Below are 251,072 nucleotides of genomic sequence, written 5' to 3'. Positions count from 1 at the left end.
CGGCCATCAGCTGGGGGGTTGAGAGACGCTCTCTCTCCAGCCCCTGCGGGGCTCTGTGGTCACCGTGGGCAGCAGCCCTTAGCCCAGGGCTTCTGGCTGCTTCTGCGGCAGCTGGGGATCTATGCTGCAGGCACAGGGTCTGCAACCAGTTGTCAGCTCTGTGGATCTTGTGTTGTTTAGTGCAACTGTGTCTGGGAGGGGCCCTTTAAGGGAGCGGCTGGCTGTTGAGTCCGCCCTGTGACCCTGTCTGCAGCTGTGCCTGGCATCCCTATTTCGATGTGTGCTACTTTGACGTGTAGACGTTCCCTCGCTGCGCCTATTTCAATGTTGGCTGCACGTGTAGACGTAGCCCAGGTGAGTCTGTGAGGCTAGCTCCAGGCAGTCAGTCAACACTGGGAACAATGGACATCTGAGCAAGCAATCTGTTTTGACTGTCCAAGCCAGTTGAAGGTTTGAGGATTTACAAAAATAAAAAACCTCAAGAAAAGTGTCCAGATAGGGTCCCCCTGAGGTAAGAAATAATAGTCTGCAACTGGGTTAGAGAAGGTGAAAGGAGGGCACAACAACAAGACTTTGTTCGTTATGGAGGAGGAACTTTGTCAGCAGGAATGTCCTAGCTCTTGCAATTAGAAGCCCACGGTTGCAAGGACAGTCCTTCGGGTGAGAAGACAAGAAAGTAGACCAGGAAGCAACTTGTTAATACGTATAGGCCACAGTGTGTCTTTTAAGTTTTATTTTGCCTGTGGCTGCATGTTTCCAAACCCTAATACTTGCTGTGAGTTAAATCTTTATTTCAAACTCTTAAATACATTTGTTTTAACTATAAATCTGTAAGAGCCTTGTGCTGAACTGAGGTGAAATCAGTGAACAGGAGTGCATTGTTTCTAAGGAGGCAGTGGATCAGTGGACTCTGTGGGTGTCCAGAAGATAAAGGAGTGGCACCTGAGGTGGGGAGATGGTGAGTAAATTGCTAGCCTGCAGAGAGAAAGACTAGAGTTTGCAGAGCCCAGAGCCAGAGGTGCTGGAACTAGGATTGCTGGGTTTTTGTGGCTTGAAGTGGTTTCCTTACAGTTTGGGTCAGTGGGTCTGCACCCCAACTACAGAGCGCTTGTGTGGTTTGTAGTTGGAAAAGGCTCCCTTGGTGGGCTCAGACAAGGCATTTACACTGTAAGCAGGTGGTAGTGATTTATGCTGGACACTTCAGGTAATGCTGAAAAGTCACAGTCCAAAGCATTTTGCAGTGTTTGGTTTATGTAACACAGTAGGGTCTCAACATCCATGAGGGTTCTGTGTTGAGAACCCTCACGAATGTTGAATTTCACAAGTATGGCAGCCGCTTCCTGCCTAGCTGCTGGGACTCCTGCCCAGAGCCCCAGCTAGGCAGCGACTGCTTTTGTTAGTCTTTCAAGTGCTATATGACTACTGGCTTGTTTTGAAAATTAAAAGGCAGGCCAAGAAAACAGTGTAATCTCTTGGTGTGTTACAGTTCTCATTGCAACTTTTTCTGCAATTTGGTTGTGTGGGAGGGGCTCATAAGAAAGCAATGAGTCTGATATTCATGAACTTTAGAATAAACTAACCCAGGTTTTTATCTTATCTGGTGTTGCTCTGGTTGACAGCCACTTCTAAGAGACACCCAGGAAAGGGCAGTCTCAGCCACTGACCCACAGCTGCGAAGCAAACTCTTGACTCTTACTAGGACCATGAACTTCCAGGCCTTCCGAACAAAAAACAACTCTACTTCTTTGACCTAGTGTCTCTATAATAGCAACATCAATTGACCCTGAGTCTAGGTGTTACTCCCCATTTCCTTGGGACTATGGGAGAGAGAAGCTGAAGTCTCCTGTGTTTCTTCCAACACTTGAAAAGTTAATACAGTACAGCAGCGTCTCGATAGTCGCAAGTGCCACATTTGCGAATTCAGTTATTTGCAAGTGCCTCACTTCCCCAGGGTTCTGGGAGTGCTGGCAGCTGCCACACTTTCCCTGGGGCTCCGGGTGGGGAGTGCTGGTGGCTGCTGCTTCCCGGGGCTCCGAGCCCCCCCCGCCCCACATTCGTGAAAATCAACATTCACGAGGGTTCTGTGCACAGAACCTTTGCTAATGTTGAGACCCTACTGTAATGATCCGGGCACAAACCCCCACAATCTATGCTGTCAAAGGCTCATTCACCTGCACATCTACTAAAGTGATATGCGAGCGGGTGCTAGCTTTGCCCCTTCACCATATACATTGGACAAACAGGAATGTCTCTGTGCAAAATAAATGGACACAGGTTAGACATCAAGAATGGTAGCATACACAAAACAGTAGGACAACACTTTACCCTCCCTGGTCACACAGTTACAGACTTGGAAGTTGCCGTTCTTAAGCTAAAAAACCTTCAAAACCAGACTGCAACGTGAAACTGCTGAGTTGGGATTCATGCAAGTTTGACACCCTCAGAACAGGTCTGAAGAGAGACTGGTTATGGCTCTCTTGTGGTTATCTTGAGGCCTTTCCTTGTCTCCATCTAAGAGAATACTTCCAACGCACCAATGACCATCAGTTTGACTCGCTAGATCCCCCCTAACAACACCAAAAGAAGAATTCGATGTGGACTCTCCCTGACAGGATTAATGACAGTCTAGATTTCTATATACAATGCTTCAGCAACCTTGTTACAATAATCAGAGAGGTAGCCGTTTTAGTCTGTAGCTTTGAGACCAACAAGAAGTCTTGTGGCACCTTATAGACTAACATATTTTGGAGCATAAGCCTTTGTGGGCAAAGACCTGCAATATCTGTTAGTCTACAAGGTGCCATGAGACTTCTTGTTGTTCTTGTTACAATAAGTAGTTTTCCCCTGTAGGTATTCTCATTTTATCACTATTAGAGGGGGACACATCCACCCTCCTTGAATTAGCACAAAGTAACACTCATCTTTGTATTCCTACAATCTGATGAAGTAGGTTGCAACTCACAAAAGCTTATGCCCTAATAAAATTGTTAATCTTTAAGGTTCTACTGAACTCCTTGTTGTTTTCACTTGATCCTAAATACTGATAGGCAGAGTAAATGGTTTCATTACTGTGCCACTAGATGGCATTATGAGAGAAGACTGACAATAGAGGCCATATGAAAGTTAGAACTAGGTGATGTCTTTATATAGTTTATTTGCCAAAAAAGTTATTTTGGGTTGACCATCACTAATTCAGGTTTAAGATAGTGAATAGTTTCAGCTGAAGCTGAAGTTATGTGTTTTATTTTGATATTGTCAATAGAAACAGTTTTGATATTTTGTTTTGAAATTTAGCTGGATCTGGATATTATGTTTTTTTAAAGATAAAAACACCTCAAAACAAAGCAAAAGGCATTTTGAGCTGAAACAATATTTTGTCGAGGTCAGCCACGCAATTGAAAAGTCAGTTCTCTTAGCTCTGCACATAGGAGATGTAAAAATATGACACAGCATGCAACAAAATGGGCATCATATGGGAATTACATCCCTTCTTTTGGGGTAATGCTGATACCCATCTCCATTGTAGCATTCCCCTGAGATCCCTATCTGACGGCTGATGTGGGGCAGCCACCAAAGGAGCGAGAGGAGGGGAGCTGTTTCTCCCGAGCTTGTGGGATCTGTAGGTGGACTGACTGGATCTCTATCCTGCTCTGCTGGAGGGGATGGAAAAGTAAATCCCATCTTCCTCCCAGAGGAGCAATGTGATGGGGAAATCAGACTCTCTCTCTGCTCTCCAGATTGTGACTTGGTAGCTGGGTATCTTACTCCTGCTCCCTTCACTTACCCTCTAAGAACATCTGAGGCCGAACCCTTCTCCAAGTGCTGCTTTAATTACATATACTGGACCTGGGTTGTGTTGCTCTAAAAAGTAGCTCTCAGAGGTATCTTATTTCACAGGAAGGTTGTATTAACTGCTGTGTGGTTGACTATTGCCACCAGTGTGTGATTGTCCTTGGCACGTCTCTCTTCATTTACTTTGACACCTTCACCGTGTTTCGGTACAACATTTCGTTTCACCAAGAGTTAAACACTTCATTAACAGCATGGGAGTGCAGTTTGTTTTTCACAACGTGATCATCTCACTTTCCATAAACCTGCTCTTCCAAAAGAAACACTCAAAAATAAACCCCAAACTTGAGCAAACCCTCTTGCTTTTTACATCTCAGACCATTACTATGGCTTTTGCTGTGAAGTTAAGCAAATTGCCAGATACAGAACTGGCTGCCACTGGAGGTGAGACTGGAAGTAAATATTAGGAATTTGAGGGTAACCCTTCACCCAAGGACACTGTAGTTTTCCTATCAGGGGAAGCAGCACCCAGGATGGGGAAGCACAGCAGCCTCAGAGATTAGGCTGACCTGGAATGAAAGGGTTGTGTCCTTTTTTAGTTCATTTTGATGCATAGGAAAGATCTGAAAAGATTTCCCCGCACCATATGTAATCCACCAGAGTGGAGTGGGACTGCCAGGGTTGCCAGATTGACTCTCAGATTCAAAGGTCAGGATGGACCATTGTGATTATCTCTAATTTGACTTCCTATACATCACTGGTGTCCAGAGGAATAGAGAAAACATATCCTTGGTCTTTCTGCTTGTGCGTAACTTCATTTACTTGTGGCACAGTGCCCCCTCGGCTGGCTCAGGTCCCACACCTCTGGCCCCCAGCTAAAGGGTTTAGACTACACCCACCTCCATTGCCCTGATTGGTTGGTCAGTCTCTTTTCATTCCCTAAACACAACCAGGGCTGTCAGCCTTGCTAGGGGAGGGGAACCCAGGTGTTCATCCCTCCCAGGCTGACTTTACAAGCACTCCCTGGACTCCTTATCTGTTTTGTCACCTTCCCCTCTCTTACTCTCCCCATTCCTGCTTGGTTGGGCTGCTTTTAAACCTCTGGCAGTCAGCTCAGCGGGCTCACATTAGTTGATTGCAGATTGCTCTCACCTGCTTTGCTTCACCAGCTGTTTCACTAGCTCTGCCTGCCAGCCTGAGGTGCCTTCCCGCCATCCTAGCAGGGTCTGCTGGTCTCCCTGGTGCACTCTCCAGACTGCCCCACCAAGGCTGCTTCTCTGCATATCCACTCTGTCCCATCAGCTGCAATAAAGAGAGAATCCAGACACTGCTCCTTCCCTCCCTCACCCCCCTGTGCTTGGGATTAAGACAAATCAGAAAGGGGAAGTGGCAGGGCTGTACCACAAGTAAGTTACTGGTCATCAAACCAAAGCCTCCCGAAGGTCGTAAGAGTTGAGGGGGGAAGGTGAATGTTGGCCCTGAGAACAACAGGGAGGACATGGCAATGGAGCCTGGGGCACTATCTTGATTCTCCTGTACCTTTCAAAGGTAATTGTGGCTCTGCCTAAGTAAGGCCAAGCCACCCATTGCCCGCAGCCCTCCCCATCCCCTCTGCACACACGCTGGGGCAGCGGGAGAGTTTCCATCTTCCCCTCTTAAAAATCCAGCCAACTACTGCCTCCATTTCTCACCTCCCAGAGGGTTTGCCCCGTGACTTTTCCACACAACTGAGGCATAATCCACTCTGACAGTGAGGAAAGTGCTGCAGGCTGCTGCCGGAACACTTTAGTTTCTTATCAAAATAACAGTGCGGGGTGGGCAAGAATTTAGTAAGTACTCAAGGGCCGCACTCTTGTGATATTAATGGAGGAGGTGCAGGGTCTGGGATGGAGGTTGGTGCAGAAGGGAGCTCAGGGCAGGAGGTTGGGGTGCAGGAGGGGAATGGGGGTTGGGTGAAGGAGTGGGTTATGAGCTGGGGCAGAGCTGTGGGGTGCAAGAAGGGAGGCAGGGGCCAGGAAGGGGTTCAGGTATGGGGGAAGGAGAGGACTCTGGTGGGAGGGGGTGCAGAGTCTGGGTAGGGGTTGTGACCTGGGGCAGGGGTGCAAGATTTGGGTTGTGACCGAGGGCAGGATGGGATTGTGAGCTGGGGCAGGGTATTGAGTGTGGGGGGAGGGTGTAGACAGTTTGGGTTATGTGGGGCAGGGAAGCAGAGCAGTGGGGGAAGTGAGGGGCTACAGTACCAGGTGCAGGCTCTGGCCAGGAGGCACTTATGTAGGAGGCTCCCAGCCCGCAGGTCCCTCAAGCAGGCTCCCTGCCTGACATGCCCCATGCACCACCCAAAGTGGCCAGCTGTGGGACCATGTGTTCTCTGAGCACTGGAAGCCCCTGCAAGGGGCTCCACATGCTGCCTGTGCTGCAAGCACAGCTCAGTCAGCTCCCATTGGCCAGTGGACAGACTGTATGGGGAGCAGGGGCAGCGTGTGAAACCCCTGCTCCGAGGGTTCACAGCATGCAGGACGCTTGAGCTCTGCAGAGGCTCCTCTGGGCTGCAGGACAGTGGTGTCCGGCTTGTTCTGGCAGTTTGGCAGGCTGGAGTCAGCCTGCAGGTTGCATTTTCCCTACCCCTGATCTACTGTACCAGGCTGATGTGTGTCCTGTCCCTTGTGGGTAGGGAGGTAATCAGCTAAGGGCTGACCTCACAAAAAAATATGGATTTGGGCAGGTCTGCCGGCAGGAGGAATAGGGGAGCAAAGGAGGCAGTTGCCCTCAGGCCCAGCCTTTCAAGGGCATCTGGAGAGTTGGACCACTTTGAATTGCCACAGCAGCGTTGCTCTGTGTGGTTGACGGGGGGGGGGAGGCCCAGCGCCACTGTCTGGGTAGCGCTGAGGGCTGAATGTGGTAAAACACAGGTCTTTCGCCCGTATGGTGGCAGGTTCAATCTCTTGTGGGGGCAGCCTGGGTCAGGCAGTGCTATAAGTGGATGCTTGGTCCTGTGAAGAATTGCTGGAAGGTCTCAGAAGCTTGGGACATGCTTCCCCAGCTGAGGGAAATATGTAACTCAGAGGCACTGAGTGAGAGAGAGTGAAGTCTCTGCTGTACAGCCTTGGCTCATAGGGTGGTGCTTTAGCCCCTCCAGTTGGAGGTTTGATCCCTCCTGCTGACAACCTGGCTCGTCACTTGGCCCATACATATTTTCCCCATTATTCCTCCAATCCTGGAAGGGTTGGTTTGGGGAAAGAAATCTGCCTGTCTCAAGTCTGATGGCAGGAATGACTGGGTGCATGGCTGTGGCACTGCTAGGGGAAGTACCGCTCACCCCTGTCTCCACAGGCACTCCCTGGAGAGCAGAACCGAGGAGCAGCTGAGACAGAGGGAAAGCGGGTGCCTGCCTGCCCCACCTACTCAGCACGACCACCTCTGCTTTCAGTAGGCCATCATTCCAGCCCTTTGCCCTTCAGCTAGCAGGGCTAACACTCCAGTGGCTAGAACTGGAGTAATTGGGGTTATAAAATCTAAGCCCAAAAGAGCACTTATAGATGTGACAAGGAGGATATTCTACTTAAGTGTTTATATCATCACTGTCATATTTGAACACCTTCCAGTAGTGTATTAAGCAACATATGTTTCCTCTGTCATATGTTCTGTCTTCCTTTCCCCGGGAGGGGAAGTGTGTGCAGTGGAGTGCTTTGGATTTGCTATGAGATATGCACATGGAGTTATAGCTGTGGTGGACAAAACCAGTGCAGAGAAATGCTTCTTGGACTTAGAACAGAAGGTGTTGAGGTATGCGATGGTCCTTCATTCCCAGGAAAGTTCATCTTTCAGTCTTGGGCTGGGCTACCACGGTGGGGGATGGAGAGAGGGCAAAGGGGACAGCTGTCCCAGCAATTTAAGAGGCTCTGGTCAGGGGGCAGATTTAGAGTTAGTGAGGCCTTTGCTTGGCTTCAGTTTTGGGGCTACCATGAGGATCTAGCCAAGAGAAAGACCATTCACTCTTCCCGCCCCTCCCATTTTTCATTCTTTTCAGTTCATCTTCCTCCTATAACAGTAACAGGAAGTAAATGAAGATAAAGGGAGATCCCTTGGCTTTGTAGTCTTTTATTTTTCCACGGGTCACTTGAAAATTGCTGAGGGTCGTGGTGGCCCCCTGAATGGTCTTTCCAGGTATACTTTGTGCCATTAGCTAACTATTGTAAAATGTTTTGGATAATACTGCTTTATTTGGAAAAAAAATAAAAACAACATAATACCCTTTCCTCAATCCACTCGCATGAAGTTCTCAGAGCACAGTTAGAGAACTTTTGGTCTAGATGAAAGGTTGTATTTGCATTATGCTAATGTGAAAAATATGTAAAAATAAAATGTATTGATAACGCATGAATGGAAAAATAAAAGTTAACTTCCTCTGAAGAAACTTATTCAGCTTGAAAAAAAAATTCAGATAACTTTATTTCTATACTTTTTCTTTAGAAATGTGTTAATTAAGTCATCATAAGCAATATCTTGTAAAGAGGCTCTTTCAATTGTCAGTATTGCTGAACATGTCAACAAATAATTTTTATCTTGTTTCAATACAGAAAAAGAACGTTCACCAGAAGCATTTGTGACAGGTATTAATTAAAAATTGTTTCAGAATGCTTTCTACGTTTGGAAAAGTTGCCTGCAAATCATCCTGTATAAATCTAGACAAAATAACTGGTGCTCTCCAAGCATACACCTCATCATTTTTGATATAATGAATCTTCATCTTCAAAAAGATTTGTGTGTATGTCATCACAGTATAATTCACTTAATGTCTCAATACAGGGGCTTTTAGCATCTTCATCCATACTTTTGTCAAAAAACATGCAAAATAAACCAACGGTTTTCTTTAGAGATTCATCTCTACTCTGCAATTGCACTATTATTGTGTCATACATAACACTGACAGCCTCCACAATGATCTTCTCTTTCCCTTTTGAATTGATTTCTTTGTCTCTAGTTTCATCAAAAAAACAGCTTCCTGGTTTTTATGCTTCTCATCAGCTATATCAGAGGAACCTATATTTTCTCTTAATGTTAGTGCCTGTTCTTCCATGGTCCTTCCATGACAAAACTGAGGCTAACAATTGCATAGCATTCATTAAATTTGTATCAACTTCTGGCAATGATTTGCTGCCGGCATTAATTTCTTGAAAGAAATGGTTCCATAAACTAGTAAAAACAGCAATATCATACTTTTCAAACTTTTCTACTAAGGATTTTGCTTCAGTTTTTTCACATAGTTTTTCAGAATTTGATATGGCTATGTCTATAAGGTTGTCTTTATAATATGATAACTCATTTTCAAAGCCAAAACCACATCTGCATGAGCAAGATCACCTGGTGTCACAAATTCTTTTAATAGTCAAATGTTTTCCATTTGCCTGCTTCAAGTGTGATTGTAGCATAGTCCACTGATGTTTGGAAGCTGAAAAATGTATGTATTTTGAACAAAGCCAAAAAATGTGTAGCTGCCTCACAAGATTCATCTGCAATGTTGCAGATTAAATTTAAGGAATGGCTGGAACATGGTATGAATACAGAAGAGGGATTTGCAATTTTCAGTCTTGCCTCTAGACATGAATATTTTTCTGCCATATTTGCAGCATTTTCAAAGTTCTGTCTGCCACAATTTTTGATGTCCAAACCTAAATTTGGAATGATTTCCAAAACCATTGTCTCTAGACATTCAGAAGTGTAGGATTTTAAAGGGACGAAACAAAGAATCACTCTACAACTTCACCTTTGCCGGTCACATATCTTAAAATAAGTGTTAATTGATCTACATGACTCACTTCCAGTGTTGAACTGACTATTGTGGAATAATATTTGGCATCTTTTACTTCATCAGTGAACAGGTTTCTGAGCTGCTCTGCCATCATAATAATCAATTCATTGTAAGTTTGAGCCGTGTCTACACGTGCACGCTACTTCGAAGTAGCGGCACTAACTTCGAAATAGCGCCCGTCATGGCTACACGTGTTGGGCGCTATTTCGATGTTAACATAGACGTTAGGTGGCGAGACGTTGAAGCCGCTAACCCCATGAGGGGATGGGAATAGCGCCCTACTTCGAAGTTGAACGTCGAAGTAGGGCACGTGTAGACGATCCACCTCCCGCAACATCGAAATAGCGGGGTCCGCCATGGCGGCCATCAGCTGAGGGGTTGAGAGACGCTCTCTCTCCAGCCCTGGTGGGGCTGTATGGTCACCGTGTGCAGCAGCCCTTAGCCCAGGACTTCTGGCTGCTGCTGCTGCAGCTGGGGATCCATGCTGCATGCACAGGGTCTGCAACCAGTTGTCGGCTCTGTGGATCTTGTGTTGTTGAGTGCAACTGTGTCTGGGAGGGGCCCTTTAAGGGAGTGGCTTGCTGTTGAGTCCACCCTGTGACCCTGTCTGCAGCTGTGCCTGGCACCCTTATTTCGATGTGTGCTACTTTGGCGTGTAGACGTTCCCTCACAGCGCCTATTTCGATGTGGTGCTGCGCAACGTCGATGTTGAACGTCGACGTTGCCAGCCCTGGAGGACGTGTAGACGTTATTCATCGAAATAGCCTATTTCGGTGTCGCTACATCGAAATAAGCTACTTCTATGTAGGCTTCACGTGTAGACATAGCCTTGGTGTGTTAAAATGTTGGTCTTCCCAGAGACACAATGCTGATAATTTTTCAAATGTTCAGCGAGAAAATTGTCAAATTCATTAAGCTATTCAAAGCAGATTCAAAAATTACCTGCTTGATTTGACAATGAAACTAAAATTACCACGTGTCTTTCTCAAGTGTTGCTTTTTCTACATGAGCACTTACCATAGTTGCAACAGGGATATTATAAGATTGTGAATGGGAGGGGAAGTGCCCATGAGACACTGTGTTAAAATATAGCCCACACTATGCCAAACTTTGTGAACACCTGCTAAATCTTGGGGTACTAGCTTATCACATCATAAGCAAAACGCCTGTTCAAATCCCATGGTGTTTTCCTCAGTAAAGACAGTAGGATTTGGGAGGTAGTTGAAATAATACATTTTAGTACCCACTGTAAGAAACATCTGCAGAGCTCAGACATTCTGTGATAGTGGAACTGCTCTTATCCCTGAGGGATAAGACCCAGAGGGAAATTCTGCCCCCAGATGTGCAGCCACAGATTCCACTGTGGGAGTTCATCTGTGCATCTGAGAGAAAAATGTGTCTTGTAAGTGTAATGAGTCTAAAGGGGCCTGCTGCCAGCACATAGATAATAGACACAAAGGAGATATTGTGGGATCCAAGCAGTCAGCTGGTTTTCTGAATTCCCACCATTCCACCTTTCCCTTCAAACGTTAGCCTGCTCTACCTCCACCCCATGGAGTACAAACGTATTGATGCCTGGCTATCAGACCTTGCTGCCTTCTCTTTGCTCTTCAAGGGCCCAGTCCTGCAAGGTGATATTTTCAAATCCCATGGCTTTCAAATGGAGCCGAGGGCTCACAGGATTAAGCTTTTGAAGACAGAAGTGACCTTGCCTAATTGTACGTGTGCTCCAATCCCAGCTGTCTGGAAGGAGAATGCTACCACTGAGTCTGTTGGGGGTACATTTTGCTCCTCATCTGAGACAGTGGCTCGAGACATATCAGTCTCACTTTCTTCTTCTCGTACACTAGCCCAGTGCTGAGGGTTTAGGGTGAGTTCACAACTCAGCAGATGACTATTTAATTCCAATTAAAAAATTAATAAAATCAGTTCTGCGAATGACAGTGTGTCTGCACCCTCCTGTATACAGTCCTCAATGCTTAAATACTTGGCTTTCTGTCCCTTTGATCCAAAGGGTGCTTGCAGAGGCCATCACACTGGGTAAGGGCCAGAAGGCACAAAACTGTCTCAAATGTATCCAGGAGCACTCGTAGGCTGAGAGCCTTTGTTATTTGGGTTTTTCACACATCGTCTATGTCTATGCTGGTCCTTTTCTTTGAAGGGGGCATGGTAATCAGCCTGATCAGAGAATACTAATGAGGTGCTGTGATGAATATGCAGCACTTTGTTAGGCTAATTCTCCCCACAGCAACTTCGAAGTTGCAACCTTCGAAGTGCTGGTGCGCCGTGTAGCTGCAGGTTCTTTGAAGTACCTGTGTGACTTCAAAGTGGCCTTACTCCCCAAAATTTTGAAGTTGCTGTGGGAAGAATTAGCCTAATGAAGTGCTGCATATTCATCGCGGCACTTCATTAGTATTCTCCGATTAGGCTGAAGTGTAGACATAGCCACAGAGTAACAGAAGATGCTTGACACGGACACAGGTTTCCTTCTGTAAATGTATTTCACAAATGACAGCGATGAGTGGAGATCAGTGTGGATTTCTGTGCTTTCCCAACCTTCACCCCACGGTCCTAACACCCGAGTCTTTAACTGCTAGGACGAGGTCCCTTCGCAGCGGGCAGCCAGGAAGGCTGACGGGTGCCACACAGGTTGTACTGAGAGCCTCCTACACCCGTGTCTTTAACTGCTAGGACGAGGTCCCTTCGCAGCGGGCAGCCAGGAAGGCTGACGGGTGCCCCAAGAGTCTGCCCCGTGGAGGCAGCACGACTCAGCACTTGGCTCTCAATACACCCCACCGCTGACCAGGCTGTTACAGCTGAAAAGCAGCTGGGCTCTTTGTTTTGTGTTCGGTTTGCACGGTAACAGGAGGAGTCAGGTTACCACTTAATCAATTACTTGTTTATTTAACTAAAGAGTTAAGTTCTTCTGGTTACAAGGTTACAGAGTTTATACTTCAATTACAAATAGCTAGCATACACTTTAATTCATAGATCTATATTTGTTAAATGCGCACAAAAGCAAAAGGTAAAATACCTAGCAGGTCTTATTCTCACCCCTGCATTACCAATGTGGCGTGGCCACCGTCTTCTCTCAATCCCTTGGGAAGAAGTCTTTTTACGAGGAAACGGGCGTCCCTTGGGACCTTGGGAGGCAAAGACCCTCCTGTCTGGCAGGCAAAGGTAATTGGAGCTCAAAAAGGGCTCTGCTGGACCCTCCTTTTATACCTCTTGGGTCACGTATGCTTCTTCCTTATCTGAAAGGGTGCAATTGAATTAAATCGTCCTGTGATGCTGGTTCTCACAGGGAGTTCAAGGGTTTAGTTAGCACCTGTGAGGTGGAGACAATTTAGGGCATTTTTTTCTTAATGGGCCAGAGATTCCTCCGTCTGGGACCAAGTGTGGGCGTATTAATCACCGGTACCAGCCAAGGGCAGCCCGAGGCCCTGGTGGTCTGTTAGTCCATTGTCCTTTGTTGTCTGGTTTCGGCCCATTCAGAGTCAGTCTGGCTCTTGCTCCGGAGCATCAAAGACTAGTGCTAGGAGATAAGTACATCTGCGCTCTCGGGCATTCCAAGACTTTTAACCCTTTCGTGCCTGAAGCACCTAAGGAAAGCAAGATGGAGTATAGCAAAGGTGGGGGGGGGCTCTGTCTGGCTACAGGGACGCTTCAAGTTTAGGCCTCATGTTTTGCTTTTTTTAAAATAAAGAAGGCGTTACTCAGTGTATATTGTTTGTACATAGACCCATAGCTATTCAGGGCTTTTACAGACAAACTTATAGACTGACCTCCTTTAATGGCCCCCATGCTGAGGTATTTGCAACTATAGGTCAAGATCCGAACAAGTTCTCCACTTGGTGGGAAGTATTTTTGCTTGGCCTAGTCCTGCTGTGGTTATAACTTTAATAATGGTTCTTGCAAGCCCCTGGTAGGCTGCAGCGCTGCATGGGGAGAAAATATGTTGATACATAACTTAAAGATGGGAGGGAGAGACATCATTGCCTTTGTGGCTTTTCTTCCACCACTCCTGGCAGGACTGCATCTTTCATCCGCTTTGTAAACGTATCAGTCTGTTCTTGCCAACTGAATCTCAGGTATGTTCTGTATCTGGGAACTTTACATCTGATGTGTTTTGGGAACAGAGAGGTGGCACAGGAGCTTGCTTCCTCTGCTTCTTGCGAAGACACGCTACTGCAGTACTGCCAAGAGCGGTGAAAGAAAAGCCACAGAAGCAATGGAAGCTGTCTTTTGGCTAAACAGAGCGTGTTATTTTAATACACCATTATTACCAAATAAATCCAGCTGAGATATGAACAGGGATTAGTTGCTGTAAACAGGAAAGTGCAGAGGTCTCAAACTGTAAATACCGAAAAGAGAATTTTGAATGCAAACTTTACACCATTGTCTGGCAAATGCGTCTGGACAAATAATTGAATATAATGTCACTTGGACGGAAGCCTTGAATTCCTTTGTTACAGCACTCAGCAGTAATGGAGGCTGTTCCGCTCTTGATCAGGGTGTTACGCGCTCTACTGCTCTATGAAACCTCCAGAATCTCTAATGCCCAGATCTCCATATTCTCACTAGTTTAACTTGCTTTGTGTTTTGGTTCCAGGTGTTAACCAGTTTCATCTGAGTTTTTTAAATTTTTATTCAGATGTTTTTAAATTCTGAAGCTCCTCATTCAGAGATGGATTGAGATCCCAGCGTGCAAAAGATTTTATGGTGAATCTTACTATGAAGTCACACCAGAGACACTATAGCTAAAGCTGAGACCGTATGCATGTCTTAGTTTTGACATCATTTCAGACTGATATTTCTCTTTTTCATGCCAGCCCAGAGGAAAGATGTTTTGCAAAGTTTGCAGTTAACTATATATGCTGTTTTGAGCTACTGAATTAAAAAAAAAAAGTTGCTTCTACTTTTAGAAAAGTTTAATCCTTTTTTGAAAAAATGCTCTACCTCAAAATCAGTTTCCTGTACAGTGTTCAAGCCAATGTTCCCCTATTTATGACTTCATACAAAATATAAGTTTCAGTACAAATTAGTTTCCAGATATTAATTTTGCAATGTGAAATACCTTTCTGGTGAGCTCCATTAGATTGCCCAATGAAACTTTTGAGCTGTAACTGCTTTGCAGACAAGGAAGAACTCTTACAAGTGCTAAACTGGCAAAGCTTATAGCTGTGGTGAACCCCAGAGGCTTATAACTTTTGTGAAGAATTAAATGGGAGTCTTGAAGTTATCAGAGCTGGGGTGTAAGCTAGGACTCAAGTGGGGGAGAAAGGAAGATGGAGCTTCCCATACAGATCACATGATTACTTGGGTCAGTTGTGAGGACATCGTGGCAGTTTAACAGTTTATCTTCAAGTTTAATTTTTTAAAAAGTCCCTGTTCTATTTCCATTTTAAAATGCATCTGTCACATTGGGGCAACCATTGTTAGATGGGTTTTGGGTTTTTTTTTTATACCGCTCTTCTTACACTCCTAGCTTTTCCCAGTGCAGTTTTGATCTCATGTTTTCCCTCCATCTCTACCATTTACTCACTGCCTCCTTACACCCTGACTCCACTGCTGATTTAGCCCTTGCCAAATGCAATTTATTAGCTAATCCCTTCTCCCACAACAGCTCTCAAGTCCAATATTGCTGATCTTCACCTGTACTAATGAATTGACAGCAATGTTCTGAATGTAGGGACTTGGCTAATCTCCTCCCATGCTCCTGGCAGTTGCACAAGAAGAAGTAAGAGCTGTCTCACAGAGTCACTCCCCTGGGGCTGCTACAGTGCAGCTCCTGCGTGGGCAAAAGGCCACTGTTCCCCCAAAATCCTAAATCTGCAGGGGGCTCAACTTGCCAGTTTCCCTACTGATTTGAATGAGCATCTTAGGTGTGAATAGCTCTATAGCCCAGTCGCCTGACCTGTCCAATCTCTTTGTATTGTAATTCATTTTTGATGTTCACGCACATGACACTACCCGCCAAACAATCAGGAAAGGTGTGTGCCAAGAAACAGCATGAAAACTACAGCTTTCAAAGGGGGATCTGAGAACATAATGCCCAAGGGAAGGGAGAAGATGTTCAGAAAAGAGTAACAATGGATATAGGACAATGTTATCTCACTTAACCCTGCATACATTTCAGACACAGTTTCATGGAGCAATGCTCCATTGAGTGTACAGCTCTGAGAAGTTAATGGTGCTTCCTTACAGAGTTATTTTGAATCACTGGTAATTATCACTGATAACCCTCTTCTGACTGCTATAGGCTGTTGAAGGAGATTCATCTTGCCACTTACAGCTTTTCAGCAGCTGGCTTTCTTTTCATACGTTGAGATCAGAAGCATAGCATGGAACTGTTAATTATTGTTTATTTGGGCAATATTCTTTCTTTTTGAATAATTCCCAGAGAAAAAATATTTGTGAATATAACCTTAGGGCTAAAAATATTAATTAACAGAATGCTATAGTTTAATAAAGAGTAACCTTCACCCTTGAAAAGCCAGGAATTCCATGGTTAAGTATCTAACGCTCACCTTAACTCTCCCCTCTGTTCTCATTCACTAACCAAAACAGGCTAGAGACCTAAACCACTTGTCACACAATGCTTATGGTCCTCTAGCCAGCTGAGTATAAAAACTTTACTGGTGTGGTGTATCTTCTACTGCATGTGCATATAACCAATGTCCTCCCTTCTAACCCATCTCAATTACAGAGTGATTCCCTAATGCAGCAGCTGAATTACATGCAGACCCTAAAGATCCAGTGTGGGGAGGCCCTGGTTTTTTCTGTCTATTGGCATTTTTAAAGGGTCCATCACTGGTATCTTGGCTCTGGCAGTACATGGGTCCCAGCTGATTGCTGCCAGTTTGGCATGCAGACTCACACTGAGGTAGCAAAGGAGCAAGACAGGCACTAGGGGTGGGATTAGTATATTGCAATACCCAGCTTTTAGGACCTTTCACCAAGGCTCCCTACACAAAGTCTGGGGAGAGAAAGTGGCTCCTAAAAAGGGAGTCCCAGAAGCCAGCACACTGAGATTCACAGATTCCAAGGCCATAAGAGACCATTGCGATCATAACACAGGTGGGCAAACTTTCCCAAAACAATCCCCCCAGCAGACCCTTCTGAGACACATCGGCTATGTCTACATGTGCACGCTACATCGAAATAGCTTATTTCGATGTAGGGACATCGAAATAGTCTATTTTGATGAATAACGTCTACACGTCCTCCAGGGCTGGCAACGTCGACGTTCAGCTTTGACGCTGGGCAGCACCACATCGAAATAGGCACTGTGAGGGAACGTCTACACGCCAAAGTAGCACACATCGAAATAAGGGTGCCAGGAACAGCTGCAGACAGGGTCACAGGGTGGACTCAACAGCAAGCTGCTCCCTTAAAGGGCCCCTCCCCGACACAGTTGCACTCAACAACACAAGATCCACAGAGCCGACAACTGGTTGCAGACCCTGTGCATGCAGCATGGATCCCCAGCTGCAGCAGCAGCAGCCAGAAGCTCTGGGCTAAGGGCTGCTGCACACAGTGACCATAGAGTCCCACCAGGGCTGGAGAGAGAGCGTCTCTCAACCCCTCAGCTGATGGCCGCCATGGCAGACCCCGCTATTTCGATGTTGCGGGAGGCGGATCGTCTACACGTGCCCTACTTCGATGTTCAACTTCGAAGTAGGGCGCTATTCCCATCCCCTCATGGGGTTAGCGACTTCGAAGTCTCGCTGCCTAACGTCGATTTCAACTTCGAAGTAGCGCCCAACACGTGTAGCCGTGACGGGCGCTATTTCGAAGTTGGCGCCACTATTTCGAAGTAGCATGCACGTGTAGACACGGCCATCCAGTCTTAATTTAAAAATGGTAAGTGATGGAGAATCCACCATGATCGTCGGTAAATTGTTCCAGTGTTTAAATATCTGACTGTTCAGTGTGTACACGTTATTTCTAGCCCAAATTTGTTTAGCTTCAACTTCCAGCCATTTGATCAGGTTACCCTTTCCTTGGCTAGATTGAAAAGCCCAGTGTTAAAAATTTGATCCCCACATAGATATTTATGGACTGTAATCAAGTCATCCCTTAACCTCTGTTACACTAAAGCGCTCACTCTGTTTAGATTATCACTATAAGGCAGGTTTTCAAATCCTTCCATCATTTTTGCAGCTTTTCTCTGACTCATCTCCAGTTTATCAACATCCTTCTTGAACTGCAGGCAACTGAACAAGACACAATATTCTGGGGCTCTTGTCAGTCTTCCCTGTAAGCTGAGTGCTTGGACTTCTGCCCGGCAGAGATTCAAGTGCCGCCCCATTGATTATCAGAGCACCCACAACCAGCAGCGTGTGTTTCTATTGGTGGGGCACATCTACATGTCTTGATGCACATAAAAAAATTATTCCTCTCCATGAATAGACAAACTAGAGGGAAAATTGGCTGTTACATCAGTGAGTGCCTAAGCTAGTCAACAGGAAATGCTGAGGAGAAAGTTATGGCCTGAAAGGAAGAGCCTCTGCAAATATTTTTATGGAAGTCACAGTAACCAATCCCAGGGACTGGTGTGTTTTTCAAATTCCATCTTATAAACTACTTGTGTCAATTCAAATCCTGGCCCCACCTCAGGTCGGGTGGGATTCACACCCAAGTCTCTCAGCTGCTAAGCAAGTTCCCCTAATCACTGGGCTATGGACTAGTCTTTCTTGTTAGGCTTTGTTGACACATTTAAATGATCCTTGGATCCAGTGAACCGCACTTGACTACCTCCTACGTGAGTGCCTAACTTCTCTCACATATGCTGGCTGTATTATAGGGAGACAGCACACTTGAACCCAGAGTATGCCATGAGCTGAACTGGAGCACTCATCCGCTTGGGGGAAGAGGGCTGGTGTCACTTCATGTTGCGAATGGTGTAAAGACAAATTTCTGATTCAATCTATGATAAACCAGAAGACAGTATGAACTCTTTACATGCGAGTATTGACTTCAGTGAAACCAGAGTTAGGTCAAAACCAAGTGCTTTGGAAAATCTCATCCATGAAGACTAAATGGGCCTCTCAATCCTACAACTGGGTTCCTCCATGTTAGTGTGGAGGCACATTACTCAGGGGCAGATTACAATTTTATGGGGCTTATGGCCCAGAGCAACTGGCCCCCATCCCTTTGGCCTGCAGCACCTCACCCCCCATGAGGGCTCTTGCTGAGGAGCAGAGTAGGAACACACAGGCTTCCCCCACCTGCCTGACACCTCTGCTGGGAAGTAGAGTCAGGGGATGGTGCCTTCCCCTTCTGTCTGGCAGGAGAGCCAGGCAAGCTAAACAGGTCACATTATGGAGGTGCCCATTTTTCCAGGGCCCACCAATTGGCCTCTTGGCCCAGAGTCTAATCAGCCACTGCATTGAGTGGAGCACTGCTTGGTGAATAAAGAAATGTCTTCATTTCCATGGGTGCACACCTGACACTTCATACCAGCAGGGAGCTTCCACAAGCAATGGACAAGATGGATTTTAAAAGCACACGAAACCCCGGTGTTGGCTGGAGTAACTGCCATACAGCTATTTGCACTGGCAATGGCCCAGGAAAAGAACTCAGATTTGCCCATGGACACTAGGGCTACGTCTACACGTGAATGCTACATCGAAATAGCTTATTTCAATGTAGCGACATCGAAATAGGCTATTTCGATGAATAACGTCTACACGTCCTCCAGGGCTGGTGCCGTCGACGTTCAACATCGACGTTGGGCAGCACCACATCGAAGTAGGCGCTGCAGGGGAACGTCTACATGCCAAAGTAGCACACATCGAAATAAAGGTGCCAGGAACAGCTGCAGACAGGGTCATAGGGCGGACTAGCACTTCCAGGGCAACAGCTAGCCACTCCCTTAAAGGGCCCCTCCCAGACACACTCAGCCTGCACAGCACGCGGTCTGCAGAGCCATAGGCACGCACACCTCGGGCGACGCAGTCATGGACCCCCAGCAGCAGCAGCAGCCAGAGGTCCACCCAGCCACCCCTGTAGGAGCAGTGCTCGCCCTGCTCGATGCCATGCAGGAGGCAGCTGATCACATCCTAGCCACAGAGGAGGAGCTGCCCGCAGAGGAGGAGGAAGCAACCCCAAACCCTGCAGCCCACCGCCCCGCCCGCCACACACGCCGCCGGCTGTGGAGCTACCCCACGAGCACTGACTGGTGGGAGCGGCTGGTGCTCGGCGAGTGGGACAACGACCGCTGGCTCCAGAACTTTCGCATGAGCCGGCAGACATTTCTGGAGCTATGCCAGTGGCTCACCCCCGCACTGAGGCACCAGGACACCGCCATGCGGCGTGCCCTCAGTGTGGAGAAACAGGTCGGCATCGCTGTCTGGAAGCTGGCCACTCCAGACAGCTACCGATCCGTGGGGCAACAGTTTGGCGTCGGCAAGGCCACCGTCAGGGCTGTCCTCATGGAGGTAAGAGGACCCACGGGGGGCGGGGGGAGGGAGCCCTGGGAGGAAGGGGAGCCCTGGCAGGGGAGGGCCACACACACCCTGCACACCCCTCATTGGTGCTCTCCCATGTGCTTCCCCTGCAGGTTGTCCGTGCCATCAACGCCCTGCTCCTCCACAGGCTCGTGCGGCTTGGGGACCCGGATGCCGCCATCATGGGGTTTGCAACCCTGGGCTTCCCCAATTGCTTCGGGGCTCTGGATGGGACCCACATCCACATCCGCGCCCCAGAGCACAGTGGAGGACGCTACTTAAACAGGAAGGGCTACCACTCAGTGGTCCTCCAGGCCTTGGTGGACAGCCGGGGCCGCTTCCTGGACATATATGTGGGCTGGCCTGGCAGCACTCACAACTCCTGGGTATTCCGGAATTCGGGCCTGTGCCGCTGGCTGGAGGTGGGGACCTACATCCCCCGGCGGGAGATCCCTGTGGGGGACACCACCTTGCCCCTCTGCGTCATCGCAGATGCGGCATACCCCCTCCGGCCCTGGCTCATGCACCCTTGCATGGGCCACCTGTCAGCCAGCCAGGAGTGCTTCAACATGCACCTGAACCACGCACGCCAGGTGGTGGAGTGCACATTTGGCCACCTCAAAGGGCGCTGGAGGTGTCTCCTCGCCCATCTTGATGTGGGCCCCGCCAACATCCCCCAGATTGTGGGCGTGTGCAGCGCCCTCCACAACCTCATCGAGAGCAAGGGGGAGGCATTCTTTCAGGGCTGGGCTGTGGAGGCTGGCAGAGCCGATGTGCAGCCACCTGCTGCCCCCAGTCGCCAGGTGGACCCCGAAGGGACCCAGGTCCGGGAGGCCCTGCGGGCCCAGTTCAACGAGGCTGCGGGGTGAACACTGGCAGGCCCCCCACTGCACCCCCCCCATCCTCCACAACACTCCCTGCCCCTACGCCCACACCACAGAGCACCCAAGAGCACCCCACCCCCACTTTTCTTGTAAATAAAAACAGACATGTTCATCAAACCAGAATATATGTTGAACTCTTATTATAATCATACTATTTACAGCCAAAATAAATATTATAGATGTAGGGAATGTGGCACAAGGAATGCAGTGCTGCTGAAGGCTGGGAGGAATGAGTCTCCCAGAGGTCATCTGCATAAGAATGCAAAAGGTGTGCATGTGTGATACCTTTTCAGGCAAAGCCTAATGGGTAGCAAGTAAGCCATAAGATTTGGTCTATTGTAAACATGTAGTTGTAAAATCACAGTTTAAGCTGACATTTAAGGTGGGAGTTGTGAGATCTCACCAATGCTCTGGGTTGTTGTGGGGGACAGGACAGTTGCCTTAGCTGTGTAAAACATTGATTACACAGGGCTCCCTGGTTTAAAGCATTGTGAGACAGCAAGGGGAGGGTATGGGTTGAGCCAGCTTGCTGAGTGCCTTGGCCCTGCCTATGCCTTGGCCATATAGCTATAAGCCTGGCTTGACTAACCCTCCCCACCTGTTAAAAGATAGAGCTGGATACTAGGGTGTTTATGAAACCCCACACTAGAGATACCAAGAGCTAAAATCACAGAGTGGCAGCTGAGGCCACACAGAGCTGAAATCACTGGGTTCTGCCTTAGGGCAATCCCAAGCAGTGGGGTTAGGACCGGCGGACAACAGCAGGACCAGCGGGCGGCTGGTAGGAGCAGTGGCGGCGGCGGTAGACGACGGCAACCGGCGGGCGGCCGGTAGGAGCAGTGGCGGCGGCGGTAGACGACGGTGACCGGCGAGCGGCCGGTAGGAGCAGCGGCGACCGGCGGGCGGCTGGTAGGAGCGGCGGTGACCGGCGGGCGGCCGGTAGGAGTGGCGGTGACTGGCGGGCGCCCGGTAGGAGCGGTGGCGGCAGACGACAGCGACCGGTGGGCGGCTGGTGACAGCAAGGGGAGGCTACAGACAAGTGAACAGCTAGTATTGCCCTGGTGATGTATCTGTGGGCTTTAAGTTTGGGACTGCACCGCAGAGGGTACACCCTGTAACTGTGTGTGTGTGGAAAAGGGCCAAGAGCCCCAGCAAGAGACTGGGTTCTACTGCATATGGGGATGGTATCTGGGTAAAAGGGGTTTTGTCTCTTCTGTGCTGAGATATACTGCATCTGTCGCCGTAACCTTGGGGTAGGTTACGGTCATTAAACAAGCCATTTCTATCTCAGACTCTGTGCGTGCGAGGTGGGGGAGAACCGCCTTACAGGCACCCAGCACGGGGGTGAAATTGTCCCAGGCCACTGGGTGGGGGCTGAAGCCGGTTAATTGTATCCTTGATAGGAAAACCCCACAAAAGTTAAACCCGGCCCTTCTGGCAGGCATCTGGCGTTAACAGAAGGGTTACATATATATATGTATTATAAGATGACAGGAAAAAAAGGGGAAGACAAGGAAGGGGAGAACTATTTACATGGGGGGGGCAGGTATCATCATAACATAACAGGGGTCTAATACAAACTATTTACAAAGACAAGTGAAGGGGATATGTAGAAAGCGGGGGGGCACGTCCTGGGCCCCACACCCCCTAATGTCCAGCGCTGGGGGTGGGCGGCCGCGACCCGCGCCTTGGCCTCAGCCCTGGCTGGGGTTGACTGGGGGCCGGGCGGACTGGGAGATATGGCCGGCGGGTGTCAGCAGGCCCCCCTCAGCAGAAGGGCCCTTGGTGGCGGATGGCGGTGTGACGGCGGGTGGAGCAGCGGGTGGAGCAGCGACTGGCACGGCATGGGGGGCCAGGTAGTCCGCGATGCGCTCGAACGTGTGCATAAAGGCCCCCCATGCCTCCTGGCGCCAGGCCAGCGCCCGCTCCTGCAGTTCGAGGCGCCGCTCCTCCACCCGCAGGCGCTGCTCTGAGACCTCCAGCTGCCGCCGGAGGATCGCCAGCAGCTGGGGGTCCGTCGCCGTCCGGGAGTGCTGGCTCTGCCATTATGCCCGCCCTGGGGCCGGTCGGTGCTCCGCCAAGGGGCTGGCCTGGACTGATGGCCCCGGTGGGCTCTCCAGGACCATTGACACCTCGCCGGCGCTCTCCGGTCCCTCCAATGGTGCAGCTGTGGAACACAGGGGGAAGAAGAGTGGAGACAGAAGTTAGTGTGGGCTCCGAGCCGTGGCCCTTGTCCCCCCACCCCTCTGCTGCTGGTTCCCCATCCCCATCCCCGGGAGATGCTGCTGCTGCTGATGGGTGTCCCACCCCCTCCCCCCGGGGGACCCGAGGTTCTGCTCCCCCCATCCCCAGGGATGGGGCATGGCACTGTCGTGCTGGGGGGGCAGGGGCTGATGCACTCCTGTGAGGGACATGCCACTGCTGTCCGTGGGGCCATGGTCATCTGGGCATGTGGAGGGCCCTGGTCATGTCTGTTACCCCCGCCCCTCAACCCCGGAGGTGTGCGCCGGGGGGGTACATACCTGATGGTCCACTCCCACGGTCGGGGGACACCCAGTGGGCAGACGCCCTGCTGGAGCTCCGGGACGGGATGTCGATCTGGAGCCCCCCATCGCTGGAGGAGGATCCCCCCTCCTCCTCCTCCTCCAGTGCCCCGGGGGTGGGCTCCTGGGGGGGTGCGGGGCTTACCTCCGGGGCGGACTCCGCCTCCGGGGCCTGCTGGGGCTCATCGGCCGAGGTATCAAGAGTGGCCAGAGGGGAAGAGGTGTGCCGGGGGCCCAGGATGGACCTGAGCTCCCTGTAAAAGGGGCAAGTGACGGGGGCGGCCCCAGATCAGCCAGCCGCATCCCGGGCCCGGGCGTAACCCTGCTGCAGCTCCTTCACCTTACTCCTGACGTGGTCAGGAGTGCGGGCAGGGTGACCCCGGGTGGCCAGGCCCTCGGCCAGCTGAGCGAATGCATCTGCGTTCTGCCTCTTGCGCCCCATTACCTGGAGCACCTCCTTCTCACCCCAGAGCCCCAGCAGGTCCCGAAGCTTGGCCTCCATCCAGGAAGGGCCCCACTGCCTTTTGCCAGGCTGGCTGCCGGGCTGGGAGCCCTGGCTCCCCTGGGGGGGCGGTGCCCTGGGGGTGCTTGGGGGGCTGGCGGGCAGCCATCGCAGCGGGGCGGGGGGTGTCTGTGGCTGCAGAGGGGCATGCAGGCTAGCCGCGTGGCTGGGCTGCCACCTGCACACTATCTCAGCTTCCTGCACAGGAACACAGGGGGCAGGGACCTTTAAGGGGCCGCTGCACGTGGCAACCATCGAGCTCAGGGGATGGAGAGAGCGTCTCTCAACCCCTCAGCTGATGGCCGCCATGGCGGACCCCGCTATTTCGATGTTGCGGGACGTGCAACAGCTACACGTGCCCTACTTCGACGTTCAACGTCGAAGTAGGGCACTATTCCCATCCCCTCATGAGGTTAGCGACTTCGACGTCTCGCCGCCTTACATCGATGTCAACTTCGAAATAGCACCCGCCACGTGTAGCCATGTCGGGCGCTATTTCGAAGTTGGCGCGGCTACTTCGAAGTAGCTGGCACGTGTAGACGTGGCTTAGGAGAGCAAAAGAAGGTGCTTTTGGCTAATGAAGACAGTGTGGAATCTGCATGATTTTTTAAAAATCTCCTATTTTTTCTTATGAAGCCACTAACAAACATTCAGGAGGAAATTATATATCTATCTTGCCAAACCCACATTGTAATGTAGTTACCAATATTTAGCCACATTTCCATGTGTATGTGATTAGAACTGATTAAAGAACCCAGCATGGAAGACATGGTGTTTTGGTCACTGCCACCAGAGCAGCTGTTGTTCATGATAGCTGGCTCTATCATTTCCAGCACATCCTTAAGGACACTGTTAGTGTATGTTGTGGGGTGCAGGCACAAGTCAAACACAGACTGTTAGAGGGGAAGGAGAGATAAACTAATGCAATTGACCTTAGAGAGTCAGGAAGGTAGAGGAGAGGATTCCCGTTAGCCTCACTGCTCAATGGAATGGATACAGGGGGTTGATCCCTTTTATACATGTCGCTCCTGGATTTCACTGGAGTCACACTGGTATGAGATCAGAATCATGCACAGAGGATTCCCTCTGTGACACCTGCACTTCTCCCTCAGCAGAACCTTGATCCCCTCTTTAATCTTATAAGCACACCTGGAAGCAAGTCACAGTTCAGGAAGCAAGCAAGACTTTCATCTACCAGAAGAAGCATAACAAAGCAAGCAGTCCTGTAGCACCTTAAAGACTAACAATATTATTTATTAGGTTTCGTGGGAAAGACCCACTTACTTACCCAGTTACTGAGAGTAACTGGAGAAGAAAGTAACCGCCTGGTGGCAGCATCTTCAGAGGAAAGCATCCCATCCTTACCAACCAAGACCTTCATTTACCTCTGTAGTACAGTTCACACTGCAGTGGCACTGAGAGTGATTTCAGCCTCGCGGGGCCTATGTGGACCTTTCCGTGAGTCTTTTCCCTGGCTACGAAAGGGGTTGAGTTTAGGCTGGGCTTAGCCAACACATATTTGATGGACCTGATCAAAACAACCACTTTTTCTAGTTGAAACAAACCTGGAGTTAGCTCCGACCACATGGGTGAACTGCGTTTTAGTCTCTGATGCACACTTTGGACTGGTAGGTGCATCACTGTAACTGCAAAGCTTCTCTGACACAAATCAAAGCACTGCTCCTCAGCTGACCCAGTTTCCCTCACGGAAAATACGTGCAGGAGCTCCCTTGCCACCTCTTCCCCTTTGAGGAGTCTCTTGACTTTCCCAGCTAGTTCTCACACAGCACGCAATAAATCAGAGAGACAGAAGAATACAGTAAGGTCTCAGAGTATGCAAGGGTTCCGTTCCACATGCCCTCACGTAACCCGGATTTCGTGTAAGTGGGGAAGCAGCAGAAAGGTAAGTCCTGGGGTGGGTGGGGGCAATTGGGGAGGGTTAAACCTGACGGTGGGTTAGGGCCATGGGAGGCGGGCAGAGGGGTCTAACCCTGGGGTGGGTTAGGGCTGCGGGGGTAGGAGAGGGGTGGAGTTGAGCCGGAGCTGTACGCAGGGTGGAGAGCCAGAGCCCTGCTCGGGTGATGAGCTGGGGTTGTGCGGAGCTGTGGGGGTTGAACCAGGGCCGGGGGAGCAAGTTAAGCACAACTGGAAATCACGCTACAGGGTTTACCGTAGGAATCTGGGTCAGCTGCGTAAGAGCAGGGTCGCGTACTCAGAGTTCGTGTCCTCGGAGATCTTACTGTAGATCCCCAAGCTCCTTCCCTTAAGGTAGTCTTGGCACCCCAGCACTGCAGGGGTCTCCCTTTGTTTGTTGCTCACACGGCTTCAAACCGGAGTTTGCAGCTATCTGAGCCTGCTGAACACAAGTGGAGTAGTCTGAGTGGTGCAAACATCTCTGGCCCAGGTAGGCTGACATGCCAGTCTTCCGTTTCATTCTCCGAGCTACTCCATTGTTCTCATTCTGTGCTCCATCAATAAGGTGTTCATTGAGTCATGCTCTCTGTGGAGTTTAACAAGTCATGACTGTCAGCTAAAAATATTAGTACCCTTGTCCCCCATCTCCCTGGCTGAGTGATAACAAGAAAGAGGGCTGTTAAGACAGGGCTGGGACAGATCCAGACTCTTAGCCTTAAGAACAATGGTGGCTGAAATAGTTTTGAGTAAACTCTGCATGACTTCGTTCAAATTGTTTCCAGAGCTTTTGATCAATTCTCCTCTGCTGGTGCAGATGGGCCTTCCATTCCCAGAAGCCATGAATTCTACTGGTACTGATGTCTCAGATCAGAGGAGTGTTCAGAAAAAAAATTCCTGGATCCCTCCAAATGTTTGACAGTCAACAACTCAGTGACTTTATACCAGAATACAATGCTTAAACTCTCTGTCCATTGCTAAAGATGATGAGGCCCAGTCTTTGGTCATGGAGAAAGCAGAGGCCCAGTATAACATTCTATTCTTACTTTCATTAACTCCAGTTGGACAGCCCTGGACATCTAATCTGCATGTTAGCCATAAGCCAGAGCCTTTGTTGTACTGCCCCCTCCCGCCCCCGCCCAACAAGACACAACTGGCTCCCAAAGCACACTCTCCCTAGTTATCCAGTCTAGGAAATCTTCCCCATTAGTGGTGGTGCTGCTTGAGCCCTCCAGTTACAGTCATGAAGATGGCACTTTAAAAAGCTCCTACACATTTACCTCCATGCAGCTGGTCAATATCCATTTGCTCTGTCATTGCGACTAGACTGCTTATTGAATGGTTACCTTCAGCCCCTAGCTCATCCTAAAAAATACAGCCTTCAGGGTTTATGGAGACTTATTATTAGATGCCTAGAGGCCAGATGTGCTGTATGTTTCACAGACAGAGGGTCCCTCTTCTGCAGTGTTTACAAATCAAACTCACCACGACAACTTAAGCACTCACCGTGAAGGAAATAGGAAAAGGAGGACAAGAATAACAATAAAATCAAATGATTGTGTGGCAAGGTTAATATGCCCCTTGATCTGATTATTATTTTATTCTATTACCTTCCTCTACTTTTCCTTGTAGGGAGGATGACATAAGGGAGTTCATAGGAGGGATTTGAATAATAGGAGCCAGTTGCAGGATTACCTGATGTTTCTAAAATAATCAACTATTAATGTTAACAATTTACCCATTGCTTAGCTTGCCATTAATCTTTAAAGAATGGGGCTGCTTACACCTTGCAGAGCTATTTGTCAGGCTGTCTGTAGATTCAGGATGACTTTATTATCTCAGTAACACTTTTGGATGAAGAGAGAATCTTGAAAACTGAGATTGGGAACCTCTGATCTTTAAATGAGAGTTGAGTTTCTGGACTGACTTTTTTGCAAATTCTTCAGCCACTGAATCTCAGAATACCCAAGGGCTTGGCCGTAACTCCCACACAGTGAGAGTTATTCATCTACTGGTGGGAGAATTATGGCCATAAAGACTGATCACAATGAAGGATTTGTTTTCCAGGCTCTCTCGTGACTGATGAAGCCTGAGACTCTCAGCTTGCAATACTGCCCTATCCTTTGTGGAAAAGAATGTCATTACAATATCAAAACAAAAAGCAGTCAAGTACATTACAATATGAGTTCATGGATGCAGACCTTGAAGGCTTTTAGATGTCTAATGCCAATTGATTTCCCATTGGGCCAGGGGGACTGAAAATGACCATAGAGTCTGGTCATTAGGACATCCAGGTGGGAGGTGCAGGGTCCAGTCACCCTGCTCCTTGGATCTAATTATTTAAACACAGTAGAACACCTTCTACAGGAGAGACTGAAAGCATCTCAAGCAGTATGTCCTATAGCCCTGTGGTTAGCAGAGACCCCCATTTAAATCTTTTCTCCCCATCAAGCAAAGCAGGAGAATTTTATCTGGGTCCCTTAGACCTTAGGTGAACCATCTCTAGCAAGCGTGTCCAACTCGTGGCCCGCGGGCCGCATGCGGCCCTGGACAGCTAGTAATGCAGCCCCACAAGATCGTAAACTTTTAACATTATTATGTGATTTATATACATTAACTATATTATATATTTTATATGCGGCCCAAGACAATTCCTCTTTACTCAATTCGGCCCAGGCAAGCCAAAAGGTTGGACACCCATGATCTATAGGCTAAAAGTAATAAGGTGGGCTCCTCCTCTGGCCAGATTTTGAACAGGATCTCATGGCAGGTGGCCTTCTGAGGCCAGAACTAGACTACAAAAGAAATTCAACCTAGGATACAAAACTCCAGCTGTAAGAATTGCCCAGCTGGAGTTGACATACCTTAAGTCAAATTTCCAGCATGGCCCCACGGTAGAAGGTTGATGGAAGAAACTCTCCCCTGGACTTCCCTTACTCTTCATAGCGAGGAGTGCTGTGGTGAAGGGGAGGAACCCTCAGGTTTGATTAGTGCATTCTAAACCTGGGCTCCTGAGGACCATGGTGAACCCTGGCTTAACGACTAATAATAGTACTCACAGAGCCCTGCAGCAGCTAACGTATCACAGCCGCCACAGGTAAAGCTGTGTGGCAGATTGTACAGCCCCATGTTGCCTCTTTGGGGACAAGCGTGTTAACTGTATGAATGGTTTCAACGTCACTGTGTTCCCTTGCATGGGAGAAGGTTATCACAGCTCCTCCTGGAAGTAAATCTGGAGTATGTGGGGTGGTGATTACCTCCTGGGTTTGTGAACAACTCAAGAGAAGTGCCCCCCTCGATCCGCACCTCTCTGTCAGGGGGGTTGCATCTGCTTGTTCAGGCTGGTTTTTCCAGAGACTCAGACAAAGATCTTGTGGTATAAAAAGGCTGAGTTTGAAGGGTGGCACTTCTTCTAGAATGGGTGGAAGGAGTTTGGACTACTAGGGACTCATAAAACTGGTGAGTGACTCTTGGCATGTTGTGTGTGTATTTAAGTCTTTCTTTTTTTCTATAATGCTTTTACTGTATGAAAAAATGTGCTGATTGAGAAAGAGCTGAGTGGCCAGTTGTAACCGCTGGCAATGCACTGGCGATAGTCTGTGCAGGGAAAACAACACACAGACACCAGCCATTAGACAGACTGGCTTGCTGAGGATATCACAGCATGGGACAGAGGGATCTGCGGCCACTAAACCGCTGCTCAGAAGGGACTGGGACAAAGGTCCCTGCCCAGAGACTACAGATGGCTGGAGACTTGAGACCTGACAGGCCAGGGCAATACACATGCAGTTGCGTTGAAACTGTGACAGTCCTGATAGAATTCTTATCTTCATGTCACCCACTGAACTGATCAATACTGGAGACTGTCTTAGGAGTCACATGATGTGATCTCAACAGAGTAATGAATGGGAGCAGCATGTGTGCATTTCAAGGTTTTGTTTTTTTGTTTTTAAATCCTGGTGCCCCATTGCCTGCAGCTGGAGAGAGTCACTTTAATAAAAGGGACTCATTAGTAGCCAACAATGAGTGCTGGCAAAGTTCAGTTGCTCCCAAAGAAAACTTTGTGATCTTGAACCAGCTGCAGCTTTAGCTGAATGGCTTGAACTCTGCTGTTGGTAATACCATTGGCAGACTGTACAACCCAGTAAATTATTGTGCAGTTGTTAATTCTCAATAAAAACAGGTCTCGTGCTCCACTGTCTTTTTTCCCCCATGTGTGATCACTCTCAGCTCTATAAAACACTACCAGTTTAGAATTTTTCTACTTTCTTACCCAGCTGGGAGCATTTTACACTCACTCAGCTCAGGCTAACCAAGGCAGAGGAGAATCAGACCCATTATGTGGGAATTTTAAGCAATAACTAATGGGGATTTTAATAACAAACAAAGTACTAGATTTTATTGACAGATAGCAAACTGCTAGGAGTACTGGCAAAATATAAGTGGTGTGCCAGGAAAGGTAATGGTGTGCCAGGAAAGGTAATGGAGCAGGTAGTTAAGGAAGTCATCTGCAAGCACTTGGAAGGTAGTAAAGTGATAGGGAACAGCCAGCATGGTTTTGTAAAAAACAAATCATGTCAAACCAACCTGATAGCTTTTTTTGACACGATAACGAGACTCGTAGATAAGGGAGAAGCAGTGGATGTGGTATACCTAGACTTTAGTAAAGCATTTGATACGGTCTCGCATAATATTCTTATCGACAAACTAGGCAAGTCCAACTTAAATGGGGCTGCAATAAGGTGGGTGCATAACTGGCTGGCTAATCGTACCCAGAGAGTAGTTGTTAATGCTGCTCAATCCTGCTGGAAAAGCATAACAAGTGGGGTTCTGCAGGGGTCTGTTTTGGGACCAGTTCTGTTCAATATCTTCATTAACAATTTGGATATTGGCATAGAAAGTATGCTTATTAAGTTTGCAGATGATACCAAGCTGGGAGGGGTTGCAACTACATTGGAGGATAGGGTCATAATTCAGAATGATCTAGATAAATTGGAGAAATGGTCTGAAGTAAGCAGGATGAAGTTTAATAAAGATAAATGTAAGGTGCTGCACTTAGGAAGGAATAATCTGTTTCACACCTACAGAATGGGAAAATACTGTCTAGGAAGGAGTACAGCAGAAAGGGATCTAGGGGTTCTAGTAGATCACAAGTTAAATATGAGTCAATAGTGTGATGCTGTTGCAAAAAAAGCAAACATGATTCTGGGATGCATTAGCAGGTGCGTTGTGAACAAGACACGAGAAATCATTCTTCCTCTCTACTCTGCGCTGGTTAGGCCTCAGCTGGCATATTGTGTCCAGTTCTGGGCACCCCAATTCAAGAAAGATGTGGAGAAATTAGAGAAGGTCCAGAGAAGAGCAACTAGAATGATAAAAGGTCTGGAGAACATGACTTATGAAGAAAGGCTGAAAGAATTGGGCTTGTTTAGCTTGGAAAAGAGAAGATTGAGGGGGGACATGATAACGGTTTTCAGATATCTTAAAGGGAGTCATAAGGAGGAGGGAGAAAACTTGTTCTTCTTGGCCTCTGAGGAGAGAACAAGAGGCAATGGACTTAAGCTGCAGCAAGGGAAGTTTAGGTTGGACATTAGGAAAAAGCTCCTAACTGTCAGGGTGGTCACGTACTGGAATAAGTTGCCAAGGGAGGTTGTGGAATCTCCCTCGCTGGAGATATTTAAGAACAGATTAGATAGATGTCTACCAGGCATGGTGTAGATAGTGGTCGGTCCTGCCGTCGGGGCAGGGGACTGGACTCGATGGCCTCTCGAGGCCCTTTCCGTTCGTAGTGTTCCATGATTCTATGATTCTATAAACGTGTACAGCCTTAACAGATCCTCCCTTACATATAGGATACACCAAGGGTATCTTTCCACAGGAGATTATTGCCATGCAAAGGGACTTAGTGTTATTAAGATGATACTGCCATTGAAGAATCCAAATTATAGAGAGATTTAGGAAGCTGGGTTTATTGTGAGTGGAAAAGAGGAGATGTTGGGATAACCTAATGGAAAAGTTTGTGATTATGAAAGAGGTGGATAAGGCAGAGAGGGTCAGACTCAAGGAGCTGTGGAAATGACGAACCAGCATAGCAGAGTATAGAGAGGTAGCCGTGTTAGTCTGCATCTTCGAGAACAACAAGAAGTCTTGTGGCACCTTATAGACTAACATATTGGTACTCTGAAGGAGTCCTTGAATGTAAGTGATAAGCAGCATAAGAAATCAGTTACTGGGGAAGCTGACTGAAAACTCTAAATGATTTGTTGCTGGGGAGGGAACAAGCAGTGTGCTTGGCAAAAGCAGGAAAGTTCAATCAACTTAAACTAACCAGGGCAAGCATACTGGCTTGGATGGCTTTCCTAGCAATGCTCCCAACTGAAGGAGCAAGCCAAGACAGAACTGGGAAAAGGCTGGTGTTATCTGCCCCACCTCCACACCAGCATACACTAATGGGAGGAGGGCAGTGTGTTTTGCTGTCTTCCCCGTTCATGCCCATTTGTGTGGATGCTGCTCTTCTGCCTCTTGGGTACAACTTTTACATATATTACTGATCTCTGGTCCTCCTCTGTCATATACCACAATGATAAGTATGGGATAGAAGTCCATTGCACAGAATAGCCACCTCATCAGTAGACACGGCTAGAAAAACTAGCAGCCCTTTCCTGCAAAATACCTTCTGTTTACTATGCAAGGATCTGGGGGGAGGAGGCACAGCTTTCAAAACCACGGCCTACTCCTGTCTTTCAAACTCTACAAAACTCATCCTCTGTGTTCTTTCTGGGGGAGAAGAGATCTGGTCTGTAGTTTGGAACATGCTGTGAATTCATTTATCCCTCTGAGGACGAAAATATTACTGCCTGGTCTGTGTCTTGAAGAGTTCATACAGTAAATAAAGTATCAGAGGGGTAGCCGTGTTAGTCTGGATCTGTAGAGCAACGAAGTGTCCTGTGGCACCTTATAGACTAACAGAAAAGTTTAGAGCATGAGCTTTCGTGAGTTAACTCACTTAAGTTAACTCACAGTTAACCAGCATCTGAAGAAGTGAGTTAACTCACGAAAGCTCATGCTCTTAACTTTTCTGTTAGTCTATAAGGTGCCACAGGACCCTTCGTTGCTCTACAGTAAATAAGGGTACTCCAGAAGGGCTTGGGGAACTGGGGGTTATTAATTGGCCTAAGAATGTTCCTCCCTAAAAATAGCTCAAATAGCACAATCCCTGGTCCTTAAACCATTTGTGATCATCAGTGAAAGAATGCTCAGGGCTCCCTGAGCGCAGAAGATCTACAACCATGGCAAATGGAGGAGATTCCCTGCTTGCTACCTGCAACTGTGACTGCAGGACCTAGCAATGTAAATCTGGCAAAGATGGTTCAGGAGGGATGTTCAACAGGGGGCAGAGCAATATCCAGCCCCTATGCTTCAGGACAGAGGTTGAAGAAAATTGGCTCCAGCCAGCTGAAAGTGAAATGTAAGCAGGCAGGATGTAATGGCCCACAGTGGAACCTGACCAGGGCAAGGGACTGAATCCCTATCCCTTTTGCAAGAATGATGGAAACTCTCAGGACGAGGAGTTTAAGAGGTTGGGTTCATGCCTCTCCAGAAAGGTAGCAGGGCCGGCAGTCCAGCATCCCCTGTCGGCATGCTGGGCGTGTGCTGAAGCAGCACTGACTCAGAGTGTGACTCAGACTGCACAGCCGCGTGCCAAAGGTACCCAGGGGAGAGCAACCAGTGGTCAGCTCCAGGTCGGATCAGCAGCCCGTGGGGCATTAGGCTAGTTCTCTTCTCCTCTTTGCAGCTGGCTTAACGGACCACAGCTCTGCAGCCCCTTCATTTGCAATGGTTCCAGGTAAATGAGCTGGTGCATGTTGGAAATGGGTCCCAGGCGCCCCTCTGCAAATGATCGTTGTGCAACTGGCAGTGCGCTCGCTAGGACCCGTGTCTGAACGCCCCCCGCCTTCGCTGCAGTTGATCATTAACCCTTAGCTCTCACGGCCCCGAGAACACCAGGGCTAAAATACACCCCCACACTCCCCCACCCCCGCCAAACGACCCGGAGAGGCAAGGGAGGAACCGGCTGTATCGAGCGGAGCAGGAGAAGCCCCCTCGGAGCCTCCCGCCCGACCCCACACAAGGCGCCACGCCCGGGCTCGGCTGGCTCTGGGAGACGTTGGAGCCCAGCTGTGGCCGCCGGAGAAGAAAGGGCATTAGGACCCGGCGGCTCCCGCTCCCTTTTTCTGCTCTGCAGGACCGAGCGGCGAGAGCAGAGCTAAAACAAACAGCTGTGCCCGGCGGAGCCGGCCAAAGAGGGCGAGAGAAGCCTCCTCTCGCTCCGCAGCAGCCCCCTCCCCGGCGCACGGCCCTGACCCTCTCCTCCGCCCACCCCCTGGCCGCCCCTTCTCCAGGCGCCTCCGCGGCTTGCGGGATGAGGCGGATCCGGGCTAATGCCATTGCGATCCTGACAGTCGCCTGGATCCTGGGCACTTTCTATTACTTATGGCAGGACAACAAGCCTCACGCAGCAGCCTCCAGCAGATCCCCCGGCGGCGGCAAGAGCGGGCAGAGGGCGGCCGCGCGGCCGGAGAGCCGGCGGGAAGCGGGGACCAGCCCCCTGCTCGTAAGCGAGCGGCTCCCGGGGAGCGGGTCGCCTCGGAACGCGCGGGGCAGCTGCGTGGCGCGCTGGCAGGGCGAGTTTGCCGGGGCCGTGAATGAATGGGGGGGGGGTGCGCTTTGCACTGGGGCTCTGGAGCCCGCTGGCGTGTCACCATGGCAGCGCGCGCCACTGCGGAGCCCGCTCCCGAGGCTGCTGCCGAGCGGGGCCGGCTGGCCGGGCTCAGCGCCTCCGCCCGGTGCTGGGCTGCCACGGGGTCGGGGAGGGGGGAGCGGCGTGAACCTGCAGTTGGGCTTGCGGCGCGGTCTCCTAGCCGCGTGGTTCAGCTGGGGCCGGAAGGGTCTCTGCGTTTGCACCAAACAGTCCTGTAGGTGCCGGGCTGCGCGAGCCTGGCTCGGCGGGTGGGGGCGGGGGCTGGGGCGGGACGGGGACGGTGCAGTGCTCCCTGCCGTGTGGCCCGCTGCATGCGCAGCTCGCTGCTGAGCCCCCTAAGGAGAGAGCGGAGCCCAGCGCGCCCGCTGGGAAGTTCACCCCGACGTGCGCCAGAGGACGCTGTCCGCTCTTAGCCTCCTGCTTCGGGGCCCTCCCGGGGAGGCCGGAGGGGCAGGGGGCCCTGCCTGCACCCAGACCGGCTCCCTGCCTCCCACCTCTGTGATCTGCGGCATTGCATCTAAGGGACTTGCTCAGCCCTTCTGCTGGGGTGCCCGGGGCTTTGGCAGCGGGGTCAAGGGGAGTTCCCGGTCTCCCTGTCTTCGGGGAGGTAACAGCCCTTCAGCTCTTTCAGGCGACGTGGTAATGAGAGAGAGCCCCTCTTTACTGCGAGATATGTTACAAGTCCCCAAGTCAAAAACTCCCTTCAGCCCATCCCCAGCGGCAACCTGGGCAAAACGGCTGGGAAATTGAAAGATGTGTCATTGTTCGTGTTTGTCTGTGAATCATCTGATTACACAGCCCTGGAAAGGAACAGAAGCAGCGTGGTGTGATTGTTAGAACAGGAACCTGGGCGCTAGGGTGCTTGGCTTGGCTTAATGACTTGTTTGGGAGCTTTGGCCAATACCTTAGTTTCTCCAGCTGTAAAAGGAGGATAGTCATACCTAGCTACCTTTCCAAAGGGCCGGTGGCTCCACGCCTTCCAGTTTGCAGAGCCCCTCGAAACCCCCAGAGGGAAGATGCTGTGACAGGGCCAAGTCTTACTATATTACTAGTGTGTGGTATGTAGGGGCGCATGCTCGTTGACATAGTACTGCTTATCATCAACACAATTTGTGTATGTTGAGTCATGACTGTTAAAATAAGGCATTATGAGTGGCGTATCACAGAGTATTGTCATTGTAAAAAATGGGGATTTGTCAACTGGATGAATACAGAGGTGTAATGCTGCCTTTGCTTCTCCATCCCCTGTGTAACTGGGGTGATAGGATTCGCTAACATACTGGTCTCTGATAACAGCTTTCAAGTACCAAAAAGGGTGTTAGAAGGAATAGGGAAAAATTATTATCTTTAGCCTCTGAGGATAGGACAAGAAGAAATGGGCTTAAATTCTAGCAAGAGGTTTAGGTCTGGATGTTAGGAAAAACTTCCTAACTGTTAGCGTAGTTAAATATTGGAATAAGTTGCCTAGGGAGGGGAATCTTTCAATTGCTGGAGATATTTAAGAGCAAGGTGGATAAACATCTATCAGGGTATCCTAGCTGGTGCTTGGTCCTGATGTGACAGTAGGGAACTGTATTCAATGACCTCTCCAGTCCATTCCAGATCAAGTATTCTATGGTCTACCCCAGATGCCTGTATCCAGTAGTGGCCAATAATAAGTAATGGGAGAGAGGAAGGTGAAACTCTCTGTAATGCAACTCACTGACAGGGCAGTATGGTATATAGACTACTCCTTCCTGGCCTCTGCAATGCACAGTGTCCAAGGAGGCAGGACTATGGAAGCAGATGAATCTTCTGAGTGACCGTGTTTCTCAAGTTATTTACTACAGTGTAATTTCCAAAATGTTCTGTCTGCTCTTGTATGAATCGAGCCAATCAAATACTGTGTTCTGGCTGATGCGATCCCCTACAGTGGCATTACTTTTTGGTGATTTGGCACCACGGTGAGAAGGTAACGGGACTTACTGTGATGGAATCTGAATAACAAGCAGTCAGTTCCATTTGTAGCAGTCTCGTGGATTGCTAGAGACAGCTCTGGGAAGAGGTGAGGCAGAGAAGGAGCCAATCTGGCATGGGAGGGGGAAGAGAAGTGGGAGAATAGGAGGTTTTGACGTGCATTCCTGCAGTAGGTTATGATTTTTCAAGGGATATATTGCTTTCATAGGGGAACAGAAGGTGCTCATATAGAGAAATATGGTTTCTGGGGCTGTAGTGTCTTCAGCTCTGGTATGAGTTAACTATTTTCCATAATAAGCAATTCTAGTACTATTTGATTGCTAGGCTTTGCTATTGGCTGGTAACTTTTCCAAAGCTCGTGGGTCTGGGTTCTGTAGCTTTGATTTGGCCCACTGTTCCTCTGTTAAGGTGAGCCACACAGTTTATCTCCAGATCCAGATATACCTCTGGTTTTTCGGTTGGCATCTGGGTTTTTATTCTGAATTCCTCATAATGTGATTAAGAGCCTAAGCCCTCTTTTTGCTGCCTTTGTCTGCAAATCTCTCCTTTGGCTCGTGCCCCCACAGTATGCCATGGTAAATCCCGGGTGAATCACATGTCTAGAAAAATGTCTTTGGGGATTTTACAGGACTCTCTCTTTTTTTGAAATCCCTCCAGGTAAAACCTACAGCTGACTAAATGGAAAAAGAGCATGTACCAAGGCCACTAAATAACTGCTTGATTTCTTATGGCCAGTATGGGCCTGAATTTCAAACTTAGGTGTTTACAGTTTTGAGTCTGCTATGCAAACCTCTGTATCAGCCCTAATCATTAGTGGTAGGTCAGATGCTACAGTGATGGAGTTCCAAGAAATTCCTTAGACTAGATAAGGTTGGATATTCAAATTCCTGTTCAAGTCACAGAAGCTTCAAAATTTGGCCTCTCTGAGACGAAAGTTATCCTTGGTTTTCTCCCACTGAAATCAACAGATTGAGCACCTCAGGTTTTAAAAAACTGAACAGACTGATTAGGTCAGCATTGAAAATCATCTGCAAAGCTGTTTTCCTTTTTGAAGTAATTATGTAGATGAACTAGGAAAAATCTGCTCTAGTTACAGGCAAAACTCAACTCTTGTGTGTTTGACTCTCTGCATTTCCTCTCCAAAGACCACAAATGGTCTGCAGATAGCTGGCAGTTGTTCCTCTAGGAGTGGGGGGACCAAAATACAGCCCTAGGACCACAGGCAAGTGCTTGGTGTGGCGTTTCTTTTATTATTTAATATTAAATACAACCCAAAAAATCCAAAGCTCCCTCACATGCAGAGTCCTCACAGAATTCTGCACCACTGTGTAGTGATGAAGTGTGTGTAAATGGGCAGCTTGCAAAAAGGGGAGATGGCATCCTTAGAGATGCTGTAGTGTAGTGGGGGGGTCCTGCACCAATCTCAAATAGGCTAGTACAGAGCAGCGTGTTGGGGTGACCATGGAAATCCATCTTTATGACTGCAGTTGTCCAGAAGGGCAGTGGATGCTATTCTCTTATAGGATGAAGCCTTCCTGCGTGGCATGACCCTATCACAGCTTGATTAACCTAGAGTAGTACGGAGGGGATTAAAGGTCACCCAAACCACATTCTCTGTGACCACTCTTTTAAATAATTTGCAAGTTGAGAAGGAATCAGAATCTAATCAGCTGAGCTGCTCGACTGGGTTTCATGTGACCTGAGCAAACAAGCACCCCTGGTTTCTCTCAAGGAAGGAGCAAATAGCACAGCCCTGGACATTTATTTTTAAGGTTTACCAATGTGGTACATTTGTTAGGAGTAGTCCTGGGGCTCCTGCCCGTTGCTCCCCCTGGCACGCTCTCTCTCTCGCATCATTTGGGCTTTTCTGAAAAACCGCAGTCCGATAAATTTGCCTTCCTGTCTCTTCCTCCCCAGTGGGATGTTGCTTTCTGTTCCCTTTAGGCTTCTCTTATACAGAAGCTTTAAAGCAGGTGATCAAAGGATTCTTGGCAATATTTACTGGCTGAATTTAAATGGGTTAATCATTTACCTTTTCCAGCTCTGGGATGGACAGGGCCCAAACATCTTGCATCCCTTCCCAAAAGATTTAGAAAGCTACTTATGCCACGTAAAGTCGGCACTCCCACATGCAAGCCTGTTGAGGAGAGTAAGACCATTGTCATCCAGCACATGCCTGTCTTTCCGGTATGTGGCTGGTGCACAGGTTTTGAAAGTGGAGCCCCACTGCTGGTTCACTGCGTGGCGATGGTGATGATGTAGGCCTAGTGCAGCCACCTTTAATAATTCAGCACGTGTGAAATTTCTGGAGCGTTACAAGGGCAGTTCAGCTAGAGCACTGATAGAAAGTGATGAACATCGACATAGAAAGGATTTGTTGGGTGATCTCGTCTGCCCTGTGGGGTTGGTACACGAGTCTTCCCTATGTTTTATTCTCCCATGCTTATGTCCTGTCTGATTTTATACGTAGGTCTAAGCAATGTCCTGCACATCCCATAGGAGACTATTCTACAGCTGATACATTTCATTGTTGTTAATATGTTGCATCCGCTTACTTTTGTAAAATCCTATTTCTTCTTGGTATGGTAGAAAGAGAGCCTGAGACATAAGGCCTTGGATCCATTTCCATTTTCCATTAATCAATATTAATTTTGACTAGCCTAAACATTACATCTCCCCTGTTGTTGTTTGTTAAGACATCATTTACCCTTCTTCTCTCCTTCCACCAGACGATTTCAAAATAATCCGCCAACAGTGGTGGATTAACCTGCACCACCCATTGTGGGATAATATAGCCCCCTATCCAGTGTCATTCCAATTTTACAGATGGAGAAAGTGTGGCTTAGAGGTTAAGAGACTTGACTGAGGGCACATAGTGAATTAAGAAAGAGTCGGGCAAAGGTCGTAGGTCTGACTCCTAGTCCTCCATTATAGCTCTAAGACCATTTCCCCAAATCTCCCTTTACTATCCTCTTACAACTTTCAGATCCTGATAGATTTAAGTGTAACTTAGCCATGCTATTGACAACCAGTTTTTTTTTCCTAATACACTATTGGGGAAATAGAGTGTATGTGTGCATTTTATAATGATCCCTGCTCGACCTGGTACCTTCAAACTCATTACACTTCACACATCTGAACCAGCTGTTTCCAGCTGATGAGATGATAGGTTCCAGCTAAGCTCCCTGACAGTGGAATGGTCATGTCCCCCCACATCTTTCTTTGCCGCTGTCAAAAACCAGATATGATATTTCACTCGCAGCTGGGATAAACTGCATCTTTCATGAATCGATAGGCACTCTTTTTTTATTCTACAGAGGAGTCTATCTCACTGGGCTTTCTAGGCTTGCGTGTTCTGCCTGAAGGCTGTTCTTGTCAGTTTCAGTGCCGTAGCTATGTGAATGCAGAAGGCTCCCAAATAAATAAATAAAATAACTAGGAGAGAAAAGAGCTGCTTGTAGTGGCATTTTGCCATGCTCATGAAATACAGGTTTTATTTTATGTCCTGCTGGGGAGATACTAGCTAATAACTAAAGATATATCAGAGGGTCATAAAAGCAGCCTCTTCTGCTGGGGGTAATCTCATTTCCATAGATTTTTGATTCTTCCTAACTAATTTGTGACTTGCTCACCAATAGTCAATAATTTACCTTGTTGTCCGGTTTAAGAATTTAACCAAGTTTCTTCTTTTACTACATTGGGTTGATACAAAATGATTTGCATCATATATGATCATAAAGTGACAGTCACCACTCTCGTATTTGATGTCTCAAAGACTGGTCATTGAATTTTCATTCCTGTATAACCTATGTTCTAGAAAATAGACTCTGGCTTGTGAGAGAACCCAAAACAGTTCAGGCTTTTGTGCAAACCTTTGAACAGCTCATAATTTTCAATGTCTTCTGAAATATAGATGTTTTTTTCTGATTTTCCTGGGGTGTGTTTCATTTTATTTCTACTCCTGTGTTGCTGATGGAAAGAAGAATTTTGCAGAGTTCATGGGGGCTTCCTCTTGCTAGAATACAATGTTGTCCTGAAGAAGGGTCTTGCTAGAATCAGCTTGCAGGAGGCGTTGTCTGGTTGTCATGTGCATCTGGTCACACATTCCATGTTCTAGAAACTGGCTTGTGTTGATGGAGACCTGTGGTTTGGGTCTCAAATTCTTCCTTTCTTAGCTAATTCACCAGAAGACACAGAAAACCATGAGAGCCATCTTCAAGAGTCCAAGTCCTGGGTGAATGTAGACTGATCAGTACATAATCTTGGAGCACAAGCTAAATATAAGTCAATAGTGTGATGCTGTTGGGAAAAAAAAGTGAACATGATTCTGGGATGTATTAACAAGAGTGTTGCGAGGAAGATACAAGAAGTCATTTTTCTGCTCTACTCTGCCCTGATGGGGACTCGGAGTATTATGTCCAGTTCTGGGCACCACCTATTAAGAAAGATGTGGAGAAATTGGAGAAGGTCCAGAGAACAACAAGAATGATTAAAGGACTAGAGAACATGAGCTAAGAGGGAAGACTGAAAGAAATGGGCTTGTTTAGTTTGAAGAAGAGACAACTGAGAGGGGACATGACAGTGGTTTACAAGTACCTAAAAGAGTGTTACAAGGAGCCGGGAGAAAAATTGCTCTCCTTGGCTTCTGATGATATGACAAGGAGCCATGGGCTTAAACTGCAGCAACGGAGGTTTAGGTTGGATATTAGGAAAACCTTTGTCAGGGTGATTAAACACTGGAATAAGTTGCCTAGGGAAGTTGTGGAATCTCCATTACTGGAGTTATTTAAGAGTGGGTTATCGGGGATGTTCTGGCTGATATTTGGTCCTGCCATGAGGGCAGGGGACTGGACTCGATGACCTCTTAAAGTCCCTTCCAGTTCTAGTGTTCTGTGATTCTACAAGTGTTGCGAACTCTGCTGCCCACAATTCAGCCAGTATACCTCAGAGTGCCTTTATCATTTGGATATGAGGGGGGGTTCTTCCCTGTACATCAGAGGGCTCAGAAGAGCATTTTCCCCTTCTTTGGGTTTACTCCAGTAATGTAGTTGAGGATAAGTGTGAGTAACCCGAGTTTACCAGCTTCTCATTTGGGGAATATGGTATTTATTGCAGGCTGGTCTCCAACACCAAACAGGTTAGTTCACTCCCTTTGTTCTTCTGCCAGTCTGCTGCTGGTCTATTCTCTTTAGTTCAGTGCGCTAACTCCAGCAGCCTGTCTGCAGCACAACAGCCCCACTCTGGTTACTCCTGGCAAGATGATCTCCCTGGTTCCCCGCTACTGAATTTTCCCAAGTCCATGTGGTCTGCAGTGTGCAGCCCTTTTCTGGAACACGCAGAGATGTTATCAACTCCATTAGTGCTTTTAAAGAGACAATAGATTCATCAGGATTTTTTTTTAATTAACTGGAGTTAATATCGCTCTTCCCCTCATGTACAGCCCTCACTTGTTTTTCATTATAATAAATGAACAAATTTATTAACAAGGTATGGGTTAAATGATGCCAAGTAGGAAAAGTAAAACTAGAAAGGGTTACAAACAGACAAATCAAACACACTTTCTAATGGCTAAAACTTGACTTAATAAGTCACACTCTTTGTTCAAGGCAGTTCCTTACCAGGCTTCCATTCCCAGAGTCCTTGGCTTAAGGACCATCCATCTCAGCTTGCAGAGCTCTGTCCAGTGACATTGGTGAGCTGTGAAAATAAGTCCCTGAGCTGTCCTAGGCATTATTCGTGTCTCCACAGCATCTTTTTGCAAGAGTAGATGTACTAGAAATTTCTGCAGAACATTAAATCTGTCTGTGTAATTAAATTCTCCTTGTGGCTTCGGTTGCATAAAGTATACTGCATTTGCTGTCCTGCAGATCTGTGTGCTGTTGCATTTCATTCCAAAAGCAGCTGGCTGCCTTTCAGAGGAGGTTGAAAACTCACCTTGTGGGAAGGCCCATGGAAGTCTGTGATTTATTATAGGCAGATATTCACTGCAGGGGACAATGTCTCTAACACTTAATGGTTGTGTATATTCCTGTTGCGGCAAGGCCCATGATGCTCGCGGTTTCTGCTGTCCTTTGGATGTATCTCACAAACCACAGGTGAGTGCACTGTGCCAGTTCTGTAGAATAAAGATGGTTGATAAATGCATCTCTGGGAGCGTTACTGCGTAAGCAAGATTCTGTAAGAGTTTGACAGATTTATATTTTATTTACAGTGTTTATGTTTTGCAACAGTGGGAATGCTACTTGTCTAAATGGAAGAAAATTATTTTCGTATCTAATTTGTTCCAGTGGTACACCTGGGGCTTAAAAAAAATTAAAGTAAAATAAATAAAAAAAAAAACTCTTCACAGTAATTACAAAAAATCCTGTGAGCTGTATCTGAAGGGTTCCCTTAGTACCTTAATTCTGAATTTGAGTGGCTAGGTAGTTATAAAAATGTTCTGTACTTGGGGAGTCTGGGGCATTTTTTTTTTTCAATATTTTTTTTTGTTTTCATGAGGGGCTCCTAAAGTTAACCCTATATTATTATTTTTATTTATTTATGTGCATTGTGGCAACACCTAGGAATACTAGTCATGGACCAGAACCTGTAGTGCTAGCTGCTGGACAAACATGGAACAGAAGGAGGATCCCTGCTCTGATGCTTTCCACCAAAGTAGGTGGTTGCCTAAGGGGCAGGAAACACATTTATCAGTTGTTCCAAGATTTAAGCAGCTAGGAGTTCAATAATACTCAGCCACATCCCAGGTGACACTTTCCAGCTAATCTTTGCCTCAGCCTGCAGAGCGGCCCCAATAAGAGATCACAGTACTAAACTAAAATCTAACAATGCATCTGCAAACATCAGAGTCCAGTGAGCTTTCCACTTTCCCTTACAACCCTGTTTGGGTGATAGCTAAAGGGGAGTATTCTCAACTCCTTGGTTCTTTTAAAGAGCCATACCCTGCAAGAACATAGTTGTTACTAGTAGAAACACAGAAGCTGTGTCTACACGACAGAGTTCTGTTGACAGAAGTCACTGTGACAGATATTTCCCAACAGAACCTCTGTCAACAGAACACATCCTCCACCTGTCGATGTCCTCTGTCAATAGAGAGCAGCCAGACTGCCTAGCCTTTGGTGGACAGAACAGCTAACTGGAAGCTCTGCAAACAGAGGGCTCCCTAGAGCCTCTACACTATTTTTTTTGTCGACATAATCTGTCAACAGAGGCACTATGTCTTGACTGTACAAGACAGAACTCTGCTGGGAAAATTGCTGGGTTCTGTCAACAGACTCTTGACAGAACGTGTTTGTGTGGACGCTCCCTAGTTTTGCCTACAGAAGGCCTCTTCTGTTGACCGAACTCTGTAGTGTAGACCCAGCTAGAGAATCGGCCACTTGATGACACCTGTTACGTTCATTCCTGTTGAAGCATCTGACGTTGGCTGTGGTTGGAAGGCAGGATATTGAGGAGACAGACGTTCGGTTTGACCCATTGTGGCTGTTCTTTTGCTCTTATCAGAGCTGCTTGCAAGCCCTGCGAAGTGAAGCCTGGCTTCTGTCTGAGAGAGGGTATGTATTACCATATGCCTGAAGATGAAGTCAGGACAAGAAAATAAATCTCTTCCATCAGAACAGAGCTGTATGGTGGTTGTCATTGTTGGGGAGCTTCCCAGGTCTGATATATGACTTAATTATCCTTGCTGGAAAAATAGGCCAGCAAAAAGGGAGTACAAGTGTCAGTTATGTAGAGAATGAAAAAATATTCTGGCCATTTGTTACTGTTCTTACTTGTGTCTTTGTCTTTTTCTACCGAACTGGATTGGTGGGATTTCAGTGGCTGGAACTAGCATCTACCCTGGTAATGGATAAAAGAACTTTCTAAAGGAGAGGCTGACGTGGCCTGTTCTCTTTATCCTGGGAACTGTTGCAAAATGCCTTCACACCACTGGAGCTTTTCTAGATCCCATCTTCTTAGAAGTTCTTCGTGTCCCAGGATCTAGTTGGTCTTAATTTGGTAGCCATTCCCCTCTTTTTCCTCTCATTCTCTTGCACTCAGAGCCAGGGCAGGGAAGAGGTGGTGTTGTCCCAGCCTTCTCCTAGGCTAGGGGTGGTGTGGGGGGGAGTCACGTGTGCGCAGTGGTCTTGTGTCCTCCTTCATCAGTTGTCCCTGGTGTGAACTGATAGTTCTGAACTTGTACCTCAGGTAGGTAGAAAGAAAGGATTGTTTTGTATTTAAGGCATGGGCCTGGGACTCAGGAGACCTTGCTTCTAATCTTAGTTGGTCTGTGACTGTGGATAAGTCACTTACAACTATTCTGTACCTCAGTTTTCCCATCTATAAAATGGAGCTGCTGTGCGACTTAGTTCATGAATGGGTTTGAAGTGCCTTCAGATCTTCAGGTGAAAGGACCTGCATGAGGCTGGTTACTATGTGAGCGTCTGTTGGGCGTCACAAGAACAGTTCACCGGTAAGTGCTCTCCCCCTGGAAGCTATCTGTCTGGACGTTGCCAGTGTACACTTCAGCAGGGTTAGAGCTGGTCAAAACTTTTTTCAGCAGGGCTTTTTGCACTGGAAAATCCAGTTTCATTGAAATCAGAATTTTGCACGAAAGCATGTTTATTTTTATCAGTGCTTTTCTTGTTTGGGAAAAAAAAAGAGCCGGTACTCAGCCAGCTCCCACACCCTCACAGATAATCTTGCAGCTGGAATTCTGAGGTGCGATACTCAGCTGGCTCCCAGACTGTCCCCAAACCCTGCAGCTGGGGCTTCCATGGTGCAGCAAGTACCAGCACAGAAAAGCATTGATTTTTTTTTTTTTAACTAAATTTCATTTTGAGAAGCAAGGTCTGGGAAAGTATTTTGTAGTAGTTCAAACATTTGAACCTTCTCGGAATGGAACTTTTTTGTTTAGAGAAGAGTTTTTGTGTCAACGTATTTTACGTTCTAAATTGTATTGTGAAAATGACAAAGTCGGAATGAAATATTTCAGTTTTCTTAAAAGGGAATATTATGATTGACTTGACCTTTTCTTTTTTTAATCATTTCATGAGATTGTTGTTGTTGTTGTGTTTGGAATAACAAATTCTGAAATGCTGGGGTTTCATGTGGAAGAGAAATTACAAATTTTGCCTGGCTTTTAACAGCTTATATTGGGATGTTTACATCCCAAACCATTACACCACCTAGTATGACTGTTGTAAGCTTTAGCGCCTCTAATGTGGGAAGCTACTGCAAATCAGGATTGAGGTGCTCTAGCAAAGCTGGGGGTGGGGTAGCAGATGGTAATTCAGCTGCAGAAGAGCAGAGGTTGCTGCAGGCCAGGAATGAAGTGCTTTGACAGAGCTGTGTGGAAAGCTGAGGACTGCATTCAGAAGCCTGACAGTTGAGGAGTGACTGACTGGTAAAGCTTACACACTTGTGAGTATGTTTGTACTGTTCATTGTGATAGAGCACACTTTCACTTTTGTGAGCATCTGTTGGTTTCTATTTTTTTTCTTCTTCTTATTTTTGAATTTTTATCCGGAGAAGGAAAATCTGGCCGTTCCCACTGTTGCTCCCGCGGCCAGGTTGTGCATGAAGGGCCAGGTTGTGTGTGAAGCTGTTTCTGTTGTTTAGACCAGGAGTGACCAAACTTTTTACATTGGGCTCCTCGTTTTTGTCCCTGCAATTAACAGGGCCGCCCAGTCAGTTCACTGTAATGCAAACCGACGGAAAGTTTGGTAATGTTCATATGAAAAAAACCAACCAACCAACCTTTTGGCACGTGTAAAGGAATAAGTATGCAGAATGTAAAAACTTTACTAATTGCTATATAAATATGAACACACACAGAAAAAGAGTAATGTATTTCAACACTTGTACTGAGGTGAATGAGCCTGAGGCTCAGCAGCCAATCTTGCTAAGCCCCTCTTACAAAATTTCGTGCCCCCTTAGGGGATGCACCGCCCTGGACTTTGCTCACCCCTGATTTATTTAGACAGTGAGATAGAGGTCTTTGTGCGTGTGTCTGTGCTTACATTAAAAGAGAGGAAGAAAGAGAGAGTCGTCAGTCTGCAGGGCCCCATCTATGCAGAGAAATTGCCCATGCTGTGACGTGGTTTCAGAACACAGGTAGTTTTCCAGTGCTGATTGAACCAAGCTGTTCGATAGACAGCTGCATGTACCCTTTGGAATTGCTGTCTTTTGACTGCTTAGTGAGGGATCCTTTCTGCTCTGATTTCTGCCATGTTCTTTTGAATTGGGTAATGCAAATCTAGCAGATGTGTCTGTTTCTTAGCTCTGTGCTACTTTCTGCCCTCAAAGAAAAGAGGAGAGGGTTGTCTGTCTGCAGAGAAATGGTTCCAGTGCCCTGAAGAGGCAACGTTAGACTTTTCTCTTGTATTCTGGCAGGGCTGTTAGTTGTAAGATTTGATTCTCTGAATACTTGGCCTCCAAAAAGTCTCTGAGTGGTTTGGGCAAAGTTGGACTTTCTCATTTAATTATATCATGGCCAATAGTGACCACATTATTAAGGTTGCATGAGGTTTTCCATTACCAGCCCTTTGTTTACAATTTCTTCTAACTTTTCAAATTTGTCACCTTTTATTTCTAGTCTTGGTCTCTGTGCAAACAACTATTTATTGTTCGTAATAATCATTTTAAAGGTTTAAAACTGTTATTTTGGGGCACTGGGAGAATGGGGGAATTTATTTTCCTCATAATACAAATTAAAGTTTCTTTCTTTTTTTTTTTAAACTACCTTGCTTTGAAATTGATGGGGATTGAAAGTTAGCCAGGGAGAGAGTCATAGTGATGAGGGGTGTCTTTGAAAGTTCCCTTAAATTCTTTTTGATAGACTCAGTTGTGAGGCACTGCAAATTGCACTGTTCATGTGCAGAGTGTTTTAAGTGGAGTTATCTCACCCACCTCAAAGTGCTTGGCTAACTTCCCTGCGTGGCGGGAAAGCTAGTGAATGGCACAGTGAATGTGTTGAGGCTTGTGTGCATTTTGTAAAGAGATGAGTGCAGGGCTCCAAAGTTTTAGCTTGCAGGAAAGGGGTTCTCTGGAGAGTGAATGATTCCATATCTTAATTTCTTTTTCACATCTATTTTTCATAAGAAATGTCATTGGAGAATTGTAGCAATGGTAAAGTACTCAAATTAGCAAAGTTGAAGTTGTGTGTGATCTAAAATAACTTATGGCATATGTATATAGCACAGCATCACAGTAGTTAATTCCATGATAACATTCCATTTCTAAAACAATATAATACCAGGGTTTGTAATGTCTTAGAGTCTTCCACAGAAGACTCTACTCTACTCTGCGCTGGTTAGGCCTCAGCTGGAGTATTGTGTCCAGTTCTGGGCACCGCAGTTCAAGAAAGATGTGGAAAAAATTAGAGAGGGTCCAGAAAAGAGCAACAAGAATGATTAAAGGTATAGTGAATGTGACCTATGAAGAAAGGCTGAAAGAACTGGGCTTGTTTAGTTTGGAAAAGAGAAGATTGAGGGGTGACTTGATAGCGGCTTTCAGGTATCTAAAAGGGTGTCATAAGGAGGAGGGAGAAAACTTGTTCTTTTTGGCTTCTGAGGATAGAAAAAGAGGCAATGGACTTAAATGGCAGCACAGGTGGTTTAGGTTGGACATTAGGAAAAAGTTCCTAACTGTCAGGGTTGTCAAACAGTGGAATAAATTGCCAAGGGAGGTTGTGGAATCTCCATCACTGGAGATATTTAAGAACAGGTTAGATAGATGTCTATCAGGGATGGTTTAGACAGTACTTGGTCCTGCCATTGGAGCAGGGGGCTGGACTCGATGGCCTCTCGAGGTCCCTTCCAGTCCTAGCATTCTATGAAAGTATGTCTTCCTGTGGGTTCGTTCAAGTCATCTACGTCTGAGATACATTTGTCTCTTAATTTAGCCTAGCTCATGTGGGAGTGGCTCTACTCTGAAATCGCACTTCAGCTGCTGTGTCCGCACTGGTGCTGCACTCACTTGTGTGACAGGATTTAACGCTTCCAGGACCCATAGCCCATCGTTCTTTGCACTGAACTAAAATGATCTGCTCTAGGAATTCTTTCCAAGTGCATTATGGGAGATGTTGTGGGCACATGGTGGGAGGGAAGTAGGGAAAGGCATTTAAGCCCTAGTGGCACTTCAGGGGAGCTAGTCTGTGTCTACTCTGCAGTACAGTTATAGTAGCATCCACTGAGTTGTTTTAACTCAAGCTTTAACTCAACCCCATCCCCATACAAGCTGCCACCAGCGTCTCCTGTAAGCTGTGTGCTTGTGCAATTGCTCAGGAGACATTCCAACACTGTCCAGCTGATTAGCAGAGTACTCACAGCTTGGTTTTGTTTCTACTGGGGGTGCACATTCGCACATGCCTGAGTGCACATAAAAATTTACTCTGCATATGGATGGAAGTCTCCACCCATCTGGAAAAGGTTAGAGGGAACATTGGCCAACATCCCACTTCAGTACAGGGTTTTTGTATGTGGAGAAGTCTGAAGATAACGGCAATAGTCAAATTATGACATAAGTTAATTTTGCAAAAAACAGCCCCCTATGTGTATGCATGTTGCATCCGACAATACTTTATATGTTAGTCCATTCATAATAATTTTACATGAAAATAGACAAACCATTTTTACACTACATACTACCGATTAAACGCAACCACACAAAGAAGTAGTGAAACCTTGCTGGTTTGCTTAGGTAACTTAAGCTTAGGTTAGCTTCACTTCCCAGGAGATCGATGCTCTGGAGATCAATCTCCCAGACCTCAGTGTAGTGGGTCTAGTAGAGATGCACTAAACTGAGTGCTGCTTGCGCTCCTGCTCTCGGGAATAAGGGAAGTTGACAGGAGAGTTTCTCTTGTCACTCTGTGTAGGAAGTTGAACTAAGTTATGTCAGCTCCAGCTACACTATTCAGATAGTTGTAGTTGTGTAACTTAGTTTGACTTTGCTCCCAGTGTCGACCTGCTCTTTGTAATTAAACGAGTTCTGTAGTTAACTTCTTCATGCTCCATCGTATAGCCAAAGAAATCTGTGCTGTGAGCTGAAAAGCAAAACTGTTGGCTGGAATGAGTGGCTCTGCATGGGGCACACCCTTTGGGACACAGCTTTGCTGGGATGGCTTCCCGCTTTTCACCTCTGTTAAAGTCATCAGCACAGCCAGCGCTAAGAGCTTTCCCTGGTGGAACTTGCTGGGACAACATGCTGATTGGACATCTTCTGAGGGATCGAATGCATGTGGGCTCACTTAGATGAATCGTCTCGCCAGTTTGAATTTTTATGTCTGAGTTAATGGGGATTCAGTCCACTTAATTTATCCCAGCTCATCTCATTCCCCCACCCCCTTTCTTGTTAGATAAGGAATTATCCTGTTGTGTTAAGCTTTAAAGGGGAATGGCTTGTTGTACATCTTTCCTCTTCTAAATGTCTGCCAAGCGACTGTATAAATTAGGTGCAGGAATGGATAAAAACTTATTATCTCTGTCTGTTGAAAGAGAAGGGGGCAATTATATTTTCTACCCTTTTCTCCTTTTCATTCTCCTTGCAGCTACTGCATCAGATGCTCTTTGAGTGGCTAACCAGTGACAACACCATGTCAGATTTCCTATAAGTCGTCCTTTTGCAGTTGCAGTCAGTTGCAGGAGAAGTCTTCAACACTGGCACTGCAAGGCGGTCAGATGGCCTTGTGCAAACGCCTGAGTATGGCAACTTGCAGGGGTGCATGGCGGTGTGTGTTGGAATGGATTTCCCAGTCTGCATTCTGTTACAGAGATTCTGGGGTGCAGATCTTCCCATAAGAGTCTGACATAATGCAGAGCAGCCGCATAGGTGTCAACCTGACCCCCTCTCCTACAAGCCCCAGATTCCAGAGGGCACAAAGGGAACCTAAGCCACCCTTGTGCCGGCCATCTCCCAGGCTTCTCCCATGCACCTCCTAGACCATGGCTGGGCAATAATTTTTGATGGGGGTGGGCACGCCAAGATTTTGGTAAGTGAGCAAGGGATGTACTCTTCTATGGGGGAGTGTGGGGTCTGGGATGGAAGTTGGGTGCAGAAGGCACTTCACGATAAAAGTCTGAGATGCCAGGGAGTGTGTGGGATCTGAAAGGGAGTTTGGGTGAAGGAGGGGGTTGTGACCTGGGTCAGGGTATTGGGGTGCAGGGCCTGGGAGGGGGTATGGGGGCAGGAACAGTATTCTGGCCTTGGGGAGGGTTATAGGAGAATGTAAAGGGTCTGGGAGGGAGCTGAAGTGTGATGCCAGAGGCAGGCTCTGGCTGGGAGGTACTTACCTAAGCAGCTTCCCTGCCTGTCAGCATCCTCAGCCCACTGGCTGTTCCATGGGGTTTTCTGAGCTGAGGTGGAGGGCCTGACGGGCTGCCCTCACCCCCCGGCAAAATCTCTCAGCTCCTGCTGGCCAACAACCGGCCAATGGGACCTGAGAAATTGTGCTGCACTGCCTTGCCGCCACAACAAAATCTGTTTTCATTGGCCAGTTTCACTCGTGGCCCCCTGCCCCCAACAAAATCTCTCAGCTCCCATTGGCCAGTTTTGTGCACTGTCCCTGCCCCCAGTAAAATCTCTCCAGAAACTGGCCAATGGGACCTGAGAGACTTTTGCTGGGGACAGGGGCAGCACCAGAAGCTCTCCCCTGTGGGCAGGATTAAAAGGCTGGGTGGACTGGATGCAGCCTGTGGGCTGTATCTGGCTAGCCTCTTCCTAGAGAGAGAGCACACAATCTTACCTTAGTGTTTATAGCTGAGTTTTAGTTGCAGTTCAGTGGAATTTTAGCACTGAACCATTTCATTTAAAATGTGCAGCTCTTAATTAAATAAAACTGTGGAAGAATCTTCACCCATATTGAAAAACAGACTCCCTGGACTGCAAAAGGACAGTCTAAAAACTCCCTAATGTGTGTGACAGCAAAATTGGACTCTTGGAATATAATGCTACAGTGTGCAATATTTATTTATTAAGTGCCACAGCACACCCTAAAATCAAGTCTTGTGACAGATCATTTAGAATCCATATTGCATCATCAGTTTTCTTACCTCGTTCTCCTGGAGTCCTCCAGAATTCCACGGGCCTAAGTCTTACAATGCTGTGCCTACCTTCACAGACTGGTGTAAAGTTTTCATTTGGATTTTATAGCTCTGTGAAAAGGAGAGAATTAGGAAGCATGGAAGCAGAAGGCTGTTTTGAAATAAGAGCAAAAAGTGTGTATCTTTCCAGACCTGAATAAGGCAGATGAATCTCAGTGGGAAAGATTTTTATATGTTGGATCAGAATTTTCTTTTATCTAAAGGTATCAATTGTTCAGTATGTCTCTTCTAAGTAAATGCCAGGCCATCATCACTGGAAATGTTGTAGAATATAAAGGTAAAGTTTGGATTGGCAGTGTGAAAAATAAATGTTAGACATAAAAAATTACAAAGTAGATGAGCTGCCCTGCAAATTATATATATATATAATATGTTTGTATTTCCCATATATTTGTGTGGCTTATTTGTAGATATTCTTCATCTTCACTTTTATGTTTTTTGTGGATTTTAGAATCTCTTTTGGATCCCTTTTCGTAGAAACTGGTTTTCGAGCATCATGACTGGGGGCTGCCTTGTGCTATGTGCAATAGAGAACTTCTGTACCTGCCTCCCCCGCCATTTATAATCTGCATTGACAAAGCATACAAGAAATGGGGGGAAAGGGAATATTCATCTCCTCGCCTTACGTCTGGGGAGCCGGGAGTAAGCATCGTGTCAGAGGAATTCAAGAATTCTGTCACAGAGTAAGCAATAGGACTAAACTTGCCTGAGGCTCAGTCTGGTGCCTGAATTGCAAAGCTATCCTTCTGCTCTAAGGCCATGGCTAAGCTGAGAAAATGTCATGCTTAAAAACATGTTATCTAATATATTTTAATCTATTTTAAAATACTCTCTGTTCAAGAGGAATCTCTACAGGCCTGCTACCATTGGCATCTGGTCCATTTGTGCTGGAGCAGACCAACGTGTCTAGTTCCTGGCATGCCATTGGCCTTCAGGTATCATCTCAGGGCTCAGTGATTGTGGCATGGCTTACTCTGGGAGAATGTAAATGCCAGCTTTAGTACAGTGTCAGAGGGACTGTTCTTTTACAGCGTTAAATGTACAAATGGTTACTGGACCTGTAATCAGAAAGCACTAGTTTATGTATATGGAAATTTGAAACTAGGTGCCTGTAGCTTTTGATTTATTACATTAGCTGGTGGTAATTGGCATGTAACAGAACATTACAGCAGGAACCAAAGGATACATATACACAGCAAAGAGACATCCAGGATGTCCTCAGCTGACCTGGACTGAGACTGTGGAGCTATTTCTTTGCAGTGTAGACATCAGCCTGGGGCTGGAGCCTGAACTCTAGGACCCTTCTACATTGCAGGGTCCTAGAGTCAGGACTCCAGGCTATGCTTGGATACACAGCAGTGGTACAGCTCTGCAGCCCAAGTCCTGTCAGCCCCAGTCAGTTGGCATTGACCAGCTGCAGTGTCTGCCTGCTGTGTAGATAGACTCTTAGTGTCTCAAGGTGTATAATCATCTGAAGTTCAGCTCTCGTCAAACACTCTGGGGACCACACTGGTGCCAGATGAGAGAATTTGCCAGACCGTGGGAGGTTGATATTGTCCAGTACATTACCAGCACTTCCACTAATCACTGGGCTCTTAGAAGACATTTTGTGGTAAATTACAGCTAAAAAAACAGCACAGAACACTGAGAGCCAGGACTGGTGGCTGTAAACAAACTTTATGGGACCACAGGAACCTTGGCCACACCCATGGTAAGTGGTCCTCCGTCTAACGAAAATCATGCAGGATTATGGATGTTGCTAGCCCAGAGATGTTCAACCTGTATTACTGTTTTCTGATCATTGTAGATTATTTATTGGCAGTCAGCAGTAGTTCATGGAGCAATAATTCCAGGAGGTGGTAAGTTTTTTTTTTTTTTTTTTTTTATGTACTTCAGTATTTGCTTATCACTAACATAATGCCGTGTTGCACTTACAAGTTTGCATGAAGATTTCCTCGAAAAAAGGCTTTACAGAGGTAGTGAGTATCATTATATTTTACATCTGAGAAATGAACAGCACAGAAAGTTTCCAGGCCTGTTTCACAAAAAGTGATGAGCACTGGCAGATGCCATTGATTTAATTTTCATGTGTCTGTCTTGCAGATCATTTGATTGACATCTCTGTGCTAGAATTTAGGCAGACTTTGGATTATTTACAGTCCATTTGAAAAAAAAATATGTCCCCCTTGAGATGTGAAAGGTTCCAGTGTTTCAGATAAAAGGAGCTCATGTCTCCAGAGTTAGTGCTTTTGGGTCTGGTATTCCAAATCCATTGTCTCTGCTGCCTGTGTTACAAGGTGAAAGTTCTTTGCTCTTGACTGTAACAAGATGAGCAACAGTGAGTCATGTCAGGTGTGTTTGAAGTGGTGTCTGCATAAGAAGAAGGTGTCAAGGAGAGGCTTATTTACCTAAATGTACAACCATAGAGCTTTGAGTCAGTTTATGCCATTTGCAATGAGTTTTTAATTAGAAAAATGCTGCTTGGGCATAGTTATCTCTCTCTTTAATACGGTAGGATAGGGATTCTGTATATGAGCACAAGTCTGTATTTCACCACTGTTGTCATTTACTACTGAAACGTATTGTGGCAGTGGCTAGAGACCACAGTCAAGGTTACAGGCTCCATCTGAGCTCTTTGGGTTGACACCATTAATTGTTCATTATTTATTCAGTGCAGCAAATAGCTAGTCTCTGAGTTGGGATAGTTCCACAAGACTGTTCTACGTTGAGAAGATTTTAAAGATTTGCACCCTGAAAAACATATTGCTCCTAAAAGGTTCAAATGTAAACTTTAGGGAGCAGCACAGGGGTGTGCAAAGTGGGGGGTGGGTCCCCTCGGAGTATGTGTGAAATTTCATAAGGGGGATGCAGAATGACCAGCTGCAGGGTCTCCAGTCCATCTATCTCATTAAAATGTTGAAATACGTTTCCATGTTTATGTCTGTGTATTCACATTTATACACCAATTAATATTTTTTTACATGCTACCTACTTATTTTCTTACATGTGCTGAAAGTTTGCTCACCCCTGGATTAGTACAATCTTAGCTGCAACTCTTTAATAAAACATGTTTACCACTTCCCCAAGCCCTGCCTGTGGGGGCGGGGGTGGTAAATATACTACCAAAGGAAAATCTCACTCAAATTTAGTAGTTTAGCTTTGTATGAATCAGACAAGGGCTCTCAGTATTGCAACATTCTAAACGCAGAGCTATTCGCCAGAGTTTAAAAGGTGTAATTCTTTTACTGCTATATCTCAGTGGAAAGAAATTAAGTTTAGCTTACTGGACTCATGTAGCTGAAATCTAGTGCACAGCAATGAGGAGTAATTGATGAGTCTTCTAATTTGAAAAGTTATTACTATTTTAAAGGGTAATGTAAAAATTGCTCACTGACTTCATGGAACTTAAAATGGGGCTCCACATGGCTGTTCGTGAAATTTTGCAGAAGCGCTCCAGATTAACCTAACTCTGCTCCCATTGAAGTCAGTGGGAGTTCTATCACTGGCACCCATGGGAACACTTAGACCAAGGAGGGGACATTTAGAAATCCTACCTTTTAAGCACTTGTATTTGTTATGTTAGTGGGAGTTTCTAGCCTTGCAGAGACAGACATTAAAGCGTAAACCAGTTGCTAAGGAGACTGACTGAGGGTCAAAAGAGAATTTTTCCAACAAAATTGGATCAGATGATCTGTATTGTTTAAGACAGTTTCAGAAGTAAATGGCTACCACATTTGAACATTGCTAAGATTTTATTCCCCCCGCCCCCCAGTAGTGGCTGAAAGAGTTTGAAATATGCCTGGACATGCCTCCCTGCTCTTCAGTGTCCTCCTGTTCAAATAAAACTAAGGTGGTAAGAACCTTAAGAGAGCATCAGGTCCTGCCCCCTGCCTGGAGGTAGGACCATGTAAACTTAGACCATTCCTGACCGGTGTTTGTCCAAACTGTTCTTAAAAGCCATTGACAGCGCGGGCAGAATCGCGGGGGAGAAACGACCCCCCGCTGACCCCGCACCAGCAATCCGTCGGATCCCTCACGGGGCTTCGAGCGAGGGCACAGAGGAGTCGGCAGCAGGCCCCACCAACTGGCGGTGTGCCGCTCCGCCCCTCCGCAGACCAACCCCACCCACCTCCGGCAGGGGGGCCTGGAGCACAGTGTAGATGTGAAGGGAGAGACCGGGGGAAACTGATCACTGGTAGGGCAGGAGCTGGCCTATTGGCTAAAGGGAAGGGTGAAGCACGGAGAGGAGGGTAGAATTAAACAAGGATTATATTTATTAGCACAAACAGTAATAGTCAAACTAACAATACAACAATTAAACTATAACACTATATACTAACTTATCTATAATTTAAAAACTTACAACAAATGTCATTAAGGATTCCATTGATGAAGTCTATGAGAGACTTTCCTTGCTAGACACAAGGACAAAAGGTTTAGTGAGCTCTTTTTGTTTGCTCTGGGTTACAAGGGGTAAGTTTTAGTTTGCCCCCCTCATATACCCTGGGCAACTGATTAGGTTACCCTATCGGATCCCTTGCGGACCAGCCTGACAAGGTTCCTTTCCCACTGATTCTTTCAGCGGGGATTGGAGAGGATGGGGAAAGAGAGAAACAGGGAAGAAAGGGTTATAAAGAGAGAGAGAGAGAGAGTATAACAATAAAATCCTAACTAACAAACTTTCAACTATGGGGTTGTTAAGCAGGTGTGCAGCCCCGAATAATAATTAGAAATTAGCTTTAAGCTATGTTGTGGTAAATATACCACGTGGCCCGGTTTAAGTTATAAAGTTAATATCCTGGGGCGTGGGGATTTTACGTGTCCTGTAGTTTGGTCCGTTGAAGTGGCTGCGTCCGGTGATGGAAGGCTGAGGCGGTGACAGCGAGGTCAATGGTGCTGCGCGAGTTGCAGGCTTTAGGCCTCAGTGGGAATGGGCGCAGTACCCCACCCTATTGATGGGGCCAGTTCGCCCCACTCCCCGTCCGCTCTCGGCCTGTTGTCGGTGGCTGGATCGAAGATGCCGCAGTGATTTTTTCGGCAGTCTCTGGGTGCTAAAGGGTGCGGGCGCAGTACTTCACCCTAAGGGTGAAGCCAGTTCGTCCCTCACCTGAATCACCTCAGAATACACTGCCTAAGCTCTTTTAGTGAGAGTGATTTCAAGTAAAGTGATTTCAAGTAGCCTGTCTCAGCAGAGCGGACTCTGCTGGGTGGCTGCAGCGCTGCAGGCTCAGGAGACAGGAGCTCTCCTCAGCTCAGGAGCTCTTCGCAAAGTCTTCTACTGGGCGAGCAGGTGCCGACTGGACTGGGCTGACTGACTGACTCACTGGCTGGCTGACCCCCCAGTGCTGCGGGGCGCCGCCTTATATGTCCTATACTTATGAATTATTCATGAGTTCATTATCATATGAACGTTCTGAGGGGCCTGTTCTCAACCAGGTCCCTCTCCAGGAGCTACCTCACCTTGGACCAATGAGGTGCCTGGATTTTGAAATTCATGATTTGAAATGTCTGTGAGTTCAGGTTACCGGTAAAACCAACTGACACAGAGTGACCGTTACTAAGGGCGCAAAATGGCAGCCTATGTACTTTTTAGGGTCTACCTGCCCCTGTGGTGATATTAATGGCTCAAAGGCTTGTTTCCCCTGGCCCACGGGGACGATAATGCCTGAGGGATGAAAAATCCCTGACAGCCATCAGCAATGGGCATTCCATAACCCTCCCCACCTGCTCCTTAGAAGCCTATTCCAGAATTTTAATGGGTCAGCGGAGAATCCATGCTGAACTACACTTCTGTTCTGACACGCAGGCTGTTAGCTCAAAGTGTTCGCAGTCTGGATGCAGGAATCTCTGCTTCAAGAGCTCTGGTGTTTCCTCCACACCCCCTGCCCCACAACCCCAAGTTGATCTGCCAGCCCCAGTCGCTTTAGTTTTTGGACGTAAGGTGTTTGCTTTTTTGTGACTCTCAGGAGATGCCTGGGTTTTGTGAGCTGGACTGGGCCACCACCAGATTAAACATTGGAATTCTTATTAGCCTGCATTTGTATGCTGAGGAACGGATACTGAAACGTATTGCTGCTGGAGAGGGAGAGCCCATCTCTTCTGTACAGTTTCACTGTATACTTTAACTCAAGCTGAATTAATAATTGACAAGTAAATCCTAGGTATGTAGGACATTTTCCTCTCTCGTTCTGGGATTAAAGAATTAAGTGCAATTTTATTTTACTCTCTCTCAGCTTTTGTCTTCGGTCAGAGTACAGCGACACCTTGACTTACGCACAGGTTGAGTTCCTGGGTAACCAGGCACAAGTGAAACTTCGTGCAATTTGAGGTCCGCACAGGGGAGGGGCAAAGAGCTAGCCCAGGGAGAGGGGTGCCCTGCTGCCTTTGGGTTCCCCCCAGGCTGTGGCTGCGAGTGGTGGAGGGGCTTGGCAGCTGCGGCAAGGGTGGTGGCAGCTCTACATGTCCACCGGCTGGTGCGCTGGCGCTGCTCGTGGCACTCAGCCTGCTGCCTAGTTCCCAGGTCCCTGTGGCTTGGGGGAGCCGGGAAATTGACCAGTGCTGCTGTGCCTGGCTCTGGGCACCCTGCTGCTCACAGGAGCAGGGAGCCAGGCATAGCTGGGAACCAGTTGGAACAGCGTCAGTCAGTTTCCCAGCTCCCGGTTGCAAGAGCCGGGAAACTGACCAGCATTGCTGCACCTGGCTCTGGGCTCCCATGAGTGGTGGGGAGCTCAGTCAGGCACAGCAGCGCTGGTCAGTTTTCCAGCTCCCCCAAGCTGGGGGACCCGGGAACCAAGCAGCAGGGTGAGCACTGCGAGCAGCACCGCTGCACCAGCCAGCAGGTGCACGGAGCTGCTGCCATCTTTGCCACGGCTGCTGAGCCCCTGAAGTTTTCAGTTGAGCAGTAGAGTCTGAGAGGAGGGGCAGCTGGGGCGCACTGTGGACTGCAGGAGGATGCAGCCGCCGGGCAGTGATTGCTGATTTCGACTCATGTTATTCAAGAGATGCACAAGATGAAATCTTGTGTTTTGGGGGATCTACTTTAAAATTCCCTCCTCCACGAGTCTTGATATCCAGTAGGCCTTGGCTTTAAGGTCTTGGGAAGAGTCCTTGAGCACAAGTTATTCATCTCCAGTGAATAAGTAATTTTGAATCTGTTTGATCTGGGGACATCTCTTCAGATTTTTATTCTCCCGGAGAGAGGTTCTATTAGAACTCGTATCACTTGGAGATGTGAAATGGGGCTTCCAAATAATGCTTGTTCTTTGAAGACCCCTAGTTATGACAACACTGCGTTGGGCCCCCTGTCTTCCACAAGCCAGAAGTGGATTGTTCTGTGTTTTTTACATCACTCGGAAAGGAACTGACATTTGGGATCTGGCGTAGTCCCTTCGCTCTGGAGCGACCTAAGTATGGCTTATGTTGTGGGTTCTATTTCTGTAGCTTTGAAATCAAAGGGCACAGGCATAAGATTGCGGTGGATCTCGATAGACCTTGTGAGAACAAGAGATGCAGGTCAGTAATTAGAAATAAAAAGGAACTTGGCTGTAAGACAGGTGAGCACCACAATTTCTTTTTAATTCTAGGATATTAAATGCTTTCCTTAGAAAACTGAACAAGCCAAAAGTCATATCTTAAAGGTAAACAGTATTCCTTAATTAAAACAAGTCTGCTAGGGTTGATATTTGCAGGTCTTTTGTGTTGACCCAGGTGAATCTGAAGAGGGATGAAGCACAAAGCTGTATCTGGCCCTTCCCACAACTGAGAGTGGCCTGGAAGTGCTGATTGTTGTGTTCAGCATGGCCTCTCCAGTTGAGGACAAAGCTGCGGCTTTTTGAGGTGCTGTAAGACTGCTTGTTGTTTATAAAGCCACAGGCTAACATGGCTAGCCCTCTGAGCTCTGATTGTGTTCTCCAAAGTCCTGGACAAGGTCCTTCAGCCATGAGAAGAGAGGGGGAGGACACTGGTATCCTTAAAGTCAGAAGCAAAAAAGAGTTAAAAAAAGTTTAAAGGCCCCCCCGTGACGTACCTAGGAAAAGATGAACTCAAATTGCCTCTTGGTTTAAAATTCTTTCCTTGATCTGGGTGAAAGCTTTGTTCTGGGAAGAGGTGGAATTGGGATGTGTAATGTGCACAGGGAGAACGTGAGATGATGATTCACTGCCTTCCGTGTCAGAACGTATCAGTCATTTGAGGATTGATTCTAGTACATTGTTTTTCACATTACAGCTGAAGACAGCTCTTAAAGCAACAGCTCTGGTGCATGGTGAAGAATCCTTATAAGTTTGCTTCCTTTAAGACATTATCAGTTTTAAGATGTGGAACTGTTGTGGAATGGTAATTGTCCTGAGAGAGGTTTTTCACACAGCGTTTGGGTGGATGATTTGGAGGGGGAAAAAAAAGGCTCTTTTCAGCTCTGAGATTGCATTTTTCCATTCCAAATGCTGAACGGGCAGCCCTGAATGAAGTGACCTTGATGCTTGAACTGCTAACATAGACTCTGAGTCCCATACCGCAGCCTGCAGGGGGCAGGGGGCAAATCTGTGTCCAGCCAGGCAGTCTCCTGGATGAACATTATGGAATTAAGTTCAATATCTTTGGAGTCTGCTATATTAAATGAATAGTTTGTGTAACCTTGTGGGCCAGAGAAGTTATGTATTCCCCTGGGACTGATAAATACAGCTCCTCCAGGAACTTGGGAACAGTGGGAGGTGATTAGTCAAAGTCACTCAGGTTGTAACATCGCCAGGGACGTCTCACCATTCCTGGAAAAGTTCAAATTTGATTCCCCAGGGATCAACAAAACTAGATTGGATTTCTGAATCAGCAGCCTGGTGGTGAACTGGCTCAGGGCCTCCTTTCTGATCCAGCAAACTGACAGGACTGTTAGTCCCCAGAAGGCCCCAATCCTTAGGGACGGATAGGAAAGACTTTAGCTTGCTGCGGTGCCATAGGACTAGTGCTTGTTCTTGTTCCGAGCAAACCCCCATGTGGGGTTTGAAGGTCTGCTCACCTGTCAGAGCCCATATTGGCATTAGCAGGATCTCTGGTAAGCTCATTACCATACTTTTTTTAAATTGTTTTTAGTATCTTTTCTCTTTATTGCTTTTACCTTGAGAATAAAATGTTTGCTTAGAAAGAGCCATGTGATAGATGAGCAGTGGTGTTTACACTGTTAGTAATCTCTGAAGAGAAGGCAAAAGAAGCTTGATTAGGCAGCCTCTCTTGGGCTGGGATGTGACAATAAAGGCAGAGGTCTGTTCAGTCTGGAAATACCCTGCTTAGAAGTGAGAGAAATAGAGGCCTCCATTCCTGAGAAGCAACAGATGGGGGGCCAGAAGCCCGAGTGGGGTGCCTTTTCTGTACAATCGAAAGGGGAATATAGGTGTAGTTGCCCGGCAATGTGACACTGGTTGTGAGCATCAGAAATGGAGATGACAGAATGGCCACAGGTTCTCCTGATCTGATCCTGGTTGCAGCCCTACTGTGTCTGTCTCCACTGCCAGCGAAGGAACATGGCCAGGCAGAACTCTTGGTTTAGATGGCGGTTGGATGCTTATGAAGATCTAGGCAAGGCCAGGCTGGCATTTCCTACTGTATTTTCACTGTCACCCGTTGCGTATGGTACAGTTCTCTCTAATGGCTCACAGAGGCTTCTGCTACAGGGAAGGGGTGAAGCTCAGAGTACAGAACAAAAGACTATTACAGCTTTGCCACCATGTAGGAGGCTTAATTAGTGATGTTTCCCCCCAGAGAACATTTATACCTCTTTTAACCTAGGTCAGGGAGTTGGTATAGGTCTTACCTCTGAACATGGCAAGTCCTTTACTTGTCAGATCTTGGTCCTTTTCTCTTACCTGTGCCAGGGTGGAATGATGAATTTCTACCGCTCCTAGATTTTTGTCTAAAATATGCAGCTTCTAGTGACGTGCCACGTCAATGCAGCCATATCGCCAAACTTTGGGCAATGTAGCTGTCATTTTGTCCACTCTTTTGCTGACAAAATACTTCCATCCTCGAGCGTCATTTGCGTTGTTGGCAGGAGAGCAGTTCTGCCAACAGCATGCTGTTCACACTGGCGCTTGTTGTGGCAAAACTTTGTCTTTCGGGATAAGGGATTTAGCATCTCAGATCTACTAAAGTTTAGTCATTCAGTCGCCATTTTAGACATAGTCCTGGACTGGAACTTGGCTATTTTATCAGGTGTATACCAGCCTCTTGTTACCCTGCAGCTCTAACTGGGCTTCAGGCACCTGCCTTTCTTCTCTTGAATAGCCTGTGATCAGTGCTATAGTAACCAAAAGCCTTATCTAAACAAAGAATTTTTTTTATTGAAATAAAGCATGAGAATAAAGTTGAAATAAAGCATGAGAGGAAAAAAAGGATTTTAAAACAACAAACGCTCCCCACCCACGCCCCTCCAATGTTTCATCTCCTCTAACCTAGAACTTCTTGACAAATAAAGTTAGATGGGCTGTTTCTGTTAGGCTAGAAGAAGTACAGGACAGAACCAACTTGCAGCGTTGTAGCCATGTTGATCCCCAGATGTTAGAGACACCAGGTGGGTGAGGTAATATCTTTCATTGGCCCAACTTCTGTTGGTGGAAGAGGCCAGATCCTGAGCTTGAATGGCCAGAGGATTTGACAGTTGTGGTAGTTTTTTTTTTTGTTTTTTTTTGTCATTGTGAATAATAGTCCTTATGCCAGGGGCAGGGTGAGAGTGACTCTACAGCCTGCTGATTGGGGGTCTCACCTACAACATGCTAAGATTGAAGCCCATGCTCCAGTGATGACTTCATATGTAAAAGTAGAACAGCTTCAGCAACAGGGACTGAGAGAGCCCTTTTCCAGAGAATCTCAGAGCCCCATTCTCAGGACACTTCCTTACAGTGCAAAAGATTCAACTTCAGAGCTCTTTTCTACGTGATGGAGTCAGGGGTGACAGAAAGCAGGGGAAAGCGAAACTCCTCTTTCCACTTACCGGTTGCATGCTCTCTAACAGTTGGGCTCAAGGTTCTAAGGATGGCTACTTCTCCTCTAGCTATTTTATGAATGGCTCTTACATCCTTCCCCCTCGCCACATTTGCCCATAACTACAGTACACTCTTCTGTATCCGGCATTCTAATATCCAGAACTCTCAAATAACCGGCATGTTAACCATAAGTAAATTTTAGTTACATTTTCCATCAGTACAGTACAGTACAGTAGACCACCCTCCCCACTTACTCAGTTTTGACTTACGCATTTCTTGGAATAACACGAGCTGAAATTGAGTGGTGGGGAACTGGGAACCAGGCAGCAGCCTGGCTCCTGGCTCCTCTCCGCTTGCGGGAGCTGGGAAACTGACCAACACTGCTGCACCTGGCTCTGGGCTCCCCACCACTCAAAGGAGCAGGGAACCAGGTGCAGTCAGGACCAGGGGACCCGAAGGCAGCAGGGCTCTTCCCCTACCCAGTCCCAACTTATGCAAAATTTGACTTACATGTGGTTGCATAGGTTGTATTCCTGGGCATAAGTCAGGGGTCTACTGTATAGTGAAAGTCCATACAAATAAATACAGCAAATACAGTGTACAATACTCGTGTTGTTGGTATATTAAGTACTCTGCATACATTTTTGTTTTTCTAAATATCTAATCTTGTTTTTCTTTAGTGTTACGCATTGCTAGGTCAACCTCTCTATTACCCAGAATAGTTGAATATCCGGCAACCTCCCTGTCCCAGGGCTGCTGGATATAAAAGAGCTTATTGTGTTTGGGTCAAATCTGTAAATAGATCTGGAGTAAACAAAACTGCATTTTTGGAGGGCAAATAAACTAGTTTTCAAAACAATGTCTCTCATCTCTAGATGGGGGGACCTGGGGCTGCTGCATGCTACCTACACAGAAAGCCAGGTGAGAGGTAAGTAGATCTCGGCTACCTCTCCCAGCCTCATATTTAATGCTGCTCCAAGGCGTGTGTGGAGGCTGCTCTCTGAGACTTTGGCATTTGAGGAACCAGGACCCAGAGTTGGCCTTGGATGTGCCAAACAAGCAGGTAGATTTAAAGAAAAGGGGAGCTTCTGGAGAAGGAATAGTGATTGTGCCTGGGGGATGGAGTTACTGTTTAATATTTTTTACCTTCAGCAAGGGAGCCGATGGCTTCCAGGAGCCTCCAGCCAAAGTGTGTGTGTGGGGGGGGGGGGAGAGGAGTCTGGCTCTGTGCCCCAGAAGGGATGGAGCCTCAGACAAAAGAGTCAGGGCTGGGGGCAGCCAGCCCTCAGCACTGGACCCTCCCTGAGCCTTCAGACCCACATGGAGCAGTGCTTCGGCAGTGATTTAAAGGGCCCGGGGCTTTGTCTGCTACCGCCACAGTACTAACAGGAGCAGTCAGGAGCTCTGGGCCCCTTTGAATCACCAGGCCCTGGGGCAACTGCCTCTTTTCCCCACCTCTGCCGGCAGTACTGACCATCAGGTTTAGTTCACCTCCTTCTTGTTTTGGGACACCTGGCGCATTGTACAGTTGCCAGCCCAGGGTTGCTCTCTGGTGCTGTTTGCAATCCACAATTCTCTTTCTCCAGCAACAGAGCTTCCTTCATGAGATTATCTCGTAGTCCAGTGAATTTCCCTGTCAAGAATATTTTCCTGAGCTTTAGCCAAAATTGTCCTTTGTTCAGTTTCATCTCGTTAATCTGAAGATGCTCTTCTGTGTTTCCACAGCACTGGCAAGCAGGCGGCTCAACAGGAGCAAACCGAACCATTTGCCAGCTCACTGGCCTTTCCCCATGCTGCTGTTTGCTGTATGGATAAAAGGGGGTGCTTTCCTTGCTCACATGAGCACTCTGCTGTTGACCAAAACTGGGGTGGGTGTGAGAGAGGAGGAGGAGGAGGGGAAAGGAGTGAGCAGCTGGCATTGCAGTGTGTTTAGAGAGAGGAGAGAGTGGTTAAAATAAAGAACAGAAGAGGATGATTTGCTATTGAACAAGTGCATGCTTTGTTAGTGCCTCCATTTGAAGAGCTCAAAGGGCCCAATTTAAGAAAAGCCTTTTCCTTCAGGGCAGCAGGTGCTGAAGTGTTTTTTGCTGAATGGGGCCAAAGTGCTTGGCAAATATCAATGGTGTAAGCCCTCACAACCTCGCCTCAGGGGCATGTCAATATTATTGCTCTGAGGGGTGAAGAAAATTGTCCTAGATGAAGCTAGGAATGTTGTGGTGGAGTGTTGAATGCAGCTTTGATCTGCCTTGTAGTTCTGTGCCTATGCAACAAGATCACCCTTCCTCTAACAAAGGGCTCCTTTCTGGCTGGAATTTGATGTGTTTTCTTAACATCTTTGGGTGACCATGTGACGTCTTTGAGCCTTTTACCCTTCAGCTCTTCAGAAAAAGGTTTAAGCCCATTGGCACCATGCCAGCAGAACTTGTATCTCCCGGGAACCCTGTGTATTTTACAGCTGTGCATGGGTAGTTTACAGCTTTAGCAAGGCCTGAAATGTGAAGTAAAGCTCCTAGTAGAAGGGAACTCAGGCCAAGTCTAAACTAGGAGAAAAAGTCAATTTAAGACTGGCAACTCTAGCTGCGAGAATGGCAGAGATGGAATTGTGCTTTAAATCGTTTTTTTTTGCTGCTGTCCCCACAGTGGGGAGTTGATAGAAGAAATTTTCCAATTGACTCCCCTTATTCCTCATGACAGTGAGGAGTAGCGGGGTTGATGGCAGGGCCCTGATCGTTCGATTTAGTGCAGCCCCGCTTGGCATGCTAAATCAAACCGCGGAAGATGAATGGCCTGCGATTTTTCTGGTAAGTATAGACATGCCCATAGACAGTTTTTCTGGTGCATCACTTATCTTCCGTAAGGCCTCAGCTAGGGCCTTGCTTATGCTGAATGTGACTTTCAGCACCACAGCTGAAGCATTAGGGAAGTTACACGTTTTGATATTTTAACCTGCGTGGTGCAATCCACCTAACTGCTAGTAACAGAATGAAAACCTCACCAGAGGTGCCTAGAACACCCAGTGAGAACCATTGAACCAAGCTGTAAGCTCTTTATATGTAGTGGAAATCACATCAAGCCATACCCCCAGCACGCTTAGTTCCAGTTCACTGTAATTTTATAAGTAAAATTCCTTAGATTAACTTTAGAGGATCACAACAAACTTTTCCTTCACGCTAGTGAAGTGTATGGAAATTTCCAATCGCATCTTTTAAGGTAGTTATATTTAAGACTATATTGCTCTGTACAGCAACAACATACTATGTTCAACAATCTACCCCCTTTTCAAAAACTGTTTAAAAACTCAGGAAATGCATATATAAACTCACGCTACCCATCCGTGCCAAAAAGGCATGCTATAAACCACCAGCAGTCCCTCCCTGCTTTTAAATCAATTCTCCTCGCTACAAAGGTCCCTTCAAAAGTGACTGGTGTAGAATGTATCATTATATGAAAGACTATTTCCTTAAAGAAAATAGGTGTGTGAATGTTCCACCACCCCAGCCAGCAAATTGCTAAATGGCTGAAGATGCATTATAAAATAGGGCAGTGAATGTGCTGGAGCGAAAGGTTCCCACACCTTTTTTTGGTTGTTTTTACTTTTGTTTCCTTTGTCTTATGCTGAAGACCCTAAGCTTTGATGGTTTTTTTTTTAATTACTTTGTGCGTATTGAAATAGTTGTGGGAGAGAGAGGTAATAGCCGTAGGAGTGTTTAGGTTGAAAGATGTGCACTTCCTTGATCCTTTTCTCATATGAGTTAAGAAAAACAAGACATTTATTTGTAAATCTTGTTCCCCAAGTTCTTCTGGTGCACAGAGACCTGGTTTTACTGCTGCGGTGTTGCTGCTGTATTGAGTGATACATCTAAAGAAGACACAGTTTGACCTATAGATTAAAAACATGGCCGGGCCCAGGGCTCCTTCCTTCTGGGCTATGGAGATGACATAGCAACTGACGTATCTAATGAAATGGGTTTGGTTTGGGTGGTGTGGGCCATGTGCCTTGCAACTGTTGTCCATTAAAGCTGCTACATTCTGTTCTCCTCACCCCACTGAAAAAAAGGTCTTTGGCCAGAATGTCTTGCTAGGATCTGACAGAAAGCATAATAATTCCACTGGTCTGTGCTCAGGGATAAGGTCAGTTGTCTGCTAGGAACCTGACTGAGCCCAACAATCCCTTGCCACTGGATGATGACGGTTGTGGCTCCCTAGCCCCCTGAAGCAGCAAGTTCAAAGCTAGCTTTTTGTGTGAGACATTATAGCCCGTTTTCAGTCCCCTGGGTGCTCTAATCCCTCCCCCTTTAAATCTGTTACTTGTTTTAGAGATTGGGGTGTGCGAACAGTGTGGAGAGGGCTCATTCCTGACAAAGGTGACGCAGCTGGAAGAGCCTTCCCAGATCTGCCCGGCACCATATCCGAACCCCAGAATGTTGCTGCGCCTGACACACAAGCCCCCTGTAATGCTGGGAGGGGAGTCCTTAGAATGTTGGTGAACCTGAAAGGGTAACTTCCCAATCTTCTAAAGCATGGGCTAAAGGATAGTGATAGGCAACCAAGACCAGGGAGTGGGCCCCACGAGTGTCCGTCCTTTATCTTAGCAGGCCAGGGGTGGACAACCTGCAGCCCACTGCTTGCTAGGGTTTCACCTGCAGGCTCCCTATCTGCCCCCCTCCCCCATGCACCTCTTGCACAAGGGGACACTACAGCCCCCACTCCCACCTCCCTTCGAGCTCTGTCGGAGTGCCATGAACAGCTGATTTGCAGCATTCAAGCTCAGGGAGGGGGAGGAGTGGGGGACAGATCATGTATCAGCTGTTCATGGGGCTCTGAAAGTGCTGGAAGGGAGGCAAAGGAGTAGGAAGTGCAGGACTCCACTAACAGAAGGAGATACACCTACTTCCTAGAGCTGGCAAGGACCTCCAGAGATCATCGATTCCAGTCCCCTGCCCTCTCAGCAGGACCAAGCACCCTGCCTGACAGGTTTTTTTAATCTATTTGCCCCGGACCCCTTGCCCCAGTGTGCGAGAAGCGTGGCGGGGAGGAGGACAGACACGGGGATATGGGCCGCAGGTAGAACCCAAGGAGGCTGCATGTGGCCCAGGGGCGGCATGTGGCCCGCTAATGTACTAGAATAAAGAGCCATCTGTTCAGTATTTTGGTCTTAAAAACAGCAATACAGCTGCCAAAGGGCTTGACGAAGAACTTGGTGCCCAGGGATGGAGCAATGGCTCTGTTGGAGGTCCTCCAATCTTTCCCTTAATTTCTAATTATATTTTCCCAAAGGTAACAAGCAGTCCTGTAGCACCTTAGCACTCACAAATGTGTTAGGTTCTGAGCTTTTGTGGGTAAGACCCACTTCTGCAGATGGAAAATAGTCTCAAAGACTTTAAGACAGGAATGGACCATCATGATCATCTCATCTGACCTCTGGCCCATTCAGACCCCAGAATATGTCAGCGAGACCAACCAGCCTGGCACCTGAGCAATAATTCTAGGTAGTAATTCGGAACCCTCCCTATGTAGTGCCCCAGCTTTCCCCTTTGGAGATATTTGCTACTAAAGCAGTTATAGATTACCTACAGTGGCTCATCCCTTCTATACACTTATCAAGCTCAGTCTTAAAACAAGTTATGTTTTTTGCTCCCTCCCTTCTCCCCTCCTCCCATGGGCTGTTCCAGAAATCTACATTTAATTCCATGCCTAAACTTATTGGTCGGTTTATTCCCCCGAAGTATTTACAGAGAGCAGTCATACCTTCCCTCAGCCTTTGCTTGGTTAGTCTAAACAAGCCAAGCTCATAAAGTCGGATTCCCATATTTTGATTAACTGGGAGCTCTTCTCTGTGTCTGCTCCAGTTTGAATTCCACATTTTTTAAATGTGGAAGACCAGAACTGTACACGGTATTCTGGATGAAGTGTGACCAGTACTTTGTGTAAAGGGAATAACACTTTTATTATCTTTACTGGAAATACCTCACCTGATGCATCCTAATATTGCATTAGCCTTTTTCACAGCCACGTCACGTTGGCAGATTATAGGTTGTGTCTACACTAGAGAGCTTACACTGCCACACCGGTATTGATGTAAGTGCAGCACTGTAAGCTCTCTAGTGTTGTTGCTATATGCTGACGGGACAGCACTCTCTCACTGACAGAGTTAATCCACCCCCAACATTCTTCACCCGATGACATAAGTAATAACATAAGTGGAAGTGTAGGTATAGCCTTAATCATCCTATGATCGATCTATACACTCAGGGTTGGTTTTTTCCCTCCTCTGTCACCTCCAACCAATACATCCATAGCTTATAGCAAAAATTCTTGTGGCTAGTGCTGGACCTTGCACTTTACAGATTTCAGTTTCATCACATTTCTATTACTCTAATTTTCAAGGTTCTCCAGGCCTTCTCTGGACTTGAAATACCTCCCAGCTTTGTCTCAGAAGGATAGCTGTGTGAGGGCTAGCCCAGCAGGGCTGGGGGTTTTAAAATGTAATTTCCTAGTTTTCTTTTAATGAAAATACAAACGCTATCCTGTGCCAGCTGGGTTATCGGCAAGATTTAAACCTCAGGCTTTCAGTACAAACATCTACTGCTTGCCCTTAAGGGCTGATTGTGCTGTGCTACTTCTAGATACATAAATTGTGCAACGCATGTGTGTCTCTCCTGCTGACAGTTCTGTTGGGAGAGGCTTTCCTGACATTTGGCCCATTTACACGGGGTCAAATGTTGGGAAACCCCCTCTGATGACACTTCCCTTCTTTCTCGTGGAACAAGAATGACTGGGGTGTTACCAAAGGGCTCCCAGAGTAGCAGACTTCTGTGGGGAGACCTCTGGGCTCCCGACAGAAGCCTGCAGTTCGGACATAGCCCTCGCGAGCAGCCACAGTAACTATTAGCCTCTTTGAGAGAAGTATGGCCATGGGAGAAGGTGAGGTAACGGATGTAGGAGTAGCTCCATTTTACAAAGCACATGTATAATATCGGCCCATATGAAAGTTAATTTTCTGTTCTACCCTTTGGGTTAGTTATTAACTTGTGACTTGGAAAGAATCTTGCTGGTATTGTGTTCTGGCCCCTGTAAGGGAGGGGTGCTTTCGGGAAGTGGTGGCTTCGGAGCGCACTGTCCATGGCAATGGTTTGGCTCTATGGGTTCTCTTTTACGTGGAGACTTGTAGAGCCTTGGTTCAGTTGCTGGGGCAGTTCTACTCCCCAGTTCCTCCAGTCTGACTCTCATCTCTGCAAACAGCTGCAAGGTGCTAAATGCCGGTAGCTGAGTCAGTGGTTCCAGAAGATAGCGGTGGATTAACATAAGAGCAAAAGGGGCAGTTGCCTCGGAGTCCTAAGTCTCTGTAACTCCATTTCGTTTAAACAATTTGCTTTAATGGAACAAAAGAAATGTGTCATGCCATTCTTATTTTAAAATTAATTTACATATAATTTTATTATGCATGATATGTAACAATAAACACAAATTTTAAATAATAAATAATTTTATATTAATATTTTAATATATTGGGTGGGCCCCTTATGACTGCGTTGTCCCAGGGCCCCATCTATTCTTAATCCGCCCCTGCCGGAAGAAAAGCCCTACCTAGAGATATAATGGACCTGTCCTTTACCTGCTTTGTAAATCTTTCAACTACTAGATGCACTTCAAAGTTCTGGTACTGAAGAGCAGATGACGTTTGTGGAGACCCATGTGATGTACCTTTTCTGGCTCATCCTGCTTGGGAGAGAGTCTGCTGATAGGTGTGATCTTCCATTAGGAGTGCACTTCCCTTAGGCTGTGATCTTCCCCTTTCGTCCACAGATGAGTGACTTACAGTCACCCAGCGGGAAGGTGATAGATGGGTGAGCTGCAGTAGTCAGATACTTGTTGGAGAGGAGGAGGTGGAGTGCTTTTGCTCTTCGTAGATGGAAGAAATGCTTCTGATGAGCAGGTTCAATATGGCCCTGGGGTTATGGTTTACCTTGCCCACCAGTGGGCATGTATTCTTCAACGGTGAGGTAGTGAAGTTTTGCTACCCCCTCAAAGCATTTATCTCTTCCATTTAATATTAATTCACGCTGTCCCAGATTTAGCACGAGCCAGGTCCCCTTTATCCGGGGGTCAGTTTCTTTCATGCACTGGCATAGCTCTGGCAGCACCAGGTGCTTATCACTGTAGTAACCAAGCACCTAAAAAAGAACAACAAGGTCTGTGTTATCCGCAGCTGCTGGCTTTGCATCCCAGGCCCTACCAGTTACACACGGATGTTAAATACTAGCAACAGGACTGGGTGTGGGAGGAGAAGCCAGCATGACTCCTGGGGAAATCTCTACCTACTTAATCATTATAATTCGCTCCTAGAAAGTCTGGGAGGTGGGTCAGCAGCATCTCCTGCTTGGTGGTGTCAAAAACAGTTGAAATATCAAGCAACATGGTGGGCTTGTCTACACTTGCCCCCCAATTCGAAGGGGGGCATGTTAACCAGGGTGATGGGAGATTACGAATGAAGTGCTGCAATGAACACGCAGCCCTTCATTAGGCTAATTCTCCTCCGCGGCAGCTTCGAAGCTTCACACTTCGAAGTACCAGCACGTGTGGAGCCATGGCGAAGTCCCTTTACTCCTCAAAATCTCCCGTCGCCTTGATGAACATGCCCCCTTCGAAGATGGGGGCAAGCGTAGGCCCAGCTGGTAAGAGTTTTCCTTCTGTCGGTCATGGTGGAGAGACACTAGGCTACCAGTATTCTTTCAGTGCTCCATTCTGGCTTAAAGCCGGACCAGGAAGCGGGGTCTGAAAATATGAGTAAAAGTTTGATACTGCCTTCTCAGTAACCATGCTCAGGAATTCCACACCCAAAGAGACTGCAGTCGCCTGAAGGCAAAACGTTATTACTGAGGAAGGAACTGAGTTGGGACACAAGTCTATCAGAGAGGAGGGAATCTGTCCTGGCAAGGGCTGCCATTGCACAAGAGAAAAGAACCAGCATTTGTTAACAAAGTTGGCATCATTTTCAAATGTTATTCAGTGAAAAGACCTTTTTTTTTTTTTTTTTCCCCTGAAACATTTCTTCTTGGAATGATACTGACAGCAGCACAACTGTGTGTGCGCTGTGTAAACCACATTGTCCCTCCTTTGCGTGCCAACGGTTCTCTGGCCTGATGGTTCTCGAACTACCACTTGGTTCCAAGGGGCCGAGTGATTCTCATTACAATTTCTGGCATCTTAGTAAGTTGAAGATGTCCAGTCAGATGTCACTTGGGGATTTGAGTTGGATACATTGGCTCTGTATAGCTTTCTGTTGAATTTTGCAGGAAATGGGATGAACCCGTGATAGGAGAACTCTATGGGAAAAGGCAGTCTCATGGAGCTGACAACACGTTGGCATGTAATTGCGTAATTAAAAACTTGTAGGGCACGGACATCAAGGGGGCTGAATTAAGGTAGCATGGAGGAACCAAATTCTGTCCTTTTCTTGCTCAACTCTGCAACCTAAATAACATTTTGAGGGTTATACATTGCATGGCAAGACTTTCAGCCCTGGCTTCCATTCTCATGTGGATCTTTTCATGGAAAGTGAAACATCCCACAGGTTTCAAACCTGGATCTATTGTAGGATCTTAGAAGGCAGCACACTCCCATCCTCCAGCTAGTAGCTCAGAAGCAGCTGCTGGGATCCAGGTCCATGAATCTCAACTGGGGACAAGCCACACTCCTGTGCTTTGGTTGGGAGAGCTCCAGGACTCCTGACTGGGCTGCAGCCCTTATTTAATCCAGAAAAGGAAGCAAGAAATTCTTGGTACAACTGGATTTCACCTTGCCATGTATTGTTGATTTGGTGTTTACTTGGTCCTGCCTTCTTCGTATGCTGATTCAGCGTGACTCTTGGTAACTGCATCCTGACCTCTGGTTCCTTTGCCTGAACCCGACCTCCTGGTTTCCTGGCTTGGCCTGATTCTGTGTGACTCCCTCCTAATCATTGCCCTTGGTTTGTCTCTTGGTTCTGGTTTCCTGAAATTCTAACCTGGCCTGATTCTAGATGATTGGTTCCTGCATCCACAGTTTGTGCCTGATGCTAACTCCTGGGCCAGGTTGTCCATGGGTCTGGCCCTGTCAGCATTACAGGGAATTCACCTCACCCCATTGAAATTGAATCCTGAATTCTATGTTCCAACAGGTGCTTAGTATGATCCCTTTATTGGCTTGTGAAATTTGGTGAAACCCATATTGCATGGCTTGGGCTTCTGGCTGTTGCTTTCCCAGCAGGATCCTGAAATGCTTTACAAACTATTGGATGAATTCTGAGAGGTACACTGTAGTCAAAAGGTATTGGGGGTAGGCCACATCTTTCAGCATCTGGCCCAACATATGCATGAATCATTGTGGCAGCTATTTTCATGTTATGTTAATGTGGTACAGTAACTCTTTGTTTTAGTGTTTTCTTAGGAAAAACCTCTTTGGGTGCAGTCTTATCCCATTGACCTCTGCGGGCGTTCTGCCTTTGAGCCAAGACTTCACCCTTAATCTGCTACATCACTTTACATTGTGTTCATGGGAGTAAAACCAAGGCTTGTGCCTTTTGCCTCATTTAACTCCGTGTGAGAAGATGGACCAAAAGAATCTAAGCAGCCAAATTCACTCTGGGTACAACAGCACTGAATTCCCGGGGCTTCTATCAGGGAGTAAGTTTTCTTTTCTTTTTTGGGACTTTGGAGGTTTCATGAAGGTCAAAGCAGGAGTCAGGCATCAAATCCCTTCTCTGATCCTCCCCACACCAGTAATGTGCAAGAGCTGGTCAAGCTCTTCGGTGAAATAGGAGTGTATTAAAAATATCCTGACAAACTCACCAAAGAAGGAAAAATGCTTCTCAGCAGCAGCAGAATTGGCTTGAAAATGAGCCTCCCCCGCTTCCCACCCTCTTTCCCCTCTTGGGAGATAAGAATTTGGAGCTGCAGCCTCAAACAACGGGAAAAAGTTGCCCATCTTGAAATGGGCGTTTGTGTTGTTGGATTTTAAGAAATGAATAATCTTTTATTTGAGGGCGCTGTTGCAGAGCAAAATGGATGGAAACTGCCACTGCTCTGTAGGGATGTTTGCTGTTTAGACTGTGGGCTCTGCATTTAGTAGTATCACGACGGGCATATCGGAAATGCTCCTAGAATATAGTGTTTGTATTGTACTGAAGGAGGCAGCAGTAAAACGGTGAGAATCACTGTCCTCCTGGGACCTTCTGAAAGTGGGCTTTGTACAGGAATTCATTAACTACACTAGTGAACAAAATTTTATGCACGTTTCCTTTGATGTTCAAAACTAAGGGCTCCCAAACTTAGCATGGCTGTAAGCCTCACTGACAGCTAGCCAGGAGCCCAAAAACTGCCTGCATCTGCAGTACTATCGTCCTCAAGCTTTCAAATCACAATGAGTCAGGCCCTATTAGGAGGGTGGGGAAGGGGCAGGTTGAGTGCTTCAAGCCACCCGTGCCATAAAATGGTACACTCCAGGGTGTAATGCCTCATGGTGAGAGTCCAAATGCTGCTTTGCCTAGCAGCGATATCATGGGGCAGCGTTGCCCAGTGGTGAGGGAGGGGAACTCCAGGCTTATGTTACTTCCCTGGCTTCTGACCCAAGGGCCTTCAAAACAGTGGACTATGACCCAGGATTCGAATCCCGATACTCCCAAATACACACCCTGGGTTGCTTCCTACCCTTGTTCCAGTGCCTCTGGCATCGCAGGAGGGTTGGACGTGGGATCCCATTTGTGTTTTGATCTGAGTTGTCTCTGGAGTCTCCTCCGCTGGCAACAGTGAGTCGTTCCCAGGGTCAGCTGGAGTCCCACAATGCAGCCTAAGAGGCTCAAGCTGCATAACTTGGAGTCGTGGTGGTTTCCCAGCAGGAGGTTGCACTACAGAGATGCCCTCCTCATCAGTCTAACAGACAGCTGCCCTCTTGTAAGTGTCCCCTCCACTGGAGTGAAGAGCGGTTTGTTAATGCTCGTTTCATACGTGTAGGCTGTGGCCACACTGGCCCCTCCTTTCAGAGGGGCTATGGTCATGTGGCACTTTGGAATATGCTAATGAGGCACTGCCATGAATTTGCAGTGCCTCATTTGCACTGTCGGTTTTGAAATGCACGCTGCCCATGTAGCCGGGGGGCCTTTCGAAATGACCCACTGATTTTGAAAGCCCCTTCTTCCCATCTGGTTTTGGGACGGAGGCACCTTTTGAAAAAGACCCCTGATGTCAAAAGCCCCTTCTTCCCAAAGCAGGGGTCCGTTTCAGAAGGCCCCCCGGCTACACAGGTGGTGTGCATTTTGAAACCAGCGGCTTCAAAGCGGGTGTGGCTGCTATTATGCTAATGGGGTGCTGCACATTCATGACAGTGCCTCATTAGCGTATCCCAAAGTGCCACATTACCATAGCCCGTCCAAAAGGTGGCCACAGCCATAGTGTTGGTACACCTCGTCCCAGGCCTCCAAAATCATTGGCTTCAAAATTATGAGATTTTAAAAATAATAAGTTTGTAATCTTTAACTCCTGTTTTTCTGAACCTTTAGCTTTCAGCTTTTTCAGCTTTCTTCTGCAACCAGAGGGTTAGGAACTTCCAGTTTTAAAATGAAAACTGAGAGTCTCACAGAATCCCGTGACTCCAGGAGTTGAGGTTTTAAGAAAAATACCAAATATTGCAAGACTCACAGTTAAAATTGAAAAGAAGGCAACACTCTGACTTGTGTATACTCAGGTAGATTACTCAAGTAGATCACCTCATGTTAAATGGGGAGTGATAGTTTGTTTTTTTGTTTGTTTGTTTGTTTTTTTGTTTTTTTTTAAATACTAAAAGAGGCCATTCTGATCATCTAGGGTGACCGGCATACCCCTGGTCACAGAATTCCACCAATGGCATCTGGTAGATCTGCAGTTCTTAGCATGCAGTTTTCTCTCTTGAGCTGAGAGGACGTGTAGAATTCAGGTATCAGAGAGGTAGCCGTGTTAGTCTGTATGTTCAGAAACAGCAAGAAGTCTTGTGGCACCTTACAGACTAACAGATATTTAGGAGCATGAACTGTTGTGAGCAAAGACCCGCTTCGTCAGGTGCCACAGGATTTCTCGTTGTTTTTGTAGAAATCAATAAGCCATATTTTGGCTCCACCAAAATGTGCTGGAACTCAGCCAAATTTTCTTGACTTTGCTGCTAATACCAACTCAATAGTCCTCTCCAGGCAATTGGGTTGAGGAAAGTACCACACTTTTTCTGAGCTGACAGTGATTACAATGCAGAGCAGGAATGTGATTATACATCTTTGTTAACAGAGCAATTGAACTCTGGTGTGGCAGAGGCCTGAGTAGCATCACAGGGGTTTTTCATCTTTGACAGGCACATATGAGCCCATGGCTCTGCTTCTGATTGGTATGCACCATCCTTGATTAAATTTGCAGTGGGGTTGGGTAAATGTAAAGTCATTGCAAAAGGAGACCCAAGCAAGCACAGAGCACAGCGCTAAGGGTCTTGTCAGTTCAAACTGATTGCCTGGAACTGAAGCAACGCAGTAAGTGAAAAATTCAATCAATTCAACTGAATTTCATTTGGCTTCTAAACAAAATGCCAAGAGCCCGATAGTCTCAAGTCTCTGCTGACAAATGGACAATGAGCTTTTCACCAGTGGAAAAATACGCTCTACATTACAAACCTAAGCGCATGTGAGATAATGCCTGTGAATGCACATTGGGAATGCCATGGACCAGAATGCTCATTGCATAATAAATCCATGGCTGCATACACACAGTCATCATGGTCTTTAGGATAAACTGCATCTAAGCAGCACTGAGAATGAAAGCAAAGGCTTCTGGCTTCCTGAATGCAGGCATTGCCAGGTTGAGTTACAGGGTAGCCAAGGGCTTGTCTTCCCTAAAATATCAGGTTGTGTTTAGAGAACAACTTGAGGGGCTGTGTAACTAACAATGCCAAACGTAAGTTGGCTTTGTTCTGCTTAGACTCGGGCAAGGTGTGCCTAACATTGTCAGCTGCTTATGCACCCCGTAGTCCATGAAGCTAAAAACCCCGTTGGCCCTGTCTACACTTGCTGTCACGGTTGGATTTAATATCCTGTTAGTTAACATAGCTTCTCCAGCCATGTGCTAACACAGCCTAGAGTTTCAGTGACGCAGTAGTGGCAGATTGGCCTGTGGGCCAGCCTCCGGAGAAGGAACTGTGATCTCTCTTGCTGCGCCAGGACATTGCAGTGGCTTCTGGAAGGTGTTGCCACTGTTCCACATGCGCAGGGCATATCCCACTGCATGCTGCTTAGAGGAGTCAGAGTGGTCGCCTGCGGTGGGCTCCTGGAGGCCCACAGCAATTCACTAAAAGGTGTGGGGAAGCGGTTTCTAGCGCCTGTGATGTTGAATGTGAGTTGGTGCTGCTGTCTCCAGCTGGATTTACAAGATCTTCAGATAGAAACGAAGCAGTGAGGGACAAATTGTGGTTGCCAGGTGTCTGGTTTTTGACTGGAGTGCCTGGACCCTGGTGACTGAGTCGGCACTGCTGGCTGGGCCGCTGGCCATCTGGTGGGTGAGTCAGCAGCTCTGTGCTGCTCCCGGAAGAGGCAGCAGGTCCCCCTCCCACACCCCAACCTGTTGCCCCAGCTCAGTGAAAATGAGCAAGGGGAGGGGAGGGCGAGTGATGGGGGATGGGAGGATGGCATGCACGTGGTGGAGGGAGAGGGGGCTCTGAAAAGGTGGGATCTGGGGCAGAGGGTGGGGCAGGGCCATTTGATTTTTCTGCCATCAAAAAGAGGGCAACCCGAACTGAAAAGAAGCCCCCTGATTTCAGTGGGAGCAGGCCTGTCCCTAAGATATGCCCATACTGTGGTCAGGGGTGTGTAACTGCAGCATGTTCAGACATACCAGGGAAGTGATTGTTCTCCCTTATTTCGGGAAGCGGTAATTCCCCTTTATGTGACACTGGTGAAGCCACATCTGGAATGTTGTGTCCAATTCTGTGGAGCCTGTTACAGATAGGATGTGGACAATATTGTTAGTCTTTAAGGTGCTACAAGACTGCATGCTTTGCACTGGAGACAGTCCAGCAGAGGATGACAAAAATGGGAGAGGCTGTGGGATGTGGGCTTATTTAGTCTGAAGAAGAGAGGAGTGAGGGGTAATTTGATAGCAACTTTCATCTTCCTGAAGGGGGGTTCCAAAGAGGATGGAGAGAGAGTGTTCTCAGTGGTGACAGATGGCAGAAAAAGGAGCAATGTTCTGAAGTTAGAGCGGGAGGTGTAGGTTGGATATTAGGAAAGACTTTTTCACCAGGAGGGTGGTGAAGCACTGGAATGCGTTATCTAGAAAGGTGGTGAAATCTCCATCCCTAGAGGGTTTTTAAATCCTGGCTCGACCAAGTTGCTCTGTCTGGGAAGATGTAGTTGGGATTGGTCCTGATTTGAACAGGGGGGTTGGACTTGATAACCTCCTGAGGTGTTATGCTTATTAGAAGCACACAGGATCTTTTCCAGAGAGATGAGGCAAAAACATTGCATTTATTGAAATACAGCACAATCATATCATATATTTGTATAATGTACTCAGTCGTCTCTCACGCGCGCGCACACAGAGTCTTGTGGTTACTTATGGTTACCAGAAGTTGCTCACTCTAATCCACTAGCCAGATGGATTAGATGCGAGTGTGGAGCCAGGTTCTGTTGATCCGGATCAATGCTCCAATGTCGACAAGACAAGAACCCACCTCTTTTACGTGGTTTAGTCCGTTGTTCTGGTTCTGTCCCACTGCTCCAGGCACCATGAGTCATCAGTCAATGGCAGATTGGTGGATCCTTTTCCAGGCCCCAGGTTTCTGTGACTCATCACCTACAGATGGGACTTAATCTTCTTCTCCAGGTGTTGCTGCAGAATCCAGGTGCCATAATTCTTCAGCCACCAAGTCTTTGTCATCCAGACAGGGTGGCTCCAGAGGCTAACTTGTTAATCATCCACCTATACGCTTCCAGATGCATCTCACACACACCCATATTCACACAGAGACAGCACAAGGTTTACAGGCTAATACAGCAGACCACATCCCTCCAAATGGAGGCTTAGGTACAATATGGAGTCAGATACAAAGTGTCTATGATTACAAAACAACATATAAAGGGTAATACAAAGATAGAAATTAGTATAAAATAACAAATATAAAGAGTAATAGTACAAAGCTCCTATCAAGAGGTACAGGGTAATAAAGGGAAATACAAAGATACATGGTAATGCAAAGTTTCTTTTAAAATTATACCTCTCTATTTAGGGTTGCTACAGAGGTTTCTTCCAACCCTGTGACACTATGTTTCTATATCAGCTAGTTTTAATCCAGCAAATTGGTGTGCTGATGCCTTTGAAACCCCAGCCTCACAGTCTTCAGTGTGTCCTGTACAAGCCCTCCTGGAACCGCTGCAGTTCTTCAGGCAGCCTGTCCACACTGAAGCCTGTGATGCCGTGTGCCTGTATGTAATGCAGTTATGCCCCTTCCCAAGTGCAGTGCTACATGTCCTAAGAGAGACAGGAGTTGGCCTCCCTTTCCTCCTGCCAACCACCTGCAAAGCCTTTGAGAGCCGTGATCCGTGGTATGAGTTCTTGCTGTGTTAGTGTGTCTCTTTCAATATTGGGTGCTTTTCTTAAAGCCCCAGACAAACAATTCCATTGGTTACTTGCCAGACACGAGTGATCAATGGAAAATCTCAGCTTACTATTCTAAGGTGGCAGTGTTGAGACTTCGCAATTGCAGAGAACAACTTCAAAATGTGATCCCACTGCATCCTAAAGGAACAGAAAGAAAACGCCAAACTTCTTAATTTTAAATCTCCTCATTTTGGAACACTTGGGCTTGGCCTGACGCTTCCACCTCAACTGGAGTTAACTTAATCATAGACTACTAGGGCTGGAAGGGACCTCAGGAGGTCATCAAGTCCAGCCCCCTGCCCAAGTTAGGATCAACCCTAACTAAATCATCCCAGCCAGGATGACCCCAGCTTAACCCTAATGAGGATCATTTTGAATGCATATGTGTTTAACTACAACAAGAAGTTAGATGTCTGAAGCAGGTCTTTGCCCACAAAAGCTTGTGCTCCAAAATATCTGTTAGTCTACAAGGTGCCACAGGACTTCTTGTTAAAACAAAAAGACAGTCAAGTAGCACTTTAAAGACTAACATTGTTTTTGAAGATACAGACTAACTCGGCTTCCCCTCTGATGCATATGTTTTAACTATTTCACTGCTGATTACTTTAGCATGGTTCCCAGCTACTTTGGGACTATCAACAGATCTTTAGCAGAAAAGTGGCACAGTATTTTTTTGTTCCCAATTACTTCCTGGGATTCACCATCCAGGAGACCTCCCCAGAGACCTGTCGTGAATCTGTAATACGGCAAATGCTTTTGGGGTATTTTTTTTCTGAATTAAAATAAAATCATAAAATATCTTTAAAACATGAACATATGCTTGTTTTTGTACTGCTTTTCTACTGCATCCTGAGGCCAACAGGATGTGGCTATTAAATTCTCGCCACTAAATTTGTAGCGCAATAGATATGGCCCAGCTTGGCCTATTATATCCATTTGAATTTCTGTGTAAAAAGAAACCAAAGCATTTCTTTCCCTTCTTGACACAAGGCTTATAAAAAGGCATGCAAAACCTACTTGGACTCGGTGACTGCGGCCAGGTCTGCACTATAAATTTGCATCAGTATAACAGTAATGAAGGAGTGAAAAGTCCCCACAACCGTGGACAGCAGTTATACCAACATAAAACCCGCCCCACCATGGAACACAAGATACTGCTAAGCCTGTGTCGGCAGGAGAACTCCCATTGGCATAGTTAAGCCACCTCTGCGAGAGGCAGACGATATGTTGACAAGAGAAACCCCTTCCCCCATGTAGTGAATGCTATGGCAAAGGGAGGGCTTCTCTTGTCAGCATAGCTACTGCCTCTCACAGAGATGGCTTAACTGTGCCAATGGGAGAAGCTCTCCTGTTGGCGCAGGCTTAGTGGCATCTTCACTGAAGCTGCAAATCTGTGCAGGTGCAGCATTTTAAGTTGTACCCTAGCCCAGAAGAGTGCTTATTTCCCTCGAGGATGCTGTATGATTCTTTCTTGCTGTCCACTGCTACACCCATCTCTACTCACTCAGTCATTCAGACTGACTTTTACCTCTCAGCTGCCAGAAGAACAGAAGTTAACCTGAACGATCCTGCAGAATGGGAAGTCTGAGGTACCTTCTACCCTGTCTGTGAACCAGTACCTCTGGGGGCAGCCGAGACTGTCATGATTTGAGCCATTTGAATTCAAAGGGTCTAGATTAATATAACAGCATGAGCAATAACAAACACACGCAGAGGGTCTGCGCAGTCAGTGTGGACATGCATTTTACCTGAGGATATTTCAAATTGTTGTATGCTGTGGTGTTGGAGGTGGGTTGGTCCCAGTATATGAGAGAACCAAAGTGGGTGAGGCAGTATCTTTTATTGCGCCAGTTTCTGTGGGTGAAAAAGACAAGCTTTCCATCTTCTATAAAGGCCAACAGGGGCTGAACACATGAGCCTCTGCAGTTTGGTTATAGAAGAGGCTCATTCATTCTCTGTGTGAGAGGCCTAGGTGCCTCTACGTGGGACTATGAACCACACCCCGTAGGTGTGTGGGTTCTGTTTAGACAGAGTTTACATGGAGCTCAAAAGCTTGTGTGCAGTCCTGCTTCAGGTAGCTGTAGTAGATCAAAAACCTTACCACCCTTCTTTAGCTTCTCACGCGGGGAAAATTTCCAGCTTTGAGGGGACTGTAGGATTTTGTCCATTATGTCCGTTGTGAAATGGGGACACGTACAACTGTGTTGAGGAACTCCGGCTCACCATACGGATGCTTAATGGCCAGTTGAGTGTCAAAGGTTTGGAAAATCGCTCCCTGTCTTACAAATACATTTTGAAAGGATCCACCTTGTCTGAAAAAAACCCATGTGGATGTCTCATGTTTGAGAACTAGATGTACATTCTGTGTGTACATATAACACCCACAAGACCTGATAGGTTATCCCAGAAATAACTTCTTTTTCTGTGAGGCTGTTTGTTCTGAAAAACCCAACACCCCCTTTGCAGATATGTGCATAATACAGATAAACATTAAATAAAACATTTCTGTGCCATAAAACATATTCGTATTTCACCAGTTCCAGCAATTCAGTTAAACTTTGATAAAGGGTTTGTCATATGATGCTTAACAGATGTCTTAAGTCAGACAGTTCTCTGGCAAAAACCTTCATCTTTGAAGCTTGTACTCAGCTTGTTCCTATGGGGATCTCGTTTTGATGTTGCTGGCAGGGGTTTTGCTGAAAGTTTTGTTCTGCGTCCAATGTGGATAGCCTAATCCCTTAGTTATTCCATGTACTTTCCCTTGGTCTTGCCTCACTGTGGCCAGATGTCATAAAGGAAATATACAGGCTGAGAGATGTGACCTCAGAAACAGGAGTGAATTCAGACAACAACAAAAGGAAAACCATGACACATTCTTCCTTTTCATGCTGTTACTCAGCATTTTGAAGACACTACCTCTCTGTTATTCGTTGTATTTTCATGTTTCTGGATAGTTTAAAATATCCTTTAAACTACAAGAAATAAGCAGGAACCTTGGTATGGGAGCAAGAATTTACTAAAAACAAACACCCCCACCCCATCAATAGGATCGGAATCAAATAAATATGTATGAACTATGTTTGCGTGTGAGTACACATGAAATACACGTGCACTTTTACATAATTAAACTTAAAACTGGTATGATGGAATATGTACAACGTGTTTCATAAGATGTCCATCTGTATTGGAGATGGGTGCAAAGACTGAAATAGATCTTCAGCAGTCACTTATCGGCTACGTCTACACGTGAAGCCTACATCGAAATAGCTTATTTCGATGTAGCAACATCGAAATAGGCTATTTCGAAGAATAACGTCTACACATCCTCCAGGGCTGGCAACGTCGATGTTCAACTTCGATGTTGCGCAGCACCACATCGAAATAGGTGCTGCGAGGGAACGTCTACACGCCAAAGTAGCACACATCGAAATAAGGGTGCCAGGCACAGCTGCAGACAGGGTCACAGGGCGGACTGAACAGCAAGCCTCTCCCTTAAAGGGCCCCTCCCAGACACAGTTGTACTAAACAACACAAGATACACAGAGCCGACAACTGGTTGCAGACCCTGTGCCTGCAGCATGGATCCCCAGCTGCCGCAGCAGCAGCCAGAAGCCCTGGGCTAAGGGCTGCTGCACACAGTGACCATAGAGCCCCGCAGGGGCTGGAGAGAGAGCGTCTCTCAACCCCTCAGCTGATGGCTGCCATGGAGGACCCGGCAATTTCGACGTTGCGGGACGCAGATCGTCTACACGGTCCCTACTTCGACGTTGAACGTCGAAGTAGGGCGCTATTCGGATCCCCTCATGAGGTTAGCGACTTCGACGTCTCGCTGCCTAAAGTCGAAGTTAGTGCCGCTACTTCGAAGTAGCGTGCACGTGTAGACACGGCTATCCTCACCTGAGCCTTGAACCTGTGAGGTTCAGAGCATTCTTTCCCCCGCCTCACCGAAGACATTTGCAGATCAATACAATAAAATATCTTCCAAGTTCCAGCCCTCGCCCACCCCTCAAGCTGCTGTGGCGATTAAGTGTACTGCTAACAGGCACTGTGGAACCTGGCGTCTCTGGAACTTAGTACATGAGCCTCTGCAGTTTGAGCTGAAAAGTAACTGGTGCTCAGCCAGGCTGTGGAGGAGACTCATTTTTTCTCTGTGTAAGAAGCGGTTTAGGTGTCAATACATGAGACAAAAAAGCAGTCTCATAGCGTTTTATCACAGAATCACAGGGCTGGATGGGACCTCAGGAAGTCATCTAGTCCAGCCCCCTGCTTCAAGCAGGATCAACCCCTACTAAATCATCCCAGCCAGGAACCAGCAAAATATTAGGTGATGAGCTTTTGTAGGACAGACTCACTCCACGTCTGGAAATTCTGATGAAAGTAAAATATAAGAGAGAGAGAGAGAGAGAGGGAAAAACCAAAACCGAAATGAAAACTGACAAATCAGCTGCATAGGATGGGAGGCGAAGAGGGGAGGGGTGAAGGAAGAACCACATTCCATGGGTGTGTGGGTTACATAAGCAGCTAAAGACAAAAGATAGAAATGGGCATTGTTGTTTTTAAATAAGTGAGGAACAGAGGAATGCACTTGTGTAGCTCTTTTCATCTTCTAAATTGTTTTGAGGTTAAAGAGCCTGTGTCACTGAGCAGTAAAACATGGCATAGGCAGCGCTGTGTGTAAACAGCTTGTAAGACGACTGTCTGATCTTTTATGCAGTCTCAGCTGATGTAACTTACAAACCTAGGTGCTAGAAGAGCCGTGTTGTAACAGGAAAATCAGGTAACAGGAGGGTGGAAGAAAACCAGCCCTGCTTTATTTTCTTCTGATTCTTCGTAGTGCAAGCCAAGCGATTCTTAAAAGGTGACTTGATCGCGGTCAGTAAGTGTCTAGAGGGGGATACATTTTCTGATAGTAAAGGGCACTTAAATCGAGCAAAGGCATAACAAAATCCCATGGGTGGGAGCCAAAGCTAGACAAATTCAAGCTGGAGATATAGGTTGAAAAGCTCTCATCTGGCAGGACAAGGATGTTGCTGGGCCAGAGAGCACCTGGGCTCGAGAGCTTCAGCTGTGCAGGGCCCAGCAGAGCCCTGATGGTGGCAGGGAGCCCTGCTGGCAGCCAGCTCTGGGGAGCCCTGGGGGGCAGCCCTAGGGAAGGGAGCCAGGTTGAGGAGCCTCACTGTCAGGAGCCTGGTTGGGGAACCCCACTATAGGGAGCCCAGCCCCAATCCAGAGCCTTGGCAGGGAGCCAGCAGGAAGGCTAGCTGTGGCATGAAGCCCAGCAGCCCTGCAGCAATGGGGAACCTGCCCAGGGAGGGGGATCCCTGCAGCACTGTGGGAGAGCCCTGCAGGAGTGGGGAGTCCCCTTTCCAGGCAGCCTGGGGGCCTGGCCACCCTTTGTCTGGAAAATCCCCTCATTTGGGACCACTGAGGTCCTGAGGGTGCCAGGTGAGGGAGGTACAACCTGTAACAGATTTTTAAGAGTGAAGGTAATTAACCATTGGAACAACATACCTAAAGATCTGGTGGATTCTCCATCACTTTAGGTCTGTAAATCAATCCTGGAGGCTTTTCTGAGGGAGAACATCTAGCTGAACTAGGACATAGGGGCTGCATGCAGCAATCACCAGCTGGTGAAATTCTGTGGTCTGTGTTATACAGGACACATACGTGCTGACTCTGTAGATGCTCCAGGGCTGGAGCGCACCCTGGGAGAAATTGGTGAAGTGCTCCCCTATCATCACCCTCACACCCTTCAGCACCCCCTGCTGGCCAGTGGGCCCCTTGGATCAGCACCTCCTTTCTCTCCCCACGCTTCCTGCCCAGCGCAATCCACTGTCTTGTGGCATTTGGGAGGCAGGTGGGGGGAAGGAGTGAGGCTGCAGCACGCCCAGTGGAGGGGACAGAATAGGGTAGGAAGAGCAGGGGTGGGAGGAGAGGGGTTGGAAAGAGGTGGGTGGGGTTTTGGTGAAAGGCGTGGCGGAGGGCAGGGCCTGGGTTAAGCACACACCCGCACCCTGGTACTTTTGAATGTTGGTGCCGATGACAGGAAAGCAGATGGGATCATCGTGATAGTCCCTTCTGTCCTTAAAAGTCTGTGAAACTCGTGATTCCCAGGCACCCGCCTTTGGCCAGGGACTGCAGCACATATTAAATCTCTGTTTAGTTGTTTATTTTTAGCCCTGCGTGTGAAGCCTTGGAGTTAGCTTGAGTATTAGCTGCATTTCCTGCGGTTGAGTTCACGCTTGCACTCAGCATGAATACTGTTTGGCCTTTGGGGTAAAAATTCCTGGCTGCATGGACGTTAGTGGGAGTTTGGTCACAAACTATAGTGGAGCCAGGGTTTCACTCTAGATGTTTGTAGGCAGTGCTTTTTTTCCTAGAAAAACAGATGGTGGAATTCAAACCCCAAACCACTCCTGCCTGCCCCAGATCCAACCCCTGGCTGGGGCCCAAACTGCCCCCTGGCGGCTTAACTGCCCCCCCCATGTGGCACCTGAGCTGCCCTCCCTTGGTGGGGCCCATATAGACACCTGCAGGGCCCAAGATGTCTTCCCCCCAACACCTGGGGCCGGAGCCAGTCCCCCAACCACCATGTGGGGCCCAATCTCTCCCCTCCCCGGGGGGGGCCAGGTCAAAGTGCAGTGGGCCCAAGCTGCACTCCCCATGTGGAACCCAAACTGACCCATGGGGCGGGGGGGCTGAACTGGCCCAACCCCCCATGCGAGAACTGAGCCACCCTGCATGGGGCCTGAGCTGTCCCCCCGTGTGGCCCAAATTGACCCATCCAAGGGCCAATCTGCCCACTCCCCCGTGGGGCCCAATTTGACCCGTGCACAGAGCCCGAGCCACCCCCGCCCCCCGCATGGGGCTCGAGCTGGTCTCTACAGCCCCAAACCACTGCCCCTGCCCCCAGGCTTAACACCCCCCACACACGGGATCACTTACCTTCCTTCCCCACACAGCTTCAGCAGGTCCCTCTGGCTCCCCCACGAGTCCTCTTTCAGCCAGCAGGACCCTGGGAGCTGGAAGGGAGCCTCAGAAGCAGACGCATGCTTTAAAGAGCCACCCGCGGCTCAGAGCTGCTCAGCCGCCTTTTAAAAGTGGCAGTTCCAGGAAAAAAAGGTGCCAGAATGGTGTTCTGTGGTGTTCCAGCAGAAAAAAATCCCTGTGTGTACGTCCAATTTTCTTGACTTGTTTATCTTCTCTATGTGAGAAATGTTACTGTCGTGCTGTCTGGAGTGGCTCACAGCCATGAGTCCCAGCCTTGGGGCATGCAGCCGAACCAGGAGTGAGACCCCAGAACTGGTTGTATGTTCTGTAAATAGTTTTAACCAACGGGGTTGCAAGTGTGAACTTCTACAGCACGCTAACAGTCTTACCATGAAGTCACAGACAGTCCTTCTGGGTGTTCCAGTCTGTCCTGCCACCTGCACAAGCCTGGATTTAGTGATAGATGATCCACGTACGTCAAAAATCACAACAATCCCAAAAGACCGGTAATTTACTCCAGGTCAATGTACACATGAGATATTACTGCAAAGGCAGTGCTTGTAGCCAGTCCTATCACAAACTCACTTAGTGTTTGTTACAAAGAAAAGAAATGAGGGAGTTATTACAAGGGTAAGGCAGGCAAGCACCTGGCTCCAAAAGATGACAGAGTTGTAGTAATCTGCCAACTGTGACTGTCTTTTAGGGCAAAGACAGGTTGACCCTATGGATCTCTGCTTCTGTTTCACAGCTCTGGCCCTGTGAGAGAGTCCTCACAGCAGAAGAGATGAAACATTGTCTTCTCAGCTATTTTTATTTCCTTCCTCCAGAATTCAAGCTGATGGCATGAGCTCCTTTGCATGTATCCTCTTCACGGTCAATTAACAAAGTCATTGTATAGTGGCAAAGAGATAGCCGTGCTAGTCTATATACTATCAAAACAAAAAAGCAGTCCAGTAGTACTTTAAAGACTAACAAAATAATTTATTAGGTGAGCTTTCGTGGGACAGACCCACTTCTTCAGACCAAAGCCATACCAGAAGAGACTCAATATTTAAGGCACAGAGAACCAAAAACAGTTATCAAGGTTGACAAATCAGAAAAATTGTCACGAAGGTGGGCAAATCAGAAGAGAAAAGAGGGGCCGCAGGACAGGGGGAAGTCAACAGTCAGATAAAATAAAGTAAGTAAAAGAGTCCTTCTTCGAGTGTCCCCGTGGGTGCTCCACGTTAGGTGTCGGGCTCGCCCCGGCGCCGCAGGTCGGATTTTCCAAGAAGTTTCTGCCGGACCGCGCATGCGCCAGTGCGCGATCCAGTCCCCACCAGTTCCTCTTTAACCGCCATCGGCTGCAGACGGAATCCGCTCAGGCTACGGCCAGAGATAGCGTATTTAACGTTTTAATTGTTTTAAAGTTTCTTAAGTCTTAGATTAAGTTAGTCGGTTGTTGTTTTCAACAACAACAAAAAAAAAAAAAAAAAGAAAGGGAAGGAATTCAGAGCTTCCAATCCTAGTAACAAGCGGAGCACCGGAGGCCAGGAGCCTAGGGCCATTAGCCCTCCTGCCGCGGCAGGCTTTATCCGAGAGGGGAACAAGCACAGAGAAGGTGCTAAGTACCCTATTAACAACTCAAAGACTCACCACAATGTCCTCTTCAGGATTCAAGAAGTGTGAGTCGTGCCGCGAGGCGATGCCAGCGTCTGATGGGCACAGTGAGTGTATAAGGTGCTTGGGGGAATCCCATGTCACTCAGAAATGTTCCTTCTGCGCCAAGTTAACAGCCAGAGCAAGGAAGGACAGGGAAATGCGGCTGAAAATGCTGCTGTTCGACAAGGCCCTCCAGCCAGACGTGCCGGAGCCGCCGCAGCAGGAGGGACCCTCTGGGGCCCACAAAAGGAAAGCTGCGTCCCTAACCCCATCAGTGCAAAAACGGAGGAAAATCTCCCCAACCCGATCGCTGCCGGCAGCAACAGAGAGCGGGACGGGTGGAGCGCACAGCCCCCAGCCGCAGCTACAGCTGATCAGTGGCGGCGCAGAGACGCACGTGGCGGAGGTTCAGCCTCCGATGATCAAACAGCTGCCCCGCACTGCGGGCAGGGTGGCAGCTAAGCAAGCGCCGGAACCGGCGGCTCCGCAAACAGCGGCATCGACCCCCGAGGAACCGGCGGCGCAGAGCGCGCAGGCACACAGCCTGCAGGCACCAGGGGAGACCGCCCATGTGGCACCGCTGAGGAGCGTGCCGAGCGCGGTGCAGACTATGGGGCTGAGATCCCCGATGCATCAGGGGGTGGAGCCACCCCCACAGGGGAGGGGAAAGGCAGCACAGAAAACACGGCACCGCAGTCCCTCTCCAGACAGGGCTGCAGAGCTGCTTTCTCTGAGCCCTCCGTTCGTGCTGCGGACTCCAACGAGAAGGCAGGGGTAACCCCTAGCCTATCCGGAGCCCCCATCTCCATTTCTACAGCCAGCCTCCCCATGGCTTGGACCACCTTCGCCCTTCTTGGGCTTCGAGCCACTTGAGTACTATCACAAATCGGCCTCTCCAGCGTCCCATGTCTCCAGAAGATCTCGCTCCCCCAGACGTAGGGGGTACGCACCAAGGGAGTGGTCCAGGTCACCATCCCAGGAGCAGTGCCCGTGTTGCCATGGTCGCCCCTATCATGCGGGGCATAGACACCATAGGCATACTACCAGGGACAGATCCCCCCAGATGGTTCCGTATCCCCGAGGGCAATTGCGAATGGGGACAGAGACTCAGATATCTCAGGGGGAGTTGGTTCTGGAACCCCGGGATTTTCCCTCGCAAGCTTCTAGCGAGTGGATGTACCACCGTCAACAGGACCCGGAGGGGTCCAGAGAGGCGTACCCTAGCGGTTCCTCGTTGTCCTCCCCGGATGAGGCTACGGCCCTGGGGGACGTCCATCCTCCGGACGATCTCAAACAGTTCCAAGAGCTGTTTAAAAGGGTGGCCTTCACGCAAGGCATCCAGACAGCAGAGGTGCAAGAGAAGCACCATAAGCTCCTTAAAAATCTGACACCTCCGGCCTCCTCTAAAATAGCCATACCGCTTGACGAAGCAATCTTGGAGTCTGCCACCACGATATGGCAGACCCCTGCGACTATTCCGCCTATCCTCAAGACAGCGGACAAGAAGTACTTCGTGCCGGCGAAGGGCATGGAGTTCCTATTCAGCCACCCGCAACCAAATTCTCTGGTGGTAGAATCGTCTCAACAGAGATCGAAAACGTCTCAGTTCAAAACAGGGGGAACGGACAAGGATGCCAAGAAACTAGAGCTGTTCGGCAGAAAGGTCTACTCTTCCTCCACCCTACTGTTGAGAATGGCGAATTACGCAGCGCATCTAGCGAACCACAATTTCGACAACTACTCTAGGTTAACCTCCCTCATGGACTCGCTTTCAGAGGACAAGAAGCCGGTGGTCAAGGCTATCATGCAAGAAGGCTACGCGGCCTCGAGGACGGGAGTTCAGATCGCCCTGGATGTTGCGGACACAGCAGCATGCTCAACAGCTACGGCAGTGGTAATGCGAAGGGAGTCCTGGCTCCAAACATCGGGTATACCGAGGGATCTGCAGGCGAAGATCGTCGATCTCCCCTTCGACACGCAGAAGCTGTTTGCTGAATCAACTGACTCGGTCCTTCATTCCAGTAAAGACTCAAGAGCCACTCTTAGGACCTTAGGGATCTACACCCCTCCATACAGAAAGAAAAAGTACTAACCTCAGCAAAGACAGTACCAGTATCAGCCACAGCGTCCCCAGTACCACAGGGGTTACGAGCAAGGGCGACATCAACAGCATCAACAATATAGAACTCCCAGGTGACGTTCCCAACAGAGCCGTGCGTCCTCGGGGCAGGGCCAAAGGCCACAAGTTTGACACACAGATCCAGGGCTGCGCCATCACTACCATCGCACAGTGTCATCTGAAGCTGTTATTCCACCATCACCTCCGACCATTCTACGACCAGTGGCAAAGGATCACCACAGACAAATGGGTGCTGGAGATCATAGCCACGGGGTACGCGATCCCCTTCCAGTCGCTCCCATCGCCATGACCTCCACCCAGACCCCACCTGCAGGATGCCTCCCACGAAGTGAGACTCAAGCAGGAGGTAGACCATCTCATGCTCATAGGGGCAGTGGAAAGAGTGCCGGAGCAACTGCAAGGGAAAGGGTTCTACTCCAGATACTTCCTCACGGAGAAAAAGACAGGAGGCTGGAGGCCCATCTTAGATCTTCAAGGCCTCAACTGGTACCTGCGCAAGCAATGCTTTCGGATGATCACAATCGCCTCCATCATTACGGCACTGGACGATGGAGATTGGTTCGCAGCCCTTGACTTACAAGACGCGTATTTTCACATAACTATCCATCCGGCTCACCGACGATTCCTCCGGTTCATGGTAGGCAAAGAACATTTTCAATACAAGGTCCTACCGTTCGGCCTCTCCTCGGCTCCCAGAGTCTTCACCAAGACCTTGGCAGTGGTGTCAGCCTACCTGCACAGCCGGGGTATTTATATTCCCTCATCTGGACAACTGCCTACTCAAAGGGGCCTCGAAGGAGGAGGTACTACGCATGATACGCTTCACAGCAGGCATGTTCTCTTCGCTTGGCCTGGTTATCAATCTGGCAAAATCAAAGATAGACCCCACACAGGACATAGAGTTCATTGGGGCACGCATAAATTCTATTACAGCGAGAGTGTATCTACCAGAGACACGCTTTCGGGCCATCAACTCCCTCGTGCAAGTCATCACCTTCAGCCCTACGGTGCCGGTTCTGACGTGCTTACAGCTGCTGGGCCACATGGCAGCAGCGACGTTTGTAGTACAGATCGCCAGGTTACACATGTGCAGCATGCAGCACTGGCTGGCAAGCGTATACAAACCGGCAGCACACACCGTTCACAGGGTGGTGTCGCCCACGACAGAGGTGCGCAAATCCCTGCAATGGTGGGTAAACCCCAAGAACATGCTAACAGGGGTACCCTTCCACCAACCACAAGTATCGGTTTTTCTTACTGCAGATGCCTCCCACATAGGGTGGGGAGCACACATGGGCGAAGAGGTGACGCAAGGACTGTGGTCCTCCACTCAACAGTCACTGCACATAAATATACTGGAGCTCAGAGCGGTGTTCAACGCCTGCAGACACTTCAGAGACCATATACAAGGCAAAGTAGTCGGGATCAGTACAGACAATACCTCCACCATGTTTTATATAAATCGGCAAGGAGGAGCTCGGTCCCATGCCTTATGTGCGGAAGCAGTCCGGTTGTGGAACTGGTGCATCGCCAACAATATAACCTTGAAAGCCTCGTACTTACCAGGCGCTCACAATGTGAAGGCTGACCAGCTGAGCAGGCGTTTCGCACTCACGCACGAGTGGCAGATCCGTCCCGATCTGCTGCGACCGATTTTTCACGCATGGGGTTTTCCCCAGATAGACCTGTTTGCCACTCAACACAACAAGAAGTGCCCACGATACTGCTCCAGGGCAGAACTGGGACAGGGGTCCCTGGGGGACGCATTTGCAATCTCCTGGAGGGGCCCCCTTCTTTACGCTTTTCCTCCCACAGTGCTGATCCACAAAGTCTTGCAGAAAGCCAGGACAGAAGGAGCCCGAATGATCCTGATAGTCCCAACGTGGGATCGACAGCAATGGTTCCCCCTACTCCTGCGCATGTTGGACCGTCCACCGATGCCCCTTCCGGTGGCGCCGGATCTGCTCACGCAAGCCCAGAGGTCCATAGTGCATCCGCACCCCCAAGGCCTGCGACTACAAGCGTGGTTAATCCATGGCTCAGCTCCCTAGAGAGCACATGTACGGAGGAAGTGCAACAAGTCCTAGAAAGTAGCAGGAGGGCTTCCACCAGGAAGACCTACAAGCAGAAGTGGACTCGCTTCATGGCATGGTGTTCTACCAAACAGCTAGCCCCACTTTCGGTGCCTATATCTGTAATATTTACAGTATTTACTGTATTTACTGGACCTCAAGAGAGGAGGACTCTCACTCTCCTCGTTAAAGGTCCGCCTTGCCGCCATTTCGGCGTTCAGACACGAAGAGGAAGGGCACACAGTGTTCGCCCATCCCATGGTTACCAGGTTCCTCAAAGGTTTGGTAAACCTATACCCCCCTCGGAAACCGCTTCCACCTTCGTGGAACTTGGACCTGGTGCTTAGTGCGCTAACGGGACCACCGTTCGAGCCTTTAGCCACGGTTTCCCTCTGCCTCCTTACGATAAAGACGACCTTCCTTCTCGCAATCACGTCAGCTCGCAGGGTGACCGACCTTGCGGCAGTTATGGCAATGCCACCCTGCACAGTATTTTCCAAGGAGGCGGTAACCATACGGCTGCATCCAGCCTTTGTTCCTAAAGTTTCTTCTGAGTTTCATATTAACGAACCTATTGTTTTACCCTCGTTTTATCCAAAGCCTCATAACTCTAACAAAGAGGCGCGCCTACACCTCCTGGACGTGAGGAGGGTGCTAGCCTTCTATATAGACAGGACCAAGTCCTTCCGGAAAACGTGTAGACTCCTAGTCTCTCTCGCTCCCAAATCGAAAGGAGAAGGTCTCTCTTCACAGAGAATCTCGAAGCACATCGTATCCTGCATAAAAATGTGCTATGAACTCAAAAAGACTCCTTTACTGGCCACGCCCAGGGCTCACTCCACTAGGGCGGTGGCGGCATCAACAGCCTTTTTCAAGGGCGTTGCGCTAAAAGACATTTGTAGAGCGGCGACCTGGTCATCCTATGACACCTTCGCCAAGCACTATGCCCTTCACAGGGTATTCCAAGAGGATACCCAGCTCTCGACAGCGGTCCTCTCGGGGACAAGCTGCACACAATCAGATTACCCACCTCCTATTTTGGGTTACTGCTGGGTAGTCACCTAACGTGGAGCACCCACGGGGACACTCGAAGAAGAAAGAGAAGTTACTCACCGTAGTAACGGTGGTTCTTCGAGATGTGTCCCCGTGGGTGCTCCACCACCCGCCCATCCTCCCCGCTTCGGATCTCTGTTTAGTGTTTTGCAGGAGCATCTGAGACGGTTGGTCAAGGAACTGGCGGGGACCGGATCGCGCAAGTGGCCAGGAGCGCGCAAGGGAGCGGTGCGCACCGGCGCATGCGCGGTCTGGCAGAAACTGCTTGGAAGATCCTACCTGCAGCGCCGGGGCGAGCCTGACACCTAATGTGGAGCGCCCACGGGGACACATCTCAAAGAACCACCGTTACTACGGTGAGTAACTTCTCTTTATAATGGGCTAGGTAATTGGCTTCCCAGTTCAAAGCATGTGTTAATGTGTCAAATTTGAATATAAAAGAGAGCTTGGCACTCTCTCTTTGCAGGCGATTCTTAAAGTTCCTTTTCAGTAAAACACAGACTTTCAGGTCATCAACAGAATAGCCCACTCCATTAAAGTGCTGGCTGACAGGCTTGTGAATTAAGAGCTTTTTGATGTCTGTTTTGTGTCCATTCATTCTTTGTGGAAGCGTATTTACCGTTTGCGCTATATACAAAGTATGTGGGCATTGTTGGCACATAATGGCATATATGATATTAGTAGAGGAACATGAGAATGTGCCCGTGATTCTGGGAATAACCTGGTTAGGTCCAGTGATGGTATCTCCAAAATAGATACGTAGACAAAGCTGGCAGCGGGACTTGTTGCAAGGAAAAGTTCTAGGACTGGTATCATTGTGGTATATAGTCTGTGGTTGCTGGTGAGAATCCTCATAAGGTTGGGAGGTTGTCTGTAGGAGAGAACAGGCCTTTCACCTAGGGCCTTCTGGAGTGTGGCATCCTGATTAAGGAGGGGTTGTAGGTCCTTAATGATGCGTTGCAGTGGTTTGAGTTGGGGGCTGTAGGTAATGACCAGTGGTGTTCTGTTATTGGTTTTTATGGGCCTATCTTGAAGTAGCTGGTTTCTAGGCATTTGTCTGGCCCTGTCGATTTGGTTTTTTTTTTTTTAACTTCTCCTGGTGGGTAATTCAGGTTTATGAATATTTGGTAGAGATCTTGTAGTTTTTGGTCTCTGTCAGTAGAATCAGAGCAAATGCGATTGTACCTAAGGGCTTGACTATAAACAATGAATCTAGTTGTGTGTGTAGGATGGAAGCTAGAAGCGTGTAGGTAAGTGTGGTGATCAGTGGGTTTCCGGTAGAGTGTGGTCCTGATCAGGCCATCCTTGATGTGTACTGTAGTGTCCAGGAAATGTGTCTCGTGTGGAGTGGTTAAGGCTTAAGTTGATGGTGGGGTGCAGATTGTTAAAGTCTCTGTGATATTCTTCCTTTGTAGTTTGAGGTCCCACAATGGCCCATTTAGTTTGGATGGACCTTCTTAATGGGCAGGAGAGATTCTTCCTGGCCTAGATTCACAGTTTCAGAGCAAAAACTTGCACAGTTACAAAGCAAAACTTAAATATGACCTTCTAGCGTGGGAGAAGGATGCAAGGGAGAGTCAGGCATGCGGCATCTTACACCTAAATACATTGTTGTAAGTCCAATACTCACGTTAACCATACAGTAAACCCTCGATTTAATGGATTAATAGGGGGAAGGGATATCCATTAATGCTGAAAGTCTGTTATCGCCAAATGGTTATACTGTAGGATGATGCACCGACCTTTCCAGCCCCTCACTCACTCCCATCCTCTGCCTCCGCCTCCTTTCCCCTCTCCTGCCCCATTCTTCCCCTCACACCTCCATCTCCCTCTCCCAATTACCAGGAGAGGAGCTGAATGCCGGCCTGGCTCCTTCCACCTCCTGCAGCTCTCAGCGTTGTGGCTTCTCTAGCCCCCGGCTCCGAGTTGCACACGTGAAGGTAGAGCGTGGCCACCCCCAGCCTGCCAGCAGGCAGCACCCTCTGACACTATGGCCACCGCTCAGCCCCATTGCACACAGCGGCAGCTGGGCACTGACATGCTCCACGCACATGGGGCTGGGGGAGAAGAGCTCCTGCGTCTCACCACAGGGCACCCCCGCCCCCGCCAGCTCTACCAGCTCCGGCATTTATTTGGGGGAGTGCAGGGAGGCTGGCAGACAGCGTCTGTTATTTCCCAAGCCCATTATATCGGGGCCTGTTGAATCGAGGGCTTACTGTACAAAGCTACAGGTGACACAAGCTGGTAATGTATTTATCTGTGCTCTGTGGAGGCCTAAAGCCTTGGGAAGTGCTGGCACCTGGTCTGCCAGGATCATCCCTCTGGGCTGGCCAAAGAGCCATTGCAGCTCACAGAGACTAGGCTGTGGGGTGCCTTTGTCTATAAGAAGTGGGCTGGAAGAGGGACTGGTGCAAGAGCCAGTGTGTCATTCTGAGCCCAGCAGACCCCCACCATGGCCATTTTTAGCCCTGTTTTGCTGCATTCTTTGGGCAAGGCTGCAAGCGTCTGTGCGCACCAGCACGTGCACAAAAGAGAGACGGGAGAAAGTTTAGCGCCTCCCCCACCGGGCGGTGTGCTGGCGGTTTGCAAACATCGAACGTGAGTTCAAACCAGCTAACACCCTTCACAAGAGTTCTCTGCTCCCATTGCAGCTGCACCACGCAGGCAGTCCTTTGCAAGAAACTGCTAGCAGGGGGCCTACAGCCTGAGCCGAACAGCTGGCTGGCCTCTTGGTCTCCATAGCAACATCTGTCTAAGTGAGGTTGGCAGGTTCTCCAGTCTGAGGTAATTTATTAAATCAAGTAGTTTGTTGGGGTAGCAGAGCCAGGGATGTTTGGAAGGATTATTATTTCTGGGGTTTTTTGCGTGCATGTGTTCATCCGTAGGGAAAGGGCATGAGGTAGGTCTGTTCCTTTCTTTCTGGCAAAGCGTGTTTATTGGGGCAGATGCACAGCGAATCCATTTCACGTTCTCTGGTTCAGCAGACTGGCTGCAACCATTACAACGCACTTGGGAAGTAGGAAGAGAAGCAAAAGCTTTCGTTGGTTTTCTTGGACTAATGCCGTGGTGTCCAACACGCTGGCCACTCGCCCCAGGTGGCTGTTTGGCCAGTCGCATGTGGCTTGTTGATTTGAATAATAAATATATTTTCAGAATAATGTGGCTGGTTCACTAAAGCAGTAGTCACATGGCGACGGCTTCAGAACTGGTTGGACACCTCAGGACTAACGCCTGTCATGCAAGGGTGAAAGTACCTGCACATGTCTTACAGGTGTAGTACCCAGAGGCATTGAGACCTCACCTGGGGTGAGTGACGTCTCTGCTCTACAGCCTCAGCTGAGAGCCAGATTGCCTTTAGCTCATGTGGTAGAGTGCAGGGCTTCAGACCCTGTGCTTGCAGGGTCTATCCCTGGGGCCGGCAACCCGGGTCTGTCGGCGTTGCACAGGTACTGTCCTATGGCAGCCTGGGTCCCCGCCAGCTTTTTAAATAGCTCCCTGCTGGCTTTTACTGCAGCTCAGCCAGTTCTTGCCAGAGCTGGGCACCAGGGTGCTCCCACTTACTTACTCTCACCTCTGCATACTGGGAGGATGGGTAAGAATTCCCAAGGATGTCAGACGTGCCCACTAGAATCTGGCTGGAACTGAGGGATTCGGAGTGGAGGGAAAGCAGGGTGTTGGTGGTGAGGAGAGAAAGTGACAATGTGGTATGATGCACACTTAAAGTCTGAAATCGTGCTGCCTACCAAGACTAGAATATCTGTGTACTGTCAGAGAAGTGGGGTTCCCAGGTTTCCGATTGTACTTGGTATTGATGGTTCATGAGGTAGTTGTACTTTAGATACTCAATGGCCTCTTGTACCAAGCAAAAATGAGGTCTGTTTTCCATGGGAGGTGGGTGTTCTCTGGAACTTTCCCACACTGTTCACCCTCTGCTCTTCCAGTACAGGTGAAAATTGGTGTAAAAATGGAAAACAATGAAGAAGGCAGAGACTATTATGCACATTTTTCTAATCTTAAAGTTCAGTATTTGAATTCGGTTGGGGGATTGGGTCAGGTCTTAGTTTATTCATATTATTTTTGCTAATCCCTAGTTGAGAGACTCAGGTTTCCGCCACCTGGTGATCTCTCTTGCTAGCACGTTTCCTTTGTCCATCGAGGAGAATGTTCTACCCATCAGGTGCAATGAACTGGTTCCTTTCTGTTGCCATGAATCCCATTAATAGTTCCAAACTGGTGGCCATGGATAAAAGGTCTGTGGCTGGAGACGGACCTTCAGGGTACTTCACAGGCGTTGGCCGTACTGTCAGTGTGCTAACAGACTTAATTTGTCCCTGTGTGCACATATTGTGCCCTTTAAGCAGGGGTGGGGAACCCTCAGTGTGGCCCAAATCTGTCCCGGGCATCTCCCCAGCATCTGGCCCTGTGGCGGGTTGGAGGGGTGTGGAGTCCTGAGCCCTGCAGGCTTGACTCAGGTGAGCCGGGTCTGGATCCAGCCCATGGGCTCTGCTGGGGGTGGGGAAGCGGGAAGCAGCTCCGCATAGCACCGTGGGTGCTGCCGTTCTCCCAGAAGAGGGAGCGGCAGCGGCAGTGCTGCCCTGAGGCTTTAGCCTACCGTTCTGGCCAGAATTCCAGCCAATCAGAGCAGCGGAGGGAGGGCACAAAGCCATGTTTGTGTGGGGGTGCTATACAGGTAAGTTGCACCCCTGTCACCCAGATCCCGCACCTCCAGACAGCTCCTGCATCCTCCTTCCACCCAGATCTTGACCCCTCCTCCTGCAATCTCCCTCCCACCCAGAGACCCCACTCCACCACTTCCTGCACCCTCCCTGACAGACCCCTCACCCCCCCCGACTTCTCCCTTCCAGAGCCTGCACCCAAAACCTTCCTGCACCCTTCTTCCCTCCCAGACCCTGCATCCCCAACCTGCTCCTGCAACCCCTCCTGCCCAGACCTCCTCTTCTGCACCCCCTCCTGGTTGGACTCCCACCCCCTGCCTGCTCCTGCACCCCACTCCCACCCAGAACCCTCACCTGCAGCCCACTCCTGCACCCCTCTTCTGCCCAGGTCACCCACCCCCAGCCTGCTCCTGCACTGTTCCTGCTGCCCAGAGCCTCCAATTCCCAGCCCACTCCTGTGCCCTCCCTCCTGCCCAGACCCCACACCCCAAGCTCACTTCCTGGCAACCTCCTCACACACTGAATCCATCCTTTTTGGCCCCACCTCACAGTCTACAGGGGCCCACAAAATGTACTGGCCCTGGCTCCCTTGGGCTCTGGAGCTTATGTGTGAGGTGTTTTCTTTTTTTTGCTTCTCACTTGTGACCCCCGACTGATTTGTCAATGAGTCAGTGGCCCCCAGCCCCAAAAAAAGATCCCCCACCCCTGCCTATAAACACCGATATGTGCTTGTATTGGCTTCTTCCTTCATCGGTTCCTGGTTGTTGGAATTCATCAGCTCTCATCAGGCTGCTTTGCAGAAAATTAATTAGGCTGCCATGTAAAGAAGAATGGGGCCTCAATAATTATGAGCAGAAAGTCCCCAAGGCAGGCCCAGAGCTTCCCAGGAAGAACAAAGTAGCAGGGTCTGGCCTGCTGTCCTTAATCTTGGTAGGTCCATGGTGTGGTCAGGCATCTCTACCGGAACGGTGCTCAGACATAGAATCCACTCCCTTTGATGTTAATCACTTTGGCCACGTGTGTGTGCTCTCTTTGGACAACAGCATAGACCCTGCAGTTAGCCGACACTGCAGACCCCCGAGAGCCCCAAAGAACCACAAATCAAGTGAGGTACGAGCCAGGTTTATTGTTGCTGACACGTGGTCTCCAACACCCTCATGAGTCTCCAATATGACTCAACAGTTTACATTGGTACACACATACGCTGTGACAATGGACGTGACTCAGTTGATGGCAAGGGGGCTCCGTCATCCCCTAGGTCACTCGACACAGCTCCTGTTACACACATTTTATACGCAGGTATAAACAAGTTATGTACCCAGGTACAACTCCCTTATTGTAATACACCCCTTAATGTAACTAGATCTACCCATTAACTCGAGGAATAGTGTCGGTACCATCAAAACAACATTATCCATCATGCTGTTGTTACAACCAGTTCCTGAGCTTGGGTTGGAATGTACCTGGTGCTAAGCTGTTATCCATGGGGAGGGTATGGGGAGTGCATAGTAATAAGCAGGAAGTGTTTATGTGTATCACTAAGTGCCCGGCTCTGGGTGTTTTTATGGGCTTTTAGGCCCTGTGACTTACCAGCTCTGTCTCTTGCTGCATTCCTGTGGGCAGAATCTACCTAGCACGGTTTTTGCTTTAACCCACCGTTGTTCAGGCTTGAGGCCTTTAGCTTTGCTGTATGTTAACAAAGCATTGACTGTGGTCTTTGTCCATTAGCCTGACACCAAGCCTCTCATTACTACACAGGGCTAAAATAGAAGTGATTGGAGGGCCGCACATCTGGATCTCAGTGAGCGCCAACAAACTAATTAACCCCATACTGTGACATACTGAACTGGATTATCCCTGACTGGGTATGTCGACACTAGAGCTGGAGGTGTAAGTAACAGCGTGAGGCCACATGCTGAATGGTGACCTGTTTGTGCGGCAAATACAGGTAACCACAGCAGCAATGGGAGGGACTGGCTTCCCTGCATACAGTCCCCTTAGAGACCATAGTGTGTGCTCAGGGTAGCTCGCCTTTCTTGTCGCTCACAATATCACAGCTACAATTCTAGTTTTAGCACACTAACACCCTCACAGCAGGCACGCAGCTAGGTCTTCTCAAGCTGGATTTTACCTCTTCTAGCTCTAGTGTCTCTCTGGCATAGCCCAGAAGCCTTGTCACTGAAATCCAGGCAGATGCTGCCTCTGTGCGTGTGTGTCGTTTGAATTCACAACGATACCTGTGGTGATATGTGCTGTAGTAAAACGTCGGCATTGCAGGGAGGCTGTTAGATAAATCAGTTTCTCTTTGTTGTAGAGACAGTCAAGCGCTGCATTTTAGATCACACTTTGCGGTGCCTTTCTTCTGCAGTTTGGTCACAGGTAGTGTTGCCTCTAACCTTTTCCTGTTTTGTGCGGATTTTTGCCTACCATGAGCGGCATAAATTTCTATGTACACATGTGCAAATGTTCACCACCAGTAGAAACAAAAGCCCTGCTAAGCAGCTGGGCAGCCTTTGGCTACGTCTACACGTGCACCCAACTTCGAAATAGTTTATTTCGATGTTGCGACATCGAAATAGGCTATTTCGATGAATAACGTCTACACGTCCTCCAGGGCTGGCAACGTCGATGTTCAACTTCGACGTTGCTCAGCCCAACATCGAAATAGGCACAGCGAGGGAACGTCTACACGCCAAAGTAGCACACATCGAAATAAGGGAGCCAGGCACAGCTGCAGACAGGGTCACGGGGCGGACTCAACAGCAAGTCGCTCCCTTAAAGGGCCCCTCCCAGACACACTTTCATTAAACAGTGCAAGATACACAGAGCCAACAACTAGTTGCAGACCCTGTATATGCAGCACGGACCCCCAGCTGCAGCAGCAGCAGCCAGAAGCCCTGGGCTAAGGGCTGCTGCCCACGGTGACCACAGAGCCCCGCAAGGGCTGGAGAGAGAGTATCTCTTAACCCCCCAGCTGATGGCCGCCATGGAGGACCCCGCTATTTCGATGTTGCGGGACGCGGATCGTCTACACGTCCCTACTTCGATGTTGAACGTCGAAGTAGGGCGCTATTCCCATCCGCTCATGGGGTTAGCGACTTCGACGTCTCGCCGCCTAACGTCGATTTCAACTTCGAAATAGCGCCCAACACGTGTAGACGTGACGGGCGCTATTTCGAAGTTACTGCCGCTACTTCGAAGTAGCGTGCACGTGTAGACGCAGCCTTTGTGTCTCTCCTGAGCAGCTGCACAACCACACTGTTCACAGGGATCAGAGGGATTCTAGTTTCCGAAGATTATGCTGTCCTGGAAGTCTCATCAGTTAATCAGAAAGCCAGCAGTCTGGGAGCGTTTGGTGGAGTTTCCCAAGAGGAACATTTCAGGACACATTTTAATGGAGCCTCAGGTTTGAGGAAACTTCAGTTTTCAGTGGTCAGGTGAATAAAGTAGGCAGAAGGGAGGGAAACTGGGTGAAATAAGGACAAACCTGAACATTTGCCCAGTGCTGAAATCCAACATGCACCCCTTAAGGAGGGCTTGGAAAGATAGGAGAACATTTCTGACAAAATGAAATGTTATAGTTTCACCTGCCTCTACACTTCATGGACAGGATTAGAGGTGACGACCGAGTGGCCAGGACTCTGATACGGTGGCAAAGCTATAATGGATGTTTCTGGACAGAAACGGAAGTGGGTGCTGATAGTCAGGACTATTGTCAAAGAGGGTGTGGTAAGTATGTAGAACACATGCTTGCATGACTCCTGACTCCAGCACTGTCATAGGGAAAAGAGCTATCTCCTTCCTGATGCCTTATGTGCAGGCAGAGAGTTGACATGTCAGGAGTGAGTGAGCTCTGGGTTGGGGCAGGTGTGAGGTGTTTGGGGTGCTGGAGGGGCTCTGGGCTGGGGCCGAGGGTTTCCAGGTGTTGGAGGAGCTCTGGGCTGGTGCCAATGTGCTCAGGGTTGGGAAAGGGTCTGAAGCACTGGAGGGTTTGAGGGTCTAGCTGGTACTTACCTGAGGTGGCACCCAGGAAATGAATAACAGGTCTCCATGGCTCCTAGGTGGGGGACCAGGGAAGCTTTGTGTGCTGCCTGTACCTGCAAGCACCAGCCCTGCAACTCCCAGTTGGAGCTGCGGAACCAGTGTTCAGGGTGGCAGCAGCATACAGAGTCTTCCTGGGCCCCAGGATGCCTGGGAACATCAGGGACCTGCTGGTTGCTTTCCAGGAGCCACGCAGGGCCAGGGCAAATAGGGAGCCTTCCTTATCCCCATTGTGATGTCCAAAGGACTTTTAACAACTTGGTGGGCTGTGCTGCCAAGAGCTGCCAAGATTCCTTTTTCGACCAGGAGTTTTGGTCAAAAAACGGGCACCTGGCAACCCTGTGCCTCTGTAGTGTGGAAGCAGCTCAAGTCCAGGTTGCCAAGCATGGGCCTGGAGAGTCGGCCAACGCTGTCCCACAATCCCCAGGGACTGGGGTACTCCTTCAATTCCAAAAGTGCTTCCCAGAAACTGGAAACAATCTCCTCATTAAAAACAGCTGCTCCACAATTAACCACCCATTGCCTCTCATTCTGCTCAGCTGGAAACAACAAACACAGTAAACACTAATATTTGTTAGCTCTGGCCAGCAGTAAGGGGAAGTCATGCAGCTGGTGCACCGCTAGTTGACCAAGTAACCCAGCTGGCTTCTGGTTAACCTTGGGCATGAGGCAAGCAAGACACCTGACTTCATAAAGAGTGTGAAAAATGAGCTTGTGTATAAAACCGCTATCCAAGCGGCTGGCAGCGTTGAATCAACCAGACAGCAAAACAATGCCCATAGCAGGACACACAGTGGAAGACGGACTACAGGAAAAGTCAAGAATGCTGATGGGTTCTCTGGGGACTCCCCACCTTATGGCCTCTTTTATGAAGAAGTTGGCTGGGCAGTGGGAACTGCATCAAGCTCTGTGCCCTGCATCACGTATGACCCTTTACTGAGTGACAACGGTGACCTTATATCCTCCTTATCACTGGCACCATCAGAGGAGAACTAGGCACTGGATGTGGCCAGTAATTGAAGAGGCTGTATAGCAACTACACACCGGGGGTATCCACTCTGAGGACCTTCTGGGGGCCAGGTTTGGGGAGAAGTCCATTGCAAAAGCAGTGTCAGAATCAGCTCTGGAGCTGGAGTTGAAGGAGTTCTAGCCACTGTTTGTTTTCTTACGGATGCATGGATGAGAGAGTTCCAGCTTATGGGCCTGTAGTAAGATGAAAGGCCTAAGCCCATACAGCACAGGCCTGGTCTGAGGCCTAAGACCTAGCAAAAATGGACAAAACATGGCTCAAAGCAAAGCTAAGCTATGAGTGAGAGGCAGGCCTCTGCCAACAGAACTGGGCACAGACAGGCCTGAGAGAACAAAGCACTAATTGGTAATTGGCCCAGGTGCAGAACGATAATTGGTAGATTCATGAGTTGAAATCACAAGGTACCATCAGCTTATTAGAAAAAAGCTTGGTACCAACTCCTCACAGATACAGACTTTGGTCCAGGAAAGGGTCTAAAATGCCAGCATGGTGGATGAGAGATTATCTAACCAAACCACAAGGTACAGGGTGTGGGGTGGTATCTAGGTAGCACCAGAAGGTGGTAACCTGCTACCTCAGCAATGAAGTGTGATTTGTTTGTACCTGTATGTAAAGTGGTGTCTCGAGGGGACAGTCTTTGTATGACCTAGGGAACAGTGGAAATTTCCCACTGACTGAGCCAGTCCATTGTGGCAAGTACGTAAGTGCAGAGGTTCAGTAGAGGGTGCTTTACCACTGTTACTGTACTTTGCTCTGCTATAACTCTGGCCAGGTGCTTTCGACCCTTGTCTGGTCTGTGGTCTTTGGGGAGCCTCGGAGGGTCTGCTGCAACCATTGGGCCCCCATCGTTGAACACACACGCGAGCAGCCTTCTAGTTACCATTTTGATGGAGCCAAGGACCCAACAGCAGTAAATCCATCAAACTTCAGGGCCTATTTAGTTTTTAATATGAAGAGGAATTTTGATGCATTTCCATACAGCGCAGGACCAGTATCATTCTCCTACTCGCCATCTCCACCCACTGCCACATGGGATTCAAAATGGACACAGTGGAAAGAAGAAATATTTATACAAGCTGTTATCATGGTATTTTACTATATATTTGCAGATTGGTTTATGTATGGCTTGATGTGCCACAGCTCCTACCTCTTGCACCTGACCTATGTGATACACCTCTCCTTACCAATCTGCCACACAGGGACTATTCCCAACTGCCTGTGAATTCAGGTCCTAACAAGCTGGCTTGAATGAGCCCAAAAAGAACCAGATTGTGTGTTTGGTCCCTGGCTTGCTTTACTTTGAGAGTTCGAAGTGCTGCAGAGGATGGCAGCTTGTCTGTGAGAGGAGTCCAAACAGATGGCCCTGGGTCAGGGGTTTCAATGGAGACCGGATGCTAACAAGGAGGCCATACTACCATTCCACACTGCATCTTGAACAGCAAGAAGTCTTGTGGCACCTTATGGACTAACAGGTATTTTGGAGCATGAGCTTTCGTGGGCAAAGACCTGCTTCATCAGATGCATGAGTGGCGGGGGCGGGGTGGACTCATGCATCTGACAAAGCGGGTCTTTGCCCACGAAAGCTCATGCTCCAAAATATCCGTTAGTCCATAAGGTGCCACAAGACTTTTTGTTGTTCTCGAAGCTACGGACGAACACGGCCACCTCTCTGATACACTGCATCTTGTTGACTTTACCATAAATTTTCATTCATTGCTGACTGGTAATGCAAGTGAACTTCACAGGGTGGGAACTCCAGATGGTTGGTTACAGTTTGGGGCAGAACATATTTCTTAGGACCGCCTCTGTCACTCACAGGCCCCCTCCATTCTGGAATTTGCTGTTTGGTCAACAGATGCCAAAACAGAGCCTTAGCAATGATGAAGGCTGTCTTCCTCCAGTCTGGAACAGAAGCTTATACTTCCATTCTGGGGCCTCCAGAATATCAATATTCTCTGGTGCTTGCCTTGCCTCACGGGATAGAACTACCTTTGTTTGTAATGAGCCCACTTGTAAGCTACCCCTACAAAACTTTCCCTCCTAAGGAACTTGCATAGAGTAGGAACTAGAACCGAGCCTAGTATATCGTCTCAGAAGAGTATCCCTGTTAGTCTGTAGCTTCCCAAAAACAAGCAGTCCTGTAGCACCTTAAAGACTAACAAATTACCTAATAAATAAATGTGTTAATCTTTAAGGTGCTACAGGACTGCTTGTTATTTGTGAGCCTGGCTTGTGTGTCTTACCATGGTGTCATGGATTTAATTGTTGCCACAAAGGATGTCTGAAGTGGAGGGGGGATTTGTGTGAATAAAATAGAACACAAAAAAGCATCATCTTTGATTCTTGGACTAATATAGCCTCTTTCACAAACTGTGAAATTCATGGTTTTTATCATGCTCAGAGAAGAATGTTCTCTAGCTCTCTGTTTGGAAGTACTTTCCACCTCCACCAGAAGGAGATATGGCCTTGGAAGCCTGGGTGTGGAAACCACCTGACTGAGGGGGAGAGAAAGTCCCGGATGAGAGACTTGCTGGCTGAAACAAATCAGCAGATATGGTCCAGCCGGCTCACCTTAACTACCAAAAGGATAAGGGTGGTTATGGGGAAGAGAAAGACAGAGGCTGCACGGCATGAGGGGGCACCGGCAGACAGATTCATGGAGAATGAGTGTCAATTGAGGGGGACAGGCAAAGCTCAGCAGCAGGAGCTGTCCAAGGGTTGACTGTGGGTGGTGTCTGGAAGTCTGCAGGCTCCAGTGTAACTGGTATCTCCTTCTCTAGATCCCCAGCCCAAGCCCTCTTAGCACTACTGCACCTGGCAGAGCATCCATCTGTTGGACAATTCAAGGGATAGGTGAGACATGTCACAGGCAAACAGAAGGCCATAAATAGACAAGTGCACCCTCTACAGTCATCCACCCCATCTGAGTGTGCCCACTTGCAAAAATGTGCCAAAAGGCCAGAGAAATCATGGTCCTCTGATTGTTTTTAAACAAATTTTCTTACACTGTTGAACTGCGTGCCCTAATGCCAGCCGGTTTGGTTGTTGCAGCCTGTGCAAACCCATGGGAAATCAATTCTTGCCTTTGCACAGACAGCAGCTGTGAAAAGTCTCACTGTACGTAAGGGTAAAAGTGGCACAAATGTTAAAGGAGGTCACTGTATGCCCCATGTCAAGTTTCGTAATAAAAATTTACAAGCTCATGTCGCAGTAATCCATGAAACGTGAATGGCAGTACAATTGCCAGTCTGGACAGAACTCATGGTACACAGTATCTACACATGTACAAGAAATATCACATACACAACCACCTCAAATGCCCTTTCGTTCTGCATTGGTGATGGGACTGTGTATACCCATTATGCAGGCCCACAAAACATCTCTGATTTCCACTGCATGCCAGGCTCTGGTCTCAGTCTTGACAGTCACATAGTCTGGCAGTGTGTACCAGTTCAGAAATCCAGCAGTGTCCTGAATCTGCTCCTGGGGAAGATCGCTCGTGCGCCTCACAAGCAGCGTGTAGGTTTCAGCAAGCTACAATAATGCAGCCTGTGTGACGCTGGCATTCGAACGGTTTAGAAGGCAGTACCAACAGGATTTAATGTGCCAAATGCACATTGTGCTGCCATCCTACAGCTATCAAGTGTGTAGTTGAACTTTCTTTTGCCTGGTCTTCTGAATTCAGGGCATGGTTTCATACAGGCTCTGCCAAAGAGTTTGCAGGGCCCCAGGCCTGGTCCATGGTCAGTGGAGCCTATAATCAATTGACATGTGAGGCTCTGAAGGTGCAGGGCCCAAGGCAACCTCCATGCCCATCTTGCCCTAAAGCTGGGCCTGCTTTCATAACAGTGGGGACAGCGACTGCATTCATAACAATGTCATTCAGTGGGAATAATATCCCCACTTCTCTGTGAAGGTAAAATGTCCATTTCTGGAAAAAGCTGGCATCACACACCATGCCAAGGCATCCCAGGTGAAGATCAATAAACCTGCTGCTGTGGTCAACCAGGTCCTATGTGATGATGGAGTGACAGCTTTATGGTGTATATGCTCTTTGCGGTAAGCAGACTAGGGGAACATGCGTCCCATCAGTGTCCTCCGTGCAGTTTTGAAAGCTCAGTCCCATGAAATCGGCAAATATTTCAAGAAGGTTTGCAATGCCCACCCCTTTTTGTTTAAATCAGTGATCACCTCACAAACCTGTCCCGTGACTACACCACAGCTGATTTGTCAGATCCAATCTGGTTAGCCACAGCTGTCTGGCGCTGCCAGCTCCCAGATGACTATAAGTGACCCGCTGCTGGAGAGGCACCGTCTCCCTTCTGTGGATGTCCTGCCATTGGAGGGTAATGACAAGCTGATCACAAACCTCTGCTTCTTCATGCACAAGTTCTGAACACACTGTTGGTCCCCCGAGGCCTGCAGTAAAATGGGATCCCCCCAGTCTGTGCTGGTGGTCCTGTGCTACAAGTGCTGGTAGATATAGGGAGAATCTGCAGCTAAGGTTACAACAGGCATGAGCAGCATCACTTGTTTCACAGCCAGTGTGTCAGTGTCCTCCTCCTCCAAGGAGTGCCTCTGGCAGTTCAAAAAATGCCGCCCACATGCTCACCAGTGTGTTGCAAATGCTCTGCCTGTATCCTGAAGTAGGATGGAGAGCTTGAGGCAGGGCCGTTCTCCCAGTGGGGGGATACATGTTGGCTCTGGCTTCAGGGAGTGTGTGAACACAAAGTAGCTCGGCTGGCTGTGATTGTGGTCTCCCCTCCCCGGAACTGTTGCCGCCAGTACCTGTGGGCTGATTCTCTGGCCACTCTCTGTGGAGGAACATCGTCATCAGAGGGCACTAGGAACCCCAGGGTGTGAAAGTAAATGCTCACAGAAGCTGGAGTTCTCATTCCAGTCTGCAGAGTGCAGTAAGGACATGCCAGTGCAGTTATGAGGCCTGAGTTTTCACTGTCTTGCTGATGCTCAAATGCAGGCTAGAAAACACAAGTTCCCACACCCAGGCCTTGCAAACTCAGACTGTGTGTGCAGTGGGGATATCCGTTCAGTCTCCAGAGCTGACAACTTTCAGCATTAAATTGATGTGAAAATATTTAAATAAAAACAGATTAGACCATGTCGGTTTCAAAGCCCAGTTACAATCTGGAAAGGAGACGCTCTGGCTAAGTGATAATGAGTGGGTGAGCCTCAATAGGTATGAAGGGAAGGGCATATGGAACAATGTGAAATATTATGCAAAGAATATTGGAAACTTGGGAGTTTGGCTCAGTGTTCACGTTAAGTTCAGGGTGAAGGACAACATTGGAATGAATTATATTTCAGTGGACTCAGAGGGGTAGCCATGTTAGTGTGCAGCTTCATAAAGAACTAGCAGTCCTGTAGCAACTTAAAGACGAACAAATTCATTTATTAGGTAATGAGCTTTTGTGGGTGAATCTGAGGAAGTAGGTCTCACGAGACTGGTTGCTATATTTCAGTGGGTTTTCCTGACCATACTAATTTAGGTTCTGATTCTTCTCCTACTGAACTTAATGGGAGATGAAAACATATTAATTTACCCAGAAGGTTTGGTTGTGCAAAGAATACAGAATCAGGCTCTTAATGTTAAGTAGGAGATAAAAAGATATTACCCGAGGATGAAAAACTGAAACAATTTTGGCTAAAACCCATTCCAAATGTTTTAATTTATACAACAGATTTAAAAAGTAATAATGTGAGACCCGTAATCTCTGGATATGTTAGTTATAGACATCTACCCCTAAAGCCAATGGTTCTGAAAGGGTTGTTACCACTGCTAGAAAAACGTACAACGTTCATGCATCTGTAATGCTAGAGAATGAAAGCAGATGTTACTCTCCCAGGGCTTGGAAGCACAAAACAAACTATTGGAGGAACGCTGTGTGATTTCAGACCATTTAAAGTGACACACTCTAATGGCAATTTCCTGGTATTTAAGTTGTGTTTTTGGGGCGTTTGTTGTGAGTTTTACCAAACCTAATAGAAATGAAAATTTAAAAAGAAAAGAGGTTTCCAAGTTAATGAAAATTTTCCCTCTAGCATTTAAAATCTAAGAGCATGAGTTTAGTGCTGGAGAACCAGGAAATGAAACTGACTGCATACATATATAATGCTTTTTTTAATCACACTAAGCTCTTGGAAGCGATTATATTTTGGCAATGAGTTCCACCGGGCAGCTATGCATCGTATTGAAAAAGCATTTCTTTTTTTATGGTAAGTGTGTTGCTTTTCTAAAGGGGTGTCATGTTGCTGAAGGAGACAACTGATTGAAGCTATTGCTGAGGAAATCAGAATAAATGTGCACAGGAAGTCCTAGTATCCACAGATCACCCACCTCTGTGGGATTAGGGGAAGGTGGGAATGATGCTGTACATTCTACCCTTCCCACCCAGAGCCAGGATCCTACAGAGCTCCATCACTACTCCATCACTACTTCACATGGAAGCAGAGACAACGGTTTGCCCATTATATCTAGCTGTGCATAGCATGGTTTGTGCTGTCAGACTCTGCTGCTGTGTACAATTTGTTCTGGTTCTTAAGCTCCTAATGTTGCGCAGATGCCAATAGTCCCTTTGTGTTTTTAAGCAAATATTTTACCAGTGTTTGTTTTCTTCAGCCACCACCTCTGTCTGCTCCTGTGTATCTCGGTGGGGGCTAAGGCTGTATTCTTACCTGGCGCCACTCCCAATGTCGCTAGTTGTCAGATGTGGGCACTACACTGTGTTGGACATGACAGTGACTTAAGGTGACCATCTGTCCCACTTTCAGTGGGACAGCCCCATATTTCCGGCGCCATTCTGGTGTCCTGATTTATTTTGAGAAAGGGGCTAATTGCCCCATATTTCACAGTGGTTCACCAGCTTTCCCTATCTCGGGGAGCCGGGAGCCAGACCGTGCAGCGGCTCAGCTGCCGCCCGTCTTCCCCCAGTGGAGGCTGGAGCTGAGCCAGGGCTGCAGGGGTTGGAGCGAGAGCCCAGGGGAGGTGAACTGGGGCTTCAGAGGGGTTGGATCCGGGGCTGTTGGAGCAGGGGCTGGGGCTGTGGAAGATGGAGCAGGGCTGCTGGAGCTGGAGTCGGGGCAGAGGTTGAGCTGAGCCACGGAGGTTGGGGCCAGGGCTGGGGGTGTGGTTGGAGCAGGGCTGCTGGAGCTGGGGGGAGGGGGGGGGCTGGAGCTGGAGCTGCAAGGGGGTTTGAGCCGGGTGCGAGTGGGGTGAACCATGGCTGCAGTAGGGTTGGATCTGGAGCCACCCAGCTTGCCCTGGCTGGGAGCTGGACCTGTGTGGCAGTGTGGGCTGCCACCCACAGTTTGGGGAAGCCAGGAACTTTGCTGGCGGGGAGGCGGCCCTTTTCCCAGCATCCCAGATAGGGTGACCATCTGTCTTGTTTTGGCCAAGATGGGGGTCATTCCCCATGTCCCATATTTGGCCAGGGGAGATATGGTCATTCTACAGTGACTCAGGAAACAAAGGTTCAATTCTATGTTCTGTCACAGACTGCCTCCGTGACTGTAGCAGGTCACTTAATCTCTCTGTGCCTCTGTTCATCATCTGTAAATGGGGGACAGTATCACTTCCCTGCTTTGCAGGGGGAGTGTTAGAAATTATAAGATTCCCTTATGGTAAGTAGGGCCATGTAAACACCTGAGACTACTGCACCGGGAGAGGAAGTGAAATCTGTATTTGTTCTGTGAACAGAGAAAAGAATTCTGGTATCTGAGGCTCAGCATTAAATTCACTCAAGGCGAATGTGGGAGGCATTATTGACACCTCTTATCAATGGCTTTCCCCAAGGGCTCCATCAAATATTTCTCTTTGACCATATCCATTGGAACCTGCTGGCAAAACCATGTTGTCTTTGAACAGGGAGAGCTTTCAGGCTGTCAGCATCTATCCCACTTTATGTAAGAGGTGCTGAACTTGAGTTGGTCCTGTCTATGATGGCAGCCGAACGATTTTCAGCACAAGTAGGAAGTGGGGTGTGTTGTTAATAGGTCAGCTCTTAATCGCAGTATTGACAGGAGTTAGTAGTTCTGTTCAGCTTTGTGCATGGCTCTCAGCACCAGTGTATCTGCATATCTTCCAGAATGCACTGAGGGGTACGTGCACTTGGAGATGAGTCCCAGCTCGAGGAGACATACTTGTGCAAGCTCTGACTCAGCTAGCGTGCTACAAATAAAAAGTAGCTGCGGCAATAGGACTGGTGGGAAGGGCTAGCAGCCTGGCTCACGTACCCATCTGAAATGCTAAGTACATACTCCGGGTGGTTAGCCTCTCCAGCCTGCTGTGCTATGCTTTGCATTTGCGCCTGCTCGTACAGGTCTGTCTCCTTAAGCTGAAGTTCACATCTTCTCCTCCCAGTATAGAATCTACCCTCAGTGACATGACTGGGTGTGACTGCGTCTCTCTGAATTTACTTCTGACAAGCTAGTATGTGCTCTGACGCTCATGTCTCTTCTAGGTGACCAGAGCCCCACAGGCAGAGAAGAGCAGCCTGAGGGGCCTTGATGAAAAGGCTTACCTGTCCTCCAAGCTGCTGAAGGCTGGAGAAGACCCATACCGGCAGCATGCTTTCAACCAGCTAGAGAGTGACAAACTTAGCAGCGATCGGCCCATTCGGGACACCAGGCATTACAGGTACCTCACTACCCTGGTTCAAAGCCGGGGCCAGGCCTCCTCTTTGTGCAGAGATCCCTCAGTTCCCATTACCCCAACATCCCTGTGTATTCATGCCCCTTCTTAGAGAAGAAAAATTTGTGTGCATTGGCAGGAACTCCCTTTCCTCGAGCTTTCTGTTTCTCCCATGGGATATCGTGAACCTCCAATGAATATGCAGACCCCCACTAGTCCAGCCTGGCCACCACCCCTATTGTCGTTCTGTGCCTTTACCCAGAGCTACAGCTTCATTTGAACGTTTCAGCCCTGTGCTGCCCTGCCATTGCAACTCAAACCGCCCAGCCTCCAGCTATCCTGGCCTCCCCACACAGACTTCTCAACGAACATCCATCCTGAGCTGCAATACACCTGTCAGTCCCAATCTGCCCGTCTTCCCTAATGCTATCAGGGCTCTGGCCAGCAGTTTTTTGGAGCAGTGAGAGCTGGTCCTTCCACGCAGGTTGGATGTGTGCACATGGGGTTAAAATGAGACCAACACTTTTATTTACTAGTCATATCATAAAGTTTTCATACATTTTGCAAAACACCCAGACTCCTGGCTTTATTTCATTCTGGGGAAATTCCTTCTGCTGACTAACATTCTCCTTAAGCCATTCATATCTTCGCTGTCATACACTGTTACAATGCACCAACAGTTACGTAGTACCTTCCATCCTGCAGCATAGCACAGTGCTTTGAAGGCCGTGTGCTTGGTGACGGGATAGAAATAGACCTACTCTACCTGCTTCCTTGCACCTAAACATAGTATGGGGGTACTGCCGCTCTGCTGGCAACCTGAGCTAGCCGCCCCACCAGCCCCCCGGGTCCCAGCTTGGGCCACAAGCATGAGCTGTCATCCATGCACTGCAACGACCTCACTGCTTGAGTTGAGCTACTGCAAGACTACCTGAGGTGGGAACAGCAACTCCCAGCAGCAGTACAGACACATCCCAAGGGATGTCACGTCCACGTAGGTTCCTGGCTCTCCCCTCGGGAGGCATGCTGGGTCAGAACGGGGCATGTCAGGCTTTGCTATGTTGCAGAAACTGGGCTAATGGAACACCCTATGGAGGTTGTTCTGGATTGTAGAAGTTAGAAAATCCCCGATGCTGCTCTTGCTTGTGCTGAGAGACGAACTGGCTCCTGACTGCCTTACAGATCACAGGTCAGAAGGCCACCTCTGACTCTCCTCTTTCCTCAGGCACACAAGTAGAGCTGAGGCGTCCCTGAACTTGTGGCCCACAGTTAGTACCTTTTTCCAATCACTTAGGGATCTTTTAGATAAAAGAGACTACAGTAAATTCTCTATCATCTGGCACCCCCAGCGAACTTGGGGTGACAGATAATCAAATGTGCCTGATGGTGGAGAGGGGCTGGTGGCCTTACTCCATCAGCCCTTCTGCCATCAGCTGGTCAGCCAGCCGTACGATAGCCAGCCCTGGCAGGGTAGGGTAACTGGCCCCATGGCATCTGACCCCAGCTGGGTAACCAGCCCTGCAGTAGCCAGCCACAGGTGGCAGATAACCAAGCTTTTACTGTAATACTAATCTACCCAGTGCAAAGCGAGGCCGAATCTTTCATAGAGGTCTCGTCCTCTCCATCGTAACTCTAAAATTTGCCAAAGATCTGGGAACCCCTTTCCAAATAAGCACATAAAATCTCCATACTTGCCCACATCTTGTCACCTTAATCACCCTTAAAAGAAACTATGCGAGTTATTTTAAAGCAATAATAGATACAATATGTTTCCTGCCTGGTCACAAGCCTTCCACTTTGTCTTGATCAAGGGTTCTTTATACACTTGAAAATTGCTGTAATAAGCCACTGTCACAGTAATAAAATTCTGTAAGGAAAAAAACAGTCACCACTTAGAATAGTCATAAACAATAGCAATGAAGGAGAGAAGAAAGAATGGCAACAGTTTAGTAATAGTCATAAAATAATAGTAATAAATGCTGTAATAAAAATAGAGGTAATAAGTCATAGGAAGAAGTCAATTAATTCCCCCAGGTCCTGGGGTGGATTCAGTCTGAATGTGATCTCAATTAGCAAGAAGTCTCAGGCCCCAGTACTGAGGATAGGAATTTGATCAGAAAATGTGAGAGTCTGATTTGGCTGATGTTTGTCATGGGTGGCAGCAGCTATGGAAAAGCCCAACGTTGTTATTCCCAGAACTTAGCAGAGGCTACATCCAAGATTCATGGCCTCATTCATGGGGTGGAGCTCACAGTCTGTAATAATTTTGCTGGGGTAGCAAAGAAAGTTAAAGAATTTGGAGGGGGGAGGTAGTATCTTTACCTAATATTTTTATGAAATCTTGATGCACTACCCATAAGAGGGAGCTCTGGAAGAGAATCCTCTTACTATTAAATTAGTATTGTCTGGAACTACCCTGGCTGCAGCATGCTCAGGTCCAGGAAGGAAGTGATAACACCCCTATTGCACTTAAAAGAGAGTCCTTTGGCTTGATAAGCTTCAAGAAAAAATTATTTCAAGGGCCTGTGTGATGAGGGAAATTGGGAGGGTGGGTCTTAAGTCTTTAAGCACTCCCCCATACACACACACCACAAGTGAAGAGCTCATGTAGAGTTTATTATTATTGTTTTGCATTAGCAGTGCTGTCGGTATATAATTCAGATTTTCAGGTTCCTTGCTTATCTCATCTCAACATTTTATTTGTAACTGCTATAAATGGCCACACATTCCACATCAAAACATCAAACTGGAATTCTGGCACAAACCAAACCGAGCTCGAAGGCTGCAAGCAAAACATACATGGTGAACTGCAGGAGAAAATAGATAGCAGAAGTCATGGGAACAAATCCTTATTCTCCTGGGACGTAAGAAACCCTGGCACAAGTTCACCCTAGGCTCTTAGTGAGTGAACAGATTTGCGAGTCCATCATGTCAGTAAAGTCCAATGAGTGTTTTTCATTTAACGAAATTGCATAGCTTATTTCGAGGTTGGGCTGTTGTGTAGACACAGCCTAAGAGCACTCACAACCAGTTCCCTGCTTAAACCACTAGACTTCGCTCACTCCCAGTATTATAGGTGAGTCTGCAATATCATCCGTATCTTCTTCTCTTTACTAATGACTGAACTTTGATCATATTGTTCTTTTTAACCCTACAGAGCTCAGCTGAAGCTCTCCCAGTGAGCTTGCTGTGCTGGGATTGCAACCCCTGTGCCACGCTGGGCTGTTTTTCTTCTGGAAATTCCAGGCGCCTTACACACAGGGCTGCTGCAGGTTGTACTTGGCGTGAATATTTGCTCTCCTATGTTTCAGATGTGCCTCTGTGCACTATGATGCAGACCTGCCAGCAACCAGCATCCTCATCACTTTTCACAACGAGGCTCGCTCCACCCTGCTCCGCACAGTGAAGAGGTTGGTACCAGTGGGAGGAATGTCTCTTAGCCCTCATGGAACTGTGTGGGTGCTGGCACTGGGATCCGAGGTGGCATCTGGACCACAGTGACAAGGTTTAAGGGTTAGGAGAACTGTCTTCAGGGGACACTGAGCCGATGTTCCTTTCTGTGCTCATGTCTAGTGGGAGTTCTAGGTTTTTAGAAGGAAGTTAAAGATCCTAACATGCTTCTTAAGGTGTCTAAGATAATCCTGGTGTCCAGTCTAACAGCAAAACCGGTCTGAATGTGCCAGGCTGGCTGTGAGTTATTGCTGTGCACGCAATTGCTGCCGAGTTTCCCTACCCAGTCAGTGCAGCTACTACTGTGTAATTCTGACAAAGTGCTTTGGGATATATTAAGTATAAAAGGGACTCTTCTAGCCTATTTATCACTTGTGAATCTGCAAAGGACTCCAGTGATATTGAGGAAGGGGAGGCATAAAACTGTACTAGGTGCTTTTCCTGTAGTGTCTGGTCAGGTGTCCAGAACATCTGTAGGTCCAAAATTGTGTTGGGCCTAGCATGACGACTGGGCTCGAAGGAGCACCTGTTCCAAGTTCTGTGTAATTCCTTGCTTATTACCAGAGTATTTATTCTTTTCTAAACAGAACTTAAGTTGTTTTAGTTGCACTTTGGGGATGCTGAATGAGGCATTGGGGATGAAGGAGATTGACTGACGGAAATGGATGCCAATGCGGACAAAATCTGTAAAAACAGCCCCGCGTCTGGATTACCCAATTTGCCTCTGTGGGCCTGATATTCAGAGGTGCTGAGAATCTGAACCTACACCTGGAGTTCCCAAGTGCTGTGGATGCTCAAACCTGCTGAAAACCAGGCCCCAGGTATCTCAAGTTGGAGATGCAAAATAGTGGCCATTTTTGAACATGCAGCTTTATACTAGGGAATTTAAGAAGAACAGCACAAGGGTGGTACCCCGAGTTCAGCTGAGCCTGTGTGAGGACTGCTGGGAGCCCTACAGCAGACAAGCTTCACATACCCAGGTGCATTTTTCCCACCGCGGTTAAAAATTGTCTGCACAGGGATCCCTTCAGGGCTAACACGGATTCACGCGAATCGGTGGTACTGCTGGAGGGACTTTATCCTAAAATTCCCTAGCACAGACTTGACTGTTGTATGCAGGGTCTTGTGATTTGTTTAGTAGGCAAGTGCTGCTAGCTCAAGGTATGCAACGTGTTTAGGCCACAGGGACTTGTTTTCAGCTTAGAGGTAGCTGTCAAGGAAGATACAAAGTCCGATGCTGGGATAAAGAGACCAAACAAGAGCCTAAATAAGGATAAGGAGCGGCTGAGAGATTTGGGCTTATTTAGTTTGCAAAAGAGAAGACTGAGGGATGATTTGATAGCAGCCTTCAACTTCCTGAAAGGGGGCTCTAAAGATGATGGAGAGAGACTGTTCTCAGTAGTGACAGATGGCAGAACAAGGAGCAATGGTCTGAAGTTACATAGAGGAAGGTGTATGTTGGATATTAGGAAAAATTATTTCACCAGGAGGGTGCTGAAGCACTGGAATGCTTTACCTTTGAGAGGTGCTGGAATCTCCATCCCTAGAGGTTTTTAAGTCCCAGCTTGACAAAGTCCTGGCTGGGATGATTTAATGGGGGTTGATCCTGCTTGAAGTAGGGGGCTGGACTAGATGACCTCCTGAGGTCCCTTCCAGCCTTAGGAGTCTATAATACTATGATTCTAAATAAGAGAGCCAATGCAGAAAGAATTAGAAACAGCCTGGATGCCAGCAGCTGTTCAAGTGGCATCTCAAACAGCTTGTCTGGTGGTGTTCTTTGATGTGGAGGAGATATCTATCACCACCGAACCACTGTCCTGCATGACATCTGTTGCTCCATAGGAGACATCTGTCACTCATGAACTGCTTCCTCACTTGACATGCCCTGCTCTGCAGGAGATGGCTGTCATTTGCCTGCTCGGTATCTCAGTGAAATTACCACTTCTGCCATGCCAGCCGCTCCTGCTGGCACAATGCGGCCTTATATGGAGGGAAAACAACAGCTGTGTCGTCTGATTTTGTGTTCTGGCTTTTAGGATGTGTGGATGCCATTTCTCTGGGTGTTCGTAAGGCAATAAGGGTGTCCGTAGATCAGTGTCTGTGCAAAGTGGTGGCATAAATTCTGGTGGAAACAATGCTGTGGAGTACAACTATATTTTGAGTGGCACCTTCCAGACAAGCTGCATCTCAGTGTGCTTTGCTGTGTGTATAGAATAGGGCAGATAAAGAGAGTAATGCAGAGCAAAGGAGGAACGGGAATGTATTGTCTTGCGAGATTTGAAATGAAATGGAGAGTCTGTGAGCCAGAGCGAGATAAGGAAGAGGATTATATAGATAGTCAGATCTGCAGAGGAGAAGACTCTCCCATCAGCATTGCTGAGATATACTGGTGAGGCAGAGAGAGGGTGCCGGTGCTGATGAAACAGAGGGAGAAATGATAAGAGCAGAGGTGAAAGTAAGCTGGCGTGCTGCTCCAGCAAGAAGCTGTCCAGCTCAGACACTCAGCTGCAGTGGGAGAGGTGGTGTGCTCCCAGCCTAGCTCTCGGAGCTTCCTGCAGGCTGCTGCATTAAGCAGTAGGCAGGCAGGCAAAAGGGGCTGGCAGGGGGCTTCCCCCCGCTGCATCTGAGATTGCCTCAGCCCATAGCCCTTCCACCTTGGGTGCTATTTTGGGAGGGCGGGATGTGTGTGTGTCTGCAGCTGCACATACTGGGTCAAGGCCACTCTTCCTCCCCTTCCCTGGATGTCCAGGGAGTGAGGGCGAAGTGCAGCGCTTTTGGGGATTCTTCCTCTGCCTCTCCCTTGGGCAGCTGAGTGGGAGAGCAGTGCACGCAGGCAGTGCACTTTGCCCTTGCTCCCTGGTCATCAGGAGAAGGGGAAGAAGAGCAGTAGCAAGCTGGTATGTACAGCTGCAGACCCACCCACTCTTCTGAAATGGTGCCTTTGCCCCCCCATTCATCCTTGTGCACACCTAGCCTCCTGCCCTGAGTCCTGCACCCCCACAACTCCCTGGCTGACCCCTGAACCCTCCACATCACAGAACCATGACTACTGCACCCCCCAACATCTCCAAGCTCCTGCTCCAGCCCCTCCCCACCCCAACTCTCTGCCCCGAGCTCCTCCTCATCCCCAAGCTCCTGCCCTGACTCCTGCTGCTCCCCATATCCTCAGCCTCTGTTCTGAGCCCTACACACTGCACCCCACGCTTAAATTTCCTACAGGCATTTTCATATTGCACTCCTGCCATCCCTCTGCCCTGAGCCCTCTCTGGGGTATGGGTGCAACACAACAGTGCCTGTAAGAAACACAAGTTACTGTCACTGCTGGATAAGAGAGAGAAACAAGAAACGCATCAGAAAAGAAAACAGACTGAAGTTGGTCCATGTTCCAGACATGTATCAGAGGGGTAGCTGAGTTAGTCTGTATCTTCAAAAACAACAAGAAGTCCTGTGGCACCTTATAGACTAACAGATCATTCATAGCATGTGTTGTAGAAATAGGAATATCAAAGATGAGGAAATTGCCTTTGCAATGAGTTAACCAGTCGAGGTCTTTATTCAAGTCTAAATTGATGGTGTTAAGTTTGTAAATGAATTCCAGTTCAGATGTTTCCCTCTGTAATCATTAGCCTGCACATCCACTAATGTGATACGAGCCAGCAATGCCCCTCATGGCCAAACCAGACAGTCTCTGCGCCAAAGGATAAATGGGCACAAATCAGACATCAGGAATGGTAACACACATAAACCTGTAAGTGAACAGTTTAATTTCCATGGATATTCAGTAAAGGGTGTGAAAGAATTTTACGAAAGAATTTTATTACCTCATTACAATTTCCCCACTTTTGATATTTGCATTTCTGTGTCACATGTTTATGAATGAGACACATCCTGCTTAATTTGCTTCGTTAACTGGTCTTACTCATGACAGGTAATGTCTTTTATATTTTGCTGCTATATATACTCTAGATTCTGTAATTTCCACTCCAGTTCAACTGAGTAAGTGTATTTTACCCACCAAAGCTCATGACCTAATAAATTTGTTAGTCTCTAAGGTGCCACAGGATTGCTTGTTGCTTGCAAATGACAGTAACTTAGGAGAAGCTGCAATCATCAGAGAAAGCAGAAAAGTAAAGCAGAAGAGGGATCCAGAGAGAGGGCTGACGTGTGAACCAGAGATAGTAAATAAGAGCTGGCTTGGAAACATGCAGGCTGAGACATCTGGAGAAATATAAGCTGAAATACAAATATTCGTGAGCTGGCATGTGGAAACAGAACTCTGAAACAGAACTGGATGAGATAGCGAACAGCAAAGCCGTGATGTGTTTGCAGGGTGAGATAGAAGTAAAAGAGCCAATGCAGCCTAAGGCTCTGTTAGCCTAGGTGTGGTGATTTTAATAATAATCTCACCCTGTTCTCTTCTTTGTGGTCCTGATCCAGCAAAGTACTTGAAACAGGTGCCTAACTTGAAGCAGGTAAGTAGTCCCATTTAAGATGGGGGATAGCAACGGAGAGGTAGCTGTGTTAGTCTGTACTCCAACAAAACAAAACAGCAGACATGAAGCACTTTAAAGACTAACAAAATGATTTGTTCCGTGATGAGCTTTCATGGGACAGACCCACTTCTTCAGATCACTCTCATTTCCAATACAGACTGAGGATCAAAAAAAATTGCAATAAAAACTGACCAATCAAGTATGTAGGTAGGACTGAAGTAGGTGGGAGACGGATGGGGGATGTTAAGTGTCCTGTCTGAGATAATTACAAGCATCAGAGGAAGGGAAGCAGTCCTTGTAATGTGCGAGGTAGTTGATGTCTCTGTTCATACCACATGTTAAAGTGTCGAATTTGAATGTGAATTCCAACTCACAAATTTCTTGATGTAATCTGTTTCTAGAACCTGTGTCCTAGAACAAAGAGAATAAACCAAATAAATCGTTTTGTTAGTCTTTAGAGTGCTACATTTCTGCTGTTTTGTTTTGTTGAAGATGGGGAGTTTGTTCTGTAGTTGGAGGGGAGGTTGGAAGATGGCACAAATATCTGAGGAGTTGGGGGGAAGGGGGGTCCTTACAGGATGCTTGAAGCTATCAGCTTCCCCTGTAGTTTTTCAAGTGTGTGCTGGGCTGTCTTTAGCTAAGTTTATTGTCTGGCTTTCTTGTTTGCTGTTCCCACACACACCCTTATTAAATTAGATCAATACAGTCACACAAGAAATTCCAATAACCCATTATCTTATACAGTAAGTTTACCTCACTGAGGAGGTCATGGACCGTGTTAGAATAAAGAAAAATCAGCTTCTCGTCTATCACATCCAGTGACTAGTCAGTGTGAAAAATCTGGCTGGGATGGGGTAATAGGTGACAATATACGACAAAGCCCCAAATATTGGAACTGTCCCAATAAAATCAGAACACCTGACCACCCTGTTCAGGTTAGCTACAGGGCAAGCGAAAGCTTTTGTTTAATAATGAGGAGATCTGTCTTTCCTTCCTGTAGTGTCATGAACCGCACCCCTGCCAATCTCATTCAGGAGATCATTTTAGTGGATGATTTCAGCTCAGATCGTAAGTATAAATCCTCCCTCTTTCCTTTGCTTTTCTGTCTTTTGTTTTCTCCTTCAGTCCATTCTCTTTCCCTCCCTCTCAGAGATTCCCTTTCTTGCCATCTTGCAGAAGAAAGAACAGGGCAAGGAAAGAGGCCTTTGTGTGCTGGGTTTGGTGTCCACCCATGGCAAAGAGACAGAAGCCATGAGTGCAGGGATTCAAAGGGCGGGGCACTGACCATGTGTCCTGCTCCCGCTCCATCCAAGCCCCGCCTAGGCCCCTCTACCTCCTGCCTCTGCTCCGCCCACCTCTTCCCAGGGAAGCGCTGCACCGCTTACCCTCCGCCCACTGGGAGCAGCATGGCTTGAGAGTACTGCAGGGTAGGAAGCTCGTGCTGCTCCTGGGCTGTGCCCCTCCAGGGGAGGTCTGGAAGTGGTGCCACACTGACAGTGAGTGTGGGGGAGCCCCCCAGCTCTGTGGGTGCACGTGGCCCCTGTGCACCTCCCACACCTCACCTGTGCAAAGAGGCCAAGAGAACTGCTGCAAACTCTCGTGTATGACAAACAGGTTCTGTGATTTGCCCTGAGCCCTGACTGAGGGCGTTATGTAGCTAGGGAGTCCTTGAGGTCAGTTCTGGGTGAGATTTTGCTTTAAGGAGCACAAGGGGTCCTCCTGCAGTGTGTGCTGCATGAGCCTGGCCAGCGCCACAGACTACAGGCTGGGCCCTCATTCCTCTAGTTTTCCTTTCGGTTGTTTGCTCTCCTGAAGGCACTAGGAGACAGTAGCCTATGCGCTCCGCTGAGCGCAGGACTTGCCTCTTTCTGGTTATTGTGTGATGGAGGTGGAGTGCGAGGGGCTTTCACCAGGGGCCCAGATAACCTAGCTCCATGTTAACGGAAAGCTCCGTAGAAAGGACAGCGAGGTCCTGCCAGACACCCACTACACATGCAGCAGATGTAGCAAGGAGTGTCCCTCTCGTGTGGGCCTCCACAGTCACAGTCAACCCTGCAAATGACAATCTTAAACGCAGTTACGAAGGGCGCGATCCGTAGTCTGCGCAGACCGAAGGATGCCTACCATGTTAATGATGATAATTAACTACGTTGTCAGGCGGAATTAATTATTGCAGTATTTTACAGCATTTTAGGGACACTGTATGTAGTGCCCCTGTGAGGTACGGAAGTGACACTAGCTGCAATTTGCCCAGTTTTTTGAAAAAGTAGCCACTGAGTTTGGGTGCCTGAGTTCCCAGGTGCCAGCTTGAGACCCAGGTGCCTGCTTCTGAGCAGTGCTGAGCACCCACAAATCCAGTCGGCGGCAACGGGAGCTGTGGGGCTCGGCAGCCGTGAAAAACAGGTCCTACACGTCACAAGTTCAAACCCAGACTCAGTTGTCACTTTTGCAAACGGTGGCCTGGAGGAGCTCAAATTAACACAGAGCTCAGCCAGAAACTCTCATTTAGGCATCTCAGTAAATGGCGAGATTATTGGAACTGTCCCATTCTTCTCAGTGGTAGCTCTAGTGTGCTTACTACTTCCGCACATCTGGCACCCAGTACCTCCATGACCCCCAAGGCACAGAGAAGTTAGGTCAGAACCCAGAGCCAACTTCCTGAGCTGGAATTCTGGGCCCACTCTTGGTACATTCCTGTAGGTGAATAACCTGAAAAGAGATTCTTGCATTCACCTGAAATTCACCTGTCTAGTGCTGGGACGCTGTCTTCCCTTGGGATAGATGCCCAGCAACGCCTCAGTAGTATTTTACTTGTGAGCACTTGCCACTACATTTGAATGTTACGGGAGCTGCCAGGCTGCTGCCCACACAAGAGCCATATTTCAGATTGTGTGTGCCCCTGGAAAAGGAAAAGCTCCTATTGTACAGAGATGCCGACAGAAGCATTTTGGCTGGTGGCTTTAGCATGTGTCTCCAGCACACACAGGCAGTGGGAGGATGATGACAAGTAAAGGGCTCTGCAAGGTCCTGAAAAGTGCATGAGATAAAAGAGAGGCTTGTGCAGGGAGGGAGTCAGAGAAGGAAGCAAGGGTTCAGGGCTAGTGGGTGGAGGAAATGGACTAGATCACCTAATAGAAGAGGTCTCTTTCCTCCCTAGCTTTTTGGATTCTCTGCAATTGCTCCCTGATGTCCCTCAGTTTCTCCTGTTCCCAATTCTACCTTTACAACATCTGCCCCTTTGTTCTTCTGCGGTGCTGAGGTTAAATTGGCTGCCGCCTTAGTCCTTCAGTGCACCTGGGCACCCTTGGCTCAGCATTCAGTGAGGAGAAGTGTCAAGAGAGCAGAGCTCTCCTCGGTACACTTTAGACCCTGGGGTTGAGGCTATCAGGTTGATTGAAGTGATGTTAAGTGGCAAGCAGCACTTTCCCTGCATGGAGATGCAATTGAAGCTCTCCACTGAAGCCAAGTAATTCATGCGTTTGTGCCAAATGTTTTCTCCTTTCCTAAGCTGAGGACTGCCAGCTCCTGACCAAGATCCCAAAAGTCAAATGTCTACGCAACAACCGGCGAGAAGGTGAGTGTGGAAAACTCTTCGGGTACCATCCGGTCTCAAAGTCACCCCTTCTGCCCTCCATCCCAGGGTCTAGATGCCATTTCTCATGGTTACAATTCATGCTCCAAATGAAGGCGAAGCTTTTACTTCCTAGTGTGGAGACTCTGGCGAGAGAGCCTGGGTTCTCATGCTTCAGGGCATTGGCTGTTGTTTTAAATATTTACACCACGGTAGTGCCCACAAACCCTGGTTAGGATCAGAACCCTTTGTGCTAGGAAGATATTGATTGACGTGGGTCCTGACCTGAGAGGCATCCAGCTGAGAAGACAGGCAAGATATGAAGTATAGGAGAGAAGGAGAAAATCTAATCTACACTGCACACACATAACCGTTGGGGAAAGCTAGTGTAATACACATACAGATTGAAACAGTGACTTTCCCTAGCTGTCTTGACAGTCCTCCTGCCTAGCCATTTTGTGCTGGCTGTTTCTTACAGCCATCACAGCACAAGCAGGTCTTGAGAAGGAGGTGAGGGTAGTGGCCTTGCACCACATCCCCAGTGTCTGGGATGTAGCGTGAAGGTGGGGCGGGGGGCATTTGTGTGAGAGGCTGGCATTGTGAAAGAGAAGACTGACAAGCAGGGGGGGATCCTGAGTCAGGACAAGAAGCCTGAGCTCCATATACCAGACGAAGTGAGAGATTCGTAAGTGAGGGTGGTTGAGCAGAGCAATAGGCCAGGCAGGGGTTATCACAGCTGTGTTCGGTATGCACCGGAGGGCAGTGACGTGGCTGTCAGGAAGACTGAGCTGGAGAAGGGTGTGGTTCCACTAATCAAGTCTGGAAATTTAATGCTGGGGCAGAAAGCAAAAGCCCAGGCCTGTAGGGTGTCATCTGCTCCTGTGGTGGCATAGGCTTGGCTCAGGCTCTTTGCCTCTGTTGCCTCTTTGGAATGGTCTGAGGAGCCCAGCTTGCCATGGAGAATCAGGCCCCTGAACCAGGTGAATGGCTGAGCAAGCTGCAAGGCGACGAAGAATTTGCATTTTCTCTAAGCAGTTTGGTGTTTTCCCTCCCTAATCTCCCTTCCTTTTACTCTCTGGTCTTCCCATTGTTCCTCATCTTAGGCCTGATCCGCTCTCGAGTGCGAGGGGCTGAGGTGGCCACGGCTGAGATCCTCACCTTCCTGGACAGTCACTGTGAGGTGAACAGCGACTGGCTGCAGCCAATGCTTCAGAGAGTGAAAGAGGTGCGATGCCCTCCCCCCCGCAATCTTTCTCACCCCCAACACAAGGCCCTAATAGACAGCATCTTGCACATCCTGAGCTGCAGCATCAAGGGCCAAGCACCCAGCGACCTCCCTGTCAAACTCATGTGTCTGCAAGAGGAGTGAGGAGCCTGAAATATCCAGTGCAGCCGGCCTGTGCTGTGCATTATCCGGGCTCCTACTGCAGAGCCTCGGCACTTCCTTGTTGTGGGGAAGGGTACGTTAATAGACAGGAGAGGAGATGTGTGGCAATCCTTGTGCCACTGGCCTCTACCTCCCCCAGCCCGTCTCATGTAGATGACACATACAACCTCTGCACCCACGACTGCTCCCTTTCTCCAAGGCCGATTCCCACAGCTGAGCCTCCCCCACCCCATGACTGCTGAAACCTTCCTGCTGTTAACTCTCCCTGTAACACGCCCCAGGCCCACAAAACCGCTCGCCAGCAAGGAGCACCCCCAGAGCCCTTCTCTTTCAAGTTCAGTGGGGAGAGGAGTGTTCCTAGGGTGGACAGACTGAAACAGCAGCGTTGGCATTCGCCCTGGGGTGGAAGTAGCATGTGGCACTGCTGCTGGAAAACCAGCAGTGGAAGAGCAGGGGGAGGAGCGAGGGGGGCCGAACTTTCTACCACCCGCAAATGCAGTGTCCTCCTTCTCTGAAGGAAGGAGCCCAAGAACTAATGGAGCCCACTAGAGGAGAGGGAGGGACTTAATGCTGCAGCACGTTTCATACGTCTGCTCAGTTGAGTGTCAAGGGGAGGAAGAAGGTGAAACCTTTGAACTGCTTGTTAAGCCTGCTCAATAAATCCTCCATCTCAGCAGCCCAAAAACGTTGGCTTTAATGCTGCTTCTAAAGCTGAGCTCCTGCAGGCAGCCGCAGCAGCGCAATGATGGTACCTCCGCCGACGGGGCTGAGGAGTTATTAGCAGGGACGGATCTGAATGGCAAAGGTTTTGGGCTCTGACCCCACCTTGCTGGAGTTCTGGACGGGCTTGAGCAGTGATTTGGGTCCAGCCCATTAGGGCTCAGTTGCCATGATCGGGTCCATGTCTAGGCTAAAGATTCCAAACTTGCCCCAAATTTTGTAGGTGTTCGTGTTCGAGGGTTCGGTTCAAGCCCGTCTCTAGCTGTGAGGAGGCTGGAATGTCAGGCCTCCCGAATGGGTGGCAATGAAGCATAGACCTTAGAAGGGATGCATTCCAACACTGCTATTGGCAGCACGTACGTGCTCAAAAAATTAACTCATTCCCGCCTGTTTACTGATGATGAAAAACCAAGCAGCGCACCCAGGCTTAAGGACTGCATACAGACCCCAGCCAAAGGAACTTGTTAGAGAACGAGTGGCTGTGTGTACAGAAGGCCAGAGCTAGTAGTGGCAGATGGATGCCTAGGTACCTCCAGCTTTACTGACACTCTCTCGATTTCTTTTCAGGAGTGTGACAATAGCTGGTGTTTTCCTTAAAGCCCCAGCTCTGGGAGTTAAGAATCTCAGCTTTCTGATAATACAAAATAAATATCTGGTGCCAGCAGTTGCGGGAATAACTTGAAAATGTGAAAGGTGTGCTCCCTAAGGCTCAAAAACCAGAAGGCAAATAAAAAGCGCATCATATTTTTTTTTAAATCATGAGTATGTCTGTCTCATTTATTCACAGGGACTAGTCTGTCCCCATGAGTAAATACTGTGCCTCTCTTGGTGGTTTATTAGTTGGCTATGTACTTCCATAGGATTGGCAATGAGACATTTTAACTTTATTGGCTTTTTTTGTTTTTGAAATCAGAAAAATTCTGGATCCTGACTCCTGCCTATGTGTCAGTGTCATGCCTTTGAAACTGGGATGCATGTCCTGTGGCTGACCAGGAAATAAAGAGCTATCGCTTACTTGCATTTCTGTGTGCTAAACCCATATTACAGGAGGGCCCTTATACCCATTCCCCTGTGTCATAGATATGAAGCAGAGCTGACAATTTCCCTATCTGTAGACATGTGCAACAGCCTTGGATTCATTACCCAGCTGCCACGCTGAAGGTAATGAAGTGTTGCAATACAATATGCTGGGGTATTTTCCCCTGTTGCTGTGTGCATAGTCTCATGTCTCTGATATCCTGTACCTTGGCCACCCCCCAAGAGAGGCCTGATGGTTCTCTCACGTCTCTGTTCTTACAGGATTATACCCGTGTGGTGAGTCCAATCATCGATGTGATCAGCCTGGATAATTTTGCCTACCTGGCAGCGTCAGCAGATCTGAGGGGAGGTGAGTAAGGCAAATGGCTGAGATAAGTGAGACCTGAGGGGAAGGTGGACAACGACCAGTTAGTGATGGCAGCAGTAATAGTGCACAGATGGGTTTTGCTCCTGGGAAGGACCAGCTCCAGTGGAGAAGAAGCCGTGGAGTGACTTTGGTTATATGCAGAGGGGCTCCGCCTTCACTCTATATCACTGGCCCTGCACATGGATGCTTCAGACACAGGACAGGAGCTTTTTAGGACTGAAAATGGCTCTGTAGAAAAGCCCTGCAGGCAGATCTCAGGCTGGGCAGGTATTCAGGAGAGGTACGAGAGTCTGACCCTTACGGTGCTCCAGGAGGGAATTCCTAGCTCCCAGTGACACCTGTAGGCCCTCAACCCAGCCCCTCCTGCTGCTGCTGAGCCCTCCAGTAACAAGGAAGCGAGTAAGCGATCCTTCTGTACCCACCCTGCTCTCTAAGGGCAGGGCTGCATAGGGGAGAAAGTCAACTGAAGATACGCAACTCCAGCTATGAGAATAGCGTAGCTGGAGTCGACGTACCGGAGGTCAACTTTCCCTGCTGTCCCCACAGCAGGCGATTGATGGGAAAAGCTCTCCCATTGACTTCCCTTAGTCCTAGCGACTACACGGCGCAGTGGGGTTGAGCGGGGAGCCCTGAACATTCGATTTAGCACGTCCCTATTATTTGCACTAAATCAAACCCCGAAAGATTGACCGAGCGTCGATCTTCCTGTAAGTGTAGACGTGGCATAAGGCTCACCACGAGCACACCTGCTCTTCCCAAAGGATGCAGGCCAGCCCCTTTCCAACCACTCCCACCTCCCATCACCAGCTGGATAAGCAATGCAAGGAGCTCCCATCCTGCACCAGCTGCTGAGCGATCCTTCTACTCAGCAGTGCCTCAGCCTGACAAGAGCTAGGCTGGGCCTCTAATCCGACGCCCCGAGCTTACAAATCTGCCGCATCCTCTCCATGGTTCCTTCCCCCAGACAAACACCACCATGAGCTGCTGAAACCCACTGGTATCACAAGAGACTCCTGTCAGCTGCAGAGCCATCCCTGCTAATAACTCCTCAGGCCCATCTGCGGAGGCACTGTCATTGCGCTGCTCCTGCTCCCTTTGCCAGGCAGACATCAGAGCTTCCTCCCAGCCCTGATAAGTGTCCCCTGGCCATTCTTCCCAGCTGCCAAAGCCTCCCACAACAGCCCCTAAAAACATTCTCAAATTTCTTCCCAGCGGCTAAACCCTTCTGCTCCCATCTGTCCCCTCCAGCATTGTCTGGCTCAACTCTCCCTTTCAAGAGTGCATCCTGTTTGCCAACACCTCCTCTCACCACCTTCCCTGCCTTGAGAGCCCATTCAGTGTGTGGGTGTCCATTACCTGGCAGAGTTTTAAGGGTTTCCCACCGAGCACAACTCAGAAATGAGGGGCAATTCAACCAGCAATAGAGGGGAAAAACAATGACGGTGAACTGGAGCCTTTGTTCCCAGAAGTACACCGCCACCCCACCAAGTGTCTTCAGACCTCAGTGGTATGTCCGCCAATGAGGCGAAAGGCAGGCTGACCAGACTGCAGCATTCCTGGTTATCACATCTCGCCCTGACAACACTCCAGAAGATATGGAAAGTGGCCCAGCTGCAGACAAGTGCAGCTAAGGGAGGGCAGCTCCTGGAATGACTCCAAATGGGACGGCAGCATGGTTACACTTTGTTGCAATGTAGAAGGTTCTTGCAATTTAGGGGCCTGTGTGGAGTAACTGGAGTAACCTGGGGACTTCTCTGCTGTGGGTGTTAATATCTTCCCATTAGACGCTGACAAAGGCTCACATCCCTCTGTCTGATCTGACTTGTTTTTCCCTCCTTTGATAAGTGCTGTTGATACTGGGCCATTTCCACCTTGCTGAACAGACCTTATCAGCTCTGGCCCTCCCTCTTACTGGGACCCCACTCTTTAAATACCCCTCTGAAACCACTCCCCTCTCCGCTCCATGCATCTGACGAAGCGGGTCTTTGCCCATGAAAGCTTATGCTCCAAAATACCTGTTAGTCTATAAGGTGCCACAAGACTTCTTGTTGTTCTGGGGACTTCTGCATTCATACATTTACAGGTCCAGGGTGGCAGGCTGCCTCCTGCTTGCTGATGTGCAGAGCAGCATGGGCAGTCTGGTGGGGCACCTGCCGCCGGGGGTTGAGGCCAGGTGGGGGGAGTAGAACAGGCAGCCTTTCAACACCACCATGCAATGAAGGCCTGGGCCCTTTTCCAAGGCTAGCGAGAAATTGTGATAAACAGTCACCAGGGTCGTTAAAGAACCGGTTTGCAGCATCCTGTTTGCTGTTCCTCTGATATCCTTGCTGCAGAGTTCCTGAGTAGTCTAGCAGCTGCTGTTGTACTCTTCTTCCGGGGCGTTCTACCCCAGCGTTTCTTTCCTTTTCAGGGTTTGACTGGAGCCTTCACTTTAAATGGGAGCAGATCCCTGTAGAGCAGAAGATGTCCAGAACAGACCCCACCCAGTCCATAAGGTACCAGTCTCCGTTGGGCTTGTGCCCCTCTCTCTTTGAATGCTATTAAGACTTCATCGTTGTGTCAGAAGTGCACAAGAACTTGCCTGGTGGGTGCCACGTGGGGCGTTTGTCCTGTGAGATGTTGGGAGCAGTCGATTCCCTGCTCCCTGAGCAGTGTAAGACGTAACACGTTTGTTAAGCACATTTACAGACCATTGCAGCCTGCATTCCTTCCCAGCTGTGTGGCCCCAGGGCTCAGAGCTGCAGCTAGGGAAGAGGTACCAGTCCCAACCCAGAGCTGCTGTGGCCAGGGCAGAGGCATCTCTCCCCACTGACCGTAACCTGGAGGTGCTGCAGCCAGTGGGTGGGGGTAGGCATGTCCCTCTGCTAGCTCCCACGTGGAGCTGCCCTAGAGCTGCCATGGCCAGGGGAAGGTGCCTCCCTCCTCCCAGGTGTGCCCACTGGAGTTGCCTCTCACTTGGCCCCAAGCTGCTGCAGTAAGAAAGGGCTTGGGGAGTCCTCTCTCCCCAGGGCAGCCTGCACCCCAACCCCTTCATCCTTAGCCCCACTACAAAGCCAGAGCCCTCAGCCTTCTCTCCCCAGGCCCCTGCCTCAACCCACAGTCCCCTTCCACATTCCAAATCCTTCAGCCCTGCTCCCCAAGCCCAGGCTGCCCTCCTGCATCCCACGCCCCTCATCCCTAGCACCACCCCAGAGCCCACACTGTCAGTGAGAGCCCTCATCCCCTCCCGCACCCAACTCCCTACTCCAGCTTGGAGTCCCTTCATCACTCTAAACCCCACCCCACAGCCCACATTCCTAGCCAGAGCCCACATGCACATCCCCTGCACCCCAGCCCTGAGCTCCCCGCTTCCTCCTAGACTCCTCCTCCCTGGAGAAATTAGAGGGAACGATGCTGCCCATTCAATCTGTCTACGTCTGTGGGGGGCAACCTGCAGCCAGTGGCCTCTCTGTCCAAACCGTCCCTGCCCCCACCTCTCGTACACCAAGGCACTGGAGCCCCACACTTCCTACACCTCTCCCTCCTTCCTCGCACTTTCAGAGCACTGTCAATGGCTGATTCGCACTCTGTCCCTGCTCCTCCCCTTCCCTCGCAGAGCTTGAACAGCCGTGAACAGCTGATTCGCAGCGTTCCAGTTCTGGGAAGGAGAGGGGAGAATGGGGACAGTGCCCGAATCAGCCATTCATGGCACTCCAAAAGTGCTGGGGGGGAAGGAGGGAGAGGAGTAGGAAGTGTGGGGCTCCAGTGCCCCTCTGTGTGAGAGTTGCCTGGGGGAGGGGGCAGACAGGAGGTCCGTGGGCCACAGGTGGAATGACTTGTCCAAGGTCACACAGGACGTCAGTGGCAGAGTTGGGAAGAGAACCCAGTCGAAGCACTCCGCTGCCCTTCTTTCCCAGCACTGCAAGTTCAACCTTTTGACAGAGGTGGGATTTGGGCACGCAGCAGCTACTCTGTTGGGCAGTCGAGTCACCAGCTGGTTTATTGCTGTGCACAGAGCTTTGTCAAGACTGGAGGGGGGAAAATACAGACACAGAACGCTAATTCTCGTCCCTTTAGACAGCAAGACACCTTCGGTATAACACATAGGGACTAGAGAGCATCCCTGCAAGTAGTCTGGGACCCGTGTAGCAGTCCTCACACGTCAGAAACCACCAGACCCCGATAGACCAGCTGTGTAGATGTAGCTGAGCTTTAGTAACAATCCTGCAGTTGCTTTGCCCTCACGGTGCTCATGTGGCGAATGTTGTGCAAAGAGCAAAAGGCACAGCCCTAACCTTGCAAATGCTGTGATAGAAACTAACAAGAGGAGGAAGGATGATCTGTTGGTGAAAACATAAGTCTTGGAGTCAGGAAATTCGTGTTGTCTCCCTACTGCTGAAGCAATCTAATAATGGGAGTGAGGTGCAAAATTACTTCTGGCCAAATTTTCCCCATCTGTAAAATGGAGGCAAGGAGAATGGCAGTGTTCAGGGTTACAAGATTTAATTAATGAATATTTCTAAAGTGGCTTGTAATCTTCAGTTGAAAGGTCCCATAGAAGGAGCAATTATTAGTATTGTTTTACTATGTGTTTGCTTTTTCTTCCTTCTCTCCAGAACACCCGTCATAGCGGGAGGCATCTTTGTGATCAATAAATCCTGGTTTAACCATCTGGGAAAATACGACACTCAGATGGATATCTGGGGAGGAGAGAACTTTGGTAAGTTGTGAAATCAGTCATTGCCTCCTCGTTCACTCCACCATCTTCGTTCTCACACAGAGAGTGACACCAGGGAATCTGTGTCAGACAAAATATACTTTCCTGTGAACATTTTGTGTCAGTACTGTATGACCTGCAAATAGATGGGGTGCATTCCTGACTCCAAAGATCTGTGCATCCGCCTAAGGTTCTGGATATTGCCGGATAACCAGAGTGTCAGTCAGATCTGTCTGATTGGCTCTTGTGTATAGCAAAGATGTAATAAGCCCTTTAAGGCAAGGATGCCCCCTGCAGTTGTACACATGCATAGCCTCTAATGTAACTGGGCCTTGATCCTTGGTGGGGGCCATCTAGATGCTACTGCAATACAAATAAATAACAGTAACCTCTGCCGTACCTAACATCAGATGTTCAGAAGACATTCTTCTTCCTGTCCCGCTCCAGAGTCATACAAGTCTTCAGGTAGAGTCTCACCTCCACTCAACCTTTCTAGACACCTCCCCTCTTCTCCTACTAAAAGTGAGTTCTTATCCCATAACAATGGCTTTGAAATATAATGTTCCTACTGCAGCTGGTCTGTTTGTGAGTGGAAGCTGGGTACAGACATTCATAATGAAGACTCCTGAACTTGGGACCAAGCTCTAAAACTTGTCTGAGGAATATCTTCACAAGTGCTGTTATTTTATGTAGCAGAGCACTGAAACCTGCCTCCCAAAGCCTTCTCAGAGAAGAGAAGTTGAGGCATTGCCTTCTCCCAGATGAGAGGATGCCTTGTGCTGTAGAACCAACACAGAAAAGGTGGGGTTAGACCCAGCCACAGAAGCAGAACTGAAAAGAGGAGCACCGAGAAATTAAGTATTTGGGACTTGAATAAAATGTGTTGCTGATGAGGGAGAGTGGATTTAAAATAACTAATTTGTTTGTCTTTCCTGTTAAGTGAAATGAATCTGTACATATCTCTTGCTGCCTTTCAATACCTGTTGTAGTAAGAACAATGCTCTCTTTGGCCTGGCTCTCTCTGGACTTATGAAGTGATTTTGCTCAGTTTGTGCAGTTCTGTGCCTGGTTAGACTGCAGAACGTGCTACTGGCTGTTGCCTAAGTTGCTCAGAAGAGTAACTTTCCATTAAGCAGGGGACCCCTCTCTGAGAAACATAGGAAATGATAATCTGTCAGAATTCAGACACGCGGCAATAGGAGGATCATCAAGAGTGTGATAAAGCTGCCACAAATTTATTCTGTATTATTATATTCTTTAATTACAGCTAAATTCCCTTCTAAAGAAGAATGCATCTTGTGCTTTTGGCTTTAGAAGGAGTAAATTAGAGATGGGGAAAACAAAATGAGGAGGGGTGTGGCATGGAATCTTTGATGTAAAGCTCCGATATCAGTGACTCCATATTGTACTACTTCAGATTTCCATGAAACAGTCAGTGCCCATCTCAGAAAATAAAATACAATATAAAACTCATTCAACCTTGACACATAAATTATGTAACCACCAGGTTACAGAAGGATAATAAAATCGGAAATGTTACTGGAGATTTTTCATTTTTGATTTGCTTATTCAAAACCAGGTTTTTTGGTATATACAAATTTTTGATAATGTTTTTATACATTTTTTTTAAAAGTTCAACAGTTTTTCCACAAAAAACAAATTATTTTTGTCAGTGGGTTTTTAAAAGGCCATTTTCCAACCAATATCTTGCTTGAAAATTCCTCCCTGCTCTATTTGCCAGTGAGGAGGGTTGAGAAGGCGGCCGGAGATGGAAAGGAAATGCCTGTCTGAAGGGATATGGCGATTGGATGCTTCGCTGCACACTCCCCAACAAAATCTTGCTTCAGCTAGTAGGCAGGACTAACTGGTGGCTGGATGCAAGCATTCCAAGCAACTTTTCACAGCCGTGAGATGTCTTAGGGTTTGGTGAGTGTGTGATTTCCAGCTGGAAGACACATATCCATGCTCGTGCTGCTCCAGCTAGCAAGCTAAAAATAGAGCCTAGCAATGGCATCACAAACAGGGGTAGGGATTAGCCACCCTCAGTACATACACATCCAAAATCATAGGCATATGCTTGGGACTGCTAGTCACTTCAGCCACTCACACAGTTGCAGCTCTATTTAACATGGCTACCTCTCTGTTGTTATTCGAGTTGCAGCATTTTTAGCACACTAGCTGAATCAAAGCTAGTGTGGGTATGTCTCCAGAAGTTAGGCATCACAGTCAACTCTCCAAGTGTAAGCGTACACTTAAATGGAAAAAAAATCTGCTGGGGGCAGGGGGGAATGAGAAGCCCACAGTCCCTGGCTATGTCTACGCTAGTGAGTTTTGTAGACAAAACCAGGGTTTTCGTAGAATCGTAGAATTCTCAGGCTGGAAGGGACCTCAGGAGGTCATCTAGTCCAGCTCTCTGCCTAAAGCAGGATCAACCCCAACTAAATCATCCCAGCCATGACTATGTCAAGCTGAGACTTAAAAACCTCTAGGGATGGAGATTCCACCACCTCTCTCGGTTACGCATTCCCGTGCTTCAGCACCCTCCTGGTGAAGTAGTTTTTCCTAATATCAACCTACACCTCCCCGCTTTTAGCTTCAGACCATTGCTTCTTGTTCTGCCATCTGTCACCATTGAGAACAGTCTCTCTCCATCCTCTTTAGACTCCCCTTTCAGAAAGTTGAAGGCTGCTATCAAATCACCCCTCAGTCTTCTCTTTTGCAACCTAAATAAGCCCAAATCTGTCAGCCTCTCCTCATAGGTCACGTGCTCCAGACCCCTAATCAGTTTTGTTGCCCTTTGCTGAACCTGCTCCAGTACATCCACATCCTTTTTATGCTGGGGGGGCCCAAACTAGACACAGTATTCCAGATGTGGCCTCACTAATGCCGAATAGAGGGGAATAACTACTTTTCTAGATCTGCTTGAAATGCTTCTCCTAATGCACCCCAATATGCTTGTAGCCTTCTTGGCTACAAGGGCACTCTGTTGACTCATATCCAGCCTCTCATCCACTGTAATCTCCAGGTCCTTTTCTGCTGCACTGCTCTTTAGCCAGTCATTCCCCAGCCTGTAACAATGCTTGGGATTCTTACATCCCAAGTGCAGGATGCTGCACTTGTCCTTGTTGAACTTCATCAGATTTCCTTTGGCGCAATCCTTCAATTTATCTAGGTCACTCTGGACCATATCCCTACCCTCCAATGTATCTACCTGACCCCCTAGTTTAGTGTCATCTGCAAATTTACTGAGGGTACAATCCATCTCCTCATCCAGGTCATTAATAAAGATGTTGAACAGTACTGGCCCTAGAACCAGTTCTTGGGGCACTCCACTTGAAACCAGCTGCCAACCAGACACTGAGCCATTGACCGCTACCCACTGGGCCCTTCTGTCAAGCCAGTTTTTTATCCATCTTACAGTCTGTATATCCAATCCATACTTCCTTAACTTATGGGCAAGAATGTTGTGGGAGACTGTATCAAAAATTTTGCCAAAGTCAAGGTATATCACATCCATTGACTTTCCCATGTCCACAGAGCCACCACAGAGCACCATAGAATCTAATTAGATTGGTCAAGCGTGACTTGCCTTTGGTGAATCCATGTTGACCATGCTTGATCACTTTCCCCTCTTCCAAGTTCTCCAAAATGGATTCCTTGAGGATTCCCTACATGATTTTTCCAGCCCTGAGGTCCAGGGCTGACAGGTCTCTAGTTCCCTGAATTTTAGTTCTTTCCTTTTTTGAAGATGGGCACGACATTTACCTTTTTCCAATCCTCTGGGACCTCTCCCAATTGCCACGAGTTTTCAAAGATAATGGCCAAAGGCTCTGCAATAACCTCTGCCAATTCCCTCAGTACCCTTGGATGCATTAAATCCGGACCCATGGATTTGTGTGCATCTAGCTTTTCTAAATAGCTCTTAACCTGTTCTTTCCCCACCGAGGGCTGCCCACCTCCTTACTGTACTTCATTGCCTGGTACTGTAGTCGGGGAGCTGACCTTGTCCGTGAAGACAGAAGCAAAAAAAGCATTGACTATTTCAGCCTTTCCCACATCATCTGTCACCAGGTTACCTCCCTCATCCAGTAAAGGCCCCACTCCCGACCTGATAACCCTCTTATTGTTAACATATCTGTAGATGCCCTTCTTGTTGCCCTTCACATTCCTTGCTAGCTGTAGTTCCAATCGTGGTTTTGCTTTCCCAATTACCCCCCCACCAGCATTCTCCAGCCATATATTTATATTCCTCCTTACTCATCTGTCCAAGTTTCTATTTCTTCTATGCACCCTTTTTGAGTTTAAGCTTGCCAAGGATTTCCCTTGTAAGCCAGCCTGGTTGCCTATCACATTTGCTTTTCTTACTGCACATTGGGATGGTTTGTTCCTGTGCCTTCCATAAGACCTCTTTAAAATACTGCCAGTTCTTCTGAACTCCTTTCCCCTTTATATTAGCTTCCCAGGGGATCCTCCCCATCAGTTCTCTCAGGGAGTTGAAGTCTGCTGTTCTGAAATCAAGGGTCTGTATTTTACTGCTCACCTTTCTTCCTTTTGTCAGAATTTTGAAATCTACCATCTCATGATCACTGCAGCCCACTTTGCCGCCCACTTCTGTTTCTCCTACTGTTTCTTCCTGGTTTGTGAGCAGCTGGTCAGCCTGTGCGTGGCCCCTGGTCCGTTCCTTCAACACCTGTACCAGAAAGTTATCCCCAACATTCTCCAGAAACTTCCTGGATTGTTTGTGTGCTGCTATATTGGTCTCCCAACAAACATCTGAGCGATTAATCTCCCAGGAGAACCAGCACCTGTGATTTGGAAGTTTTTGTTAGTTGTCTGAAAAAATTCTCATCTACCTCATCTACCTGATCTGGTGGCCTATAGCAGACAGAAAACAGTACATCGCCTCAGTTGCTTCTGCTTCTAAGCTTAACCTGAAGACACTCAACTGGCTTTTCTCTCTCCATATACTGGAGCTCTGAGCAATCATGTTGCTCTCTCACATAAATCACAACTCCTCCTCCTTTTCTCCCCTGCCTGTCCTTTCTGAACAGTTTATACCTTTCCATGACCCTGCTCCAGTTATGTGAGTCACCCACCAAGTTTCCGTTATTCCAATCACCTCATATTTTCTTGACTGTGCCAGGGCCTCTATTTCCACCTGTTTGTTTCCCAGGCTTCTTCCGTTGGTGTACAAACACCTAAGATAAGAAGCTGATTGGCCTACTTTCTTCCTTCAAATGGATGGTTCTCCTTTGTTGTACCTTCTTCCTTCCCCGCTTACCTCAGGGCTTTGGTCACCGTCCTCCAATGAACTTAGTTTAAAGCCCTCCTCACTAGGTTTGCAAGTCTGCCCACAAAGATGCTCTTTCCCCTCTTCATTAGGTGCATCCCCTCACTTCCTAGCAATCCTTGCTCTTGAAACAGAAACCCATGGTCGAAGAAACTAAATCCCTCCCTCTGACACCACCTGCACAACCACTCATTTACTTCCATTATTTGCCTATCTCTACCTGGACCCTTCCTTCAACAGGGAGGATGGATGAGAAAACCACTCGCACTCCATGTTTGTTGATCTTCCTTCCCAGAGCTACATAATCCACATGATTCGCTCAAGGTCGTTCATGCTGCGGCATTGGTTCCTACATGGAGAAGTAGGAAGGAGTAATAAGTTGCAGGTTTGATCGACAACACTCACAGATCATCTACACAGAAAATGTTTTTTGTCGACAAAACTCAGCACTTCTGCCAACAACGTTCTGCCCCTCTGCAATGAGGAATAACACCTTTGTCAACAGTTTCTGTTGACAAAAAAGCCATGTCGACACTCCAGGGGGCCCTCTGTCAACAGACAGGGATTCCCATTCACCACGCCAGCCCTCTTTGCTGTGATTCTTGTTGGCCGTTCTTTTGCGAGAGCAGCCGGGCAGTCTGGCCACTCTCGGTCAACAGAGTGGATTGCTCTTTCGATCCATTTTTGTGTGTCGACGTGATTTGTCAACAGAAGTTTTGCAGGAAGATCTCTTCCGACAGTAACTTCTGTCAATGGATTGCTGTAGTGTAGACGTAGCCCTTGAGTTAAAACTGCAGAGCATTAGAAACATACATTACGTAACAAGCCAACGCTTACCCTGGGGAGGGGCTAGATCACCTAATTGGTCTTCTCCGTCTCCAACTTGTATTCCATATTTGAGGGAAAGAAGTCTGACTAAAATGATGTGTGGACTGCATCATCTTTTGTCCTTTTTGCCTGGCTTCAGGGATAGTGCTGCTTTGCGGATATGGAATAGATACACCGTCTCTCTGTATGAGCGCATCTGTCTGCCCGTGTCCACCTAGAACCAAGAACAGTCTTGAAACCCATACATCAGGCTAACTGAACTAACTGTTTTCAGAACTTCAGAATGGCTACATTCATGAATGAGTCAGAACCTCGTTCCAAGAGTGAAGAAGCCGGTTGGACACAACTCCAGGAGAAACATAGCTTGGCTTTTTAAAAACACATTCCCTGCCCATGAGCCTGGGGAGCTTTCTACTGCTGCTTGTCTCTCAGCTGTTCCCTGTGGGGCACAGACTGCCTGGGATGCGTGAGAGTAATCAAAGGTAGCAGGGAAAATGTGACTTAGTAACAGTTTTTCCTTTACTCAGAAGGAGAAGCCATTTAAAAAGAAAATAATCCACTCATGTTAAATAGCCTTCCACACTCCTTCTAAGGAATTGGACTGACAACTGGGGACTTGGGAAGCCTGATGTGTGGCAACCAGGGAGTCCGTACGGCAGATTTCAGCCTGAAAGGATTTTTAACTCCTTATTGTTATACCCCTGCTCCACAGCCTGAGGAAGATCCTCCAGGGGAATCAAGTTTTGGAAGGAGAATCTATCTGATCTGAAGTCTCTGGAAGGCTCCATTGTTGTTGTGAATCTGATGCAAATTTCTCCAGTGCCTCGGTTGACTCTTTTTTTTTTTTTTACTACTCCCCTTCCACTTTTGTTGCTTTCATCTCCATATGAAGTGCAAGCGGGGAGCCCAGCTGATGTAGTACAGTGATTAAACTCAGGGGGACAGATCCATGGTCCTTGACAAGGGCCTCTTTTCTCGGTGATGCAAAAAGCTACTGCACATCAAAGCCCTGTGTGTTCTGTAATCCTTTAGCAAAATGTGGAATTTGACTGCAGGGTCAATTGGTGGGTGGGTGTGTTAAATAAACTGGGCTCAGTTTCGCTCTTGGGCCAGGAACCTCTGAACAAACTGTGGACCATTGTTTTTACTCCTTTACCATTTTTGACAGAGTCAGGTGGATTGGGAGCATTGAAATGAGATGTGAGATAAAGGTGAAGCATTAATGTGAGGTTTAGTGCAGCTGCTGGGATTTCAGGGGCAAGGAAAGAAGAAGGCAGGAGTGACACAGCATTTTGATGGATACATGGAACTTTTATGCCAGTGGTTGCCAAATTTTACCATGTCAAGGAGCCACAAGCACCTGAGCTAGGCAGACATATTCATTAACCTGATCAGCTGGTCATTGCCCTGAAATCAGGGGGAGAGAACAACTGTGGCCACTGTTGGCAGGTGTTTACAATGTGCTCTGCTTTGAAATTGTACTCCAGCGCTATGACAGTGGCAGTGTGGCAGGGGGATCAGGACTCCAGGCCTGGACTGCTTAAGTCAACCAAAGAGCCTCCCACGGGCCTTGTCTCTCTGTTGTTTCCTAGTCTTGCTCAGATCCACCCCTTTCCAAAATCTGCTCCTTTCCCCCAGGCTCTGACCCTTCCCTGCTGACTTGCCACCCGTTCTGGATTCTTTAGGAGTGTCTGTGTTTCCAGGAGCAGCCCCGTCTCTAATAGGCAGGGCGTGTGCGCCACTGAAATGCACAGGGATGGGGCCCTCTGTAACGTCAGCAACATCACACACTGTTGCCTGAAGACATTTTAAATGTCTAACAGCCATAAGGACCAGGGTAAATGAGTAGGTATCCTGCAAAGGGACGGGAGCAGAGAAAGGAGAGGGATGGGAGGAAAAGTGGAAAGTCTGAGAAGGAGCAGCTTAGTTTTAACAAAGATGAAACAAAATGTTAACAGGGTCTCTCTCCCTCATTTCACCAGTGCTGGTGTTGCCATTGGTTTTGTCTGTGGCACATCCTCAGAGAGAGGAGGGAAAGCAGTTCAGATGCGGTGTGTGTGGCAGGGGTTTTTGTTTTTTGTTTTGGGGGGGTTTCTTTTGGAATTCACGGAAGTTTTACTTGTGTTGCTTCTCTGGCTGTGTGGACTGATGCCTGGAGTCTCTTCCAGAGCTCTCCTTCCGAGTGTGGATGTGTGGTGGCAGCTTGGAGATTGTTCCCTGCAGTCGAGTCGGCCATGTGTTCAGGAAACGCCACCCCTATGACTTTCCGGAGGGCAATGCACTGACCTATATCAAGTAGGTGTTGGAGATTACAATGGCAGATGGGTCAACCATACGTCTTCTGTTCAGCATGTCGAAAGAATCCTGTATCTCTCTCCCCCTGGTCCCAGCCTTCCCACTTCCTTTTTTTTGCCTGGGGATTCAGGGAGGGTGGCACATGATTTAACCTTTAACAATAGTCAGCCTGGAGCCTTCTGCCTAGGCAAAGTGCCTATTGCATAAAGCATATCTCTTCCTCGTTCTGCATTGTCAAGGACTGGAATGCTAACCCAGAAGGATGTATCCTTAGTGTCCCTAGGAATCCCAGCCCTGGGTATTCTTGGCCCAGCCTATCTCCTTCCTTCCAGCTGAACCTGCCACAGGAATGGGGGCTGTCATTCAGGACTCAGAAGTTCTTTGTTCCTTTTTTGTTGCCGTAACTGAGTAGGAGACAGCATCAGACAGTTGCATGTCCAGATGTGCTACAGGGATGTATCCATGGTGAGAAGCTCCACGCGGACAGCTTCCATCATACCAGAGAAGGGAAGAAAATAAAAATGAGAAAGTTGGTAGATGTGTTGGGAGGAAGAAAGGGGTTGTTACAAAAAACAACCCAAGAGGTGATGTTGGTCTGTGACAGCAGAGGTGTGAAAAATTCCACCCCTGGCCAACATAGCTTTGACCATCTAACTTCCCAACTAGGCACAACTAGGTGGACAGAGGAATGTTTCCGTCAACTTGCCTGCCATTGCCTGGGGAGATGGATTATCTACCATTGTGGAAAAACCCCTTCTGTGGCTCTAGGTTGTGTCTACACTATGAAGTTCTACCGGCATAGCTGCAGCAGTGGGTTAACTTTCCTGAGATCTGGTCTATACTTAAAAGTTAGGTCAACATAGTCATTTTGGTGAGGTGTACAAAAAATCCACAGCCCTGACCCATGTAGCTGTACCAAACTAGCCCTCGATGGAGGTGTAGCTGTGTGGGCAGTAGGGTTTTTTCATTGACCAAGCTACAGTCATTTGGGAAGGAAGTGTTCTTCTACAGCCAGAAAAACCCTTCCATCATCTTGGGCTGCATCTAAGCTACAGGGTTATGCTGGCAGAGCTACAGTGCCGTAGCTACGTCCATAAAATCTCCGTAGCATAAACATGCCCCAAATGTCTCCGTGAGGATGTCCCCAAAATTGTCAATGTTCTTTTGTCTCCAGCTTTTGGGGGAACTGCCCCAAGTTACTTTCACTCATCCTAGCTTCTCCTTGCTCGCCTGCAGGAATACCAAACGCACAGCAGAAGTATGGATGGATGAGTATAAACAGTACTACTATGAGGCCCGACCCTCTGCCATTGGGAAGTCGTTTGGAAGGTAAGCAGTCCTGAGCCTGGCTAGCAGTCTTCCCTCTGATCAGCTTGTTTGCTTGAAATTGCTTTTGCACTTTCACTGGGAAAGGCTAAGGGCAAAGACACTCTACCCTGCGCTATCTCAGAACCACAGCTCAGATGGCTGGTTAACAAGGATTGCTTTTAATTTATTTTAAATGGCAACATATGTCCTTCCTCCCCAGCAGTGCCCTACTTAATTTGCTCTAGAATACAAGGCTAGAGGTACCTGTAATGAAATTAAAAGGTAAGACATTAAAGGGGTAAAAGAAAATATGGCACATAAACAGTGTGGAGGTCTGAGGTAAGCAGGTAATGGCTCAGACATCCCTTTGCTTACACTGCATCCAGGGCCATTGGACTGACTTTTACTGGGATGAATGGCCATTAGGCATTAAGGTTAGTCAGACTGGCTGCCCAACAAAAGCCGATAATAGCTCATTTTCCTGAAGGTATGGGGCATAGTGGAAGTCGCAGCAAGAACTGCACTTCCTAATGAAATGTAAAATCCCAAAGCATCATTAATAAGTAGGAAAGTACCATGAAGTCAGTGGTACCTCCTTGGATGTATCCGTCTATGGACAGCACATGGATATTACAGCTTTGGCTTAGGAGATCCCTGTATATGATTGTCTCTCAGACATGTGTACATTCCATGCTGATGTATCTCCTATTTGTCCTGACTTCTGTAGATTCAGTGTGATATATGTCCCACTCCATCATGTTTTATTCTTCGTGAATTAATGAATTATCCTTTAAAGATATCTTTGCCTGCCTAATGTTTATCTCTCTGTGGCCTGGTATGCGTGAGGCCCTTGGGCCAGAGCCCAAGCACAATTCTAATGGCAGGCCCTCGGGCTGCCTGTCTATTTGGGATGGAGTGCTCTCCGTAACGTGTGTGTGTTGAGGGGTGAGCTTCCATGAGCCTCTAGGGCCAAAACCTGCAGCATTGTTCATGCGGATCTCCAAGGCTACATCTACACGGCAGCTTAGTCTTGGAACAAGCTACCCAATTGGCAATTTTGAGTTTATGAAAGGTTGAAATAATGTGCTGTGTCACACCGTCCCTTACCCCTCCTGCAACGAGGACTACAGGGATGCCAAAAGAGCGCGCCCATTGTTACGAAAATGATTTTGTAACGACAGGCACGTGTCAAAGACGCGGAGTAGCTATTTTGGGATACCGCCAGTGTGCCGAAATGGCTCTGCCATGCAGACATAGACCTACTGACTTCATGTGACTAAAAGCTAAGTCGGGGCTGCAGGGTTTGGCCCTCAGTAATTGCATAACCTATAGTAATGGCTCTGCAAATGTGCTTTTATATCCTTGGCTGAGGGGACGCTGTCAAGGTTACCAGGGCCCCAGATGTGACTTGTTTCCCCACCATTTATATCTATGAAGTTTTTTTCTAAGGCGGGGGCTGTATTATGGCTTGCTCCAGTTGGGTCCCTGGGGATATGCGGAGAAAGAGGAAACATGGAACCAGACTCTCCCTTCTCCTCGCACCACACCCAGAGAGGGTGCTCGTGTTGATGAGGGAGAACTGCTCGCTCTTCCACAAGGCATGCACGCCCCACAGGAGGAGTGGTGGAGTGGGCTGGGTGTGGGACCAGAGCTCTGTTCCCCCACATTCCTGCGCACTAGGTGGAGCTGAGAGATCAGCTGTGGGAGGGGAGAGCGCTGAACCCTTTTTGTACCCGGCTGTGGAGTACAGCAACAGGGCACATTCTCTTCCCTCCCCCACCAGCCATATGGAGACCTTATGCCCCCAGGGCTTTGTGCCGTCTCGGCTACTCAAGGCCTAGGGCTGCTCAGCCATGCCACATCAATAGCGCACCCCGGTCTGTGGGAGCCATAACTGACCCCAGAGGGGTCCTTTCCTTTTGGTCAATAGCTTCGTTACGCCCCTTCTGGGGAAAACCAAGTGAGTGCCAAATGCCAGCTCCCAAGCTGCTGTGCGCTGACAGGCCAGAGCGTGCAGCACAGCCATAGGAGCCCAGGAGTGGTGAAGCAGCTGGTTTATAATGGCCCATTTGCATTTAAGGTTTCCAAGGAGTGATTATAAACACAGCAAGAACTCCATTATGAAAATTATTAAATACACACTTGATCATGGGTGTTGGCCTGTTTAGCTCCCCAGCCCTGTCTGGGAACCAGTGGTTGGGTGAGTCTCTCTCTTACCAGAGAGCCCCAGAGGAACACACAGCAGGGAAGATGCCATCTCAGTTCTCCAGTGGCTCTCCTGCACTGCGTCGTTTTAACGTGAGCTCGAGGAAGTGCAAGAAATTGTGTTGGCTTCTTCAGTCCCCTCCCACAGTAGAAGGCTGCTGCGCCTGCCCCTCCTTGTCTTCCACTTACTTCTCTGTCCCTGCTCTGTGCCATCACACTGACCTTCAGGGCAGCGCCAAAGGCAAAGGGGCAGCCTAAGCTGAGCCCGGCCCACCCCACTCCACCCCTCCTCATCTCAGTTCACGGCATCGTTCTGAACAACATGCTTTTGTTTCCAGTATCGCAGACCGTGTGGAGCAACGCAGGAAACTAAACTGTAAATCCTTCCAGTGGTACCTGGAGAACGTCTACCCAGAGCTCAAGTGAGTTAATCCTCCACGCGCAGAAAAGTGGAAACCAGTTCTCAAGAGGGATGCGGAAAGTAGGTCAGGGAGGAAAGTGCAAGGCCCAGAAGCGGGGAAGGTCTGTGGCAGTTGGGAAGTAGGAAGTCGGGGACTCTTGTGTCCAGAGTAAATCCTGCCCACCCCTCTCTTTTTGGTGAGAAATCCTCCTTGATTTCCTGGCCAGCACTTCCACTCGACCCACCTCTAGTTCTTGTTTGCACATTTGAGCTGGGAACTGAGAACAGAGAGGTGGAAATGGCTCTGTAGGGGAGGCAGTGGGGAGAGGAGGCAGCTCGGATGTGGGCAGGCTGCACAAAGCACGTTTCTGGGAGTGGGCAGAAGTGGAGGTGTTTTTGTGGCATAGGCAGCTCTTTTAGGAGACCTTCAGGAAGCCAGGTGGGGCAGCATCCGTTCTTCGCAGAGAGAGGGGACAGGCAGCCAAAGGAAGTCAGAGTCACATAGGTGGGAGAAGGCTGCAGGCTAACTTACCTCTGGAGATGAGTGAGGTAAGAGCTTAAAACTCTGTTGTGAGAATGCCTGTTTCTGAATGCCAGTGCCTCAGGGATTTGAAACAATGCAGCTGGTTGAAGTAAAGCTCCTGTACAAGTTGTGGCATTGCTGAAGTGTGGAGTACGTCTCCTTCCTGTTAAGGCTCCAGTGTGTTTGCTGCCTACCATACTGAAGTCCAGGACCTGATGAACACCTAGGGCAGGGATGGGCAATCATTTTTGATGACAGGCCCCTCCAAGAATTTAGCAAGTGGTCAAGGGCCGTCTCCCATGATATTAATAGAGGAGGTGCGGGCCTGGGGTGAAGGTTGGGAGCAGAAGGGAACTTAAGGTGGGAAGCTGTAGTGCAGGAAGAAGTGTAGGGTCTGGGTGGGAGTTTGGATGAAGGAGGAGGTTGTGATCTGGGGCAAGGGATTAGGGTGCAGAAGAGGTGCGTGGTCTGGGAGCGGAGACGGGTATGGCTGCAGAAGATTCTGACCTGAGGAGGGGTGCAGGGCCTGGGAGGGGATTGTGACCTGGGACAGGAGTGCAGAGGTTTTGGTTTTGACCTAGGGCAAGGGGTTGTAATCTGGGACAGGGCATTGGGGTGCAGAGTCTGGGAGGGGGTATGGGTGCAGGAGGATTCTGACCTGAGAGAGAGGTGTGGGAGGGGGTGCAGAGTCTGAGAGGAGTTTGGGACCTGAACCTGGGGTGTAGAAGGGGGGCAGGGGATTGAGGTGAAGAGTCTGGGAGGAGATATGGGGGCAGGAGCCAGGGTGCAGAGGGTATGGAATATGTGGGTAAGGCTATGGGGGTGGGGAGGTCAGAGGGAGGGAGAAGCTGGGAAATACTTACCTAGGCAGCTCCCAGCCAGCAGCCCAGCAAGTCCCTTGGGCAGGCTCCCTGACTGCCCCGCCCCTGTGCGCTGCTCAAAGCAGCTAGCTGCAGGGGCCATGTGCTACTCTGAGTTGAGTGGGGCGGGGGAGGCTTTGTACACTGCTCCCATCCCCGACACAATCTCGCCACTCCCATTGGCCAGCACTGTGAAGCCTCTCCCCTGCTCCGGGCTCGCAGTGACCTTCGGAGTAGCACATGGTCCCCACAGCTGTCCGCTCGCAGCAGCATGCCGGGGCAAGGCTGTCAGGGACCCTGTCTCAGGCTCCTGCTGGGTCACAAGCTGGGTCCATTGACTTGGTGGGTGGGATGTGGCCCATGGGCTGTATTTTGCCCACTTCTAGGTTAGATGAATGGTGGCTAAAAAGTTGGCAGCTGACTGGCACCCTGCCTACGCTAGCGAGGTGTTCGTTGCTACCAAAGCAGATATGGACTGGTGGTATCAGGGGGAAATTCAGGGGCAGGCTAGTGGAGACACAGCTTTTTGCTGGAGGAGCTATCTTTCAGAGGAGACACCACACTGAAGTTCTAACTTCTTGGGGATATTAAGGACCCCCCAGGGCTTTTTGAAAGTAAGGAATACTCACCAGGGCTCTGGTTACCTAACTCACAGCCCGCCTCCTCAGACTCCCCCAGGCATTTCTATTGGATATCATAGTCTTCAGTAGCTACGTAACGGCATGCCATGCTCCTTTCTAAAGGCAGGCGCACTTCCGTGATGGTTGGAGTAATCTCGGTTAGACATACACACAGTGCATGGGGATGCTGCTGGCTCTAAAGTGCAATGCAATTGCTGTTGTTTTTCTCCCAGGGTTCCTGAAAAGGAGCTGGTTGCTGGGATTATCAGACAAGGAGGACAGTGCCTGGAGTCTTGGGGCCAGGACCCCGCAGGAAATTCTGTGGCAGGTGTGGGAGGCTGCAAAGGGACAGTGAGCAATCCCCCTGTCAGCCAGGTGAGGCAGGCTTGAATTTGGCTCTTTCCTCCTGCTTGCTGCTTTTAATCACCTCTGACACAGTGGTCCTGGGAGTAGTAATATTTAGGAAGAGTGTTGGTGTGGGTCATCAGATGATCTGAGACCTTGGGCAGTGTGTCCTGCCGGTCGCCTGTAGCTGCTTCTGCACAGCCTTTAAATAAGTTACAGTCTCTGCTGTATAGGTTGGACAACAGATGGGTCAGGGTCTGACAGTGTGGCCCACAATCAAATTGCTCAAATTAAAGTGAAACATTGCATGCTGGGACTTGTGTTCTCCCCTGGCCACACTTCTCTTTCCAACCTGGGGATCTCCAGGTGTCTCCATTTTATGATGTGGGCCTTGGGCTTCATGGCAAATTGTTACCATGGCTCTCAGTTTGTCAAAGGCTGGGTGCTCCGGATCTACTGTGTTAGATACAGATTCATATAATCCTGTGAGATGGACATTAACACACATATATATACATTCACAGACTCCTTGAGTGCTATAGTGTACACTCAGGAGCGGAGCTACTTTTCATTCCTTCTGCCTATCTCGTCCCTACTGTGCCAAGTCCCATACTATCCAGGCACTGAAATACAGTAAAGAAGGAGTTTATTCTTCCTATTAAAGCTGCGCTGCACTAGGGTTCGTGCATTACACTGGAGCATATGGCCTGTGTCCATGGGAGCTTCCAGACACCACTTTCTGGGAACCCGACAAACATTTGTGGGATTTTGAAGTGGTTAATTTACTCTGGGCCATCACAGACACTGGGGGAAATTAAAATCTTTGCTATAATTACTCGGAGACTATATTTAAATATCTCTTTAGAAATAGCCTCAGAGAGGTAGCAGTGTTAGTCTGTATCTTCGCAAAACAAAGCAAGCAGTCCTGTAGCACCTCAACGACTAACAATATTATTTATTAGGTGATGATCTTTCATGGGACAGACCCACTTCTTCAGATCTGGAGAATCCTGATACCTGAGCAAATCAGACATTAGGAAGCTGAATACACATAAACCTATAAGTGAGCATTTCAGTTTAGCAGGTCATAGTATCCAACACTTAATGGTGTGCACTTTAAAACAGAGAGACTTTAACAGCAGATTACAAAGGGAGACACACCTGAATTGGAATTAATTTTCAAGTTTGATACCTATCACCTCTGACTCAGCAAAGATTACCTTACTCATTACAAGAACAATTTCCCCACCTTTGATATTCACAGTGACCCCAGGCTTAACTTAATAGACACTTACAGAAGTTTTTTCTCTTTCCCTCTCCCCTCCACTGGTCCTTCTGCTCTATGTAGCAGATTTGTCAGTTTTTTATTTCATTTTTTTAAACCTTTCTTTTAAATTCTCTTTGGCTCAGTTATCAGATATCAGGATTCTCCCATCTGAAGAAGTGGGTCCGTCCCACAAAAGCTAATAAATGATATTGTTAATCTTTAAGGTGCTACAGGACTGCTTCTTTGTTCTATTTAGGAATGTAAGTTTGCACTTGGAGAAAAAAGAAACGTACTTTTGAAAAGAGTGTTTGTTCTAAAGGGGGAATGTGCGGTTAAAAAGAAGTTTTTGAAGAAACCTCATTTCTTTATGAGAGAGGTAGCCGTGTTAGTCTGTATCTTCGAGAACAACAAGAAGTCCTGCGGCACCTTATAGACTAACAGATATTTTGGAGCATAAGCTTTCGTAGCTAAAGACCTGCTTCATTAGATGCATGACAAAGAGGGTCTTTAGCCATGAAAGCTTATGCTCCAAAATATCTGTTAGTCTATAAGGTGCCGCAGGACTTCTTGTTCTCATTTCTTTATGTTACTCATAACACTGAAGATGAATAAAACGTGAATAATTTTGGAACGGTAGCAATTGCTGGCACACTCCCAGAGCCAGCATAGACCCTCCCTGATCATCTGAAGAAGAGGGTCTTACCCAGGAAAGCTCATGACCTAAAAAATGTATTAGTCTTTAGGGTGCTATGGGACTGCTTGTTATTTGTGAAGCTACAGACTAACGTGACCCCTCAGAGTCCAAAATCTGGGTGGATCTGCGTGATGGGCATTTGCAGGCTCCACCGCTTATTCCATGGCAGGGGACAAACCAAATAAAGGCCTTTTCCAAAAGCTGCATTCTGGATCAAGTATGACCCAACACCAGAGCCGTCTGTAGGATTTATGGGGCCTTACACAGCATTATTAAACTGGTGGCAGAAACGGGTGGGGGGAGGTGTTTTTTAGATTTTATTATAATCTTCGGCAACACACTAATGAATAGTTTTGCATACACATTTTAAGCTAAGGTCCTATAGAAAATTCAGAAACTGACTGGCGCATGCCAGTTAAATGGCTTTATTATCACCTGAGTGGCTCTTTCACAGGTTCCACTGTTAGGCCTGGCCAGGTTTTTCACTTTTAAGTTAGCTAGATCCTCTCCTGAGGAAGCAGAGCCACAGCTCGAGGATAAGACGGGACAGGCGGGTGGGCAGGCCTTAAAACCCAGTGGTGCCCCAAATCCTCCAGTGTCCTCTTCAAATCAAGTTATACTACAGCGGAATTCCAATCTGAGAAGTGATTTAGTAAAAGAGATTGTGGGAGTCAGTTTGTCTCTCGTTGACTCCAGAGCAAACATATCCAGGTAATGCAACAAAGATGTGTGGGCCCTGCAAACCCCACTTGGGGTCTGAAAGCTGTGCACTGCCCCACCAGTGATGGAGGGTCTCTAACCCGGAATCTGTCTTTGATGAACATGCTCAGGTGTAACTGAGGGGAGAATTTGGCTCTGTAGTTGAGTTTACCTAATAACTGCTGACGATGGGTGAGCCAGAACAGAACTCAAGTCTTGCCTCTGAAGTGGTGTTGCTCCACAGGGGTAACAAAATGTAAAATATGGGTGGATGGGAGCGGGGGGGGATCAATGCAATGCAATAGCTTATTTTCCATGGACGTGTGTGTGCTGCGGGGAAGCGTGTGAGTTTAAATGTGTATGTTTTGCCTAATTTGAAAAATTGTTTGTTATCCACTCCTGGGAGAAATGGGCAGTGAATTTGCCTACTATGTAAAATAATCAGAAACTGTTGCCCATTGTCTCAGTTATGAGACAGGGTCTTCTTACCTGCTTGGCAGGCAGGGCAGTAGAACCCTAGTTACATAAGGGTGTCGTGCAGGGAGACGCTGGTGTAATCTAGGTGATCTGATTTCTGGAAGCTGTGAAGTTGGCATGTCAGGATTCCCCAAAGCTGAGTACAGACTGCAGAGCACGGTGGCAGACCTCCCTATGACCTGCCAGCTCAGTCCCTAGGAGTCTCTTTTCTCGTCAGGACTGAGTGAGGACTCCAGGATTTGGCGCATTTTTTTCTACTATAGCATCTCTGTCGTAACAATGGAATCTGTATCTTTTTGTTTCTTCCTCCAAAGGAGTGGGTCTTCAGTGACCCTTTAATTAGACAGCAGGACAAGTGTCTCTCCATCACCTCCTTCTCCACCGGGTCTCAGATCACGCTGGTGGCGTGCAATCAGAAAGACGGCAGACAGGTACCGTACCACCTCCATAATGCTGTCCCTGTCCCATGCTGGTACTAGTGGTGCCTGAAGACAAGACTTGGCACTGGTGAGGTGACCGCATAAACTAAAACATCTCTCTCGCTCTCCTGTCCCTCTCGCTCGCCTTGCAGGGGGTCAGAATGCTGCTGCTCAGCCTGGTGTCACCTGCCCCCCCCAAACCCTGCTCTCTTCCTTCTTCTTGTTTGCTGGCAGGATGCTTGATACCCAGGTTGCACCATTCTTATCTGGGACTTGTGGGCAACAGGATTTTCCCCAGTCTTCTGGAAACTATATTTGAACCTAGTGGTGACCGGTGCAGTGCATACCTTCAGCACAGCCTCAAGCTTGTATGAGGACATAGGAGAGCAGGAGGCCAACTTTGCTTAGTGTGTGTTTTCCATACCTCCACGCTCTTTACTGGTTACAACCCTGACAGGTTAGCAGGGGGCAGACACAGGAAGCTGGGTTGCGAAAGTGTGGAGAGAAGCCCACTCTGCCACACCTCTGTTCCCAGACACACGCTCATGCACGAATGACCTGGGAGCTGGCACAGGAAGCCCCAGTACCCCAAAATAAAGTTGAGGCATGGTCTCAGAGGCAGTGCTAGGTAAAGTGGAGGCAGGCTGGTGGGAAGAGAGCGTGTGGGGAAGGGAGAAGGAAGCACGTCTCCTAGTTAAAGATCAACGCCTACAGCAGGGGTTGCCAAGCTTATGGGTATGGTTACACAAGATCCTTATCCACCCCAGGACATGCAGCCAGCTTGTATGCTGCTAGTAGAGGGAGATCCAGATGCAAGACTCCTGATTTGAAATTTGAATCCCCTAAAGTTCAGAGCTGTTTGATCCAGGGTTGACCATTGCTGCAAGCCAGATTCAAGATCCAGATCTGGATTTGGGTTCAGGAACACGTAGCCCATCCCTGCCTCTCCTGACCAAGTTCAGGAGAGTTTGGCCCTTGAACGTCATACCCATGTCTAATTATTTGAAGCATTTAAACAAAACCCTTGTTTACACCCTGTCAGCAAAAGCATCTCCTAGGTCAAGTCCCTGATTTGAGTCCAGTTCATCCATATAACAGAACGGAAAGCAAGGACTCACATCCTTAGGAGGCTGGCTCCAGGTTTTTACAGAGCGTGCATTTTTGTAATGAGACTACTATAAAACTGTCATGTCAGTGCTCTGTAAATCACTCCGACCTCACAATGAATCCACGTGTTAATGTGGACTGATTTTTCACTTCTGGCTGGTGGAATCCATGTGTCTCTCGGATGCAGGGAGGACGCCCTGGGGGGGCTGGAGAAACAGGCAGAGTTGGCAGAAGCTCGCTTTGAGTGGGGAAACCTTGAGACATAGGGGGTGCACTATGGAGCCTGCGGTCAAGGTGCAGATGGAGCTGGGGCAGTGCCCAGTGCTCTGACAGCTGCAGAAAGGCAGAACAGAAGGGCAAGCAACAGTTTCATTCTGTAGCCCATCTGGAACAGACTGCGTCACAGCACTGGGAATTGTGCCCTGTTACTAAAAGACAGGGTTTGTCCACACTGGTTTTTTTATTTTTTGCTGACAAAAACCATTTTTTTCACCCCACCCCTCCACGAACGTTCACACAGCCAAGCAGGGTAACTTGAGATAAGAGGGCTTTTCCCTCGAAATAATTACTCCAGCTCTGCAAATGACTTTTGCCGGCCCTCCCCCCCCCGAACCCCTTTTCGAGGTTGCAAAGGAATGCGTGTGAACAAAGCACAGCTATTGTCGGCTCCTCCGAAGGCTCTCTTTGCAGTGCTGTGGCTAGGAACTGTGGCTGTAGATGAGAACGCTCCATTTTGCAACGTTGTGGCTCTGTGAATGTGATTTTCTGACCATTCTTATTTAGAACATTAAAATAAATAATGTTGAAAAAACCCTGCAGCATGGACCTTGCCACGGTTTGATTTCCTGTTGAGAAAGAGAACAAAGGCTTGCAAGCTAGAGGCCAATCAGATCATTCAAAGACTGCTGCTTTTGCCAGAAAGATAAGGCACATCAAAGCAGGCTTTGTATCTACATCAGCAGCAACTGAATTTGTGAGTCGGAATAAGACCATGTAGATATCTATACATAGGACAGCACTTAATGGAGAAATCACAGAATGACCCCAGACTAAATGCTTTCCAGCCCCATCAAGCTAGTCTGAACTGGGCTGAAGAGGACCTGGAATGAAATGTATTTGGCAAAAGCATTATTGCTCAACAGCAACAGCTGGCTGCTGTCAGCACTCAAAGAGAGCTAGCCAAGTGCTATTCTGTATGATCAGAACTAGTTTTTGAGCAGGACGGACATTATCTGTAATAATATTTAGCTGTTAGCATTTCTACTTGAATGTCTGATAAATTATGACATAGTTCCAGGCTGATGGTGGGTGTGGCATTTTAATCTGTAATAAAGTGAGGACAAATATAGCCCGAGTAAGAGTCAGGCACTAAAAACAGAGAATAATATTGAGAAACCCCGGCATAATATTGCCAGGCAGAACAGAGTGAATGAAGAGAAATCCCATTAGACAAAAGTATGTCATTGTAATTTACCTGACAGAATAAGACCTCAGCCTGAAAATTAGGACAATTGCGTTGACGTCTTAGCTGTCTGCTTCTTTTCCCCAGATTGCTGCTCAGTGGCGCTTATTATTTGTGATACAGAAAAATAGAACTCTATGCAGACAAGCACAAACCAGAGTGAAAACCTTACAGTTTTGTAAGTGCCTGAGTCAGCATCTTGACAGTATTAGCCAGCTGGAGCGTTCCTGTCAGTATTTCACAGCTTGAAAGCAATTTTCAGGAGCCAGGAGTTTTTCTCAGCTCTGATTCCTTTTTGTTTCAGCATTGTGAGTTTCAGATCTCCTAAGGAGAGCTTGTCAGTGCACTTGTTAGATTCTGGCATATATACCAACTGCTGTACAAGCTTTCCTATCAAACACACTGTTTATGCACAATGTTCTGGGAAACATTTTGGCTCTGGCCATATTAGCCCCTCCTTTCAGAGGGGCTATGGTAATATGACACTTCAGAATATGCTAATGAGGCATTGCTATGAATATGCAGTGCCTCATTAGCATAATGACAGCTATGCACACTTTGAAGCTGCTGGTTTCAAAACGCACGCTGCCTGTGTAGCCGGGGGCCTTTCAAAATGGCTCCCTGATTTTGAAAGCCCCTTCTTCCCATCTGATTTTGGGGATCATTTGGAAAGGCCGCGCGGCTACATGGGCAGCGTGCGTTTTGAAGCCAGCAGTTTCGAAGCGCATGTGGCTGCTATTATGCTAATGAGGTGCTGCATATTCATGGAAGTGCTCATTAGCATATTCCAAAGTGCCACATTACCATAGCCCCCACAAAAGGAGGGGCAAGTGTGGCTGTGGCTGTCCTATGATACCAGTCCTAGGCTCCCTGCAGCTCTACAAATGTACCTCAGTTGTGACCTGCAGTACCCCCAGTACCCTCTATGTCAGAGCGGTGTCATGGGCCGCCATGCCTCGTAGTCCAAGCCAAAGCCCACAGTCGTAAGATACGTGTCAAGAATCAGCCAAGTTGGACTGTCAGAAGCAAGAGACAAAATGGAGGTTGGGAACCACAAGTCTGATGCCAGGAAATCAAATTAGGGGAGCGGAAGCAGGAGTGGGTATTAAAAGACTCACAGAGCAGAGACAAGCCCAGTTGTTCACAGAGCTGCTTTTTCTTGCTGCTGGCTTAAGTAGGGCCAGCAGGCCAATCACGCTCTCTGGGACTCGGCCAATCAGGCATCAGGGGTGAAGCCTCGTGCTGAGACCAGGCTGCTGGGTCTCAGGTAAGCTGCTACTTGTGGATAATTGAACCTTGCAGACCCAGATTTGAGATCTATGGCTAACAACACCCTGCTGTGTCAATTATCAGCCCCAGTCCTATGTCTGGTCAACAACTAAACGTAAAGTTAACCTAGCTATGTCACTCTGGGTTGTGAACAATTCAGTCCCTGAGGAACTGAAGTCAAGCTGACCTAAGCCCCAGGGTACATACTATTAGGTCAACACCTGTGCTGCAGTAGTGTTTCTAGCACAAACATATGCTTAAGATACAACCCCCAGCTCTCCTACTCTTCTCCTCTTACTTCTTTCCTGAGCGTGGCTGCCTCCAGTCACTTCCAGGATTTACTGAGCGATTTAAGTCACTTGCAAAAATTCCAGACCCACTAAGACCCATGACTGCCTGTAAAATTAGTTGGACAGACAGAAGTTAAAAGCCAACTTGTGCTCATGCTGAAAAATAACAGTACTGTTATACCCTGGGCTCTATTTTACACTGACTAGCACAGTGGAAGGACTGAATGGGTTTTTATTTGATATTCTAGAAATAATATTTGAGAGACAAGGTGAGAGAGGTAGTTATCTTTTATTAGACTCACTTCTGTTGGTGAAAGAAGTAGGTTGAGCTCTGTGTAGGTTGAAAGCGTGGCTTTCTCAACAACAGGAATTGGTCCAGTAAAAGCTATTAATTCACTCACCTTATGTATCTAATATCGTTGGTCCTACACAGTTACAACGACATTGCAAAGAGTAATGATATTTGGAACTTACTCTACTTTCATCCACATCTCGCAAAACACTTGAGTACCCAGTACAGCTAGTTGAACCCTTTCAAAATTCTGATGACATTTTTATGGGAAAAGAGACAAAAATTTTGTGAAAATCATGATTTGTTGTCCAACCATGTCTTTATCACCACACATTTGTCAGAAAAGGTGGCAGAGATACAGAGAGATTCAAGCCAAAATTTTTGAAAACTTGCAAGCCCCAAGAGTCATATGGGACATGGGAGCTCAAAATCTTGAGTTGGCACAAGGTGTCCAGCCAATGGTTTCTTTCACTGAGTTTTCACCCATCACAGATGGGGCCTAGGGAAGAGTGCCTTCTACTGAGTCACCAGCACCACTTCCATAGTACATAGGTGTTCCTCAGAGGCTCCCCTCCAAATGCTAGCCAGGCCAAAGGGTGCTTGGAGGATGAGAGTTGAAAAGGTCACAGCCTGAGGCTGCATATAGTTTCATGTGAAGGTTCTTGCGATTTCCCCCACAAACACTCAGTTTCTACCCTTTTTCTGGACCTTTCCTCATTTCTCTGAGATATCAAGCCCCAGCACAAGGTTGTTCTTGGGGACTGTGGAGCAACATTAAAGTGGGGGGCAGGGGCAAGGTAGGGTGACCATCCGTCCTGTATTGGGCGGGACAGTCCCATATTTGGGATGCCAAAAAGGCATCCCTGCTTATTTTCTAAAAGGTACTAATTGCCCCGTATTGGGGCCTTCCAGGGTCTGGGGGTGGGGAGTGCTGGCAGCTGCCGCTGCCCTGAGGAGGGGAGCGTTGGTGGCTGCCACTTCCCCAGGGCTCTGGGGCTGGGGCACTGGCTCCCCAGGGCTTGGTGGAACCCAAGGAGCCATCCTTCCACATCTCCCTGTCTTGCATTTGGGACAGGGAGATATGGTCGCCCTAGGCGAGCGTGAATAGATTTGTCCCTGTGTCTGACCCTCCTTTTCTCCTTTCAGGCACCCTCTTTCCCTACCAGCAGTCTAACCCTTAAGGTCCATGACCCCCTAAACATATACCCTCCAAAGTGAATGAATGGCATTGCACCACTCAGGTTTGGCCCAGCTGCCCCTCTCCTTTATGGAGGGGTGGCCAGGCCAAATTTGAACGAGTGGCACTACGACCTGTCGCACGGCGTGGCACTGCCTCTCAAGTTTGGCTCAGCCAAAAAGTGATCAGTCCACAGCCAGGCGGCCCCTTCAAACTCCACAGCCTGGGATTGCTCTTGTAGCTTTTCTTGGCCGGCGAGCAATCAGATGAGAGATTTTAAGTGAAACCAAGTGAGAGCATCTAACCGTTTTACTTCTTCCTCCTGAATGCTGAGGGGAGGAAGGGGCATAACAACTCCAGGCCTGGATGCGGGGAGGGGAGATAATGGAATCAAAACCACTGCTGTCATCTAAGGAGAAGCATCAATGACATCAGCTCGTACTATCAATACACAAACTGCTACCTGTATAGAATTCCAACAGCCAAAGCCCAGGCCTGTCCTTCCTCCCTCGTAACCCTCCCACCACTTTCCACTGCACTGAGAGATTCAGGATGACTCCAAAACAGCTGCTGGGCTTTCAGGGTGAGCAATTAACTGAGAAGTCAGTTCGTGTGGTGCTGTTCATTAGCAGGAGGAAATGTATGTTGTTGAGCACTCCCTGCCTGTCCTCCTGCTGCTGCTGTTGCTGCAGGCCATTCCTGAAGACAAAGTGGCTTGCATCTGCTCAGCACAGAGAGGCTCACAGACCAATGGGCCTCGAATCTGGAGAAATCCCATGGCACACAACCATACTGGCCGCCAGGTGTCTCCTGGGAGGAAGAGGAGGGGAAATATCCCTTGCTAGTTGCTGTGGTCGCAGATCTGTGATAGTCGAGGCCTGGTAAATTGCAGCCTGCACCTTCACAGCAGGGATTCCTAATGCAAGAAGCTGTAGCCTCTAAGAGGAATGGCATCCATACAGAAGATGCAAGGCAGAGAGGTGCAGAAGTATTAGGAACAGCTGTGCCCATCTCTCACTCTTTCCTGAACGTGGCTGCTGCTCTATCGTTTACCTCCTCCCTGTCTCTCTATGTTGTGGGCCTTGCAAGGAGAGGCCCATGCCAGGAGAGAGACAGTCCTAGGAAGCAGCCAGTGTTGACAGTCATGTAAGCTCCATCTTGTCCTTCGTGAAGGGTTATATTTCCACCCTGCTATATTTCTGGCCATTATCTTGGCAACCTCTCTGGTCATGTTGTCTTCTTCCCAGTGAGCCAAAGGCCAGTCTCTCAGCAGAAGCCCCTTCAGTCAGAGCTGGTAGCAGTGGTCAGGTGAGGGTTGATGTTTGTGAAACCACCTCCAGGCAGTCTCAGGACTAACTGGGCCGAGGAGAAGCCCCTACATTGCACAATTGTTCTGTCAAGTGAGAATAATAAACAGTGTCCAGATGTTATCAATAATGGTGTGATGAAATGCTGTATGAGCAGACCGATACTGGAGTTTCTCAGAATGCGGCTGGGTGCCTGCCACCTGCAATGTGAGGAGAGCGAGGCTGCTCACTCAGCGGGTTACCCATGAATGACAATGCCTATAGAGTTCAGACAGTCCAAAAGGAAAGGCCAGTCGAACAGTTCAGAGAACATTTGCTCCTTGCATATGGCGGGTTGGCGCTGCCCCTTTCCTCACAGCAACCAGCCATGCAGGCCAAACATCCTATTCATATCCCCAGGCTGCCAACCTCCTGAGCACTCAAACCTTGTGTCCTGACTAGGCCATCTGCTCGATGGAGAAAATGGAAGACAGGAAAATCCCAACAGTCTGGAGTGCTCTGTCCAGTGAAGCTGCTGAAATCAGATATCTCTGTGTAAATGAATGCTGGAGAATCCTGGTGGAAATCTCCAGCCTATGTTGTTACTGTTATTTATTTATGGGAAATGTTCCCTGTAAGCTGAGCACTTGGGTGACTGCCCAGGAGAGATCCAGGTGCTGCCCAGCTGATTAGCAGAGTGCCCATGGCCACCAGCATGTGCTTCTATTGGTGATGCGTTGGTACACTGGAAAAAAATTCAAGGGAACGCTGGTAGCAGCTCCTACCAGCTGGGCACTTCTCAGCCAGACAGGAAGGTGCAGCCCCCGTCCTGAAGAACTCACCACTCCAGCAAAGGGGCAAGTAATGAGAGATGGGGACAAACAGGAAACAAGACAGACTTCGTCCTTTCACTGTTGGCATTACAACACCAGTGGGCCACCAAGAGGGACTTCAGTGTAGGTGGAGGCCTTGCGGACAAGTACAGGCAGGTTGTTCTATGTGCAGTGAGCAGCCTGGCAGAAGGTACAGAGGCATTTATGGAGACGCTGACAAGGGGCCGTCAAGGTGGAAATGCAGGCAGAGTGGAGGAGTATTGGGTAGCTTGAAGAGAGATGAGCTGGATAAGTAGGGAGGGGCAGAGTTACGGCTCTCCAGGTGGTGAGGAAAGGGTTGAATGTGATGTGCTAGTGGGTGAGGAGCCAGTGGTGGGCTTTAACAAAGGCAGTGACAGGACCAAATCAAGGGGCAAGGAGAGGACAACTTACTGTGGATTTTATATGGAGTGGGAAAAGGCAAGGCAGGATTTTGGGAGGGCAAAGACAGGGATGTTCCAGTACCTAAGAAGAGATATAATGAAGGTCTGGCCAGATATTTAGCTGTGTAGATGGACAGAAAATGCTGGGTCTTGGGGGTACTGAGGAGGAGGAAGCACAATGGTTTGAATTTAACCTAGATGCATGCAGCAAGGGTAAAGGAGCAGCCAAAACCAGCCCAAATCCCAGGCTGAAGTTAGAGGAAAGGCAAGGGTGTTGCGTGTGTTGACAGAGAAGGTGGAAGTGAACAGAGTGTAGCTTCTCCCAGGTTAAATTCAAGCTGACAAAACACTTCAGAGGAGATGAGGGGTGGGATGGAAGGGGCCCACCTCGGCCTGGATTGAGAGATTTGTGAATCATCTGCAGAAATCAGAGAGAGGAACGTAAGGCTCTTACCCTGAAGTGCCAACTGGATTTTAAGGCAGCTCCATTGGCTTTTAAACCCTGTAGTGGAGAAGGACTCGGTCAGACCTGAGACCCCTTCCCTGAGCTGCAATCTGCATTATTTGGCCTCCTCTCACCTTTCAGCTTTTCCTCCTTGTGCTGCGGCGTCCGCAGCTGAAGGGCCGTGTGCTGAGGTGGCTCTGAGCTGGTGCAGTGCTCCTGCCTTTGCTGCCCCTGCCTGGGAGTGTTGTTCCCCTCAGCGCTGAACGGCGATAGAACAAACTCTTCTTGGCCAGACAAACTGGGCAAAAGTAGGGCCTGGGGCAGCCAGCCCCCATTTAATGCTGCTTTGGCTTTCTCATCTCGTAGGTGGTTTGATAGGGAATCTCTTATGCCCCTGTAATTATTATTGGAGCCAGATACTGCTGTGTTACGTCAGTATAATCTCAGAGCAGTCCTGGTTTATACCAAGCTGAGTGTGAGCAGGCCTGGCCTGTACCCTGCAGTGGAGGTGAGAGGTGTGTGTGTGTGGGGCAGGGGGGTTTGCATTCTCTGTAGGCCAGTGGGTGCCTAACGATGCCGCTAAGGAAGCTAGGCAAATAATTTGCTTAGGTTCTTTTGAAAATCCCAGTGGGTGCCCATGTGCATCTTTAGGCTCCTAAATATCTCTGAAAACCTGGCCCTGGCAGTCCAGGGGAAGCCCTATCAGCGAACCCCCCATTATCAAAAACACAGAGGAGCCGAGATTTTGGAAGTGGCACCCCAAACCAGAACTCCAGTGTCCCGAACTTCCTGCCTCCTGTTGCACCCTGGGAGGGGCTCCCTCCCTCGTGAAAGTAGGGGGAGGTCTTTTGTCTCACTATACCGCTTTTTCTCTCTCCTCTCTCCTTCCCACCACTTCCCCCAGAAATGGAAGATGAAAGGCAGTTTCATTCAGCACTTTGTCAGCGGCCTCTGCCTGGAAAACCAGTCCAGCAGGGTGGTGACCAACACATGCCAATCAGATACACCTGGTCAACAGTGGGAGCTGCTACAAGTCACATGATGGTAGCCTGGAAACCTCTGTTTCTTTCTGCATGAGACTTTGGGAATGGACGGGGTTCGGGTGGGGAGGTGAAGGTTTATTATTTCTAACCCTGATGTTTTGATTGTGATCATTGGCAAGTCACCATTTCAGCTGAACATTCACTGCTTTTGAAGTTTCAAGGCAGAAATTAGGGCAAGGGGATACAAAAGGGCATTAAACTTGGCCCATCTGTTGTCTTCGGAGGCTGCAGCTGACATCCTCAGCCAACAACACTCAAAAGGAGGAGACAGCACAACCCAATAGCTGGATAGCGCTCGGAGCGACAAGCACTGACTCACAGCTCTCTCCTTCCTTGGCAGTGACTTGTGTGATTCTTCAGTCCCATGGAGTGCATGTAACCAGTGGCCTTGACAATGCTTCTACAAACTCTTGGCAGCTCCAGGGGGTTTTCTCCTGGGACATCCTGGGTTATTTTTGGGTGCTGTCTCAAACTGCGGCAATGGAGTTGCTGTGTGGGAAACTCAGTGCGACTAACGCATAGGTTGGGAGATGGGCAGTGGATCGTTGGGGGCAGGAACTGTGTTGGGACATTACTCTTGGCCGGTCCAGAGGCACTGCCGTTGGATGTGTGGTTGGTACTACGGATGGAGAAGAGGCAGAGTCAGGGTAACGGACTAGCAGGAAGGAGGAAGGGTTTGCATTGTGCAGTGTTTCACTGGATCATGTCACTGTCATTCATCCCAGAGGGTGCTTTTACGGCTTCCCACGTCCTATAACAAATAGCCAGGATGACCAGGAAGGGCCCTAGGGTAAGATCTTAGAGAGGCCAATACCACTGCAGCCACTACTGCAAATCCAGTGCTCGTTAACCAGTCAGATTGGCGCGCTTCATAAGACTGAGCCCCAGGATTGGACGCAAACTGACTTTGAACTGCCAGTAACGTGTAACAGCCCCTGCCCTTCCCCTCTACACCCATGGAACTGCCAGAATAGCCAGGCTCCTGCTTGGGCATGTTCTTCCTCTGCCAGAGTTGTTCTGCTGTGAGTCGAGCTGACACTCAGAAAATGACTGCCTACCCTGTGGGATATTGGAGGTTGCTGGGGTTGGCTCTGAGATGGACAGACATGATGCTACAGCTGTGAGGCAGTGTCCCTTAAGTCCCACCCTGGAGGCATTCCAGCGCCCTTCACTGACAAAAACAACAAGGCACCCTGTGGTACCTTAGAGACTAACCGCTTTGTTTGAGCATAAGCGGGTAAAAACCAGTTTGTGAGTTCATGCATCTGACAAAGGGGGTTTTACCCAAAAAAGCTTATGCCTAAATAAAACTGCTAGTCTTTAAGGTGTCATAGGACACCTCATTTTTGCAGATACAGACTACCCCTCTGAGACCTCACGGACGGTGTGTGTTGAAAGTAGTGGTATATTTGGTGATGACAGGCCAAGCAGTGCAAGGTGTGGGGACCACTGGGGAAAACTTGTATTGCTCCCTTGTGCCTTTCTGTGCTTGGTGCATTAACACAGAGAGCACAGCCCCCTGGGTAATTACCAGGTTCTAGCCCTGGGTTATGCTGAAGGAGCGCAGGGAAATAGCATGAGTAGGGTGTGTGCAAGGGCTGCCCATGTGAATACAGCCTGGGGTGGCAGAGCTGTCTCTCAGAGCTGTGCCGCTAACAGTCCTGAGGATTTTACTGCTCCTCTTTACTTAGCTCTTCCCAAGCGAAAAGACCAGCTTTCCCTCCCATGGGTTATTGCTCACCTCCCTTGCGCTAGTGCCCCCAGCAAGGTGCTTCTCTCACTTCTAAATGGGGATGCAACCCCCCCCCCAGGTTTGATGACTTGCATCCCAACTTCTTCCATTTACATCCATGCACAGGTGGAGAGAGAGCGCAAGAATTCCCCCCCACCTCCTGGTGCACAGCCCCCACATGCCCACACCTTTGTTGGTGAATTGGCCTCATTCAGCAGCAGGTTTCTTTACCAGGGCTGGGCTCCCTTCCATGTGCTGGTGGTGGATGTGTGGCAGACTGAAAGAGGCAGGATTCAGGACACCCTGTCCCTTCAGAGGCCCCTGTACCAGGGTTGCAAGTTAGGGCTTTCTCTTCTCTGTCCCTGCCTCTCGGGGGCTAAACCAGGGACTCCTGGGAGCTGAACAAGAAAGGTGCAGGACACCTCCACCTGCACCCAAAGCCAGCACAAGAATGGAATCTCATCACCAGATCCTTCCATTCTTAATCCTTTCACTGCAGCCAGACAAGACATGCCCATAAAGGTGTCCAGGTCTTCTTTTACTTACACAGATGTGCTATGGAAAGGCCTGGTATTGTGCATCCCACATTGTGAAGGAATTAGTAGAGCAGAGCCTGTTTCTTCCTCATCTGGGAGACTGAAAGTCTTGTAAAGAAATAGCATCAAGATACAAAGTCATATCTGGAGAACAATCCTTGGCTACGTCTACACGTGCACCCAACTTCGAAATAGCTTATTTCGATGTTGCGACATCGAAATAGGCTATTTCGATGAATAACGTCTACACGTCCTCCAGGGCTGGCAACGTCGATGTTCAACTTCGACGTTGCTCAGCCCAACATCGAAATAGGCACAGCGAGGGAACGTCTACACGCCAAAGTAGCACACATCGAAATAAGGGAGCCATGCACAGCTGCAGACAGGGTCACGGGGCGGACTCAACAGCAAGTCGCTCCCTTAAAGGGCCCCTCCCAGACACACTTTCATTAAACAGTGCAAGATACACAGAGCCAACAACTAGTTGCAGACCCTGTATATGCAGCACGGACCCCCAGCTGCAGCAGCAGCAGCCAGAAGCCCTGGGCTAAGGGCTGCTGCCCACGGTGACCACAGAGCCCCGCAAGGGCTGGAGAGAGAGTATCTCTCAACCCCCCAGCTGATGGCCGCCATGGAGGACCCAGCAATTTCGACGTTGCGGGACGCGGATCGTCTACACGTCCCTACTTCGATGTTGAACGTCGAAGTAGGGCGCTATTCCCATCCCCTCATGGGGTTAGCGACTTCGACGTCTCGCCGCCTAACGTCGATTTCAACTTCGAAATAGCGCCCAACACGTGTAGACGTGACGGGCGCTATTTCGAAGTTACTGCTGCTACTTCGAAGTAGCGTGCACGTGTAGACGCAGCTCTTCTGTGCTATGTTCTTAACATCCCAAAACTAGGGGACACATTACACATCTGACAAAGCGCTTCTTTGCCCACGAAAGCGTATGCTCCAAAATATCTGTTAGGCTATAAGGTGCCACAGGACTTCTTGTTCTTATTAACATCTAGTAGATTCTCCTTAATCTATTGTTATCTGCACCTAGAACTGTTTCTAGCTAGGGTCCCTTTGGGGTTTTAAGGACCCCCCACCCCAGTTGCGCAATGAGTTCCTAAAGCTGAAGGAAGTGGTTTATGCCAGGCAAATAAAAAAGAAAAGATGGGGGGGAGGGTTAATTGAAAAACTATAGAACCCTGCACACGCTGTTGGATTTCGTAAGCCCTACAACCACTACTAGAACAGGGCAAATATAGCAAAACAATGAGTGTATTTCTTTAAACTCTAAACAGCATTTTGCTTTGACCATAATGGTGTTGTCTTTTAAATTCTCTGTTCACAAATGATTTATTTGCACAGTGTTTGGCGAACGGTATCTGCGTGTGAATAAGTGTGCTCCTGTGAAAACAAGCGGTTCATCGTTTGCTGTTTTTCTTCTGTTTTAAAAAAGATGTTTGCCATCTACACAGAATCCATACACAAGCAGTAAATAAAATAGTCAGGCTATGTCTACACTACAGTGGTCCTCGGAAGGAAATTCTTTCAGAAGATCCCTTCCAAAAAAAATGCTTTCGAAAGACCGCGACCACACACAAAGCAGGTCGAAAAAATCGATCTGTTCTTTCGATAGAGAGCAGCCGCACCCCGCCCGCACTTTTGAAAGGATGGGCCAGGAAATGCTGCAGATTGAAAACTCCAGCCCCATGGAAGGCTGCTTGTTTGAAAAAACGGCCCTGGGGCACCTTCGCGCATTTTTTTCCCAAAAGAATCTTTCAGAAAAAGGTGCTCTTCCTCACCTTGGAGTGGAATGGGGCCGCTGGAAAAAAGTCCCGCCTGCTTCCAATGTAATATCGAAAGAACTCATTTTGTGTAGACACTCCGTGGAATTTTTCAAAGGAGCCCTGGCTTTTTTGAAAAATCTCACTTGAGCAGACATAGCTTAAGGGCCTGAACTTTGGGGTTCTTTTCCTGGCTCTGGCAGTGTTGCACTGTGTGACTTTCAGCTTCCCTATTGTAAAAATGGGGAAGAAATATTGAACCTATTTCATACGTGCCATGTGTTAATTCATTAGTATTCATAAAGTGCTTTAAGATTTGCAGGTGACAGGTGCTCTAGAGATGTAAAGTATTTATTCTTTATGAGCTTTTGTTTTTCCAGCCTATTGAAAACTGGAAGGCTTTGCTGGCTCGGGATAACATTCACTGGCTGATACTTCATTTCAATACAGTAGTAGGTAATCATCTTGGTAATGCCCTTGGATGACTGTGATGAGTGACCTGCGGAGCTAGTGAAAACCCAGGTGGCTGATCTCCACTCCCAGCTACGGCCAAGTTGCATTTGCTGCAATACCACCTGTGTTGAAAGCGGGAGTGCAGTGCTGAATCTGGCAGTGGTCCTGCTTCTCCTCCTGTGTCCTGCCGAGATGCTTCCGTGCCAGGCAAGTGTCTGTCAGAAGGATGAAGAAGAGCAAGGGCAAGGTCTGAGGGGCAGAGAAGGAGAGACCAAATATAGGGAGGAAGGGGGAGAGGAGAGAGGCAGAGAACACACAGGAGACCAAAGATCGTAAATGAGAGAGGAAACCAGAGAGAGAGAACATGGAACAGACAGGCAGGCTGAAAAACAGAGCCCTTTGCCGCCCGTCCCAGCCACAAGCAGGAGGCATTACCTCCACAGTGGCCAGTTCAGGCAGTGGCGAGCAGGAGGAAGAGGGGAGCAATCTAACTTACCTGGCTGACCAAACCAAAGACAGCCTGAGAGGAGGAAGAGCGCAGGACCCAGCCGGTAATTTTGGAAGGCGTTAAAATGCTTCCAGACTGCAGCTTTCAGTCAAAATATTTCCTAGGGAAACCCGCTGAGCTCCCCTCTTTTCCCATCCTGCAGGGCATGAGTCCTGCTGGCAGCTTATTCACACCCCGAGTGACAAGTTAAACTGACGGGAGTGTTAGTCTATACGTAGCCTTAAGCATGAAAAAGCGAGAGAAGCGCTGCCTTCCTTGCAGTCCTCTTTTAAGAATTTGTCTGGCAGCTCCCTTTGGGCCCAAAGCCAGCTCTGTCTCCTCCTCTGCAATCAGAATGGTGGCACAGGGTTCCTTGTTGTGATGAGGCCCTCAGACAGAGGTGAAAATAAGCCGGTGGGCCCCTCCAGCAAGAAGAAGCCAGCCGGGGCACTTGGCCGTGCCCAGGGCTCTCCAACAGGCAGAATCAAACCTGGGACCTCTGGAGTTTGGTGCATCAGCCTCTGCTGCACAAGCCAAAAGGCTGCTGGCCATAGAACAGACTTGTTCCTCTCTCCGTAAGTGGTCTCAGTGTCACCAGCTGGGACAGTTCACCATACCCAGCAGGCATGCAGGTTACAGGGGCTGCTGCACTAACCAGCAGGCAGCCTGGCAGGTGAAAGGTGCTGGCTGCAGAGGCCCCCCACAACCAGTCCAGGGCTGCCCCAGCCCTGAGCTACTCACCCTTCAGGGCATCCTTGTTTGGTGTGTACCCAGGCCTCTGCCACTCTTCCTCCTCTTCTGATGATCAGGGAGGGAGGGAAAGTGCTCCGTTTGTGTGCATTCCTCTCCCTCCCAGCTTGCCAAGAGAAGGGCAGAGGAGCAATGCATGTCCACTTTCCCCACAGTCCCTGGTCAGTGGGGAAGGGGAAGGAGAGCATCCTGGTGGTATGTGCAGTTACAGTCTCCCTTGCCCTCCCTGTACTCGCCCTAGCCCCCCACCCTGAGCCTCCCACATACCCATCCTCCTGTCCAGGACTCACTTGGGCAGGAGGGGGCAATCTGACAACATCTGTAAGAAACTTAAGTCACGTTCATCCCTGCGAGAAATGTTGCTACGAGTGCTGGACACAGAGCCCTGTAATTGTGGAGTCCCCATATTCTGAATTATCCAAGGTTGCTGCTTGACTACAGGTCAGTTCTGGTTCAAGAGCCCCATTCACCAATGCATATTCCATGCAAAATCAACCGGAGGTAATTTCCTCACTGCCTGCTGAGGGTTTCAGGCCAAGGAGTAGCTGCCGCACTGCATGCAAAGGGAAGGCTGAAATGCAAAACAGAGGCCACACCCTGCCCCACAAAAACACAAACTTTGATGACTTGCATGAGAACATTCCAACACTTTGCCAATCTCCTAGTTAATTTTTATGACCCTTGATAAGGAACTACCATAGGGCGCTGCTGCTTTTAATTTCAAACAAACCATCCATCTTCCCAGAGCAGTTGAGGACTCCTCTCAATCTGTTACGAATGTGCTCCCCTATAAATCTTATGTGAGGGATGCCAACAGTACTTTCCCCATGCAGGGTGCTGCTACCTTCAGTCTGATTCCATTAGTGCCACAGCTCAAGGCTCTCTCAGAATTCCCACTGACGTCAGTGGGGGCTTTGGCTGGGAAAAACTGACCAAAGACCTCACACTTTTGCCTCCAACTCATTAAAACAATCAGCAATAGCAACCAGTCGTTGTTTTGCCTCCTGACTTTGGACAGACATCTAGACTCTGAAGAGCTTCCCCTGACTTACAGAAGAAGCTGTTCTTAAGAAAGCTCTTACTAAATCTGTTCAGCCAGTGTGATTTCACGTGCAGGCTGGGAAGTGATCAGGGTTTATCGAACAGGGGCTGAAGACGCACCTGTACAGATACCAGTTTCAAAGGGTTTATTTTCTCTCACCTGATTAAAAAGTTTTCTTTGCCAAATGTAATTCATGTGATGCACAGGTTTGTTTTTCCTCTTCTTAACCAAAGCATGTGCCAGAAGCTGTCCATTTAAATGCCTGGAATAAAATTCACTTTGAAACAACAGCTCAGCCTCTTTGCTTTCTTTGCTCTCTGTGGCTGCTCCCCTTGCCATTTAGCTACATTCTGGCACTTAGCAGCGAGGCAGCCATGTTAGTCTGCATCTTTGAGAACAACAAGAAGTCCTGTGGCACCTTATAGACTAACAGATATTTTAGAGCATAAGTTTTAGTGGGCAAAGACCCAGGTCTTAATGTTAACTGCTCTCCACAGCTAACTTCTATGCTGCAAGAGAGAAAGGTCTTTGCCCACAAAAGCTTATGCTCCAAAATATCTGCTAGTCTATAAGGTGCCACAGGACTTCTTGTTATTCTGGCACGTGTGAATTTTCTGCCTCAGATGCACCCCAGACTCCTTTGCATGGTCCCAGGACACTTCAAAAGAAGCACTTTAGGTGTTGACTTAGTGATTTATGGGTGCTGCTGGCACTTAAAGAGAATCTGTTGCAAGTGGCATAGCAAGTTCCTTGCAACATGCGAGAAAGGGAAGAGCATCCTTTCTCTCTTGCAGTATAGAAGTTAGTTGTGGAGAGCAGTTAACATTAAGATCCTACATCAGCAAACACCTGCTATATACCCTATTTCCACACAGGCTCTCTTCCTCATACTATCTACTGATCCTCCCACTATGAGCCTGTCACTTACCAACCCATCCTTCTGCCCTATTTTTGGGAGACGGGAGATGTCACTTACCCCCCATGGAGCTGCTTTGAGACATTCATTAACTGTCTGTGCCTTTTCATGCTGTTTATTCCCCTGTCTCTTACAGAAGTGATTTTAGAGGGCTCTTCTACCCCCATTCCTACTACTAGCTTCCCTGAAAGGCTCAGCTAGAGCATCCATTTTGAAACTGGCTTTAGAACCAGGGCTTAATCATGGCTGGCTGTTGCAACACCTGGTCCCCTGCTGCTGGGGGCGGCTCCAGGAAGTGACTGCCTCAAAAAGGGAGTTGGTCATATGCTTCTCTGGAACTCAGTGTAGGTGAGGAAGACTTTACAGTTCTTCCTCAGGCAGGTAGTGTATGTTGTATTTGATGTTATTCTGGTGTTGTGAAATGCAATGGGAACTCTAGAGCATGGTCATGTGCCGGCTATTGTTTTACCACCTTCACATGTGGGCTGAGCTTTGCAAGCTTCTTGGAACCTAGGCAAACATTCATGGAGGCTGACAGCTTTTAATAGGCTCAAAGAAGCAGGCCTGGCTTTCCCTAGAGCCAAACCAGTTGTGTTTGACTTGAGGACTGAGGGTGAATGGTTCCCTCCTCCTTGTAGGGAAGAGTTGGCAAATAGAATGCTGTGATGAATACTTGTGAAGGGTTAAATGCAGTGGGAGTGGGCTGTCTTTTAGCAAGCAGGCAGTGGGAAGAGAAGGGGATCTTTTGAAGTGCTGCAGTTACAGGCTGAGAAGCTTTTGTTTTGTGTGGTGGAGGAGAGCGACAGATGTTTAATCCTGAGCAGACTTAATGAATACAGTAAATATTCAGGCCACAGCACAGCCTGGGCATGCAGGTAAATAAGTAGAATGGAAATGTTTAATCAGAAATCATCAGGTTATCTCTTATTTTGAGTTTGGTGCAGGACTCCTCAGGCTGCCTGATGTACCCTGCCCCTGCACACTGTAACTTCTAAACTGAATCCCAGGGAAGTAATTCTTTGTTGTTTTTTCTTAAGTTGGTCTGTAACAGCTAGCAACCAAGTATGCTCTATCACTTTCTTTGTATGCTTTCTTTTGTTTTGATAAACAAATTTAATTTAAGGCAGTGATTTAATTCCTGTGTTTTACAAAGGTCTGTGTAGATGCATGCCTGACTGAACCGTCAGCTATCAGACTGCAGCTTAATTTCTTCCTCTTTGTTTTCTAGTTCTCCTCTAAAGCAGGGTTGAAAGCTTGGGGCTACCTCACAGGGAGACCTTCCAAGTGTGTCTTCCTGGGTTCTAAAGGGGGTGATCTCACTTGGGTGGTGCCAGCTACCTCCCAGGATGAGGGAATCTGTGATCTTGGGAAGCTTTTAAGCAGAAACCTATAGAGGCAAGGTACTTTAAGGCTTCTTGTGGGCCCCCACCTTCTGCACTCAGCGTGGGGATCAGCCTTGACAAACTGTCTGACTCGAGGCATGAGGGTGAATGGTTCCCGCCTCCCTGTAGGGAAGAGTTTGACAAATAAAACACTACGGTGTGGACGCTGTTGTCAACATAGTGTGCCCCTGCACCTGTTTCCCCACCCCAGGGTGGGAGGGCTGCTCTGCTCCACTCCCCTGGTATGCCAGTTTTGTAACATCCCTTAGGAATGGTCTACCTGTGATCCAAGCTAGAACAAAATCGTGCCTCAGCAGGACAACCTTCACTCTACTAATGCATCGAATGGTGTCTGGGCACAGCAGCAAATCGAACTAGTTTCTAACAAACTAATCCAGAGGCATCTGTATCTCGCCAGCAAAACAGCTGAGAAACTGAATGAGAGAATCTCCTTTGTTTGCTGGGAACTACTGTGGGTCACTTGCACCACGGGAGAAAATACAACAAAATAGCCCACCCTGGGGGAAAAACCATTTTTAATAATGCTTTCAAAGGAGACCAGCTGTTATGGTTAAGGTTTCCATGGAAACCAGTGAAAAGCATTTATTGGCAGCTGACTCTTAGCTAAAACAGCATAAATCCAGACTGTATCTGACCTGTGCATAAAGGGAGCCACTAATAAAATTAATGAGTGAGTGAGTGCCTTGGGCACACTGTTTCCTCCAACCAAAACACTAGTAGTGCACAGAAACCCCTCTTTCCTTTTTGCTACTCCACTCCCGACAGCTTTGTCTCTCTCTTCCCGAGGCCTCTTTTCCCCCTCAACCACTCAGATGGATTGCACCAGTCAACAGGCTCCCTCAGGTCCCCACCAATCCTTCTCACCAGGCTCCTGAGTCCTTTCCCACCTCAGTGTGGCAGTGGGATGTTGATGAAGGCCCTGTGAGCATCTGTGGATTTCCCCAACCTCACTGTAACTGCTGGGTTTCCAGGACTTCTCTTGCATGTAGTTCTGTTTTGTGCTCTCATTGCCTTTGTTCTAACCTCCTGGTGTACTCATCCCTTCAAATCAGCTGCTAATACATTGGTTTGTTTGTCCTCTGTGCTGAATTAGGCTACTTCAGGTGTCTTTCCAGGCCTGAGTCACTCCTGACTTCACACTACTTTTCTCTTGCCCTAGTGTTCTCTTCTGTGTCTCCCACTCATCTGTTCCTGTATTAGCTGGGTTACCATAACTGGGTCATCTTACAGACTAACCCAGCTTACAATATATGACTTAAAAAGTAAGCATAAATCTATCAGTGTAATATTGGGGCACCCTCTTAACATTTCAAGAAAATAGGACAATTGCATAAGTAGTACAGAGGACTAGATCTCTTGCAGGATTATTGCTCAAATACAAGAGTGTTTCCTGCCAGGTGGTTGGACACCCTGCTGCAGACACATGCATTGACTATATTCCCCACTTGAAGTGTGTGTGTGTGTGTGAGAGAGAGAGACTTTTGTGCTAGCTAAAAGAATGTTGACAGTGAGCACTCTGGAGTGGTAGGTTTCCACTTTGCGGGCTGGCAAAGAAAACATCTAGCAGATTCCCAGAGGCTATGGATGAAAGAGGATGATGACCACAAAGAACCTGACTCTTCAGGGTAGTCACGTGTTGACATCGTTTGATTAAAGAGGAACCCCCTACGAGGAAGTAATTGAATGGACTGACTTATGGGTAATACAGAGATCTGCGCACCATCCTTTAACAGAGCAGCATGCACTGTGCAATATAGAAAGGGCATTGATTTTTGTTGTTGTATTTCTGTTCCTGAGGTAACTTAAAAATGTGAATGTTTTTTCTGTGACGGACTAATGTACTCTCAGTGCAGTAAATAACCTGGCTACTGATTGTCCTGTTTGCTGATGCAGAAAAATTGCATGGCACACAGCCTTCAGCTTGTTTGTGTCTCTAGTGCTGACCACAGTGTTTCCAGCACCTTCTACTAAGCTTGTTTGCTGAAGGAAGGCAAACAATGCTGCAGGAGAAAGTGCCTTCGTGTTGATCCGTAGCACTTTAAAAAATGACTGAAAGGCTACATAAGGGAGAAAATACATTTTATTGGACCAACTGCTGTTGGGGAAAGAGACAAACAAGCTTACGCAGAAGTCTGCTTCAGTGAAATGCCAGTCTGCCCCCAGTGTTCATTAGCTATTCTCCAGTGGCCTACAATCATAGTACTAATAAATATATCCTGGCAAACAACCAAGCTTTTGTAGGGCAACAGACTGGATGGACGCCCTGAGAGGTCTCTTCTGTCTTACATTCTTTACCTCAGGAACCCACAGGCAGTTACCCTGGAGAACATAATGGTCAAAGGAGGATCCATGGTAGCTTGTTTTCTTTGTGTGGCTAGAACAGCGTGTAGGGAGGAGTGTGGTCCGGTCTAGTCTAGTCTGACCCTGTGTGACCGTAGGGAGGTCTCGCTCTGTGCCAGTGTCCTGTCTGTAAAATGGAGATTGCATGCTTTATTCTTTTCCTGCCACACCAGCTGTGTATTAATTCGGTAACTTTGTAAAGCACCTAGGTGAAAGGCACTATACAGCCTTCCCCCGCCTGACGAGGGTAATTCGTTCATCAAAAACCTCTCTTAGGGCGAATTCTCATAAGTCGAAAATGTAATTACCATTCATTTCAATGGGAAAAAATTTTACACGTTCCTGAGTCCCAAAATATACACCCATTTATGCTAAAACACCAAATCCCATTACTACCGGTGCAAGGGGGCAGGCAGGGCACTGGGAGGCAGCCCAGCCTGAGCGCAGTTTAAGTTAAGTGGGGAGGGGGCGCTGCCAGGGGCTGGCCACGCAGGGAGCTAGGCAGGCACAGGGGCCCCCTGACTGGTGAGGGGCGATGCCTCTCTTATGCAGGGCTGCGCGGCGGAGAGGTCCTGCTGGCGGCAGCCGAGGCAGCAGTGGCAGGTGAGCCAGGCGCTAAATGGGAGAGAGCGCCGCAGACGGCGAGTGGCGCCCAAGGCACAGCTGTGCAGGGTGGGCGGCGGCAGCGCCGGCCCCCTAGCCGCGCGGGGGGTGAGCAGCAGCAGCGGGGCCGGGATGGGCTGTGTGCCCAGCATCCATGTATCGCAGAGCAGCGTGATCTACTGCTGGGACTTGGACGAGTCTACCTCCCCGCACCAGACTGTCACCCTCTCGCAGGACGCCGCTGCCCCCCTGCACGGCCTCTTCGTCAAGACCAATGCGGCCAACTCCATCCCCTTGGTGCTCGCCTACCAGAGCCGCCAGCCTCCAAATCGGTCCTCGTAAATGCGAAGAAATGCCTTGTAAACTGAAGTAGGGGTATTGAATGAAACTCCTTGTAAAGTCGAATTCTCATAACTCAAATGGGCGTATCTTGGGGTATGACTGTACTGTAGAAAGGTGACGTGTTTTTTGCATTCTAGTTCTCTACTAAATCCTCTCTTAGAAACTCCTAAGTGTGCACTGGGGCTTTGGCTCCCTTAAAATCTCTGAATTCCCTTTCTTAATCCAATTCCTCCGTAACTCTGGGGCTGAATCTACATTGGCCCCTTCCTTTCAGAAGGGGCACAGTAATGAGCCACATGGGCAGAATTTTGAGGAGTAAAGGCACTTGCTATACGCATGCTGGCACTTTGAAGTACCACGGGGGTGGGGGGTGGGGATTAGCCCAATGAAGTGCTGCATATTCACCGCAGCACTTCATCAGTAATCTCCAATCACCCTGATTAACATGCACCCTTCAAAGTTGTGGGGCAAGTCCTTAGTGAGGCTCTGAAACAAAGCAATGGTCAAGTGAGAGCATGCGAGTCATTTTTATATAGCAGTCAGGAGGCACTTGGTTTTATCTGTCACTGGAAAGACTGAACCTTGACTAGCACTGCGTCCCCTAGCACCAGGCTGGGCAATAAGGGTCCCTGCTGAATAGCCTGTACCACTTCTTGCATCGGGGGCTTGCCTTGAAGGTTTCCCATCTGAGGACTGGCTTGCAGAAATTAGAAAAATATCAATCCAGAGTGAGCTGAAAATGATGCTAAAAATTTGGCAGCAGTAGCTGTGTACAACACCATTCTAAAGCGCTTATCCTTTGCATAAAATTACAAAGTGTGAACATTCAAGTTAGCTTTTCAGTGCTCCTCTAAGAAGACTTCAAGGCAGTGTGGTGTGTTTTTTTTTTCCCCAGAAATGTTTAGCTTGCTTAAACACACTGTTGAATGGCTTTTGTTTTATTTTAAATCCAGAAGCTGAATGTAATGATGCCATTGAAAAAGACAACCCAACTGTGTCCTAATTATCCCATGTTAAAGTGCCATCTCTTGTTTTCTGGCTTAGGCAGATAAAAGCAATGTTCAAGAACCATTTTATACCAGAGTGTTTTTTTTAAAGGCTATCCGTTACTGAAAGCTACCTCCACCCCACCAAGCAATCTAAATGCTAAATAGATCTTTAAAATAATTACTATTCATAAGGACTCACTATTCTTTGCCAAACACCTGATGTTCATTAGCAACATTTAATGTGTCACACATCACATGTGTGAACTAGTCTCAGAGAGGTAGCTGTTAGTCTGTATCTTCACATAACAAAGCAAGCAGTCCTGTAGTACCTTAAAGACTAACAATATTATTTAAGAGATGATGAGCTTTCATGGGACAGACCCACTTCTTCAGATCTGGACAATAACTGATATGATACAACACTCATTCTCCGGGTCTGAAGTGGGTCTGTCCCACAAAAACTCATCACCTAATAAATAATATTGCTAGTCTTTAAGGTGCTACAGGACTGCTTGCTTTGTTATGTGTAAACTAAACGTTCTTGGCATGGGTTTCCCAGGCATCTATGCAATTCTGAACCTTCCTTGAAATGCTGAGGAGAAAGTCACTTAGGCACCAGCCTTCACTCCTCAAAGAGAGGCTATTTGAAAATGTTCATTTCCTCCAAATTGTCTTACTCTTGTGTCTCCCAGCCCTGCTCTTATTCATCCAAGTTAATTATTTGTTGTGAAAGGATCTTCCCTTTCATAGGACAGTACAGACACAGGTTTGGGCACTGGAGGCTGCCCAAATATGCCCCTGCTTCCTGTGGCCCAATGGGTCACTGTGGCTGCCAGTAATAGTCACAGTGCAGCAATGCTCTGATCATGTTTCCTTTCCCTAGGAATGCCTCTAATGCACTCCCTGCATGTGGCACTGCTGTGGAATTGAAGTACAGTTGTGCCTGTTATGCTGGCTCTATCCCAGCCAGGCTATCCCCTAAATAGCTCTGCTGGCTGCCCCTTGAGATGACGGGGCAGTCGTGACTCAGGCCCCTATTGCAATAGGAAAAGGGCTCGCTGAGGAATTCAGGACTCTTGCCCTGTAAAACAGGCATGGCACCAGCCACTCCAATGCAAATGTCTTACTTCTGCCCTGCAAGTTACCCTAGCCCTGATCTAAGGATGGGAAGAAAATTTGATGTCCGTGCTAAGATGACCAACAATTATGTCCATTAGTACTGGTGATACCTGCTCATTAGGAATAAGGATTGAAACGATCCTCAGATATCCAGTTTACATCTGCCATAGGCTGAATGATACCTTATCGAACAAGGGTATTTCACCTTTGTCAAGCCTTCCAGTTAGGCAGTGCCACTTCCAAACAGGAAGCAGAAAGCGCTCACTCCACTGTAGGGTCTCGATAAAACAAAGTAATATTGTCAAACCCACATCCACACCCCTTTCCTGTTCAGCAGCTCAAAGTGCTTCTCTGAAAAGGAAGAACTGGTGTGGTGTGAAGATCAATTTGCCTCTGACGCCACAACACCTCATCAAAAATTAGAGCTGCTGTTGCCCTAGATCTCCTTGTGCATATTTGTAGTTAGTAAACCTTTCACTCTTGTAAGCAGTCCTCCTCCTCAGTGCACCCAGAATCCCTTACACAGTGTCTCCTGAGTGGTTCCAGGAAGTCCAGGTTGTAAGTGGCTGAGGAAGTTGCTCCAACAGAAGACCAGAAACAAGGAATGGGGTTGTGATGTGAACATGGGGTTGTGTTTCTACCGCAGCTACTATGTACCAAAGCCCTACAGGGCTAGGGAGCATGATCCCAGGTTCAGAACCACAGCTGTAGATAAACTACGCTAAGGACCCCTTACGAACACACTGTGCTGCAATAAATAGAAACCCCTCAGCTTTTTCTATTATTGGACACAAAACTTAAGACAACAACCACTACGCTTACCTCTGTGGTACCTGAATAACCCATATTTGAGTGAATTCATAATTGGTGTGTGATTTTTCATGAAGCTGTGCCCCCAATCCTAACATGGGGGGGGACAAGTTTTTAAAGGGATCGCACAACTCTGCCTCCAGTTGTACAAATGCAACACTGCAGACACATGTGCACACATTTTTAAAGCACAATTATTTGCATATTCAAGTGACAATTTATATGTGGAAAACCCATCCGTTGGATGTACCATCGTGCTTTAAGTGCACAGGTAAATGTTTGTGTACAAAATTGTCCAATATCCAAGCAAAGGGCAGAGTTTCAAAATGTGAGCTTCCAGAAGTTCCAACCTAATATGTATATCCTAAAGCCCCTGCATGCTGCACCCTGAAATTCAGTTATGATAGCCTGGAAGTAGCAATTGCCAAAAACTGAAGAGGCCTTTAATTCTCGTGTGTTTACCAGGAACAAAGAGCGGCTAAAACAACCCTAGATGAATTTAAAGGTAGAGTTCTGACTAGTTCTGTTTAGTTTTAAAAAAAAAACAACTTTGCCCCTCTAGACCATCTTGTAGCTAAAGATCGCAAAGAGCGTTACAAGCCTCCAGTCCCCTGGGACATAGGATGTTGGGTTTTGGTTTTTTTTTTTAATCCCTTCCCCTAGCTAGGAGAACTGAAGAACGGAGTTTGACTTGCCTGAGGTCACATCGCCTGCACGTGACAGAACTGGGAATAAAATCTAGATAATCTGCTTCGAATCACACCGCTAGCCCCTGCTCCCTCAGTATATCTTAATGCGCAACTCTCCAAAGGCTTGTGTGATGTTTTTAATTGCACAGGGGGCAAGGCATCAAAGGCAAAGCAGTTGTGGTTTTCAACCTATTCTAGATGCTCTGTGGGATGGTTTGAAGCTTTTATGCGAATCAGCTGAGTTCATGGGACACTTTTCTCTTATGTTCCCATAATAGCTGTGTTTGTAGTGATACCCTCCATAACCTTATCAAACAAGTTCAGAATCGCCACATAATCCTGTCTAAAATCAAAATGCGTATAAAGCTCTTATGCTGTCACGTGGCTGGGTAGGGAGGCTGCTGGAGAAAGATGGAGGAGGGTGGAGTGGATACTTGCAAAACCAACCCCACAGGTAGGGAGTTGTGTGGCAGGTACACGGGGAACTTCTTCCATAGCTCAGTACTGATGTCATCTGCTCTGTTAAATCATCTTACTCTCCTCTCCTTTCCAGCAGTGTAAAGAAAGGGAAACCGCAGTATACTCCCTGAGCAAATGTTCAGACTCAGCTGGAAACCTTTTTAAAAGGTTTTAAATTGCAGATCCATTTTCTTTCTGCTTTCACCTTTAAGTGAGCAGGATGCGCATCTCCAATTCTCACCACTCATTATGTGGCCCAGATGAAGTTTCCATAATAGTTTATATTCCCTAGACATAAGTCAAAATATTAGCCACACATGACTGCCAAAGCCCAGTCAATTCCAGCAGGAGAGTGCTTGAGAGAAGTGCAAGTATTAAACTTCAAAGAGCCATAAATGTGGCTAATTCCTTATAATTGCCTTTAGTTTGATGGACAGAAAACTGAGCTGCCATATTAATAGTACAGACGATTTAAAACCCATTTAATACCACTTCTCTGTGGTACCACTCACACCAACAGTACTATTGAAGACTCTTGAGGGAGGGAGGAATTATTTTTTGGCTTTCTCAGGCCTATTAGCAAATGCTACTTGATCTCTAACCACATCTACTCAATTAGCGATCGTATTGGCCCCAGTACTCCCTCCTAGCATGAGAGGCAGAAAGAAGCCAAAACAGTGCAAAAAGTAGGAGGAAAATATGCAGTGGCAGCTACATAATGTGCAATAATGTTACTTTTGCCTCCCAACAAAGCTACCTATTCACTTTATCAAAAGATACCAGCAGTCACATAGCACTTTAAAGACTAACAAAATAATTTATTAGGTGATGAGCTTTCATGGGACAGACCTGCTTCTTCAGATCAGAGCCTTACCAGAACAGACTCAATTTTTAAAGCACAAAGGTCCAAAAGTTGTTATCGAGATTGACACATCAGGAGAGCAGAGGGATGGGGAGGAGGGAAGTTAAGAGTTAGATAAAACATCAAAGTATGTAAGAGTCCTTTTATAATGGGTCAGGTAATCACTGTCCCTGTTCAAACCAAGTGATAATGTGTCAAATTTGGATATGAATGTTAGTTCTGAGCATTCTCTCTGTAGATGACAAGAAGCCCATTCATTCTTTGTCAAAGAGTGTTTGCAGTCTGGCCTGTCACCTAGGGCCTTCTGGAATGTTGCATCATGATTTAGTATAGGTTGTAGGTCTTTAATGATGTGTTGCAGTGGTTTGAGTTGGGGGCTGTGGGTAACAAGAAGTGGTGTTCTGTTATTGGCTTTTTTTGGGCCTATCTAATTATGGCTCACTTGGAACAATGATTCCTCAGCTCTTGTCCCCTATTACGCCTCCTTTACTTCCACTACATTGATGACATCTTTGCCATTTGGACCCATGGTAAAAAGACTGTGGCATTCTTCTGGAGACTTTAACAATCTGCACCCCACCATCAACTTATGCCTTGACCACTCCACACAAGAGAGACACTTCCTGGACACTACAGTACAAATCACTGGTGGCCTGATCAATACCACTCTCTACCGGAAACCCACTGACTTACCTACATGCTTCTAACTTCCATCCTGCACACATGACATGATCCATTTTTTACAGTCAAGCCCTGAGATACAATTGCATCTGCTCTGATCCTGCTGACAGAGATGAAAAAACTACAAGCTCTCTACCAAACATTCATAAACTTGAATTATGCACAGGGAGAAGTAAAAAAAATCAACAAGGCCAGACGAATACCCAGAAACCAACTACTCCAAGATAGGCCCAAAGAAGCCAATAACAGAACACCACTTGTCGTTACCTACAGCCCCCAACTCAAACCACTGCAACTCATCATTAAGACCTACAACCTATCATGATGCCACGCTCTACAAGACCCTAGGTGATAGGCTTGGTCTCTCCTAAAGGCAACCTCCCAACCTTATGAGGATTCTCGCTAGCAACCACAAGCTATACCACAATAATACTAATCCTGGAACTTTTCCTTGGAGCAAATGCCATTGCCAACTTTGTCCACATATCTATTCTGGAGATAACGTGGTTAGGTCCAGTGATGGTAATTACAGAATCATGGGCATATTCTCCTTTTTTCTCAACTAACATCATATGTGCCAGCAATGCCCACACACCATACATATAGGACCAACTGCAAACACTCTTCTCCAAAGAATGAATGGGCATAGAACAGACATCAAACTCCAGATACACAAACCTGTCAGCCAGCACTTTAACAGAGTGGGCCATTCTGTTTAAGAGCTGAGAGGTTGTGCTTTATTGAAAAGGGACTTAACAACCATCTATAGAGGGAATGTTCAGAACTAACATGCATATTCAAATTCAACACATAACACGTGGTTTGAACAGGGACAGCAATTACCTGACCCATTATAAGGACTCTCTTATATCCTTTGTTTTCTCTAACTCTTGACTTTCCCACCCCACACCCCATTCCTCTGCTCTTCTGACTTGTAAACTTTGATAACAATTTTTGGACCTCTGTGCTTTATATATTGAGTCTGTTCTGGTATGGCTATGATCTGAAGAAGTGGGTCTGTCTCATGAAAGCTCATCACCTAATAAATTAGTTTGTAAAGTGTTACACGACTGCTTTTTTTGTTTACATGGCTATCTCTCTGTCACTACTCACTTTTATTGTATCTGTGTAGAAGTCATCGGGCTAGTGAAGAAAGGCAGGTAGCCCAGAGTGCATCAAGCAGGAACATAAAGAGATATGTCCCTACTTCAGTGGCTTATGTGACATATTGGTTAATTCAACTCAGGCCTTGTGGTGGCTTGATAATCAGCAGCAGCAGGACCAATGGGGGTGGGTGGGTGGGGGTGTGTGAGAGAGAGAGAGACCGACCGACTGACCAGAACTGAGCTAACAGCCAGAGACTAGCCCTCCCATGCTTGGAGTTTGCAGCTAGATTTTTTTTTCCCCCAACCCAATCTCCTCCCTGCTTGCACAGCTGGGTTGAGTGCACACAGCAGCCATGCTAAGCAAGGGAGAAGTTGTGGGTTTGTCGTGGGTGGCCTTTTGCTCTAGAGGGAAAGATGAGGACCATCCTATAGAATAGCAGGTTTATTGTAGATTATGGGGATACTGTAGGAGGCCCCAGGACAGGACTGATGATCATATGGACAAACACTTGGCAAACTGCTCCAGATGTGCTAGCAGTGAGCTGGGATATGAAGCATAGCTTGGGTGCCAGACTGAAACTGAGCACAGTTGGAAAGAAGAAGGGAGCCTACAAACTGGAACAATGCCCAAAACTCAAAGATCTTGTTGATGCAAAATTAATTCAGATTATAGAGCTGAGAGCCCTAACTCTGATGCCCCAGGTTTCCCTGTAAAAATGCTAGATAGGCCTTTAAGTGGTTTTGTTAACAGAGGTGAAACAGTTAACAAGTCATAATAAAAACTGACAGTTGTAGTAATTTCTGCTCAGGGCAAATGACAAATGTTCTTCTTTTGGTGTTTGATCTACCATGAGCTACTGCTATTCATCCAACGCTAAATAAAATTACAGCAGACAAGACACTGTATGAAAAAAAAATTATAGGTCTGGTAGCAGTGTTTTGAAATCAATTGCTATTTCAAGTGAGCATCTGGCTACACCTACACTACAGCAATCTTTTGAAAGAAGCCCTTCCAGAAGATCTTTTCAAGAGCTTCTTTCAAAAGAGCATGTATACGTGCACACAGAGGCTATGTATACACTAGCCCCCGCCTTTCGAAAGGGGGATGCTAATGAGACACGTTGGCAGATGCTAAGGAGGAGCTGCCATGAACATGCAGCACCTCATTAACACAATGCTGGCTGTGGCGATTCAAAAGTGCCACTTTTGAATTGTGTGCCACCTGTGTAGATGGGGCCTTTTGAAAGGACCCGCTAGTCTTTGAAAGCCTGTTCTTCCTAAAACCAAATAGGAATAAGAGGCTTTCAAAGACTGGGGTGGGGGGGGGTCCTTTTGAAAGGCTCCCGTCTACATGGGCAGCGCATGATTCGAAAGCACCACTTCTGAATCGCCGCGTCCGGTATTTATGCTAATGAGGCACAGCATATTCCTGGTAGTGCCTCATTAGCAGTTACTGAAGTGTCTCATTGGCATCCCCCTTTAGAAAGGCAGGGGCTAGCGTATGCATAGCCCCCCACACATACAAGCAGATCAAAAGAGGTGATCTGCTCTTTCAAAAGAGAGCGTTTGCGTAGTCCCCACTCTTTCGAAAAAGAGCAGGCCCGGGACTGAAAAATCAGGTGCCATGAGGACTACTCTTTTGTGGGAGGGGGAAAAAAGGGCCCGTGGAGCATCTACACACATTCCTTCAAAAGAAAGCGCCCTTCCTGAAAGGGGAGAGGAAGAGCACTTTTCGAAAGGAGCACCATGTTCTTTCAATTTATTTTCCAAAAACCCTTTGTTTGTAGATGCTCCATGAGAACTTTTGAAAACAATCTTTCAAAAGAACTTGCTAGCGTAGGTGCAGCCTCTTAGATTAGCAGTATGCAGTAAAAATGTGTATTTTTTTAAAAGATGCGCTGAAGTAAAAGGTCAGGTTTTTTCCTTAAATTTAGGCATTTGAATAAATGAGTTTGCCTAGGGCTGAGCCTCCATAGTACCCAGTCACTCGTCTCAGTAGATGCGATGGTACCCTTCCATTTACATGACAGGAAAAGATGTTGAGAAAACAATAAGAGTGGGAAACCAGACCTCTTTATGCTTCCGCCATTCTACTGGGTCAGCGGACCCTGCAATCATGGGCTCCAACAGTGATGGCTCCATAATGGTTGAGGAAACTGGAGCCTGAAATTACATTTGTATCTCAGCAACCACTATCTTTTATTGTCTATCAAAGTTTTCTTTGGATTGCACTTATTTGTCCAGCACGACTCTTGGTGTGATTGTCCTGCAGACCTCAATGGCTGTAATTTAATGTGGATTAAAAGCAAGGCCCTTTGTTTTCATGTTGCTTAACATTTCTAGGGAATTTCAGTGAAAAATGAAATGGATGAAACTTTGTGCAAAAAAATTAACTGCTATTTTGGGTAAATATTGGGGGAAGGGAGGACCAAAGACCATCAATCAACAAATTAAAAGGAAAAAAAAAAGTAGCTGAATACTATATGGTTTAACTCTATTTAGCTACATAATATGCATCGCTAGCTGCGAACCACAAACCTACTGGAGTCCTGAGCTATTCTAGCAAATATGTTAATGGCTTTTTGCTATTGAGCTTTAATTGAACACATAAACACATGCCTCCCATGAGTTTATGAAACATTTTTTAAAATTCCCCTTACAAATAAAACTTTTTAAATACCAACAGGCTATTCTTGGTGACTTCCCCCCAACCCCCTACAATTTTTTTCTTGTGTCAGAAACTTCTATGCTTAAATGGCTTTTCACAGTCTATGCTGCTGGTAGCATCATAGAAATGGTCTCTAGTTAATGCAGTCATGCACATGCTGTTAATAAATAGGGTTGTACCTTGCGAAGTGTAAAGGAGTTTGGCCTAGTTTGGTGGTGTTGAAAGTTTTCTTGGAGTGCACGTGTTACAAGCTCTCTTTTTGAAGATGTGATGTTGAATTTTTAACAAAGGTTTCATTTCTCCAAATGCTATGCATTGGATTCAAATGTTTAAGCACACTGGCTACAACTCCTTTCTCCCATTGCTCTGTTCTCAGTCTGCTGAAATGTGGTGACAATTTCAGAACTTTTTCATTTACTATAAAATCTCCCATGATAGACTTTGTGTGGTTTTGTGTTTGTGGTGTGGTGGGTGTTTTGCTATTTCCATCTTTCTTTATCCAACACTAAAGGACACAAACACAATTTTGTGCTTTTTCAGGTCTTTGGAAGATGCTGGTGTGCTGCCTCCATGCTACACTACTCTCTTGTAAAAGTGGCAGCGAGGTGGCATTTAACTCCTTTGGTATAAGACCCCATTTATTTCTGAGAAGCTTTAGTGTATAGGAACAAGTTCGGTGTTGAATGACCTAGCTTAGGGGCAGGCTTGGCTTTCTGCCTGCAGCAATATTTGGAACTATGACAAAAATGTAGCTTAAAATAACTGACAATATTCTGCCTTCCTATTCATCACTTTTTAAAAATCTTATTGCTTATGAGGCCAGCTATTTTTAAGCACTCTCTAAAGCATGTGAAGCAGCCATACCTGTACACGCTTACGCTTTACAAGTAGGAACACCCTATTAAACTTCCTGCCAGTGAAATAAATTGGTGATGCCAAAAAATGACTGAGTTCTCCTGCTAAGTCTACACTTCAGCCACAAAAGGCATCAGGATTGCATTTACTGTAGTTGTGCAAACACAATTTCAAGGACCATAAGCCTGTGGAACATACAGGCTGGGGAAAAGGTGATAACTTTGTTCTCAAAAGAGTAAAGCTTTGTATCAAACTCTTTGTTGCATCTCCTACTCAACTGTAGTGAAGGACAAAGCCATCTTATCCCAGCCACAGATGTTCCTCTGGGCTTAATAACTAGCTCTTCAGCCATGGATCAAGTGTTTTGTGAATGAATATATCATTGGCCCCATTTTTCAGATAGGTCAAACTGAGGCACAGGAGTGGACAGACTTGTCCAAAGTTACTCAGCAGGTCACCAGCAGACCTGGGAAGAGAACACCAAGTCTCAATTCCAATTCATGCTCCAACAACCAGTTAATACTACCTCCCTAGACAAACAACTTCCCCACTCTGTCCCTCAGGTTTCCTTACCCTATGACTAAAGAATAGGTTTGTTTACTTGAAATCATACAACTGCAAGGAACCTTGAGAGGTCATGAATTCCAATCCCCTGCACTCATAGCAGGGCCAAGCACCTTTGCTAGACCATCCCTAACAGGCATTTGTCTAACTTGCTTTTAACTTCCAATGATGAAGATGCAATAACCTCTCCAGACAATTTATTTCAGTGTCTAATAACCCTGACAGGTATTAATGTCCAACCTAAGCCGCCCTTGCTGCAATTTCAGCCCATTGCTTCTTGTTCCAGTCTCAGATTAAGAACAATTTTTCTACCTCCTTCTTGTAAATAGTATTTTTAGGTACTAGAAAACTGCTACATCTGTTCTCAGTTTTCTCTCTTCCAGATCAATCAAACCAAGTTATTTCAATCTTCCCTATAGGTCATGTTTTCTAGCTGTATAATAGTTTTTGTTGCTCTTCTCTAGACCATCTCCAATTTGTCCACGTCTTTCCTGTGTGTGATGCCCAGAACTGACCATAATTCTCCAGTTGAGGCCAAATCAGTGCAGGGTAAAGTGGAAGAATTACTTCTGGTGTTTAAGTAAAACACTCTATACACTAATACATACTAGAATGCCATTTTGTTTTTTGCAACATTGTTACACTGTTGATTCATATTTTAGCTTGTGGCCCACTATGCTCCCTAGATTCCTTTCTGCAATACAGTAAAACTTACGCAATTCCCATTTATGTGTTGCTTGGATTAACATGAGTCGAAAAGCAGCAGGTGGAGTTGGCCAGGTGGTACAGCGCACCGGTCTGCCTCCTCCCTCTTCAACTCCCCCAGCTGGGGAGCAGCCATGCCACCACACCAGTCTGTCCCTACTGCTTCTGCAGCAGAGGGATGCCAGGGAGCAGCTGCACTGGTCTGCCCCCACCCCACTCACAGGAGCTGGGAAACCGATCAGCGCTGCTGCACTGGTCAGTTCCTGGTTCCAGGGAGTGGTGGGCAGCCAGATGGAAACTGACCCGTGTTGCTGCTCATGGCTCTGTGCTCCCCACTCCTGTGAGTGGCAAGGAGCTCAGATGCAGCCAGGACTGGGGACCCATCTCCTTATGTGAATGTTGACTTTCAGGTGCTTGCTCAGGAATGCAACCTACACATAAGTCAGGGGTTTACTGCCCTCCTTCCAAATTAGTCATGTCTCATTTTGTATGTGTGTAACTGATTGCTCTGTCTTAAGTGGTGTACTTTGCATTTATCCTCTTGAATTTCATTCTATTTATCCCAGATCACTTCTCTAGTTTGTCTAGATTGTTTTGAATCTTTATTCTATCCCACAAAGCACTGGAAACCCCTCCCAGCTTGGTAGCATCTGCAAATTTTACATGCATACTCTCTCTCTGTCATTATCTAAATCACTGAAGATATTACAGAACCAGTCCCAAACATGATCCCTGCAGAACCCCACTTTTTATGCCTTTCAAGCATGTCTGTGAACCATTGCTAACTACTTGGGAATGGTTATTCAAACCATTATGTACCCACCTGATAGTAGCTCCACATAGGTTGCAGTTCCCCAGTTGTTTAATGAAATGGTCACACACTATATCAAAAGCTTCATTAAAGTGTAGATATATCACGTCTACCACAAGATCCCTGTCTACGTGAGCTCCTTCCTTTCAGAAGGGGCATGTTAATGAGTGGGTTTGAAAGATGCTAATGAGGCGCTTCCATGAATATGCAGGGCCTCATTAGCATAATGGCAGCAGCAGTGATTCGAAAGTGTGACTTTCAAATCACATGCCACCCGTGGAGACATGTACCTTCTGAAAGGACCCCCCCCAGTTTTTGAAAGCCCCTTCTTCCTAACACCAGATAGGAAGAAGGGGCTTTTGAAAACTGGGGTCATTTTGGAAGGTCCCCATCTCCACAGCGGTGCATGATTCGAAGGCCACACTTCCAAATCGCTGTGGCCACCATTATCCTAATGAGGTGCTGCATATTCATGACAGTGCCTCATTAGCATCTCTCGAACCTGCTCATTCACATGCCCCTTCCGAAAGGAAGGGACTTGTGTAGACCCAACCAATATGTTCTCTTGTCAAAAAAGCTAGTTGGTTGACTTGCTGTTGGTTCTTGACATCCACTTTATCACTTGTTATCTTCTAGTTGTTGGTAAATGCTTATTTGCTCCATTCTCTTCCCTGGAACGGCGTTATTCTGACCATACTGTAATTCTCTGGTTTCCCCTTATTTCCCCTTTTTTAATTAACACTATAGGTTAGCTTTTCCAGTCTTCTGGAATCTCTCATGACTTTCCAAAAGATGGTAGGTAATGGCTCTCATCTCCTCAGTCAGCTTCTTGAGTGTTCTAGGATGCATTTTCTTTGGCCCTTATAACTTAAGCTTCTAACTTGTCACAGCAATTTTTAACTTGTTCTCTCCCCATTTTAGCTTCGGAAACCACCCCTCTTCCACTGGCATTCACTAAGTTTTAGGCATCCAATCCCCCACAAATTATCTTGGTGAAAATTGAAAGTCATTAAGCACCTTAATTTTTCCTGGTTTAAATCAATGAAAGAATGTTAGCATATTTATTTTATTACAGATCTTCAGCCTATCCATTCTCCAGACTATTAGGGTAGGCCACATTTCCTAATTAAATGGGATGTTTCCTGTCGTGTTGTTCTGTTCAATAATGTACTGTAGCAAATTTGACCGTTCTATTCAAATCAAGTAACTTTAAAAGGGCAAAATATTTGAAGTGAATACAAATCAGAGTGGTCCTATATTGATACTTCCGGGCTACATCTACACCAGCATTCCTCTTTCGAAAGAGGCATGCAAATGAGGTACTGAATTACATATCTGGCACCTCATTTGCATATTTCAAAAGGGCTTCTTTTGAAAGAAGAAAAGCCATATAGACATGGCGTTTGAAAGTAATCCATCTTATAGAAAACAGGAAGGGTTCTTTCAAGAGCCACATCTACACTGCCGCCTTAATATGCAAATGAGATGTATGTAAATCTGTATTTGCATTTTGATTTCCTTCATTTGCATGCTTTTCACAAGAAGAATGCTAGTGTGGACACAGCCCTGGTGTGCAACAGTCATCTTTAGAAAGCAACCATAAAAGAGATGAACACCTATTAACACAGAGGCAATTAATGAAGTAAAATCCAGGACTACTGAACTCATTTGTATTTGAAGCTTGGGAAAGTGACAGAATCCTGGAGGCAGCACAGATGGATAAGGATAAAAGGCATGCAAATGAGGTGTACATTTGCTCATTTGCATATTCTAATTTCAAAAGAGTGTAGACACTACTCTTTCGAAAGGAAACCCATCTTCAAAAGAATCCTTCTCCCCTTTAATGGGAAGAAGGATTCTCTCGAAAGAAGTGCTTTTGAAATTAGAATATGCAAATTTACCTCATTTGCATGCTTTTTTGAAAGAGGAATGTGAGTGTAGACGCACCCTGGAGGTAAGTTGTGTTTTATCCCCCAATCTCAGACCACCAATACAAATAAGTCAAGAGCACTAGCTGTGTTTTGAAAGGTATTTGTGACAATGTATGTCTCTCTGTAACTTAAGCGTGTAATACAGTATCATGTAAGTTTTTAGGAATAATATAATCGTAAAATGTAGACAGAGCCTGTGAGAGGAAGGAGTTGACAAGGAACAAGTATGATTCTGGGAAACCAATTATAGTAAACTACATTTACACAAACACGCAAGAGAGGCTCAGTCACCCTATCTGTGCACTTGTAGTCAGATAATCCTGTAATCTGAGAATATTTGCAACAGTTTGATCTACAAAATGTCTATTTGGTTTGATACAGAAAGCCTGAGATGAATTTCCACAAATACATGATGTAAACTACGTAAGTCAAGGGGGTACTGTATGGTGAGAGGAGATGAGTTATTTTCTACACGTATAGTACTGTAAAAGCATTGATACCCAAAGTTAAGGCATTACCTACTCAAAAGTATTACTGGAGTGATTTGATATCCCCTTGGAATTTTTCCACTAATAGTACGTATAGGGTATTAGCTCAACATTTTAGACTTTTTATTTATAAAGTACCAAGAAAGGACACGTTCAATTTTTTTTTAAAATAATCCCGTTATCACCTTAAAGTTGTATCCCTGAGAGTTTGCCAATATGCTGGATGTTCTATACAACTTTTAAAATGTTTGACCCCCACGGGTCACTTATCCTTTAAGCTACATTAATATACTAAAAAGAATGTTCTAGCACAAATTTGTTTCCTAGACTGTTTCATTCACACACTAAATGCATACCTTCTAGCAGACAAGGTCAGCCCATTCATGGAAATCACCAGTTCTAATGTAAGTGTAAGAGTGGCTCTAGTAACATCACTATAAATGTTCTTTTCACCACATAACCATGAAATAAGATATATAAACTGTAGCTGTCCTCTTAAATTCTGCATTACTTCCTAGATGTATTAAAGATTTTTTCTCTTTTAATACCACATCAGTTTCATACTAACATCCTTTGTATTTTTTAGCAGCAATAAGTATAAATCTTGGGCTATTGCTAAAAGCCAGAAGCACTCAGCTGAAGAGACGCATTGATTTGCAGATAGTCTGCTCATGTGAAGCTATACAGCAAGGTTGTGACATTTGCCAGTTGAACATTCGCAAATTCAATTATTCACGGAGACCAAACTCCTGTGTGGTACTGGCAGAGGAGGGTGTCTCACCATGCTCCTTGGATTCTCAAAACCGAACCCTCGCCAACGTTGCAACAGAAAAGCTTTCATAGTTCAGAACATATACTGCTTCCAAATCTCATTAGGCGGAGCGCTGACCAATATGATTTTAAATTACTATAAAGTGCTTTAAGAGTCAAATAGGAAATCCAGCACACAAGTCTTGAAAGAGTATTCATTTTATTTTCCACTAAGTCTGTCTCAATGACATTAATAATTGGACATCCCACAAAAGGGCATACAGTGAATCTGGCAAAGCTTATGAACAGCCCTAGGTGGTTGAACAAAGTAGGATTGTTAGCTAACCAGAGGGGAAACAGAAGTTAAATCCCTGCCAAAGATGTTACATTTTTCATTTTTACACTGAAAAGAAGGTGGTTTCAAACTAAACAAAATTCTTGCATTTCTAACAATACGTTCAGTCCTGGTTAGAGTTTAACACAATGACAACAGGATGACTATAATACAAAACTCCTACTACTGTACACACCTGTTGTCCAAGCCCTCCCCAAACCCCATAATGATGCTGCCCCATTATTTGCTTGCTTGCTGAGCTTGCCTGCGAAGGAGGACATAAATCTTCTCCTTTATCCAGTCTTTATTGTAGGGCTGGTATGTCTGAGTGTCAGCACGATAACTAGAGAAAGGGGAGGGAAAAAAAAATAATGTAATTGTTCTGTCCTTCAATACTATATTTAAGAGACTTAACAACTGTTTGTTTATTTTTCAAAGGTCCCCAAATGTGTGTGAGAGCAAAACAATTATCCATGATTTACAGATAGTTGAAGCCTGATCATGCTTTCATTTGACTTGTGGGAATTTTGCCTGATGTGACCTTGATCAAGTTATGCAGTAAATCAGTGGGAAAGCATGGACCAGAATCCAGCTGCTTCAAGCATCGGTAACTACTGACTCACATTTTCTCTCCTTTACATTAAAATTCAGGAAACTGTTTTGTCCCTCTGCAGAAAGTGGAAAGTGAACAGAAAGCTCCTCAAAATTAGAAAAAAAATGACATATCTCATGACATTCTTAAACTTAATTACTGGCCCTCTAACATACAGTGAGCAAATAATTAGTTTCTAAATATTTAAGTGAGAAATATAATTTGTCTACAGATTTTCTACTTGTGTTTAGAATCTTTAAAGAAGACTTTTAAATTAAGCTCTTCAGTTCTCGTGAGGCTTCACAGTGTTCTTAAGCAGCTTTCCCTGTAAAGCTGAGTGCTCGGGTGACCAGCCAGGAGAGATTCAGGTGCCACACAGCTGATGAGCAGAGTGCCCAGAGTTACCACAGCGGGCAGCATGCATTTCTAGTGGTGGTGCACATAATTTATTCCACCATGGGATGGAAAAAATTAGAGGAAACACTGCTCTGAAGTGTTTTCTCCACTCTCCCTAACAAAAGATCAAAGCCAAGAGTAAGGAAGGTGCTCCAGCCAGCAATACATTCACATATCTACTGACAGTGAGAAAAAGCATGCTGCCCAAAACCAGACTACAACCAAAGGCTATGTTGGTTCTCGTTACATGTCTAGAATTAATAATTTCTTTGGGCTCACTTAATTTATAATGTCCTATGTTACTTCATACCATATCACTAAGCTCTCAATAGACCTAGGGAACAATTCTATTAACACACTGCCTTCACTTCTGCCAGTCGTACCTGCCTAAAAAAGCAACTCAGACTGATGCAGCAAGTTGGCTTACTGTGTAGATATCAGTACCCTCATGCCCACATTTAATCCTTAAATCTGGTGTGCCTTTTGAAATATACAGTGCCTGAACTGGATAGTCCAACCAACTATAGCATAACAGGATTAACAGAACATCTCAGAACACAACTTTCCATCAGTGTGACAAGGCCAAGAAAGGGATCACTAGCACGAAATGTTTGATGGGCCAAGAATTAAGGGTTTGTCTACATCAGCAAGAAATATACAGTGCAGTAACTTGTCTAGATGTGTGAAAAAGCCATCTCTTCAAGTGCAGCAAATAAGTTAGAGATGTAACACACCAATGTGGACAATGTTACAGCGCTGGGAGCTTTACACCCAGAGCTGTTAACTACTCCCATTTTGGAAGTTGTTTACCTAAAGCCCTAAGAGCGCTCTCTCGCAGCACTCTTGCTGTGCCCACGCTTTCATTTTAGAAGTGTAGACAACCTCTGATCTAATCTGTAATGCCATTTGACTGAGTAAGATACCTTAGAGGTTTTACAGAACAAACAAATCTCAGTGAGGATCTTTAAGATCAGGGCTACTTAAAGATCCACCACGACTGAAAGTTTCTTGATGCAATTGCAATAGATATATTTAGTGCTGAGAATTAACAGAAACCCAGTAACTTAGGCTGAATTTATCTTTTAAGAATCAGTAACTAAAGCTGCACTGAAAGATCAGATAGTGAGCTGTCTAGGGATCTGCGCAGCCACAAATGGTACAGAGGACACTAAACAATAAGCATGCCATCTGGTGGGAAAGTGTAAGCTAAAACCACTTGTTTTACTAGGCTCTTGATTTAAAAAAAAAAAACATTATTGTACTAGAAAAAGAGGATCCTTTTTAAAAACAGGGATCTGTCCTTTCCCTGTCAGCAGGGAAAACACATCATAGCGCAATCGCACCACCCCAATGTCATTGTAGGTGGATTACTCACAACTGTGGGGAGAACTTGGAGGCGAGATAAAGATACAGAAACTAGTATAAAGTGAGCTTTTCATCCTTCCTTCTCAGAGCCAAAGCATTCAGGCCCTTTTCTGACTTCTCAAAATAGTGTTTTACAAAACCAAGTAATTTTATGAGTACAGAAGTAATGTATTAACATACTCTTGCTGGATCAAGTTTTACAGAAGACTTACAAACCTGCACATATACTACACTACAAAACTTCCTGGAGGATTCATCCAATGCTTTGACAATCATTTTACACTTAACATTTGCTCTGATTACGAAGAGCAGTTGTACCCATGTACACCGAACAGAAAAAAAAGTTTAACAATGTCAGTCTTATCTTATTTCTAAAAACTTGTAGGATGCAAATAAAACAACAGAAGAACAGCATGGGAAATGGGTGTAGGAAGCATGCAGAACTTACAATGCTACCTTGAGTTAACCTCATCTTTAAGAGCCCTGAGGACTGCAGGTGAACTATTCAAGACCAGCGAGGTAAGTTAGAGTCAATAGGACTCCAAGTCCCTCAAGTGACTTAAGTCCCACCTCAAATTTCTAAGATGCAATGCTCGATCTTCATCCATGTGAACTGGTGGAGCATGCTGCAGCTTAAGGAAAGCTAGGTACAGCTTTTAGGCTCTCGAGCACATTGCCAGTATGGTCTTTAGTGGGGTAATGTTTGCCAACACTGTGGTCTCTTCAGAATCTATCCAGGTATACCATGCCAGTACAAATTTCCTCAAACGTTTTGTTTAATTTAGGATCAAGCACTACCTCTAGACAATGTATAATGTAATTTGCAATCCTAGTGAATCTGTATTCAGGCATAAATACCTAAACTGTTATAAACATTATAGCGGATTTAAGATCTGAAATTGAACCGTTAACCTCAAAGCTGTGTGTTCTTACTCTCAAACAAATGCTAAGTTCCAATGCAACTCTTGCTATGAGTGATACAGAATGCCAATCTGCTTTATGGAACACAGCTGCTTCAAACACAGCTATTTGTAACACACAGCACATAAAGAACACTTGAAATAGAACAGCTACTCATTTCTGGTCAGTAACTGAAAGGTACCAGGGAATAGCAAATATGATTAGAAGCTTTCAACTTCATAAAAATGTTTTTGTATGGAGATGTTGTAGAAGCTATTCAATCAATACAAACCCAATCAACACTAATACAGATAATACTGCAAAATATCACATCACTGATTTTGTACGTAAGCTTATAAATAATTCCTCATTACTTTTATAACAGCTGTTTTCCCAAAATGGGAGGGAACCCATCCCCTCACAAAACAAAATGGGTTTGCGAAATACTACCTTTCATAAAACATGACAGTACTTACACAAGACAGCTGAGGTCTGCCAGGTCATCAATAAAATCAAACAACTGACTGATATCGTATGTAATGGATGGGCTGTTAGGATTCATTCTCTTCAAATGTTCTTCATACATTTTACAAACTCCTGCAGAGATATTAGAACATTCAGTACCATGAGTAATGACATTAAAAGGCTACAGGTTTCAGTTAGCTCTAAGTTCCTTTTGGTATTAAAGTTACAGGCAACAGTAAAATTTATAGATGCACATTTGGTAAACACCACCACTCGGTTTGAGTATTTTATTTAAATTTTACAATGTTAATTGTTTTGTAGGGCAAGTAGAACACACTGATGTGAAAAATGGGCCACTGTTGTTTACACGTGTTTAACGCATCCTACTTAAGGAAGTGCTGTCAAATAGTTAAAGACCATAGCTTATGAAGTAGTGTAAAGAATTATCTGGATTTTGGTTCTACACTTAATTCAAGGCATAACTTTACAAAAATGCATACTTTTTCACTGACAAAACAAAAAAGTCATAGCACTTTAAAGTAGCTACATGACTGTTTTTTTTCTTGTTACGACAGACTAACACAGCTACCTCTTACTTTTTCACTGAGCACACATATTCTAAGGCAGCAGTTAAGTGGCAAATCCTCTCAAAGAGCTGCACATATGCCTGCTGTGCAAGAGGATCAGACATCAAACAAGGGACAAATGGAGCAACTAGCTGATGCAGGCATACAACAGGCACAAAAAGTTGTTCTTTTCCAAACAGAAGTCAGATTAGAGCAGGTATGAAAATGTGATTACCCCATTCTCCAAAAAAATCTCACAAGAGTAAACTATAAAATACATATAACTGCCTCTAAGCAGCAAGTCAACATTTTCCATCTTGGAAGAAAAAGTCTTTTAGAATATTTCTTTGGTGAACAAAGAATTGTCAAGCTGAGAAAAACTTTAATGCAGCTACTACAATAAGATATTCTTGATGTTAGTATAACTAACATGATAAAGCAGTTTTGAAATATAAATCCACGTATCAGATCTTCTTTACATTGTAATACAATGTAATGCTAAATTAAACCCCAAAATTGCTTCATACGTGGTTATACAATCTGAACATTGATTCATGTTTCTCAAAGCTTGGTCCCAAAGTCATTCTATTGACTTGAATGAGAAGCATGGGCTCAGCACTTCTCACAAATTTACTGGTGGCCTCATAATATTAAATCAGCTCAGCCTACAAACGAAAACATTCTCTGCTATCCCTGCAAACTAATGTCTGCCTGAAAGTCAAACTGGTTTATTTTTGGTTCACATATTACTAGAAGCAGAGTCTGCAATTAGTATTTATTGAGTTATCTGTATACACAACAATAAGATCTACATTAATGTTCACAGCATTTCCTTACCGATTAAGGCTCTGAAATGCCAAAGGACTCTGAATAACTACAGGAAGAGCATTTGTGAAATACAAGTCTCTGAATAACTTTTGTACCTATGTGCACTTCAGTCTTGCAACATACTGTTACAAGAATAGGACACTTTATTTTTATAGCTTTTCAATTTAGTGAAACACATTCAGAATGGATTCGCTCAGCAGGTAAAATTTGTTTTTTTTAAAAAAAGTGGCTTTAGCAAGAAGAGATCATCTAAAGCATCTTCCTAGAAGCAGCAGTACTTACCTTCCATGCACTCATTCACTGATTCATAATCAGCATACGTTCTTCCTTCTGGCCTCTTGGTAGGCTGAACAAGCAAAATTGTGTGAGACTGCACACAAACAAGAACATGACCCAGATTTAGAAATACACACAAACTCGTAAGGATTAAACTGAAGTTTAGAAGACCAACCCCCAGAGACAAATTCAGCTCTCTTTCAAGTAATCTGAACTCATACTTGTAACATACAAACCCTCCTGCCTAAATGAGAATCAGAATAAGGACCTTAAACTGGTTCTGTATTTCTCGGTAAAAAGTCCTATAAGACTACTGTAGTACAGACAGCAAATGTCACACTATGCCAAGAATTAGAAATTGAAAAGCAGGCTGTCTCATGGCACAGTTTTGGCCTGCAATTTATTACTCCGATCATATATTAATTTTGAGAATTGTCAATGCACAAATGTGCTTTCTTCTTGGGTAAAAATCTCATTTTACTTTACACTCAGAACACTGGCTGCATTCAAGAAACATGCTGGCAATTACTGGTTTTATTTTATTAATCTAAGGGCTTGTCTACAGTAGCTCCCTACTTCCAAGGGAGCATGGTAAGTAGGGTGTTGAGAGATTATTAATGAAGTACTGCATATGCAGCACTTCGTTAAGCTAATTTTCCTCCATGGCAACTTCGAAGTGCCAGCTCACGTGTTGAGAGATTATTAATGAAGTACTGCACTGCATATACAGCACTTCATTAATAATCTCCTGACACCCTGTTTACCATCCTCCCTTCAAGGTAGAGAGGTAGTGTAGAAACAGCCTAAATAAACAAAAAACTAGCATCAACATCAAACTTTCATTTCACTAACATTGTAAATCTCTCCTCAAGGTGAAAAGCCAGCACATGAAACACGAGATTAAGTATTCATCAGTTACAAGTAAATACAAAAGTCTCATAATTATAGTCTGCAGTTAGCTATTCAAGGATGGATGCATTTTAATTCCTAGAACTTTCTAGCTCCTTGCATCTTCCTCCAAAGCACATGATACTGTCTGCTTTCAGGTATGGTAGAAGTATCAAACCTTTCATCTAATCTGTTATAGCAAGTCCTACTATGCTCTTCTCAGGTCATTTAAAAAGGGCTTTGATTACACTAACATGTTTAACATAGTGCAGAAAGTATGAAGACTCAGCCCTCAACAGCTAGTCCATACCCATGCAAAAGGCTTCTGGGAACTGTAGGTTAGGACTCAACATGACTAAAATGCTGCATGCACAGTGAACAATGGACATTAGGGATGCAAAGTGTGTAAAAAGGCCAGACCATTGATAAACATACAACCAAATGAATGCAGGTGCTATGACGTACTTTTTAGGACTTTAAGTTAGTCAGAAGTAGTGGCCCATTTGAGTTGGCTCAAAAACTTTACTTAAAAGAATGTCAGAGCAAGGGTGCCAAATATTTCCTCCTCAGAGGTGGCTGTTCAATGCCTGATCTGTGGCTATCAGTATGTTCCCTTCAGTGTGGTTCTCTTTCATATGAAAGCAAAGCATTAGGATTATCAGCACTTTTGCACCTCGCTCAATTTATCCAGTAAAACCATATAAACCACTGTCACTTTATTTTCTTAACATATGTGTTGCAAGGAAACATTTAAATCGAAAAGGAAGTTGTTTAATAGCATTATGTTCCACAAACTCAAGGAAGCAGCTCCTTGAATAAGGGCTTTAGTTATTACAACAATGACTCTCAAAGGATTTTTCTAAAACTTGAACTTGTCACCCTCTGGGCCCCCGGCTGTGATGTGTCCAGACCTTTCATTCCGTTTGGGGATTTCGGTTACACTAACTGGCCTCTCCTCACTGACTGGGGATTTCTGGTATAGAAACCAGCGGAAAGCGCGCAGTGAAGAAACCTTCCTGGGTCCCACGTGCGCAGCAGAGCCAGCCACACAAAGCCACAGGCGGGCACGGCGCGGCCCACGACCAGCTATGACGCAGGACCAGTGACTGATAGGACGGGGGGGAGAAGAGACGCTCGCCCGCGTAAGCAGCGGCCCAGCGCTAGAAAAAGCCGCCGTCGGCTGCCGCGCGAGAGTCCCCGTGACCCCGGCCCCGCGCGAGGCAGACTGGCCCCCGCGCAGCTCGCGCGGCACGGAAGGGGCGGGGTCTACGTCCCTCTCGGTCCCCGGAGCTGGAGATAGGGCGGGAGGATACACGCGGCTGGGAATCTTGCCAGGCCGCAGGGTTACGTCGCCCGCAGCAGACCCGTTCCCGCCGGCGCTACGGCCCGCCCCGACCCGCACGGTACTTCCTCCCAACTCTGGCCTCATCCAGTCCTCACCATGGCGATTCGCTCTCCACAGCCCCGCTGAGTGTGACGATCCCGAACTAACAATCTCAACGTTCACCCACAAGCCCTTACGCTAGCCGGAAGCTCTTCACCAACCGCCAACCAGCGGGCCGCTCCCTGCCATAGATATCCCGGAACCAAAGCAGAGCGCCGCCAAAACTATAAAGAAACTCTCGCGAGAATTTCATACGGCGAAGGGTTCCTTGGCGTTGTGCAGGCTGGGAGGGCGACCATAGCAGCGTCTTTGAGGCGCTAGTGGCCATCTTTGTTAGGGGCACCATGTCCTATGGGAGGCTTTGTGTCTCCCGTCCTTTCCAAAACGAGCCTTTGTGATTAATTGTCTGCCATCTTGGAATCGGGCGGGAAGTAGCGACTAAAAGTGAATCACGCGAGAAAGCCGCTTTCCTCCCCACCCAAGCTGGGCGGTTGAGGCGAGTCTCAGGAGGGTAACCCGGAAGCTGCTCGAGGGAAGGGGAAGTGTGTTGTGTGGAGCTGCCACTTGGCCTCCATGGCAGCCGCGGGGGACGCCGGGCGCAAGGGGGAGCCTGAGGGACGGACCTGAGACCCGGGTCCATCAGGGACTAGGCCAAGACACGGCCTCTCCTCTTCTTCTGGGGGCTGTAAGAACGGCCGGGCTCCCGCCAGGGAGCTGCGCTCGGGGACGAGCGGCCTTTCTGTTGCACTGGAGTTAGTCTCGCATGTGAGCGCGGTGGGTGAGGAAGCGCCTTTTCTCTCTTCCAGTGGTGGTCTAATCCGCCGTGGCCTTCCGTAGAGGGGGCGAGTGAGGGAGAGAATCGGGGGTCCCAGCCGCTGCTTACAGTTCCAAGGGGCAGGGCCAGGATAGCGGGGTCTCCCCCTCACACATTCAGCTGTTGAAGGAGGGTGGGAGCTTGTGGCACCCCCGGGGAAGAGGCGCCGTTGACCTTCATGACGCCCGTGGAGGCGCAACACCTGAACGAGTTAAAAAACTACATGCAGTAAAAACTGGAAAAGTTGAATGTCACTTTAAGCAAGTGGAGAAAAAGCATCAACATGGATGATTTCATCTCCATCGGTCTGCTGTCTCTGGCTATGCTGGTTGGCTGTTACGTGGCAGGGATTATCCCTTTGGCAGTTAATTTTTCAGAGGTAAATCGGGGTTAAGAATATTGACTAGTGCCTTCTCTCTCACTCCCAAGTTATCTAACTTGTCAGTTCGGGGCTAACACAGTACTGTTACTGGCAACAGCTTAAATTAGTGAGATTTCAGATGAAATTTGAGTGAATTATCAATGCTCATCAAACAGTACAGAATCTGTGATGACTGTCCAATGTATTTTAAAATTGTTAAAAGTAAATCCTGTAATTAATTGGAACTTCAGATCTGAGCCTCTCAGTGCCAAACGTAGGAGAAGGACTCTGCATCAATAGGAAGTAAGTGACCAGTGACGATGGTGAGTCTTAAAAATGCTTTCGATTATAAATTCTTGAAGGCGGGATTTTTTTTTTTAACTTTGTCTGCAAATAGTCTAGGTTGAGGCTTCTAAAAGAGTATACAAATAATAAGAAATTCTCTGCAAAACTTGTACTCCGTTCAGTTCAAAATTAATGCTGTTAAAAAGATGTGACTAGCTTCTGTGTCAGGGTCATAGGGAAGTTTACATTTCAGATTACTGTTTCTTGTAAAAGCTTTATTTTGTGTGTGTGTGTTTTTTTAAGAATAAAATATCTAGCAATAGAGAACTAAGAAAAAAATTGATGTTCATTTACTTGATGCTAGATTATTAAGGAGACACAGGTTACATGCCAGTGTAATTGGGTACTACTGAAAGATTGGGTCAGTACCAGTAAAAGTTTCTAGACATAATCTTCAGTATTCCCAAAAGTCTTTTTTAATGTTTGTTTTAATGTTTTTAATGTTACAGTCCCATTAAGATATGGCAGAATGTTTTGTAGTCTTAATATTGTACGAATTTGGTTGCTCATCTCTCATTTGGATTTTAATTTGAACACTGAGTTATATATCCTGACACTTCTGAGTTTATTTGGTTTGAGTATTGATTTTATTGTTAATAAAATTTGGCACACTGGAAAATATCTGGTGGAGTCAGGGAAGATATAAGGAGGAAAAGTAGAAAAAAAAATTCCCCCCAAGGATGTGGGAATGTAGAACTCCTGAATCTGAGATTATTTCATTAAAATACAAGTTCAGTACAATATTGTTATAACACACTAGTATCCTTTTTCTGTTTTGAGAGAACCTAACTTTTGCAATACACATCTTACACTCCTCCACCCCCAAAATAAATTCACAGTGATTAGATTAATTTGTGGTATCTGTTGGTTCCAAAACTGGATTTAGTGTTGGAAATTGTAGAATTCTCAGACTACAACACATGTAAAATTGTAGAATTCTTAGTAGGAGGACTACTTACGTATTCAGATGTGTAAAAATACTATAAATCCAACTGAAGAAACAAACAGAAATCTGTTTACATACTTTTTTAAAGTATAGTATTGTTTTGTTTTTTGTCAGTATGCATATGTATACAAAGAGTGAGAGAGAAAATATAGAGGTGTAGCACAGAAGTTTTCAGTATGAATTTGAGATGACTGCATGTGGGCTGATACATTTTGAAGAAATACTACTTTAGCAGTATTTTAGATAGAAAAATTGTGTGTGTGTGTGGGTGGTGGTGGTGGGGTAACTTTTTTTTTTTTTTTTCAGTCTATAAAACCAGTTGCCCTGGTATTGTGAATACAGTTGTTTATGACTTGAGAAGAGAGACATTTTAGATAACATATTTTCAATAACCTGTCATTACCAGACTAGGTTTTTTTTAATACAAAATAATTTAAGGATATTAAGAGTTGCTTGCTCCAGACTTTTCAAGGCTAGAAACAAATGCTGTATAACGTTGTACAGCACGCTGGGAATCCTGATTCCAATAGAAAAAAAATGAGAAACCAGGAGAGATGATTTTTTACTGTGTTTCTCGGAGATTGGTGTGTGGACTGGAACAGAGTCTTAAATTTCCATGACAAAGTTTAGAAAGGCCACAAACTGGTCCCTGGTGTCAAAAAGGTTGAGAAATGCTGATCTAGTCTGTTCCTTGGCACTGAAAAAGGTTGTACCTACACCATCCCTGACAGGTGTTTGTGGAAGCTCTATCAATGGAAAATTTTGAGAGGAGATTGTACAATCTTGTCAACTTCAGCGCTTAGCTTTCCTTACTTAGTTTGAACGTTTTCCTGATATGTAACGTTACTCTCCCTTGCTGTAGATTAATTACGTCAACTGAGGGTGGGATAAGTGGTAATCACCATCCTCTTAATTACAACCATTAACATATTTGAAGGCTCTTATAATCAGATCTCTTCTCAGCCATCTTTTCTGTAGGTCTCTAAAAATTGGATATGCAACTCCAGATGAGACTTCACCAGTGCTGAAACAATTACCTTGCATGTGCTACATCCCTGTTTTTTTTTTTAACTGAGAACATAAGCCTTTTTGTAATCACATTAGATTAGTTTATTATATTGATTGTTATTCACTATAAACTCCAGTGACTTTTCAGAAATATTGCTAGTATGGTCAGTTATATGTGTGTTTTGTAGTTGTGCATTTGATTTTTATCTTTCGTAACTGTAATATTTTGCACTTGTCATATTGAAGTTCATCTTATTGATTTCAGACCAATTTTCCAATTTGTTCAATTTTTCTTGAATACTAATCCTATCCTCCAAAGTGCTTGCAACCCTTCCCAGCTTGGTGTCTTCTGCAAATGTTATAAGCATTTTCCCCACTCTGTTATCCAAATTATTAATGAAAATATTGAATAGTACTGGACCCAGGACACACCCTTGTGGAGCACACGAGGCATGTCCTCTTACTTTGACAGTGAACATAACTACTTTTTAGCTGTGTCTACACTACAAAAATAACTTAAGTGCAACTTGGATGTAAGCAACTTTGAAGTTGTGTCTACACACACCCTACTTCAAAGTTAAATTGCAAAGTAGGGCACTACTCCATTCCTGGGAATAGAATAAGGACTTTGAATTAAGGGAGAATGTGTGTAGACTTTCTGCTGGCTACTTGAAATAGTTCCTAATTTTGAATTTAATTTACAAGTTAGTTCCTGGAGTAGACGCACCCTTTGAATACAATTTTCAGCCAGCTATGCAACCACCATATAGTAAGTTTATCTAGACCAGATTTCCTTAGTTTACTTATGAGAATATCAGGTAGGACTGTGTCAAAAGCACTACTAGAATCAACGTAATCATGTTTACTGCTTTTCCTCTATCCTCGAGGCTAGTAGCCCTGTTAAGGTATTAAAATAAGTTCATTTGACATGATTTGTTCAGTACAGATCCATGCTGTTTACTCCTTATAAGCTTGTTATTCTCTAGGGCTACGTCTACACAAGAAGGATCTGTCAACAGAATTGACTGTTGGAAGGGATTTCCTGGCAAAACATCAGAAGGCAGGTTGCATCTACACACAAAGCAGATTGAAAGACCAATCTGCTCTGTCGACAGAGCAGCCAGACTGCCCAGCCCTCTCTTGACAGAACGGCTGACCAGGGAGCCAGAAGCCATGTCTGTCAACAAAATGGGCCCCACAGCATTGACACGGCTATTTTCTTGACAGAACACTGTTGAAAGAGGCGTTATACCTGAACGTGGAGAAGTATAACGCTGCTGGTGGATGTGCCGGGTTTTGTTGACAAACTGTTGACAAAGCACATTCTGTGCATAGACACTTGGCTTGTTTTTCCGACAAAAGCCCAGTTTTGCTGGAAAAATCCTCTCGTGTAGACCTAGCCTAGGTGCTTACAAACTAATTGCATTGTAATTTGTTCCAGTGTCTCTCCAGCTAGCAAAGTCAGGTTGACTGGTCTATAATTCCTCAGGTTCTCTTTCTGCGAATAAAGTCCTTATGCCTTGTGACTTATTGGGGCAAGAAATTGTAATTAAAATCATCCTTGACCTGCCAGGATCAAATATTGTCTGTTTGAGCCAGTATAAAGTTTCTTTGGAAAAGGAAACACTTCTTGGCTTTGTGCAGTAGTTTTAATTTTAAATCATGATGACGTGAAACTGCCCGGTGGTTTAGAATGTTAGAGAGTAGTGCAGAGGTAGAACAGTGGGCAGAACATAAGTGAGACATCATTATGTTGTAGTGTAGACACTTGTGTCGACAGAGAGGGCTTCTGGTTCACCGGGCAGCCCTTTTTGCAAAGCATCCAGTCAGCCGCTCTGTCGACAGAGGCCAGGGCAGTCTGGCTGCTCTCAGTTGACAGAGCAAATTGCTCTGATCTGCATTTGTGTGTAGATGCACTCTGTCGACAGGATTTCTGTCAACACAACTCTGTTGACGGATGTTACTTTCGACAGATGCTTCTAGTGTAAACATAGCCACAGAAGATTTGCTGTATTTGTTTGCTTTCGCTATACTGTACTTAGAGAAAACAAAACTAAAATTTACTTATGGTTAAAATGCCGGTTATTTTAGAGTTCTGGATAATAGAATGCCATATATGAAAGAGTTTACTGTAATAATTTTTACAGTGAAATGTCATTATTGGGATGTACAGTTGACCCTCCAATTTGAGATAAGGGAGTTTTCCTTTACATTGTATCAGAGAGACAACCATGTTAGTCTATATCTTCGAGAACAACAAGAAGTCCTGTGGCACCTTATAGACTAACAGATATTTTGGAGCATAAGCTTTCATGGGCAAAGACCTACTTCATCAGATGCATGAGTGGGTGGGGAGATGGGTTTCCAGAGGCGTATTTAAAGAGTGGGGTCCCAGTAAAGGGAGGGCCAGAGCTGACAAGGTCTATTCAGCAAGGCAGAAATGGCCCATTATGGCCGTGTCTACACTAGCCCAAAACTTTGAAATGGCCATTTCAAAGTTTACTAATGAAGCGCCTAAATACATATTCAGTGCCTCATTAGAATGCCAGCAGCTGCAGCACTTCAAAATTGATGTGGCTCGCCCAGACAGGGCTCCTTTTCGAAAGGACCCTGGCAACTTCGAAATCCCCTTATTCCTAAGAGCAGGTAGGAATAAGGGGATTTTGAAATTCCCTGGGGTCATTTCAAAAAGGAGCCCCGTCTGGACGAGTCACTTCAATTTTGAAGTGCTGCGGCTGCTGGCATTCTAATGAGGCGCTGAATATGTATTTCAGTGCTTCATTAGTAAACTTCGAAATGGCCATTTTGAAGTTTTGGGCTAGTGTAGACATGGCCCATCAGTAGTATGTATCAAAAGAGCTAAAAACAAGTCAGATCAGACAGGCCCATTGTCAGAGTCTAATGGGGAGATATTAACACCCAGGGCTGAGAAGCTGCTTTTGTAAGGGGCGAGCCACTCCCAGTCTATGTTTAATCCTCGGTTGATGGAGTCAAATTTGCAAATAAATTGCAGCTCAGAGATTTCTCTATTTGATTTTTGAAATTTCTTTGTTTTAGAACTGCTACTTTTAAATCTGTTACAGAGTGTCTGGGGAGATTGAAGTGCTCTCCCGTGGGTTTCAGTACATTACCGTTCCTGATGTCTGATTTATGTTCATTTATTCTTTTACATAGAGACTGTCCAGTTTGGCCAATGTAAATTGTAGTGGGGCATTTCTGGCAAATGATGGCATATATTATATTAGTAGCTGTGCAGGTAAAGGAGCCCCTGATCGTACTGTTGATGTTAGGTCCTGTGATGATATCACTGGTGTAGATATGTGAGCAAAGTTGGCAATGGGATTTGTTGCAGGGATTGGTTCCAGGTTTAGAGTTCCTGTGTTGTGATATATAGTTGCTGCTGAGAATTTGTTTAAGGTTGGCAGGCTGTCTGTAAGCGAGGACAGGGCTGCCTTCCAAGGTCTGTGAGAGTAAGAAGGATCATTGTCCAGGATGGGTTGCAGATCACTGATGATGCGTTGGAGATTGGAGAAGCCTTAGGTAGGGTCTGTATGGGATGGCCAGTGGCCTTGTTTTCCTTGCAAGGCCTGTCTTGTAGCAGGTGGCCTCTGGGTACCCGTCTGGCTCTGTCAGTCTGTTTCCTCACTTTCGTAGATGGGTATTGTAGTTTTAGGAAGGCTTGGTAAAGGTCTTGTAGATGTATGTCTCTGTCTCATGGATCAGAGCAAATACGGTTGTATCTTAGTGCCTGGCTGTATGCGATGGATTGTGTAGTGTGCCCTGGATGGAAGCTGGAGGTGTGTAGATAAGCGACGGTCACATAAATACCACCTTATACAGAAAACCCACGGCCAGCTATGCTTATATGCACAGTAGAGTCCAGGAAGTGGATCTCTTGTGTGGACTGGTCTAGGCTAAGGTTGATGGTGGGGTGGAAACTGTTGAAATCACGGTGGAACTCTCCAAGAGCCTCCTTCCCATGGGTCTAGAGGATGAAGATGTCATCAGTGTAGCTCAGGGAGAGGAGGGGCGCTAGGGGACAATAACTGAGAAAGTGTTGTTCCAGGTCAGCCATAAAAATATTGGCATGCTGATACAGATTCCTATCCCAAGAGTTTTTTAACCTGTAGGAATGTAAAGAGGTTTTTTAAAATAATTTTTCCATACTATTTTATAATCTGTTTTTTGTACTACTTTGGGATCTGTCATGTATACATGAAAAACAGCAAACTTTTTCTAGATCAGTCATAGAAATTAGAGAAGGGATAGTAATATATTAGTCTTACTGCTATCTTGGGGGAATGTACTATACAGTAGGGACTCAACATTCGTGAGGATTCAATGTTCAGAACCCTCGCAAATGTTGATTTTTGCGAATACAAGGGGGGCTCAGAGCCCTGGGGAAATGGCGGCTGCCAGGGTGCCCTGCCCTGGGGAAGTGGCGGCCTCAAGCTGCCGCTTGCAAATAATTGAATATATGAACATTAAGTTCTCAAATGTTGGGACCTTACTGTATTTTTCAAACCTCACTTTGTGGGCCAGAGAGAATTGTACATAATTGGCAAATTTTAACCCATCATGTGTTTGAGTGGGTAGATTGATATCAGTCATTGCTTTTAATCATGTTGTAAACTAACAAGCAGGAAATCTTAATCTAAATAATGAGTTTTAATCTTGCTTTGTATTTGCACTTTTATGGTTTTCCTAAAGAAAGGTTGATTCTCATTGGTTGGTAACCATGAAAACATGTTAATTTGTAACTAAATATAACCCATGCGTTAAATGTGGTCCTCTCACTTGCTGACCTGGAGCATATAGTATATTTCTGCACACTTATTTTATGAGTTATATGGCTTAACATATACTTATTCAGATTTAAAAATTTTATATTATGTTAGAAAATAATGAATGTTACATTTCTTCTTTACTAGATTAATTATTTACTTTTGATTTGTGCCAGTTTACATTTGGAAGGAAATTAGACTTCGGGTAAAAATGCATGAAAAACATTTTAATTTTGTTTTCATTAAATAAGACTACTGTAAATGAATATAAAGGAAGAAAATTTATAAGTGTTTTGCATTTAGAAGTACTGATTTAGTAATCAAAAGTATCTGTAGTTAATAAATTGAACTGATTATTTTTGGTCATAGAATCATGGAACACTAGAACTGGGAGGGACCTCAAGAGGTCATTGAGTCCAGTTCCCTGCCCTTTTGGCAGGACCAAACACCGTCTAGATCATCCCTGATAGGTGTCTGTCTAATCTGCTCTTAAATATCTCCAGCAACAGAGATTCCACCACCTTCCTAGGTAACTTATCCCAGTGTTTAACCACCTTGACAGTTAGGAAGTTTTTCCTAATGTCTATTCTAAACGTCCCTTGCTGCAGTGTAAGCTCATTGCTCCTTGTTCTAGCCTCAGAGGCCAAGGAGAACAATTTTTCTCTCTCCTCCTTGTAACCTTCTGTGAGGTACTTGAAAACCGCTATCATGTCCCCTCTAAATCTTCTCTTTGCAAAACTAAACAAGCCCAGTTCTTTCAGTCTTCCCTCATAGCTCTTATTCTCTAGACCTTTTAATCATTCTTGTTGCTCTTCTCTGGACCTTCTCCAATTTTTCTACATCTTTGTTGAAATGTGGTGCCCAGGATTGGACACACTACTCCAATTGAGGCCTAATGAGCACTGAGTAGAGCAGAAGAATGACTTCTTGTGTCTTGCTCGCAACACTCCTGTTAATACATCAGATCTTTCAAGATTTTAGAACCAGTAGCTCTCATCCTCTGCCCCTCATTTTTATTCAGAAGCTTTCCTGCTTTTCAACTCTCAATTGAATCGTTAGAATTGAATGAATTAGCTGTTGAACTGAACTAAATGAGTGAACTGAAAGGAAGAAGATGTTCCCTCTGCACCTGCAGAAGAGGCTAGTTCCATCAAAAGATAATAAAACACTCCACAGACTCGTTCCAGGTGCTTAACCTGTGACTTCAACCAGTTCAGCGGTTTGACTTCTTTAATATTTCAGCAGCAAAAATGTATTTTTTAATGTTTTTTGTATCTAAAATAAATTTTTCTAGTAGGTGACAGTAAAATTAGACCTTAATATCACCTATCATAATTTCAAATGTAATTTTAGATAGGTTTTCGTTTTTGTCATGAATGAGTGCAGGGAACGAGTTAAATTCTTCCTGAGGTAACTTGAGCCTAGATGAGCCAATGGGAGTGGAGTGACTTTTTTGAACTGAGAACAATAGCAGTTTAAGAGGTCTTTTGTCTATTGGGCAGGCAGAGGGAGGACAGAGGGAGAAGGATGTCTCCCAGGCAATTGAAATGAATCCCATAAATATCCTGTCTGTCTCAAAATCAGACACAGAGATGTATGTTAGATGAGATTAGATTATGGTTATTTTGAATTTGGTTGGCCTGGCTATCTCTGTTTTCTTGTTGCTTTGTTTGCTGCTGTTTTTTTGGTTGCTTTAACTTGATATTTTCCCCCTGTAACTGTTAAGCTGAATCCCAGGGAAATATTTTCTCTGCGTGCAACCCCATGATTTATTTTCTCTAGTTTTGTGAATAAATTACTGTTTGTAAGCAGTTCATCTGATACCCATGTCCTGACATGAGTCTGTGGGCTAGAAGGCCAGCTAGTAAATTACAGTTCTTTGTTGTAAGCTCTCTATGGGGGGAGGGTGAAGCACTTGGGGATACCTCCATGGAAAGATATTCCTGGGTGTGTCTTCCTCGGTTAAGGGGGTTTTGTTGTACCTGAGTGGTGGCAGCATACCCTCCAGCGGATCTGTGACCTTGGGAAGTTTTAAAGTAAAGCCTGGGTATAGGCAAGGTGTTTTCAGTTTTTGTGTGCCTCCACTTTCTGCACTCAGAGTGCCCGAGTGGGGACACAGAAAATGTACACGCATCCCTCCCAACAGGAGCACAGTTGGTTCTCAATTTTCTGCTCATAGGTGAAAACTTATGAGGGACACTAAATTACCATTTAAAATACACGTAAAAGTCTCTGATTGGTTCCTAGTGCTCCTAACTCAGTGAAGGAGTGGCAGCATGGGGCACTGCTTTTGAAAGGTAAGTGAACCTTGGGTTTGGGGGCTGGGGAGGGTTAAAGGCTGGGGGCAGTTTGGGGCCATGAGTGGGAGGGAGTGTTAAAACCTGGTAGCGGGTTGGGTCCGTGGAGCAGGCAGGCGGATGGGTGGGGTGGGGTGGGGGGATAGGGAGTTCAGGCTGGAGCAGGTTGGGTCTGTGGTGTGGACTGGGGGGCTCTGGCTGCTGTGGTTTGGGTTCTGCAGGGCTAGCGGGGGGGTTAAAGCTGCAGTGGGTTGGGTGTGTGGGACCGTCGGGGTTAAGGCTGTGATGGTTTGAGTTCCGTGGGGCTGGCATGGGGTTAAGGCTGTGATGGTTTGGGTTCCGTGGGGCTGGCATGGGGTTAAGGCTGCGATGGTTTGGGTTCCGTGGGGCTGGCATGGGGTTAAGGCTGCAATGGTTTGTGTTCTGTGGGGCCGGCGTGGGGGTTAAGGCTGCAGTGGGTTGGGTCTGCAGGTCCGGTGGTGGGCCGGGGGGAGGTTAAGGCTGCAGTGGGTTGGGTCTGGAGGGCTAGTGGGGGGCCAGGGGAGGTTAAGGCTGCAGTGGGTTGGGTCTGTGGTGGGGATGTTAAGTCTGTGGTGGTTTGGGGCGGCGGGGGTTTAGGCTTATATTAGCAGAAGTTCACTCGGCCCGTGAACAAAGGTAAGTATATGTGTCCCTCGTGTTAGTGAGTACTCATAAGTAAAGTACTCATTTAACGAGGGATGAGTGTATTTAAATAAAATCCAATTATAATTTTAAAAATATTTTCTATCCACTCTATTTTGTAATTCCAAGTAACAAACCTTATGAAGAACTTAGTTGTTGAGTAAGTTTGCATGAAGTAAGTTTACTTCAGCATGAAGTAGTGTATGTTTAAATAGCTTTTGGCAGCATGTACAGAAAAATCTCAGGCTAGAGCCACAATACAGTGAAAGATCGCCCTGCTGAGGGTTGATCTTCCATGGTTTCATTTAGCACATATGTGAAATGATCGTCCCAGGGGTTGAAGATGACTTCTGTACTCCTTGCAAGAGGTGAGGAATAAGGAAGGTTGATGGGAGAAATGCTCCTGTTGCTCTTTTGCCATGTGGACAGATAAGAAATTGGTGTGCAGTTAGTAATTGGCATGGCTAAAATTGCATATCATTGGTCAACTATGTCTAGTATAGACATAGCCTTAGTGAGTCTGTGAATGGTAGATCTCATTTTAACACTGGATTAAATTACCCTCTAAAACATTGCAAGGAAAACCTGCACTGCATCCATCCTACCTTGTTCTGTGGATCAGGAGTGGTAATTTTTCATGCTATCGGTCTTTCAACACTCATGAGCAAAAATATTGATCCCATATGTTAAAAGTTCCTGGTTTTTGTGGGGAGAATGGAGGTTTTTTGTTCATTACTAAAGAATCTTAATTGTTTTATGCTTGTTTGCAGGAAAGGTTAAAGCTGGTGACAGTTCTGGGTGCTGGGCTTCTCTGTGGAACTGCTTTGGCGGTAATTGTGCCTGAAGGAGTACATGCACTTTATGAAGACATTTTAGAGGGTGAGGAAAAAACCCCAGCCTCATATACATTCTTGTGCAAGACAGCTGATAAGTGGGAAAGGCACATTTAGAAAGTTATATACTCTGAGAATAAGTAAAATTAATTTCTTGATGAAACATCAAACAATGGACATCAAGGGAGTTGCGTTTCAAAGAGATTTAATTTGTGTTTATTAACTGCTGCTTTCTGTGGTTTAATTCCCATTAAGTTATTGCAATCACTATCAGTGATGTTTTATAGATCTTTCTATATTTTATCTTGGAAAAGAAGTCTACTTGCTTATAGCTGAAGTATTTTCCAAGCTCAGCTGCATTCTGATGGCTAAAAACAGAAAAATCTATGGCAATTTTGGACTTTTAACGTTAATTAGCAAAACTGTTTGAGCCAAGTGATTTTTGGTAAGTGATAGTACGTGTCCTAGAGAGACATAGAGGTTGGTTATGAAGCCCCAAAGTTCTGGATAACTGCCGCTCATACAATCTCTTATTTATATCAGTGATGCCTATCCTATCTCATTCAAGTGCATTCTAATTTCATTGGCGTTTGAGGTGCTTTTAGAATTATTTGACAAAAAGTTTTTGAGTAGATTGAAGATTAGTAATTCAATCAGTGGTGGGCAGCAGCAACTCTGGGCTCTAGTACAAAGAAATATCAAGATGGTTGAAAGGAAACTTGACTTTTCAAACATGTTTGAAGTAAAAGCACTCCTGCTATGTATCAATGGGTAGGAACCACTGCTATATATCACCATAGTAAGTTTGGTTTTTTTTATTTTTCTTGATGTCCTTTACATGCTTTGGAGGAGCATATTTGTTTGTTTTTTAGTATTTGCACTTATTTTAATCTATTTTGTAGTCTTGTTCTGTGTATTTTAGGCCTGTATAGTGATTTTGATGTAATTTAAAAAGTATTAAGTTTTAATAAACATTGAACCTTGCAATCATATAAAACTGTTTATACATGTGTTCATGTACTGTCCAACCTTTATGTTAACTGTATCAGCCCATTCTGCTTCCCTTTAGTTGAGGGGTTTGTCATCTGTTTTATTTTAATCCTAAGTGGGCAACACATTTTTTGTTATGGCTAGCAGTACACAGCATTATTGGGCGCATTCATACTTTTTTGTTAAATTTGGGTTGGTTTATTGTCCATGTTTGACACGTTCAATGAGCTGATCAGATCCATTCAACTTTCAAGTAAGTAAGATGCATTTGAAAAATTGTCACTTCCTATTTACACAATGATCTATGCATATTGTCCATCCATAATGAAGTAACATACATACCTGGGGAACTTACAGTATATATTATAGATGCCTTAAACTGAATTTCTTACATTGAGAGAGGGTTTTTTTTTTCAGATTAATTATTTCAGTGAAGAATTTAGGTCCCTTCAATATATCGCAGGTTACAAATTCAACCTTAATGCATTGTCTGCCTTTGTAAGGCAAGTGGAATTGAACTAGAACTAATAAGTCAAGGAACAATAACTTAATATGTGGAGATATATAATGTCATAGAACTGGAATGGACCTCGAGAGGTCTGATGACCTTCAGTCCCCTGTCCTCTGGGCAGGACCAAGCACCATCCCTAACAGATTTGTATTATACATGAAAAATTAAACTTCAGAGTATTTCACCCATTTAAACTCACCCATGAATATTGTTATAAAGGATCCACTTAAAGTGACACATTCAGAATTAAGCATAAGAACATGAGCTGACTCTTCTTCCTTCACTCGTTGTAAATGAAGTCTAAAAAGTCAGCTGAGAACATTTTTTGGGATTCATTCTAAATGTATTTGATTCTACTTTCACATAAACAACTGTGTTCATTTAAGTTTGAAGCTGATTTGTGTATGGGAGAGACTGTATGTTTCTGTTATTGACACACAAATTACTGATGCCTGTTTTTCTCTCTATGGTAATACAAAAACTGATTATTATAGCAATGTATCACTTTGGGCTGTCTATTAATGTGCTATTGGTACAACCTTGCATAGGCACCAGATCAGTAGCCTTATATCAACTGCCATAAAAGTGCAACTAGTAACCTGCCCATGCAGGCCTTGGAGGGGTTTATTAGTTTAACCCACTCCCAAAATTGTTTTTATGGAATGTGTGCCTGTTACTGCTATTTTTAAGACGTTCCTGTTAGGAGAAAAGAGTAAAGAAAAGATGTGCTGCTCCAGGTTCCAATGGGTCAGGTGTTTTCTCTCCAGTATTTAAAAATAGAATTGTTTTTTAGGCATAATGTTTTATAGGAATTCTCTTTTCAGTAGTGTGGTCCATGCTGTGAGCTGGTACATCACAGTGTCATTAAGGCAGTCTGTGGGCCAGCTCATCATGGCATGAATGCCCTTCTCACTAAGGATGGAACCAAATTTCTGAAGGACAGCAAAGCCATCAATTTTTGCTAGAAAGAACATATTAAGACCTTTTAAATCATAACTCCATGATTGCAGACAGAGTCCTTGAGCAAATGCCCGAACAACCTCCTAGGGATGAACATGGCAACCCTCCCAATTTGCATGAGGTACACAGTGCCATTAAGCAGATGAAGAACAACAAGGCAGCAGTCTGAATGGGATCCCCACTGAAATCTTTAGGGAGGATGGACCAGAGCTAATTCAGCAGCTTTACCTGCTTCATCCTTAAAATCTGGATAAAGGAGGAGATACCCAGGGAAATGAGGGACACCCTGATGGTCACTCTCTCCAAGAAAGGGGATAGAGCAGACCATGGGAATTATTGTGGTATCTCTCTCCTTGCCATTGCAGGCAACATCCCAGCATGAATCCTTGCACCTCACTTTGTACCCCGTCAAAAGTTTTAAAGTCATCAAGTAGTTTCCAACCATGTCACAGAACTGAGGGTGTGGTCTTCGCAGGAGGACAGCTACAAAAGAGTGTCAGGAGCAAAATTTACCACTTTACATGGCTTTTGTTGATCTAATTGAAGCCTTTGATTCAGTGAGTTACCGTGCCGTCTGGACTCTACTATTGAAGACTGGATGTCCTGATAAATATATCGGTTTCCTAACGTTGCTTCACAACTACACAAAAGTGATTGTTCTGAGCAGTACTGGCTCCCACATTGACTCTTTCAAAGTCCAAACAGGAGTCAAACAGGGCTGCATCATTTCCCCAACCATGTTTGTGCTTTTTATTGCTGCTGTTCTGCATCTGATTGCTGTCATTGAAATCATTTATAGAATTGATGGAATGCTGTTCAGACTTAGCAGACTGAAAGCCAAGAGTAAGATTTCCACTACATCTCTCATGGAACTTCAGTATGCTGATAACGCAGTTTTTGCTCATTCTGAGAGAGAGCATCAAGCTACACACTACGTTCATTAAAATTAATGGAGAGGTACTGAAGAATGTTGACCATTTCCTTTGTTTTGCAAGTTCTCTCATCCATGGTGGCTATTGATATAGAAATCCAACACTGTCTGAGCTGTGCCAGTGCAGCCTTTGCTTGTTTATGGCATGAGGTTTTTTTGAAGATTGGGACACTGAAAGAGGCACCAAGCTTCTTGTTTAGGAAGCTGTTATTCTCCCAACGTTGTATAGATCTGAACCATGGATAACCGATAGACAGCCCTTGAAAGTCCTTGAGAGGCATCACCAATGCTACCTTTGGGAGATCTTGAAGGTCATATGGTAAGATAGGCACACCAACATTAGTGTTCTGAAAGAGCCAAAGGCCACCAGTATTGAGACAATGATCATCTGTCAACAACTCCCCTGGACTGGTCACATTGTCCAGATGCCAGATCATCGCCTCCCAAAACATACCCTGTTCTCTCAGCTGAAAGAAGGATAATGTGCGAGGACAATGGAAGTGTTAAGGATATGGTGAAGGATAATTGTGTGCGTTATTGACATTGATCCTTAGAGTCACTCACCCAGAATCGCTCAAAATGGAGAGAAGTTCTGCGTGGTGGTCCGCTGCACTTTGAACTTATCGTCAGCTTGGCAGACAAAGAGGCACAGGAGGAAGGAGAAACTGGCTTTCAGTCATGATCAACAGCCTCCTTCTGTACCTGGCAACATCTGTCCTCCCTGTAATAGAACTTGTGGTTCAAGGGTAGGCCTTATCAGCCACCTGAGGATTCACAGTTCCCATGGAAGATGATCATAGTCATCAATGAGTGATTGCCCATCATCGTGATACATCACTAGAAAGGCCCAACTGGGGTAGTTGTAACATGGCTAGAGATGGCTGGTATCCCCAAGCATACTCTTTTGTTGTGCATCTGCAGAGTGACTAATGGCTATGAGCATTCCCCTCAAATCCACAGAACTATTACCTACAAAGCCTGTAGACTTTATTAAGTAAAGATGAACTATGAAGCTTTTATCTTCATAAAGTCTGTGATCCTGAGCAAGAAACAGAATATATATTAAAACTTCAAACTTTTTAAACCCATCTTAAAACAAAATTGGTTTTCTCTTTAAAAGATCTCAATTTCTGTGGCAGTGGAGTTGATTTGCTCATCTTGTGAAGAGAACAGGGAATGTTGTGTGTTCTGCATTGTTAAAGGTGTATACATTTGTACATTGTAGTTCACGTATATTTTTGAGAGGGTCCATGTCCACAAACTGATATGGGCTAAATATATAACAAAACATTGATTGGCAGTGTAACACTTCTGAATATATTTTTCATTTTATTTTTTATTAAGAAAAATATAAAAGGAAACCAGCCTGTAAAAATAATTACTATTTGTAGAGCTAAAGGAAAGAAATACAGAAAATAAACTTTAATATGAAAAAATGAAACATTGGCCCATATTGTTCTCTTGGAATTTTGTTAGTGATTGTATTTTTTTAAAACTGTAAGGCTGTCAATGAGTTAACTCAAGTGATTAATGTAAAATAAATTAATTAGATTAAAAGAAAGTTGCAATTAAGCAGATTTAATTGCACTGTAAAACAAGAACAGAATACCAATTTAAAGATATTATAAACATTTTCGTATGTATTTCTACATTTTCACATATTGATTTAATGTACAACATATGTACAGACATTGGCTCGCTATTTTTATTGCAAATATTTGCAGTGTAAAAAGATAAACAAGTTTATTTTAAGTCACATGGTACATGTAGATCAGTCTCTTTTGCATGAAAGGACAATTTACAAATGTAGACATTTTTTTCTGTTAACTACTCAAAGCCAAAACAATGTAAAACTTTAGAGCCTGCTTGTCTTAGTTCTTGTTCAGTCTGTCACTGATTTTTTATTTACATCTATGGGACATAATCCAACCCATTTCTTATTTACAGTGTCCCTTGAGAGTGAGAATAAGCAACCATTTGAATGGCACTATGTTAACCAGTGTTGCAATGTTATATAAGCAAAATATTAGTATACTCCTTCATGCTTTGACTTGGAGATTTTTTTACAGTGCAGCTATTTGTAATCAGAAATATCAATTGCACACTGTATACTTTGTCTTCTGTGTATTTGAAGTCAGTCTATTTAAAAATGTATAAATATTTAAAATATTTATAATTCTAAGTTTGTATCTGTTATTGTTTAACAGCGAGATTAAATCATAACACTTAAATTTCAGTGTTAATTGTGATTATTTAAAAAACCATTTGACAGACCTAGCTTAATAGAATGTATTCTTTCAGGAAACCTTTTCTAAAATACCAAACAAAGAATTAAGGGCAGTGAAGGGAGGTGGAGAGGAAGAGAGGGGGGAAAGAAGCGGGGAAAGAAGGCAGAAAAGGTGGAAGAAGAGGAGAGGAATAGATGATGACCTAAACAGGTGAAACTAAAGTGCACTGCAGCAGATGTTAGCATAAGTCTTTGCAAAAATTCAAAGGAAAAAAAGTTGTTCCAATAAGTTGCTCCACTCCAATTTCTGAAGAAGTTTCAAAGCTCTTTCAATGACACTATTCTAGCCTGTTGAGGATTCTTTTAAATAGAGAGCTCTTCGCACTATCTTTTTGTGTCTGATTGTAAAAGGTGAGTTAGCCTACAGCCACACTACTGTGGAAGGTTGACCTGCGCAGGGTTGATCTTCCATGGTTTTGTTTTGCGCATGTGTGAAACTGCACTTCCCAGGATCAAAGTTGACCCCAGAACTCCTCACAAGCGGTGAGGATTAAGGAAGGTCAACGGGAGAAATGCCCCTGTCAGCTTTCCCCCATGTAGCCAGAAAAAGCAGTTGACCGCTAGCAAGTTGATTGTTAGCTATGCCAATTGCCTAGCTAAAACTACGTATCAGTTGTCGAGTGCTATGTCTAGTATAGACATAGCCTTATTATTTAACCCAAACATTTGGACTGACATGGATTAAAAACTGTATAATTAGATAATATGCCCACAAATAATATCAAATACCAGTGAATAATATGGAACAAGTCAGTGCATGGTTAAAATAGTGTGTAAGTAACTTTTCGTCTTTGATCTCAAGGGCTGAAGAATGAGCAGGCAACACATCAGGATGCATCTTGTTTTTAGTAATGAGTCCATAGCCATGTTTTTTTAGTACAGCAAGTTTTACTGTGTGCTATCTGAAAGTAACCACATTCTCCTTGAGTCTTATCTTGTCATCCTTGTGTTTTCATTGAAAAACTAGAGAAACACTTGATCAAGACTTTACTTTTGTCTGGAAGTATCTTAAATGGATACTCATCCTTGGCTGTACTGATGGCAGTAATATCACTTGGCCTAAAGCTGGTAAATCTAATGAGTTCATCTTTGTGCAAAACAAGTGTGTCATATCTGTGTAGTCTGTATTTATCTAAGCCTCCACAGCTCCTCTAAGTGCGGCATTTTATATGCATAATAGCACTTGTGCCAGAATTTAGGATACAAGATTGTACACTTGCATGCCAAATCCAACATGACCATCATAAAATGAGGCTTAGTTACAATGAGGCGGAATTTTGTGGTTTAGTTTCCAAGAATTTGAGACAGTTTTAAAAGAAACCTCAGCATCAGTCATCTTAGAGTTTATTAGAAATAAACCAGAAAACTAAAGGGTGTTAACACCATCCCTTAGGTTCCCATAGTTTACCTTTTTTTTTTTTTTTGCTTTATATTTTTCTCTCCATTGCTGTGTTGAAAGCCCAGTAAATAGGAAACTGGCAAACTGAACATGTCGGGGGGGTCCCCTGGCGGTGGGGCTGGTCCTGGCCAGGGAAAGGGGCACTCTACAGCAGTCCCACAGCTGCAGGGACCTGTCTGGGTCAGGGGGAACCTGGGAGCCGTCTGGGGCTAGGAGCCCCACCAGCATACATGCTTTAAAATAGAGCTGTCAGTCAACACTTGTTAAGGTCTCAGACTAACGCACGTTAATTTTTTAACTCGTTTAATTGCACGCGTTAACTCTCATTAATTGACAGCCCTAATTGCTTTCTCTTCTTTTCAGCTAAGTGATCTGTTTATGTTGAATAATAGCGATAGCAGACCCATTCACCATCTGGAGAGAAAAGTTCTTCAAAGCTTGTTGAATGTCTCAAAGCCGAGTCCATTTTGCTATTGAGAGAGAAACTTCAGGGCTGTGACCAAACAATCCAATCTAGTTAATATCCCTATTTCTGCTAATTTCTACGTGTTGTCTAGCAGACTTAATTTGTTTTGTCTTCTATCTAAACTTATTGAAGTGCTAGATTAAGAAAGAGATGTCTTCTCTTTTCTTCTTTATTCCAGTTGTTTGTTTTGTTCATACCAAAGGCTTTTTTAATGAGTTGCTGTCAGGTTATATTTGTCTCAAGTGAAGCTTTCATTTAAAAAAAAAAAGTAAAAAGCTTGCAAAACCAAAGCAAATAATGTTTTCCATTATATCTTTTCAAATACCAGTGGAAAGTTTGTTTGATCAGTGAACTTTCCTGTTTGTGTTTCAACACAAAACTTTGCTACCTTGTGCAATTGTATAAAAACCAGAAAGTCTGTTTCCCCTTAAAACAGGTTTAAGTTTTGATTTTGGGTTGTGGTTTGGAGGCCTTCTAGGAAAAAGTGCTCTTAAAGAGGATTGAGAGAAGAGAAGGTGTTTTAGTGGCATGCAAAATCAAGATTACAGTTCCAAGTTTAGGGGACAGCATAAAAGAAGGCACAAAGACAAGTTCGGGAGACACACAAAAGAGTGTAATGCCTAAGCAGTGCAAAGGGACTAACAGGAGATGTAGGAAGAATGGAAAAAAACAGCAATAAACTGTACACTGTCCCTTCTAGTTGCAAATTAACCAATCTGTACGCAGGGTAGAAGTGTTCCACTCCCTCCCCATGAAGTGCTTTAATGGGAGGTCCATTTAATTCATAATAAGAGTAGCAGTGAGACATCATTATATTTTGCTAGGGTTGTCCCAGATGTGTCTAACAGTTGCTGCTGTCCTCAAGAGGCTATTAGTATTTAATTAAGTATTCGTAACAAAAAACAATATTCAGTAAGACTCAAGCCTTTGAACCCCCAAAAAAGCCAAAAGTTATTTCATCATCCACAGCTAACTGGTTTTCCAGGAGGCTCTAGAATGTCTTTTGTACCACAGACACATCCTTGTTTAAAGTCAACATGCACATATTTTGTATGACATTGAAGCATTGCAAAATGCTTCATTTAAACTCATTTTAAAACAAATTCCCCTTAAAAGTTTTCCTGAAAATATGGAGTCGCCCTTTTGAATATATATTAATTTTGGCCTCTGGTTAAAAAACCTTACAAACTTATTATAGTACTACAGTACTATATTAAAAGAGAGAAGGATTAGATCCAGCACAATACCGTACTTAGCATTTCTCTTGCACTGTTTCTCATGAGAATCTTGAAGTGCTTCACAAATACTAACTAAAACTAGTAAACACATTCAAAATAGTATCCCTAATTTGCAATGGAGGCATCAAGTTCTATGTAGAAATTCGAATGGGGCTGGCATTTGGAAATACATCTCAGAGCTTCTGACTCAGTCACTGATTTGGTAAGACCTGTTTTGATATCTCTCAAGTACTTTTCGAGATTCAATGACCTCCACTACGAAACAACACAGTACTGTTTTATAGATGAGTTAGCTGATGCGCAAGAGGTTAAGGACATGCTGTAGGACCTTTTGTAGTCAGGATCGAATCCAAAACTTCTGAACCTCCCCACAGAAGTCTGCTCAAACTAGCCACCATGCTTCCATTATTATTTTTTCCTACCACTTCAGCGACAAGAGGGCAGCTGAGATGACTGTGATCATATTACTGAGAAACTGTAACAGTTTACTTTTGAAGAATAGATGTGGTGCTTTTCAATATGGTTAAATGCATGTCTTGTTAAAGTCTGATTTCCATATTTTGGGCCATATTGTAACTTCAGATATGAAGATAAGGCCCCGGGGATGGAACATAGACTGTGGGACTGCTGAGCCCATCACGTCCACCAGTCAGGGTTGCCTCTCATACTGTGATGCTGAAATCAAGCTGGTAGGGTCTATTCTTATGCATATACATCCATAGGCAGGGACATACCCAACGGTGTTACATGAATAATCTTCCCACCACTTGTGACCTATCAGTAGTTCCTCTCAGCTCCCCAGCATTGCACCCCAGAATTCTGTCATTTTGCACTGGTCAGAAACTTGAAAGGTAGAGCTTAGGTAATTTTAATTGGCGGGCATAGAGATCAGAGGGGAACTGGCTGGAGTCTCCCTACTGATGGGTTAGGAATGGTGGGAAGATCATTCTTGTAACACAGTTGGGTATGTCCCTGCCTATGGATGTAGGCATAAGAATAACCACTACCAGAGGTTTGTAGCTTGATTTATTTAAGAAATAAAAATAAATTTGCAGTTTAAAGTTCTACAAACTGAGCAGGATTTGAATCAAGCAGTGTTTCACCCTGACAGATAGTAGCAGTAGGTTACACATCCTCAATACACAGACGGAACTCCATTTCCAGGGTGGGACCACCTTTCCTCAGTTCAAAGATTTTGTCCTCCAGATATCACTCCAGGTGTTGAGTCTGAGAACGCAGGAGAGAAACCAAATGATAATGTCAGTTCCCCTCTTTTATACGCTCTTCTGGCTTGCTAGAAAGATCTGTCCTGTTGTGTGGGGACCAGGTAGTCCCCATTGGTTAAGCTGTTTTCATTACATACATGCTCCCTCTGTGAAGTCTCTGGGTTTTCTGCTGGGGGAAAGGATTCTCTTTTATGAATCATCAGCATTACTGGTTGGGCCTTTGTTGCAACTGAAAGAGCATCTGTGAGCATTTCCCAATCTCAAAACATATTTTAGTAATACATATTTTAGTGCTTCACAACTTCACATACAGTGATAGTACATACAGTCCAACAGAATGTTAATGCTCAACAGATCATGACTTTAAAATGTTACCTATCAAGGTGTACTTTGTAGAAAGCTTATAATAATTATACAACAGTGGTGAATGTGTGGAGGGTCAAGGGTGCTACTTTGAAGTAGTGTGTGTGTCAGATTTCAGCAAAAGCTGCATATGTACATCTGTGGAAGTCCGGAGCGTGCATCAAGAGAACTGATACTTCCTGAGATCTGAGCCTATGCTTACCAAAGCACATGTGAGAGCTAATGCTTTAGCACAGCAAACATCCAAGAAGTGCCACACCTGCTTTTCTCAGCATTCTGAAAGTCAGTGTGGTGAGTGGTGTTTTTCACGCCTGATCGTGACTAGGGATCAAAGTCGATCCCAGATACGCATTTTTAGCCACACCATTTGCGTAGCTAGAATCAATGTATGAGGATTGACTTTCTTCCCTGGTATAGATAGGGCCTCTTCGGGCTTGTGCTGACATCCCTTAGTCCACATGGCAGCGTGGAGTAACAGACTCGACAGCTGAGCCTGGAGAGTTGGATTTAGCCACCTCTTCACACACGTGGCAAAATTAATTCCAGGAAAATTGATTACGGTGTGCTGACCCCCGATCAATGTAGACATACCCTCACTATCAATGAACTCTGAAATACTTTACAATAATGGGAGTTTAACTTAGCTCCTGTATTTCTGCTATTGCAGCCTCTGAGCCCTGTGTAAACCCCATTATTTATAAATGCTGCAGAATGAAATAAGACTGGTGAGGTTTTGTTTTGCTTATCTTTAATATCCCTTTCTGGTTCTCATGCCCCAGCTCAATGTTGTGTATCTCTATCCCTTTCATGGTCCCCAAAAAACTGTCACCTTTTGAAATTTGCATAAAATACAGGCAGCTTTTCTGCTCATGTATGGCTTTTCTAAAATATTTGTAAATGCAAAACCTAAAACTTAACTAACAGGACAGTGCCATCAATTTTGTCTAATCTTAAATTACTTTGCTTATACGTAAGTAATCACTGATGTCAGGTCAGCTCTGGGAGTAATTGAGCTAATTCCTGCCTCAGAGGGGACTGGTACCTGGAGTTTAGTTAGGTTAATCGCATTGTAAAGGCTTTTCTTTTTCAAATTACGGTAATTAACACTGCTTGTGAACAAATACTATAAATGTTTTATGGGATGTTACACAGACATTTCTTTCACCTGTTTATTGTTCCTTTAACACAGCAGTTCTAATAATTGCATTTGAATGTTGCACTTATGTAATGTGGAGCTTTCTTGCTTATTGAAGATTCACTCCTCCTCTTCTTCCACTCAGATATTAAGGACAGGGATGAGCAAACACACAAATTCTGCTAGTGTCAGTCCCCCAAGTGGGATACAATTAGGACATTAAAATAAAACAAAAAATTCTAAATCAATTTTTTTATTTCTTTATATTGTTAAGAGCAGATATGAAAAAAGCTTTCAGTGAAGGAGTAGAAAATATTAGAACATCACCTTTGGGATCCTCACTCCTAATCAACCTGTTTATCTGCTTTAGGGAAGCACCATCAGGCCAGTGAAACTCAAAATGTAATTGAATCTGAGAAAGCAGCAGAAATAACAGCCGAGCACGAGCACAGCCATGACCATTCAAAATTGCACGCTTACATTGGTGTTTCCCTTGTCCTTGGTTTTGTCTTCATGCTTTTGGTGGACCAGATAGGCAGCTCCCATGTGCACTCTACAGATGGTAAGTAAAGCCTCTCCCGCCAGACTTACGTTTGCCTTAGAACCAGTTTAGCAAACAGAATGAATTAATAAGCTGTATTTTTCAGAAGGCGATTATTATGTATTTTTAATACAGAAATGCCCAGGTTCCCCAGCCAGAATATAGGCTTTGTTTAGCTAGATATTCTGTTGTTGGAATAATAAAGCAGAGTTACTGCCAATGCTGGAAGCCAGTTTAATGTGAATGTTTGCTTCATAATGTTAAAACGTACAGTGTGCTGTGCTGACAGAGAAAATCTATTTAGAAAATAATAGATGAGAAGCATCGTATGTTAAGGCTTTAAGCAGTGTCAGAAACAGCTTTACCTTCATTAGCAATCTGTTGGCTTGACTTGTATTAAACGTTTCAAGTAACAAAATATTGGCTTAGTTCAGGCTGTAAATTTTAATGGGAGAAAGACCCCAATCCTTCATTATGATCTACGTGGGTTGACCATTGCAACCCTGTTGACTTCAGTGGACTTCACATAGGCCCCAAAGCACAGTAGGAGCTATGGTGACTTTCACTGGTACTAATGTATTCCCCTATACAAGCCTTTTGAATAACAGGTAGTTCAAAATATTGTTGGTGACCTTTGCTGTCACATTTTACCCAGATCCTTATTTCTTTTCAGTTTTCAGCAATGTGCTTATGTTTAGATTTTGTTAATGTTTTTACCATATTCTCTCCTCTTTTCTCGTTTTCCCCTCTGCTACTCATAAGCTTCTCAACATGATTGAGAGTCTTCCTTATAGATGCCTATGTCTGTGTATTAACCCTGTTATCTTATTAAGATAGCTTCTCAAGGGGAAGCTTGGCAAATAGGTTAGCAAGAAATTCAGTTGAACAATTTGTGTAGTTTCACAACACTTTTTTTCCTCTTTCCTGGTTAGGACAAAATGGGCTTATTTTTGTCTTTGTCCTTTTAAGATGCACAGACTCAAAAACTGAATGATATATGGAACAATTTTCTCTGAGCCTTTATTTTATCTCCCACATGAAATATAATCAAGAAACTGTAAGTGTTGCCAGAACAGTTAAGGATTTATAAAATGCCTTTTCCTGACGTGAAGCTTGAATCAGTGGCATTAATTACCCATTAATGTTACCTCAGTAGATTAGATTTTTCTGTTCCTTTAAACTAGGTTAGCTATAGAGGTTAGAATTTAGTATAACCTTTAAATATGATCCATCTGTCTGTTTGGGTTTGGTGGATAGTCCAGAACTAATGACATAGGCTTAAATTAAGAGGAATGAAATAATAAAAACTTTAAGGGGTTGTTGTAGCCATGTTCGTCACAGGGCATTAAAGACGAGATGGATTAGAAAACATCTTTTATTGAGCTAACATCTGTTGGTTGAAGACAAGCTTTAGAAAGCATGTCACTTTCACCAACAGACATTGGTCCAATAAAAGATATTTTCTCACCCTCTTTGTCTCTTGAACTTTAAAGGGGAGAGTGAACTTGCGCATGACTAGATGGAATTGGGGTAGCAGTCAAGCAGCAATATAGCTAAACAGCAGTTATCTAACCACTTGAAATGTAACAGATTAGATGTTTTAGGTTGGTACCAGTAGCTGATAGTGCTCTGGGAATTTTTTTTTCCACTCTTTAATTTCCCTTCTGTTCGATGTACAGGAGTGCGTTTTTTCATGTCTCCTAAAGAGTTAGTTTACAAATAGATGGTGAGATTAAAGTAGTGAATGGTCCATCATTTGCCTTCAGTCTTGAGCAGTTATACATGAATTTCTCTTTCTACATTAGATAGTATGGGAGGATTCTCCCATCTTCTTCAGTCCATGCGGCACCATATAGGATTCATAAACTTCCCAGAAGAAGCCAGCAGACAGTGTCCATAATCAAGTCACTGCTATAGCTGGCCCTTCCTATAAGGCCCAGCTCAGAGGAATATGGGGAGGGAGCAGGTGTAGTAGCACATGATAGTGTGGGCATTCTGTGTTGCAGCAAGCTGTTGAATAACCCTCAGGCAGCATTTGGGAAGCTGATGTACATTAGATCAACTCTTGGCTGCTCTTATTTAAGTGGGACAAGCACTAGTCCTTGAAGTAGCCCAGAATCCTGAGTACAAGGGTGGCGTAAAGCTTTCTGTGCTGAGCTGGGGAAGGTAAAGAATCTCAAACTATAATTCAGTTTCAAAAGGATTGAGAGTAATGACTTGCATCTCCCTGTCAGTGTTCCCTTCAATTCTGAATAATATACAGTGTTTTGACTAGCTTGCTGGGAAATGTATGATAATTACTTAGCTGTTTAAAATTGGGTCACAGCTGAGAAATTGTGCCTCGGTGTTTATAGTATATTTCTTTCCAGCATGATTCATATGCTTGTTTATATCTTGTATTGTCTAATGCAGACCCAGAAGCGGCCAGATCAGGCAATTCCAAAATCACTACTACACTGGGACTAGTGGTCCATGCTGCAGGTAGGCTGAATTATTATAAGATCTGAAATGGGTAATCTATTACTATCAGTTTTCCCATCTAAATTAAATAAACCTTTTGAATTTTAAATGGCAATAATATGTATTCGGCAAAAGAAATTCATTTATACATTTAGAGACAGATTTTCCATTTTCTTCTAAGTTAACTGAACATTGTTTAAAAATGATCTGGAAAAAATTCCTACAAGGACTGGCATATATGCTATATATGATTCAGATAAGAAGACGTTCGGGGTCGGGGGGGGGGCTTTAGCAATCTTAATTACAGTAAACCTTGATTCTGAGCTTTGTAGGAGAGAAACTATTTTAGGTGCTAAGAAACAACATATAGAACTTTTAAAATGTACAAATAGTTGGTAAATAAGTGTTAGCAATGAAAAATAACATACCATGCAAAAATTTTAAGGGGCAAGGGAGACCAATTTGTCTATTACAACTTCAGTTCTTTCAGTGTTAGAGTCTGGTTCCCGTTTGATGTATTTAGCAAATTATTTTTACTGTAAAATGAAGTTCTTTTGAAAGCATAGAATTTTTGCATCTTCTGTTTCATTTTAAAGCAAAAGTAGAATGACTGGTTTGATTAAATTCTAATATGAAAACAAGTATCAGAGGGGTAGCCGTGTTAGTCTGGATCTGTAGAGCAACGAAGGGTCCTGTGGCACCTTATAGACTAACAGAAAAGTTTAGAGCATGAGCTTTCGTGAGTTAACTCACTTCTTCAGATGCTGATGCATCTGAAGAAGTGAGTTAACTCACGAAAGCTCATGCTCTAAACTTTTCTGTTAGTCTATAAGTTGCCACAGGACCCTTCGTTGCTCAATATGAAAACAGTATTCCGCCTCCCGAAAATGTTCCAAGGCATCTTAATTGGGTATATTACTTTTCTTCATTTCTTTTCTTAAGACTTGTGGTGCATTGTTAACATCTGCTGTCGCAACTCCAGTGATGGCTGCTGATCAGTGATGGGTGAAGCAAGACATACAAACAGTGCCTTTTTTTGTTTTTATTTTAAAAACAAAAGAAAGAAGAAAAAAAAAAAAGGAGAGGAGCTGGTACTTAGCCTGCTTCCTGCCCTCCACCCCTTGCCAGTTCCATAGCTGGGGCTGCCAAGGTGCTGGGACTCAGTACTGGCAAGTACCAGCACAAAAAAAGCACTGCATGCAAATAATTATGTTAGACATGTGGGGCTGCATCTACACTAGCAAGTTCTTTCAAAAGAATTTTTTGAAAGATCCCGTGGAGTGTCTACACACACAAAGCGTTCTTTTTTCAAGTAAGTTGAAAGAATGAGGCGCTCCTTTTGAAATCGCTCTTCTTTTCCCCTTTCAGGGAGAGTGCCCCCTTTGGAAAGCTTCTTTTGAAAGAGAACGTGTAGACGCTCCGCAGGCCCTTTTGTCAAGAGTCGGTTCTTTCGAAAGATCGGGCTGCGTGCGTGCATACAGGCACTCCTTTCAAAAGAAGTTCTTTCAGAAGAGATCTTCCGGAAGGGGCTTCTTTCGAAACATGTCTGTAGTGTAGACATAGCCATAGTGTTGAAATCTTTGTAATTATTTATTTGGATTTCAGAGGCAGGTTAGGTACTGTATGCATATTTAATAAAAAGATACTTCTTGTTCCAGGGATTTTATTACTTCAGTACAAGATATATTTAGCAGTTTTTTTTTATTGTGAACCTTTGGCTGCCTCGTCTGCAGTCTGCCCACTGAGCAGCCTTTTCTGGGGTCACTTCTTACATTCTGAACCACGAAGAAATGTTCAAAAAGCAGCGGGGGTAGGCATGGGGAGGAGTAATTTTGCAGGGAAAAACATATTTGGTGAAGGAGTATGACTTGCATTTATGATGGACAGGATTCAGTGATGGACCTGTGACTGGTTCTAGGTCTAGAATCTTGAAAATCACTGGGCTTATAAAATGGTTCATTTAACCACTTGGTAATAGAGGCATATTTTCAGACAAAAAACACTTATTACCAATGAGATGGCAACACTTAATTCTACTCAGGGTAGGTTGGAAGATATTAGTCATCATTACATTTATGATACAGTTATATATAAAAATGCCAACTTTTAGAAGTTTCTAAAATGTATTTGGTACCTTTTCCTGTTTCTTTCCGAGACCTTTGCAGTAAGGATTTATGGTCCCAAGATAAGCCAGTATTACAGATGGGAGAAAGGGGTATTGTGAAAAACAGTATCAATTTTAAAAGTTCTCTAAAACCTTGTTAATGCAGTTTTTCCCTCTAAAAATATGCTCTATAAACAAAATATATGGCTGTTTTATGCAGTGTTAAGGTTCAGATTCTCATTCACATGGGGTGAGCTGTTTAATTATTTCTTTATTTTCTGATATAATTTGGCGAGCTCAAACTCATATGACACAAACCTCTGTACTTCGCCCTGTTTGTGGATGTGTAAAATAAATGCATATGTACATACAGTAAACCCTCGATACAATGGACTAATGCGAAGGAGGGGTGTCCATTAAAACCAAAAGTCCATTATATCTGAGGGTTAACTCACTGACCTTCCCAGCTCCTCCTGGCTCTGGCAGACATGGTGGCTCCTCCAGTTCCAAGCTATCTGCACTCTGCCCTGAGTGTGGCAGCTTGTCTGGCTCTGAGCCACACACACTCAGGGTAGAGGACAGGGGCTCCTCTGGCTCTCAGCTGCTTTGTCCTCCCCCAAATTCCCCACTTACCACATGGCTGGGATCACCGCCACGGATGTCAGCCACAGTGGTGGCTGAAGGGGTCATGGTGACAGTGACACTCCAAGCTGTGATCAGGGACCCTGCAGCTCTGGTGATCCCAGCTGTGGCCAGGGACCCCGCAGCTGCAGCAATCTCAGCCATGAGGGGACCGGTGGTGTCTCTGAGTCACTATTTACAGTACTGTAGAGTATAATACTGTGCTCTCCTTTCTTTGCGGGGGAGGCTAGTGGGTGTCTGTTGTTACCAATGTCTGGTAAAACGTGGTCTGCTTTATCAAGGGTTTATGGTGCGCTGTCTTTGGATCCATCACGATAAAAAGCGTTGTGCTAATGTACATCATGAAGCAGCTTTCAACCAAAAAATGTTTTTATTAAGGCATGTGTTTTGTATAAAAAGAGAAAAAATTATGAACAGCCAGTTAACTGATACGTGTGTGTTAATGCATAAAAATCAAAAGAGAAAGGGTGTTAATGTAGCAGGTAGGCATTTCACCATTCCAAAACTAATAAGTAGAATTCTTTGTATATTTTTAAAGATTGTTTGATTTAAATTGTTTAGGTGGGAAATATTTCATAGCAGTGGAATTAGTTAACAGCAGAACTCTGTTCCCTGAATTATTCCAACTGTAAATTCGGATATGCTAAAGACTAATAGGTCTCAGCATACAATCCTTGCACTATTGAAATCAGTGACAAACTTCCATTGACTTCACTAGAGCTAGGATTTTGTCCTCAGACCTCAAAGCATGGTTTGGGAAAAGAAGTGGGAAGCAAGTCAGGGAGCTGCTGGGTCAGTATTATTAAGGGCTTTAGTATGATAATTTATTTTTAAAGCAATGCACAATTTTATATTGGTAGCCAATGGAGAAATAAGTAAACTTTGTGGTGTTATATGAATATTCAGTGAATTCACATGAGCACTCTTTTGACTTTTTATCAATTTAAGCTGATGGTGTTGCATTGGGTGCCGCAGCTTCCACTTCCCAGACCAGTGTCCAGTTAATAGTGTTTGTTGCAATTATGCTACACAAGGTAAGTCCTGGTCGTAAAATGTTACTTTTTTTAAAAAAAGAAAGTTTGGGTCTCTTGTTTGAGTTAACCTCAGTTTGTGGAGCTGCAAGAAACTGCTCATGTGGTATTACAAAGTAAGGGATTAGAGAACACAAGTATGATATTAGGTGGCTATGCTTATCAATGGAAGCTATATCCGGTCAGTCTTGGTCGGGGAATGATGAATTTCAGAAATGCACAGGGTAACAGGTGTTTGAGTTTGTCAGACAACTGCCTACAATGTACAACAATGGGTGAGAGAGAGAGAACAATAATATTTGGACTGGAGGAAATGTAGAAACCACAGAGGGCTATTGAAGGTGGAGAAGGCACATGAAGGTTTTATCCTCGAGAGTCTTAGGGCTAGGCCTGCCTACTGTGCTAAATTAGCCCATCTTAAGTGTTGCAACTGTGCCACTGTAGGATGACTGAGGAAGGTGCTCAGTACCACAGAAAGAGTGCTGTCCTGTCGACATAATTACTGCACCACAGTGAAAGGTCTGCCATCAGTATCATGCAGCATTGACACCCTTTCAGTCGATGTAACTTGCATTGCTCTGGGCCATGACTTTTTCAGATAACAATGACTTAAGTATAAAAACAAAAAGCAGTCAAATAGCGCTTTAAAGACTAGCAAAATAGTTTATTAGGTGAGCTTTCGTGGGACAGACCCACTTCCTCAGACCATAGCCAGACCAGAACAGACTCACTCTTTAAGGCACAGAGAACCAAAAACAGTAAGCAAGGAGGACAAATCAGAAAAAGATAATCAAGGTGAGCAAATCAGAGAGTGGAGGGGAAGGTCAAGAATTAGATTGAGCCAAGTATGCAGACAAGCCCCTATAGTGACTCGGAAAGTTCCCATCACGATTTAAACCATGTGTTAATGTGCCGAATTTGAATATAAAAGCCAGCGCGGCTGCTTCCCTTTCCAGAACGGTGTGATAATTCTTCTTCAGTAACACACATACCTTGAGGTCATTGACAGAATGCCCCATTCCATTAAAATGTTGACTAACTGGTTTGTAGATCTGGAGTGTTTTGATATCTGTTTTGTGCCCATTGACCTTAAGTGGTAGTGTAGACGAGCCTGCAGGGATACTTGAGGAAGGCAGGGATATATGGCAAAAGGTACTTTATGTATATTATGTTGAAGTGTGGAAAAATGTTTCCTCCTGCGAGGATTCATTTCTATCTCTGTGTGGTTCTCAGCACTGTGGGAACTGATATTAAATTGTGCACAAAAACCTTAAAAGTTCTGTGCACGGAATTTAAAATTCCGCATATCTCATTTGTTTCAATAAACATGCCACTTCCAATTATTTGGGTAATTTATTTTGTAATACTTGTCAGCTACTAGGTCTGTAACAATACAGACAACAACAACAAAGAGCAGAAAACATGTTTGACAAATAGATTCCTTATTGGGTGTGTTAGCCCATCTGTTAGGCTCAACACTAATATTTCCAGGTATTCTACCCAGGAAAAGAACCTGGCAGTTGGCCTGTACCAGCCAACTGACTGTTGCATTACTATGCAGGTTTCTGGGCTTGCATTGGAGCTGGAGCTCTGGGACCATCCCACCCTTCAACGTCCTAGAGCCTAACCTTTAGCCCTGGCCCAGAAGTTCACAGAGTAGTAAAACAGCCCTGCCACGCCCAAGACTGGTGAGCCCATCTGCTGGGTTTTCTTTGCAGTGTAAACATTGCTAAAGGGCAGTAAGTACATCCTTTGGAGTGAAGTTAGGCCATGCTCTAAATATGTTCACAAAGTTCAGCTCCTGGTATCCTCATGGAAATGAATGCTTTGCCAGACTGGGACCTTCCCGAATGGCATGGATAAGTAGTACTCAGCATGTCTAGTGGCTATCCAGTGACTAGAAATGAAATTGTTGCAGACAGGAGATTAGGAGGACAGTGTGTGTGAAGGCTTTGGCACAGCAGGGGAGGCCACAGGTGCGTGGGGAGAGGGGATCCTGCAGCCCCTCGGACATACACTCGGTGGTAAGGCTGCGCCTGACTGAGAAGAGTACAAGGACCAGGCATGTCCCAGAAACACTGTGCCTTCATGCCAGCACACCACTGTAGTGAGCAAGAGGGACAGCATTTCATAGCCATTGCATGAGCCAGGTGTGCAGTAAGCAGGCTCTCTCTGACGTGATCCAGGTACGGAGGAGCTTCAGATGGGGGCAATCCAGGTGTTATCTGGGTGCAGGCGGCTCAGTGTGAGGCCCATGTGTGGGAGGATCTGGATTCACAGGGGCTTCTTGGCAGGGTTCTGGGTGAAGGTGATTGGAGCTTAGTGGAGAGTGGCTCTGTATGGTGAGGGTGGGGCTTGGCTGAAGGATCTGGATGCAGTGGGAGATCCAGGTGCTGGGGGACTGGGGCTTGGTAGGGTGGAGGTCCAGATGTTGCTGGTTGGAGCTCAGTGGGGTGGGAGTCTAGGGGCTGGGGGGATTGGTGGTGTAGTTCAGGTAGAGGGCTTGTCAGGGTGTGGGGTGTTTGAATGCAGGGGGAAGTGTGAGTGCAGAGGTGGAGGTCATGGGAGTGTCTGGGTATTTGTGTGTGGGCTGAATACATAGGGGTTAGGTGGACATGGGCAACTCTGTACAGTGGTCCCCTGCCCCCATGATGGAGGAGCAATGGGAGTAGGAATCAGGAGTTGTGTGCAGAACTTTCTGCAGCTGGAGGAGGTTCCCAAGAGTGGGCCTGACCTGTCCATGGCCACTCCATGCAGGGGAAGAGGAAATCCTCTCATGTCTCCCTCCTGACCAGAATTAGAAGTGGAACCAGTCTCTTTTGGAGTACAGCACAGTGTAGGAGCCACTGGGATATGTATGCATGTCTCCAGCTCTAGACACACCATGATAGCGAGCAAGAGGGACAGACTGCTATGCACACCCATCCCCATCTTCCCCGGTTCTGTGACACGTATCTCCCCAGCTGTTCTTAATGCCCAAATCAGATGTGCCTTGAAGGGGGGCGTGAATTAAACTGGGGGGAAAGAATAAAATCTGTGATGGACGTTAATTATGTGCAGAGTTCCACTAGGAATAGTGCGTTTAGTGGTCTGCTTTGCAATCATTTTGCAATATTAAAAGGTAACTCTGAGGTTGAAAGGGTTACAGACATCTAAAGCAAAATTGAATGCCGTTCCTTGTACTGAAATAAGAGTTTTGATAAGTCTTATGCCAATGAAGAAGAAACACTGAACATCAAAGCTGGACCAATAGCCTTTCAGTTTCCCGTTAATATTCAATTAATCATATATTTGTTCAGATCTTTTTTTATATGGGCTGAAAAAGATTTCCTGGATCTAGTTTTCAGATAAGTCAGGCCAGGCCAGATGGGGGCCCCTAGGCTCTGGGGTGGGGCCAGAAAGGAGGAGTTCAGTATGCCGGAGGGGGTTGAGAAAGGAGGGTGGGTGCAGAAGGGGAATTTGTCCCACCTTAGTTGAAGAAAAGGAAACACTCAGGAGGCATTTTTGTTTCTTGCAGGTTGCCTAGAAATTCTGATTACATAAGTTGATCGAACAAATTTTGATTACCAAAGCTAGTCAGAACAAAGGGATTATAATAACACTATAGTATGACAAATCAGCACAGTAATGAAAATGCTGGCATTCAACAATAGTCCATTGATTCATATGCTGTGGTGTTATGAAATAACCATCCAGTGATTATGCAAATAGGATAGCCAGAACAAAAAAGAGTGCAGAAAGCAGCATAACTGCTATAGGTGTGTAACCATTAGAGAATTCTGGCACTCTGGTTTTGAATATTCCACTTCAGTACAATTAATAGGAACAATATATATTTACCACAACTTTTTTTGTTGTCATTGTACCTCTTAAATTATAAGGAGTCATAGCCAAGAAGATATTGCTCTGACTGTTGTTTTTTTTTTACAGGCACCAGCTGCCTTTGGCTTGGTTTCTTTCCTAATGCATGCTGGGCTGGAACGGAATCGAATCAGAAAACACTTGCTGGTCTTTGCATTGGCAGCACCTGTTTTGTCCATGGTGACATATTTAGGGCTAAGCAAGGTAAAAGTTTGGGCTTTAATTCTGATGGTAGCTTAACGACTGAATTACAGGCGGCGGGGAATGGGGGACCATGCAATTCTTCAGTGGATTGAAAAACACATAGTTCCAAACTGCTTCACTTCCCTCAAATATGTTTTTTTCCATACTACCTGCATAGCTGGGACATTCCTGTCAGATAGTTGCAAGTTTATAAACAAATTTCTCAAAAGAGGAAGGTCTTGTTTTACTAAACAAATAATGCTTTCTCCCAATTCTGTGGCAGTTGCCTCTGCCATACGGTTGTGCTGGGGAATCTAAGCTTTCATTTTAAGAAGGAAAATGCTTTGTAAATTTCACTTTAAGAAACTAGGAAACTAACCTGACAAATTGAAATACATATTTTGTTGAATCTGCAAGCAGGCACTTTGAAACAGTAGCCCTGATATATGAGACTGTATTTCCATCCATCTTGAATGGGTTTGACCTCTGAAACATAAAGGGCTTGTCTATACTTGCCCCCAACTTCGAAGGGGGCGTGCTGATCAGGGCGATGAGAGATTACTAAAGAAGTGCTGCAGTGAATACGCAGCACTTCATTAGGCTAATTCTCCCCGTGGCAACTTCGAAGTGTCAAACTTTGAAGTACTGGCATGCGTGTAGCCTCAGGCACTTTGAAGTGCCTTTACTCCTCATAATTTTGATGTTTTGATGGTGTAGCCTCATAATTTTGAGGAGTAAAGGCACTTCGAAATAGCGCGGGCACTTCAAAGTGCCCGCTGTTACACACATGCCAGCATTTCAAAGTTTGACACTTCGAAGTTGCCACGGGGAGAATTAGCCTAATGAAGTGCTGCGTATTCACTACAGCATTTCATTAGTAATCCCCCATCGCCCTGATTAACATGCCCCCTTCGAAGTTGGAGGCAAATGTAGACTGAGACAAAGACTGTTTGTTTAAACCACAACCCTAATTTTTACAGTGCTTATCATTTTAGGGAAAACATTTAATTGTTGTGTTTGTCCTTCCAAAGTGGAACAGTGGTGTGGCTGTCACTGTCAAGGCTTTGGGAGTTGAAGCTGAGGATGTAAAATATTGGTCAAAACAGTTTAAAACAATATTGTTTAGCCAGTGAATTGGGAGGTATGATGTGTGGGCAAACATGTTGGGGGCTGCTCCAGAACAGCCTGCCCTCTGCAGTTGGGGCTGGAGCCCCTTTAGTATGGCCAGGGTCCTACCTGCCCAGTTGGGCCACTCCAATGGGACTGGGAGCCAGGATCCCACCTGCGTAATAGAGCTGGGCCCAGAGGCTTGGGTCCCTCCTGGTTGCCACCCTGCCCTGTCTGCCTTTCCGATACTGCCAGGATCCTGTTGGCCAGCTGTGGCCTGGCATGGCTGGCTGTCCACTGGGACTTGAGAAAGGCATGGTTAACTCGTTACCCAGTAAGCATTCTGGTAAGCCTAATGGTTACTGGGTAACCGGTTAACCTTTTCTATCCCTAGTTCAAGCCCCAGCTCCTTGCTAGACAAACTCTTTTCTTTCCCTCTTCCTAGAGACAGAGGTGGGATTCATCCCCCCTCCATGGTGCTCAGAGGTTCAAACAAGCTCCTGTCACCTCCTTTTCCTTCTAGGGTGACAAAGGCCCCAAATGCTGCCTAAAGCATCCAGCTTTTTCCCTTTGATAACTTATGTTGTGGGTACAGAAATCTGCGGCTCCTCAATATATCACAAGGAACACTGTGCTTCTAGTAAGGTTAGAACAATCTCAGGTTTTGAACGTAGTCACTAATGCTGCAAAATTGACAGTGTATCACTTAAGAATTGGAGTGCCATTCAAAGTAGGGTTCTTGCTGTAGAACTTGGGTTCTGATCATGACAGTATACCTGGGACTTTGCTTGTGCTTCACATTTTTATGGTGCTTTTCACCTAAAATAATCCATGGCCTTTAAAACATAAGTTATTTAGTCTCATAACTGTCCTGTAAATTAAGCACAGGAAAACAGACACGCAGGTTGAGCTGCTAGTAAAGCCAGAAACAGGAAAACTAGAAATCTCAACTCCCAATGCACTAGGACCATTAGACAGCTTGCCTGCCTGCAGTGATTGGATGTTTGATTATAGGTCCAAATATGCCAAGTGATTCATACCAAAATACTTCTAAAAACAATTAATTTTATTTGTTTACATAATAAAGTCCAGGTTGTAGAGTTGTGTATATGCAAGATGCATTGTGTGTGCAGTGTGGACTTTGCTTGAGATACACCAGCTGTTCCTTTGAAAAATCAAGACTTGCAACAGTAAATGACTTGCACTGTTGCTGACCATGTATCCTCCCAAAGGAAAACCTCAACATCTGTCTAAAATGAGCAACTAATAAGGTGCTCATTAGACCAAGCTTCATTTGTTCATTGTAACCATTGTTCATTGTAACCAGTAGATGTATTTATGTGCACTAGTACAATGGCTCTGAACCTTTCCAGACTGTTGTACGCCTTTCAAGAGTCTTTTTTGTCTTGTGTTACTCCCAAGTTTCACCTTGCTGAAAAACTACCTGTTTGCAAATCAGACATGAAAATACAGAAGATTCACAGCACACTGTGACTGAAAAATTGCTTGCACACTTATTTTTATCATATAATTATATTCCAATTGATTTATTTTATAAATATTGTAGTAACATTTCAGTGTGTAGCATAGACAATAGTATGAACAAGTCATTGTATGAAATTTTAGTTTCTACTGACTTTGCTGTAGTCTATTTAAATTAGGCAAATTTCTAAGTGAGTTGATACACACAGGCAGATATCTGCATACTCCCAAGGATATGCCTACCCATGGCTGAGAACCACTGCACCAGTGTACATATGTGTAACAGTCTTTTATATAAGTTCCTGCTAGGTCATTTGTAGCAGGTAGGATGTGGGAGGCTGAAATGGTTAGTGTACGGTATTTGTCTTCAGAGATCTGTCACCAAGAACCTAAGAATATACCAAGAAAATAAGATCACAGAGTTAAATAAGAATTTAACCAAGTAGTACCCTACAAGTGAGTGGACAAATTTTCCATTTTATTACATGTGGTTTTGTGTGGTGTGAGCCTGATCCTGGTGTGGCAGAAGCTCATGTATAAAGGGAGAGACGTAATAAAATGAAATTAATAAAAGGATTCTTAATCATTTTTAATATACTAGATACATACAATGTATGTATAAAACCCGTGGAAAATTCACAGTGCTTGTTGTGCTTACAGTTTAAATACTGCTAGGTGAGCATATATGACCTGAAGTCAGATCTCATTGAAGTGAGTAGTAAAACTCACATTACCTTAGTGGGAAGAGAGCCAGGCCTGGAAAGTCTTGAGATCATCTTGAAATCTAGTCAGTTAAAAAATAACTTCAGTGTCTTCAGTGGCAAATTTTGTGGATTTATAATTTAAGTTTCCTATTTTGAAAAGTATATTTTGCTGTTCGATTGTTGTGTGAAAGACTCTCACAAATAAGGCTAAATGACTACAGGAGAAAAATAGTTCAATTTATTATACACCCAATACTGCCAAATGCACAATGTAACCAAACTGCAAACGAGAGATTTTTTTCCCCCCTCTAATCTCTGTCAATGATTGTAATGTCCGATGGTATTTGAAAGTATAAGTTGTTAAAACATTTTCAGACCTAAGTGTGGTATCTTTTTTTTTTTAAAGAATAATTGTCATTTCAAAAGAACGGTTGTTGATTAAAGCATAATAAAGTTGAAATGTTGGTGTGTTTTTTTATTTATTGAATCTCTTGTAGTTTGGATTCACTTAACTTTTTTCCTCTCCTTTTTCTCTTTCACAGAGCAGCAAAGAAGCCCTTTCAGAAGTCAATGCCACTGGAGTTGCCATGCTTTTCTCTGCTGGGACTTTTCTTTATGTTGCCACAGTTCATGTCCTTCCAGAGGTAGGAGGAATGGGGCATAGCCACAAACCTGAATCAACAGGTGGGAAAGGACTCAGCCGCCTGGAGGTGACAGCCCTGGTTCTGGGCTGCCTTATTCCTCTAGTTTTGTCCATTGGGCACCAGCACTAAAGGTTCAAAGTCACTGTTCTCCTTGATTTGGTGTGAGCAGTAAATGTCAACTGCTCTTTTCGTCGTTGCCTCTCTTACCCCATGATCCACCCCATCTGCGCTGTGGAGTTCAGAGGGAAGCCTGATTCCTACTGAGGAATTCTGGAAGAGCTTTGAGTGTAGCAAAATGTACTTTGGCAGTCAGACATAAAGTTTCTGTAATTTTCTTTTCTGAAGACATTTGATATATTCATTTTGACTTCTGACCCTATTCTCAGGGAAGATGGACTTTGAATTTTAAGAAAGGTGAGTGGTGGGGAACTTAATGGCTCATCATGAAATTGTAATCACCAAAGTATTCTGTGGCTCAGCATTCAACGCTGAGAATAAAACAATGGATGGATGCCTTTTAATTTGTGGAAATTGTCTTACCCCTAGAATAGGGGAGCCCTCCTCTACAATTTTTTTATGTTGTCCTGACACATGTGACTGGTCCTTGTAACATCATTGCCGTGAGCCTTGCCGTAAAGATGCCGTACTCAAAATTGTGGGTAATGCACTTGTTGCAAAAGACAAGAACTGCGGATTGGAAGAAACATTATTGGACAAATACGAGAGAAAGTATAGGATGTGAAATTTAGCTAATTGAATAAAGGGATATGACACTTGCATTGCATTTCCTGAATTAACTCAAAGGAAGGAAGTCTCAGAAGCAAGGAAGTATTGTTTCTATTTTGTTTATGCAATGTATTATTATATTATTTTAAAAAAGGCAATGGACTTTGGAAGCAGATCTCCCAACATGTCTGTAAAGAGTAGCAACCAAAAGTGTTTAGGTAGTTAGTAATGCAACATCAGGACTGCCCTGCTACTATCCTTGAGACACAAATGTGTGGTATTTTGTAAAATCAATCTCTTCTGAGCTCTGAGTAGAGGCCTGATGGAAGTGGGGTTTGAGGGGCCAGAGAACTATACTAGCTCATACAATAAGGGCTGAAACCGGTGTTCTGTTTTTTTATTAAATAAAAAGTATTAAAATTAACAAGATCTCTGGACGAAACACTCACTCTGTGCGCATTGGCAGATGCACAGTGTCTCTAAACTAGTTAACTGTTCTGCAAAATCTTGATGCCAACAAGTCAGAACATTGTTTTTTGTTGAGCCTATTAAAATCATACTCTTCTCCTTTGGGTGTCTTGCAGTCCACCACCTCGTGATTATGGTTAGTTGTAATGATGCTGCTCTGATGTCAGCTGTTTGTGTCAGTGGCCCATTGCAACTGGATGATAAGAGTCTTTCCTGATCAAGACTGTTGTCAGGCAACATTTTTATTTAATTATGCAAGAAATGGTACATTTTAATAACTGGTGCATATAAGTTCAGAACAATTGACACGCACAGGTTGAAAGCAAAACTCTTGTTTTACAAAAATTGCTTTTAATGCTGCATCTATTTTAAGCCCCAAGTCTGAATCTCTCTCCTATTTAAATATAAGATTGCCAAAACAGTTTTGTTTTTAATTATTTTCATTGTTTGAAACACATCGTCAAAGCTTGAAATCACTGCTTTCTCATAGAACTCATTGACTCCTTGTGAAAAAGAGAGCCCCTTTTTTCCCTTGCCATCTGTTTCACTTGGTATGCAAGCCATCATGGCTCTGATTTATTTACTTCGTTACATCCTCATTATCTAGCTCAGCAGTGGGTATTGTCATGGCTCTTAGAACAGGATTTGTTTGTTTAATTAGTGATCATCATTTTATAGCAGCACAAAAACAGTAAATCACGATCAGATTTTAATGGTTGTGACGGTTTTAGTTTTTACCTAAAGGTGGATTTGAAAATCAACACTGAATTATTAGAATGTAGAAAACCTTCCTACAAGTTTAATTATGTTAAGGTAGATAAAATATGAGGCCTAAACTATGGTACATGATACTAGGCCTCTAAAATGCTGTTGTATTCTGAAAAAATATGGCAAATATAGCACACCTAACTGACACACATGAAATTATCTGTTGAACTTCTTTTTAAACGAACGACAGCTGAGACTGCTGTGTTTAACCAGGACACTGGGGATTATGTGAGAGATACGATTGTAGCAAAATGTAAGTTTTTTGTTACCTCAAGTGACCAAATCTATCCTAACTGTAGTTCAGCATAAGATTTCAGTTAAATGTGAGTAGGAATGAAAACAGCATTCCTAGTCATATGCCCATCCTCCCTCTTTATCTGCTACAATAAAATCGATTTATCACATATAACCATAGCCATCTCTTATCAGTTTCAGTTGCAAATCAGTTCTTGGTTAGTCTTCTGTTTTTGGTCTGTAATGTCTATCCTTATATAGACTTTCAGTTGGTAATGGGGCTGTAAAATAGGTACACCCAGACAGCTCTTGTAACTGACTGGCTTTCATTTTCCCTTCTTTTTCCAAATCTCACCCCCAGATCAGAACTTTCCACATCAGACAATTTGAGTTCCTGATGGCTGCACTGATACTCCAGAATTGGTTAAGATTACATTGGCTTTAGTTCCAATGTGTTCAGCTAATTCATAAACTCATAATTCATAATTCATTTTCATCTTGTTCCTTGTATAATAAAGGCAAAATATTTTTCTGTACATTATGATAAATGAAATTCCTGTTCTCAGTTATAATTGCAGATGTGAGACTGGCAGGGCAGCCACACCAGGATAAGAATGTTTTTTTATAGATGCTCCAATATACTGTCACTTGTCCAAGAGTTAAGCACAGGACCCTAGTGTCTACATTTGAACTTGAAGGAGTGCTCCTCTGTAGAATATCTTAAAACCTTACTGTTATCCCAGAGACCCAGGAGAACAATAGTGGTTGTTCATAAACTACTGTAAAGACTGGTGACTGTCTTATAGGGTTTGTTGGCAGTTGCTGAGTTGTGCCCCTTCATGTTATTCTGAGCATAACTAACCGTGAGAGGTTATGGAACAACTATGTTGCTGTTGCTCTCATTTATGTTGTCTTTTTGATCATCCTCAGGAGATCTGGGAAGAGGTGTTTGGTTGATTTTTGTCTGTGGTGTTCTGGGGAACCCACACAAATGAATTTCATATTCTGTTAAGTCCATCTTGAAGTTTTAAAAATATCAGCTTTTCTCATTTTCCTTTGGTTATATCTTGCAGCAGCTCAGGCTTTCCAGGGAATAAAATTGCCTGGTCACTGCATTTGATGTGACTCAGCGTACTGAGCTGTAAATTTTAATGTCTCTTCAAAACCATTTGTACACATGAAATCATTCCATGAATGGCTGCCTTATATTTTTTGGGTTCTTTTTCCACTTTAATTGTGAATGGTTTAAAAATGTTGTTGGTTTTTTGATTTGTTTTATTATATTAAATTTTTATTAGGTGCAGTGCTGAAGAGTTGGCTTCTCATTTATTATATGAGATTTCGTTAGAGACCATGAGAAGAGAAGTGGCACTTGAAGGGAGTGCTGCTGAAGACTGGTGCATTTTATTGTTATTTATACTAGAACTCCAGAGTCATGAATATCGGAGTTGTGAACTGCCCACTCAACCAGACACCTTATTTGGAACAGGAAGTACACTATCAGGCCAGCAGCAGAGATGGGGAAAAAAAGAACAAATAGAGTTCAATACTGTGTTAAACATAAACTACTGGAAAAAAAAAAAAAAAAAAGGGAAAGTTTTTAAAAAAAAATTTGACAAAGTAAGAAAATAGTTTCGGTGCTTGTTTCATTTAAATTAAGGTAGTTAAAAGCATCAGTTTTCTTTTGGTTAGTAAAGTTTAAAAAATATATCGAGTCAACGTTGTTATAATCTTTTGAAAGAACCACCATTATGTTCAGAGTTACAAACCACCTCCATATCCAAGTTGCTCATAATTCTGAGATTCTCTTGTATAGACATTTCTGTTGTGATTGTGTAAATTAATATCTGCATGCCCCACAGAAATTAAAGCTATAAAGGAAAGCTGAGGTGTAGCAGAATATCATCTTAGTTTAAATGTGGATATGAATGACAGATGTAAGCCAGGGCATGATTTAACTGACTTAACAAGAGAATTTGTTGCCAGTCTCCATCTTGCCCTATAGTTTTAGGAGCTTGGGGATAGGCAGGGGTGGAAACTTGCAGGCTTGCACCCCTAGCAAATGGAGAGCTGGGCTTACGGATAGAGCCCTAGGAAGCATCTTTCCCCATGATTTCCACGAGCCAGAAAGAAGTTAGGATTAAAGTAAGGAGGAAACAGCATGGATATCAGCAATATTGCCAACTGCACATATTCAATAGACCTAAATTAGACACCTCTGAAATCATGATTGGCTTAAAAATGACAATGTTAATAGTCACATTGCATTTTGCCTATTTGTTTTTTGAGCCTCAAGGGGAAAATTTTTTGCACCTACTTTGTGTGTGAGCATTTCAGATTAAAAACTCAACAATAAATGCACAAACAAAATGTTAACCTCACTGCTGGCTATTGGCAGGGACTCAACTTTGTCTCTCCTCACCTTTGGGCTGTGGGGAAACAGCCATTTTAATCTTCTCCGCCCCCTTGGGTACATCACATTCCCCTGCAGCCTGGTTTTCTGTCACATTCTCTGGCCCACTCAGCACACATGTCTTCACAGCACCTTGGTAGCCCCCGCTGGGGCTGACAGCAGAGAAAGGTGCTGTCTTCTTGGCTGCCTCTTACTTAGCATTAATGGAAGGTAGTGGCCATCTCTGCTAAGGGTACCCTAAGTTCCCTCTTTTTCAATAGTGTAGGAAAACGGGCGCTCTTGAGTGACAAAGATGGACCGTTTTGCAAAAGAGTCCTTCCTGGGTTTCTCTTAAGAACATATTTGCTTGTGCGCATATCTTCAGTTAAAAAGTCTAAGAGAAATTAACTTGTAGGCCTATATCCAAGAGGTTCTTGGAGATTTGAGTGGATGTGAGAGAAGTTTTAGCAAGCGGCTATTAAGCAAAAGGGCACAAAAACATGATTCACAAGGAGGACATACTTTTTACAGAATTGTAGATTTAACAGGAAATCCTCAGAAAATTCAGTCTTTTTTCATAGATTGTATGCTCGGAAGTTGTGGGAGAAGTTGCTATATTCACCATACAAAACTGGTTGAATCTTTGCTTTAAGTAAAAAAAAAACTCAGTGCCGCCTTAACTGTGAAGTTACAACCAACGTGTCCAGGCCTACAACTTGTGTTTACCAGACTTCAGTTTGGGGCCAGATTCGACCCGAGTGACCTTTTGAAAAGGTCACAAAATTAGAATGTTTGTATGCTGTGTACAGCCAGGCCCACCAATGGGTGGAGGATGAAGCAGGGCAATTGCCATGGGGCCTGGAGATTCATAGAGGCCCAGGGCTCTGCCAGTGGTGGACAGAGCCACCAGCCCTTTAAATCTCTGCTTCAGAATTGCACCATGCACTCCACACAACTCTTGGGGGCTGGGGAAGGGGGCCCAACACTGTACTCTGAATGGTGCTAAAAGCTGGGGGCTCAGCTTCACTTTTTCCACCCAACGCACTACCCCTTCCAGGGGCATGGTGCTACCCCCCACCCACCTTTTCCTGGGGGCCTGCAGAAGCAATCAGCCTGCCTGTGTACAACTATTCTGTATAATATTAATACTTATTTTACAGTAACCTGAGTGGGTTAGCCTCTGTAGAAGACATTTTCCTTGCCATGAAATGCTTACAGCCTGCAGTTTGCAGTGCGGGATCCATACTTGAGGCCCCTTAAACCAATGCAATATCCTATTGAAGTCTAAGGTTGTGTCTACACTGCAGCATAAATTCAAATCTAAGGCACTTAGCTCGATTTTAAATCGTGACTGTTCACACAGCAAATACCATTATTTCAATATTTGGGAGTGCTACAATCAATAGTCTTACTCCAACACCACAAGTGGGGTTAATTGGAAGTTTGAATGTAAGCGTTTGGATTAATGGTAGGGGGGAAACAGCTTAAACCAATTAAACAGCTTAAACAGTTTAAACCAATTTTATTGGCCTCCAGAGGCGTCCCACATGTATTCCACAATGCCCCACAGTTGTCCCTTCTGGTCACTGTGAGCTCCCGTGCTCTCCAGGTGAGCAGGAAATAGGTAACAGGAAGCCTTTGAATTTGAATAGTATCAGGAATGTGAATTTATTTTCTTTCTGACCAGCATCTGTAGCACATCTCTGCCATCCATTGCATCCATCCATAGCATCCAGCCATCGTGAGTGCTCAGGGTTCTTCTCTGGATTTGAGTTCTCAGGGTCACAAAAGAGCTCCAGCATGGACTCACACTGAGATCCTGGATCTCATTTCAGTGTGGGGAGAAGAATCCGTAATGAGCAAACAGTTCAACAGGAAGGACTCGCAAGACTTCCTGACAGCTGTCGGAGCAAACAGCGATCCTGCGTTCCATGCTGGAGGTGTAGAGGGACACCCACCGATGCAGGACTAATTATGCGGACTTGGACTTGGACTTGGCACCCTGTTGCCCACCCTCCCCTCTACATGCCTCACCCCCTGTTGTTGGGGTCCGTGAACATGGGGGGGTGGGGACAGTGTCCCTAGTGCAAAAGGCTCACATTCCATCACGCATGATGCCTTTTGCTTTTCCCTTTCTTTGCCTAAATACCCCTTAACTTTTCCCCCATGAATAAAAATAAACACTTTTTTTTTTTTTTTTAAATTCAGTCTCATTTATTGGTTCACATGTTGTGGGGTGCACATGGAGTTCTTTCAGAAAGGTCAAGCGCACACTGTGTGGGATGTTGATGGTGTCACAGTAGTTCAAAGCAGCAGATTCATGTGGCTGTGTGCTCATTCATAAATCTGCTTTTAAAAGCCTCCCTGATTGCTGTTGCTTCTGCACGTTCATTCGCAAAAGCCCTTGTGTCCGGCTGTGCATAAACCCTGTCCATGGCATCTGCCTCAGCAACCCAAGCTGGCATGACATTTTCCACCTTTGATTTGCAAATATTATACAGAATACAACACACTGCAGCCATGTTGGGGATGTTGATTTGGGAAAGGACCAAATGGGTCAAAAGGCAATGGAACCTGGCTTTTAAATAACCAAAGGCACATTCCACCACCATTCTGCACTTGCTCAATCTATGTATTGTTTCATGAGCCAAGGGAGCACAGAATAAGCCGGGTCACCCAGAATCATAATGGGCATCTCCACATTGCCAATCTTGATCTTTCTGGTCGGGGCAGAAAGTCCAATCCTGGAGCTTTCTATACAGACACGAATTTCTAAAGATATGCGCATTGTGAACCTTTCCCAACCATCCCACATGCATGTTGGTGAAATGACCATTGTGATCTACCACAGCCTGCAACACCACTGAAAAGTACCCGGGGTCAGGATGGGGTTGAAGTCCCATCTATTGTCCCACTGCAGTTAGAAAAGCCGTCAGCTGTGGGCTGCACACTTCCCAGAGTCATGGTTGTCTTCTTCAGAAAGTCACAGATTGTACTAGCTGCCTGCATCATCGCGGCCCCTACAGTGGATCTGCCCACCCCAAATTGATTTTCTACTGACTGGTAGCTGTCAGGTGTTGCAAACTTCCAAAAAACTATGGCCTCTTGCTTGTGACCTGTTAAAGCAGGTCTCATTTTCATATCGCTGCACTTCAGGTCAGGGAGCAGTAAGTCACAAAGTTAATGGAAGTGGCCTTGCGCATGCAGAAGTTCTAAGCCGCTGCTGGTCATCCCATACCTCCAAAACTGGGTGGTGGTTTCATGTCTCCAGAAATGGCGCTCCACTGTAAGCAATGCATCCAGGACAGCCAGCAACTCTGCATTCCTGTTCTCCAGTTCCTCCATATCATCACCCGATACATCTGCCTCCCTCATATCGTGCCACTAACTTTCAACAATACAATGTTGTATGACAGATTGGGTAACGGACATTATGCACTGTGCAACGGCTATAAGCTGTTTTGTATCCATGATAGCGCTGTGCAGCAGTGTGAGCCAAAGGAAGGGTTTCTTCAAAAGAGCCCGAAAAATGGCGTGAAATTCCTTTGACTGGCCCTTTGTACTACCCAGAGATCTTAAGGGACCTGCTTGACTCAGTTCCCTTTCAGTCACGATAAGGCACAGATTGGGGCAGGCTTTCGAGCCCATGATTCCAAAAGCATTTTCTGCAGCTGTGCACAGAGGAAATGGAGCAGAGGTGGCATAGTGGTTTTTGGGGCTATGGCAGTGGCAGTCATTGCATGCTTCTCCTCCCCACTTTGCTGGGGCATTGAGAGTTTCCCTTCCTTCAGCAGCCTGGGGAAAGGACGCAGGGGCAGGCATGTCAGTGCTGCTTGTACTATTGGGGCTCTCTCTCGCTCATGGTTGCCGCATGCTTCCCACTAGCCCTTGGCTGGGACTGTGAAAGTTTCCCTTCCCCCCAGCAGCTTGGGGAGGGGAGGTGAGGGCGGGTCATCCAGGCCTGGCAAAGCAGCTTGTGCTATCATAGCTTAATGCTCCGTCCCCTGTTTCTGCTAGGTTGCAGTGAGAGATACTAGCCTGCTTAGAATAACACACGTCGACAAGGAATGGATGCTGATTGAATGTGGGTGGAAGACTGGTCCGTGTGCCGCACTGTTCTGCGCTGTAGTGATGCCAGATTACTTCCTGCTGGCTTGGTAAGGAAGAAGGTCCTATTGAGGAGGTTGGAATAAGGTAGGGCCTCCCCAGACTCCTCTGGAGAAGCATTAACATTTTTGGAGATGTGCGAGGCAGATCGGTGCTCTGTCCCCAATCACATTAACAAGTTGTTCCAGCGAGCCTAGACTGTGTAGATAGAGTGGCCACCACAGTCGCACCTAATTGTTTTAACTCACTTGTAGCATCACCAGAGCTGCCTTCCCTGTCCTCAAGGTCCAGCTGTAACACGTCCTGGGAGGAGAGGATGAGACCCAAAGCGACCAGGGGAGCCAAGCAGACGGGGAGCTGTAGGCAGGGGAGTTTAAGAGGGAAAGTGAGCAATCCTGCCGCTGAAGAAGCTACCAGGAGAGAGTACTGGCTTTTGGGGTGAGTGAGTGTGCTTGACTGTTTGAATTTTGAATTGTGATTATGATTTCAGGTGGGTGATTTCAGTTTCCGTTTCTGTGGCAGTTGGTACTGAGTTCCTGCCCTTTGTTCCCTTGATTGCCTTTGATCAGCCTCAGGATCAGCCTTCCCCTGTGTGACTAACGAGGGGTAAGGCCTGACCTAGGCCAGCAGGCTTTCATAAGCCAGAGGCAGAGCGACCAGGGGAACGAAGCGGACGGAGGGCTGTGGACAGGGGAGTTTAACAGAGGGAGGCCTACAATGGTCAGGAAGACCTGCAACACCTGTGCCAGCACTGTGACTGTGTCCTCACCCTGTGCCTGTAGCCGGACAGACTGCCTGACCGTAGATGCCTCTACCCAGATCCTGGTGTGGTTTTGCAAGGACTGTGGCTTGCAATTCCCACTTACTGATATCCAGGCTGGGGGGAGCATCCAATGTGAAAGGTGCCTGCTGGTGGAATCTATCAGGAAGTAGGTGGGAGAGGTGCAGGAGGAGGTGGCTAGGTTGAGGAGTATCTGAATCCATGAACAATTCCTGGATAGTATTCATGTGGAGACAGCTGAGGTAGCTGTCCCAGTACCCAGGACAGCTGACACACCACTGGTGGAGGAGGAAATGGCCCAGGGTGGACGCTGGCAGCTGGTTACTTCTGGCAGCAGGCAGTGCTCCACCCCAGCTCCCAACCCTCCCACCATCGTACTAGGAAACCGTTACGCTGTACTTGATACAGGAGACAAGGAATCACCCCTGACAGCAGAGGAGAAGCCTTGTACCCCCAAGGCTGGGAGGTCAGCTGCCACCACTGTGAGGAGGAAACGTAGAGCGGTGGTGGTCGGCGATTCTCTTTTGAGGGGGACAGAAGCGCCCATCTGTCGCCCTGACATTTCATCTCGGGAGGTATGCTGCCTGCCTGGGGCCCGTATCTGAGACATTACTTACGTGTTGTCAAGGATTATCCGGCCCTCTGACTACTACCCCATGCTACTCATCCATGTGGGTACTAAAGATACTGCGAGGTGTGACACTGAGTGGATCAAGAGTGACTACAGGGCTCTGGGAGTACGGGTGAAGGAGTTTGGGGCACAGGTGGTATTCCCTTCAATCCTTTCTGTCAAAGGTAGGGGCCCAGGCAGAGACAGGTGCATCCTGCAGGCAAATGCATGGCTACGTAAATGGTGTCACCAGGAGGGCTTTGGCTTCCTCGACCACAGGATGCTATTCCAGGAAGGACTGCTAGGCAGAGATGGCATTCACCTTTCAAGGAGAGGGAAGACCCTATTTGGATGCAGACTGGCTAACCTAGTGAGGAGGGCTGTAAACTAGGTTCGACGGGGTTAGGGGAGCACAGCCCACGGGTAAGTAGAGAAGATGGAGACCTGTGAGATGGGTCATAAATGGGAGGGAGCACGGGCTATAATGGCAGAGAAAAAGGAGGGTCAGGGCAAAACTGGGAGGCAAGATCAAATCAATATCTTAGATGCCTATATACAAATGCAAGAAGTATGGGTAATAAGCAGGAAGAACTGGACGTGCTAATAAGTAAATATAACTATGACATTGTTGGCATCACAGAAACTTGGTGGGACAATACACATGATTGGAATGTTGGTATGGAAGGGTACAGCTTGCTCAGGAAGGATAGGTGGGAAAAGGGAGGAGGTATTTATATTTTACATATATTTTTGTGTGTGTATATATATATGTGTGTATATATATATATATATATATATATTAAAAATGTACACACTTGGACTGAGGTGGAGATGGACATAGGAAACATGTGTTGAGAGCCTCTGGATTAAGCTAAAAGGGGTAAAAAAACAAGGGTGATGTCCTGCGATGAGTCTACTACAGGCCACCTACCCAGATGGAAGAGATGGATGAGGCTTTTTTTAAACAACTAACAAAATCATCCAGGGCCCAAGTTTTGGTGGTGATGGGGGACTTCAACTATCCATATATATGTTGGGGAAACTAACACAGCAACACGCAGACTATCCAATAAGTTCTTGGGCTGCATTGGAGACAACTTTTTATTTCAGAAGGTTGAAAAACCTACCAGGAGAAAAGTGGTGGCCAGAGTGGTCACACTGGGACACTGTGAAAGACCTCCAGGAGGCCAGGAAGGATAGATGGGAAAAAGGAAGTTATACAAAGGAAGTGTTTTGATTTGTGTAGGAGCTGACCATGATCCCAAATTCCCTTTTATTTTTTTCCCTCCTTTGCTGACATTGAGAGCAATACAGCCTTACGTTATATGGACAGAAAATAGGCAGGTCCTTACCTTTCACTATTTTATGCTTTAGGTTTAACCTCCACAATTATTTACATAGTCCATTTATTATTTATAGACTATGAGATTCTGTGATGTGAAGTTTGGGTTGCAAACAAGGTAGGGAAATGTTTTTGTAAAAGCAATTACTTATGTGTGAAGTTTTCTGATGGGGAAAAAACAAAAGGAATTCTAGTGGGGTTTGGTTTTTGGGAAAATGTGTTTTAACAAGCCCTACTCTCCTGGTCTATATCTAGGATATGAAAACTCACAGGATCTACCTATTTTCTGTCCATATAACATAAGGCTGTATTGCTCTCAATGTCAGCAAAGGAGGCAAAAAATAAAAGGGAATTTGGGATCATGGTCAGCTCCTACACGAATCAAAACACTTCCGTTGTATAACTGGCCTCCAGATTTGAAATCAGTGATTGACCAAGGTTTAATAATTCAGAATCATAACTCAGTTCCATTGACTCCAACTATACGTACTGAATAAAGCATTTCCCTTCCCTGTTTCACAGGGTGGCTATCTGTCCTGTTGTGGGCCTGCCTCATAGGCGGCAAGACTAACTTGTCTGGTGTTTTAAAAATCCCATAGAGAATCTGATGCCATATTTATCATGCTGTGATGTCATATCGTTACATAATGATATTCACTATCCAAACCTCATGATCTACCAGTTGTCTTGGAAGGAAACCGATGAAGGTGGAAGCCCTGACACTTGCAAAAGCCGTCTCTTGCACCGCAGTATTGGAAGTAATACAACACTCTTCTGGGTTTATTCTCACGGCACTCCTGGGGACTAGGGCAGCATTTTAACCAATTCTGTTGATGAGGAACTGAGCATAGGGAGATTAAGTGACTTGCTCTTAAGTCTCTCTCACACACAGTTTCTATGGTAAAGCTGGGAATTGACCAGATATACTGAGCCTTGCCTTGATGCCGTCACTGAAAGGCCATCTGTCTGCTGAAGGAAGGCTGGACTGGAAATGGACAAGCCTTGCATCAGCAGTAGATATCTCTAGTACTCGAGCTCTTCCAAGCAAATGGCTGCTATGAAAAGCAACGTGCCTTTTATGATTTATTCATTAGATCCTGAAGTATTCTGGTGGTCAAGAGAGCATGGGACATGAAGTTCAGTGCCAGGCTGCAGGTAGCATTTGGAACCTTATAACTTGTGTATCCTCCTGTGGAAAGCGTCTGCCAGTTTTCATGAAAAATATTACCTCTGTGCAGTTTATCCCATTCAATCTCTTTCCTTTTGTTCTTGCCACTGTCCCTGATGCTGCTGTAATGCCACTGAGGGTGGAATGGCATTAAAAGCAAAAATAAGAAGCTTGGGTAAAATTAAATGCTCCACAGGAACAAAAAGTGTAATGTACACGGTGTGCTTGCTACGTAAAAATGTAACTCTCATGCTCATCATTTTAAAGATTTGTTCTTGGGCCTTTTTTTCCTGTGGCATGCTGCTGTTCTCCATCCATCCCCAAGGTGGAGTGCTCAGATTACAGGAACATCGCTCCCACAAACTTAAAAAGCCTGCTGCCCAGAGCATGCCCTCCCCACCTTGAATTGTGTGAGATGGAGCTGACCCTTTGCACAGCGGGTCGCCTCATTTCCACCGCACTGTCCTTCCCTATGGCCACGGGAGAGGGGTATCCACTAGCCCAGTGTCCATGCTGAGGGGGAGAATAGAGAGAGTAGAGGTGGAAAAGGGGCTTCAGGCTGTGTGGTTATGTCCACATTGTTCATCTGCCTCTCTCCCAGCCTGGGGAAGCTGCTGGCAGTGTGGTTTGGAGTAGTGTTTTCAGGGAGTTGTGGGGGAGGCCTTTCTGCAGATGTCCCTGGTCTCCGACAGGTACCATGGATGTGGACAGACTCCGCAGCCTTTCTTTTGAGAGAGGGGGAAAAGGAAGCAGTTCACCTATCAGCAGGACAAGCTGAGACGCTCAGGAGGGGATTTTCACTGAGATTTCCAATTGAAGTCTGCAGCTGATGATTTTGCTGTAGGAGAGGATGGCCCACGCCTGTCTGTTTATATGGTGCCTCGGTGGTAATTTTGTAATATAAGACATCCTGCAGCATCAGAGGCGAAGAGACTGTAAGACGAAGCTGAACAGATGCCATTGTGAAGGAGCCGTGAATAAGAGCCCTTGTCATGAGCGATGAGACTCATCACTGGCTCTTTGATAAACGTACTCTAATGAAGCGATTGTCAAGTACTGGTGCTCCAACCTTCTGGCACCGGTACCGTGGAGTCCAGCACCTTACAGGTGCCTATGAGAGAGAGAGAAGCAAGTTAACCGGGTCACATTTTAGAACATGACCGACCTTTTTCACATTAAGGGCAAAACTGTGTTTACCAATGCCCTCGATAACAAGCCGGGTCATCTAGGTACAGGGTTTGTTGTGTAGCATTTGAAAAGCGCTCGGAAAAAGCCTTGTACGAGAATGTGGAGATACCCTTCCACAATTGTTTTTTCAGTGTAACGATGCCACCTGGAACTTGCCAGCGGCCAAACAACATTCTCATCAGATGTGTTTTCCTGAACTCTGCAGGGGTCATGGAGCAGAATCCAGGAAGGGGAGAACTTGTTCAGAGGCAGGAAGATTTCCTTAATTAAACCTTGATTTGGTGTCAGTGTCTTAACAAGAGGTTCCCAAGTAAGTCACTTCTACCACTTAGCAGATGTCAGGGTGGGAGGCGGGTGCTGTCTGTTGATTGGCTTGCTGTTAAGCCCTTTCCATTAACAAACAATAAACTGATATCTTTATTTCCTTGATTCCTGTAAGTCATGCAACCAGGAGCTACATTCACTGTATAAACTAATCGTCTGACTGATGTGGTTCAAGGACCATCAGAGATGAAGTTTCTTTGGCTTGAATGGCTTCATCTGAAGCCTGTGAAATGCTCTCTCCAGGGGAAGACGGGGCTGTAAATTTACCATTGTGTGTGTGTGTGCTGGGTCCAGAATGCACTGCTGAAGGCTTTTTATTTTTATGACACTGCTGAATAACCTTCCTCTGAAAGCTCTGCTGGGCAGCTATTTTTCTTCTTCCAATCCGATGTATTAAAAATTGATATTGGAGTGCCGAATGAACTCCATCTATCTGTGTGTCACACGGGAGCAGATGGATTGGCAGCATGCTGCCTTCCCCCACTTTAAAACACCTGCGTAGAGCTAAGCCGTTGGAAAGCTGGAACTTCAGCATCAAACAGGGACTGAGCTGCTGCTGCTTGTGTTATTTTTAAAAGTACTTGTGGCCCCAAATGTAGGGTAAGTGCCTCCATTTATTTCATTAAGCTAGTTCCATTGCTAATGGTTCTGTAGTGTGGAAACAGCCACGCTGTCCAGCTGAAATTAGAAAGATCAATCCAAACTGAAATGCTGGATCTGAATCCTTTTAGGCTTTGCGGCAGCTCCAGATCCAGTGCAAAGTTTGTGGCAGATCCAAAGAGCGGGAGCCTGCAGTTGCCTAGGTAGGCAAAGCCCCTTTGCAGCACTGGGCGGTGACACCCTGCCCCTTTTGGAACGTGCCATGGAATTATGGCTGACTACAGCTAGTGAAAGATTTTAAGCTTTATTTTTCAACTGGAAAAACCAGTCCCTCCAGCAGAAGTGACCCCACTGTGGTGGGATGTTAATTCTGCGCTGACTTAGGTCTAATCTGCTCTTCAATGTTTTGCCAGGATAGCTTTGCTGGTTAGAAGCCAGTAATACAAGAGAAGAGAGCGCTCAGGAAGAATATTACAAGGTAGAGCCTCATGAATGTGTGTGAGGAGATCTAGGCTCAAAACCATAGTCACTGTGATCTGGGAGAGCAGAGACCCTAGACAGGTTGGACAGACTACCTCCCCCTGAGTAGCTGTCTGGGAAATGTGCACTTTCCCCCACCTGGACTCTGGAATTCCCACCGAGAAGACCAAATGCACACATGGATCATGTTTTGTTTTATTTTTAAGCTATCTTTTTAGTAAGAATCGCTGATAACACATTACAGCAAAGGAAAGTGTGGGTGTGTTCCTTTTCAGGTACATTTCACCAGCAAGAATGCAACAGACCACTTAATGTATCTAGCATGTCATAGGATGTTGCACCAGTCAAAATGCTGACTAGTTGATGGGTTTGGTCGCTGTTGCTACTTCAGACTGTCAAATCTCCTAATGTAATACAAGCAGCATTGGAACTGGGCAAAACTCAGGTGGGAGGTCTCTAAAGGAAATGTCAGTACAGCTGATTTGGTAGGTAATAATCTTCCCTCTGCCACAATAGTGAACTAGTGTCACTAGTATCGGAGTGTGGTGCATGGGTAACCTACGTGCTTTCACTGCATCCTTTAGTGGTGTAAATAAAGGAAGAAACAAGGAGGAGGCTCCTGTGTGTGTTCTGGGAACTTTGTCTGCCTGTAGACTTGCCAGAGCCAGATGGGGCAGAGTCATACAGAAAGCAGGTGTGGTGGGCAGTAGGTGGGCTCATCAGCTGTTTAGAGCTACTTATGTGATTCCCACTGAGGGAAAGCAGTCTGGCAGGACACACCCTGAGCCATGCTGAGTGTTCAACTAGTGGGATCTTGACCTCAAGGTGAACGGTGGGAGCCTGTCTGGGAGATTCAGTGGTGAAGCAGTCCAAGGCACGGGGGGGCTGCTGTAAGGGTAGTGTTCCAGGGATGGTGACATTTTGCTGGATTTAAATTGCAGGCTGCCCACACCACACTGGAGAAGAGGACAGGAACTGTGAAGTGTGCAAATTAAAACTGCAGTTGCAGAGCTGCACAGGGAATTTGAAGCAGAATGTGAGAGATCATAGCTTGTTTCCTGGGCTTTGTGGAAGCTGCAATCCCTCCTAAAGATAAGGGACAGTGTTTCCTCTAATTTTTATCATCCCTGGGTGGAATAAATTTTAGGTGCAGATGCGCACCACCAATAGAGAAACAAGCTGCTCGCTCTCAGTGTTCTGCTGTCAGCTGGGCAGCACCTGAATCTCTCTTGGGCAGCCACCCAAGTGCTGAGCTTGCTGGGAGCTCTGTTCAAGCAACCATCCCACGGTGAGGGAGACATGCAAACATTCCCAAAGAAGAGTCTAAGGGAATGTGTATATGTCTGCGCATAAGTCCATTTGGCATTTGTACTTAGTGATAGTTATGTGCACTAAAACTCCGAGGGAAACTCTGCCCCCCCACCCAAAGTATTAGCTTTAAAGCAGGTGTTAGCGACTGTATTCTCTGTGGGTTCTAGGGGTACAAGTAAACATAGGAATTTACAGACAGATTTCTGGTAAATATTGTCCTTTAGAAATGTTGTGCCACTCTCCTATCAGAGAGTGGCTGGGTCGCTGGAGGAGGAGCAGCAGCATACAGGCTAGGTCTCTGAGTAGGTGGGCAGAACGAGAGGGGGGAGAATGCTGCCCCCCTTGTCCTGCTGTGGTCTTGGCCCAGGAACTCCAAACCACTCCCTATTGCAGCCCTTAAATTTGGGGGGTGGTTGGGGTTTCTCAATTGTCTCTACCCTTCTTCCCAGAGGATGGGTGGGATTTACCTGCTCCTGTGGCTGCTGGGTGGGCAGGCTGTGATCTGTGGCCTCTGGCCTGCAGACCAAGCTCCTGCCTCCTCGCTAATTAGCCCCAAACTGAGCCAAACACCTTTCTTTTCTCCCCGCTCCAGGCCTGGTCTTGGCTGCAGGTAGTGGGCAAGGCTAACTGAGCGCAAAGGACATCGGGGACACTTGGGCCTCCTTTCCCCACTCCCTTACATAGAGACTTAACTCTATGTAATGTATAAAGTCCTGCTAAGGCTACATTATGGTGTATACCACAGCAGAAAGGTGAGCTGAGGTCGCTGCATAAGATTACTGTATTGCTGTCTCCTAACTCATTGCATATGCAGTCAGCACTGTTGGATGTGCTATTAGCTGATGCTGAAGCATAAAGTTCTGTTGAGTGCTTGTGGTCTTTAAATGACTCCAGGAAACTTGTTTTAAGAATATAGTTCTAATTCCCCTGGGCTGACCACATTCCCAGTTTGAGTAATTGGATTCTTCTTTACTGAAATTGCCCAGGTTGTTTGAGCTACACACCATGTCCCTCTTCACTTCCTGCTGTAACCCAATGTGCGGCCTGCAATGCACTGACCAACTGATTTGACAATCCACCCCAGCGGTGGAGAACTGGTTCCGGTATTTTGCATTTCAGGGTACCTGTGCTCTGAGATCTTCCTGGATAAAAGACCCTGCCCCAGTCAATAAGCTAGCTGCGGCTCTGACCGTTCCTGGTCTCTTCAAGAGCTCACCCGCT

At 46.1% G+C, this 251,072-nt stretch overlaps 3 protein-coding genes across 3 annotated transcripts; 2 read left to right on the top strand and 1 right to left on the bottom strand.

Moving 5' to 3' along the window:
* Positions 1-34,191: 34,191 nt before the first annotated feature.
* Positions 34,192-161,816, top strand: GALNT16 (polypeptide N-acetylgalactosaminyltransferase 16). The gene is made up of 15 exons (XM_074997183.1): positions 34,192-34,506; positions 111,423-111,598; positions 114,904-115,002; positions 120,536-120,603; positions 123,044-123,109; positions 124,210-124,331; positions 126,513-126,600; positions 129,029-129,113; positions 131,214-131,317; positions 139,601-139,727; positions 140,964-141,056; positions 143,579-143,662; positions 145,877-146,018; positions 149,440-149,556; positions 159,032-161,816. The coding sequence occupies exons 1-15, from the start codon at positions 34,315-34,317 to the stop codon at positions 159,167-159,169; spliced, it is 1,701 nt and encodes a 566-aa protein (XP_074853284.1). The 5' UTR covers positions 34,192-34,314; the 3' UTR covers positions 159,170-161,816.
* Positions 161,817-187,243: 25,427 nt separating this feature from the next.
* Positions 187,244-195,221, bottom strand: ERH (ERH mRNA splicing and mitosis factor). The gene is made up of 4 exons (XM_074997184.1): positions 195,093-195,221; positions 192,771-192,858; positions 191,106-191,226; positions 187,244-187,719 (listed from the first exon to the last, which is right to left on the bottom strand). The coding sequence occupies exons 1-4, from the start codon at positions 195,093-195,095 to the stop codon at positions 187,617-187,619; spliced, it is 315 nt and encodes a 104-aa protein (XP_074853285.1). The 5' UTR covers positions 195,096-195,221; the 3' UTR covers positions 187,244-187,616.
* Positions 195,222-195,552: 331 nt separating this feature from the next.
* SLC39A9 (solute carrier family 39 member 9) lies at positions 195,553-236,044 on the top strand. The gene is made up of 7 exons (XM_074997179.1): positions 195,553-196,229; positions 207,025-207,133; positions 218,964-219,155; positions 221,547-221,615; positions 225,289-225,374; positions 229,302-229,436; positions 233,251-236,044. The coding sequence occupies exons 1-7, from the start codon at positions 196,134-196,136 to the stop codon at positions 233,479-233,481; spliced, it is 918 nt and encodes a 305-aa protein (XP_074853280.1). The 5' UTR covers positions 195,553-196,133; the 3' UTR covers positions 233,482-236,044.
* Positions 236,045-251,072: the final 15,028 nt, after the last annotated feature.

The sequence above is a fragment of the Carettochelys insculpta genome, chromosome 6 (genome assembly GCF_033958435.1).
Source record: "Carettochelys insculpta isolate YL-2023 chromosome 6, ASM3395843v1, whole genome shotgun sequence".
NCBI classification, from domain to species: domain Eukaryota; kingdom Metazoa; phylum Chordata; order Testudines; family Carettochelyidae; genus Carettochelys; species Carettochelys insculpta.
The sequence above is the reverse complement of the archived record's forward strand: the minus strand, read 5'-3'. Positions and strand labels throughout refer to the sequence as shown.

Excerpts from the sequence above, each read along its gene's own strand:
- ERH (XM_074997184.1), bottom strand. Across the intron at positions 191,227-192,770 it reads AGTGAATGAGTGCATGGAAG|GAGTTTGTAAAATGTATGAA; the intron begins GTAAGTACTGCT and ends ATATCTCTGCAG. Across the intron at positions 187,720-191,105 it reads GCAGACCTCAGCTGTCTTGT|TTATCGTGCTGACACTCAGA; the intron begins GTAAGTACTGTC and ends CCCTTTCTCTAG.
- SLC39A9 (XM_074997179.1), top strand. The coding sequence starts at position 196,134 with ATGGATGATTTCATCTCCATCGGTCTGCTGTCTCTGGCTATGCTGGTT. Across the intron at positions 196,230-207,024 it reads TGGCAGTTAATTTTTCAGAG|GAAAGGTTAAAGCTGGTGAC; the intron begins GTAAATCGGGGT and ends GCTTGTTTGCAG. Across the intron at positions 229,437-233,250 it reads CATATTTAGGGCTAAGCAAG|AGCAGCAAAGAAGCCCTTTC; the intron begins GTAAAAGTTTGG and ends TCTCTTTCACAG.
- GALNT16 (XM_074997183.1), top strand. The coding sequence starts at position 34,315 with ATGAGGCGGATCCGGGCTAATGCCATTGCGATCCTGACAGTCGCCTGG. Across the intron at positions 111,599-114,903 it reads CGGGACACCAGGCATTACAG|ATGTGCCTCTGTGCACTATG; the intron begins GTACCTCACTAC and ends CCTATGTTTCAG. Across the intron at positions 123,110-124,209 it reads ACGCAACAACCGGCGAGAAG|GCCTGATCCGCTCTCGAGTG; the intron begins GTGAGTGTGGAA and ends TCCTCATCTTAG.